This window comes from Scophthalmus maximus, chromosome 22, assembly GCF_022379125.1.
Source record: "Scophthalmus maximus strain ysfricsl-2021 chromosome 22, ASM2237912v1, whole genome shotgun sequence".
Lineage (NCBI taxonomy): Eukaryota > Metazoa > Chordata > Actinopteri > Pleuronectiformes > Scophthalmidae > Scophthalmus > Scophthalmus maximus.
Window position 1 is genome coordinate 3,973,462 of NC_061536.1, and position 254,356 is coordinate 4,227,817.

The 254,356-nt window shown below is 43.8% G+C and overlaps 8 protein-coding genes, 2 long non-coding RNA genes and 1 other non-coding gene across 45 annotated transcripts; 5 read left to right on the forward strand and 6 right to left on the reverse strand.

The window, feature by feature from the left end:
* The first annotated feature begins 28,138 nt into the window (after positions 1-28,138).
* On the forward strand, positions 28,139-31,009 carry LOC118292438. Its single transcript, XR_004786905.2, has 3 exons — positions 28,139-28,294; positions 28,780-28,873; positions 30,811-31,009. It is a non-coding gene; the product is annotated as an uncharacterized LOC118292438 (long non-coding RNA).
* Positions 31,010-45,405: 14,396 nt separating this feature from the next.
* Positions 45,406-87,603, forward strand: LOC118291876 (calcium-binding mitochondrial carrier protein Aralar2). The gene is given in 14 exon segments (XM_035620364.2): positions 45,406-46,099; positions 46,414-46,556; positions 52,001-52,116; positions 55,393-55,433; positions 55,435-55,458; positions 55,460-55,534; positions 60,469-60,615; positions 62,582-62,706; positions 67,526-67,610; positions 74,670-74,750; positions 79,052-79,195; positions 82,917-83,046; positions 86,657-86,859; positions 87,467-87,603. Coding segments are annotated over 13 exon segments (1,311 nt in total). The 5' UTR covers positions 45,406-46,087; the 3' UTR covers positions 86,845-86,859; positions 87,467-87,603.
* A 1,781-nt stretch (positions 87,604-89,384) lies between these two features.
* On the reverse strand, positions 89,385-141,220 carry LOC118291872 (cytoplasmic dynein 1 intermediate chain 1). 19 transcript variants are annotated; one of them, XM_035620344.2, is made up of 19 exons: positions 140,669-141,220; positions 140,502-140,556; positions 139,368-139,492; positions 138,953-139,067; positions 137,932-138,070; positions 136,627-136,668; positions 135,164-135,223; positions 134,691-134,806; positions 118,318-118,410; positions 116,681-116,852; positions 115,236-115,335; positions 114,907-115,032; positions 103,201-103,347; positions 101,706-101,819; positions 101,359-101,492; positions 100,853-100,997; positions 96,730-96,870; positions 93,733-93,858; positions 89,385-90,178 (listed from the first exon to the last, which is right to left on the reverse strand). In XM_035620344.2, exons 3-19 carry the CDS (start codon positions 139,485-139,487, stop codon positions 90,068-90,070), a joined length of 2,001 nt encoding a protein of 666 aa, XP_035476237.1. In that variant the 5' UTR covers positions 139,488-139,492; positions 140,502-140,556; positions 140,669-141,220; the 3' UTR covers positions 89,385-90,067. The 19 variants fall into 19 exon arrangements, with proteins under 19 accessions (XP_035476237.1, XP_035476236.1, XP_035476238.1 ...); XM_035620343.2 differs by having other exon boundaries at positions 118,318-118,413; positions 140,757-141,219; XM_035620345.2 differs by having other exon boundaries at positions 118,318-118,413; positions 139,380-139,492; positions 140,669-141,219.
* Positions 141,221-141,392: 172 nt separating this feature from the next.
* pdk4 (pyruvate dehydrogenase kinase, isozyme 4) lies at positions 141,393-149,066 on the forward strand. Of its 2 annotated transcripts, XM_035620365.2 has the most exons (11): positions 141,393-141,769; positions 142,263-142,404; positions 143,633-143,704; positions 144,210-144,394; positions 144,779-144,868; positions 145,203-145,280; positions 145,918-145,994; positions 146,083-146,181; positions 146,451-146,564; positions 147,032-147,145; positions 147,350-149,066. In XM_035620365.2, the coding sequence occupies exons 1-11, from the start codon at positions 141,652-141,654 to the stop codon at positions 147,479-147,481; spliced, it is 1,221 nt and encodes a 406-aa protein (XP_035476258.1). In that variant the 5' UTR covers positions 141,393-141,651; the 3' UTR covers positions 147,482-149,066. The 2 variants fall into 2 exon arrangements, 1 of the variants encoding a protein (XP_035476258.1); XR_004786780.2 differs by lacking the exons at positions 145,918-145,994; positions 146,083-146,181; positions 146,451-146,564; positions 147,032-147,145; positions 147,350-149,066 and having other exon boundaries at positions 144,210-144,420; positions 145,203-145,228.
* Positions 149,067-149,735: 669 nt separating this feature from the next.
* asb4 (ankyrin repeat and SOCS box containing 4) lies at positions 149,736-153,597 on the reverse strand. 4 transcript variants are annotated; one of them, XR_004786779.2, is made up of 7 exons: positions 153,246-153,597; positions 152,469-152,768; positions 152,136-152,378; positions 151,803-152,050; positions 151,462-151,575; positions 150,838-151,235; positions 149,736-150,039 (listed from the first exon to the last, which is right to left on the reverse strand). XR_004786779.2 is itself a non-coding variant. In XM_035620361.2 (6 exons), the coding sequence occupies exons 1-6, from the start codon at positions 153,547-153,549 to the stop codon at positions 150,999-151,001; spliced, it is 1,446 nt and encodes a 481-aa protein (XP_035476254.2). In that variant the 5' UTR covers positions 153,550-153,597; the 3' UTR covers positions 149,736-150,998. The 4 variants fall into 4 exon arrangements, 2 of the variants coding, with proteins under 2 accessions (XP_035476254.2, XP_035476256.2); XR_004786778.2 differs by having other exon boundaries at positions 149,736-150,578; XM_035620361.2 differs by having other exon boundaries at positions 149,736-151,235.
* Positions 153,598-154,102: 505 nt separating this feature from the next.
* On the reverse strand, positions 154,103-199,027 carry ppp1r9a (protein phosphatase 1, regulatory subunit 9A). 9 transcript variants are annotated; one of them, XM_035620256.2, is made up of 21 exons: positions 198,648-199,027; positions 191,356-192,882; positions 179,711-179,843; positions 178,821-178,941; positions 175,847-175,951; positions 172,254-172,389; positions 168,519-168,668; positions 166,536-166,589; positions 165,416-165,645; positions 164,115-164,211; positions 163,187-163,313; positions 162,335-162,423; positions 161,356-161,509; positions 161,139-161,208; positions 160,577-160,636; positions 160,350-160,398; positions 160,075-160,119; positions 158,557-158,676; positions 157,982-158,005; positions 157,450-157,632; positions 154,103-156,828 (listed from the first exon to the last, which is right to left on the reverse strand). In XM_035620256.2, exons 2-21 carry the CDS (start codon positions 192,745-192,747, stop codon positions 156,646-156,648), a joined length of 3,522 nt encoding a protein of 1,173 aa, XP_035476149.2. In that variant the 5' UTR covers positions 192,748-192,882; positions 198,648-199,027; the 3' UTR covers positions 154,103-156,645. The 9 variants fall into 9 exon arrangements, with proteins under 9 accessions (XP_035476149.2, XP_035476145.2, XP_035476148.2 ...); XM_035620252.2 differs by having other exon boundaries at positions 168,519-168,671; XM_035620255.2 differs by lacking the exon at positions 198,648-199,027 and adding an exon at positions 197,446-197,469 and having other exon boundaries at positions 168,519-168,671.
* Positions 167,310-167,420, reverse strand: LOC118292554. Its single transcript, XR_004786932.1, has one exon. It is a non-coding gene; the product is annotated as a U5 spliceosomal RNA (small nuclear RNA).
* On the forward strand, positions 197,001-208,162 carry sgce (sarcoglycan, epsilon). Of its 5 annotated transcripts, XR_004786763.2 has the most exons (13): positions 197,001-197,210; positions 198,207-198,314; positions 201,383-201,505; positions 201,943-202,100; positions 202,490-202,562; positions 203,386-203,584; positions 204,714-204,876; positions 205,011-205,225; positions 205,686-205,712; positions 206,175-206,363; positions 206,716-206,759; positions 207,413-207,623; positions 207,730-208,162. XR_004786763.2 is itself a non-coding variant. In XM_035620261.2 (12 exons), the coding sequence occupies exons 3-12, from the start codon at positions 201,984-201,986 to the stop codon at positions 207,778-207,780; spliced, it is 1,116 nt and encodes a 371-aa protein (XP_035476154.2). In that variant the 5' UTR covers positions 198,209-198,314; positions 201,383-201,505; positions 201,943-201,983; the 3' UTR covers positions 207,781-208,162. The 5 variants fall into 5 exon arrangements, 2 of the variants coding, with proteins under 2 accessions (XP_035476154.2, XP_035476155.2); XR_004786765.2 differs by lacking the exon at positions 198,207-198,314; XM_035620261.2 differs by lacking the exon at positions 197,001-197,210 and having other exon boundaries at positions 198,209-198,314; positions 207,586-207,623.
* casd1 (CAS1 domain containing 1) lies at positions 208,147-218,789 on the reverse strand. The gene is made up of 18 exons (XM_035620260.2): positions 218,381-218,789; positions 217,065-217,161; positions 216,600-216,720; positions 215,946-215,990; positions 215,773-215,835; positions 215,608-215,652; positions 215,367-215,490; positions 214,636-214,850; positions 214,091-214,510; positions 213,715-213,804; positions 213,475-213,594; positions 213,106-213,262; positions 212,921-213,000; positions 212,507-212,608; positions 212,270-212,410; positions 211,847-211,924; positions 211,004-211,096; positions 208,147-210,844 (listed from the first exon to the last, which is right to left on the reverse strand). Exons 1-18 carry the CDS (start codon positions 218,619-218,621, stop codon positions 210,575-210,577), a joined length of 2,502 nt encoding a protein of 833 aa, XP_035476153.2. The 5' UTR covers positions 218,622-218,789; the 3' UTR covers positions 208,147-210,574.
* A 2,554-nt stretch (positions 218,790-221,343) lies between these two features.
* Positions 221,344-239,973, reverse strand: col1a2 (collagen, type I, alpha 2). The gene is made up of 50 exons (XM_035620525.2): positions 239,772-239,973; positions 237,948-237,952; positions 236,538-236,573; positions 235,941-236,024; positions 235,363-235,419; positions 235,170-235,214; positions 234,960-235,013; positions 234,752-234,805; positions 234,553-234,606; positions 234,386-234,439; positions 233,762-233,815; positions 233,358-233,402; positions 233,051-233,149; positions 232,716-232,769; positions 232,264-232,362; positions 231,836-231,880; positions 231,466-231,564; positions 231,309-231,362; positions 231,098-231,205; positions 230,933-230,986; positions 230,693-230,791; positions 230,380-230,433; positions 230,160-230,258; positions 229,995-230,048; positions 229,845-229,898; positions 229,663-229,716; positions 229,397-229,450; positions 229,243-229,287; positions 228,815-228,913; positions 228,494-228,601; positions 228,310-228,363; positions 228,131-228,184; positions 227,271-227,324; positions 227,093-227,146; positions 226,839-226,946; positions 226,626-226,679; positions 226,351-226,404; positions 225,992-226,153; positions 225,749-225,856; positions 225,011-225,118; positions 224,723-224,776; positions 224,515-224,622; positions 224,321-224,374; positions 224,080-224,187; positions 223,899-223,952; positions 223,699-223,806; positions 223,314-223,557; positions 223,015-223,199; positions 222,647-222,889; positions 221,344-222,428 (listed from the first exon to the last, which is right to left on the reverse strand). The coding sequence occupies exons 1-50, from the start codon at positions 239,839-239,841 to the stop codon at positions 222,282-222,284; spliced, it is 4,059 nt and encodes a 1,352-aa protein (XP_035476418.2). The 5' UTR covers positions 239,842-239,973; the 3' UTR covers positions 221,344-222,281.
* LOC118291959 lies at positions 237,647-242,983 on the forward strand. Its single transcript, XR_004786797.1, has 2 exons — positions 237,647-237,901; positions 242,689-242,983. It is a non-coding gene; the product is annotated as an uncharacterized LOC118291959 (long non-coding RNA).
* The last annotated feature ends 11,373 nt before the right edge of the window (positions 242,984-254,356 follow it).

Sequence of the window (254,356 nt, forward strand, 5' to 3'; positions counted from 1 at the left end):
TCTGCTGGATAGATCTATAACAAAAAGGAACTGTATTTTCAAAAAAAGTTGATGCGGATTTGATGTGGGTGACTTGTGAGTCCCGGGGGGCGCGCGTCGGTCCCCCCTTTTCCTCCTCTCTCGACTTAATACGCGACATTATTAGGTCTGACAGCACAGTGGTCGGTCTTGAAGGAGAGGATTTGGTCGGTGGATGACAGACAGGAAGGCCAGCAATCATGGGCTCCTTTTTTTATCAGAATGTACTGTTCGATGCCGTTTATCCCTGATGATAGAAAATTGCTCTGTTGCCAGGACGCTGCCGCCGAAATAGAGGGCAGGAGCAACATTTCCATTTTCCAGTTTGAAAGCCATTGAAATGAATTAGTCAAAATGAAAAAAAGAAAAAAAAGAAAGAAAACGGGGGGAGAAATGAGAAAGAATCCCCCGGTAAACAAAGGGGAGCAAACAAAGATACCATTTTTCCTTCGCCGAGAATCCACCCTCCTCATTTTTCCGATTTTTTTTTCTGCAGCAGTGAGGGTTTTTTTTTTTTTTTACTTCAACAGTTGCAAATCACATGCTTGGCTTCTAATGTAGTCCAAGGCCCGGGCCTACTTCAAAGACAATCATTTAGTTCCCAACCTCCTGGAATAATTACAGCGCCTTTTCATCTGTGGTGATACAGAGAAGAAGAGATGGAGAGATGGAGAGAGAGGAATTAAGAGAGAATACATGGCGACGAGCAGCGTGAAGAAAACTCCTGAACAAATGAACAGTAACACGTCACAGTGCAGAACAAAGATGAACACTGCATGCGTGACAAAATCTGGCTTCAATAAAAAAAAATTTAATAGAAAAACCTCAGTTTAGCGTTTAGACTATGCGTGTAATATATTCTCGTCATCATGCATTTTAGCTCCTTTTTCAAGATTTTAGCATCTATTATTATACGTATCAGCATTTATTGTTTTTTTTATCAATGTTTAGGTTTATTTAACAACACCATCATCATCACAATCATCACTTTATTCCCATGTAGAGGAAACTGGTAACCCTTGTATTTACTCACCATATAGTTTTAAAAATAGCCCTGGATAAAATTCTAAAAAATGAAGAATAAGATTTTTTTTAAACTATTACACAGAAATGTGCAGGGTGTTTTTGTTTTTCGTTTAAACGAGCATTCGAATGGATGAAGTAGTTTAGTCCTCTACTTGTGGTTGTGGTTTTTGGTGAATTAACAGTGCTTATGTGATCCTGTGGCGAGGCCATCACCAATGGGGGGGTGGGGGCGGTGGGGGGGGGGGGGGGGATGTTACCGTCTGTGTCCGAGCAGGCAGGTGCTTTAAAACCCTGCACAGGCGCAGGGGTGCGCGCCTCTGGTGCGCGCCACACGCTGCGTGGAGCCTGATGGATGTGGAAGTGACACGCGAAGCACTGGATTATGGTGAAACCCTGAAGAAAGTAAAGTATATATAGACCAAAAAACAATTTGCGGAGGGACATTAAATGTCCCACCACAACTGTGTCAGTTCCTTGCAGGAGCAATAATATTAATAATAATATGTAGAGTGGCAGCGTTAGAAAACGAATGGCACAGAAATAATAGCGTTTTTCGTTTGGACATTAGTAACACATGGTTTCTCAGTGCGGTGTGGCAACCCAATATTAATCTTAAAATTACAAGTTCAAGTGATAAAAAAAAGATTTTATTTATTTTGAACTCAGTTTGCGTTCCCATGTTTGACAACGTCCTGTAGGGTTCAACACAAATATCTTTTAAAAATGTTTTTGACAAGGCCAAGTGGATACAGACATGAGAGGTTGACACGAGCGAACAGGCAAAATCATTAAGACAATCTTAGGACACTTAAAATTTGGAGCATATGCAGAGTAAATAAACTCACATCTGAGCCATTAAACCCACCAAATGCTCCTAGAACTGCTTTAAAATGGAGAAACAGAAAAATATAAATTGTCATTAACGTGAAGGTTTGATCTTGCAAAGGAATGAACTTTGTAATTCATATGAATTGGGGGTTGGTGTTGGTGGGAATATCTTGTAGATATATCTCTCATGTAGGAAAGGTCTACACACACACACACACACACACACACACACACGTGTATCTCGATTGCACACAACAGCACAAACCATTCACAAACTATAGCGTGTTTGTGCTCCAACAGGAAAGTGTCCTGGCTCTCAGGAGTGAATGTTCCAGTGGAGGAAGTGGTGCACACACACACAATGGCCAACACTGACTGCAAAATAAAAGAGCTTGAAATTTAAGGAGCACAGTGTGAGCTGAGGTGGAAGAAAGAAAAAAAAAAAAAGTGGCTTAAGTAAGAAGAGAGTCACACCTGGTGCAACAGGCTACACGGTGGTGGACGAGCATCAGGCGCCGCTCGGGTTCTCATGGGCTGTGGGGTTGCAGGAGGAGGTTGTCAGGTGATAGCATGCGGACCTTTGTCTTGCCGCACCTTGAGACACTCCTACCTGAAACTGAGTTTCAGAGCGGGCTGCGTGGGTTTTGGTTTGGCTCCCGTGCCGTGTTAAAGTCGTCGTCTTGCGTGGTCACACAAAGTTTTGGGAAACAAAGTCAATGGTGTGTGTGAGCGTTAAGAGTGGCCCTGCACTTTCACACAGACTGTCGGTCCGCTATCAAACGTTAACATGTTGCGTCTTTGCTAGATTAATTTTGCAGTGGGGAGAGGAGGAGAGAAAGAGACAGTCCTCTTCTGACAGATGTCTAGTTATTGTAAAGTGCAAGACCTTAAAAAAATGACCTGTACTACACAAAAGGCTCCTTTGAGGATACATCAGATCACAAATAACCAATTATTATTATTTTTATCATTATTATTGTTGTGCAGTTTCTGTTTTGTCATTATCATTATAGTCATTTAATTTCCTATTTAAATCCTATATTTGGTATTATACTGCACCTAATCTTTAAAAAAACCCAATCTGGTAAAAACCACAATAAATTTTTTTTAAAAATTGGGGAGGAAAACATAATATTACAGAAATATTAATGTAGCGGTTAAAAAACAAACAAATATGAAGTCAGGAAGCGCCACAGAAACATAAAAATCCCCCAGATAACGTCACGGGAATCTACTGTACACCATGCTGCATGTAAACTGTCTGTTGTGTAGCGTCACAAATAAAAATCTGATTATAAAATGACCCATCTTTTTAAAAAAAACGTTTCCAAAAAAACAAACAAATGCACAAAATTTTAAAAAATAAAGTAAAAAATAAGCGATACCCTGTCATCGATGCGATGGCCTATTAGATTTTGTGACGTAATTGTTTCATATATGAAACGAATTCAAGAATCACCCTACACTTTGATAAATCAACATGGGGCTCAATAGTTACCGTTTGCATATCAGCTTTCAAACACATTCATACAAGCTCATGCTGTGAAACACTTATGAGCAGCTCGGCCCAGGGTGCTCCACAGATCACCAGCTCAGCTTAATGATTTGGCCTGGAGATCATGAATACAGCTGGCCTCATAATATCACAGCTATTAATTTTTGGACTGGAAAAGCCCTCAGAGCCTTTATTTTCATTTGCTCCGAACTGTCGGATTTAAGTGGAGAGATTTTTCCGTTTTTTTTAGGACTTTGTCCATTTTTGGTGGAGTGAAGGTAGCCAATTATTGTCATCATTGCCCTTGAAAATGCATTACGCCGCATCTGAGGGCTCACTCAATCAAAGAGACTGGAGGGGCGATTAACGGACGACTTCTGACCTTAATCCATCGCAAAGTCGCCCCCCGAAAGGGGGCCGGACGGCAATCAAACGCCTCGTCCCGCGAGCTCCACCTGGCAAACTTTCTTATCGCTGACACCTGACCTTGAGAGTCGTGACGGCAATTCTAGGCTTTGGTGACCTTGAACCTTGTCGTTTCGTCATCAGTGTTTGAAAATTGATTTTAGCACATTCGTTCCGAGTTTTTCCCCCTTTTTTTCCCCTTTTTTTTTTACAGTGAGTCAAACAGCGCAATTTCAGGTCCGGATCACTGCGTAATAAAAAAAATTAAAAAACAAAATGGTGTAAATTTCATAATTTAATTGGTGACACTTTACTTTAAATTCCCCTGTTTAGCATTTCCCAGCAGAATATTAACATTTTACACTTTTTATAACAACAATATCGAAGCCATAAGCAGATATTGGGACATTTTGAAGTGTTTATTAATGTACAGTATTAGTACTTTATATTATTACACTGTTTTACTATATTGCCATAAAAATATCTGTGAAGCAGCAGCCTCCACTGACCAGTGTCTACAGGAGGAGTTAGACTTGTTATTGATTAAAACTTATATCAGCTTACAATTACATTACAGTGTGTTAAAAAAATCATTTATTACCTGTTGATATACTGTTTATAGGGCTGACTACAGATGCTCAAAGTAAATTATTGTTGGATTAGAATACTTCAGATGATTTGAAATAAGAGAAAAAATCAAAAGTTGGCATAATGTGGTGCGTAAAGTGAATAAAAAATTAAAAAATGTTTCTAATGAAATGCGCTACCTGAGACGAGCGTGTGGTCATGAGTGCAGCCTCCTTAGTTGGGAAACTTGGGAGATAAGAAGGAGTCAGTCATTATGAGTGCGTGAATATACAAATGGTTTAATCTCAACGTCAAAGCAAATGGTGCCATGGTTTTGTTATATTTTTTCTTTTTTTGCGACAATAAATGCCTCTGAATAACTTTTGCTCTCTTTGTCTCCCTGTCCCCCCCCCCCCAGCTCGCCTCCATCCCCTTCTCTCCTCTTGGTCTCCCTCTTAATACCCACTCTTCGCCTCTCTCCCATTCCCCTCAACCCCGCTCCCCTCTCCCGAACCCCCCACACCCCCTCTCCCCCTTTTCCTCCCAATATAGGTACACCTCCACCCACTCTTGGCAGCTCCATCTCCTCCTCGCCCTCCCCCCTTTGTCTCTCCTCCCTCTCCCGGGTTGGTTTCCACAGCTGCGGTGAGTGAGGGGCAGATGACCGGAGAATTGGCCCCTGGGAGAGCGCTGAGCCATCCTGGTGCTATTAGGCTCGTGGCTAATAATAGGTGTTTCAGACCGGGGGAAGATCAATCAGGGGGAATCATGGGGAATGTTCGGAGCAGCGCTTTTTACACATCGGCCCAGATGGATGAAATTACACTTGTCAGTTTTTAGTTGCATTACTCCCAAATTGGTTGTCTACTCCTTTTTTTTCTCTCTCTCTCTCTCTCCTTTCCTTCCTCTCTCTCTCTTCTCTCCCTCCTCTCCCTTTCCCCTCATTCATGTGTCAGTGGCCTGCTAAAAGGATTCGGTGGTGAAATCCCTGTCATTTTTGTCTTTTCCTTGTTTAGCCATCAGCCGGCAGCTCTGCTGCCTGCATACGTGCACTTAGGAAGAAATCAGTGCAGGATCTTGTCTTATGCCTCACGCAATTTTCCACGTTGCAGGCGACTGCAACACGACATCCTGTCTGTGTCCTGCATGCATCACAGGACTGTTTGATGAACCCGTGGTCAAACATTCAGCGTACAGTCAAAAAACAATTAACTGTTCGACAGAGAATTCATTGGCTGATTTATTATATCCGTTTTTTTTTTTATTTCAAGCCAAATTTCCAGACATTTGTTGGTTTGTTTGTATTTTCCTGTTAGTATCATTGTAAATTCAATGTGCTGGAGTTGTGGACTGTGCATTAATACAACACATTTATAGATGTCACCTTGGACTGTGAGAAACTGTGATGGAAATTGTTCCCCTCTGTTTTTTTGTTTTTTTAATGGACTAGATGTTTCACTGAGACGATAATCTGTGCAGCCTTAAATCAGAGTGTGAAATGAAGACTTAGAATTATAATATTTTGCTAATAATAAGCTTATTAACAAAAAAAATACTCTGCGCTGTAACCAAACTGATAAATGAGTAAAGTGCAATAATTATATTGTAAGTGCTCTTGTCTCATTGTAATGTAATTAAATCTGTCAGGTGGAAATGAGACCTTCGGGCTGTATTTTGCGGTTTCAGAGGTGAATAAAGTCCACCACAAAACACGCGTGTCTTTTCAGATTATTTTAAAACACAACTTTGATTTGGGATTTTTTTTTTTTTTGTTTAATGAAAGTCTGTGTTTGAACCTTTTTTTTTCCAAAAGGAACGAAGCTCTTTAGGTGGACAAGAAAACAATGAAATGATGCCGCGAGGTGAGGTTTACATCAGGTGCAAACCAAGGCTTTCAGCCGCAGCACAATGCCTCCTCGCTGTTTCCGTCACACTAGAAACCCCTCTTGCGATTGACTGATTCAGACCGAAAAAGAAAAATGTTCAAATGTTTTTCCAACAAGACAGCTGAGAATATGATTGCGCGGCCCCAGATATGGTAATCGAATGACCCGAGCTGTGGCGCCTCCGTCCAATTGCGGGGAGGGAAACGAGCTCAGTTAAGTGAACGGGGTTTGGTCCCCCGGCAGTGCATGCAGGCCATGCAGCATATCATCTAAACCCCCTTAAGCTCCCGATGTGTTACATGATAACTAGCACAGCGTGTCAGTCAGAGAGGTGACTATGGAGACTGAGAGGGATCGTGTCGAGGCGGCCACACAACAGCTATTTGTGTCAGTGATTTCCACTCCTGACTAGGCGCTGACAGACTAAAATGTTTTGTGTTTTTACCCTGGTTTTTTCCTTTTGCGCCTTGTCCTCACATTAGCAATTTCCCTCTGATATGGCTACCAGCTAAGTCCCTGGCTCTAAGGGGGGGTATGGTATTGATATATTAAAGTGCTTGGTTGTGTTACTCCAGTGTAAGACAAGCGGTTACTACACCCCGCCATCAAAACACTGGCATGACAATCACAGCAGAAGATTGGCTGTGTGCTAAAGTACCTGCTCTGAATAGCACACTGGGGAGACGTTTCCCTCCACTGGAAATCAATAAAGCCCCCAGATGCCGGGGTCTCCCGGTCCACGGAGCGGCCTGATGTGGAGATGTTCCTCAGTGTCTGATTGCACAGCGGAGAAGACAGGAAACAGAAAGGCTTCTTTGAGTGAGAGCACAGTGACCATGGGGGAGGGAACCGGGGCCTCTGTGAGAGAGAGAGAGAGAGAGTCGCCTTAGCAACAGGAAGAAAATTAACATTGACATCCTGACTTCCCAGCAAAACTCGTCTCGGGGCTTCTGCTGGATATTTCCATGGGCGAGCAAAAAAAAAGAAAAGAAGATGTTCAAAAGCTGATATAAAGACACACTCCCTGCTTGTCTTCCATTTATATTGAAATGAGGTTTTTTTTTCCTTCTCTACCTCGCCTCAGCATGTGTGTAGTGAATACAGAGAGTCCTAATGTATGTATTTTGCTCATTTTACTGTGTCTGGCGTTTCCGCGCCTCTTCTCTGTGACTCTGTGTTTGCCTCCCGCTGTGGTAAACACAACGCTGCTATGATAGCGCATGCATTTCAGAAAGCTCAAAACGCCGCCAAGTCGAAACATTCATTTTCTCTCTCTCTCTCTCTCTCAATATCTCTTCCCCCTCTCCCTCTGCCTCAGTCAGCCCTCTTCCCCCCACCAGCTTCCAGCCAAGGTATTCAGCTCCCATGATTGCAAACACGCGTAATGACAGCATCTCCCGGGGGCCAGCGGAGGTACCCCACTGATGCTGAGAGACTCTATCCTGTCGTCACATTGCAGCAAATTTGTCGGCAGCGCGCATCGGAGCCTGGTGAGCTTTGGCAAGGGACCGGCAGAAGCCAAGGCTGGCTGTTTTTTGTTAATAAAATGAAGTGCAAATTGGGCCGGGCTCGTACGCATTGGAACAGCTCACTGCTTCCTCCCATTACGAGGCCAGGGCGAGCGCCATGGAAGCATAAGCGTGAATACATTATAAAGTAATGAGGAAACATCCAGGAGAGGGTCACGGGGGGGCGTCAAGCGGCTCCAGAGGCCTCACCAAGAGCTTTCAGTGTGCTCCGTGATGGATTAGTCATTCGTGTTTGAAGAGCGAGCAAGGGGTGGAGTTCAACAATGTTACACATGGCAACAGTTGCTAAGAGTTGCAGCAAGTGAGGCCTATTCAGTTTGTGAATGTGTACAGTCGCTGCCGAGCAGGAATATAGGTGAATAGAGATGGGGCGGTTTTGTGCATCAGCGACGAGGATGGAGACATTTCCAACAATGCCACATGATATTCGTGAACACGGGAACACCGCGAGGAACCTTGGGACGGGGAGAGGATGGTTATGTAAACCATTCACACCAAAGCAGCTTGAGAGTGGTTAAGACAAAATGTCACTGATATTTGGAATTTGAAGCAAATTGTGTATGTCAAAATGACAAGACATCTCACTTCCTGCCGCGGCTGCAGCTGCAGCTGGAGCATATCATTCTGACAAATCCTCCCCCAAAATCAAACCCATGCAGCCTGGCACTTGGAAGGCCTGTGGTTGTATAGCCTACAGAGAAAAAGATCCTGCAAATCACTCTGCTCACCAGCAAATTGTCCACCGAACAGGAATGATCAAACCTTTTCTTCAGCTCGCCGTTTATGTGTTGCAGAAAGCGGTGAACTCATTGAGAAAGTGCATTCTTATATAGACTCTCCCCGTCAATCACGCGTCACACAAAAAGGTCACACTCGGTATAATCCCGTACGTAGGGCGGGTGGCGGCGGGGGGAGAGGGCGGGGGCTGGTTTGAGCCCACTACTTTAGAGCCACCTTCGTGTCTCCGCGGCGTGAAACAGCCTCCCATTGGCATTCAGTCACTGATGAGCCCGCCGAGCAGCAATGGAGTCGCCTGATGGAACGCCATGGCAACGGCCGACACCTGGCAAGAGTTCATCCCACCTCCTCTCTCTCTCTCTCTCTCTCTCTCTCTCTCTCTCCACCATCGTCCCCCTTTCCCTCTCTTCCCCCAACATGCTGGAACATATTTCCCTCAGACTGACTGAAAGCCCCTGTGAACAAATAATGGGTGCACGCCAGTCTAAATAAAGTGCGGTTTATGAGTTGCGGTCAGAAATGTCTCCCTCTTCACCCCCCCCCCCCCCCCCCCCCCCCCCCCCCCCCCCCCCCCCCCCATTCTCTCTCTCTCTCTCTCGCGCTCTCTTTAAAGATCTGCACAGAAAACAGCAGTTGCCAACAAATTTTTTTTAGGGCCATACGGCTGGTTGGTGATTACACAAAAGCCATTTTTTCCTTTCGCAGTGAGACGCGTAGTCAAATAAAGGAGAATGGCTCCACACCAGCAGTCTGTAAAGCCGTTTCTTAGAATGGAACAAGGCTCCCAAGCCAAAACTAACCAACATGTCCCTGTGCCATTTACAGCCGCAGCTCTTCAATAATATGCTCGAGCTCGGTGTTGAATAAATCTTCTGCAGCGAGCCTCGGGTCGGCTGTGTTATCAATTAATCAAATCATACGGGCCCGCGGGGAGAGTTCTGCAAGGTCCTTGCGACTGATTGAGAGGTTGCAGAGATGCACAACTAAACCACTGTTGGGTGGGAACCCCTGAAGTATTAGTCACAAACTTTCAGATGACTTGAAGACGCTGTAATATTAATTTATCCCAATTTGCACTGAAGTCACTCAGTCTAAGTTTCTAGTGGTTCAACATTTTGGGAATCACGCTTTATCTTTCCTGAGAAGACTCTGGCTCTGTCAAAAGTGAGACAATAAGCCTACGGACACATTTCACCATTGTACATTTAACCTGTAAATAAATCCTTATTGGACAGCCCAAACAGTGACCTCAACCTGTGCTCACCTAGAGAGTTCTTGGTAGGCTTGCGTGTTTGAGCAGAGTCGGGCCAACAGTGTTTTCCCCCTGCTTCCTATAGGATGGAAATCTTCGTGGTTTTTTGAAGACATGCCGCGCAATCAATACGCTGAGAATTCTCTCCCACCTCTGTTTTACTGGGTGTCAAGTGACACGAGTGATGCGTCATACGGTACACCCCTTGCTGTGTAAGTCGTCGCTGACGGCCGACGATAGGAACTCCTGTGTCAGATAACAGGATGAAGATATCTTCAACTGGTGCTCAGGTGATTTTTTTTTGCTGGTTCACAAATACGCTATCGAGACCTGGTTCAGGGACCTGTGGTCAGTGGCAGGGTGAGCGCTGTGGTTTGGTGAAGCCCCTAGTCTCCGTTGCTTCGGGTCTGGCAGCATTTACATGCCTCATTTTGTCCCCCTAAAAAAAACCAATCTGCAGAGATCAAGTCCTGCCAGTAGAAAAAAATCAAGATGGCTGCTCGGAAAAAGCTTTGCGGTTTTCCCAAAGGAGACTTTGGCAAACACGGATCAAGTTTCTTTTTTCAACGTAACACGTCTAGCAGAAATGATGTCTTCAGTGTCAACAATCCCCCCCCCCCCTTAGAGCTGGGGGACTGGAACACAGAGCTTTCTTGTCATCTAGTCTAATGTTCCTGCAAAGAAGCATGTCGGCCATCACCAAATTATTTTTGCTGAATTGCCCGAGCTATGGGAGGTAAGGGGTTAAATTGTGACAGAGAAAACTGTAGAGAGCCAGTGGAGGGTTGCTCATAAAAAGGAGAGACAGCGTAATAATTTGAAATGGTGTAATAGAGCCATGTTTAATTCTAATAGGTGATCACGCCGCTCTCACCACAATCACATTAACGCATGCACACATGATGTCAAATACCAATTTGTCTATGACAACAGTACTGTACTAACAATCACTGCTTGAGCCACAACAACACTCCGCGAGTAATGGGAGGGGGGGGGGGGGGGTAGGGTTAGGGTTGTTAGGGTTACGTTTCATCCACATCTTTTATACAGGACTGAGGAATAAGGTTTATGAGGAAAATGACATTAAATGACTTCTGCTTGGCATTATATGTAACATAATTTTTTTTTTATATTAAACATTCAATTTACTTTTCAGGGGGGCCAATTCAATGGTAGGGGAAACACTGATATTTGTTTACAGCACTTTTAAATGATCTGCATTTGTCTGTGACAAATCATGCTTCATCTGTTATGTAACGTGTGTGTGGGTTTTTTTGTTGTTGATAGTTTTATATAAATACCAGCAGTGGCATATTAAATTCCCCTTTTTTACCGAGGTTTGTTTAAGATGGTCTGGATAATATCTCAATATTGTGGGTTCAAGTTTGTCAGAATGAGGCCGACAATTCAACTTCAAAACTCCATTCAAATTCAGACCAATTTGGTTTTTGTCTTTCTTTTTTGGGTACGTTCATTTTTTATTTTTTTTTAGGAATATAATCTACATTTCAAGCACAATTTCACGTCAGCTACGGGGAGAAATAGGCAGTATTTAAACTCAGGACTCAGAGGAGCCATATGTGTTAATGAGCTTTTTAAAAATAAAGCTCTTAAAGAGTTATCATCTCCACGGAGCCTTGCTCTTGAGTAATGCCCGTCACACGGCCTCTGCTGGCGTCCTCAACAAATCCCAACAATAACCTGTCCGGCCCGAGGAAAACTGAAATCTAAACTCTTGAGTCAACCCGATCACACAGGACCTCTGTTCGACCTGTGTCATGTAATTTGTACAGTTCTTTTAGTGCTGTGGGATGAACTCAGATGTGAGAATTCAGCTTAACATCACAGCCATTCACTGGGAGAACAAGCCCACGGCTGTTGCATGAATCCTCATCTTTGTGGGAGGACAGCCATTCGGTAAATTGGATTATCGAATATTTGTCCATTCACCGGGAGGGAATTAATTCAGTTCACAGAGAAGGAACAGGCTGGGAGAGTTGTGAATGACAGGTGTGAAGTGGCCACAATACGCCACACACAACCAAAAACAACAGTCTTTGTGTTCGCCGTCGAGGAAGACGGAGCAGGTGTGAAAAGATCTTGCGCCCGACGCGCTACATCAATTGTTGCACTGGAGGGCCGGGGAAAAAAGTGTCGGATCGTTGTTTTTCCTTGGAAGGACTACTTCTTTCTCTGAGTGGACACTCTTGTGTTTTACATCGGCCCCAGCAGCCGGTTGAAGAGAATGAAACGGAGGAACTTTTCCTCAGAAACGGAACTTCTGGAGTTGTAGTTTTCCTGTTCAAAACGAGGGCACAGTCGATCTGGTCGGCACCCTGGACACGAGCGAGGTGGTGGACATAGTTTTGTACAGAAACTATGCGGCGGGGGGAAACTCAGCGAACACTCGAACTCAATGTCCACGTCGCGTGCAACTAACAAGAACCAACGAATCACAAGCTGCCGCCAGACGCGCACTGAGGTCCCGACATTTCCGGAAAATGCCCGAGTCAGGCCACGTGGGAATACACCAGGGCAAAATCTCCAGAAGATGTGTCGACGAACGTGTGGCCAAACGCGCAAACTCTCCACAGCGGAGTATTCGCCACGTCCTGCCTCCTACTCGCTCTGCCCATGAGGCCCCGTGACGTTCCGGGGGTGTTCCTGCCGGTGTGAACCGCGCGGGGACTCGGACAATCACGCCGGAACATTTACACACTCTGAGTTTGGACACCGTTAATGTAACGGACTGTATTGTGAGCACGGGAGCTATTTCGGACACAGCCATCGTGTCACGTGACCTTCCGGGACACGCCCCGACTCCTCTGAAGACATGAAAGTGCGCATAGGAGAATGCGATTTCAGGGCACATTGATACCAAAAGGTCTCTTTCGCTTGAAAAGGGCACCAACGCCAACTGGGCGCGACGGAGTTTCATCGCAGCCGCAGTCGCCGACCGTTACACAGACTCACGCTGACGCCGGGATTTATTAGCCTTCGCTGCCAAATTTGACAAGTCTGCTTTTACATAAGCACCTTCAAATTGCCCATCGTAAACTATCACACATTAACGGACACTCCTGGTGTGCAGCGGTGTTCCACCGTCTGCTGTGTGAGAGGAATCGCGAGCAGCGAGCACTGGCGAACAGACACCGCTCTGTTCACTTGATTACAACAAATAAATACTACAGGGAGAGAGGGATACATCTTCCACGAGAGTGCATACGGGGCACAGAACCAGGAAGCATTTATGAATCGGTGCAAAGAAACTTTGAATGTCAATCTCTCCATGAGCAGCTGGGTAGCGATGGTTGGCCACAGAGCGTTTTTCTGACTCATTCATTCAAACCTTGTTTTACAGCTCTGACACGCACTCATGACAAGCGGCCTAAACTGCTGCCTAATAAATATCACCTTCGTTTTTTATGCCCGCTTTGAGGTAGCTCTAATTAACCAGGCACTACACGCACTCCCCAGTGACATATGTCCCAGCCCGGGCCAAAAATAACACCGCCCCTGAGGGAGGACGCGGGTCGAGGCAGGAGAAGGTGACTTCTTTGTTGGGTGTCGAAGTTGCATGTGTAGGTATTTGTGTTACGCACTGCACGTGTCTCTGTGTTTGTGCTCGTGGCAAAAAAAAAAAATGTTCCAAGGGTCACAGTCTCTTTTCAATCCGAGTGTGGCCGCACATTTGCATTAAGAGTGCAGGCCCGGGGTCTCCAGTGGGCTCTCCCAGGGGAGTGCTTGAGAGGCCGAGGCCCCCCGGGGCAAAGAGAAGAGCCTGCTTCAACGTGAGTGAGGCTGGGGCACCGGCTACCTGCGAGGAGCTGGGGGGGGGGGGACACAGAGGCGGTGAGAGGAAGATATATGGTGATTAATAAAGACAGAGGGGGAAAGAAAAATAAATTCAGCTTACACATTATCTTTCTCTGTTCGTAGCCATCAATCATACACGTGGAGGCCATACAGGGCAGAGGAGGGCTGAAACCCAAACGACTGTGCGGCAAGTGGAAGAGCCAATGTGTTTTTTTTTTATGGGAGTTGTGTTTCTGGACATCACAAATTTAGTATAAGTTTAGTAGTTATTCTCCTCTTAGTTCTGTTTTTTTCAGTCGGAGCCGGCCGGGGCCTGACGGGGCCTCGCCCATTTATCTGGCCTGTTGCTGGGTTTGTAAGAACATTTTCATTGAAAACAGCAGCAAGACTGAAGCAAAACAGTAAAGTCATGTCCACAAAAAGCCAAAACCATGTGATGAAAGACACTAAAATGCTCAGTGGAGTTGGTTGGATATTGCAGAGGTGAGTGATAATTCTCTCTTTTTATCTGTCTACCATAAGCGACAACTTTGATATAAAAGACTTTTCCATTGTTGATTAAAAAATATTGATAAATTGACAGTAGCTTTGTTAGAGCCGCTCAGGCTAACAGTTTCAGAAAAACCCATTTGGCTTTTATGTAATGTACTGTTTTCTTAACTTTAATGGAAAATGGTTAAACTATAGACTTCGTGAATTGGCTCGACTCATTGTAACTCCGCTCCGTTAAATAATCGTGGCACTGTGCTTCAGAATCCGAACCCATACGTCTTACCACTAACCCGAGAGCCAAGAGTTGAGGAGCCGATCCTTTTAATCCAAGAGTGATAATTGGTTGGTTCAAGCCTCGATACAAAAGTGTGGTTTCAAGAAACAGCTGTTTCTTATACATTTCCATTTGAGAGAGAGAGAAAAAAAATCAGCATTTGCACCTACTGTATATGGGCTCCTTAATGGCGACTGAGAGCCAAAAAACGTACGATCCAGAACATAAACGACTTCTCCGTGGCCAAGAGCTAATTGATATTTTTCCACAAACAGCATCCAGTAAAGTTCTCTAATGGCCTTAAACCTTAATCATTGCAGTTCACGACTAGACATGACATCATGGCAGCAGGTAGCCCAGTTTGTTCCACGGGTCTTTAATCATCAAGATTGCCATCATAATGGCTCAGTGCGCCACTGGTCCACAAAAGAAGGCCTCTCTGTTTGGAGGAGTCCGATAAGGTACGTCTCTGCCTCAAACGGCCGGGAGACAGACGAGAGGAGAACAGTGTTTCCTTTATTTTGATGGTCTTAGATGAGACGATAGTGTTTTAATTCATGAATACCTGACAGTTGCAATAATCAACAAGAAAATGGGAAATAACATAACGGACCTTTTCTAAATATGGTGCGCTGGACGTGGACTAAACGCCCACAGATGGCTCTCAGATTTTTTGGGACTCCCAAGACAATCAACGGTTGTAAGATTCAAACCATCACCAATAACCCGAGCCCTGCCAAAACACAATCAACTCCCTGTCAGCACATTCACAACACTCCTTCCTTCTGCTCTCTCTCTCTCCCTCTCCTCCTCCCTTCCCTTCTCCTTAGCCCTGCACGTTGGATGCCTCGGTGTCGTCAGCCACACCAGTTATTCCCTTAATCCTAAACAGATTGGCTTCCGCCACAGAAGAAAACCCTCAGTCTGGCCGTCTCCTCGGCGCTTGCTCCGCAGAAACCCCATTAATCGGCAGCACATGGCGATAGGTTATGGAATGGATTATGGGCCTTGCGACGTATGTGGTCCGCTGGCTGCTCTCCGATGGTTACATGGTGGCGTTTAGGGACACGCTCCCTAATGAGGAGACAGAATTGATCGTTGCTGTTCTCACTTCTACTGCCTCCCTGACCGAAGGGGGAGGGGGACAGTTGTCAGTCATTCCCAATAGTTGCTCCCCTCAACAGCGGAGTCAATGGCTTTCTCCCTGATGTGAACACTGCATAGAAACTCATGCGGCAGGCTGAACGTGTAATTATCAAACTTGGAGCTGCTTATTAAGATGAGAAAGAGGACAAGGCGATTGTGTTTCCTTTTTTCTTTTTTTGTTTCTCGGCACAATGGAGTAAGTGGAGGTCTGTGAAATCATTGCGATGAAGAAGGATCTGAGAGGAGGAGGACAAGAAAGGGAGAGGGAGGATGCAGCGAGAGAGAGGGTGACATGGGGAGAATGAGATAAAGGAGAAAAAGATAATCAAGCGCACACGCACGCGGGCACGCGGGCACGCGGGCACGCGGACACACACACACACACTTGTTCCCACCTACTGGCATAACAGTGGAAAAAGGAAGACCTCTTTACTTTAATGCTTTGTGACTAGTGTGTGTATGTGTTTGTGTGTGTGTGTGTGTGTGTGTGTGTGTGTTCTAATTCTGGAGGAAAGGGTGAAAATTACACCTCTGCACAAATGTCCAGAGAGTGGATCATACACTGGGTGGTTTCCTTCTGTGAAAAGAGATAACAGTATGTGTGTTTGAGTGTGTATGTAAGAGTGTGTGTGTGTGTGTGTGTGTGTGTGTGTGTGTGTGTGTGTGTGTGTTGCGGTTGTGCTATGGATTGTACAGTGTCAAGGTATTCATTTGACTGATTCCGGCCTAATATTTAGGACTAGTGTAAAGGAAATCAATCACGTTGACAGTTAATGCAGATATGATCATAGTGAGAATAAAGAATAGTGTTGGCATTGCAGCCGTTTGCCCATACTTTCAAAGTCAGCGGCGTTTGATTTGTTTATGTTTTACATGTTTTTAATGTGATTATTTATTTGGTTGTGTAAGGGGTCGCAATTTGAAATTCAAAGATGAAATTAATTATGGCTACAATTCAGGTTATTACTCCTGAACAGCAACTGTTAATGAATCATTTATGGTAACCAGAAATCCCATGTCCTTATGTACATGTGATTTCCTCTTAAAAGCTTTAGCAGTCACATGGGGCTGGTAGTAAATACCTCAATTACTATGTGATAAATACAGAAGAGTTATTTGAAGGCACCTTGCATGGTCAAATATTGCAAGTCATTACTTTTGCTGGTGAGTAATTAGAAAAGTACTGTAATGGCATTATGTTGAGTGATAAGTTATAAACCAAGGGCTCCATTTAAAAGTTAACTAACCTGAAATTGTTCATGTAGATTTAGCTAAGAATTGGTTCCATGGCATACACTTGCTGTATGCGCAAGCACACGTGACATGTTTCAGTGTGTGTGTGTGTGTGTGCGTGTGTGTGTGTGTAGGCGTATGTCTGTGCATGTAAGGGTGGAAACAATAGGGCTGGTTCATAGAATCCACTCCAAGTGGCCCAAGGCCAAAAAGACGTCGGGCCCAACAACAGCTCACACAGACGACTCCCTGGCTTCACGCCCAATATCTTCCCACTTCCAGCCTGAACCGCTCTGTGTTCTCTGGCCTTTCACGAGCATGGACTCAGTAGCCAAACTTCAGTCTGCCTAAAGGTCATCCTAGGCATCGCACAGTTTTGAAAGGACTGTCGACTGACTAGCAGGTAGTTGAGAATCAAATGTGTCCTCACACTGTTTCAGACAGAACTACATCCATAGTACTATGGGTTTTTTTGTTTGTTTTTAAACGGAAACGATCTCCGTCTAGATGAGCATCTAAACCCTGTATGAGTATTACTTCCAATCCATACAAACCCATCTGAAACCGTAATCATGTGACCATGCACGTAAACTGAGGATGCGCGTACCGGTGTAAAACAAAAATGGCAGAATGGGCGTAACCTATAACTACGCAAGTCCAAAATACATGCACGGTGTGCTCGCAGAGGTGATACAAACTTCTTTGCAGATGATACTCCCTTTTTTATTTCAGAGCAATGCACTCTTCTGGCACTGTCGAAGAAAGACGAGCAGGTCAATATTTGACAGGTGAACAATCGTAATAAAAAGCGCAGTGAAGCTCCTGTTCTTCATGTCCTTTAGAGTCAAATACTCTGTAGTTTGATTTCATTACTACCCAGAATCCGCTGATACTTTGATTTCATTAGAGCCCAGGGCAAACCTCTTCACACGGCGGCTGTGTGCAGTTTCACTCGTGACAGCACCAGGTATGGTTTTTAATGCTCATTATTCCGAGCTGTGGTTGTTCACATAATGGAAGAGAAGAGGTGTTTCACTCAACAGGTCAACTCCAAGTTACATCGTTCTAGACTATTTATCTTCTCTTCACAGAGTTGAAAGCATTTAGAAAGTGTCCACTTTAACGACATGAGAGGATTTTTTGGGGAAGCTACTACAACACTCGTACCCACACAGGGGTGTGTTTAATATGCGGTGGGAAAATTGATTCTGCAACAAAACACCACTGGATTTCAGCTTTTATGTCATGTCAACATACGCGGTTTTCTTTTAAATTAGCGGCTACAAGTACTTTGTTTGCACAGAAGGGGGGCACTTCACTGTTGTCAAACGCACAGTCGACAGCTGCGGACAAGCACGTCGGTGTTGATTCACTGACTCACCCTGGATCAAAAGACCTGGTTCTCCATCATATTTTCAGGCAGCTGAGAAGATCTTATTAACTTTGCAAGAAACGAACAACAATCGCACGTTTAAAATGACTCCAGCACAATTTGAACCTTTCAAAAGAAAAGAGAAAATCTCATTGTGTTTTTGCAATGATGGTGGAAACCATCCAGTACAACCTTGAGCTGCCCAGTGTTTCCCCTTCATGCACATGTCAAGATTTGAGAAGCTCCCACACGATCGACGGTACAGTGTGTTTGTCGGAGAGCCTGAAACTATGATAAAGGGGCTACTATTACAATTAGTGGGAAGTTGCACCCACCCACACACACTTTTACATGGGTTGGTCTGAAGACTGTGGACACGAGAGCACCGTTGCTGACCCCCTGTTTGACAGTAATGATCGTGCCTTGACCTCAGGCTTTTTTGTCCAGGCCTTGATGACCTTGCACTGACTTTGTTGAGACCTGACTGAGCATGCGCCAAGGTAGACGCCTTGGTGGTATGACCATACAAAAACTCCACCAGCTTTCATGTGAGTTTCACTTACTTTCACTGCTGTTGATCACATGTACTGTATTCGCCTGTCTAAACAGACTTGTGGGCCCTCTTTATTTCTGCAGCTGCACTTTTCAGAACCTCATATCCCATATACATGCATGAGAACGTGTCCTTTTCCCCTGCAACCCCCCTCCTCCACTTCCTGCTATCTCCAGGTCCAATCTAAAGCTGCACTATTACGAGTCCTGTACTCAGTGTGTTGGCGGCCAATTTAGAACATCAACACCATCAATCAACCCGCCAATGGGGCCGACCAGCTGGCTGAACCGTCCTGTCCCGCCGCTGGACAATTTGTCATCCGACGAGGCCAAGTTGCATTCATGTAACTACACCCAAACCTTTCTTCTCTTTGTCTCTCCTCTCGCTAAAAACCTCTTTTGATGACTTTATGACTCGCCCGTTAAACTACTTCCTTGAAAACCTCGACATCTACACTCACGACAGCCTCTTTTTACCAAAAGCTTTACAATTGTTTTCCTTCAGACCCTCCATATGAGGATAATTGAACACTTATAGACGGCCATGGAACATGGCTCACGGTGTGATGGTTTGATATTTGTTTGCAGGAGTAGCAGCCTGTTTTATTCACTGATTGACTTTTGCTGTAAAAAGAAAAAAATCTGTGCATTGGCCATTAGAAATGTTTCCCTTTTTGCTTCATGTGGTTCGCTTTATGTATAGTTTGGTATCGATAAAAATTCATAGCCAAATACACTGTATATTCTGTTCCCATAGACTATGCAAATATATGATTTGATGCATACTTCCTGTATACATGAGCAATAATAATATTGTATAACTTCATCTGTCCATAAAAGTCATAGACAGGAATAGGGATGTTGCAAAAAGGAAAACGTTGCAGCTGTTTCTGATTAAATAACTGTTGTTTATTTTTTTGATAAATTATGACTACAAATCTGATTTACTGCTGCTTTAGATATGACAAATGGCTTTCATGAATTCCCTGTCACAATGATGTCATGGATTCCTCATCACTCCATGTCTCATAACTTAACACACGCACACTTGCAGACACACACACACACACACACACACACTTCCCGCCTTAATTGCTCAGTGTTTCACTGCTTTGCCTTATTTCTTCATTGCTCTCGCTCTCCGGGCCAGCTGAGAGGCCCTGGGGGCACTGCGGGGGCCTTGGAGTTGTCCAAACACCCAAAATGAAGGTCTGGGGAAGTTCCTCGCTCTTTTGTCTCTGCCGTCTCTGCCGGGGGAACAAGTGCGGCACAGTGCGCAGACTTGGGAGCGCGTCGGCTGGGGTCATGATATGGCTGCTCGGCGGTCCCTCGCAGTCACGCTACCACTTCTCCCCTTAGCGCCCCACTGCCCTGCACGGCCAGACAGCCGGCCCCAGCTGCACAACTGGCTGCCCTTTTACCAGTTCAATCAGCCAAGGTCACCAACAATCAGCCAGTGATGATGCACATCTGTGTGGGCAGGCAGGAAGGTATTGAGCAGCATGCATGCTTTTCAGGATTCTTTTACTGAAATGGTAATGTATCTCATTACACACACACGCACACACACACACACACACACACACACACACACTTCTAAAAACATTCTAGCAACCATATGCCCACATACACACAAAAACCATGTCGCTGCAGTTCGCAGGAGACGAGAGCTGTGTCAAATTTAGACGATCAACTTTCAAGTGTGTACAAGGGATTAACAAGAGTCTGCAGCAAATGTTGGAGAGAAAATGATTTCGGCTAAACAGAACCATACTCCGGAGAACTGGGCGGCTTTTTTTACATGATCGCACGCAACTTTATTTGCCTGTAAATAATTTTCCAACATCCCATTCAGGAATTGGAGCGTTTGATTTTGGGTTTATGAGAGCATGTTTTACAAATGCTGCCCAGGCCAAGAGAAACTGTACCTGGCAGCCATACTAAAAAAGGCTCTCCTCACCATTTTCTCAGTATTAATGAGCCCAGAAACAGCTCGCATTCGAAGCCAAACTAGATTATATACAGCGTGAGGCCCCTGCCAGACATACTTCATGACAAACATTAATGCAAATTCTTCTGAAAAGACACTGGAGTGAATTATATCACATTAAACACAGACTGCTGGTAAAAATTCATATTTAGAAATGTCTCTATGTCAATATGATTAATAGAAAAAGTAGAACACTTACAGGAACATTTCAGACATTGTGAGCTGTGTGATATTTCTGCATTTAATCACGCATTTCCAGTTGCAACTTGTGCGGCGTTCTTTGGATACCTGGAAGAAGAATGTGTTCTGGGGCACGGGGTAGCGATTGGGGTGAAATTATAACAAGCATGAATTGGACCCTTGGCTTTGGACTTTCTTTGAAAAGTCCTAATGACAAATCACTACTTTCCCTTTCACCTCCTAGTGTTTCATTCAGGCTCTACACTGGGCTCCCTGCGCCGATACTGCAGCGCAACATCATTGGTTGAGCCGCTTAAGCCTCGCCCATGGCCATACTTTCAAGAAAGCAGTTTTGGTTTTATGCCTGCCTGGACTTCAGTGCTAAACTGATTAATTTTGTTACTGTTACCGCTGGCTATTACAGCGATTCGAAAATGCAGACAGGCACAGTATGTGGGAACTGCGGTGTTTTGTTGTGGCCTGGTTTAAATGATAAATCGTACACGTCTTTAACAGTTTCTCCCTTGTAAAAATTCAGCGTAGGTGACGAAGAATCACACTGAGGGAATAATGCAATAGCACAGGCATGTGGGATATATTGTAGCATTACTCTATGCTTAATTTAAGAGCTTTCTCTTCCCCCCCATTACCATTTACACCCCTCCTCCCAAATTGTTCAAATGTGATGATGAACAGACACACTGTGAATCTAGGTGAAAAGAATAATTGAAGGAGAAGAAACAATTAGGAAACAGTAATGACTTTATCAAAAGGGGTGAGATCAATGCTTAGTCTTGCATGTCTTCCTCTCTGTTTTATCATTAACTTCCATTCAAAAAAAAAATACCTGTGAAGGGAATCTAAATTGATACCATGGGGGTACAGTTAACAAGGACGGAAAAAAAAACTTAATTAACAATGTAGACTTCACAAAGTCCTATCTTGTGGACATAGCTGAATTGTTGACACAGATAGATTTTATTTTTTTAAAGAGAAAAAAAGGGGGGGGGGGGGGGGTTTGACGTTTGCCTGATTGTTTTGATAAAGTGCTAATAATTACATCCCGTTCCTTGACCAGTGTGAACAAACACATGACCCTTGACTTCAGCGCAGAAGAGAGGCTTGTTGTCCTTTCACAACACGACGAAACCAGAGTCGGACCCGCCTGATGGCTGAGGGATGCCGAAGCTAAATCCACGTCTAGGTGACCACCAGCGGTCCCTGTCTGCAGCCTGGTCTTGAGGGTCTAACTACTTAATAAGTGGCTGTCCCAGGTTTCCTGGACAAAGTCCAGACCCACAGAGGCCCCCTCCGAACGGACGCCCAAAAGCATAAGGAGAGCTTCATTTATCAATCAGACCAATCACAGACTTTTCCGGGGCTAAGGGACGGCCACATGTTGGGGATTAGGCGCATGGAATTCAGTACAACCAAATTGTGCAGAGTTAGTCAGTTAGAGATTACAGCAAATCAACAATAAAAAAAGAGAGATGGATTATGTTGCAGCCGAATCAATGTGCTGTGGATATCACCTGTCGGCATAAATTTAAAACACACCGAAGTCAAAACTATGTAACTTTCACTAAATACTGGCCACGAATGACCGTAGATGCCGACGCTCAATGCGAAACTCTGGTTTAATAGTTTAGCATTTAAACTTCTATTTAGCATTTGGCTAAAATGTTAAATATTGAGTATAAAATGGTAATAAAATCAGCAAACTGATAGCAAAATTATATTAATAATCATATATTCAAATATATCTAAATTTCACTAATATCAGCAATAAGCTACTGGTCATAGTAGACCAAGTTAGGCTGTAACAGCAAATTCCCTTGGTGAATTAATGTGACCAATCTTGCATTTTACTACATATGAGGCCGACCAAAGTTAAATAGCAAAAGCAAAAATGACTTAGTCTCGCTTTAATGCATCGTTAGGCCTGTTGGTAGATTGATGTAGGCTGTCTCGCAGCAATAATTCCAGACTTATTTGCAGTCAAAAGATCACCAAACGTGTGCAGGTAGACGCACATCGTGCACGATTCCTACGTGCCACGTCCCACAGCACCAAAGCTCTAATGTTTGAGTAGCGTGACATCACTGCGTTACAAATGAGCCTCGTGTGAAAGCTCAGAGTAGATAATTGTTGTTACCCAGCCCAGCGCACGAGCTGCGCAATTGATTTAGAAGCCGGCGGAGAGAGGTGAGCCATCAGCATCACCTCTGGCATGTTGTGTCGCCCCTGCTCATTTCCATCTCTACACACAGATGGCGGATGACGCCCTGACAGGTGTCAGAGAAGAGCAGGGCAGGTCTTGTCACTCATTTAGAGAACGGGGCTGAAGCCCCCCCCCCCCCCCCCCCCCCCCACTGAGTGGGACACACACACATATTTTTGACATACCATACCATTTTTGACATACCATAACTAGAGGAGGGGGGGTTGTCTGTGTCTGTGTGTGATGGACAGAGAAATAGCAAATGACTAGGGACGGGGAAGGGGGATGAAAGAGAGACGTGTGTGATGAGAAAGACGTGGATGCAGCAAACAATATATGACGTTCCTCTTAAAATATCAGGCAAAAATATTGAAGGAACGTATGAAGATATTTGTTTTTGCACACTGGCACAGAACCTAAGCCTTTTTTCAAAGTTAGAAATCCAGTCTCGGTGGACATGTGACATGTGTCATCGCTCACAAAGCCCCTTTGTGCCGCTGATCTTGGGACACGTCACGGCACAATAGATGCACTTTAGGTCTAAATCAGCAAAGGCTCAATGAGCACGACGGAGAGAGATCGTGTATCGTTTTACTTTCATGTCTAGATTGGCCCTAAATGATGAGAAGTGTACCATTGGTATTTTTCTATCAAAAATGATCACCGTGGAGCGTATACATGACATAAATATATGCACGCATGTAACATCTTATATCTGTGGGTTCCCCCTCGCTTAATTCATCCGTAATCAGTCAATGAAGTCAATGAAAATATGTTTCAATTCAATTCACCATGCACGATCGCCAAAGAAATTAACGATGATTTTACACTGAGGACAGCTTAAGCTAATGACTTAGTGACAACATGAGGATAGACTTTGCAGATAATGGGTACTTCCAATAAGAGGGCTTTTCACGGAGGGGGTTATCACCTATGGTGAGAGTGTGTAAGTGCTTTTCGCGTACAGTATAGGTCCATGGCATTGGACCATGGACACAGAGGTAGTGCACTATTAGCACACATTACTGGAAATAAATTAGCATGTAATTTTATGATTTTATTTAATGATATTTTTGGGGGTCTAAAAGTACAGCAGCTGTAATTGTGATTGAAAGTGTTTTGAGCGCTGGGATTAACATGCATTTATGCAAAGAAATTTAAAAAAAATCTAGAGTAGCCTGTGTGGCCAGGGAGTGGAATTGCTACCAAATCACTGTTGGTTAGAAAATCCCACCGTGTTGGTAAAGAAATACTATGAATATTGTGAATAATACGCTGTTTATTCCTTGCAGATAAACCACCAATAGAGGTGCCATTGTTCCCCAACTCTAGATTTCAAGTAGGGGCTCAGGCAAAATGGAGGTGGACCCCCCATATTTCATTTCTCCCTCGCTGATAGCATTTATCAGCAGTGTCCTGATAAAAACAAAATATGCAACTTAAGCCCGAGCAGGGCTAAGCCGCCGAGGTGGACAGGATTACCTGGAGGCTATCCGGGACAGGCATCAGATTGTACTGTCATAAAGGGCCATTAGCCTCTTGGCAAACTGTACCTCAAGCCCAAGATGACAGAGCTTTTCAAGACGGACAGGGAGGAAAATATGAAACTTCAATTCGTCGTGACAGACATCTCAATGAGTGAGACCCCCAGAAGAATGGATTTGTAAAGCGAAAAACAAACAGGATTCTTTCTTTCTTTTTTTCATTCATTTCATGCCTTCAGGATTTAAAATCTGAAGAAATCAATATCCACAGTTCTCTACAGGATGTAAGGATTGATATGAAAGAAAAAAGGGGGGAGACTGGGTTTCCACACAACGCACAATGGAGGAGACTTACTGACTGGCCGGGATTAAATTTAATACAGGATCTTGACAGACATATCCTGGAAGCATATCACTCTCTCTGCAGATTGCCTAGGAGCGAAGCTTACATGTATTTTCCTTGGATTTGCCTCATTAATTGTCTAGGTAAGCCCCCTTAATCCACGATGATCGCTTTCTTGTATGGCCTTAACACTTCACAGCTCTGAGAACAAATTAAACCCAAACTGTAAGGCACATGCTCAGTTTTGAGCGGTACCTAGGAAGGCACAAATTAACAGAACATTACAATGCAAAGTGTAATACCCGGGGGGGGGGTTTAGACTGGTGACCTCAGGTATAACAAGTATTCGGCTAGACAACACAGCAGGCAGACAGCCGTCTGTCACTGTCACATTCTCTGATGTGTGGAAGAAGAAGTCTGTTATCTCTGGGAGGTGATCTGGATTATATGGTCTCACACACACACACACACACACACACACACACACACACACACACACACACACACACACACACACACACACACACACACACACACACACACACACACACACACAAACACACTCTCTCTCTCTCTTACTGTGCAATGCCTGAAGGCCATATCATGAGCCATGCCTGTGCTAAAGAGCCATGCGATTATGGTGTGAATGTGTGTGTGTGTGTGTGTGTGTGTGTGTGTGTGTTGGGAGGGGGGGGGTGGGGTTGCTGTCAGACTGGCGGGGCAGGCTTTCAGCTGGAGTCGTCCTCACTGTCCCCCTGTCTGTCTCTTTCAGTGTACTTATAGCGGCTGCCAACCTGTCCTGTTCCCAGAGGGCTTTGTGAAAGGACAGAAATGTGATGCTGCTACTTAGACACAAGTCGCGGTGGAGTCCGCCCACGCTGGCCACGTTGTATCTCCCGTCTATGAGGAGCACCCCCCTCCACCCCCCACCCACCACCTCCTCCCTTCTAGTTTGCCTGAGCAGGGAGACTCCAGGCGCCAGGCTCGGCGTAACTGCAGTCTCAGGTATGCTTGGTGGACATTGCAGTGGCTTCCCAGGGCTTCACCTGCACCTGACACTGAGTGATGTGGGCACCAGGAGTAGCTATACCTCGGGGGTTGGGGGGCAGCTCAAAGCAAGACAATCCATCATTCATAAAGTTCCCCCATAACTGAAGACATGAATGAAATTGCCTCTGCCGTTGCCCATTATAGCTTGTAGCCTAATTAACTTTGATCATGCCCAACACGTCAATGTTATATTCTCCTTAACCCTTTAATGGTATTCTCTACCATTTGCTAGAGCATATTTTAAGTTGTGATATAACGGGCTGATCATCTTTTGATAAGTCTATACCTATTCATGTGGCTCCCTGCTTGGAGCTGAACAGAATGATGTAAATGCAGAGAAAGAAAAGAAGAGTCTCTAATAAGTAAAGATATCATAACTAACTGACAAAATCTTTTACTCAACTCTTTCCAAGACGACAAATCTTAATGTTATTCCATATATATATATATATATATATATATATATATATATATATATATATATATATATATGTATGGGGGGGGGGGGGGGCGTAAAAAAATATCCATAAGCATGTCATCTCCTCATTTTTAATTGGTAAATTTTACTCTAATTTGTGTGCAGGTTCTTCTCCTTTAATAGTTTCTACATCTAGGCCATTTAAACACAGTGGCGTTTACGTGCTGCACTCTAACTCCACGCCTTGTTCCTCTCTCCTGCGAATGTTGTGGCATTGTCATGTGTAAAGGCTTAGGGCGATTACAAAATAATTTGAAAATAGAATAAGTATGCCGAGCCTAAGTTGAGGTTTGCTCCATCTGTCAACATATGACAGCTGCAGAGCAATTTTCATTGTGGTGCAAGTGGTTTTGTGGTAAATGTGCACTCTCATTTATCTAAAATACATCCTAAGCTGCGGCTAACGCTTCATTATTTGAGCAGGCCACATGGGTTACATTGTGCATTTGTTCCTAAATGAAAAATCTTTGCAGAAATTTCCCTTACTTTGTTGCATATGTTTTGAGGGAAAGGGGAGGCTGCAAGAGGCTTTTGTGGTGGTGTCGGGGAGAGGGAGAAACACACAGGGAGAAAATTCCGAAAGGGAGAGAGAGAAAAGAGCGCTCTGTTTTCCAAAATATTTGCGAGTGTTTTCTAAGCATTGCTCCACGCTTTCAATGTCAAACCACTGTTATTGAAAACCATCCATGCCGAAAACAGGGAAACAAAGCAAACATGTGCTTCGCAGTAGCCCCTAAAACACTGTACTGATCAGCGTCTGGTCTGCATACTTTTGTTTTTTTAAACGTCTTAAATGCCTACAATCTACAACAAAGAGGTACAGCAGCGGGCATACAAATACAACTTCATACAAGGCCAGGGACCCCAGATGATATTGAGTCAGTTCGATGCAGCTGCATTGCTAATTTTAAAGTTTGCATGAAACCACTGTTCTCAAGTTTTTGGATTTTCATGCAAATCAAATGTGTTTTTGTCACATCAGTCACAGTTTGATAGCTAGTAAACTGACCTCAATGAGGCTACTGCATGTCTGGAATTATTTCACTGTTGAATACAGATAAGACTAACCAGTAGTCCTACGCTGAAAAAAGAAACTTGTTTAAACTTGTTTTGTGTAACACACAAATAAATGAATTTTGTTCAACTTTAAGTTAACAAGTTAAAGCTGAAAACTATCTATCTATCTATCTTTTTATCTATCTATCTATCTATCTATCTATCTATCTATCATGTATGTGTTACCAATGGAATTCATTTTTAAAGTTGATAGCCTATTCCTTTTTTTTCAGTGTACAAATCAAAGATGGGCATTTCATCAAAGCTTTTATCCGTTATCACTTTGCCTGTAATAGTAAGACCTTTTATATTGTAACAGTGAGCACGTTGGGAAGCTAAGAGTTATGTTGGACTGGAATAGTAAAACAGAATAGTTTATAAGACATATAGTAAATCTGAGATTTATATCCCAAGAAAATGTATATATTGCAGTGTCCTCTCTGAAAACTTAACAAGCTTATGACACTTGATAATTACTTAGCTGGGTGTCAGGTATTGTTTGTCTGCGTCGGTGCTGTCTCAGTGGTGAATGTGGCTTCTTCGATGTGCTTGGGTTAGTGCACATGTACGGTAATGTAAAGCAATTAAAGTTTATTTGTAATGTAGGGTGCCACATAACGAAAGTTTCCCTTACCGTGCCTCGAACAGCGTGCCGACGGCGGCTGCGCTGTCCTGCGCAGTTAGCGCAGTCGCTACCCGCTCGAAACAGCTTCGACGTCAGAAGTCTGAGCATGCGCACGAGAGCGGGCCATTCGCATACAGCAACGCAAGAGGCCACAGCGCTAACATGTCGGACAAGAAACAGACCGTGGACCTGGGTTTACTGGAGGAGGATGACGAGTTCGAAGAATTCCCAGCCGAGGGTAAATAATACACTTATTTTCCAAAGGAATATCGCTCTTGTTGTCTTTTGACCGGTCAGTCAATTGTTGGAGTATTCGGTGCCGGGCCCCTGCAGCAGTGACTCAGCTAGCCAGGCCATGTTAGCGTTAGCATTAGCTAGTTACACTGGTAAACACGCCTCAGCCAGCTGATTTAACTTTACGTTCTCCAGACTCATTTAACGTGTCCGCGATCGTGACTTTGACACCACACGGTTCCTTTCCAAAACTATTTTTGCGTGAGCATGCACTTCCGTTTCTTTTGCTATCGTTTGCTAGCTATTTAGCATAACGGTGATGTAGCGTTGTGCCAACGAGCTAAAGTGTTAGCCGCTCACATGTAAACAGATATGAGCAATCCTTCATACGTAGCGTATTTGTGATTTATGTGACCGTTTCAGATGAATGGATTTAATAGAGGATTTGCCTGCATGGTTCTCTAATGATGGTTTCTCATAATCCACCAGATTGGACGGGGCTGGATGAAGATGAAGACGCTCACGTTTGGGAAGACAACTGGGATGATGACAACGTAGAAGATGATTTCTCAAATCAGCTGAGGTGATCAGGAAAAAAACCTCTAAACATTATTTTTTTTTACCGTGGCATGTGTCAAAAATTGAGTGGACATAGTTGATTGTCACACTTTGATAGATTGTGTGTGTGGTGTATATGCAGTGTCAAAGCATTATTCCTGTTCTTGACACTGATCATAATCTATTGAGCTCAGACCTGTACATTTCACAGTTGGTTCATAAAGAAACAAAATATTGTGTGGTCACCTGGTAAGGAACTAATTATTGCAGGTTTGTGACTTAACCAATATTATATTTGGCTTTCTTAATTTCTCTCTAATTTTAAGTGCCTTTTTGCCCTAACACATTTCAAGAAGAAACAAATACAGCGTCTAGTGTCAAAAATTTACATAATCTAATATTTAGCTGTGTAAATAGAGTTGTGAATTATTCAGTGGTAAGAAAAGGAATGTGAACTAATAGTACCAGCAATTACAATCTTTCTTGTTTTTATGAAATGGGTTGTTTTAACCTCAGCTATGACTGGACCAAAATTACCATGTAGAACCGTTTTTTTTCACACTGCGAGCAGACCAGGGTCTGATGATTGTGTAGTGACAGTTGGCAGCCATAGATGGTGGTAGAGAGCGGTGTGCCCCATAAAACAAAGAAGAAGAAGAACAGTGTAGTAAACAACAGAAAGCATGGTAGCCAGTGAGCCGGTGTTCAACGTTACCTTATATCTTGTACTTGTCACACTTTCAAAGTTTACAAACCCAGCGCAGTGTTACGAACCAAGCCTGGCCCTTTAAGCAAGTGGCCATATAGGTTTTGAAGTGTGTGTGTGTGTGTATGAGAGAAGAAGAAAGTTGGCACGGGCACGCTGTGTTTGTGTAGGTAGCTGCAGCTACAAGGAGAATGGGCTCCGCACATCCATCATGTTACCGACAGTTTATGGCCACTGTTTAATGAGAGACAGCCTGATGAGACCGTGTATGTCCGCCGAAGGGTTGAAATAAAGTGCCCCGTTCCAAAACTCATCGATGATCTGGATTGTGTTAGTTGTAACCACCAACGAGCCAAAGCTAGGCTAAGCGAGCTAGCTACATGCGAGAGGTCTCTTTACTACAGCTGGTGAGGTAACAGCAGTTACCGACGGAGGAGTCAAGCCTTCATTGCCTCCGTCATCGCGCAAATTAGGACGTTCACATCAATGCCGATCGGATGTGAAGCAGATTATTACCCGGGTCTATTGCAGAATCATTTGACTGAATGCCGATTAAAAGTTTTCACACTGCAGAAAACGCCGGGTGTTAGCGGGTTTAAACCGTTTTTTTGCCAGTGTGAAAGGGATCTCAAGTAAACATTTTTTCAATGTCATTAGTTGAAGGGTTTACATACTTTTTTTTCCAAACTAGACTGTGAATGTATGAATGATATATTCATTATGGACAAGGGCAATTTGATTTGTGTGATACTGGTAAAAATATATTGTTAGCTCATAAATGTAACCTGGATGATCTGGACATGTTTTGAGACACATTTCTACATAAATGGGGGCAATTCCCAAGGGCTCACAGAATCATTCTTGCCACTAAATATCCAAGTTTCATTCCTCTGTTCTGCTTTAAAGTCTTAGTTTCACACTTATCGAATAAGCAATAACTTGATACACTACAGGCTGGTCTGTTTTAGTACACTCTAGACAGTAATGTGCCATTGTTTTATGTAGGCCAATTAGGACCGATATGCTATTAAGTTGTTTCTTAAAGATAGTATTATTGTTAAAGGGCACCACTGTCATATATATATATGTAATCATCAAATCCATAGCTGCACACATTATGTAATATTTATACATATTTTTTACACTCCCATCTCTTAATGGTTCTCACAATCAATAGAGGGTACTTATGCCTCCACCACCCACCTGTAATCATCTCCACTGACTTGATCTTTCTATTTTCCTTTTCCTCCCCGCAGAGCGGAGCTGGAAAAACATGGTTACAAAATGGAGACATCATAGCGGCCGTCGCAGAATCTGATGACAGAGGACATGGACATTTATATTTGAAAATTACTGGTTGACCGCACATCACCAGAAGATGTTTGACAATGTGAATTTGTTTTTTTTTTGTAAGAAGTGTGCATAAAAATAAACAGTTTGGACAAAAATGGTTAATTTGAGTGTTTTACTGACCAACTGCGCTGCACATGTTTAGACAATGACATTATCTGAGAATCAATGTGCTGTTAATGCACTTCATTAGTGTTTGTTTTACCTTTTTGTGCGTGGTTCCGCTCTTACTGAATCCGACCTACAGATTTTGTCATCTTACCTGAAGAAACTACATAGCAATCACACGAGCATTGCTGAAAATTGTGAGCTTTAATGATGAATGAATACACCATAATTGCCTTCAAACCACCGATAAACCACTGGCTAAACGCTACTGATGTTTGTTTGAATGGCCATTGAAATTTTCAGTCTTTGTCACCTAGTCCTTAGACTGTACGCATTCTTTGCTACATCCACAAAATCCAAAACTTTGGAATTGCCAATTTTTGTATGGGAGACGTCTCGTGGTTTGGCTGCAATGTCTGTAATTTACGGTCTTTGTGAAGAGCTGTTGATCTCTTCCGAAAGCACACAGCAGAGTCAAAACAGGCTACCTGTAATGGACGGCGTGTTATTAACCTCTGACACTTTGAGCATTTGCTTTGGATTACGTGAATTTTGTACGATATTACTCGATTCCAAGTTCCAACTGAATTAATCAGATTAATCAGTTTATTGAAAGTGTCAATAAGAAATCTCTGTGAGAGGAAGAGAGAACGTGTACTCGAGGCAACGGAGATGTTCACTTGCTGTGCGCATGCAATGCAAACAAGTGTGTCTAAGTATTTGTGATGCATGCAACACATACAGAGGCAGTTCCTCTGCTCTGTGCTGTATAACATCCCCCTTCTCTCTCAGCCCCGCAGTGCCAGGCTGAGTCCCTGAAGGAGAGATTATCCACTGCCATGTTTGTCAGAGGCAGGGAGGGGGTCTCAGCATGGGGTCTCCCAGCCTGCCTTGCCTGGGCCTGCCCCTACTGCCAGCAAGGCCCTTCTCTTCCGCTTGTCACAGCGGGGGTTCTCGTACTGAACCAGAGGCCAATTTATCCCCGCCACACTCCCCCGGCAAAATGATTTCTCTCAGCGTAATGTCGACTCTCGGTCCCAGGGTCCTAATGAGGTGAAATGGATGCCAGTAAGACCGATGCTACAAGAGCAGTTTTCAGTTAGAAAACAACATCTATCTTCCTCCAGCACAAGTGGAAAGTAACCTAAATACATTGACTCAAGAACAGTAATTAGGTTCAATATTTGCACTTGAGTGTTACCATTTTGTCCAATTTTACCTAATTGTATTTATATATATGTTCAATGCACTTAATCAAATTTGTGTAGTTTTATATGCAAAACAATATGACGCTTTCAATGTAGTACTTTGTGTGAAAGGCAAATGTTGCCTATACATAAATATTCACACGCTGTTAAGAGTTACGCATCTTGATAAGTCCTTTCGAAGAATCAAGTCACATAAATCATATTTTCTTAAGATGTGCAAAAATTTGTCAGTTAAAAGATGTTTATCCTGTTTTCCATGCGGAGACAAAGAATTTCCAGAAATGAGTGTATGTATGTCCGGATCTTGAAACGTGAAACAACTCGAGGATACAGCATACCAAATATGAAACTCAATTCAGCAAAATACCTAAAACAAGATGTTTTGCACTAACACTTAAATGACTCTTGTTATGAGATTATTATTATTTTTTAAACTTTTTGCAATACTGCCAACTCCAAGAACTGTTCCTGTTTTTTCCTTTCACAATATTTCCTGCTTATGGAGAATACAATACCACAAATATATGTAAGGGTGTTTATTTTTTTTTTACATTACAAATATATTACATAATATTACATAACCTGTAATGCAACAAAAGTAATGGTTCATATAGATTTATGATGTCTTTACAACATTCAGCACTCTGATTTAAACTTGAATACAACAAGGCTTTTATGTAAGTACTGTTTTATATTAAGACTGATATTTCGTGTTACATTTCGAATATTCTTCTACCACTGCCTGTAGCCTGTGGACGGCCTTTCACTCTGGGTTCTTGTGCTTTCCCCTGGTGGTGCTGATATACCAGCACTATTTGCTGTTTTCAATCTGTTTATATTTGGAAAGGGTTATTCTGCACTTGAAAGTGTTACACTCAGATTTTGGCATTAAAGGCTGGAAAAGTTCGAAGTGGAAACCTGTTTGCCCAGGTCTAGGATTTAAATGTTGGCAACTGAAAGCTGACAGCAGACAGTCTCTTCTGGGAAAATACAGAATCCCTGTTTACTACTGGTTATTATCCCAATCAGCTGCATATTACAGCCCAACAGCTCTCCTGAGTGCAAAGCCCATTTTGCATTTGAAAGAAAAACGCTCCAGCTCCCACTGATATATGTCAATAAAGAAAATAAACATTTTGTCAGCACTGCAGGAAATAAATCAAGGTCACATGTTCAACAAGTGATCTGATCTGACTCGTACATATGGGACACTCAGACCTATGTAAGTCCTTAGAACTAAGGGGCCCTGGGCCAGATGATTATTCTAAGGGTTGTGAAGTCAGTGAAGTGAGAGAATCGGTAAGTAATCGGTAAGTGAGAGCAACAGAGGAGGACCTGTGACCATTTTGTTTGTGCTGAAAGCGTAAGATTGGTCCCTTGTGTTTGACGCCGTGAGGGCCTCAATGGGCCCTCAATATTCAACCTCACATAGATTGCCAGCCTTTTCGGTGTCCCTGCACTGCTCTATGAACCCTTTTAATCATGACTTTAGTGTGTCGAAGCCTTTTTGTTGTTCTTTTGTGACCCACATGATTCAGCTCAACGTGTATTGACCCACTTGGAGAGAACGGGTTTAAAATTTCCTGAGTGTATATTTTGACAGGTTGCATTCAAAACCTTTAAAACAGTGGATTTTTAAAAAAAAATGGTAGTTCAGAGACCTTGTGTTGGTTATAGAAAGTTTAGTCTCTTTATACAGAAACGTTCTGTATGACGATGTCAATTTGTTTTTTTCTGCAAACTGATTCGTGTCTCTCTGAAGCCCAGATTCCCTAAAAAGCATATTCTTATTTGCAAATCGCTCTCCCTCGGCCCACGCAACTCGGAGACCACATGGCTTCATGCGGCAGAGCAGTCAATGGAACTGTGGCGAGCACCGTTTCAGGATGCTTCATGTTGGGAGATGGCAGGTCCATTGTTCTCAAGGCCCACGAGCCCGTGGGCGAGAGTCCCCGCTGTGTCTACACTGAAGAAACACATCAGCCTCCCAGGCTCTATATTCCTCTCTATTCTGCAGGCGCTGGAGGCCACTGTGACCATTCCAGCTCTCGCAGGCCCTGCTCTCTCTGCTTCTCCCCTCTCCAATCCCACTGAGCCTGGGTGAGGATGAAGCTGTCACTGCACAGCTAGGAAGCATGCAGCTGCTACTATAATAGCCCTAATTGCGCGTTTCTTTTGTTGGGCTGAAATTAGCAGTGGGGCTACAATACTACTACTAAAAACCCCCCAAAACCTCCAAGTAAAGATGGAAGGGAGAGGGTAAAAAAAAAAAAAAAAAGACACTCAGGGGTGCGTTCACCAGAGAGACTGCCAACCCACTGCCGAATGGCCCACACCTGCACACTCGCACCCCCGCTAAAGTAAACACAGATAATAAGGTATAATTACTTTAGAAAATAATAACGAGGAGCACCCCTCCAGACCCCCCTGCTCCCGGTGACAAAGGACTGCCTGTTTATTGTGGTAGGTGAAACAGCCCCGAAGGACGCCGTCGAGTGCCCTATCAAAAGACCTGAGGGTCCCTTGTAGGACAGCCGTCAGTGTCAAGGAGGACTGGGGCTTTTAAGTCTGTTCTCCCCTAACTGCCTCAATTAACCAGTGTGGATTGACCACAGGCTAGTTTTTCAGCTCCATTCATTCTCATCAAAATGATCCTGTGTTCTTGAATGACAACCCCCCCCCCCCCCCCCCCCCCCCCCCCCATTGGGATCAGAAGAATCAGATCAAAAATTATACCAATAATGTAATGTGCAGTGTAAAATAATCTTTCTTACCCCTACAATATATGTTACAAAGACAGGAAGTTCATTTTTGTGGGAATTTACTGTACATATGCAGAAATTGCATTACGCTCGCATGGTCTGCTAAGGGGCCATCCTTATGAAAGTAGTGTAAAGATTCGAGCTGTTCTTTGCCCATGGATGTTCTCTTGGCAAAGTTGCATGAAGCAAACAATCTATTTGATCGGATTATAATGCCGTGATGAGTCAGAAAATCACACCTGGACATCAAGGACCCCAATACAAATATGTCTCAAGTTGAAGCAAAAGTTAAACATTTTCAGGTGGAGAGTTAAAATATCGCTCACATATCTGTTCAGTCTTCTCATGTAACTTTGCATCATTTGCCAAATAAGAATTATTCCCAAGATGCTACTCTATTCCTTGAACTGCCTTTCAAGAGTTCTGTGATTTTGGCAACTCTGCATTAAACTGCTTTGTCGCTGTGGATTCAGCACACATCATTCCAAATTCCATTTGCCAAAAAATTGCATCAACTGACAGAACCCTTACTTTGATCTTTAGAAACCTAAGCATGCCTCCACACTAAGCACCAAGCTCCGTACTTTATACTTGTGGTGGGGGAACATAAATACATAAAAATTGAAATATTGGACTCCACCTAGTTGCACAACTTACAGATACAATATTCGTACAGAATTTCATGCCCTGCTCTGAAATCTCTGTTGTTTTGAGAGTCATCACATCGCAGCCGAAAATAAGGATAAACTCATCTGAGCATGTGAACATGACACTGGATAGTTCAGACAGTGTGGGATCACGCAGCGGCCTCACCGTCACTTAAACCCGCCTGGAATTTAAACCAATCTGACATGTTGGCACACGGAAAGAAACAGATGGGTATGTTTCAGTTTAACGCTATCCCTGGCGCTTGAGTCACTATGAAAACACGATTCCGGTTTTGATGTCAGGACGTATTACGAGTGCCCTGTTTCAGCCGTGCTGTTTATGACATGGTCCATCTTGCGGGTCTTAATTTCACAAAGGCGAAAAAACTGAAGGTGCACTGTATACGGTACTTCATAGCCAAGACCAGAATATGAAAAATATTTAAACATTTTTGTGAAAAAATTGAATTTCAATTCCCCTACAGGGGAAAACCAAATTGCAGTGACGAAACCGTGCAGTTAGTTACAGCTAACAGGTGAATAGCCGTAGATTTACAGTAATTTATCTACTTCTTATGGTTTCCTGCTATTGAAAAATCTATTTACTCCGTTAGTTACGGCTAGCAGGGGAGATAGCCTTGGCTAAAACTCATTTACCCACTTTTTTTTTCTGTTTTCTGTGATTGAAACATCTAGCATGATGCTCCAACATCATTTTAAAGTTTCGTGTACCACAGAAAAAAATGGTAATAGCAAAATCTAAATAGGGTGAGGAAAAACAGGTCCTTCAGGGAAAAGCTAGTCCTGCTAAGGTAGAGTAAGCTCAGCAGTGAAACTGTTGACTCTGATTTGACATGGTCAAGCTATATATGAATTCATTTAAAATATACAGTAATTAGATATTGATTTATTTTACCAGTTTATTTGTTCAAATGGTTTAATCACAAACCTGGCTGATGGCAGGCTTCACTGTGGAAAAAACACACATGACTGAGGTAGAAACTCTCACTGAGTAAACGTTTAGCATCTATTTAACGCAGGTCTTGGCGGTGGCGTCCAGTAATTTTACCAACACAATGGGGGATAATAGCTGCCCTGATTAAGGGTCTAATGTAAAGTGAATCAGTGCTGCATGTGAGTCATCTTCATGCAATCATTAAACCTCGATGTGCAACCGAGCCGAACGGCCCTGCGAGGATGGCAGCGTGTTTTTAACTGTGACGTCTGTGGCAACAACACCCCCTGCGGTGCTTCCTTCCCGTATGCCCAAGATACCTGGCAATTAGGGAGTTTGTTGTCTATTTTTACTCTGGATTTTTACCCCTCATCCGCTCCCCAACCTCCAATATTTGACTACACTGGATCAGCCGTCCACCTGCCCTGCTGCACTTAAAAGCATTGGACAGTGAAGGAAGAGAAATTAACAGGGGGCCAATTTAGACACCGGAGAGGCTTATTCCGCCAGAGCAATAAAGCAAACTTGATGTCGTTATCATCTCTAGTGAATTATCAGGCCTCTGATAATTGTAATTAATCAATCATCAAGCTCACTCATGCACTCCCATGAAACCCTGCATCGCTGTAGCTCAACATGTTGACCTTTGAGAAATCTATGTGCCGCCTGCATGGTTCAAGGCAATAGCTCGGGCTTCCTTCACTTGGATAAAGTAGTTATAATATGGTTAACGACATGCCACGATATCTGCATCAACACCATACGAGGGAGGGAAACAACTGCAGGAAAAAGTCCATTAAAGACCTTAGACATCGTGTAATCCAATTCAAGTATGCACAAAAAGGTTGCAGGAGAAATTCATCCCCCTAATTCCCATCGATCATTTTCACCATATTGAACCAAAAAACGTCACCACTTCACTGTGTGGTCGGATTCAAAATAATAGCATGTGTTTCAAAATAGAGAGTGCAATGACAGACACACTCATAAAATAGGACATGAAATTCTCTCCTTCTCTCTTTTACCATCTTAGCCTTTCATCGCTTTCTTTCTCTCTCCCTCTCACAGACACACACTCACACACACACACATGCGTGCGTCTGGGTGGGAGGCCTTGGCCCAGACTCAGTCAACTGGTCCCAGTCCCAACAAGGAAACAATTAATCATGTGCGAGCGGCTGTCTGAGTGTCTGCTCTCTGGACAACAACAACACTCAGCCATGTATCTCCCCTCAAGGCAGGACAGCATGCCAGCGCACCACGCAGGCATGCACTCTCTCATCCTCATGCGCACATGCTACAAATGTGGAAGAAAACTTTCAAATCCAACAGACTCACTTACAATCAAAAGTACAAGAAAGCCCACCATGCAAAGTGTTACTACACATGCACAGAAAACACACGTCAATACAAGCACTTGGACCGGAGATGTGATTGACATTTGGCAAAGCAAGGACACACACACACACACACACACACAGGAACAAGCATGCTTTTCTGGATTCTTTTACTGAAATGGTAATGCATCTCATTACACACACACACACACACACACACACACACACACACACACACACACACACACACACACACACACACACACAGTGCTTAGTGTTTTGTCATCCTAATCATATAGATGTCAGCACTTCCTAATGGCCATGATGACATATACAGGAGCGACATACTGCAGGTTAATCCTAATTCATGTCTTTGACCACTGTTGCCATTGACTTTGTTCAGAATGCAAAAACAGAATGGAAGGACTTCTGAGGTGATGGAGCAAAGCTGAGTTGACAGTCATTTCATTTTAGGAAATGTAGTCCTCTCTAATTTAACTCTTGGTCTTCCGACGTGGCAAGGTAGGTTAGGCGTGAGCTAAACCAGGCGAGACTTAGCGAAACGAAATCGGAAATTTGTCGTTTATTTCCCATTGCTGCATGCATCTACCTCAAACAGGGGGTGGTTTGTGAGCGTGGGCGTGTGTGCACATATGCGGGTGAGCATGTGGAGTATGCGAACATCTGTGTTGGTTTGAAAGTGTGTGTCTGTATACTTGTGAATTGGTGTAACTGTGTGTGCATCTGTATATGTGTTGGTGCATGTCCAGTGTGGTGAAAAAGGGGGCTCCCAAACCTCAAGTGGAGCAAACAAAGAGGCCGGTGTGTGTTTCAGGATGGGGCATCTGGATGGCATCAGGAGGGCCTGGCAGATTGGTAGTGACACAGGTTACTCCCGAGGTCCCTGGCGAGAGACGTATCGCCACAGTCTGCAGTGGAAAAGAAGCTTTGAAGCGCTACTGCAACAAAAACGCATGAACGCATCAGCATTCCAATGTGTATTTGCAGATTATTATTTTTTTCTTTATTATACCACCCACCTCTGGCAGAGGATAGTGCTGCACTTTGCAGGTGAACCACTGGAGGTTAACAAATGACAAACAAGTGAAAATCAGGACCAAACATTGCATCAAATCCTTGTTGTTTCACTGTATTTGAAGGACTTAATAACGCAGTGCTGTTCAGAGAAGAATCAATCATGTGCGAACCATGAGTGACACCAGAGAAGCATGGTTGTCTTGAAGAAATACTTTGACATTTTGGGAGACACGTTTTTTTAATTTTTATTTCGTTGCCCAGAGTTGAGAGTTGAGAAGAAAGATACCTCTCTGTCCAAATGTGATAGAGCCACCTACCAGCACCATTGAAATTCCTAAATTAACTTTGAATATTTAATATTTTTTGTTTGATCTGTACAAAACTGAGGTGTAAAAACAATGTACTGGGTTTACAGGGGCTTGGCGTCTGTACCGCTGTGATGAATAGCAAATCTATAAGAAATAAGTCGTTCAAAAACATTTAATCACACCATTGACGTTACATTCTAAAACTTCCTGCGCCAACTTGAACTTCAATTAAGTCATTTAGACAAACGCAACCATCTTTCTCAGGATGCCTCCTTCTCTCTCAGTCCAGGTGGCAGCTCGACAGGAAGGGGAACAGGAAAGGACTTAAAGATTTGCTGCTGTTCACTTCTCCTTCAAACACAACCCCCCCCGATCATTTCCCACAATGCTCCTTGCACAGAGGCCTCTGTGATCAGTGGTTATGAGAAAGCGCAGGAATCTGACAGACAACTGCCTCAACCAGGGGAAGAAAAAAGAGGTAAGCCTCCTCTTTTGCTGTTTCCACCACCTACTCCCCCGCCCTCATTTCCTCAGCCTGGTCGCCCTGCATCTGCTGGAAGCATCTGGGTTCATTTATCCCAACCAAGGCAGGCTGGAGGACCCCTGTGCCCTCTCTGGTTGCAGGGTATGAGCATGCTTCAGTGTGGGCCCTTGTTGTTGTGAAAGAGAAGAGCTAGCCTGTCTGGACCATCTCAAAGCTCCCATCCACCCTTTCCCCCCGCTTCACCAGGCCCACCGCCCATCCCAGATGCCCTAAAGCATGGTTTGTGTAGCGCTTCATCTGAACTGAAAGATCCTAAACAGATTCATCCAGAAGCTACGGTGAAGAAAGCCTAGATTTAGGATAGTTTTTGAGGCATATGGAAAAGAGATAGACAGTGAGCAAAATAAGCAAAATAGTGCTTCAAATAAAACCGCGTGTGCGCGTGTGTGTCTCCTACATGTTTATGAATGCCCATGTCAACATCTGCATAATGGGACAAGCGGATGCACACTGCATCCGAATGGAATGAGAGCAGGAAATGCACTCCCATGTCCCGAGACCGCAGGTGAAATGACTGAGACGTCCCCCCACAGCCATGCCGTTTGGTGCAACGCACGGTCCACTCCCTGCCAAACGTCAGTCCAGGTTATCAAACGGCACAGCTGAATGGAAGCAGAGTGAGCAGGGCTGGTTACTTAAAGTCATTGGGAAGTTATTCAAACACCCAGTTATTATGGTGTAAACAAAGGCAGCTTGTCACACACTATTACAGATATGGTGTTTACGAGAATGCCACTTCAATGCAGTGCACATTATGTATGATGACTAAGGATAGTGTTTGACAACCAACTGATTGGAGAAATGAAAGTAGCTTATAAGAGCCATTGTTTTGTTTGTAGACAGGCAGCAGAGGACATGTATGCAGAGCGAACTCTATTCGGCAAATATTCTCCCTGTGTGATTGAAAATGAAAGGGCTTAAAGGCTTTTATGTATTAGCACAACTAATGCACATGTCAAAATACATATAAGAAGGCTTGTAGGTACAGCATATTAGATGGATGAAAAGGCTGATTTCATAAGAGAGGCTTCACCGTGCTGTTTTCTAATCACCCATCATTTCTCTTCTTGCTACCTTCTTGTTTTTTTTTTTAATGCAAAACAGATTTGTCCAAGTCATCCCACACTTTCTGGTCAGTCTGCCTTTGTGCGGGGTTTTGTTTGACTATCCTAAGTTATAGAAAATTCTCGCTTTGGCAAGTGTGACGTTTGCAATGGTTTGTCACTGCACAATGGGTGTTTTTTTATTTCTCTATATCTGAGTTTGCCTTTTGAGCACAACTCGAACAACTCTTGCATCAATCTATGTCCTCGCATAAAAATCAAGTTGATTAGAGGCAGAGTATAAATTGGTTATAATCAAGTGGTGGCAGGTCTGTAGCCCCTGTGTCCATCAGCAGCCATGTGACCTGCTGATGTGTCCTTGAGCGAGGCATGTAACTTCTTACAAACGACAGGGCCTGAATGAGAGTGTTAGCGAAAATTGTGAAAATCAAAAAGAGTTAGGATGTGGGTTATTTGAGGGTCACCCAATAAAAAACTTAAAGTTTGATTTTGCTAATCTCACAGGACAAAATAATACTATATTTATAATTTTGAGAATATTGCTGCTCTTTGTGCCCACTAAGTCAAAATTGTGGTCTCATGATTCTGCCTCTGCTGCACATCAAATGGAAAACTTGTTCATCAAAAAGGGGCAGATTTGAGAAAACTTTGAATCTGATAGTATTTATACTGCATTGATGAATATTCATACTTTGCACTACATCTGTCTGGATACATGGATAAGTCTGACAATGTTCTCCATCTGGTTGTCAACTATTCCATAAAAAACAACAAACAGTGTAATAGCTGAAAAATGTGGTCGTTCTTCTCTCAGTGCTTTCTGATCCTTACTTTATCCATGGCACTCGTGGCCCCCAAACTCCAAATATTTAAAATTTCATAAAAAAAAAACAACAGAAACTTTCCAAAACCAGTGCTGTACCCAAACAGGGGTAATAAAAGTATTTGTTGAATATTTTCAGCAGCAGGTGTATGCTGGATTGAGTCCAAATCAACAACAGCAGACTTTACATTTAAAACTACAAATAGGATATATAAGGTGGCATTATTCACCTTGTTTTGACTGTAAGTGACAAATCAATATATTCTTCAGTTATTTCTACATTCTAACTCTTTCCGCCTTTGCGTCTCTATCACACACGTTCAGAAAAAAAAGCACATTGGGACACAAACGAGAGTGACGGTATTCCTGAACAGTGGAAAACAGGACAAAGCCAACAAACGGCCTCTTTTTTTCCGGTTAAAAATAAAATGTCTCACAAATTTGAATCTCATTACCATGTCATGAATATGTCTTTGGGAATCCATCAGGCATTCCCTTCCTGAAAATACAATAAGAATTCACATTCAACCAAAAAAAGAAAAGAAAGACTGCGGAATGAGAACAAAGCCCCGGCGAGAACATTACTGTAAAGCTGCTCCTGCTCTCTCAGTCCACTTAAGAAGAGAACAGAAAAAGAAAGAAAGATGTGAGTGACTGACAGATGATAGCAATAAAAGTAAGAACAAACTGGTCATTTTACTGCGGTAGGGCCATTTGAGAAGGGATTATTAACTTGTCAGCATTTCAAACTGAGATACAACTTTTTTCTCCTCCAAAACACATCCCCATGTCTGTGTTACTTTTATTAGAAAGTCTTTAAACCTTTAACCTCGAGGGCCTCCGTTATTGGCTGTTAATAGGGACACGCTGGTCAGCGGGGAGACCCTAAGTGCCCTATTAATCATTTGTTTAGAGCCCGGGCCTATTTTGGAAGCTCTGTGTTTAGAGTGAGTTAAAAATAGGAGGAGGCAGATTGAGACAGCCGTCCGCCACTCGTTGCTCAAACTGTCAGGACGCGTGGGCCCTTGGGGACGCGGGCAGGAGACCCCTCGAGCCGTGGAAGTTCAAAGGTCACAAGGTTTATCATTATTACCCACTTACCCACGGTGACTGACAGAATCATTGTTGGTTCGATAGCTAAAGATAGAGGCTAAAGTGCTGTTTTAGACATGTGACAAGCAAAATCATCTCAGAGCGCAAGTTCTGAAGAATCTTCCGCGTAAAAAGTCAAGAGTTTCATGTCAGAGTCGCGTGACACTGTAGTTTATCTGCCTCAAGTAAATTTTGAAGTTCATGAATTATTCAAAGGAGCCCAGCGAATGCTGCTACATGCTTCCTATACTAAATGCCACGAGTAAGTGAGTGGTTTATCTGGCGGATTGACAGTGATGGGAAATAAAATGTCATGGGATCAAATCGTTAATATTGTCAAATATTGTTATATGACAGGAGAAAATACAGGTGTGGAGATTGCATCTGCTGATAAAACATTACTTACAGCCATTTTCCCAATAAGCGATGGACTCAGTGCTGTCAATATTTTGAGGGGATGTGAGGTATGCCCTGGCAAAGGCCATTTTGCGAGGAGCAGAGAGCCTGCTGGGAAAAATACAGTGGTTCATGCTGGGTCTCCAGGAAGCTGAAAAGCCACCAGCAAAAAGCTATGAATTATTCTGAGTGCAAAATACATTTTTCTTTGAAGACTGTCGGGCCATTAGAGCCCTTTTGCTCCCTTTTAAATTGTTTTTATGCTGTGAGTAATGTTAACCTTCGCTTTTGTAGTCATGAAATTCTCTCTGCACCTTTTTCCCTCCTGGCACAAAGCGCAGATTGGCTGGAAAAGCTGGAGCAAAAGTATAGGAACCATTTACTTTGAGGAAAGAGGAGGCGTGGGGAAGGAACTAAGGCCTTTATACTCATGTCTACAGACCTATGGTCCTTAGTACAGTAAAGACTTGATGTGCATTAAAATGAAACCCACACAAATAGCCAAGTTTCACATATAGTAAGGCTCAGCATGAATATTGCAGGACAAACTTTAAAAGAAATACTTTGATGCTAACAGAGGAGGAAAAAGATGATGCAGTAATGCCGTAAGAGGTATAATCAAGTCTCACACCCCATGCACTGTTGTTGAATGATTGTGAATTTTCAAAAAAGGAAGTGGTCCAGTTGTTTATGTGATCACTATGGGCAGATAATGAGAGCATGGCCCCTGGGCACATACTGCACACAAAAAGGCCCCACATCTTAACACATGAGCAACTCCCCCACATTGTTAGCATTTTGTTTTCTTCTCTTTTTGTAGGTGATGTTGTTTTTTTTATGGTTAAAATGTCTTGGTTCATGCAGCAGATAAGTAAAGTTTGCCACCAAATGCATACTTCTCTTCACAGATCCAATGACCATACACACAGATGTAGCATGAAAAAAGAATATTATTGGAGATCTTCAAAAGAACCATGTAGTGCCGAATTTTTCAGCAGCTGGATTAATACAAAATACATAATTAAAAAATGATTATGGTGATTGGTATCCGCCAAGGCTCACTATTGAATTAAACAACTTGAGCACACAATCCCTCTGCCCTCACGTCGGTTAAAATCAAGGTAAAAAAAGTGTCCATTGCAGGTATGGTGGAAAGTGTCAGTAAATTTTGAAATGAAGCGCAAGTAAAATAGTAGAGCAGCTATAGTCAACAGAGCCCTGATGTTAAAGGCTTAGTGCAGGCTCTTGTCAAACGAGGGTCTTGCTCTGAGGCCCTGTGACACGGCCCACAGTCTGCACTGTGACCGAGTGCGTACTCACTGTGGGAGCTGCTGGTTTTCTCTCTAATATTGTGAGGTTTCGACCTCCGTGCCTTGAGATCATTTTTGTGGCGATTTGGCGCTATACATATAAAATTGAATTGAATTGAATTCAGTAATACGTTCATTATGACCACACATGGGACAGGCTTTCCCCGGCAACATCTTACACACAGTATCGGATTATAACAACAATAATAATAATAATATTAATAATAATAATAATACATTTCATTTATAGAGCACTTTTCATTGCTAAAAGCACTCTCAACGTGCTACAGGGTAAAGACAAGATACAAATAAATAAATTAATTAATTAATGAGAATTCAAAAAAATTAGAGGATTACATTATGTGCCAGTTTCCTTTGGCAGAAGGTTTAAAACAAGTCACACACGCACGCACGCGCGCGCACGCACTTTGACCTCTCGTGCCCGCCAGTGCCACGTGCACGGCTGATCCTCTCTCATCCTCCTTTCACTTGTACCGGCGGCGCGTGATCTCCATGGTAACGTCGTCGTCACGCAGGAGGAAGTGAACGGGGCCGACGAGAGAGTTTGCCTGAGCTTGTTTTTTTTTGTTTTTTTATCGTTTAGCGTGGAAGCAAAGGTAAGGGGCTGAAGAGGGGTTTTTGTTGTTGTTTTTTTGTTGGTTCTCTGGTGAGCTTTCCGTGTCCCCCCCCCCCCCCTGTCCGGGGGGGCCTCGCTATCTGCCGGTTGACTCTGGGCCTACGACACGGACATCGAGGCCTTGCTGTGGCCGGTTAGCTACTTCACGCACGTTCCTCCAATAGCACCTAAAGTCAACGTGTCTTGAGCTGTCCTATGAAAAACGGCAATGGAAATGATTCGATGTGCGGCGGGGACACTGTTCACCCACCCTGCCCCGACCAGGCCCCCCGCCACGTCCACTGCGCCGGCGCGCGCGCGGCCCCCGGCTCCCCGGTCACCCGGTTAGCATCATGCTAACTGGCCGCAGGTGGCCAGAAGTTTCCAGACGCGTCCGCAGGAGACGCGTTAAAACGTGGTCGTGCTTCCCTCGTGTTTGTTTGCGACCATTATGTCTCAGAAACTGATCTAATTCACACTCGTGCATCATCACCATCTTCTTCCTTCCCCACGGACAATTAAACACTTATTTCCAGCTGCCTTTTTAAAATAGTTAAAAAAAAAAAAAGGGCATCAGCGGGCCCCCCATCCGTCAGGGGTTCCAGGGGCCACAGGTAATGAGATGAGCCGAGGAGGACTGAGCTGATCAACAAGTGCAGAGCACGACGTAGTTCCCGCCTCACAAGATCAAGTTTGAGAATAAAACATAACAAACCAATCTGTAGATTCATGTACTTTGCAGGCTTTTTAAAAAAATTTTTTTTGCCTTCACTCACTTCCTCAGTGACTGGAACGTGTCACAAAGGGATCCAATCGAAATCCGTTTTGTTGCCATGTCAGCGTTTTGCCTTTGGATCAGTAAAGGATTTTACATCCCCGAAAAAGGATTGAAATAAAACATTAGCGATCACCGCTCCAACCCGGGGATCGATCACAAGCGGGCCGAGCCTTGTCTCGCGGGTCACGAGCACCAGGATGATAAGTGTGGTATTGATATTGATATTTTTTTATAGTGGTATTGGCCATTGTGTTCACTCTGTGTGGACTCAAGTTCTATTCAAAAACGTACTGTTTTGCAGGCAGTTCTGCCAAGGACGACCCGACGGAGTTGAAAGGCATTTTTGAAAAGTCGGGATTTCACTCTACTTTTTTGTTTTCTCTTGTGTTTTTCTTCTTACCAAAGAAGCTTTTCACTCATTGTTCGATTTCATGCTTGTCTCTTTTTTCTTTCTTTAAAAAAAAATTCTAATTCTAACGCTCAGCGTCTGTCCTCATGTCTGTATCTGTCTCTCTCTCTACAGTATGCCGGCGTAAAGAAGAACCATGACCACTTCATGTCACCGCGGGACTTTGTGAGCCGTCTACCTCGTACCCACACAGACATCCGGCTGTCGGACGACGCCACAAAGCTGCTGGCTGGCGTGGTGGACCAGAAGAAAGATGGGTTGGTGTCCTAACATTTCCCTTTTATATTAGGGGATGAGATGCTCCACATGGATTAAGATGCTGGTTCGACTGCAGTTTTTGGGGGAAAAGCTCATGATTTATCACCCGATGTGATAAATACAGCCAGAAGTTTTTTTTTTGTTTTTTTTACAAAATGATAACATTTGAGAATCAACCAGATGTTGTCCCATGAGGATGGACATAATCACTGTTTGAAAATATCAGTGGCAGAGTTTTCTGATGCGACGTGTGAAATCGCTGTGCTGAGTCTCTCTTTTTTTGCCACAGATTTCTCCCCTCTCATCAATATCAAGCCAACTATTTAGTAAGCTTGTGACAGACTCTTATCAAAGCTATCAATATATGCATTATGTATCCCTTTGATCATGCATGACTACCTTTCTAGTGTTATTTAGCATTTTATAAACAAACCTCTGACTGAATCCTTTGGTGTAAAAAATGCACAGAGGGATGTTCATACTTGAATTATAGCAAAGAGACATCAAACCGCTGAAGGCCCCTTTCAGGTGTTTCCTTTCTCTGTAAATACATCCCCAATTTCACACTTACTCCTCCCCCCATCCCCATCACCCCTGCCCCCCCCCCCCCCCCCCTAACATTAATATGTATGTATTTAATGATACATAATGATGGGTAATAAAATGTTACGGTAAGTCAAAAAAGATTTACAAAAAAAAAAACGATTGCCATGGTAACCACCTGGGCTTCTACAAAGAGCAAAGTGCACATGGCTGTGTAGTTTCATGTTATTACATCTGCTTTAATGTGTGTGTCAGTGCGTGTGTGTGTGCGTGTGCGCGTGTGTGTGTGTGTGTGTGTGTGTGTGTGTGTGTGTGTGTGTGTGTGTGTGTGTGTGTCCGTGCGTGTGCGTGCCTGCAAGTACAGAGGACATTGAGAGGGAGTGGTGGGGGTTTTGGAATTGGAAAATAAAGAGCAAGGCACCCATGTGCACACACACACACACATACATACACACACACACACGCACTATAATTGCCCATGCTATTCAGGAGCACTCCGTTGCATTGTGCAGCTTTGGAGCAGGATAAATGGTGGCCGTGGCATCAGGGTAAATCTATTAGGAACCCGTGGCCCAGGCTTTGTATCTAAACCTCATTTCGGTTTTGTGGAGGGGAATGGAAATGATATGGGGCCAAAACAGGAAGAAAAAAATTTAGTTTTGTTTTTTTCCTGCTCTCCCAAATAATATTTAGACCATTGTTTTGATGTAATTCTATTTTTTTTTACAGTTGATGTTGTAAAGGCCTCATGACTCTCATACGTTGTGATGTGTAATTTCCCTGCTAAACTTTGATAGATAAATGATTAGGCAGACGAGACAACGAATGTGGACGATTATGCTGCAGACCTGTGTTTCATGAACACAAAGCAAATAGTAATGTCAGCCCCACAAAAAACACACGGACATCGTGTTTCAAGCACTGAGCCATTAAAAACACTCCTGAAAAGGAAGGGAAGCGAGACAAAACAAACCTCTTCGGTGGCTGTATTTTTCCTCCGTCTGACCCAATCTCATGCAAATATGTTTGTGAACAATAAGGTTTGGTTGGTATATGAGCATAGTATAGTTGAAGCTTGTACTGCTGTTTTTGCCAGGTACGGCCCCACTTCAACAAGAGGAGTGGGGGGCAGGCTCGCTTACTTATTTTGTTGGACTATCCCTGTGAAATTTTACTTAGACGCCAGGGTGTAAGCAGTAAAAATGCATTTGTCTGCCTCCCTCGCCACCACTGTGTAAATCAGAGGATATAGTGACAGTTGTAACAATCTGTTATGTGGAAATCACTTTTCTCCCTCATACTCTCGCTGCTTGCAGTGAGACAGAGAAACAGACAGATGGATAGATAAATAGATACATAAATAGAGAGAGAGAAAGAGAGTTGGGGCTTTGGAAGGTGGAGATGTCCCAATTTTCCGAGGGTGAAATATTTTGTTTACTTGTGATTTCCTCTTTCATTCAATTTACTTAAATCCTCTCTTTTTCACCTTCTGCTTATTTTTTACCTGCCTTCTCTCCCTTCATCACTTCTCTTTACACTCTTACATACCTTAATGCACTCTGAGGTCCCTCCATTTCTATCACACTCCCTCCATATCTGCTTCTCTATTCCTTCTTCACTCAGATATTTTGATAGAAGCATCTGTTCAGGTGTGAAAACACTTCCCCCATAGACTCTTGTAGGTCTAAAAAAAAAAAAAAAACTTTGTTAAGGGAGCGTGCTGGGAAAATAGCAGTCTGCGAGCTGCTGTGGGCATTCTGGACTCGGGCTGGTGGGTGTCCACTCTTACAAACCTAACGGATCCCAGCATCTAGCATTCACCTGGGTGCGTTTCTGTGTGTGTTTTTGGGGTGTGTCTGTCTCCATGTGTCTGTGTGTGGGTTGGAAGGCTGTCAGTAACAATGCCAAGATGCCAGAGACAGGGGATTATTGAAGCCCCATCCAGGCCCCTTCTCTCCCACCACTATCAACAAATGAGAGATGTCTCTCTTCCAACCAGGCAAAACCAACACCATGCATTTAGGTTACTCGTAAACAATGTTTGCAAGCCTGGCTTTTGGCACAGAGAGGAGATGTATTTCGATGCCCGCTGAGAAGAGGAGGAGAGCCGGGTGACGGAAGATGGTGTAAAAACAAACAAAAACACACGGGATACACAGGATGGAGATTTAATGCGGGAGAGAAGTATCGGAGACAGTTCAAATCGTTTTGTATTGGCATCATAACAGAAGCATCAGCCAGCTGTCATCTGTAGAGGCAAATTCTACAATCAGGTCTTTGTTTATATCTTGTGTGTGACATCTGCTGTCAGATACATGTCAGGGGATATATGTCTGGGCCTGTTTAAAGATTTACCAAAGTCCTGCGTTAAGTAAGTACACAGTATATGCTGAAAAGATGCCATACTACAGTATCACATTAGCCTCGTCTCCGAAGTTCATCCCGGGCTGCATACATGGATTGGGCAGCCCTGGACACATGCCACCGCAGTTGATGGTTGGGAGATGCTGTCGGCTGATTTGATTATTGGGCGTCTCGTCGGGGTTGGGGTCTGCGTAGCAAAAACTTTGCCCCCCCCCCCCAACCAGTGGTAATCATTTCGCAGCCGTCATGGCGCTGCTAATCAACCATCATAAGCTTCATCCCCGGCTACAGAGCTGTGTGTAAATGCTTGCGTGTATGTGGAATGTGTCATGGAGATGCCCCCTGGATCTTGTCTGGACTACCCCCGGTCTAAACCGTGGTCCAATCCCTCCATGATCAACAGCCCGCTCAGTTACACTAATGTGCTGATTTTCCATGTCTGGGAAAACACAGACGGGATGACCAGTGTGTGCGTGTAAGTTGATGAATGTAAAAAACAATAACAAAAATGTAATCTCATTTTCCTTTGTTCTGTCTGGGAGACTTTTTCACTGCAGCTTGTACCTGCTTAAACGCCTTTATTAGCCGGTCTAATTTATGAGTCTATTATACATCTGTCACAAAGGAATGATCATTGCTGGAGAGTTTGATAATATTCCCGCAGTGGTGTTGGCTTTGTTTTTAACAGTAAATCCACAGTCACAAGCAACCGGGTAATTCTTAAGAGCAAGGCCCCGGCTAATGGCGAGGAGGTGGACGAGGGCACAAAGGCAAGCACCTGCCTTTGTGCCCTCGTCCACCTCCTCGCCATTAGCCGGGGCCTTGCTCTTAAGAATTACCCGCTTTGTTAATCAAACAATTAGTCTTCCCTTTGAAACAACGGCGACTGATTTCATTCGCCACAGTGGCGAACTGTGTGCTCACTATTAAACCTCTCCATATTTCTCATGGTTCCTCTGTTGCTCCCTTGCCAACACACACACTCACACTCACACACACACACACACACACACACACACACATCTTTTCCAGTGTTGCCTGGTATGACACAAGTATGTATGTATTAAAAGCAGGTATTAATCTTGGTCATTTGTATCCACTGTTCCGGCTTCTCTTTTTTTCTTCTTCCCGTAAACGTTTGAAGGGAGAAATAACATCGTTGCAGTCTATGTTCAAAAGACTTTAAAGCCAGTAATCTGAACATTTCTTTTCAACCTTCATGACGTATCTCTGGCTCTCTGTGATTTTAAGAATTTGTCCCGTTCCTTGGCGTCACTTTGAAAACCAATACCCTTTGTCAGTGCACAGCTCTTCTCATTCTATACAGTACTTTCTCTGCATGTAAGCACATGCAGTATAAAGATGCACACAAGCACCCACGTCCAACTCTGAAAGAGTACGCGTCCAAACAAACATCTCTAAATTTCACCAGTAACATAACTAATTAAAGCGACAACTGTGAAACTGTAATCATTGCACTCCCCCTTCCCTCTACACACTCCCCCCATGGAAATTGAAATAGGTTTAATACATGGATGCTTGGGGACTGCTCATTAGCGCTGACCCCTCCTGTAATTATCAGATCCATTTGTGAAATTCATAATGGACTTGTGGCGACTGTGAAGCGGGACCTAAATAAAGGCGAGACTGCGTGGTCCAGTTTGCCACAGCAGGACTCTCCCAAGGGAGCTCTCAGTGGGTCCACACAATAGCAATGTTTTATTTGTGTTTATTAATAATTTTTTTTCTTGTTGTTGATGACAGTGGTTGCTTGTGTTACAATGGGGAGGCAGGAGATACAATAATTCAGTGCTCTGGAAAAAAGAGAAAGTGGCATGAAGTGAAAACTAATCTGTCGTCCCATAACTTGTGTTTCAGCGTCTATGCAGACAAATTAAGTTGAAAAAAATATTTTCCTACTGCTCACTTTTGACTTTCACACATTTACCTAATATTGTGTTATGCTGATGTTGAGTTGAATCAGACAGTATTTCCTCAACTGTCTCCCAACTCCCTCCTTGCCCGTCTACTTGTTTAAAATGGCACACTGAAATATAAAACTTCATATTTAATACTTTTTCTTCCTTGCTGGTGTAAAGTTGGCCCTCTCTCTACCAGCTGCCAGCTCAGACCGGGAACACACACTGAGCTTTTGAAAATGTTTTCTTTTCTTGCTGTCAAACTCCATGATTTTATGACATTACATATGGAAGAACAGACTACTGAATCAAAGGAAGCTTGAATTACACGTAGCGCAGATTGATAGGTTGACTAAGTCTGCTAGTTTTTTACTTTAATGCAGTGTTAAAATTACTTGTTCTTTTATTTAGTACTTCATTTGATTCATGTTAGTCTTAATTGTTTGGCTCAATGAATAACACAGACCCTGTGTCTCACATGTGTAACATGATGAAGTATTCATGCAGGAAACCTGCAACACAAGTGTCACCGTAATAAATGGAACGACAGCATTTTACAATCTTTAACAGTCCTACCTATCCTCGCTCTCTCTTTCTGTCCTCCTCTCTTATTACAGGTTGATCTCCTTTCAGGATTTTGTGGCGTTTGAGTCGGTGTTATGTACCCTGGACTCCCTCTTCATGGTTGCCTTCCTGCTGTGTGATAAAGCGGGCAGCGGAATGATCACTTTCGGTGAGTAACTCTGCCTCTGATTTACTGGATTAGATAAAATAAAGTTTGCACAGATGCACTTTGTGTCCTTCTGAACCGTTAGCCTGTATATCCCAGGTGCTGTGATGCACCTTACAAGAGACTCGGTCCTTGAAAAATCCAAACCCTGGAAAATCTGGATCACCTGCGTTACATTAATAGACTCTCCCCCCTCATTTTAAAATATTGCTATTGGTTTTTTACTCTTCTGGGATTTAAGTTTTTCATATATTGTTTCCTATTATTTTGTCTTTATTTAATTTATCTCACAGAATCAGGAGGATTCTATCATCTGACATCATGTTTCCTCATCATGTATCCTCCTTATTAAGGAATCCATACCACGCTGATATGCATTTTCTTATATGATAGATTTGATGAATGTGTGCCAGTCACTTGAGATGATACTAACTAGAGCATTTGGATAAGGATGCAGTGAGACTAGTGGTATTGTGCAGACGGACAGAGCACCAAGAATGTTCCTCTTAAATGTGCCACCGAAGAGGTTTGTCTGCAAAGTCTGTTCTTTTATTTACGCGGTGGTCTGAACTCTGCTCATCTACACTGGTACGGTTGAGTCCTCAAACAAAAAACACTGTACCATGTCTGTAAAGAAGGTAAGGTTAGGTTTGGAGGTGGAGAGGGCTGGGTACATCCACATGATGCAGATGAAGGTGGAGGAGGGTGATGGGTAGCTGTGTGTGTGTGTGTGTGTGTGTGTGTGTGTGTGTGTGTGTGTGTGTGTGTGTGTGTGTGTGTGTGTGTGTGTGTGTGTGTGTGTGTGTGTGTGTGTGTGTGTGTGTGTGTGTGTGTGTGTGTGTGTGTGTGTGTGTGTGTGTGTGTGTGTGTGTGTGTGTGTGCGTGCGCGCGTGTGTGTGTGCGTGCGCGCGTGTGTGTGTGCGTGTGCATGCATGCACGCATGATTGGCACCATTACTCTGATGACTGGAATCTCCGAGGTGAAAGACATTTGTGCTCGTTGCTTATTTCACATTTCCCTAATTGATTTAAACAAGTCAAATGCCAGCCTTCTGTAGGTGTGCAAGGCGTTGGCGCATTATGGCCTGATTTGAAATGCAGCGCACACATCGTGCTCGCAAACATGGAAGAGTAAGTGAATTTCATTTTAATTGTTGCTGTCGACAGGGTGCAAGATCATGGCTGATTATGTATGCACATATGTAAATTTTCATATTTAAAAGGATCAATTAGAGTGACGTTGTCTTGGTGGCAATTAAAAGGTCTGCTGTTTTTCTGCGTCTACCAAAGGTTAATGAATATCCCAGTGCCTGTGCGTTATGAGACTCGCGTACAAGTGGAAAATTGCATGAAAAACATAACACACACACCACGCCATGCACAAACACTGACTGCAGTGTCTGCCACTTCCATGGGGATTCCATTTCAGCAAAAGCAAATAACTTGTGACTGAGATTATATACTTGTCAAAGTTGCTTTATTGTGATACATTACAGAATTCGCCCCTTTTTTTGTTTCTCTCTTTTTTTGCTCTTTGCCGTTCATTGGATTAAAGAACTTCACCTTGGCACAAAATAAAGAACCCTCCTCTTTTATTACCTATTTAAAACATGGCTGCAGCGCACGTTGCGTTAAAGGCCCGTCTGTTCTCCTGTGCAATAAATGCCGTACTCTGATTTCTTCTTTATTTAATTTTTTCTGCAAAGCCATTTTAATTTGATAATAACCTGAGTAATTTCAGTTAAGGACGAGCGGCACAGTGCTCTGAAATTTTTAGCACTTAAAAATTCAATGCATAATTTGGTGGAATGTTGAGTTCATAACAGTTCATGCCAACGTAACATGACATATGAAATGCAGTTGTGTCCCAGCCTGAAAAGACAAAAAAAGAAGAAACAAAACTGAAAGAGGACTGAGTGTTGACAGGTCTATAAAAGCTGATGATATAAACTGCAGGCTCTGGAGCAGCCTCTCCTTTGAAGAGCTAAAGGCTGCTGTATATTTATTGCCTCATTAAAGTGTAAAAAAACAAAACAATACCCAAGCTGTCTTTCTTCTGAAGGTAAGACGGAGCTGAGGTAAATATCACCCTTTCTCTCTCTTTCCCTCGCTGTCTGTGTTGATAAAAAAAGAAGGAAAAGAAGTTGTTTCTTTCCTTCTTCCCTTTCTCCACTCGTCCAGCGCGGCTTGTTTGGTAATAAGAAACAGGTCACTCTATCGGTTTGTTTTTGTTTCTTTAGTAAAGCTGTAATTTGGGACTCATGTTCAGTGTCTCTCCACTCCACTGGCTGTAGAGGCTTACAGGGTTCAGGCAGAGGAACACAAGTGAGAAGAGAAGACTTTCCTTCTGAGTGTAGATGCTCACACAAGTTCTGCCATGTGTCATTAAGAGTCGCGGAAGTTTCAGTCCGAGTGGAATCGTGTTCTGGGGATTGACGTTGACATTTTGTCAAAAATAATCACAGACACGTAACATCAAAGAATTGCTAATGTTAGCCACAAGATTAGGAAACACATGCAATTTGTTAAAGACCTGACTCACAAGACTTTGTACCAACATATTTTAGGTCTTAATTAAAGCATGTGAAAAACTTGGGCAGGAAACAGGATTTGATAATTGTTCGTTATGAAAGTTTGAACATACAGAAAGGACTTTTTGATTGTGGTGAAGGCCTTATACATGGTTAATATGAAGTAATTAGCCATAAGAGTGGGGTATAATCTGTGAAACCCAAACAAAGCTGGTCAATAATCATAATGGATTTGAAAACAAAACCGTTGCCTCATAGTTTGTTTAAATTGTCTGTATTTCACATATGTAGTAAAGTGGTTTTATATTTTATACTGTAATCTACTCCAGAGGGAAATATTGTGATTTAGTCCCACTACATTTATTTAACACCTGCAGTTACTTTGCTTATTAAGATTTTTCATACGAAAAAAAATGTGCTTCTAAAATATGACAGTTTGAATGTATATGTATGTATGAGTATATGTTGCTGTTAAAATCAGCTCCTGCCAGAACAATTCAATTGGTAACTGCTACTCCCACACAAATGAATAAGTAATAAAGCAATTGTGTTTCAAAATCTGCATAATATTAATATACTTTAAGTTAATTTACTTTTGTACATTTAACAGTAACAGTTGCAACAGTTGTGTTGCTGCTTTAACTTTAGTAAAAAGCTGTATACTTCTTCCGGTGCAGTTGGACATGCCGCTGTTGCATGTTGTTGTCATTTAATCATTGTTCAAGCGGCTGCTTTTGTCTCCCCTGCAGAGGAGGTGAAGCAGTTCTTCAGCCGGACCACCATCCACCAAGCACGTCTCCTTCACCTGGGACTCCAGAGTTCATCTGACTGCACTATGACACGCAGAGGGACACGCAGCTCAGCTAAGGAGAGTTCACCCAGTTTCTCCAGGTAAGTTTTGCGTCGATTACCTGCTCTCCCCGTCTGTCAAGGGCCATTCTCTCCCCCCCCCCCCCCCCCACTCCGCTGAAATGAAATCACATTTTTGTGTTTCGTCTTTGCCTTATCTGTGTGTCTGTCTTCCTGTCTTGCCCCTCTTTGGTTCGAGTCCATCTGACTGACATCAATGATAGTCACTAAATCTATATCGACCCGCAGCACACATTCCCTTATCATCACATATTTTACCGGCTGTTCCTGCCATGTAAGTGTAAGTTAACCAGACAAATGTAAGCACATATGGACACCCCCCCCCCCACGGTTTCTATCCCTCTCAAACACCGCCCTCCATATTGACCACATTAGTCATTAATGAAACACTGAGGTTATATGTTTTGGACATTTTCTGCATTTGTTTTTCATTATGCAGACACCTCGCATTACCCCGCGCCACCTATTCTAGAGCAGGTACAGAGACAAGGTTCTACCTCCATAAATAGTATTGCTGGAATATTCCTCGTGTGTTTGTGGCGTGTGATTCATTTTCCAATATGATGTCTAGACTTAAATCATGCCCAAGCAGGGAGAGGTGGTGGGGGGGGGGGCTGAGCTGTGCCAAGTTTGCATCCACACTCACCATGTATTTGAATGAGCTTTTTATATTACTCTTAACTTAGACCAGATGGCTTACACACAGTGGGCAGCAGCACATGGATATTGGGACATTGTTATACGTGTGCATGTGTTAGAACATACAATGTGTGTGTAAATATATATATATATATATATATGTATGTGTGTGTGTGTGTGTATCTTACTTATCTGCCTTATGTGTGAGCAGTGGCATGAAAGCCTTTTCTGTCAGTGTTTGTGTATTCCTGTGTGCTTGTTTTTATCCATGTGTGTGTGTGTTTCTGTGCGCATGCACGAGTGTAATTGTGTGGCGTAGTGGCCAGTAGATGCTGTACTTTGCATTGACAGCCTGCCCGGTTCTCTCGCAGTCAGTCACTCCGTGGTTTCCAGCTCTTCACAGCAGCAGGCCTGCAGCCAGCCGCAACTCATTGCTCAACTATGAAATGCACATTTCCTGCCTGCGCTCGCTGTATTTGATCATTTTTCATAGCTTTTGATTCATGCCTTGATAAATGGCAGAAGTTATTCTACGTTTATGCATGACACCTCTCTCTAACCCTAAGGGTAAGGGATGTGCTGTAAATATCATCCCGAATTTCTTCTATTTGTCACTTCACCGATATTCGTCAACAGTTATTAGGAATTTTAACTTTATAGGTCTGATGTTGTTGTTGTTGTCTCTAGTAAAATAAGGCACATCAATAAGACACATTGACAGCACTGTAATGGCACACGTAATGGCAATTATAGACATGAGTAAAATTCAGGTATTGGCAGTTCACTCCTATAATGTGTTATCAGCGACTCCAGTGATTGATTACAGGATAATTAGGATGGGCACAAAAACATTTCCTCAAGCAGAATTAAAATCTGTGCAGGCACTACAAACTTTTGCAAATGCACTACTACCCAATGATGTGGTGATACCTTTGTTAACAGACTAAGCATTCGTAAACGTCAACATTAAAGGAAACTGCACTGTGCAGCTGTAAAAGTTCTCAGAGCGTTGTTAACACCAGCCCCCCACAACATATTCGGAATATTTTTCATTTATCTTTATAATTCCCTATCACCCAACTTTTCCCCTGGAGGAATGTTCCCATCCTTTATTTCCTCCTCTTCCTGCCATACATGCATGTGTTTATTGTGTTTTTTTTTCTGCCATTGTAACCACGCCACTGCCAGATGCTCACAAGATGGGATTATCGGGGAAAACGTTTGCGCCGCATATTTCTCACAAGGGCTCTCTCTGGCCAATTACTGTCTTGATGGAAGCCAGAGATTCTCACCAATTACATGCATTTTTCTCGCCGGTCCAAGGCTCAGCTCGCACCGTCAGCGCGGTGTTGTCTCTGGCAATGGTTTTACCGATGTCCAGAGCAGTGGCACACATTGGCACACTTCAGCACATTTTATAAATGCTGGCAAGTAAGGGACTTGGATTACATGGAGGGGACACCACATGTCCCACTTCTTTCCTAAGTACGCAAACAAAAACAGTGAATTGTTGGCAATTCTCTGATTTTTAAAGTCCCAATTATATGTTTGACTCTCCAAAGAATCAGTGGGGATCCCTCGCCATCACTATGCTGAGGGGGCTCAGTGGCACACATGTTCAGTACATGGGCAGTTGTGCTTAAGCTTCTCCATATAATAACTTCAGCCCTGTACTGATGAGAAGCAGAGATGGGAAAGGAGAGAAAACGATCGCTCTCCGCTCGTATCTGTAGTTTAAGTTTTTAAAGAGAGGGGGAAGAGAATCGCAGCCATTGAAAACAAACAGAGGTGGCCTGTCGTGTGTTTTTATTCTCCTCCAAGGACAATTAAAGCGACTGCGAATGCCTTGGCGGTCTCTTGTTGGCTGTCTTAAGCCCCCAGCTTTATGTCTCCTGCCTCACTCTCCTCCCAAATAAAAACCATATCCCTGAAACACTCATACAGTTGCAAGAAGTTAAGGTTTTAAGAGGCTGAGACTATAAACTGCTCCATCCCCTGGACCACAGTTGTTTTGTTGATCTGTGTGGTTGGTGTGTGGCTTTTCAGACTTTAGACTCCTCCAAAAAACGGGATGTAATTTTTTTCCCTTCATTTGCAGATGGGACACAAACACACAGATAAATGTTTACCCTTATTTTTGCACATGCACACAGACATACAGGCAACACAAATCACTTCTTCACCTTCCCTTTTTTCTTTGTTTTGACTTTAGTTATTCAGCTCCACTGCTCCTTTTCCTCTACCCAGTTTATTTCTCACCAAAGTGCTTTGACCTACTCACAAAACCGAAAAAGTGAGTCACGACACTCAGGATGCTGACACAAAAATATCTCACCTTATTTACTTTGGAAGTGTTTACGTGTGTCAGTCTCTCTTCGTTTCCTTGCCTTCCACTCACTCATACGCCGCGTGGAACCCCTGCTGTGCTCATAGGTGATACTGACACGACTGCTACATTGTTGTTTTCGCAAATCTGGCTCTTTTGTTGCAATGTCTATTCCTACTCCCCTCCAGTCTCCATTCAGCTTAGTGCAAATGTCACTCTTCCCCAGTCATTTCTCCTGGGCGCCAGAAATTTAGAGTTGGATCAGTTATACCGTCAGTGAAATATCACTCAAATGCAGCCACAACAATAAGTCATAGTCTCATTACCTTTTTGAGTTGCATTTATGACAATAACATGTGATTCAAACAATTGAATAATGCCATGCATGTTCAAGATTAAATCAGTCCCCTCAGTGTTTCATGTAGCTTGTAAAAATAATGATCAAGTCTTCATCATTAATTTTGAACGGGAAAAAAATTGTTGTTCTAAAACTACTAGCCAATACTATTACATAATTCATAATTTACAAATATGAACCCCCTGGCATGATTCTGCATTTACTCTCAATTTTGACATATTGTCATTCTTTCTATCTGAATATAATGTCTTCTTAGTTTAAAATATTTATGGTATTGTGTGTGTTATATATTTACTAACTACTTTACTTAATTACTTACTAAATACTCAATTGCTTAATTACTTTAATTAAGCTGGATGGAGCCTTTGTATTAGATTTTGTTTTATTTACTGAAATACATGTATTTAGGTCTATATATTTAATCATTTATGAATGTGCTTATTGTTTCTCAATTAATAATTTAATAATCTGGAAAAAAATATCTCTGGGGAATGTCGACCTATTCAGATTGCTTGTTTTGTACAACCAACTATAAAGATATTCAGTTAACTTTAAAAAAAAACAATAAAAGCAACAAATCCAAACATTTGACATCAGAAACTAGTGAAAGAGTTTGTTTTTTGTAACTGAAAAATAATTCAAAAGATAATTTTTCTGTCGATCAACTAATCATTTCGGCTGTACGTGTAAATTGAAAATGACAAAGACGAATAACAATAAAAGCTCTCACTGTTGTGTGGATATTTCAGTTAAGTGAACACATGTGTAACACATATGTGCTCAAAGCGGAGTCAGCTTGAATTGCTCATTTAAGGCCTTTGTGTTGTGTTGCCGTTTGTCACAAACCCTGTGCATGAAAATACAAAAGCCTGATGGGTTTTACTGTATTTCTTTCTTGACCTAAAGGCCATAATTCCCTACCGGTGAGTCAACCGCCAAACCAGCTAGCCCGAGCTCGCTGTCCCTAACATTGATGGCTGTATTTCTCAATGACTCTTTGTGGATTATCATTGTTCTGATATAAAAACCCTGACTTTTCCTGTAACCAAGATAGAGAAAGCCTCGGTTGCAGCGGTTTGTTTGCAGCCTCTCTCTGTAGACTTGTGGTTGCAGGTACCGATAAATGGCTGCTAATTTCAAAAAGCCTTGTGGGATCTGTCCCCACCGCAGCCTGCTGTAGTCCCCGCGGACCTTTGTGTGTACGCGTGTGCAAGAAGAGAGACAAAGTGAGCAGTTGGGTGATTAGCCGCTTTTTCCTGTGCGTGCACGTCTGTCTGTGTGTGTGTGTATGGTTCTCCCTCAAGTGGGCTTAATAGGGATTTGGGGAGGGTGTGAAAAACCGGAGTGACGCTCACAGTAGGCAAGCCGCTGTTGGGCGAGGAGTCGAGGCTGAAGCCTGGCCAAACTCTGACTCCCCGTAACTTAAAGGGGGAGCTGGTACCAGGGGGCCCATCAAAGTAAATGCTGTGTTTCTGTGCATAAGTGTTTATGTGCGTGAGCTTATGTGGATTTTAATTTATGAAGGCAACTTAAAGAGGTGTATGACCCACACGTGTGTACAATAATATCCATTTACTGTGATGATCTAATACCTAGACTCCCCTCCTTTCTCCTCTCCTCTCCCTTCCACAGGAGATGCAGCTGGAACATGCGGGACAGGCTTTGATCCGGCGGGACCGAGCCCACGGCGGCTCCATCTCAGCCATGGACTTCAGGGACATCCTGGTCACTGTCCGGCCACACATGCTCAAGCCCTTCGTGGAGGAATGCCTCGTGGCGGTGGGTGTTTTTGTTTTGCTGTGTGTTGTGCTCATCTCTATTTGTTTTCATCAGCCACTAAGTGCAACTGGTTAAAAATAGTAGTATGATCTTTTACCATCATATGAATTTTTTTTCTTCAAACTTGACGTTCTTTTTCTCAGCAGCACCACATTTATAAATTAGGACACAGCAATACTGTCATAATTTAATTTTGCATATTGTTTGCTAATTTTCTTGGCCATGATACAGTTGAATGCATATCTATATTCCTTACTTGTTGATGATGTTGTGATGCACTAAATTAACTACAAAATGAAATGCAAGTTAATGCACACTCACTCAATATATAATGCATTTTTAATAATCAATGTTTGCTACCGAAGCCCAACATCTCATTTCTCTCTGGTCGTTTCTCTTCCCTGTGATTGGTTCTTTCTTTCACGCTCCCACAACCCAGCACCGTGGCTTTCCCTCCAGCTGTCCTCCTCTCATGTCGTCCGCTTCCTCTTTACCTTTTCTGTCGCCTCTCATCCGTCCTCTCTTTCTTCCCTCCTTTCATTTTTTTCGATCCCTCTCTCACAACTGCCCCTCTTCCCCTCCCTCCCCCATGTCTCTGTCTCTCTCCCAACATGTCATTAAGTCTAACCTCTCTGGCTGTGTCAAAGCCGAGCAGGCCAGCTGAATGGGAAGATAGAGACGGAGATAGATGCAGACTGGAGCTTTACAGTCCATCATCTTTGCCTGTGTGTGTGTGTTTGTGTGCGAGCAGCGGTGCATGTGTGTACTCTATTTGTTTTGAACTCTGAGGCGTTTGTCTTTTTGTGTCTTGTCTTCTTCTTTGTGTGTGTGAGTGTGTTAGTGTTTTTGCCGCACGTGTGTGTCTTGTGTCTGTTTCCATGGCTTGCCCCATTTCATAAACACCTTGTAGCCTCTGTCATTTTCTCCACTCTGTTTACCTCACCGACTAGACATCTTGGTGTGCAGTTAGTAAACTCGCTTACACACACACACACACACACTTGTATCCACACACACCTACACACATACATCAGAAAGCCCATAAGCACTGCAGGCACATTAAAGGCGGTGTTATGGCAGAGCAGACACAGTGAAACGTCAACCTTAATTCACTCACCAAACATGGTAAATGATCAGCGCCACACTCTTTTCCCCCTAAATATTGTTCTCCTCTCCCCCTCTATGAAAGAGTCTGTGTTGGATATCGTGGGAAGATCCATGTCTATAGGCTCATAGATATGAACAGATACAAAAGTATCTCTCTGTTTGGGCAATTTCACCCGAGACATAGCTTCCCTCCCATGTTGCAAAGACAGAAAGCAGACAGCAACCTTCCTGCATGTGTCTGTAAAGCAAACAGTGCCATCTAGTGAAAGCAAGTGCCACATTTTCGATTGGAAAGCAACAGCAAAGCCCCAGGGCTCATCTGATACTCTGGCCTTAACTACCCAAAACAGACAGCAGCATACCGCGAACGCACTTGAAGCGCACGTTATTCAACAAGCAGCAGTTGCATCCTCTGGGAGTTTGCGAACCTGGCTTGCTAAAGATGGGATCCTGCTTCTTGTAAAAAAGAGTCCGTGGGCAGTCTGGAATGTCCTCGAGAGCCCAGCGTCTTTTTTTCATCCGTCACCTTTTGTCTATTTTCTGTTCTTTTACCACTTCCTTCACCTCATAAAGAAGGTTAATTAAACTCCACGAGACTATCCTCATCGTGATGGAAAAAGCAGTGGTTGAAGCAGGTTTACTTCTCCCTGTGGAGCAACGGTAGAGGGGAAACATTGCTGATTAACCACACGTCAAGATTTCCTCTTGACCTGTGATTTATTCTTTGGTCTAATCCTTCTTCCATAATAATAACAACAATAATATGTAGATAAATGTTTTTTTTCTATTTGGAGCATGATTGTGTTTATGTATATTTTACTTTATTGCCTGTTTGATTACCTTCGTCTTCCTCACCCAGGTTGCGGGAGGCAGCACATCTCATCAGTTTAGCTTCTCCTACATTAGCAGCTTCAACTCGCTGCTCAACAACATGGAGCTGATCAGAAAGATCTCCAGCACCTTGGCTGGTGGAAGTCACCAAAGGTAAATCACAAAAATTGAACTCATGAGCAAATATTAAGGCAGGCCACAAGAAGGCCGATTCACTGTTTCGATGCAGGGATGTTTTTTTTTTTACATATGTGACAAGTGCAAGAAGATAGACGGTATACAGCAAACAAACATGAGCATACAATTTATTTTTGCTTGCATGTACAAACGATAACTGGACTACGGGCAAGGCGCAGATACTGTGCTCCAGATAATGTATTTACATCTTGTGTGTTTGTGCTGAAATGTGGGTGGAAACTAGTTTTTCTGTGGTTTTCTTCCTTCCCGGTGGCATTTAAATGGGCAGGCTGGATCCGACCCAGCACACGTACTGCATGCCCACAATCCCTGATGGTGCCTGTCTCGTCTATTAGACATCCTGGCACTGATCTGTGGACCACTTCATTTGTCCTGGGTTGTCTTTGGTTGCTAGTGAGAATTGTTTTTTATTTGTCCTGTCTACATTTCTCCCATGAATTGTTTCTTAAAATCCTTATCTCGCTCACTTGCTTGCCCTACTTGTTGTCTCTCATTCCTTTCCTCACTACTTGGCAAGGAGCCTAGTTGTCTCTCTGTCATTCTCCCTCTCTCTATATCTCTTTCTCCTGCTCTGGTTGTCTTTAAGAAACCATTCTGACCTCTCTCCACATGGCCCTGGGCTGCTCGTGTAGCCCAATGATGCTATCTGAAGCCTTATCAGGGGTGTGGACCATAACTGACCCAGACCGAGAGCCCCTGCGCTCCCCAGGCTGTTCCCACCATGGCTACACCAAGGCTGGGCTTGGCTCGACCCGCGGTGGCCCACAGCCAGCCAGACCTCCACAGCCACCACCCATACACCCTCCACTCCCTGAGTCATTACGGCCTCCTGTGGGACTCCCGAGAGCTCCGATCCATGAACTACTAGCTGGCCCACAAATACGCACTGTTCGCACACCCGCGTGTAACAATTGTATGCCTATCTTGTAACACCCTCTTCCCTAAGATTTCTCACATACACGCATTCAAATACATTAACACAGCCAAGCATGCACACATGCGTAATTATCCTGATTCATTCCGTATGTGCAACAAGGCCACCGTCTTGCCTTGGGGATGCCGTTACTGTGCCTAACGCCTACTCAGAAGTGAGTGCACAAGTGTGCGAGTGTACATGCACTGTAGCAAAAATCAAGCAACAACTCATTAACAATTACCAAAATAAACATACATTCATTAACAACCAAAGATTCTCAATTTTTACTATCTCTTTTTCTAAATTTTTGGAATATCTTTTGATTGTCAGAGGGAGTGGAAATACAAATTGCTGCTGGTAGAGTTGTCTTTTGGCATTCCTTTTAAAAAGAGTTATGTTCTTGCCCTGGAACATGACCAAAAACATCGCCTGTTTAATGCTATTTGGCAATTTAGCATGTTAACAAGTTAAAGTATGAAAAAAGGTCCACGCCCTGGCTGTGAACTCCTTAATTTGATATTTGATTGCTTTTTATTGTATTGTTTTTAAAATTGTAGTTGATACATGTCCCTTTTTATTTCATAGCCTTGTGTCATAACTCACTTACGATAACAACAAAGCTGGTTGTCTTGAGAAGGACAATGTGATGAGTTTACTTTTAATAACTCTGCAATATTTAGCTGTTTTAAATGCTCTAAGTTGTTAAATGTCACTGCAAATGTCAGCAAATTATTTAAAAAAAAACTTTTCTAAGGTTATAATTTTGTATTGTAATTTTGAATGATGAAGTGTGTGTGTGTGTGTGTGTGTGTGTGTGTGTGTGTGTGTGTGTGTGTGTGTGTGTGTGTGTGTGTGTGTGTGTGTGTGTGTGTGTGTGTGTGTGTGTGTGTGTGTGTGTGTGTGTGTGTGTGTGTGTGTGTGTGTGTGTGTGTGTGTGGTGACTGCAGGCTACAGAGAGACAGGTTATCAGCAGTGTGATCTGTGATTTCTACAGACTGAACTCTGTCTATGTCTGGTCTGAGTGTGTACTTATGTGTGTGTGCATGCGTGCGCGTGTGTGTGTGTGTGTGGGGGGGGGTATTCTTTGGCTAGTATGCTCTCAGATGCTTCTGAGCATTACCTGCATGTAGCCATGAATATGTGTGTGAGAGAGAGGGAGAAAGAGAGCATGCCTCAGGGGTAAGCTGAGCTTCGGCGGCGTGAATGGCTCCAGTGTGGGACGACTCTGTCACAAGCTCAGCCTGCTGCTCTTTGAATAAAGCAGGTCAAACAATGCTGACTCCTACACTGTAAGCCACCCTACAGTCAACCGGTTCTTTATTCCACCAACAATGGAACAGGTGTTAAATTACCACATACTAAAGCTGCCTCGAAGAAACTCCTGAAATCCATAACTCTCCATGGTCCTGTTTTCTGTTCCATTTTCTTCTGATGAATTTAACATGCTTTGACACTTCTCACTTGAAAGTCCCAACCGCAGAGGGAAACATGTATGAGTGACAGAACTTGAAGAAAAAAAACCCACCTTAAAGTGTCAACAATTTAAACAGCTACTGTCGAAAGGTTCTGCTTTTCACAGTCAAAAAAAGAGCAAGGAGGAAGAAATGCAACGTTCAGAACAACGTAGCATTCAGATAGGCAGCATTATTAGTGTTCATTATATAATTGTCTGTATACCTCAACTGTAGATGTAGGCTACATCCACACGTTTTCATTTTCAAATGCATCACTACTGCTTCCTGTCTGCCGTCCACTCTACTCTGGAGTTTTTGAGTGCCTAAAACAGAGATGTTTGGAAACACTGCTTGTCCCGTTTTAGTTTGAAAAGTGTGGGGCCATGTTGTAGTATGGACGGGCAAAAACTGAGATGTTTGATGATGCAGTCACCTGCGTTCGCTTCCTGATTAGTTCTTATCAGTCACGACTGGACTACTGGTGGTGGATGCCAAAAGTTGTATATACGTACATTGTTACTTCTCGATCATTCAACTGCAAGTAGACAATCTGCTTCCTGTTTACACCTGTATGCACATGCTCAGTGTACGTGAATGGTCACGTGATATGTTTTCAGGTGTGTTAATGCTGATACAGAGCTAAAACGCTTGTGGGGAAGGAGATTAATTCATGTGCCAACACTCACTTATGGTCATTAACTTTGAGTTGGTATCCCAGAAATTCAGAAGAGATTTGGAGCTCTCAGAGATCTCAACTTGCTGCATTAAAACAAGCCAGGTGAGGTGGAAGAGATGGAGTCTGATCATGATGCTCCCTGTGCTGTATGCCTTCCTGTAGAGGTTTCTAGACCAAGAACACACTGGAGGAATTATGTATGTCTCATCTGTCCTGGGGAAACCTCCGGATCCCCCAGGTTGAGCCAGGGGGGATCTCGACCAATGCTTCTGCTTAGTTTGCTGCCGCAGTGGCCACGTCCCAGATAGGGAGCGTCTTTGACTCTATATGTGCACAGGTGTGGTGCTCATCATTGCATTACAATTTAAATCTTTGTCGTTTTTATTGCTTTGTTGCTTTCTGGTAGGGGAGTTAATTGTGGCAGCTCAGAGGTTTGGCAGGTGACACCCATGGAGGTTGACATCCTCTTTCAGCTGGCTGACCAGTCAGAGCCCCCCAGGGGGCACTCACACACACACACACACACACACGCACACACACACACATACACACAAACAAAGAGAAAGGCACACACAAAAATCACTCTACTTTTGATTTAATACCTCAATTTTCACAACAGTATTTTGGACGTAACTTGCATTTCCATGTTAAATCTAGTGTTGGGGAGGATAATATGATCTCTGAGGAAACAATCATTTGTAATGTTGATCCGATGGCCAAGCAGGGAGAGACATTCAATGCACTGTTATGTGCACCATATGTTTGACTGAGAACAAGCAAATACAGTACGGAAAAATGGTACTTTGTTCAGCAGTAATGGAGGGATAACGTCTTAAGATTTCATACCTCAGTCATTTTATTCCTTTTTCCTCAGCTAGTCATGGAGTAAGGCTAACCCACACTTCCCCCCCAAAGTGCACCTTTACCCCCAGGGTCTGTATACCTCAGAGAGACAAGCGCTCCCATGCTCCTCCAACTTCTCTGCAGTGGATCAAAAGAATCAGATCGTGACTACATCGGTGCCCGAGAATCGTCTTTCAGTCCAAACCCAATCCAATCTCCAATTTACCATAAAAAAGGGCAAATTCCAGCCGCTATAATCCGTGGCACAAAACAACTGTATATGTCTCACATTCCCCCACTTCCCCTGCGTCTGCCTCGCGGCCCGACCAGTACTCCAATAATTTCTAACCCCGGCCTGAGACACCACCTGATTATTATTTCTGGGCAATGGGATACTTTAATAGCCCTCTCCACTCCCCTTGATTGGAGATGCGAGAGATAATAGCCCCAATATTCAGAGGAGAGGGGTGGTGGGAGGGGGGTTGGCGTTCCCCATTCCCTCAGCCTGGGAAATTTGCGACTGTCATAGAAATGCAATGGAAAGACTCAGGCAATAAGGCAATAGTTTTCTACCCAGAGGTTAAATATCTTTGTTGTACTTGGATGAAGGGAGGAAGGAGTGGGAGTTTTCAGTTCCAATATATTGGTTGTCTAACTCGGGCGTGCCAAGCGCAGATCTGAATTTTTGAATGCCACAATATTTTCACATGGAACGATGGCAGAGTGTCTTTAAAGTTTGAGTAACTCCACTCTGACAGATTGTGCTAGCGAAGGTCATGAACTTGGTGATGCACGGATGAAATATTATGATCCTCTGAGAGTTTTAACAACAGTGGAAAGTTACTTGAAACCGCTCTCTCTTTCCTCATTCTCTCCGTTCACCAGACGTGTTGGTTTAGTGGACATTGAGGAGATCACTCCACTGAAGGAAGGTACCCTGCCCTACAACTTTGCAGAAGTCCAGAGACAGGTAGGGAATATGAAGACTCGTTGATGTGTTTGGTTTCCCCTTCCACACTTGCAGCTCTTTTCCATCCCAATACAAGATTTATAATTAAAGATGGTGATATCGCCTTCACAGATAATTATTCTCTTAAACCAAAACATAATTTTGATTGGGTTCTTTTTCTCACAATTAATTCATTGCGACTTTGTTTTGGACAGCCAGTGTTCATCTGCCCTTCTCATTTTCAGAAACTCGTACCAAGGTTCAGACCAAGTTGTGTCCAAGTAACTTCCCATCACAGTCTCAAACCTTCTTCAGAGGAAACACTACTAGTTCCCCCCAAAAAATATACACCCGATACTCCCAAATCCATGAAAATACGGACAAGCAGAGCCATCCTTGATACCTTATTAAAGTCAAGCTTCAAGTTGCAAATAATAGATGTGAAGAGATTTCTGAGCAGCTAACAAGAGTAATTTGTAACCAAGAGGAGGAAGAAGGATGTGCGGAGAGAGCCAGACAGATGAGCAGAGGACTGTTTTCTTTCTCGGGCTGTTTGGTCAGAGTTGTGTAGCCTGGTGGGTTCCAGCGCTACAGTGAAGGCTTGGCCAGGCCATATTGGAGCAGGCTGGGGCCAAAGGGGAGCAAGCGAAGGGGCCCAGCACTACACAGACGCCAGTCCTACCACAATGAGCCACTTTAGGCCCTTGTGGTTTGGCCTCGGGGGCTGGCTGCCAGCTAGCTGGAGCTTTCTTCTCCTCATCTTTCGCTTGGTCTCTCCATTTCCTTTTTGATTTACTTCTCCCTCTCTCCCTCGCTCTCTCTTTTCTCTACATGTTTGCCGGTTGGCCTTTTCTCTCTTTATATCCTGTTAACTTGTTCCCTCTTTCTCCCTCAAACATCCTGACAGTTAGTATTGCCAAGTTTTCGTCAGTCCTCAGGCAGACAGAGCCGAGGAGGATGGGAGAAGTGGAGGAGCTTGTGTAGAGAGGACGTTTGGGCAGGAAGCAGCCTCTGAGGATGAATTGTGGGGGTTGGGGATATGTCTGTGTGTGTGTGTGTGTGTGTGTGTGTGTGTGTGTGTGTGTGTGTGTGTGGTTGTGGTGGGGGGGGGGGGGGGTTCTCTGACAGGTGGACCTGTTCTAGAGACTCCCCATCCCCCTCACACACACAAATACACACTTATCACACACCACCGCCCCCTCTCTCCCCAGGGTCGAAAGGCCAGGGCTGGTCAGACCAGACAAGGCAACAGGTACTTAAGGTGGAGGACAGTTAATGATGGCTACTGCTGGTTACGAACACTCTCCTGCTCTCAGCTCACTTTGATTCCAGCTTAAATGGTTTTCCAGGCAAGTGGCGGACAGATGCAATTACACTGAGATTATCTGTCAATCCAAGGGAGCAATAAACAGTCAAGCAGTGAAAACAAAGCTGGTCAAATATAACCAAAGATAATGCAGAAATCTCTGTATATGTATATGTCCTGTTCTGCTAGACATGGGCAATAAATGAATGTAGTTGAAAGTAGTAATTGTAAGTTGAATGTTATGGGAAACTTTACTAATTTCAGCTGTTTAGTAATTTAGAAATATTTGATTATATCTGAAAATGAACTACAATAAATAATATAAAACACTATATTATTCTAATAAATGTTCAATATTTAAACACAGCAATCAGACGGGACAAAACAGTTACACAAAAAGTTGATCAGATGGCTTTGTCTGCTCTGTGCAGGGTCACAGCAGGAATTATCAGTTACTCGTTCATATTTTCACATGTTTAATTCCACACAATGCAATTTGATCTATTTCTAACTGCCAATTTCTGGATAAATCTATCAACAGAATTTTATTTTATTTGAAGGAAACGTGCCAATAATTGTGTGGTTGCAGTTTCTTAAACGAGAGGAGTTGCTGAGTTTCTGTTTCTATAGCGCTGTAATCTGAGGATCATTGTGAAGACGTACTCTTTAGCTATTGGAATAACTGTGTCCATCTTCTGACATTTCATTGTCTAAAAAAAAAACAAACAAACACAATTCAATCAATAATTAACCGCACCCTAGCTCTAATCTTAATATTATCTTTCATATTTGATGTCATATTCAAATGTCTCGACTTCAGTTTTCTATGACTTTAACGCGTTGAACACTATACAGCAGGTGTGACAAATAAATTATTTAATAGTCTGTAATTTAGTTGGCGGGTTGGTGATCTGAGATGTGTGGCATGCACCGTTTTATGAGAAATGATTTTGAAGTATACGTGGCGTGTTGTAGACACAGTGGCCTGTCTGCTGTCTCAAATCTATCTGTAGCTGCTCTGTCTCACTGTTTAATTTGCCATGTTCCATTGTGAGCAGCGGTTGGTCAGCGACGGCTCCTGCCCCGTCCTCGTCCAGGTGGCAGAGTCGGTCTACAGGTTCACTCTTGGCTCGGTGGCAGGGGGTAATAGGTCACGCCCCGCTGGCTCCCTGCATACCTTTAACCCACACGTCCACCCACCCACCCAACCATCTACCTGCCTGCTTACCCCCGCACTCTACTGTCCCCATAAGAAAAGGGTGAGAGAGAGAGGACAATGGCTCCTCTATTGCCCCTTCCTCTGCCTACAAGAGCAACGGTCGCCCTCCTGCTTAAAGAGAAGTGCTCCCTCTCCTTCTGGTTCTCGCTCAGTCTCTCGACCATCCCTCTGTCTCGCTCTACCCTGCCTCTTGCCTCTCTGCGTGCCATGGGAAAACCCTCTTTTGTGGATTCCTTTGTACCTGTGTGAGTGATCACGAGGAGGAGGAGGAGGAGGAGGAGGAGGATGAAGGTGGGGGTGAAGGGTGGTGCCCAGGCCTTGTGTTTGGTTCCAGACTCCCCACTGTTTTTCCTCTCCTCCTCCCTTCCTCCAGTCCTCCCTTCTCCTCCTTCTATCCCAAGGGAGACAGCTTAATAAGGAGGTACAGGACCGCCATCTCTTCTTCTCTCTCTGTCGCTCTCTAATTAACTCTGTCGCCCTGGGTCGGTTCTTTTTGTTTGTATCCTTCTCACAGGCCGAAGTCACTGGAACTCAAAACACTTAGACTTCTTTCTAAACATTGTCCGGGCAGACTTCCCCTTCCTCCTCCTTTACCGCTTCTACATCTTTTAAGGTTCAGTTCACCCAAATTACAAAACACCCATCTCAAGTGGTATCTAGCAATGTCAGTAGTTTTATTTTTCCACCCCCACAAAATGTATGAAAAAATGAATTGATTATGTTGCAGAGATCATAGCATTTAAAACATGGTTGTTGTTTTTTAATCCTAAAACTTTTTTTTGTGAGACTGACAGGTTTAAGGTTATGGGAGAAACTGATTTTAACGTCTCCTGTTAGTAGCTTTGTGCATGTTTGGGAGATTGTACCATTAGCAAAATCATCACCCCCCCGAATCGCTTTTTTAAGTTTACCTGTTGCATCATATTTAACCTCCAAAGTCATTCATAATACGTCTTTACAATCCTTATGTCAAGCGAGTGATTGTCTCCCGTGGCTGTCTTACAATAGACCTTTCAATGACTCTTACAATAGGCCTGGATTACTCATAAATTATGTCTGTGCTTAGGAAAAAAAAATTCCAAGTACTAAACAATTGTGTCGACCTCTCTTGAATCACATGTACATGCCACTTAAGAACAAATCTGTTTATACGAGGAGGCCTTATGTCTCCATTGCCCTGAATAATTCAGTTTTTTCTACTCAACAACTGCTGTTATCCCTATAGACACTTGTATTTATATTGGTAAACCAAACATTCAATTTATATCTGTAGCTGCTCTTCACCCAGGTTATTCCCAATAGTTTACATATTTACTTTAGAAAACACTCATCCTATACTCTAATTTTTTGTTGCCACTGTCATAAATTGTAAAACACAAACATATCTGCACGATGGTAGGACAAGGATGATGGTGAAGGCAAGAAGAGGGCAATGGTGGCACGCTCATGACAGTAAAACACTTACATAAAAAATGAATGTTGAATAAACAGGTAACATGTAATCATTAACTAAATAAAGCTTTGTTTTTGTTCTTCTGTAGCTGTGGGTGCCACAGCATGCACAGTCAGAGGAGCGGCTGCTCCCTGGTGGGAGAGCTCATGTACAAGAACATCTTCGACTGCTTCACTAAGGTGGTGCGCCATGAGGGCTTCTTTGGACTTTACCGAGGTGGGCATGCATGAGTTTTATACCTCTATTTTTTTAACCAACAGTCATGGCTCACAAACTGTCATACGTGTGTAGAAACTACTGTTGCTTGTCCTTGCTGGAATCTTTATAATGCATTCACTGTCAAAAACCATAGACTGTATATAAAAATGGACGTAGTCACTGGGTCCGGTAAATGGAGCCAACGCGTGAGTGCCTGAAGACTGTATTCTCCGGAATCACCAACAAGTCTGTTTCTATAGAAGTCAATGGGAAATGACCCTACCCTTTTAATGTCAGTAAACATTTTCCGGAGGAGTTTATGTTCTCTGTGTCTTGTTTAAAGAAATATGGACGATAGAGCAGCATAGCATGGCTACAGGGTGATTAACAGCAGAGCCGTCCAATCGGTGCATGGTTGCAGGTGTGGGTGGAAGCGCAGTGGACAAGCTCTCAGTCATACCCACCCCCAATCCTAAAACCGGTTGCAAAAAAACCCCAGCATGGCGCTGATCAAAATTTCAAACTCAAAGCTTCAAAATGGCAGCTCACAAAACAACGGGTGACCTCACAGTGGGTTGCCACTTGGTCAAAACAGGATGAAAAAACAATGTACAAGAGTAGATTTAACATACAGTACATCATTCAATTCAAAACTACAATAAATTGCACATCCCCAGATCTGTATTTACACACAACTTTCAGGAAAACATCTTGCATACAGTCAAATCCACAAAACAGGTTTTTGAAAGAGCTGAGATGAGAAAGAAGGAAAGAGTAGGCACGCAGTGGGGACAATAAAGGAGAAGGTAAACGAGAGGAGATGAGAGGAGAAGAAAAGTGCAGGGTGGACAGGAGGGCGGTGTGAGTTCACCTCTCTGTTGACCTGTCTCCTTTGAAGTGATTACAAACTAGTTTGGGACTTTCAGAGCGGGACAATGAACGTCACACGCAAGCCCACATACCTTTGAGCCTGTGTCACAGTGTGGTGATGTTGCATGTCTAGACCCTACACACTAATACAAACACATAAACAGACACCGAGCGGATGCGCAAGTAAACAGGCATGCACACATTGACACGCAGGCGACTACTTGGGCATGCAGGTATGCACATACCAGGGCACGCCATCCCTAATGACTACCTGCCCCCGTCTTCAGACACTGGTGTTAGTGTGTCTCTATGGGTATTGTTGGCGTAGGACTGAAGGAGGATTGACAAATGGTTCCCTGGAACAACGGTGGGCCCTTTTTAAAATCCCATGATTTTGATTGACAGCACTGGGCTCCTGAGAGGAAACTTGAATGCTCGACTTTCTGTGAGAAACACAAAGGGCATCAATGGTGGAATGGCTTCACAGACACAGCGTCAGACATGTCTGGCTCCAGATATATATATCCAGACAGGTATCCTGTTGTCGCTGACAACCAAACTGTTGTTATGTAACATAAGTTGAAAGTGCCTTCACTTTTCTGAAAATATCTGCTGAGGGGCAGAATGTGAAAATCATCAGCGCAAAATTGGCCCAATTACTTCTGCTCGATGTGCAATTGCAGGAATCTCTCATTAACAACACGGCACAAGCAGAGGATCATATTTCCATTTTTTTTAATAGGGATGATTTTTGAAATAGCATAAGGCTTATGTTCCCAAGTTGTTTTGTGTATATTCCTGTGTATTTAGTGTTGAAGAAAGTAGGTAAGCGGATCGGGGTAAAAAAATGTTAAAAAATGATTTTGGTTTGATTTTTTTATTATGTCCAGGCTGGTGCTTTTACCATGTTCCAAATCATTTGTGTGTGTGTGTGTGTGTGTGTGTGTGTGTGTGTGTGTGTGTGTGTGTGTGTGTGTGTGTGTGTGTGTGTGTGTGTGTGTGTGTGTGTGTGTGTGTGTGTGTGTGTGTGTGTGTGTGTGTGTGTGTGTGTGTGTGTGTGTGTGTGTGTGTGTGTGTGTGTGCACGCTGGGTAGGGGGCCAAGTTTCATTGTGCTCTGTTGTGATTATTTTGTTTATTTTTATCCAGCTCTGGGTTGTAATTGAGGTCTGCGTAAACTTTGGGTTGGTTTGTTTTATACTCTGCCCTTTTTTTTTTCTTTTTTTTTCCTATTCTGGGAAGCAGTTTCTCTTTCTTCATCCTCTCTTCAGCCCTTCTTCCTCTCTCTCGTGTTGCCACTCTGATGTCCCCACACCCCACATCAATAGGTTTCATTAATGTCTGGGGGATCTTGCAGGGTCAGACGCATGCAGCTGAAAGCCACACTGCATGTGGAGTGTGTGGAAGTGGTATATGTACTGTGTGTGTGTGTGTGTGTTGTGTGTGTGTATGTGTGTGGGGAGGGGTACCACAGCGCGCTTTTTTTTCTAATGATCTCGTCGTCTCCTAATGATAGGTCTGGTACCACAGCTACTGGGTGTGGCGCCCGGGAAAGCCATAAAGCTGACATTAGACACATGCAGGTTGACGCAGACATGAGATCCATGAAGTTCTTCTATCGTCTTAATCTTTAGGATGCATTTTATATTATGTGATACTACACACTTTGTATGTTTAGACGGAAATGATGATCTACATCCGGTCGCATTTATACTTCCCCTGTACCTGCATCTGTTACCTATCTGTCAGGCATCATTTTGAACATTTAACATTGACACTCAGTGGCTTACTGTATCATCAATACTGCTTTCATTACAACATATGTCAGTGTCAGTGATTATTAATTGTTGTTTATACCATTGAGTTCCACTTGAATGAAATCAAATTTTTTTGTGGAAATTAAGTTATTGAGATGTGTTAAGATTTCAGGTTCTACAGATATTATTGTATATAGTGTATCAAATTATATTCATGTTAGGTTCCACTATACTGTACCCGCTTAAGAAATGGCAGAAACTATCATTTTGTGTTTCCAGGTGAATGACTCTGTGCGAGGAAAGACCAGACAGAGAAATGGCACAGTCCCACTGGCTGCCGAGATCCTGGCCGGTGGATGTGTGAGTCTCAAATTTTACTTTTACATTTGTCACATTTGATTATTTGGAGAGCTGGGTCATTTTTTTCAGCCAGAGGACACAACCATCTAAACATTAAGACTAGACTATATGTAAGAAAATGTTGTAAGCAGACCTCCCTCTAGTGTGACGCAAAATCCAATCCAGTCAAATAGGGATGTGTGCACAGCAGCAGAAAAGCTCTGCTAATTTCATAAACAGGAGCAACTTTGACAGCAAGGAAGTAGTTGATTATAAAATGTTAAACTTTGATACTGTATTTGACTAAACAGCAATGTTGGGGTTTGATCAGTGTCTGTTCAAACCTTACAAACACAACTCAACACTGAGATAAAGGTTCCTCTCAGTTTTCTCCTACAAATTCACTCTGACAGTATGTGTGTGTCCCAACAGTCTGCAAGTGTTCGGCTCAAATACAGTCAACATTTCATATTTCGGTGTTCGCCTTTTCTCAGTAAAGAAAAAACAAACAAACACGGGAGCGTCCCTTTCCCGCTTCAACATCCTGGCTCTTCGAAGTGCACTGTGCAGAAATGATGCTGTGCACTGCACAGACAGTGTGTACAGTAATAAGGCTGCCTACATCTCTCCAAACTTTGTTTACCTGTTTTCCGAGCGCTGCCCCTCTGATAGTTGAGCGGACAGACATGGACCTGTTCGGAGGCTGGCCGTCGCTGCTTGTTGATGGAACATGTAGAGATCACACATGAAAGAGCGACACGCACATGTTGTACATGCTCGCAGGAGTGTGTGCATGTATGACAAACAGAAGAGCACACAGGTTTCGTGTGCATGCACACACGCACACACACACATGGTGCACGCTCACACACCCTTGAAGGCAGGAGACTAAGATTGACAGCAGCTGCTACCTGAGACCCCCCCAGTCCGTTACCTGCTCCCCTCTCACCCTCCCATCATAGGTTTTGATCACTGAGCTGTCACATTCTACCCACAATCCACGTATGCACGCACACACACACACACACACACACACACACACACACACACACACACAGTGAGTCCTCCAAGGCCGAGCAAATGAAAGAAGGTCTTTTACTCAAGCCTCTTTTGATGCCGATCACTAAAGCAGAGTATTTCAGGATATACAAGTCATTATGGGTTTAGCTGCACTCGGGCACATTTAATTGACCTTATTTGTTCTGGGAGTATGTTTAAAAAATGCTTTGACTCGGTACATTTGCTGCAATTTAAATTTTGGAACGCGATTTTGCTCAGTGGAACGAGACAGAAATGAAACCCCCGGAAAGCAAATATAGTGAAGAGATGTTCTCCACTCTCTCTCCACTGGGTGTGAAAAGTAGTGGTTGCCTCTTATTTTTTTTGCTTTTCATACAACCCATATGGAATCAGAAGCAGAACCATAACAGAGGCGGAGGGAGAGAATGAATGTCGAGGAGAGGAGTGCGGATGGATGGATTTTTCCTCTTTTCCTCCGTGAGCCGTCGTGACAGCTCCTTTCATCCTGGCTGAGGCCCCGGTGTTAGTGCTGGCACAGCACTCTGCCTGCCACTTTATCTTACACACACACACACACACACACACACACACACACACACACACACACACTCGCGCACAGGGAAGACGAACCCTCCTGAACCCTGTTTTTAGCGAGGCTCCAGCCACAGCACATGAAATCTGTATATATCCTTTGGTAGCTGTGAAAGTGTTGGTTTGGACCGCAGCGTCAGCCTCAGATGATCCACAGTGCATTAGGCAGGAGAAAAAGGGGGACCAGTAATCTTACATAGTCTGTGTAGGAAGAATAGACACTTCTTTATCTCCTCTAACATGCTTTTCTTTTCTTTTCTTACTTCTCTGATCTTTTTTTCCGCCTTCTGTTCTTCTCCTCCCTCTTCAATATGCTTATTTTCTCACCTACCTTTTCCTCTCCTCACTCCCTCCTCCTCCTCCACCTCCTGCTCCCTCCCTCCCCCTCCGTCACTCTAAACCCGCGGCTCAGCACCATTAAGCTCCATGTGCGCGTTGCCAGCTTCTAATGATTATTTGTAAGAATGGCATGCTCCGTTGACTGAGCTGGCTGGATGCTTATCTGGCAGTCGCTGGCCCGCATCTCAGGACTTAAGTTACGCAAAATACTTAATGGGTCGCTGCCGAGAGGAGGAGAACAGGAGTGCGACTCCGAGGCAGGAGACAGTTACACTTTTCATTTAATTTCATTTCATCGTTAAGTGTGTGACATTTTGCCTGGCTGGTTTAAGTCTTTGTGATGGGTTTCTTATTCAAGCCAAACGTGAAGCATGATAACATTTCTATGTATCTGACACACACACACACACACACACACACACACACACACACACACACACACACACACACAGAGACATGCAGCATGCAGGCTCTTGAGTACAAATGAAAGTGATTTTTATTTGCGTGTGTTGGGGGCTCTTTTTGCAGTACACAGACACACACAGTCAGGAGCTGTGATGCATGCATAAGGTGCTGACGTCCCCGCTTTCTAAGGTTCACCTTGCCTTGTAATTACCTGAGAATCCGCCAACGCTATCACTCCATAATCACAACCCTCAACCTCGACCTTCCCTCACTCCTCTTGTTTTGACTACTCCTCTCTCTGTTTCTGTCTCACTGTCTTTTCTCTCTCTCATTAGCGCTCTCTCTGTTTATTCGTCCGATTCCCTCTGTTCTTATCAGCCCCCTCTCTGTCCTGGATGTCCAAAGTTCGTCCAGGGTGTGTGTTTTTTTCACCACAGTTGATGGGAATGTTGGACAGTGACGCTTGCAGCGTTGTCGCTCCCCTTTTATCTCGTGTCGTCAGGTCTAATTATCGGCTCATCTGTCTGAACAATGTTGTTGAGTAAACAGCATCTCCATCTCCGGTCTCATTAGAATCCAATTGAATCAGCCAATGCTCCAAAGGGCTGAAGCCAACAGCCTCTTAATGCTCACACTATTAGCCAGCATGTAATCAAAGAGGCTATTTCCATAAAACTAGTCATAAAGAGTTAGCTGTGAGATGTAGCAGCTTCGGAGCAGCAGCCCTCCTGCTATTCCCTGCCTGTCGCTGGGTCTGGAAGGAAAAGCTGTAGCCCACTACACTCGGCTGGAGGAAAAAAAGTGGCTGCACACACCTTCAATGAGACGATTATGATCTTGGCCTCTCCCTCCCCCTCTCTTCTTGTAGGCAATATATGGCAACACTTAAAACTGAGGAACTTTTAGCAAAAAAAGAACTGCCCATGTTGCAGATTGGAGTTTGATGCCTTCCCGAAAAGCAAGAGGCGACAAGTACAATCCATCATTCATAACGGGCCGAATGAAGGAGTGAGGGAAAAAAGGAGAGAAACAACAACAAACAGACCGGGCCTATTTAAGACAGAAATGGCGCCATGGCAACCGATTGCTATCTAATTGCGATGTTCCGCCCTTCTGCTTGCAGCGACAGTAACCACTGGCAACCACAGCTAGAGAGAGAGAGAGACAATATCAGAAAAGATGAGGGAGATTGTTTGAGAGGAGGTCAAAAAATGAAAGCGACCAAGAGACGGACAATGGGTGAACAACATGAAGAGGAAGACAGAGAGTGAGAAACGGTAAGGGGAAAAGAAGTCAGTCCTTTGCAAATAAAAATCTGTTAATCACTGTGTAAACATTTCGCCAGCATCTAGAAGCATCCTGGAAATGCCGTCATCTTCGTCCGACTAGATACAGCAAACCCTTTGTCTCGCCGCAGCTCTGCCACAGTAGCTGCCTCATATACTTAAAGGATCTGCCGACCTGAAAGGGCAAAATAGACCGGCCTGAACTTGCTGCAGTATCGTCGCCCTCCCTTCACGAGTGCGGTGTGTGCACAATGTATGCAAAGTGAGAGGTTAGAGAGAAGAAGGGAAGTCGGGAGAGTTCCCCCGCAGGGTCTGCGTGATGAAGACAAACAGCTGATTGACTGCGAGTGCATCAGCTGGATTTCCCGGCACACTCCTGCACCCTCCGCCTCTCCACATGTTTTGTTTTGCAGCTGGTTGCTGAGGCAGCACTTTTAAGTTACATCACTTGCTGCAATTGTGTACAAGCAAGGTAACAGGAGCCATTTCTCTCCCGGTTGTGTCATAAAGGTTTTTTTTGCGTGTTCTGTTGATGAATGAACACTTGTCTTCAGCAGCATTCTCCAAATGTCACATTCAACACAAAACTAACATTTAAACCGGATGTGATTAGCAGCAGCCAGTATATTAGTATTCTGTCCTTCACTCTGTTGATTTCTTTTTGTCTTCCCGTTCCGTCAGGCCGGTGGCTCCAAGTTGATCTTCACCAACCCTCTGGAGATAGTAAAGGTTCGTCTGCAGGTGGCAGGAGAGATCACTGAAGGGCCAAGGGTCAGCAGCGCACCATCTGTCATCAGGGACCTCGGCTTTCTCGGACTTTACGAGGTGGGAAACATTGTTGAGGTCGTGTAAAGATTATCACACATGATGCAACTGGAGTTTTTTTCTCAGGGTTTTCACTGTCCACTGGCTGTTTGACTCAGTGTCTGATCCACATGTTGCACCTTAACATCGTACCAATTCACTGTTGCCATGACCCGGCTACAGTATCGGAACAATCGATATGGTTGTTCATCAGATTGCCCTTCATCCAGAATTTTAACCTGTGACTGTTATATAAATGCTCAATATAAAAAATATGAATTCAAAAGAGAATGCAGAAATAGTCAGAGAATTATCCAACTTCTCTTTTGAAATTTAAATAGTTCCTTGTACTTGTTCTGGTTTGTGTCCTTTTGAGTTGTTTTTCAATTTGGAGACACAAAAAAAACTAACTGCGAGTTGGATGTAAAATCACAAAATGTATTTTCTATCATTGTACCTTTGACCACTCTATTGTCTGCCATGCTTGAGATTTAAAAAAAAAAAAAATAATTGTGGGAATTCAGAGATGCGCAAAATAATCTTTTCCTGCAATTTTCTCTACAGTAAAATTATAACTGTTGGGTGACCACGGCAAAGGGACTTCATGTTCCTCTAACTGGGGACCATGTTGCATGTCTCTACCCTCATTTCCTGCCATCTCTCTACCGTCACAGTCTTATACAGACAGTAAGTGCTCCGAAATAATTTTTCTAATAGAATTGCCACTGTCATAACTGTGGCCTCCCATCAATTCCACAACTTTTTTCCAGAAGTTCAGCGTTCGGTTTAGTTGAACTTTGGCCACAAACCTTGGAGGAAACCGCTGTAGTGTGCACAGCTGCCCCCCCTTCCCCAGTGGAAATAATGGCCTTGCTATGCGCAGCCTCGAAAAATCGTGCTACTGGTGTGAAAGCCCATTTTTCCACAATGTGAAATATTACATTTACATTATGTTGGGTGCTCTGATTGTTGTGTTGTTGGAAAGGATTTTTTCCCCCGAGTGCTGTGAAAAAAGGGCCTCGACATACACAAACCCACTTTCCGTTGAGTCTTTGTGTGATTGAATTTGTGAGCATTGAGCTCATTTAATTTCTTTCAATCTCAGGAAAAATGGTGGGCGATGCAGTGTTTAGAAAAATTGAAAACAAAAATCAAACCACTGAAAGGGCTCAAGACATAAGACACTCAGCAGTTGAAAAAATCGGACATGTTATATGTGATTGAACATTGGCTACTACAACGATAGAATACGTGGAGAGAAGACACAACAGTATTCAGGAGAGTTACAGTCTTTAAACTAAAGATCACATTAATCTTTAAATGAAAGGTCAGAAGCCCAGAACCAACAATAAATTCAAGTTTAAATGAATCTGCATATCAAAACTAAACGACGCGTATCCATTCTATTGTATTTTCATCAGCCTCAGGACTTCACAACAGTCCATTATTTCTCATCACTGTTATGACTAAATCACATGCGATTTTTTTCTATTAACTATTGTACAATTATACCTATTACCTCTACCCACATCAACGATCATTTAAATCATCAATTCCACGTGGACTTCTGATCGAGAACAAGAAAAAAGGCAACAATTTATGCTAAAAGCTGTATTTAACCTTAATTGCCATAATTGGCATTTTTCAATGGCACAGGACAAAAAAAATTACACTGCACTGTTTGAAAATATTAGGGTTGTGTGATATTATGCCTCGACACATTGTAAAGCAAGCGTGAAAGATTACAGTGTCATATTAGGGGCTAATACTGTTGTTTTGGTGCATTTAAAAAAGATATTTCCTGTACTTTCAAAATAATTTCCCTTATAAATAAACATCAGTCTGCTGTTACCAGCCACAGTGTTTTTTTGGACAGTACCTTTCAGACGGAGGAGCTGTAGGAGCCGGTGGACGGGCCGTGGCTGCTGTTAACATTAGCAGCTTAACTGGCTCGACCGGGACATTGGCCCTCAGGGTGAAACAGAGCTAATGTCTAATTAAATTAGGGGAATAAGTCCCAGTGGAGCCTGGCGGGAGAGACTCTGCTCCGACTGTAAACACAATCAACCCGTGAAAATGTCACACTCATACCTGCGGTTGCGTTAATTTGACTCGTTTGACTTGAGTTAAGATGAGGACACTCATAATTTCCAAGTAGTAAAAAGTTTCCTCCGACAGGAGTTATTGTTATTATAAATTTTTTGGGGACACTGAAACATCGTCACAGTTTATTTCCCAGGTCTGTCTGTGCGGTTTGACCCCGTGTCTGCTGACGTGACCGCCGGTCAACGCACACAAATGCCACGTAAAGCTTTTTTGCCTCTGTTAACGAGGCTGTAAAAGAATGTGGAGCCTCCTCTTGTCTCCGTCTACCTGCCTACCTGTCCCTGTGTTCTAGCTATTTATGACCACGTAAGAGTTTGTGTGTGTGGGTGTGTGTGTCTCTCCATATAGCTCCGTCTGTGAGAATGCTGTGCTGTGAGTGTGCGTCAGTGCGTGCATGCTCGTGCACACGCTTCATTGCAGAGAGGAGACAAAGTGTGTTGAGAAAGCAGTGGCGGTGTTGGTGGTGGTGGCGGCGGGGAGGTGGGGAGGAGACGAGCTCCAGCCTGCAAGCCCCAGACGGGCTGGCTCCGGAGGGGCTGCACCCAGGCACAGAGCTGCCTTTGTCAGGGTAATTATCCTGACGCTCACCCTCCGCTGGTGGAGCCACCCGTCGGTAGGGTGGCTAACGCACTAGCGCCACCCTTCATCGCTGGGGGGAAGCTGTCGTCGCGAGAATGTGGATCCAGAAGTTGTTTGAAATACATGAAGTTACCATACACAAGTTCACTCGTATGCAGAAGTGCATCGGAGGAATTATTTGCGTATGTCCTCGCTCGACAAGGTGATTTTAATCGTGATTCTTTCACACGCACCCCTCACTCAGCTGCTGCTCTGCAAGTGCAAGTCCAGTCTCAGCCGCTGCGACGCTGCTCGTCTGACCCGCCTCGATAGAATCTCCCAGCTTTCAGCAGCTGCTCGGGCCCCAGTCAGCGAGCAGGAGCGACAGGCAGGCGACAAGTGCCAGAAGAAAGAGAGGGAGAGAGATAGCACATGTATCTGCCATTGCTCGCTCTCCCTCTGCGTGCGTGCGTGCGTGCGTGGAGGAACCAAAGGATTATCCCTCAGGAGGTCAATGAAGCCTGTCCAAAAGAGAACGACTCTGCCCAGCTCATTAAACGCTTTCTGTTGACTGTAGTGGCTCCGTCAAGAAGGTGGCAGTGCGCCAGCAGACTTGAAATACAGCAGGAAACCCAATAGGCTTGATGATATAGTGTTGTTTACAGTGGCGGACGAGCAGCCGTCTTCGTCAGCCAGTCTGTCTTCCTCTGCTTTTCACACTCTTTTCTATTTTTGCTTTCCGAGCCGTCTCCTCTCCCCTCACGTGCTGCGGAGAGGACGCACAGCGGTTTGCATATGGAGAGATGCGATCGCGTGGCCCCTTCTGGTCAATATTGCAATCTGTGTGTTTTGGAAATCTGGGTTTTTGTGAGCAGACGGCTGATGTTTCATATTGTGGCTAGAAAAAAACCCCAATCCATCTTCAGAGCCAGAAGTCAAGGTTTTTCATCCCCTGAGCACCATTACTCTCTCTCTGCTAATTCGTACTCTTTGTTTTCCCAGAGTTAACTTCTAAACCCACTGTCATGACTTAACATACCCCTTTCTCTCTTTAACTCTCCTGTATTCGGGACTCCAGGGCTTGTTTTTTACCGAGGGACATTCCCTTTCCACCTACTTCCCCTGCTACGCTCACACCAAGGCCCTACTGACCGAGGAGGACGGACGGACAGGACCTGCCAAGACGCTGATTGCTGGAGCTCTGGCAGGTAAAACGCCTCAATTCGTACCGGCCTTCAACCCGAGCAGGCGAGGGGACGGGATTTTATCCGTGCTATTCTTGGAAAAGGAGTCAGAAGTGAGAGCGCTTATGTGGCTTTCTTCAAATGTTTCCTTTAATCACTGAACATGTACCCTGTGTATACACAAGCATAAGAAGAAATGAAAGCAGGAAAAATGACCTTCATTTTTTTAGTCCATCGGTTCAGCATGAATTAGCTTTCATTTCAAGGGAGTTGTCCGATCAAGACAAAAATATATAAACTTGTCGGATTGGTTCCAGTGAATAGAGATTCACTTTTGAACGGTATCGTGCTGTTGAGTGATTTCAATAAAAGGAATCAGGTATTGCCCAAATAAAATTCAATGACTTTGTCTCTGTCACTCCAAAATGTGTTAAATCCATTTGGGGACAGTTTCAGCAGCACTGCCAATCCCCGGGCGTCTACAAGGAAGGATCTCCTCTGCGGTGTGGAAAACAGATTTTAAATCTGGCGGGCATTGATCGAGCATAATCCTAATCTCTGTAGTTCATTCGTTTAGACTACATAATCCTTAGCCTTGGAGAGCATACACATGACTTTTTCTTCTTCAAAAAAAAAGACAGTTAATTTGTTATATCTGAAAATCCTCAGCTTCAGTCCCCTACAACAGTGGGCTGAGCTTTGAAGTTTATGAAATAAAATCTTTATGTGAGCGAGCAGGCTTCGCCCTGCTCTCTCCTCAGACCTCCGCAGGGCTGCAGTAACAGTAACAGTAGCAGAGTACCCGAGTTCGAGAGCCAGGCAGCCTCTGACCACAGGCTCCATGGCGGTAGCTGCTAATTAGAGCGCTGCTCGGTGATTGGGGACTGGGGTTTTGGAGCTCCGCTGCAGGGAAGCGCCTCACATGCCCGCCAACCAGGCTCCCCAATCCTAATGTGTTCTTCATGCACATACGCATGCATGTAAGAAAGAGCGCACACGCTCGCACAAGCACGCTCGTGCACACTTCATTCGTGTTCGCACACTGCGTGGATGTACACAGTCCCGTCTGTTTATGCTCTCCTTCAGCCAGAGCAGCGGACGGACCCACACATCCAGTGATGACTTAACAACTTTATCCCCTGCGTGAAAATATGATCTATCCAAAGCTTAGTATTGGATCCATCCTAAGGAAAGCACCAATAACAGCCCGGCGCTCTCCGGCCAAGTCAAGAAGCTTTACAACTTTTTACATGAAAGACCTAATGTTTGTTTTGAGTCCTCTGAGATGTGTCAGCAGCACTCTCTCTCTCTCTTTTTGACGCAAAGGCGCGGCACAACACGGAAAAATCATAAATCCAGCATCCCTCCCCCATTTTTTACCGGGGGCTCCTCACCACAAGACTGGCAGCCACGGCCCACAGACTCCTGAGCTGAATCGAGCCTCGGGATCTCTTTTTCTCTTCTTTTTTCATTACTTCGACACATTTCTCATCCCCCTCTCACATATATTTATCAGCGGTCGCAGAATTCTGGCAATTAGTGTTTTACAGTCGGGACAGGAAATTGAATTACACGCTCAGTTTGCGCTGCATTATTTAGCGAGGCATTATCCTGCTCTGTGAAGAACAGTGTTGACCATCTCCGAGGGACATTAGCTCTTTATTTGAGAGTCTAAGTTTTCTTTAGCTGTGGGGTGTGAGGAATACTGTTCAGATTACCATGAAATATGGAATGAATATTAATGAGAAAGATTTCTAACAGTTTTTGCTGAACCCCTTAACTCCGCTTCAGCAGACATATAGTCACATTCTTTTCAACACTTTTGCGAGGTTCACGTTAAGCTGTTTGGTGTACGGTGGCAAACGTGCACCAAGAGGAAGAAGACGGGCTGAGCAAACATGGATGTAAACTATGGTTTTGAATATTTGTAAATGTTTTTAGAAACCATGCATTTAGGTGAGAAAGTGAGAAAACCTTCTCTGTTTCTTTGATTGCAAATTATTTGGGGTTCAGACTTTTATTGTTATTTAGCTTTCTCATACTGTAAAGGTCTGTCCCTGGACACAGAACATCTATTGCATCTTTGTTCCACCTGGAAAAGGAGACCTGCCTTTGTTGTAGAGACTGTTGCCTCCTGTACAGATTATAAGGAACTTATAATTTTAGGTATTTTAGATTAAGAGGAGAAATATATTAACTGGCAATGGAAATAAAGGTTTCAGCACTTTGTCATATATTCATCTCAGGAAAATACTTTAAAGATATGTAAAAATCAAAACAAAAAACCCATTGATATTTGAGGATGAAGTAACAGTTCAATGTCCTTATACCACTTCATAAAAATACAGAGTTGGTATGATACGATCCACCTGTGTGCCTGTGCTATCTGGTTGTGCAAAGTCAGGCCATCCGGCTGACTCGCGGGAACCGGGTCCAGAATGTGGGCAGTGTGGAACCTGTGCTGGTTCTGAAAGGACTGTTGAAGGCCGGACTGCGGGTGGAACACACCTACTATGGGATGATGGACAAGCTGCAGGCCTACAGTCGAACCTGGGCTGTTGGGCGAGGAAGTTATTTGTAATTTGGAAACTTTCTTTTGCCGTTTCCCCTCAAAATGTTGAGAGAACAGCCATCTACGTTGTCAGTGTAATGGTTTAATAAAGAGACTTTGAGAACCTCTCCTCTCCTCCTCTACCAGCTCCTCTCCTCTCCTCAGTTCAGTGCAGGTGGTCAGTCTCGGCTGGGGGCTACTACCCAACGCTGAGTTGATCGGGCCTTGCTGAATAGCTCGTTTGGCCGTTTGAAAGACTAAGAAGTCAGAGTGAATTGTCAAGAGGGCAGTTGATGGTAATGACCAAGCCATCAATGATTGAGCACATTCATGGCTGAAGTGGCTGTGGCTGTGGCTGTAGAGTGTGTGTGTGTGTGTGTGTGTGTGTGTGTGTGTGTGTGTGTGTGTGTGTGTGTGTGTGTGTGTGTGTGTGTGTGTGTGTGTGTGTGTGTGTGTGTGTGTGTGTGTGCGTGCGTGCGTGCGTGCGTGCGTGCGTGCGTGCGTGCGTGCGTGCGTGCGTGCGTGCGTGCGTGCGTGCGTGCGTGCGTGCGTGCGTGCGTGCGTGCGTGCGTGCGTTGGGGTGGGGGCTTTGCACTCACTCCCTTCAGTCACTTTCAGTGGTGGACGAGGCTCAGTGTGCATTGCTCTCATTACCGTCCATTGTCTGGCCCCTGTTAAGCGGCTGTAGGGAAAGTGGGAGTTAGACGAAGGGAATAATAAAGGTCAAGATTAAATAATGGCCTTGCTGGTGGTATGGATCGGTTGATGACGAAGCGATGGGAATTGGCCCCCACTCGCGCGTAGTGTATGTACGCAGCCGACTTGCCGCAAGATGCTCAAGAACTGAGATTAGGTATTTTTTAAAGAGGGAACAAAGAAAGAACGCTGAAACCACTCAGCGTTGGGCAGACGACATGCGAGATCTCCTCCATTCGCTGATAGCTGCTTTCCACAAATCCTCTCACTTGTTTGGTGCTGATTATAATGTGTGCTCTATTTAGAATCAAACACGTCCAACTCTTCAAAAAAAAAAACTAGCACACAACTCAACAGCTCTTGCTGTTTTTTTTCTTTTCTCTCCAGGCATGCCAGCCGCCTCCCTGGTGACCCCAAGCAGACGTGATCAAGACCAGGCTGCAGGTGGCGGCACGTGGCGGTCAGACCACCTACAGCGGCCCTGGTGGACGGCTTCTGGTAGATCCACCGAGAAGAGTTGGCCCCGCGCTTTCTGCAAAGGAGCCGGAGGAACGGTCACGACGCCCGACGTCTAATAATGACAACAAGAGGTGCCGTCAAAGTCCTATTTCCAACCTCCTCACAAAAACTTTACACTTTTACAAGCAGCAGCAGCACCTGGGCTGCAGACTTATTCCCCTGGCCCAGGTATCTCCTCTCAGGTTACACACAGGTTGACCTACCGTGTTGGTGGAGGTTGTAAGTTCACGCGCAGCCTGTGAGAAAAACCCTAGAGACTGAAAAGGGCTGTGAAAAGTATTTCTGACACCTCTAGATGTTTTTTTGGAGGGGGGAAAATGGATCTGTAAGGTTTTTGCTGGGTAATGTTCTCTTACAAAGATGCTACAACTGAACATCAGTCAAATATAAAGCAGGGAAGGACTGAACACTTTTTTTATTTAATCTTTTTTGCCCACATAAATATGTTATTTAAATTGATGTATATTATAGAAGTACCCGACTTTATTTATCGTAAATAAACTTACTTTTTATCCTTCCATAAGTACAATCATCGATTTAATCACAATTTATTATTTGTGTGATTGATTGAAAAGAGCCTCTGATGACATTTCGCCCCCACCACTTGCAAGACCAAACCCTAAGCCGTTGATTATGCACTTGTGTCCATCATGATCTCGTTTCCACTCCTCCCTGCAGCTCGAGTGTGTCGGTCCTCGCCTCAGTTGGAGAGGGACGCTGGTGGCCCACGAACTCCTGCAGCGCCGGTTCTGTGTGGATTTTCGGAAGGACAGCGGGTCTCTCCCTGTTTCGCTCACACAGACAATCTCCAGCAGTTCATCTCGTTATCAAACACCGGGGTTCATCTCAGCGGTCAGCAGCTGCTCTCGGTGCGTGTCCTCCCTCCTCTGCCGGGGGGGGTGCCACAAGACCAAAAGTAATTCCTGTGCTCATAGGCTGACAGACTGAAGCCCTCACTCAAAGCTCTGGATGTGACAATTTTCTCCAATGTGAGAGTTTAACTGCGCCTCGATCAGGGGCCGACGGCACCCATTTGACTTGTACATGTGCTCCCACCACTTCTGGGACTGAGACGAGCTCATTTTCCTCCTCAAAATAGGTCACTCTCAGGAATAATTCGCCCGTTCTCTCGACCGGTGGGGAACGAGAGGCGTGGGCGCCTCTCAACAAAAACTATCAAGAAAATGCTTCTTTGAATGTACAGCTGAGGCCGTGTCGCGCACACGCACGCGTCGGCTGGACGGCTCATTACTTTTACACGGAGCTGCACTTTCTCCCAAAAGACTCCGAGCGAAACAAAATCAACTGCAGATCCAGTGAATATTCTCTGCGGTTTGGAGCGACTGGGTCTGTGTTTCTCTGCTGTCCGTGACGTGTTGGCAGCGCATCAGAGCATTCAGAGAATTCAGTTCTGCCTAAAGGGAGAAATGTTTTAACTCTTCCACTTTGGATTTTCCACCAAGATGTTTATTTAATGTGTCAATACTGATCTGAGATTTAATAATAATAATAATGATGATAAAACTCCCGTCTTCACACGCTCACTCGCTCCCGTGTTTGGATGAAATAACCCCTCGCACTACTTCTTGTGTTGTGTTTCTCCTCAACCACCTTTCGGTGTTGCCTCTCTCCTCCTTCGCCGTTCCCCTGGCTCCGTCCTCCGCCTGTGTCTCTCTCTCTGTCTCCCTCACTCCACACCACAGAAAGCCGGCTGGCCCGGAGCCCACCCCGAAAGTCTCGGATCAGCCTGCCGGCGCCCAACCCCGACCACATCGGAGGCTTCAGGTTGGCCGTGGCCACGTTCGCTGGCAATAGGGAGCAAGTTTGGACTCCATCTCCCACGCTACACGGTGGCGACAGCGCCGGCAGCCCCTGGAAATGCCCCCCCCCCCCCTGAGTTGTTCACTTTGTCAGTCAGCGCGTGGGAGGGGCAATGGGGGTAAGTGAAATAGAGGGCTTGAATGGTTTATGTACATACACTGTTGTTTATTGTATTTTTAAATATCTAATTTAACGTTATTTATTTAATTTTTTTTCTCTCTTCTACATTTCATACAGTTTAGCTGGCACAGTGTGCACCCAGAGATGTTGAAATACACTTGAACTGCTTTATGAAATAGTGTATTTCAACATCTCTGTGTTCCTCATATGATCATTTAGCTGGTCGACTGATCATATATATATATATCCGTATATATACGAGATATCCAGAGACATTTTCATATCTATGCAGCTGTTTTGGTCCCGAGTTGCCAATGTTTCTACAATAATCTGACCAAAACCTACTTGAATGTAAAGACACAGTGAACGTACACAATGTTTACTGTTGAACGATGTTTGGTTTCGGGTCTAAATGTATGCAGATGTGTAAATATCTGAGAGAGGGAGCGAGGGCTGGCACCAACTGCACGTCTGTAGTGTGTCATGACAGAGTATTCAAAACTGCAGAGAATGTAGGAATTACATACGGTGTGTGTGTGTAATAACGTGCCTTACTGTACGTATGGCAGCAACATGTGTACTCAAAGAGTAAAGACAAACTTACATTAGTAAAGTGAAGTTTTCATTCACATTATTGGAGGGAAAAAGACAGACATGAATTCACCAGCTCTGCTTTAATGGTAAACAGCAGGTTTCACAGCGAGCACTCCGCATTACAACATACTGCAGCTCTTGTTCGCCGTCACAGTCCATGAAAGAATATGTAGTTGCATCTCTCGTTCAGAACAAAAGACGAAATGATCCTGAAACACTGACGTTACAGCAGCCACACAGTGTGAAAACGTCACCGTAATAACTCTTGTGTTTATGCATCTGGAATATTTCAGGAATGTGTTGCATGCAGGCTTACTACAGAGGAGAGGAGCACAACATAAAGTGAACGTGACGTTTTGTAAACAACAACACGACTAAGTCTATGGACCCTGCTTCATTTTGACCATAGTGCAAAGTGTCGTTACAGTACACATATCTTCGTAAGGCTATAAGACTGCCACTCAGTATATACTGTAGGCTCACCAGTTGCAAGCAACACATCACCTTAAGTCGTTAAAAACAAATAAATAAGAGTGGACAAATCGCCAGAGGTCGACGGTTTACCCATTAGTAGACGGTTTGCATTCACAGTAGAGCAAATGCAAAAACACAATAGAAGTGCGGCCTCGTCTGGACCGGGCGGGAACGTGGGCACAAAAGGTGGCGAACAAAACTGGGTGAGAAGCACATGCTACAGTGACACCGATGAAAGCACAACCAGCTCTCTGACTCGCTCCGCCTGTCCTATGAAGCCAGCTCCATAGGCCCCTCCTCCTCGCCGTCCGCCCGGTTAGCACGGATCTCCATCAGGGTGCGGGCGAAGCGCGACCAGTCATCTGCGTGAGCCACCGACAGCTGGAGGGAAACACAGGCATGTGGCATTAAGCACCGGTTGGACACGTTTGTATGGTGTCGTGTGCATCACACCTGGACTCCTACGGTCGCTGCTTGCAAGCAATCACTGCTGAGGATGCTAGGAAGGATATTTTATATTCATAATACCACAGTGGACATTAATATAATATTAAAAATACAGTTCAGAGCGAGTTTAAAAAAAAAACAGCCCTCTCATTCATTTGAATGTAGCTGGTCCAGAGGTGCAGTGGGAGCAGGCCTGTCACAATAACAACTTTTCGTTACGATATATTGTCCCCGAATTTATTGCGATAAACAATATTATCGTCCTTTTGAGATCATTTTTTTGATACCGAATCATGTGAGCTTAGTCGTCGGTGCAAGTCCTACATGGATGTTATCCACAGTTTAGACTGAGTTTAGGCCTCAGAAAAAACAAAGCAATTTGAAGTCATGGTGCCTTTTAGAAAAATACTAAGAAATCAATATATTCTGACATTTTATAGACCAAACCAATGAATTATTAAGCATACGACGAGAACAGATGAGAGGACAGAAGCAGCAAGACTTGCTTGCTGTTGTTGACATTCATTCTAATGTCAACACACATGCATGTAGACACAATGGCTGTTATTGAGGTCAATACAAATTATTGAGTGCATTGTACGATACGTCGATAATGTAATTATTGCGACAGGCCTAAGTGGGAGTGCCAAAGCAGGGTGCTCTTGCACCCATTGGTTTGTGAAAAGCACAAAGCGTTTGCCATTTTGGTTTTAAAACCAGAAGTAACCGCAGTTGGAGGAGCAGGGGCAACCTGCAACCAATTGGACGACACCAGTATCCACGCCCCAATACATACGGTGCTTCATCAGCTACTTTTCTCTAAATGAGTTGTATGTTGTATTATAGACTTGAAACTAGAGATTGAACCTTAAACTCATCATGAAAATGTTTACTGATGTTAAAAATCAAGTGAGAAGTAGAGTCATTTTCTCAAAGACTCCTTCTTTCAGCCAGTGGAGTCGCCCTCTGCTGGTCATTTGAGAGAATACCGGCTTCAGGCACTCCCACCTTGGCTTCACTCTACAGACCCACTGTCTATTTCCATATACAGTCTATGTGTTATGGCATCAAATACATGTAGGTGCACAATCCTTCAAGATTACTTTGTTTTTAAAATTGCACAGTACCTCAAACTGCAGTGTTTGAGATCAAGACTTCAATTGTGAGGCTCAACAGTTGACGGTGTCGTCCCGAGATGCTAGCACTACTGTAGCAAAACGGTTAAAAGGTCTGCTGCAGAAACCATAGTGCCAACAAAGGAACACGTCAAACTGAATGTTGCTGCTCTTTAAGTGTCTCAGCCGTGGAGTCGTGCACTGTGGGTGTCGGAGTGAGTGGGACTGAAGCCACGGCTGCCACCCAAGCTGTCTACAACCGCTTTGCGTGGCCAGGCTGTAATTAAACAGGAACCAGGAGGAGGGAGGCGGCCATTTTTTGAACAACCCCCAACCCCCCCACAGAGCTGTGCTGACCACAGCAGGGGGCTCTGCCAGAACATCATCTACATGGTCCCGGAGTCAGAAACACCGATTCTGTGTCGTCAAATGTAATAAAAAACAGAAGGTCCAAAATGTTTTCATGATATTGAACAGCATCAGATGACTACGGAAGAGTACCAGAGGTCAGGCATGAGGGGGAATACAAGAGGAGGAAGATTTTTTTCTTTTCTTTTGCATTTTGAGAATAAAGTAGAACTAAATGTGAGGAAGAGGTTGTTTTTTTTTTGCATTTGGAGAATTAAGTTGAAATATTGAGAATGGAGTCGACTCCTATGGTCCATTAAATCCAGTTAAGAGGAGTGACTGACAGCTGTGAGAGCTGCCAGCGTTCCAACCTTTCCAAGATTGAGTGGTTTCTCCTTCTGAACAGACAGTTTTCAAAGACCCAACACTGATCTTCATGAGCCGAAAGAGAATTTCCTTATTACGAAAACATCTACACAGGGCATCTTGCGGAGGAAGTCATATGCACTATGGTTGGTAGACTGACACTCTCTCTGGAAACTTCAAGTTTATTCTCGACATTTCGACTTTATCCTCCAAATGCAGAATAAAACGTCCTCTTCTCTTTTTTCTCTTTGGCCTGCCCCTAAAGTTCTTCTGTAGATGACTGACCCTGGAGTGACAGAGGGAAGACCTTTCTGTACAGACCAGAAAGGGTCTAATCAGAACAGTCCTACTTCCTGCTAATAAATCACCTGAAACTCATCGGTACAGAGTAAATAATACTGAAATAAATGTATTTGGTGTTTTGCTTTCCAGGAGCTGTGTCGGGCCCTGGACCGCACCGCTCTCTTTTTCTTTTCTTTTTTCTTTTTGTGTGCACGCTGCTCCTAGTTTTAGCTGCGTAGCGGGGGTTTCTAGTGAAAAAAAGAAAAATACCCCCACCACCACAAACACACTCCCTCTTTGGAGACATAAAACCTTTCAACCCTGCTCACTTTTGACTCTTCATTACCATCCACCCAGCGCGGAGGCCACCGGCTCAGCTGAGCCTCTCTCCAACGTACCACACGCATTTTTTTTCTAAAAAGAAGAAAAAAGGATGCTAAAATTGGCCGAGGGGCTAGGCTAGCGCGGCCTCACGTGGGGATCCTGACCAGAGCCCTCCGACCATGAGAGAACATACGGGCACAGGCAGGGTGGTTGGCCGCTTTGTGGTGACGGCAAAGTCATGTGCGGGCCATTTTTACAAGGGACACAGGGGAGAAGTGGGGGAAAAAAAAAAAATGAAAAAAATCAAACATACATCCGTGGCAATGCTGACAGTTGGGTAAACATACAGGCCTACAAGACCTAAAATGGTTGGTTGTGGTGCGTGTGGAGGTTTGACAGTGAAAAAAAATGCACTTATTCTTTCTCTTTCAGTTCACGTCTTTGAACAAACGCAGTCGACCAAATGTACACAGAGGTACAGCGTGTGCTCTGAAAGACCCTGCAAATGCAAGTACATATTTCTTAAAATCCTGATCCAGTCACTGTTGCATGCGTAAATACATAATTCCCCCTCTTTGCTGCAGTTTTTCCCGCAACGTGACACTTTAGTTTTCGTCAAATCAGGAGAGAGGGAGGTAATGCTGAGGAGCCGTGACCGATAGAAAAGACCACTGACTCCCATTTCAGGCACTGAAATCTTTCATTCATTCCACTGTTATACAACTTGTGCAATAAATCTTGCTCGCTGTACTTCAGTCACGCTCATGCACCAAGGGTGTAAAATCCAAGCCCTTGAGAACCACTGGCTCCAAGCATCACAGCGATCGAAGTGAGTCCAGCAACAATGTATTTAGCAGATTATTTATCTCTTAATCCACAGCAGGCTCGCAAAAATGTCAATATTAATGTTTTAAAGCAAAGAGCGCTCACTCTGCTCTTTTTTTGGGGGGTACCCAAAAAATGATTCTGCTCACAGACACAAAATGTTTCTGCTTTACTGTGAATGTATTATGGGATTCGTCTGTTTATAAAGTGCGTGATCATCATGCGTACCTCTCCAGTGTCGTAGATCCAGACTCGGCCCTCGGAGTCGCCCACAGCCACATCCTTCCCCCCTGAAGACCAGCGGACCCTATTCAGGGCCGACGCTCCCTCGACGGTGACGCTGGCAGTTGGTACCTGGTGGAGCGTGAAAATGAAAGAAAGAAAAAATATCTCAATGAAAATGCGACAGGAGTTTAAAGTCACGCGGTGAGTGCAGTGGATCACAGGACAATGCTGCAAACTATACGTCCATGTGTTGTTTTGAGGGAAAAAAAAGTTTGTAATCATCAGATCGAGATTAGTCCTGCTTCATATTGATTTCCAGACCTGATGAGGATTTTTAGAAATCAATTTGAACAACTTTTTGAATATTAGAATTTTTCCTGAAGTAGGGGCCCCTTAAAATGCTAGAAGTTTGGATACATGCTCTAAAACTTGAGTAGTGCTTATTTTTCACGTTGCAGTCAGTTGCTAAGCTAGCATATAGCCTGTCTTCACATCCATGAAGGCAGTAACACCTCCAGTCTGCCACCTAGAGGCAATGACTGTTTCTTCTTCATATAGCTGCTTACAGTAGATTTATGATTAATGATTCCGGTTCCATCTTTAAAAACAACTCACAAAAGCTTCCATTTCTAATGGTAAAAATTTAAAACTTACACTTACAAACAACAGATCTCTTGAGTCCCAATATCTTTTTTTATTGAATGACCCAATAGCTGCTTCAGCAATTCTTCTTAATGTTTATTGGAAAATTACCATTAATCCATTACAGTCCAATTTACAGAACAAATTGTACAACTGAAAAAGGGCAGCAGTTGGACAAACATAGCTGTCAAACTCACAGCTCCTCTTTCAACGCACGAGTATATTTACTGTATTTAGTGTAATAACTGCCTGCATGTTTGCTGTTGTGGCGGAGCCCGATGCTCCTTTCAGTAAACAGCGGTGCTCGCGTTGCACCTTGAAAAACCTAAAACCATCTGTGTATTTCCATAAACTGTTCCTGACATGTGGCAGGCGAGTCTGACACATGTCACCAGTGGAGACAGAGGCCCTGGCATCAGTTCGCCACACACAAACACACACACACACACACACACACACACACACACACACACACACACACACACACACACACACACACACACACACACACACACACACACACACACACACACACACACACACACACACACACACACACACACACACACACACACACACACCGAGCCCCTGCGTATGTAAAGCAGCGCTAACCACAGACTGACTGCCATTAGTCTGCTAGCTTCCACTGCTCCGCTCGAATGGATCTGTACTGTATCTGTATTGGCTGCGTGCGTGCCTGCGTGTGTGTGTGTGTGTGTGTGTGTGTGTGTGTGAGTGTGTGTTTGTGAGTGTGAGTGTGTGTGGTGGAAATGAGAACCAGGCGCGCCGCACTGCTCCGTTAATGTCGTTATGACTGTGTGTTTTTAATATGACGGCAACAATGGAAAGTCTGTTGCTATTAGACTGCCTGTGTGTGAGTGGATGTGTGTGCATGTGTTTGGTACATCCGTTTGTGTGTGTGTTTGTGTGTCTCTCTGAGCAAATGTTTCTCATCAAGCACATTGTTAGCCGAGTTAGGCCGTCGATAATGAACTCTTCCTCTGTCAGTGAAAAGGCCGCTGTTGAGGGAACCATGGGAAAATTGCCATCTGTGCCGCAGAGGGAAGACGCAGCGCTGGTGATGGGATCAGCGACGGAGAGCGTTGAGGTTAAAACAAGAGGAAAAGAGATTAGATGAGACAGTGGAAGTGATTTCACCCTCGAAATCTCTGGTGATGAATTGTACGTACGAGTAAAAAGCGAAGGTGCTGCGAGGAAGTATGACAAAAAAAAAAGAGCATTCATGAGAGAGGGAGGAGAGACCATGTAGATGTGGGATGCAGGCATGTATTGAGGCTGAAGGCACTGTGGGTGTTGTCTCCATGGAAACCAAGAGCGAAGGAGAATGGAGGATCATTTTGTCCCTACTTTTACCTGAGTGATTAAAGGTTAGGTACTTTATATTCTCATCCAACTTTTTCTTTTAAAGGAAAAGTTCATCGTTTCGTGATATTCTGCTGAGAATACTCAGGTCTGTGTGGTTAAATGCTTAGCTTGTGTGAACCTGCTTAGCTTAGCTTAGCATAAAGACTGGAAACAAGGGGGGACATTTAGCCTGGCTCTGTCACTAATCAACACACAAGTGTTCTTGTTTGTTTAATACAAAAAACAAAATAAAAATCTATTCATGTCATCTGATTAACTTTTAATGTATTTCTGTTATATAAATGTATTTTAAATAAATCAGACGCCTTTATTTAACTGTTTAATTATCTAATATCCCGGACATAAACTGAAGAGGATCTATCATTTACTGGCCTAATGTGCACTCATCTTAAAATAAATGTTGCCCCACAGCTCTGAGAATCTGAAACCTCTGGCCTGAACTTTCTCCTTTGATTATTTCCATCTCCAGCATGGGACTGCGGACTGAGGGCTGGGGCTCGTGGTCCTGCACATCTGCGTGCTCCACTGATGGGACACGGTGTGGGAGGGAGACGGGACGGGGAGGTGGGGTCCTGAGGTTTGCCTGAACGTTGGACAGAGGTTGCAGGAATGTTAGCAGTGGATGGCTGGCTGGGACACGGGACGGGGAGATGTCAACCAGCCTGATTTAAAGCGAGGTCTGTGGGAAACGCCCACAGGGAAATCTTGAATCGTGTGTGTTTGTGTGTGTGTGTGCGTGTGTGTGAGTGTGTATGTGTGTAGGAGGGGATGTGGAAGGGTTGGTGGTGGGGGGTGGGGCTGATGGGAGGGGAAAAAGGCTTCGGTGTTTGGTTGTGCGGTTCGGGCCCAGCAACAGGCCCTGAGGACACCAAACACACACACACATGCACATACACAAAGAGATGACACGCACACAAAAACACACCCATAATGACCTATATCCACCCCCAATACACACACACACACACGTACCTCTGTGTCGTTGTTGAGGTTCCACAGGTCTAAGCGGCCCATGCCATCCACGGCAGCAAAGATGGCCGGGTGCACAGGTGACCACATGACGTCATACACGTAGTCTGCGTTGTCCTCGAACGAGTACAGAGGCTTGTTGTGCTGAAAACGAAGCGAAAACAGAAATAAGAGGATATCTGTGTTCGGGACAAACACAGGACAAAATAGAGGGAGTTGGGGATTAGAGTAGGTGACACACTAGAAAGAGAGAGAGAGAGAGAGAGAGAGAGAGAGAGAGAGAGAGAAGGAATTGAGCGAGGGAGTGAGGGAGCTTCAGACAGAGTGGCGCTGCCTCAGCCTTGGGGCCTGTCTGGGTGCAGAGCCTAATTAAAAAGCCTCGCACATTCACACAGCGCCATAAAACCGCTGGGAGAGATGAAAGGGAGGGCCCCTCCACAAGGTGTACTGTAACCTCCGCACAACAGCTGTCTGAGAGGGAGAGGGATGGGAAGAGATGGGAAATGGGAGGAACAGGAGGGGCGGACAGTGGACACAGAGGAAGGGGCTCGGCAAACAGGCTGTGCGCGTGTGACCCTCATTTTCAGAGTAAAGAAAAAAATTGATGTTAGATATTTCGACAATAAATAAAAAGGAACTATTGCTTCCATATAACTCATGGGCAAAAGATTTACACCAATACTGACATATGTGTGATTTTATAATTCTAATACTTATCGGGTCTGAAGTTATCGAGACCAAAACCTCGACGGCAGAGGAGGACGACTAATGGTTTACTCAAAGGGGGGAGGACATATTTCAGAGGTTAATTCTTTAGCTCAAGCTCAGATGTTAGGGAATAAAATGTATGTTGAACAGCTCAATACAAATATGAGTGTGTGTGTGTGTGTGTGTGTGTGTGTGTGTGTGTGCATGTGTATTCCCATCTCTCAGACCGGCTGTTGGGATTCCAGAGGCTTACTAACTGCATTCCTGACAGGTAGAGAGGGAGGGGTGGAGGAGAGGAGACAGGTTGGCTGCAGTAGCAAATGAAGGAATGTAGTCGCTCTCTTTTTTTCCCCCTCTCCTCCCTCATGCCTTCTCTCTCTCTCTCTCTCTCTCTCTTTTTTTTCATCCATCACCTTTACACTCTCGCTCCACAGTTGTTCTGAAAATCGGTGAAACCCACAGTTAGGCAGTGGTACATGCTCACACAGACACACACACACACACACAAAAACCCCCAGAGCTGAGCCAATTTCAAGCCTCGATTGAACCTGTTTTCAAATCGACGAGGTGACAGCAGAGGTCATTTTTCTCCACCCCACTGTTTCTGCATTCGTCTGTGTTTTCTCTCTCTCCCTCTCTTTTTTAAGTCTGTGTCACCATTTCGGCTTGACTTTAACTCATCCTCTGACTGATTGTATGTCCAAAAAAAAGGCATTTTCTTTTTGAAAGTCTGACTCGGCATCTGTATGTAATTCCAAAATAAAAATGTGAAATATGTCATTGTTCGGCCTTAGGTGCAAGAAACAGGTGAGACAAATGACGTCATCCTCCTATCAACCGACTCTTCAAAACGTAAAATACTATTTTACTGTCATCTGTCCGTAATCTACCCGTATTAAATTAAGGTGATTTGGGTAAATAATCTGCAGCAACAAGTCTTAAAACTAATCTTAAAATGAAGCTTAATCCTTGTGGCGCCGCATGTGAAGTGACTGCTTGTCATTATCTTTCCTGTGAAGAGAAGCTTGGGAGTTTGTAGCACGTTTGAACTGGAAAACCATTACCGATGCACTGGATACTGGCTGTCAACGTCAAAAAGTCTGGTTTCCCTGCAACACGTTAAGCGGTTAAGAAGATGGACGGACGCAAGGCCGGCCAAGCATTTCATTCACATACACAGTCACAGTCACACATGTGAAAATCAAAATCAAATAATATAAACTGTAAATGACATATATCCAGTGCTATAGTCTTACAACACATTTGTGTTTGCTGTCCTTAAATTCAAAATGTTACAGAGGTTGGGACGAGTGTTATAAGAAACCTCATCACCTCGGCATTCCCCAAGAATCCAAACCATCTTTAGTGTGCAGCAGCAATCTCATTTTCTCCTTTCCAAATTTCTCATCCCATAGATCGCCAACACTCATCAACAATCACCTGAAGCGACAGTGACGCGGCATTTTAAATTGACTTCTTACGAGAGACAACGTGGGGACGATTATGCGACACCCAATCACCACGTAGCCGCTGGTTATGGGGGTCACAAGAGCGAGACGGTTCAAGCTCTGCACGATCCTGAGCCCACTCCCCAGCTGTCACGCAGCTTCACGCTCTGGCTCACTCGAAATGTTTTTACTAACCACAATATTTGCACCGCCGAGTGTGAAAACATCAGCAGACTTCTGTGCGACGGCCTTTTTGAACTGCGAGGGCAAAAGTGTGTGTGTGTGTGTGTGAAGGCAGAATCCACAGCGAGTGCGCACGCGCGTGTGTGTGTGTGTGTGTTACATCAGTTTGGGATCTCTGTGATTGGTGGGTTGAGGGCAAACCTCGAGGGGATCTTAGGTAAGCAGCGGCGGCTTGCTCAAGGTGTACGTGAGGCGTGATGTGTGGCGTGTCTGTGTTTACAGATACACACGCACATACTGTACATACACGCAGGTATTTTGCCCCTGCCCACATGCAAACATGGGTTACGTGGGATAAGAGACAGACACATTCCTGTGGTGCCCCTCAAAGGAAAGGGAATTCCCAAATCCTGAATAATAACACACTCTTCTAATGAAAATCCACAGAAATGTTTTAATATGTGTCACGGGACCCTTCGCCCATGACTTATGGACCGGCTGCATGCAAACATGTGCTAAAATTCATCTTTACTGCCTGTCGCAGCCAGGTACGAAAACTATAGAGTCCAGTGAAACATTTTTTTCCTCACTGGCCCACTTGGCCAGTAGATCAGAGCTTTACTGGCCCCTTGTTTATTTTCACGGGACCGGCAGCCAAAAAATGAAAATTGCTCCCCCACCCCCCTTTAATTAATAATCGCAGCAACCCTGTATTGCAACACCCTGGGTGAGAAGACTTTTCAATCATTCCCTTACACTGTAAGACATTAGGTAAATATTTACATAATCAAATTATTTTATTTATTGTTGTTGCTGTTGATATCAGTCCTCGCCTGATGCAAACAACTTCTTCAATAGTGAGGGAACAATAAATCAAACGCTACGTTCCAGGCAGATAACATTCTTTTCCTTTTACACTCCGGCTGTTTTCTTTCCATCTTCCCTTCATATTTTGTCCAGGCCTCTAGATCTCTTCTTTATCAGCACAATCACTTTTTTTAAGCTCCATTTATCACATGAATTGAACAGTGCAATGTCTGTGCTAGGTCATGTCATACTGTTTCAATCGCAGAATTTCTTTTTTTCAGCTGTATCTCATTTGCACCTGTGTCCTTTGAACGTATTAACCCACTGTTTTTTATCCTTCAACACTACGACAGGAACAGTGGCTGTTTGCTTTTTATTGCCATTAAAATGCTGCTGGAATTCATCGCCTCAGTTTGAGAGGGAGAACAAATACCCTGAGTGGATGAGGTCAAGCAAAACCAGCAAGAAGAGGAGCGCCCAGCTTCAGAGTCGGATGCACTGAGGGCACCTGCGGGCACTGACCATCCCGTCAAGAGTATTTGAGTTTTTGAACAATACATGAACAGCTTTTGGTAAACACAATTAATGGGGTTATAGCACAAAGTAATGTTTTTGAATGTCATATTCATTCTTTGTCCTAAAGTGACTGTGATAATTTCTTTATTTTTAGTGTGAAGGCAAATTCGAGGATGTTTTTTGTCCTGAGGTCGACCTCGCAAACCTTTCTCTGATGCTTGCAGGACATTATAGCATCCAAATACCCAGTAACAGAACTCACACACAAAAAAGTTGCTCACCTGCTGTACTAAGCTTCCTCCCCTCCCACTCATATTCAGCTCCTTCACACACATTTTCTCCCTTTCTGTCGACCCTCAAAGTCCCCAATCAACCCCCCACACATTCTCTCTCTCTCTCTTTCTCTCTCTCTCTCTCTCACACACACACACCCCCCCCCCCCCACACACACACACACATTATACCTTGGTGCTCCAGAGTTTGACAGTCCAATCGAATGAGGACGTGATGAAGAGGTGGGAAAAGTCCACGGTGCCCACTGCGCTGTGACAGCTGACGCCTGTCACTGGCCCCTGGTGGCCCTCGAACATCTCACAGATACCCGCCTTACTGGAAAGGGACAACGCAAGTTTTAAAATTCATAATTTCAATATTCAGCACTGCAATGCTCTCAATGGCTTTGATTGAGTTCAAATGAAATATTTTTTTATGTTTCCAAGGCAACAAAGAAAATTACATAGTATGAGAAAAAGCTCAACATTCCTAAATTTAGTATAAATAATAATAAAGTATATTTTTTACAGTTATTTTTGTGTAAAACTGAAACTCTAGATTATGCAAACAGAAATAAATCAAGCAAAGATTTAAAGTAGCAATTAACACCCTGATCAAGTTATTGCCTAGATCTTTTATGCATCAATGTGTAATGGTGTGAGTGTGTGTGCATGTATGTGCGTGTGTGTCCACCAACCTGCCATGTCTGGATGCAGTGTACACTGTGCCCTCCTCACTCCCCACCACATAGTTGTTAACGTCCCCCGTGGGAAACGCCATGCCTGTCACCGCCACCGCTTTGGATTTATTGTACACCAGTTCCATGGTCTCCTACACACACACACACACACACACACACACACACAAACAAACACAAACATTAATGTGAGCCCATACAAAAACATGCCTACACATGTCCATTAACAAAATACATGTGAAATCACAGGTACATTTTTTATCAGTTATTTAGTCATGAAGTGAACTGAACTGACTGACTGACGGGCAAGGACTGTGTGATGAGTGACGTGTGTGTGTGTTGTGTACCTGCGGCTGGGAGAGCATGTCCAGACTCCAGGAGCACATCCGGCCGTCTGTGGACACAGTGATCAGGTTGTTGGCATTCTGGGTGCCGACCACGTTCACGCAGTACACTGGGTGCTGAATACACACCAAGAGATACAGACACACAAGCACACACACAATGAAGATGTGGGCGGGAAAACAAACTCACGGTATCATGCCTGTGATTTAAATTTCACTTTAACTCACATCAACTGGAATATGATTACAACAATTCCAACTGAAACGCTTGCATACTGTGATCACAATCATAAATCAAAAATGATCGGCCTAATTAGAGGTATACAAATGTCCCTGCACATTTGGCATCTTGGATAATAAATATTTTTTGATAATTCCTGACTACAGGCTGTCACGGAAATTAAATATTTTTAAAAAGGTCCTGTAATGATCGTGTAATTTTACCATATCACTAGATCATTTTTGTAAACCAACACATGGTGCCGGCGAACAGACACCTCACATGACAGTGTGCAGTCGTCCTTTCAAATGACTGCATGTCTGGGACAAGCACTGTTGTCCAAATCCACAGGAGTGTGTGAAACCATTATGTCATTACTGGGTAGTAATTGATTTGCGCACTGGGCCAAACAAAGAATCCATTCAGCAATCAGCACCACGCTCTCTGGCTGGACCCACCGACGGGAGAGGACGAGCGCGACGGACTCATTATTGTCCACTTTAAGCCTACAGCATGGATGGCATGTAGGAGTGTGTGTGCGTGTGCGTGTGTGTGTGTGTGTACATGCCTTATGTAGCTGTTATTGCAAACAGCCACAGATCTTTAAGTAGTGACAGTGTACACTGGGCAGTAATCTGTTATTGGTCTGAACTGAGATGTCCATTCAGTTCATCTAGACGACTGAGGTGCGTTTCTGTCTGTTGGGAGAATATTGTATTTCAAAACTGCAGCTTTGTCTCTATCATGAAAATATAATTATCATTAAACTCTATGAATCATTATCTGTGAATCAGGATTTTCATCTGATCAAATCTTTAAAGCCCCTTAAAAACACATTTTCTCTATCAGCGTCTTTTCTCTGAGTAAACGCAGGGTCCTATCTGAACACTAGAAGAAAATCTCATTAAATTGTGAGAACAATCTGTAACCAATGTGTCCAAAGCTTTAACTCTCCTCTGAGATGTTGCTATTATATCACTGTATTATGTCATTTCTAATGCAAATAATTAAAACACGCCACGGAGGGAGTTATCTTTGACGAAGGTCAGAGCTTGTCTTGGAATTTGAATTCACATTGAGCTTTAATTTTTAACAATATTTCTTTGTTATATCATAGGGTTTTCCACTCCCTGTATATATCCTTGTGGAAGCTTCATGGGAAGTCGCATGTAAAGTTGTTGACAAATACATTGATAAACACAGTATGTTATAGACTAAAAATATCAGATGGCACACAACAAAGACTTGTGATGTCCCAATACTGGGTTCCAGCCTTACAGTGTGTGCAGCAGCAGATAGTGGAGTCCTCTGGACAGGGGTCCGACGGTGACTGCGGTTGTCCCACAGCACAATCTGCCCCGAGTAGGTCCCCCCCACCACCAGGTTGGGATGAAACCTGGCAAAGCCCACAGACACCACTGGAGACTGAGGAGAGAGAAGAAGAGAGAAGCGGTGAGGCCGAGAGAGCAAATCCACTGCATATCGCTGCGGTGTGAGGTAATGATAAAGGGGAAAGTTTAAATTTAAAAAAAAAACGTATTATCAGAGACAGTGAGTAGAGAAATGGTTTGGTCAGATAAGACTTCAAGATAAAACATGAGACGGTGAGAAAAGAGCGCAGGCAAAGAAACATATGAAGCGAAAACGGTAACGCTAGACGAAGCATGAGTGAGAACGACTGATCAAGGCATCGTGATGGGTGGCAGACATGGGGGAGATAGACGGAGAGGGAGATGATGAGTTTGGCCACGGAGAGGGTCCGCCGAGGAGAGGGGAGAGGGGTGATGCCGGGGCGGAGACCAGACAAAGAGGGGAATTGTAGTCTTCTTTCCCCCAGCCGTTTCACATTACAGCATCAAAACCCCAGCAGCCACTGGAGCGCTCACTGTAGCCTCCATCATGAAAAACGCACCCTTGAACCCCCTCCCTCTCCCCAGTGCCGTGTTTATTGAGTTTTGGTTCCTCTTCACTGCTCGTCCCATATGGGCTCCTGTGTGCGGCAGCTAGCCTCTCCTGACCCGGAGCCTCTGAAGCATCTGTGCAGAGGAGTTATGACAAAAAGTTTCAGCAACATAGTGCAACAGGAGGGCAAGTGGTGTTGCGCAGTGACAAATCTACCCCTCCATCCATCCATCGAGCGAAGCGGCATATTAAGTTAATTTATAGGCACTGCAGAGACAAGAGAGCGTTCCACAAGGAGCTCAGAGACACAAATCACAATTGAAAGTATAACAACATGCAGGGTTCATTTCGCAAAAAGGAATGTTGCCTAATGCGGTCGTACATTTAGTAGGGAAGAAACGTCGTTGACAGGTTTAGTGTTGCCGAGAATGGTACGTCACGCGGCGTGTTGTTGTGGCGACAGCTCTCCGACCGTGTTTGGAGGTAATCATGTCTTTGATTATCAGGATCTTCCCAAATGAACCAATGGATTAACGAGGCAATGCTGATGTGTGACTTATGTCAATATATTTACAATAGAAATCCTACACAACTTATAATAGACTGTTAAAAAGACAGTGAGGCCGCAACGAACATAAGAATTTCACTAAAAACCGGTGACAAATGAATATGAATGACATGACATGTCATTTCTTTAAAGAATGTAGCCTGAGGAAATGAACTGTCAAATCTACAATAAAAGTGATCAAATGTTAAATTAATGTATTCTTGAGGCTGCAGGAGAACACCTGTTTGACTGTGGCTGAACATCACAGATTTTAGCATCAACCTCAGAGTCTTTAAAAACATTTCTCTGCCTCATAAACCCTGACTGAAACTTAATATTTATCCCTTCTACAGCCTTTAGCAAACCGGAAACTTAGCCAAGACAATCAATTTACATACAATTTGTTAGCAGCTGTGCGTGTGTGTGTGTGTGTGTGTGTGTGTGTGCGTGCGTGCGTGCGTGCATGTGTGCGTGTGCGTGCATGTGTGCGTGCGTGCATGTATGTGTGCGTGCGTGTGTGCGTGTGTGCGTGCGTGCGTGTTTCTCTCATCAAGGTAAAATGTGGTCCTAGAGACACATAAGCTGCTTTCAGATGTGAGGTCCGGACATTTGAGGAACTCTTTCAGAGGGGCGTATCTGTATCCTGCTGTTGTTGAACGCGTCTGACACGGACAATCTCCTGCTTAGTTCTTCGTATGTGAACGCCAAACTCCAGAAAATGCCCAAACCCAATTTTCCAGACATTTTCCGGAGTTCAGCTCTTCTGTAGCGTGGTTTATGGTTCACGTGTTTATATGTCTGTCTTTCGGTCTGCGGACAGATGTTGTCACAGTGATAGCATCTCAGCTGTCACTCAACTTTACAGGTGTGTGTGAATAGGTCAAAAGGCCGAGTTTGAAGATGACTACTCATGTAATAAAGTAGTAATAACTACTGAGTACTCGCGCACACAGCTGGTCCCATCACAAGATGGTCTCATGTTAGTATTCGGTAGCTTTGCCTTAACAATGTTCAACTTGGGCTTTTCACAAATTTCTCAAATCTTGTCCAGTTCCTCTTGACCGAACTGGAGTCATGTCGTGTCAACACAACTTTTCGCTCACAACATTTGTCATGGGTGACAGTAGATATGAAGATTCTACGGAGACTGAAAAGATCTACCACAATATAACGTTTGTCTTATTTTTCATTTCTTCTTTTTTCATTTCTCTCTCTCGTGTTCCCCCCTCCGTCTCTCTGTCTCTCTCGCCATTCCCACCACCACACCATGTGTGAAGCAGCCAACTCCAAACCCCAGTTCATTTTGAGAGGAGACTGGAAAACAAACCAGAGGGAAAGAAAACACGGCACTCTCTCTCCCTCTCTTTCTTGTTTCTTCTAAGGAGTCACAGCTTCCAGACGAACCGAGTCGCTTCAGATGTCAAGACTCAAAATAAACTGAACTTTGGTGGTAAAAATAAAGTCGCTCGTCAGCAGGCAGGGAAGCACTCTCCGAAATGTTTATTTACTCTGTCAGATTAAAAGAGATCAAGCCTTTTGGGTTTACTCGCATGTATTAGTACACACGATTTGATGGTCTGACAAGCAATATCTACAATTTTGATTTACAACACTTTAAAGTCACTTTGCTGGTTTATTCTATATGGGATATGTACATTAAAGGTACCAGCAAGTAAAGTAAAGGAATTTAAGAAGCTCACACAACTGTAACTATGTAAAAAGCCGTAGGTGTAGACTATCCCGACTTATCAAAACATAGACTAGTCCAAAAAATATTGAAAGAAGGATTTGTGACAATAACTCCATGTGGATGACGCCGCAATGAACCTGATGACTTGGAAAACTCCGGATTTTGGGATGACCTTTACCCTCCGTGGTTGGCTGACAGGCTGCCATCTGAGGTCTGTTTCCCCAGACTCCATCAGTGGGCTAATAAACCCAAGTCCTGCCCTGCATGTCATCCAAGTTCAAAGAAACACAAATCCACACGAGCACTAAATAGGTATAAACCCACCACTGAAACCATTTATCAGTCGCCAGGAATCAGGGGCACAAACCTTGAAGAGAGAGAAGGAATCATAAGCAAACACCTAATTGCTGACAATATGACAACTGCCTCAGAGAATATCACAGTTTCACAGTATCATGGTATACAGTATTAATAAAAGTATTAATATCATCATCAGTTATCATAACTAAAATTAGTAGTATTAATATCATAACCAATGCAGAAACAAATGTCCCCTGTGACTTTTATTCTCTGACATATTATATCTTATCTTATCATTATTCATGCACTAATGTCCAAGCAGGATTTTACTGTTGTAGTCTTGTTGCAGTTGTAATTTTATATCTGCAGCTAATGATTACTTTCATTATGGATTTTTCTGCAGATTATTTTCTCAATCAATTCTTAGTTCATGTAAAAATTATGAAAATAGCGAGAGATGTTGTCATAGGTGCTGCACTTGTCTATCAAAATAGAGTTGCCAGTTTACACACACACACACACACACACACACACACACACACACACAGTCACACACACACACAGTCAAACACACACACACACACACACACACACACACACACACACACATCAACCCACCACACTGACACAGTAGTGTGTTACTTTACAGGGTCAATGTTTGTTTGTAAGTCAGAGGAGAATCCAAAATATACATTTTCCCTTCTTCTCTTTGTTTCTCTCTCCCCTTCCAACCAGTCAGTCTATCTGTAACAGCGACAAAAAGACTATCAGTTATTCTGTCCCACTGTAGTCTATCTGTACATCTGTAGTATGTGTTGTGTGGTGCGCTCCGCACCATTTTTGGGGTTTTCGAAATTACAGAGCCTGTATTCTACCTTTTCATACTTTCCGAAAATGTTCCAATATTTTGGCGTTCACGTTAAAACATTAACTACCCATCTCTCACTTTTCCTTCTCTTCATACTCCTTCAGCTTCTTCGTCCAAATTCAAGCTGGCAATCCAGTTTAGCATCAGCCATCCAGCAGCCAGCACTCACACCGCAATCTCTTCAGAAATTGCCTTTTCTAGTTTGTTAATGCTCTTATCTTTCAACTCAAGACACCGACATCTCTTTGATCTTATCAACTTGACCCTGCTTTTACTATTAAGGCATCAAATGATCAAAACGAACGTGCAAATCCACAAGTATATCCAGACACAAATAGAAAACATCCCATCTCTCTCCTCTCTCTTGTTTGTCTTCCACCAGTTATCACCCTAAATAAACATCTCTACCCCACATGAGTAATGAGAAGGAGAAGCCAACTCAAGAGACCCCTCGATTTGCTCCATATGTTTGTTCAACTCCTGATCCCGATCTGCGTCTCAATCTTAAGAGGAAAAATTCAGACTAAACTCTGAATCCCCTTTTTAAGAAACCACAGGTTATGTCAGGCCGAGTGACAGAGCTACTGAAAATTAGCCCAGCTTCGGGCGCCTCCGACAGTGCAGTCGGAGGCGCCCGCCAGCCACGACTTGGACCCAAAATAAAAGCCGTTCTCCCAAAATGCTTCTAATCAAATGTCAAATCTGCCCATATGTTTTGGAGTAAGACGCCTTTTAAATCCACTGTATGTCATTAGGCGCTGAAATAGGATCAATTTGTCCCGCTCTATGAGGAAGTTTATGATTTAAGCTCCGGGGGAATTGGTTGATGGGTTCTAAATTTTGATGTCGTGTAGGAAATTAATGACTGAGTTCAGAGCTGAATTATTGGAAGCGGGTTTATGTTTTAGTCATTTCCTCTACTTCTTTATTCAGTCGTGAGCCCTCTGCATCATTGGCCCAAATACTCTCTTTGCATGCATTATACACAATTTCAGTGTCTTATACGTGACTGACTGTATAAAATTGTGTCAGTCTTTCTTACCAAGAGTGAGATGAAAACATTGATACCACTCTCATGTCTGTACGGTTAATATGAAACAGCTGAACCGAACTATCTTTTGACAAGGAACTGACAGGAAACCACTGTTACATTAGTCTATACAAAAAAAAGCTGAATTGCCATTTTTTACACATGGGTTTTTGTACGTACGTTAATTTGTGAACTTTACAGATTCTGTTGAATGGATTTTGTTCTTTGGAGAGAAGCTGGGCTAGCTTGTTTTTTGCTAAGCTAAGTTAGCTAATTGTTGGCGGAAGCTTCAAACTTCGCGTAGCGCGTATCAATCTTCTCGTATAATTCTCTGTGTACATGAGACTTTAATAATAGCCTAATAATAAAAGGTCCATTTACCAACATGTGTAGATGCAGCCACACACACACACACACACACACACACACACACACACACACACACACACACACACACACACACACACACACACACACACACACACACACACACACACACACACACACACACACACACACACACACACACACACACACACACACAAACTCCCTTCTCCGGCAACTCCTCTTCATTTCACATTCATAAGTCTGGACATACCAGTCATACAAGCTCCACATCTGTCTAAATAACACCTCAACAACTCTTGTGTCGGCGGTACCCCCGCTATGATTGCATCTCCATTCCCGGGCTGACTCAATACTGCGGCGCGACTTTTTCATTTCCAAACGCAGAGTGGCTCTGTGCATGGTTCTCATCTCGCATGCAGCGCGGGGCAGACACCTGCCAAGTCATCTCCTGCCGGCCCAGACAAGGAGGATGTGAGGAGAGGGTGGGGGGGCGACAGCTCCCGGATGGAAAAGCAGCGGCGACAGTCGCTTTGGTATATTGGGACTGAGATGAATTGTGGAAGTTTTACGGGGAGACACTCTCGCAGTCAGAACAGTGGGTTTCATTTCTTTCCTCAGGCAAGGTCTGCTCTCTGTGTGTGTGTGTGTGTGTGTGTGTGTGTGTGTGTGTGTGTGTGTGTGTGTGTGTGTGTGTGTGTGTGTGTGTGTGTGTGTGTGCGTATGTGCTTACACGAGGGAGAAACTCACCCACACAAAGTATCATCTAGCATATCTCACACAGGCTCACGGGGCTAAGTGCTTCTGGCAGGCCTTATTATATTAATGGGAAGTGTTCTGTAGAGGATAATACACACATGGTCGGCAGTGATGAAAGATGGTACCCAGCGAGGGATTAGGGAGATTTGAAGGAATGACACAGAGAGAGAGAGAGAGAGAGAGAGAGAGAGAGAGAGAGAGAGAGAGAGAGAAAGTTGGAGAGAGGGGAACACTCCCTCCTTTGTTGCCTCCTCCACTCTTTCATTCTTTCCCCGGGCAACAAACTGTCGCTGAAGTCGGCTTGGGAAGGTAGGAACAGAGAAAGGGTGCTGTGGTGAGGAGAAGAGGAGGGGGCGTGGTGGGCTGATAGGACACAACAGACAGTATATCGTCCCAAGTACAATCCATGCTCCATCCCTTCTCCCCCCACCTCGCTCACCGCACACATGTGTTTTCCACTCGGCCTTATCAGGACCAGATGGATCCGACTGTCTTCTCTTGCATCCCCGCTTCTCAGCCGCCACCCCCCAACCCCTCCGCCCCTGCAACCACCTTTCTCCTCCCTCTCTCCCTCTGGCTTCGCTCATTTATGACACCCCACGGATTTTGTCACTCTGTGGTTTCTGGCAAGGAGAGAGAAATACCAAGGCTAGTCTCCATTTCACCAAGCAAAGAATGAGGGTTTGCCAGAGTGAAAGCATGAGGAGGAGGTTCCAGGAAGACAAACAGGCCTCTCTCTCTCTCTCTCTCTCTCTCTCTCTCTCTCTCTCTCTCTCTCTCTCTCTCTCTCTCTCTCTCTCTCTCTCTCTCTCTCTCTCTCTCTCTCTCTCTCTCTCTCTCTCTCTCTCTCTCTCTCTCTCTCTCTCTCTCTCTCTCCCCCTCCTCTGGAGCTGCTTTACTTTCCATATCTTGTTTGTTTGCTTGGCTCATATTTTCACTTTTGCTGGTTTGTGTCTTTAATGGATTCATGTTATAAATATAATCTTTGTTCAACTCAATCACCCAGTTCTCTATTGTTCTCTTCTTTTTCCATTAACAATCACTCATGTTACTTTTGATTAGACTAATAATTTAGGAGGTTTTTACAGAGTGAGAAACATTGTTAAGTTAGAAAGTCCACACTTATCTAATGTGAATTTTAGGAACAAATTTTGGTTGTTTATTTGATAACCACTCTCAGGATGACACATTTTTTCATAGCTCTTCTCAATTACAACACCACAGCGATTAACAGACATTTGACTGCCTGGGAGATAAGATGTGTGCTTGTGGTGCACCATATTAATGGTCAGAAGCCAGTGATGCTGTGATCAGTGTCATTTTAAAGAAACATTAACAAGATACTAGTATGCACCTACGTAGTCGGATGCACAACATGCATTCATTCCGTTTGTTGCACACGCATCTTTGGTGGAACCCTTGTGTCGTTGTTTATGGTCTGCTGGCGTGTTGTTGTTTTTTTCTGCTTTGCTCATAAGTAGAACCATGTTCCGTGCAGAGAAGTGTTTTTTCTTACTCCCTGGCTAATCTGCCATTTCCCCCTTTCCACCTGCAAGCACATCTGGCTTTTAAATGGAATGGGAGATGGCAGTCTTATTGCATTTTTTTCCTTAAACACACCCATGATTAACTAACTAAGAGACTGACAATCTACCATGTACCATGCACCTGGCAATGCAACCTCGCAGCCAAAATGCACTTGCTCATGTGCTTTTGCTCATAAAATGTTCAAACTGAGTCCTAAACCTTTTTGCCAGTAGACGCTTCATCTGTGTCATATGCCACAAATCACAAACAGTCACAGAGTCTAAACCCATCTGCTCAGTTAGCACTTAGAGGATTTATCCGCTAAGCTTTTGAACACAACGCTGATTCATCCTCCAGTGTAATTGCACGTGGATTCCAACTCGGATAAAACCTGTAAATAATGCTACTGCTTTGTTTTCTTTTTCAAACCCTCTCTGTTTCCACTCTCCTCCCCGGCTGCACTGCTTCTCTTGCTCAACCTTGCTGAAGCGCCAAAGGGCCAATGGAGCAACGCAAGCCAACAAGATATTAATAAAAATATAACTGAGTCCAATAGGTTATGACAGTAGTGGCGGGGGTTGTAGCAGGGAGGCGTGTGGTTTGGGGGTTTCAGCAAAGGTTTTAAGTCAAACAGGCCCTTTAATGTGGTCTGACTTTGCCCACTTGAGAGGCTGGTGTGAAGTTACAAGATTGGACCCAACTGGAAAGGGGCGATGATGGGTTCAACTGCTGGGACGGCCGTGATGAGGGGAGGCACAGCAGCAGTAGCCGCTTTACTGAAGTACAAGCCCAACCCACTCAGTGATGGATCACACACGTCCTTCACTATATCACAGATCAATGGCTCCTGAAGTGGGGGTCATGAAACTGCCTCCAGTCCTTAAGGGGATTGTAAAGTCTTCTCTCATACAATGGATACTGTTTGATTTCAGATACAGTTAATTCACTGTCTTGAGCAAGAGAACTATATCAGATTGTATTTACATGGTTCATTTCATGGCATAAAAAAAGAATAAAACAAATAATAAAACATCCCCAAAAGGTCTGTTATCACTAAAATGAATGAATAAAAAAACTGGATCCACACCATCATTAAATAATACTTTAAAGTACAAAAAAGAAGATACAGAAGTGTAAGATAAAAAAAAAGACCTTAAAAGAGAGAACAGGCACCAGCAAAGCAGGGAGAGGTGGAAGAAATCCTGCATAACTGAAATGTCTGTGACATCTGTTGACTTGATATGGGAAAAAGGTTTGTCAAATGATATCTCCCCAACTATTGCGTTAGATTGCAACATTACAACACCACTGCTCAATGCCAAAAATACTTTCACGATTCCCAGTGACACCTTAAGTGACACTGAAACTCCAAAAATCAAACCACCGCCAGCTTTTAAATGATTTACTTTCCACCGGCACGTCGAGAACAGCTCTTCTGCAAGGTAAAAAAAAAAATCACATTTTTCTACAATAAAATCATCGTGTAGTGCCGACGGGCAGATACACAACTTCTTTATAACAGTGGATAATCTGCATTATTCTATTTTGGAGTAAAATATAGTCTAAAACCTGCCGGAACAAATAAAACTGCACTGGAAACAACTGACATCATCTCACACGAACAAGAAATATTGTCTCCTGTTTCGGCAAAAACTTTTACACCCCTGATTATGAAGTAAGAATTCGAAGGAATAAAAGGCACAGTCGCTAAGCCCATTCGCCCAAAAGCACCCAGCCAGACAAGAAATATAGAAGCTTGACCTCACAAAAACCCCATCTGTAACACGAAGCCCTCTACAAGCCATAGCCTTATACAATCAAGCCCCCGCCGAACGAGACCTCAACCACAAACCCCAACCCTCCAATACCTACCCAGCACTATGATTCTTTTGTATCTGTACTCTCTCTCTCTCAAACACACACACACCACAGACTTTACTGGTACAAAACACGCACAAACACGTGCGCACGCTCATGCAGTGGTCAACCCGTCTACCTATCTCTCCGCCAGATGAAAGCTGTCTGGTGAAAACTAGAAAAGGCTCTGAAAAGCTACTAAGCCGTCTCCTGGGACCTGCCAACTCGAGCCACGTATGAATGCATGTACAGCATGTTTACAGTAAACAGCAAGTGATCTTAGAGCAAAAAATGGGAGGCGGGAGATGAAAAGAAAATTACGAGGGAGAAGAGGAGGAGATGGGACGATGCACCCAGCCTGTGGGTGTTTAACCCCCCCCCCACAACACAAAAACGAACTTTAAACATCAGAACAAGCTCGTACATTAAGAGCCATCTGATCCGCGGCTAACTGGAGAGCCGCAAAAGGCCCTGCAGAGAGAAAGAGTCAAAAAAAAGGAAATGCAATCCACTAATTTTTCTCATCCTCTCTCCTCTCGTTTAACCACCCCTACGTTCCTTTCATCCAAGTCCAACGTCGACAGGAGGAGTCGGCGCTGATGCCAAATGACATCTTTTCACATTTCATGATCTTATCTAAATTTTATCCTCCGCTGTTTACCCACTTTCTTTTTTTTTACCGCCCGCTCTGTCCTTTTTTATGTTTCTGTTTCTCTGTCATTCACTTTTCTTTTCGCCCCTTCATAAAAAGACCGTGGCACATTCCCCGGCCACATTAAATCGCTGACTAACATGTTTGGGTGGGAAAAACCAGGGCACTTGAGAGTTTCTTTCTTCTTCCTTTTCTCCATCTGATATCACTTCATTCTAATGCACAATCCTTCCAGTAAACATTCACTTAAAACAAAATTGACTGTGTCGGAAATTCAAATCAAACTACAATGACAACGCATCATTCCGTTAGAAAATTTGATTTTCTTAATATTTCAGTAGAAACAGGTTCCATTATCATCTCATTTTTATATTAACACTAAAACTTACAGTTCACCTCTACAGCCGACTGCTTCGTTTGGATACACTGAGCATCTTATCAGCTGTTGACACAATATTCTTCTGTTTGACACTGACAACTCAGAAACGGCACTGTTAATAAAGTCAATGTACAGATTCCGTCAGACACCTACATGGAAAAACTGCTGAATCCTACAGCTACACGATGCATAGCTGTAATATATACCCAAGACCACATGTATTTCAGGAGCAGCATAAATTATGGTCCAGTAAAAGAAAGGAGCGTTTTAAAAAATCCACTATGGAGCCTGACCTATATGGCAAGTTTCATATTGAATTATTCGCACGCAGCGTGTGGTCTGCAGGAATATATGGCTCTGTGTGCATTTGAGAAAAACACACAAAAATAAGTGAAAATCTATTTCCTCTGTCTGAGAGACGTTTGAATGGGAGAGAATTATGGGTGCATGTTTAACATCGTTACAGTGATATGATTCCTTGTGACATTAATACTGCCACAGGTGCATTTCCATATTCACAGTGGTTTGTATGAAGTACACTTGTCAATTTTTTGGAAACAGCACGGCTGACATTAGATTCCAGCATCAATGTGGGTGGGCTAACTCACATGTGGCAGGCCTCGGATTAGGAAGCGGTAGGCCACATCATTTTACTACCAAGACGTCTCTATATGGCCTCGCCTGTCTCCTGGGAGCCGTGAAGCCCTCACACCCAGTCCTTCAATCCCCCCTCTCCTCCCCTCCCTCCTTCCTTCTGCCATTTTCTCAGTGTCACTTACTATTAGCATCGCACTCATCAGTGAGTTTCTTTCCTCCGTTTCTTCCATTACAAGTTGTCTCCAGCGGCAGAGATCGCATATAATCCAATCTAGGAGGGTCAAATGGATGCATGTGGAGCTGAGACATTTACCCTCACTTCACTCACAAAGGTGCTGCTATTATAGAAAAGCTGTTGATTACTGGAGGCTTTGTTCCTTTTTTTTTTTTACCATGTAGCTCTGTGGCAGTTATGTATAATACCCCACGTCTAAAGGGAAAAAGAGAAAAAATGGCAAACTTCCTCCCTAGTGCAGCCTGATGTGATGATCTTAATATATGGATTTGGGTATGTGAGGTTTTGTCAAGTACCTGACAGTGAAAGATGTACTCGGGGGTGGCCTTCTTAAATTTGATGTTCCACACCAGGGCAACACCATCCGGTTCATGAGGAGCATCTTCATTATTGTTGTAGGAGGCGACCAGCAACTCTGGATACTGTGATAGAGAAGAGTGTTAGACATGCAAGACATGTTCATTAAACGACTGTTTTAACACCCAAAACTTCATGATACAGCTGCTCCCACTCTCTTAAAACAATAAGAAACAGTAAATGATTATCAGCGAGGTTTAAAACCTGGTTGCCCGAGTTAGAGCTTCAAATTCAAAACGTAGCACACAGAAGGCTGCAGGGTTTTTACCTGAGGAGACCAGTCAAGACAGGTGATGACGCGATGTTTCGACCAGTGTTCATCATAGAAGAGCCGACTTAAAGAGAGACTGGAGCCACTACCTGAGTCTCTGGAGGCAGACAGCACAGACAAGGGGTCAAAGGTTACTGCTTGATCATACCTGGAGACAACAGATTTGTTTCAGTCGCACAACAGGCACTTGCCAAAGCGAGTAGGTACCTGCCAGAATAAAATAGCTCCAGACTGTAGGGGTAATCTGTGATCACTGCTATAGTAACTATAATCTGCCCAGTGTACAGGACATCATAACTATGCCGGACAAACTTATATCCATTAGTGCATTACAGGGAGCTGGACCTATAACAGTATTACCTTAGATTGGGCAGCACTAAACCTTAAGGTCTCGTAAAAGTGGAATAACATATAATACTGTGACATCATTTTACTTTTCTACATTGAACACTGAAACTAGAAACTGTGTAATGTTAATTTGAGAAAATAACCCTGGTCAGGGTCATCGAGTTTAATGAAAGACACTATGAAGTTGCATTATGAGAAATCTCCTTGGGATATCTTCACCTCTGCTGCTCCCAATTTGAACCTTCTTTTTTCACCTGACTCTAATGAGTCTCCCTAACTTTACAAAAGTGGATTTCTAAATCGCTTGAATAACCGTTTAAAATGTTGTTGTTGTTCTTTTTTTTAACACACATGACAAATAGCATGTTTCGGCCTGTTGGATCTGCCCTCCGAGACCTTGGTCAGAGCTGTCTGATTAGCTATAGTTAGCCAGTAATTACAGACACCAGAAATGTTCCCTGCCAAAGTGGATTTGTATCAGTAGTGTGGAATTCTCGCATCTCAGACATTATGTTAACTTAAATATTGAAACATTACTTCTCTGCCACTGGTCACCTCAATAAGGGAAAAGTTACCAGAAAAAGAAGAAAAACGAGAAGAAAAAAAGGAAAAAAGAAAAGAAGGGGACTGAAGTTAACACCGGGTTCATGGCCTGTTTTAGACATAATCTCTATTTGACCACAGGCTTGATGGCCCTCTGTGGCTGCGGCAGTCAAAGTTGAAGCGAGTCAGTAAAAACAGCACGCTTCTGTATACTGAAACAGCTTTGCTCTTATGACTCTTATAACTTCAACCGCCACATGGATAACCTCCATTTGGAGCCAACCCCTCAGATGGCAAGACAATGCTCTTTAGGCTGTGACAGTTGTCAGTTCACAGAGAGGTTTTAAACCCCCTGTGAGTGTGACATCAGCAGGAAGGCATTTATTTTGAAGAACAAAGAAGCTCCCAGGCCCCTGGAGTGAAACAGTGGGCATGAGTCAGTCTTTGCACATTTCTCAGTTCAAGGCATGCGGGTAAACACTCACATGTGCTTGCACATCCAAACACATCCTCCCTCCGCCAGTCCCCTCTCGCCCTCCTCCCCCGCTCACCCCTCTTTGTCCTCCAGGTCCCGGCCGCTGTAGTCGAAGAAAATGTCGCTGTCTTCGGCCAGCGCTCTCTCCATCACCCGGATGCTGCAGTCAAAGAAGCTCTGAAACTCGGAGGAGTGAAGGATCTGCTGCCTCTCCTCCTCCGTCAGCTCCCTCAGCACCGAAAACGAGCCTGTCAGAGGGAACGTGAACATAAACACATGAGTATGTGAGGGAGACAAGTTTTTGTGTTGTGTCCACCAACCAACAGTCCAGAACCCAAAGATATTTCCATTCTGCTAATTGATTAAATGATCTGTTTTAGCCCAACTAGAGTTATTTGATCATCAGGTTTCCTCTATCCTGAAATAACTTCTGTCATGTGAGTACATTGATGAACAAATAATTACGCTCTTGATGTTTCATTTGTTAGGCATCACCTTTTTGATATTTTGTTTATTTATTGGACATATTTATTTGACATTCACAAAAGTTCACCGGGATATTTAAAGTTTAATAAATGTGCCTGAGACTCTGGACTCTGTGACTTTCTTCTTCTACCTATAATAGGACAGAAAACTACCCCACGTGATCATTTACAAGCACACAGATGCAGCGCTGTCATGTCTAAGCCATAAGAGATTAACATTCACTTCATCTCTATGAAAACCAGAATGCCATCCTAGACATAATAAACTACAAACAATTCCTAATGCACCTTTCCTAATAAAAAACAACAGTAAGAACTTCATAAACAAGAGAAAAAAAAAGCCCTCTGAGCGACCCGCCTCCCTTTGAACGTAATAGCTGCACAGCAAGGCGTCCGGTTTTTGAAGTCACTGTCCCCAAGCACACGAGCGATTTTTTTCTTCCCCTACACACACAAACATGCACAGACACACATGTATCGACCTTTACCCTGCCTCTTGACTTTGATCCCCCCCCATCCCTTTGTATTTCTTACGAGTTGTCAGAAAAGACCCAGTGAATCGAGAGGCAGAGATCAAAGGCCTGACCTTCTAATAGGCCCGGATGGAGAAGAGATGGATGACTTGTGTGTTTATGAGTGTATGTGTGTATGTGTATGTGTGTTTGACTCAGACTTAGTACAGTCACGGATGTGTTTGTGTGGCTAAATATGAACTGAATATGTCCTTCATCCCTCATTGTGTTTTAACTCAGCAGAGAGCTCTGTGTCTTTCCTTTATTAACCTTCCACATACTCGTGTATATACACGCATACACACACTCCACTATATTCCCCTCCACTTTGAAGTACGGTCGGGGAGGGGGGGGGGGGGTCAAGTGACAGGTTTTTAATCAGTGCTGACCCTCACATGCCGCGGAGCCGATATGCCGGGCCCGTCTTAACCCCGAGCGTAACCTATCACCACCCTCCCATCTGATACACCCACTGACAGGCAGAGGGTGTCACACACGAGTCACAGAGTTTCGTGACACCGACGTGTGAGAAGTCGAGGGAATAAGAGGACTGAAGAATGAAGAATGGGGATGCCTTGCGTAACGAAGGCACCGAACTGTCAGGAGGAAATATTACTGACTTTAAGGAAAACGTAGACATAATTAATGAAGTGGTCAACAGTAGCTGACGGCTATTTTTTTTTTTTTTTTACATTTCCATTATCTGTCCTTCGTACCTTCTTTGTTTTCTCTGTTGTCGTCTTCATCCTGCTGCTCTGACTCGGGGCCTGGCTTTGCCTCCATCATCTCCTCATCTTCCTCCTCCTCCTCTACTAAGAGTTTTTAAAAAAATAAGAAAAGGGAGAAAGCACTCATGTTAATCAACAGCTGTTCCAATTTTCCTCGACCTCCTGCTGTGGGCCGCCACCCGCCCCTCCCTCGTCTTACCAAAATAATCTTTCCCAGACATGCACTGCTACACCTGACTAACAAACACTCAGTCCAAATGGGTTTCATTTACAAACACACACACACACACATATTCTTGTGAAAACAATATGAAGCACAAATGCTGCAGAATTTCCATCACTGCTGCTAAAGTACATTAAGTATACATTGTCACAGGGAAAAAGAAATTTCACAGGAAACAAACTTGTGCCCATTTCCGTGTTGTAGCTGTGCTCACATGGTCCCCATGTGTGGAGACACTGCGCTCATCGTGCACACAAAGACACACACAGTCAGAAGGAAAGAAGTCAGAGTTGTGTGCGCTCTCCTATTTCTCTCACCTTTGACCCCGAGCAAAGAGATCCAGTGATGTGTGGGTAAAAAGGGGATTCCCTTTGGATTCCCTCCAATCAGGCTCTGCAATTACACTCGACTCCCCGGGATTTATTGGACGTGTGTGCGCTGTGTGCTTGTGGGGTTCAAGTATGAAGGGTTACTGTCAACATAGGCACCTGCTTGTCAGCGACTGCCCTCGACACCCCTCAGGGTATGTGTTGGTAACCCTCGCCAACCTCTCCTCACTTCTGCCGCTCCCTCCCTCCGAAACAGATGCTGGGAGTCAGGGGCCTCTCGGAGGACCTCTTAACACCCTGCCCCCCGCGACCAGACACCTGTGGTCTGCCAACACACATGCTATACACATATACACACACACACGAAATGTATTTTCCCTCCCTCTCAAACACACACACACCCGGGGCCCTCACCCGCAGTGCCAGGGGTGGTGAGGGGTTAACTGGCGCAGGGTCAAGCTGACAACAGTCGCTCAGTCCAGTGAGAGGAAGTGACTACATCACACCCTCAGACGTGTCATGTCTCGCTCTCTCTCTCTCACACACGCACACGCGCACACACACACACACACACACACACGTCAGGGTGTGTTTAACTCAGTTGGAGTATGGCCTGGGGCATAGTTAAAACCACTCTCTCAAGGACCTCTCTTGCACCGGATGAACTGTCCATTTATCACTTGGACTCGCCTCAGCTCTTGATAAACTCACCGCTGCTCTTTAATATGATTCTAATTGGTGAAACACTTCAGTGATTTTCATGTACAATCGTGTCCGGCCCTTATTTTACGACATTATTTTAGGTTTCCCGGTACCTCAGTCTCTCCCCCGTCTTTGTGTTTTCTTTTGTTTTTCACTTCCAAGTAAACCCCCTTTGATATATGACTTTATTTTTCATTCTGTGTGTATATAATAAATGACCAACTTAAATCTAACACACGGCGGCGTAGGCTCGGTCCAAGTTGGAGCCAACTGTAGTGATCCAAACACCAGTGACCCACCAAGAGAGCGGAGAGGACCAGACAGGCAGACTGCCAGACGAGCTCCGTGTCTGAGCTGCCAAAACAGATGAGCTGTGAACAGAAACACAGGAATACCCTTCTTCTGAGCCCTTTTGTCTCTCCCTCCGTGCTTTGTTTGTCACGTTTCATTTCTCTCTCTGACAGTGTTTTTGTCATCTATCAATCATCCTTCCCCTTAAAAAAAAAAAAACTTCCAAGATGTGAAAAAAGCAAATGGGTTCCTGCAAACCAACATTGGGACCATACATTAAACGCAACTCCAGTTCTATTCGGCTCTATTCTACTTTCTTGACCTTACGTGACCAGTCCGGTGGTTGGAATGTGTGGTGATGGGGATGGGAGGAGCGTGAGTAGAGGAGAGAGACCACATTGAGGAGCGGTCAAACTGTCAGCCCCCGGGACCACAGGACTATGGAGCAAGGCAGCATGATTCATGGCCTATGGGTTACCTCACTGAGGGGAGACGGTCCAATTCCCGTACGGAGATACTGCTGATGTTGCTGCCAGTGGCCATGCATCAAGTTGTTCTGTCACAGTCGCGCACCAAAAATATCCCAGCAATTTCCTTTGAATGGAAACCTTTGGGAGATATGTTTTTGTGCGTGTGTGCTCAAAGTGAAGCACAAGCTACTGTACATTGCGGTAAGTGATACTGGAAAATATGGCTCATGGTTCGAAAAGATGAAAACTTTATGTAAAATGTACATGCAAACACACACACACACACACACACACACACACACACACACACACACACACACACACACACACACACACACACACACACACACACACACACACACACACACACACACACACAACAGGGTTTCCTGTTGAGTTGCAAAAGAAGCAGGGGAGGGGAATCCAAAAGAGACAATCTTGCACAGACGGAGTGTGTCTGACTGCTCCCCTGTAGCCCTATCTGAACACGTTCTTGTTTCCACCTCATTCCAGTCACAGGAAGCTTTCTCTTTCCACCTGCTGCTTAATACCGCTTCTCCCTGCAGGACAACAGGTTAACTGGTATCCTCCCCCTCGCAACAGATGGGGGTCCACCCTGATGAAACTCCACTTGGGGGCTGCTGTTTTGGCCGGCTACATGCCCGGGGTAATGATATCCTCAGTAGCTCGGGGCCACTGCATCTGGTTGCCTCAATGCTCCCCTGGCTGCTTGCTCATGCTGACCAGGCCCAGGCAATTCTGCACATCCTAGCAGGTATGCACACACAGATTTATACAGTAGTGTGGGCATAGAAACACAACTACACACAAACACACACACAGAAGTGTAAAGGTGTTTGTAAATGCATATATGGGTATGCAATGCATGCCCGTGTGTATGCATTGCAATACCAACACTAAACTTCAAAAACTTTATTTTATACTTTACAGCCAAAGATGAAGAAGAGAAATAAATGTTTGATGGAATAAACTGTAACGGCACCGCAGAGCTTGTAGAGCACACACCTCCGCCAAGGCCCAACAGTCCCCTTAAATTCAGTCCAGCTGCACCAAAATGCACACAATCACAGATATCCGTCCCCTAAATGCGGCTGATTTTTTCCCCCTTCAAGATCCAAGCACTATTCACTGGGAAATCTGTGAAAATGTTGTTAAAAGAACATTTTGCAATGTTAAAGAAGGTTGGGTTTTTTTCTTGGCCCATGTCCCATGATCCTTCCACCAAGTTTCGTGGAGATCCCTCTTTGATAGCACTTTTGAAAACTGCATCTGCATCTACACACACAGACCACCTGCTCAGGAGTAGGCTAGTATTTACAATGTGACTGTCGAATGTATTGAGGATAATTAACAATTCATTATCATGTTTTCTATGCATGTGTTCGCCAGTATAAGCATCGTTATCGCTTTTGTGGACAAACAGGAGAGTGAAAAAGTTCGGGTGAGAGCAACGGTCTGATCTGTTTGTGGAATTTAGTAAACAGTCTTAATGAAGGCTGACACACCGCTGAGAGTTTCATTAGCTGAAACATCTTGTATTATATCACAGTGGGCAGCGACTACGGAGCATGCGGAGAGACACGTTTTAAAGATACTGACAGCGTCAGTGAAAGAGGAACACTTTCTTCTGCTTCCCCTCTAAGACATGAAGCACAATGGCGTGGTGTGTCACGCCGATAAAGTCTTATCATGTGCTCTGTTCTGTGAGGATGAAAGTGTGAGCAAACTTTTCAATTCAGAACAAGTGCAAGCTTGGAGAGATTGTCATAGTTATCAAAGAGCTGAGGGTTGTGTGTGTGTGTGTGTGTGTGTGTGTGTGTGTGAGGGGAGGATGAGAAACAGGTCCCAAGTTTGTCATCGACTACTTCACAGGAGCAGAGCTGCAGATTTATCATATCAGTATGGAGGTGACGACTTCCAAACGGAGTCATGCGCAATCAAAGATTCTCATAATTGTTGTTATAGATTTCTATTAAATTAATCAGAGAGACGTGGATATGAGAGAGGAGAGGAGTTGAAACAGTGAGTGGGACACAACAGAGAGATCTGGCAGGATATTGGGGGATCCCACACACTGGGAATAACCCTACAGCATCATATATGGGCGCTCACAAACACACACACACGTGCACAGAGTTCGCAGGGGTTCTCAACAGCAGACCACAACACAAGCACTGTGGAGAGGAGTAGGAGGAGGACGACAAGACTTGAAAGGCTCCTCTAATGTGGCCCTGGCACGACACACACACACACACACACACACACACACACACACACACACACACACACACACACACACACACACACACACACACACACACACACACACACACACACACACACACACACACACACACACACACACACACACACACACACACACACACACACACACACACACACCGCAGACACTTTACTGAGAACAACTCTTCTTGTCTTAGAAAGATGCAACACACACATGCTCACACCACATTCACTTCTGCATATGTTACAAATGACCTTAGGCATCAGGGGAATTCTCTCACTTTTATTCATCCCACCTCCAGTAATGCAATCTGTGTTATCCAATTACCCCCCCCCCCCCAAAAAAAAAGTTATATAACCATAAGGATTTTACATGACTGACAAATGATACATGTCAGAAATAAAATGACGCAATCCTAAAATAAATGAAATGTGACATGATAGGCCCATAGGAAATTTGTCTTGCCACACGGGCCATTATTTTTGGCACACAACCATGAACATTTTTAATGAATATACTTTTCAAAATGTGTGCTGAAGAAATCGAGAAAATGCCAGAATAAAACTGGGAACACGGAGTTTGAACTCTTCATCCTGTGATCATTCATCTAGAAGAGGGCATGGCCACTTTGAGTGAGATTAAAATAAACACTGGTACACGTCATTTTTCATGCTTTTGACAATTAGCCCAGTCATCTTCTCTGCCAGCCTTGTACTTACAAGTGTCCAGCTGAACTGTCTGAGCAATATAATGCGGATCTCAAGCTTTTGTAGCTTGACTCAAATAAAATCGTCTTTCTAAACACAGAGGAACATTGCTAACATTCTAGGGACCTCTGTTAGTCAGGATGAACAGCAAATTGATGGGATAGGCAAGAGATATACTTGCTGTTCAGCTAAGTGTTCACATAGACAACCAGAGGCGTCGTGAGCATAACTGTGCACATACTTACGACTCTGTATGACGCATGTACTATGCATGTTACTGGTGTAAAAATGCATGTGGTCACCTGGTTCCCAAAAGGTGAATCCAACGCGGAAGTGCCTAAGACCTGAATTATCTAGCGGAGGGCGACTCCACTGGTTGAAAAAAGTTTAGAGAAGCCTATGAGAAAATTACTCCACTTTTCAGCTAGTACCATCCAATAGGGGCAGGTCGCAGGTGTAGGTGGCTGAGCTCTCAGTCAGGCCCAGCCCCAGCTCCTCTAAATATGGTTACTTATGGTTTTAAAAAATACAAAGACGGCGCTCGTCAAAATGCTAAACCTGAGGCATCAAAGTGGCAGTTCACAAATCAGTGGGTGATGTCATGCCACAGAGGTTTCTGAGATCATGGCAGATCATAAATCAACGATGTAGTGACAATGGCAAGTATGTGCCCCTTCACTGCCCCCACCATTCATGTGCGTATTGCATCTTGCGGACATGTTGCATTCTTTTCTGAGGATGCGTACAACAAATATACCAAACTGACGCAGGAAACCTGAAGCAGCCATGTTGAGTACGCAGCTGCGTAGTTAGTTAGTAAGTATATCTCTGGCCTTTGAGGCAGCTGTGCTCTAAAGCCAAACAGATTTCTTTTTTCGGAGAGGTGAGAGGACAACCCATCCTGCTCAAGAAACATACGGACCTGTAGAGGGCCAACGCAGACAAGATGTGGGGAAAAGTGCAACAATATGACACAAACTCTCTGCATCCACAGTTACATCCTTTTCCAAGTGATTTGTATACCAGAGCTACAACATCACTTTAATCTCCTACAAAGCCCGTCAAATGCGGAGTAATTGCTTGTGAAATAATTCACATTTCCCCATCGAGTGTCTCTGGATTTTATTTAGGTAGAGAGCAACGGGAAATGGCATCAAAAGTCATGAAGTGATAAGCCTCTAAAAACTGTTACTTAGGGTAGGTCGGTAAAACGACAACAATTATCAGAGCATGACTTCTTTCAATAGCAATGTTACAAAGGCTTGATATATATATATATATATATATATATATATAAATATATATCCTTAATGCAACAAGCACAGTGAGAGGAATAACACATCACTACTTCAGACCTGTGAAATGTTTTGTTGTTAAGCAAGTGTTTGTCATTTTCCGCCCATAAAGAAGAGTTTAGAACCACAATTAACCATCTGGCTTCTTTATCGTTCCCTCAGGAGCAAACTATTAACTTCAAAAAAATTAATGATTTCAAATTGATCATGATAATTATAAATATCAACTAATATGATGGTTTTTATCACGATAATATTTTTGGTCATATTGTCCAGCCCTACTTCTACTTCAATTTATTAATTCGGCCCCCCCCCTTCCATTGGATTTCATAGAAAAATAATATTTAAATTCATAATGGTTTATCAAGTCATGATTGCCACAGTGGGGGTAAAAGTATTCACCACATACACACACATTAGCAGCAAGACCTGATGTAAAACCAGCGAGGTTGAAAACCGCAGGACGGTTTAGATTAATTCATCTCTTCACCACACTGATCAAACATTGTGTATGTGTGTGTGTTGAAGTGTGCGGAGACCCAAGTCCACACCTTGCGCAGCCGCGCATGCACACACATAATCAGCTGTCATTAATGCAGCCCGTTCAGGCCTTTGGGGTCTGCGGCCGACCTTGCTCTGTGCTGTGGGTGCAGCGAGAGTAGATTCTCTGCCCATGTCTTTCTCTCTTTCAGTCTCTCTCTCTCTCTCTCTCTCTCTCTCTCTCTCTCTCTCTCTCTGGCTCACCCACCCCCCTCTCTTCTAGCCGTGCCACCCAGGCTTGGCCCCGACCCAGACCCACATCTTTAAACTGAGCCATCATACCATGCCACGCCATGCTGTGCCTGGCCGCAAGGTCCTGATTAAAACCCATGACTTCAAACTTTCCAAACTGTCAAAAACCCAGTCAGAGAGAGAGAGAGAGAGAGAGAGACCAACAGAAAGAAACTCTGACATAAAGTCCATCAGTCTTATCAGCTCACTTTTCATCTGAGCAGGAATTTGTGTCACTCAGAAATAGTGCTGTTTGCATCTTTGTGTGTGTGTGTGTGTGGCTCAGATGGTGATTGGTGGTGTGTGTTTGCCACTTGGATGACGATGGTGTTACATTTTGTTTTAATGAGGGACACACGGACAGATGGGACAAACATTTTTTAAAGGCCTGCTACGTTGATGCTTGGGCTTGACTGCTTCTCGGCTGTACTAAAATAGACTAAAACTGTATTCACGGCACCTCAGCAACGCTCAGCATAAATAAACAAATAAATATTTTAAGGGGGAAAAATTAACTCAATACCTTTGTGAGTCAAAGACAGCACAAGCTTTGACCTTGTGGAAATTTGTCAATCAAATTAAGACTTGAAAAGATTAATATGTCAAAGATTATTTGTAAAGAAAAAAGCTATTATCATAATTTCATTTGACACCAATAATAAATGTCTGACCCTTTTGGCTGGTGAGACATTGAGAGTCATCAAGTATATTTCAAGAGTATGTGCCAAGAGTGCTCCCTGCTGGAGAGTTGCAGAATAGCAGGCCACACGCCTGCCAAACAGAAACAAGCCTGATGATCAAATTTCACTAAAATCAACTCTCAAAAGTATAAACTGTGACGGTGATCTTGAAATTTAGAATAGTAGAATAGTATAATAAATTGAAGCATGCTGAATTTTCGCCATGACTGACTGAAGAACTAAAGAACAAAAGTGTGTTGTGCGACCATGGCAGCAGCACACTTTTTACTTTTAGATGACATATACTGTTGATTGTCTTGTCATTTGATTGTCTGTATCAAAAAAAATAGATTCCACTGGATGTACTTTTAAACTGTGCAGGTAAAAATAAACAAACTTGTATTGAAATGGTTAATAACCATCAAACCGAAACAACTACAGCAAAGCAGGGCTACAAGCTGCAGGCTAGCAGTGGCAGTGAACCACTACCCTCTCAAGTGAAAACCCTTGGAGAGTAGAAAGGATCTCGAAATACGAGGGAGACCACCCAGGGAAAGGTTCATGCCCCACTGTTGTTTTACACACACATAAAAAATGCAACAAGGGGGGAAAGGGTGGGGCGCACATGTCAAAAAGTCAAGTTCAACAAAATACAAGTGAGAAGAGGAAAAAAAAAGGAAAACAGTTGAAAGACGAAAAAGGGGGGGGGGGGGGGGGGGGGGGGGGGGCGGGCAACACGAGAAACTGTATTCCTTCTCATCTCAAGCACTCATCAGATGGCAAATATTACTTTGGATGATGGTCATTTTGCCAAAGAGAGAAAGAAAGCCAGAGGGAAGGAGATGAAGAAAGGGCTCATGTACCTTATTATACGGTGGTCATAGGGGAAAATTGCAATCATCTGTGACTCATTTGGAATACCTTATGCACTGTGAAAGACATTAGTTTTTCTCTAATATCAAGCAGGTCTCTGGGTTTTAGGCTGCCATGGCGATTTTGACAGAAACCTCTTGGGACCCCGCATCAGTTTTGGGAGTGAAACGAGAGCGAAGGCTGCGCCCGTTTGAGGTCGTTGACGATGAAAGCTGAGCTCAGAGATATTTTATGAAGCGAGGACGCGATAAGCGCTGGACGATTACGTGCGTCTGCGGGGAATAAGACGAGGGGAGATCATAACAGTAAAACACAAAACTGACGTCAAGTAGACGTGTGTGTGTTTGTGTGTCCAGGACAAGGTGTTTGTCTCAATATGCATGTACAGCAAATGCACACTTGGTTAAATAGTATCCCCGGAAGCTGCTCCCTCATAGCTATTGCTCTTCCAAAAATCCAGAGGTCACCAAACACAGAAAGATAATTTGTATATGCACGTTTGTTTAACAGAACAAATTCACAGTAAAATAAATGAGTACATTTTGTCCAGGGTCCTCTGGGTACACTCACTGGAGTTATTCTGGACAAGAATTTAGCCTTTACAATACACACACAGACACACAAAATCACCTTCGGTCGGTTCAGCTTGTTGTACCCGCGTGGCTGGAACAACAACAACGTAAAAGACAAGCACTTCCATATGTGGCTACGCACATATCACATATATGCACATACGCAGACACATACAGAAACATATAAGTACCTAACCATGAAAACACACTCACTCACACACACACACACGCACACACACATTCGTGCAACCACATTCCTCCCTACAGGACCTTGAAGACTGCCCGCAAACCCCTCAGTCATGTCGGTTTCATATAGACCGGGAGTGTGTTACATTCACTGTTTTATTTGAATGCCTCGTTGCTTCGCTGGATTGTTGAAAATGCCAGAGACACACACACACACACACACACACACACACACACACACACACACACACACACACACACACACACACACACACACACACACACACACACACACACACACACACACACACACACACACACACAGACGGTTAAATTGGCAGAGAGAACTTAAAGGACCTCAGCTCCAGGAGTTGTGGGTGTTTGTTACGAACCCCAGTCCCGCTGCCTCGCACAGTTATTCTTTTACTTTTTGATTCTCTCTCTCTCTCTCTCTCTCTCTCTCTCTCTCTCTCTCTCTCTCTCTCTCTCTCTCTCTCTCTCTCTCTCTCTCTCTCTCTCTCTCTCTCTCTCTCTCTCTCTCTCTCTCTCTCTCTCTCTCTCTCTCTCTCTCTCTCTCTCTCTCTCTCTCTCTCTCTCTCTCTCTCTCTCTCTCTCGAAACCAGACAAAGACAGAACACATTTGAGTCTCACAGTGAACAAGCATCACAATGTGCCAGCACAGTGATGTGCGCCAAAATGCCAGTAAATATCAAAATTTGCAACAATTTCGTCTTTGTAGCTTGATTAAAACCAATGATTTGTTGTCCATTTTCCACATTGTCAAACTACTGTATATATCAATGCGAAATTATACCGAAAATAAGTTAATTCTCAATCCAGTGAACCGTGTTACTCCTGTTATGCAGCATATGGGACAAACCAATATGTACCGTATAATACCAGAAGGTCAATAACCTGGTGCTTTATGTAGTAAAGAATTTCAGACATACAGTATATTTAGTGCCATTTGAAAAACCCACACCTATCGGATTAAATCTAATTTGTAGACAGTTCATGACCCGCTGGATCATATTTAATATATTTATAAACACAAAAGTAAACAGTCTAAATGGCTCAACGTGCTGCCAATGGTCAGGGTCATTTCATTAATTTGCAACTTGGTTTCTGAACTGCGTCATTATGGGATTATGTTGTTCAGGTGATGTGCATGTGTTCGTGTGTGCGTGTGTGTGGCCACTTAGTAAGTGTTCATGGGTACATTTCTGAGGCTGTGTGTGTGTGTGTGTGTGTGTGTGTGTGTGTGTGTGTGTGTGTGTGTGTGCTTGTTTATTCCCATGTATGTTAGTCTGCACATATGCGTTTCCATTTATGAATATGTTTGCTTATGAGTATGCTCTCGTACTTAAAAGACTGTATCTTTTCAGATTAGTGCTTGGAAATGGGGTTTCTCTTGCAATTAGAGGCCATTACCAGCCGACCACATGTCAAAAGAAAGCCTCTTATGCAGTAAATATACTTAAGTGAATTTCTGACCAACTACATACTCAAGCTGTACCGACCCTGAAAACTAATGGGCCAGAAAATACTACAGAGGGAGAGTGCACATACTTTTGGATACGGACGCACAAACATCAACACACGCACGCACACGCACACGCACACACACTTGACCTTGTGAAGTTTTAACCCGAACAAAGGGGTTTTCCAAAGTTGCAACATCAGATAACACACAGACACACACTGGGTTGCATTTCAGAAGGCATACTTGTAGTTCACTGCAAACAATTACCATCATAACTGCTGCAGCATCATAACTGCTGCAACATCCGTCTCGTGCTCGTTCTCTTCCATTCCTCTGTTTATTCTTGAAGGACGCACGCGTTTCTCTTAACCTTTTAAATTCCCTCTTTCTCCTTTTACCTTGTGTTCCTCTCAATTTCTTTTGCTGCCTTTCCAGCGAGGCCTATTATGGGTATTTTAAGGCTCCACTGAGTGAAACCAATTTACTACAAGCTGGGTCAGGCGCACACTACACCCATGCCAACATGCACGCACGTGTACATGCACAAGCACATGCACAAAATGGCCACAATCCCCTTGACCTTTACTATGCTTGTCAACATCTCAAGTAAGCATGTGCGCGCGCGCACACACACACACACACAAGATAGTTACTTTAGCCTGAGAGTACGGGGTACTGACAGTGACTCTGTCCATGGTCCAAGGAAAAAGGTTTGACTGTCATGTCTTAGTAAAGCCGAAAAAACTTGGGTCTGACCCAACTTCAGTCTTACCCATTGGTAAAGCAGACACACTGCGTGGCTTCAAGGGTGAGGATGTGTAGGTTTCTCTGTTTCACATCATAATTAAAATGAGAATAAAGTCGCAGTCTTACTGTATCTATATCAATGCAGTCCAGTGTGTCTCTGATAAATGCTGCCATGGCTGAGCTGAAAAGCATCCAGCTGTCACACTCCAACAATTACTGATCATTACCTTGGAAAATGAGGACAATTACTTTAGAGATTTAAGCTAAAACTACCAACCAATAAAAGAAACACTTTCAGCCTTTTTTTGTATTAAATTGTTTTAAGTCTGTTTGAAATAAAAGCCACGTCTCTCTAAAAAAGAGAGTCAGCATGGTTTAACACAAGAAAAGAGGCCTGAAACTAAACCACAAGAAGACAGACTTTGTTTGACCTCAGTACGTTAGGTTACTATCACACACCACATTAGACCTTACTTCATATTCCTGCTAAGTCCTAAGACAAAGCGTCCATCCCTCACGACAGGCATGTCCATTCATACCCATTAGGACTGCAGTAAATAACTGGAGCCAACCGTGACTGGGGTTAATCCGATTGCCTGACACAATGGACACTCGGGACAGACTGATCAGTACACAGCCAATGGGAAAAACGGACATGCATCGCGATTATAGGAAGGCAAATTAGTCACGGAAATGAAAAGCCATCTCATTAACCAGATTAAATGTGTCTCACCAACACATACACGAACGAGCACATACTACATGGGAGCTTTTAAACACAAACTCCTATGTACATGATAAACACTTGCTCACAAAGAAACAAAGTCAGATCAAATCAATGCACTCTGATAAAGCTGCATTCAGGTTTGAACACGCACACACTCTCCTACAGTGCTTACTTACGTCTCTCTCACACACACACACACACACACACACACACACACACACACACACACACACACACACACACACACACACACACACACACACACACACACACACACACACACACACACACACACACACACACACACACACACACACACACACACACACACACACACACACACACACACACACACACACACACACACACACACATAAGGACAGACAAGAAAACTGCAGAGGTCAGAAGTTCATGAGGAGAAAAGAAGCCACGAGAGAATCCCTGAGTCATCTGTCAATTATTTAAAGTGATTATGCACACACACACAGACACACACACACACACACACACACACACACACACACCACAACGTCAATATTACAGTTTTCATGTGAGACCATCTCCCACATTAGGGATCATCTAATAAATCCATTACAGGCTCTAATAGCATTTGATGGACATAACAATCATTCTAGTCATATCTGCAAAATGAAAAGCATCAGTTGGCCAGATGCCTTTTTATGAAGACTACTCCGACACACTTGAACTAATTCTTCTTTGGGATTTCTCTTTTCAGTTTGACAGGGCAGAGGTCAACATCTTTGCCAATCTGCTGTTTGAGAAAGATTCGGTATCAATGTTGAGTTTATCCTTAAAAAAGAACAAATAAAATAAAATTAAAAAAACTCACTTTAACACACAGACACAACTCTCCAAAGAGTTTTACACACCCCGGGGACACACCACCATCATTAAGACCACTGATTTACTGTTCCGTCCATTCCTCCAGTGCAGCCAGCTGGGTTTCTCCTTGGCTTCATCCCACTCTTTCCTCTCTCGCTCTAATATATGTTTAAACATTACACAGGGTAACACAGTAAGTTGCAATCTACTGTACACAAAACTGGTCGAGGTCAGAGCCTGAGGACAGGGAAGGAAGAGACACGAAACAGAGGAAGGGAACGTAGAAAAAGCAAAACATCCTAAAGCTAAAACAACACATAAATAGAAATAATTAAAAGAAAACAAAAAAGGGACCAGCTTGTGGTCACTGCATAATCTCAGCTCTGTGAGTCCTCATACTGTTTTTAGAGCACATTGGACAATGCGGACACTCAACATCCGTCTGTGCAGTCGCGTGAAAGGTTACACTAGGAGATGTACATAAGTGTAACACACACACACACACACACACACACACACACACACACACACACACACACACACACACACACACACACACACACACACACACACACACACACACACACACACACACACACACACACACACACACACACACACACACAGCTTTTGAAGCTCAACCTTACAGTAGGTTGGGTTCAATGGCATTTCATTGAGCATGAACCACTTCACAACCCTTCACGACACCATTTATGTTTGGCATTCAACATTTTTAAATACTTACTTATATTTAGCAATTCAAACTCCGAGATCAGGGCCAAACTAATTATAATGACCGCAACCTGTTGCTACAACCTGAACATGAGATGTGTGTCGTTGTATGTTGCATGTTGGGCTGTGAGCAACGACAGGATCTGGCCTGAACAAACACACAGCCAGAAGTGCAGGCAGGTGCTACCATCAGCCTCCTTTCTTCTTTCTTCCAGACACACAAGCTTTGTGGTAGTCTGCAAAGAGGGGAGGGTCTCCTAAGGCCAGGGTCACCTCCCTGTAGACCACCACACAGCTCTGCTCTGGCTCCCAGATGTACTTGTTCAAACATACACACAGACACACATACACACAGACACACATACACACAAACACGCACACACACGCACACACGCACACACGCACGCACGCACGCATACACACACGCGCGCACACACACACACGCACACACACTGTTGGACACACCATATAAATGGACCAACATACTGTATAGTGTTGCAGGCACTCACCAGTCACAGTGTGTATTTGTTTATGTACAGTGTGTGGTCTTTATCTCTTTACATAATTTCCCTGTATACTGTAGTGTGTAACATCTGTATATGTAATTGTTTGTGTGTTTGCTCCATGTAGGTACACTGACATCATCTGAGAACAGGAGTCCGTGTGTGTTTGTGTTGTGTGCGCAAACTTGACCAAAAGACCTGGTTCTGGTTGTGTACATGTCTCCCAGCACACGTATGTGAGTCAGTGCCTGTGCACTTGTTGAATAAATTATCTATTCCTGGGTCTGTCAAGGAAATGGGGGGAGTCGAGGCGGACCGTTTCGATGCTGATCAGGAGAGACGTGTGTGTGTGTGTGCGTGTGTGCGTGTGTGTGTGTGTGTGTGTGTGTGTGTGTGTGTGTGTGTGTGTGTGTGTGTGTGTGTGTGTGTGTGTGTGTGTGTGTGTGTGTGTGTGTGTGTGTGTGTGTGTGTGTGTGTGTGTGTGTGTGTGTGGTGGTTTTTGGTGGAGGAGGGCGGTGGAATCCACACCAGACCATCCATTATAATGACAGGAAGCAGGAAGTACAACCCCCTTTGTAGTCACATGGCTGCCAGCTGTCTTTGCAACTAGGAGTGTGTGTGTGTGTGTGTGTGTGTGTGTGTGTGTGTGTGTGTGTGTGTGTGTGTGTGTGTGTGTGTGCAGTGTGTGTGCAGTGTGTGTGTGTGTGTGTGTGTGTGTGTGTTTGGTCATGTATGTATGTGTCTACATATATGCACATCAGTCAGTTTGGACAGAGATTGTAGGTGTATTATTTTGTATGTGCATTCTTACACATCACTTTACGATGACATTTGCAACTGAACTATCTTCACGTTCATGAGGACAAAGTTTTGAAATTCAATTTAATTTTACAGATGCAACCGTCGTCTTTCCATATTTACACTTTCTTCTCTTCCAATAGAAAAATACTCAATTCCATAACCCTTGAATTTGCAACCACCGAGGTTACGCCAAATACGCTGCATTGACTGCTGCTCACGTCCACTAGCAGAGACTCAAATATGCACCTACACATTTCACATGTATACATATATAGCCTCACATGCTTACATGTAGCTACCAGCACACATGCCCAAACATACATGTAAAAGTTTTCTATATCTTGCACTATATCTTCCCAGCTAATCATGATTGAGAGAACACACACACACACACACACACACACACACACACACACACACACACACACACACACACACACACACACACACACACACACACACACACACACACACACACACACACACACACACACACACACACACACACACACACACACACACACACACACACACAAGCACAACGAGAATGGCCAACAGTTGAGTGCATACCTCCATCCACAGTCTGTCAAGCTCTTATAATAGAAACGAAACAGGACGTCATGCTGTCTGATAATCTGCACCAACTTGTACAAACCATTAATATATATACGCATTTTTCATATCAAGATCCATACGTTTTTTTCCCTACAAACATTACTCAAATTTGTGTACTGGATCTGCACCACCCACCCCCCTGGCCCATGCCCCATCCCTCTACTGAGTTTGGTGCTAACCAGTTCAGTACTTTTTGCAAAACAGACACGTGAAAACAAAACCTCCTTAAAAGAGATGTGTGTGTGTGTGTATATATACATACATTATATACACAAAGATGTTCTGTGATTGAAGACAAAAACTGACAGACACTTGTTAGCACTGCTCTCTCTCTCCCTCTCTCTGTAAGATCTTTAAATCATTCCAGGTTTACAGGCTGTGATCTAGCTAACCAGAGCAGTATCAAATTCAACCGCACAGCCACGATGATCGTTGCAAAGTGAAACAGTCTTGTTGCCTATTGTAACCTTCAGTGCCACATCTCACAAGAATATTTTAGAGAACCAATCATGCATGCACAAACACAAAAAACACAAAATATTCACCTTCAGACAGGTGGGCAGCGAGTGGTGTCTGTGTCTCTTTGCAGTAAGAGACCACCTCTTTGGGAAGGAAGTCTACCTGTGTGATCTTAGAGGCCCCCAGCTTCTGCATCCTCCGCCTGGGTAACAGAAAGAAGATGGTATCATTAGCATGGCTATACTGTCCTTAAACTCAAGTTGTCCTTTTTAAACTACCATATATTTACATTTGTCAGATGCCTAGAGTGCTAAATAATGTGCGGAGACTAATTTATGGAGACTAATGTCTGCGGTCTCTAGTTCAATTATCAGAGGATTGCGTCAAGAGTGGTTAGAACTGTTTTTTTGTTTTGAATCTATTCGCACTTACATCCATCCTTTAAATGTACTATTCAATTTTAAAATGACTTTTATATATGGCATGCAATGCCAAATAAGTTGTTCTGTAGTATATTTTTTCATCAAACAGTGAAGAAGAGGACAGGAGGAAGATGTACCCGAGCTCAGAATCAGCCTGCAGCTGCAGCACAGACGGGTCTGTGTCCCACTGCAGCGTCCTGATGTCACCAGCAGGGAGGGCAAGAGAGGACATGCATGTTTACAAACAGACACGTGGCAACAAACACATGTACCAATAGCACATATTAACACTACATATTCTACGACAACCATGGTCTTGCTCTCGCCCACACACCACTTATCTAGAAAACAGATTTTCATGGAAAATTCCCATTGAACTTCATGCAAAGATGGCACTGTACATATTATTTAAGTGGATATAGTATGAGAGGGCTATACATTAGGGAGACATTACATTTCATCATACATTTAGTTATACAATGTCCTGTACTTATTTAAAGATCTCCACTAATCTCTTGTGATAGACTTCTTGGTCATCTGCCAAGAATCTATGACAATTTGGGAATCGCATACATTTATAGACAAAAAAACGTTCCACTGTTGCGTGGGAGAAGTCAAAATAGTTTAATTCTGTCTGTAGAAACTGTATGAAGTTCTGAGGACTTTTAAATGAAGGAAGACTCTGCGGGGAAAAGTATCATAATTTGACCAATGTGTATGACATTTTATTGATTTCTTCTTTCTTAACATTTCATACTCACACATACTAGATTAGATTCACGTGATATTCTGTGTCCCGGTGTTTCATGTGCAAAATTGTGCCGAATAATACATGAAAATCCATGATTTACATATCACACCCACAGCACGACATACACATGTTAACATGTTGACCTTCAGCAGATGGAAATCTAAATGAATCTGTATATAAAGATTTAGCTTTTTCAGTACACCTGACATTGTCCTTGCCATGCATTGTCAACGAGTTTGACAAACCGTAAGCTCGATCATTACATTTACGTGGTTGGAAGCTTGTTTTAAATTTGGGAAGGCAGGAATTATTTACCTTACAGGGAATTTAAAAAGCAGAAGAGACATAAAGGATTTCATGGTGAGCTGGTTGAAATCTGTCAGCTGTGAAAGGATGACACTTCAAACCCCACTACCCTTTTTGGTGATATGTTTTGGGGCCAGCGAACACACCCATTAGGCCTTCAGCTTGTGCCGCGCAGTGGCAGGTGAGAATGGCAAGACATTTCTTTAACCTGACAGCAAGAGTCGTTTTAACAGTTACAGCCATGACACTTCAAGCAGCTGATTGTCAACTCTGTGAAGGCTGAAATCACCTCTGTGGCTCGAGTGATGTGAACAGCGATGTTGCGAGGCGGTATTAAAGGAGACAGCACAGTGTCAAAAAGGAAGTCACCAGAGGAGAGCGGAGGAATGAGAGATAGAGAGGCCCAGCAGTGTTTTGATCTTATAAATCATGATGAGAACACTACTGACAACACTCTGGTGCCGCTGTGTTCACATGAGGATAGCCTCAGCTGAAGAAAAGTAGGAGGGGGAGTGTTCCTGGGTTTGACATGAAAATGCTTACCTTGCGCTCTGTGCTTGGGACTTGTTTTTAGAGAAACCTGACCTAAGAAGGGACACACACATACACAGCCACAAATGGAGAAGCTCGAAATGGCATGGCATCATCCAGGGTGGATTTGTGGGGGGGGGAATATTTCATAGCAGGTATTATACCAGTTTGTAAAAATCCAATTGGTTAAAAACTAAACAAAAAGTGTTCTGCTAGGATCTTTTTTCATCCCCAATTCCACCCATGGCCATACCAGGACAACACATCACTAATGACCCCTGAGGGCATCCTGCACACATTGACATATAGTACAGTCAGCTGCCATTCAAAAGCAAATGGAAAGCACTTGATGACCACTCCCTATTCAATGGCAGGTTGAATTCACCACATCAGCCATGAGCAGAACCTGAAGATAAATAGTTACTGCACTGGTCTGGAGTGTTATGAGTGGGTTTTCTAAGCACCGCATTTGCAACCATACAGGACAGTGACAGAAAGGTAAAAGCTAACATTTTGTAATTTCTGTCAATCGCCACAGTGCTTACCTATAAATGGTATGGTTCACCCCCATTAAGATCCATATTCCAAACATATTACATCAGCTGGCTCACCCAGGCTGCTTTCTGAAAGTGTACCAATGTGGTGCCTACTTGGAAGTTTATCCCTGGAAACTGCAATTTGCATTCATCAGTGTGTCTAGAATGTCCGCAGCTGAGACACACCTCAAGCTCAAAATTAATTTCTCAAAAACGAGCTATGAGAAGCAACAAGCTGCACAGTGGTCATCAAAACGCAGTGTCACGACAAATGACAGATACCACATCCGAGACCTAACGAGGCACGAAAACTCCACCAGTAGTGACTCATCCTTACCTAAACCTGTTGTGCAATTGACAAGAGAAGAGACAGAATATATATATACATGGGTCAAAAGGGAAAATTTCACAAAACTATTTTCACCCAAAACCCCTTCAGATTATTATTATGTTTAGGCCTTCAATTTAAATCTTTAAAACGGTTTCCTCAAACAGTTTATTGGTAACCTCTCAAAGAGCATCCCTGGTACGTGAAAAAGCCCTCTAGTTAGTACACAGTTTTCAAGTTTCTTACCTAATTTATCTTATCTATGAATGAATTTGTTTCTTTTTTTCTTCACAAGAATGTAAGAAGTTATTTAGCTACTTTTATCTTAATTCACACTCAAGAAAATGGGTGAATAGTGGGAAAAAAAAGACTTCTTATTTTCAAAGTTGCGTTAAAGAGAGATGGATGAGGCTCATGCACAGAGAACACCTCTGATGTTGAACTTTGACTTGCCTGCCTGTCGCGCCTCCATCGACTGAGTCCTGGCTCCCTGCCTCGCTGGGCGTGCTCACTGATTTGGAGGGGGACACAGGGGTCGGGACTAAATAATGAAAGTAACATGAATCTACCATTAAATGCTGCAAAGAATGGGCTGCCGAAAACAAACGGGATGAGAAGCAACAAAGTAAAATGAATGATGGACAAATATAATAAATGTTTTAAAAAGACAGGAAGAGGGAGGGAAGGGCATCAAATGCATTGTTGGTTTTGTGTTTATTATTTATCTGTACTCAGCTGTATTTGAAGATTAATAATTAATAATTCAAACAGATAACAGGAGTAGCGGTGACCCAATTCTGCAACAGTGCCAATGCTTAGGTGTTAAGGGTGTTGTTGCAATTTCAGACCACTAGAGAACAGTGCTTCCAACAGCTTGTTGAGCACGTTGATTTGTGCACAAGCAAAAGGCACTTTTGAGCATCATACTTTGCCAAACTCACTTCAGAAGAAAATGGTATTTAATATTTATGCTCCAATACCTTATTACAAGATATTAGTACACTGCGGAACAGAAAAATATGATAAAAGGAAGTTGTTAAAAAAAGAAGACTATACAAAGTAAAATGTTCAGCAAAGTATAACCACAATGTCCATAACAAATCATAGAATCAACTTGGGATAAAAAAGAGCCACATAAAATAATATGTTGGACAGTTACTATTTTTGTACATAAATAAATGAATGATTATATACAAACAGAAATATTCATGGCAGCAGTGATGATTAAACAATTTAGTTCAGGACTGAAGAGATAATTTTGACCAAATTAAACATACAGTAAGTCGTATGATGTATGATCGTGAACTTTGGTCTGATTATCAAACAGTTTCTCTGAAGTTCTTTTGGCTGTAATTAGTGACGTACTTTTGTAATCTAAGAAGCATTAATGTAAATGTTGCTATCGGTATTTTAAGAATTTACAATCACAACAGAAGGATCAATTCATTGTTTAGGGGAAAGGAGTATTGTGTACCTAGTGGAGGTTCTGGTGATATACCAATACTCTGGAGGAGGGCTTCCGTCTCCCTGCGCTTCCGGTCCAAGTCTGAATCCTCTGGGGTCACCTCAGCCTTCTGCTGGCTCTCGGACTGCACGGGACACAGAGAGAAAATGTCAGCTTATCCATCATGACTTCAACAGCAAGAGTCTCAGCTCATCCATCATGAGTTAGGGAGCGAGTGAAAACATGCACATGTGCATGCACAGTATGATTAAAAATTCCAACACTAAACCTTCTGCACGCATATAGATGTCTGTATGCAAGCACGGACACATACAACCTCTGCCTTTTATGTGTCACGGCCTGACGAAAAAGCAATCGAACACACAAGAACAATACACACCAGAGAGTGATACAGTACGAGCGGCGGTGGTGTGACTTTACTCACTTTCTTCCTTACCTCTTTCTTCTTCCTCTCCTCCTCCTTTCTCTTTTTTTCCTCCCTGATTTGGGCGAGGCGCTGCTTCTTGCGCTCGAGCTCTGCTTTTAGGTCACTTTTGTCCGACATGGTGGCTTCAAGCGAGAGGAATCGAACAGGAATGAGATACGTATACGGCACAGTCGCAATATGCTCTGGTCTCATTTTTAACATGATGCAGTATGGAGGAGCATCGGTTCATCCAGTAGGCCCGAGTTATTGTTCAGAAAACCCAGTGGGTGTGGCAGCTCTGCCTACATATACAGAAGATCCATAACATTGCAGGCTCAAAAAAACAATAAGGACTTGTCATTGGCAAAACAGCTGTCAATACTAGCTCATCTTAAACTGAAAATGATTTCCATATTTATGTGACACTGTATTTAGGAAGCCACTTCTTCTTATAAATCCCTTCGTCAAATCAATAGGGTTGAAGGAAAACCTCACCAAAACCTGTCCTGTGCATTGAAATACTGATGACAAATGAATGGGTATGGTTCACAAAGCTCAACACTTGCATTGCCACTAACCAGCGAGGAAGACAACAACAGATGTACTGTCGCCTCATGATTGGGGATCTTGCATCGGCCTCGCTAACTGTGACTTTGATTTGCCACACAAAGGTGGGCGACCTATTTATAGCAGTGTGATTTGCTGGATATTAGGCCAGTGTCACATCCATCAGGCTAATGTAGCACATGGAGAGCAAGCACTTGACCCTGGAGGTTTAATTAAAAAAAAAAGGGCTTCCAAAGCTATTAAGAGAACATACATGTTAAAACGACTACAGGTTTCTGGGATGCTATGTCTTCCAATATCTTAAGGAAATCGAAGGAACTGAAACACCTAGAATTATGACAGAAAGCACAAGTCACATTGATAAATATCCATACAAAGCACCTTTAGCTAACCAATGTTAGCAGGCTTGGAATGCATCCGCAGCTAACGCCAGCTAAACACAAAAATATGACCGCCTTTGTATTTACAGCAATGCGTTTCAGGCCTTGCCATTAATACTACAGTGATTTTTTGGGGGGAGTTTTTTTGCTAACGCATAACGTTAGCTGACAGAAAGGGGGAGGATATTTGACGTGTCACTCGTACCTTATCCACTCGTACTGATAATGATGTGTCACCCGGCAAAGATGCTGTCTCACTGCTGCGACCCCCGACAGAAGAAAAGAAAAAAAAGAACAATGATGAATCAACACATCCTCTACACTGAATCCAGGCCTGTCTGGGGACACCGAGCGGGCTCGTCTCAACCTCACCGTGTGGCTACTAATGACAGTGGCTGAAGCAGAGCATGTCGGCGGCCGATGGCCCGAACACTACATAAAACAGGTGCAACGCACACACCGACTCATCCTTTTGGAAGAGATGGATGATGTAGAGGAGGAGGAGACGAAATCCCTCCTCTCTCTCACTCTCTGTCTCTCTCACGCGCGCGCTGTGAAGCGACTCGTGAGTTTTGCAACGCCGCCATCTTCTGGCCAGTAGAGGTAGTGCGTGGGAGTCGCAATGACTCTCAAAGAAACAAAATGTTAATTCTTCTCGGAGGACGTCTGTTATTTTTCTCGACTGACAAAGTGGCTCTGACTATTCGTGACTGGAAGCTCGGCGAGTTTTTTCGTTGAAGGTAAATAAACATTTTGGTATACGAGCAAGTGAATCAGCGGCCATTGCAGTCGGTTGAATACGTTTTAACAGCTGCTTCCGGTTCCGTTCTGTCTTTAGCAAAAGCCTACCAGAGATATTAATTTGCTGGCGGACTTATTTTCGGCAAACGTTCAAATTTATCAGACTATACGGTCTATTATTCAGATGTGTGAAATAAGTTAATTCAGATACTCGACGCTAGGGGAGTGCTGTTGTTGTTGTTGTTCGACGTGGTCCGGATCCAGCTACTGTGAGAGGGACTCGGGCCCGCCCACAGTCAGGGACGAATCTGGCCGCCCATTGGTTGATTCTGGTGTCAGTCTGCACTCCCCGCCCTCGACCGAAGACAAACAGAAGAAGTTGCCTTCGGGGGAGGACGCCACAGCAACTTGCCAAGATGTTAGGACGCCGCCGAGGTCCAGCGGTGACGGTCAAGTCATAGACGAGCCTCCCCTACAGATGTTTATTTAAACCACGCGATTCCCGAGCTTTTATAAGTCGTCAAACTGGAGCGTGTGCTTGAGAAAGGAAACGAGTGTGTCCCCGATTCACTGACAGTCCCGGTGGTCTGCGGAGGAGGAAAAAAAAAAAAAGCATGAAGTTTGTTCAGTTTTTGCTGAAAAACAGCTCCGTGGCTGGGATACCGAAACAAGTGGAGAGGTTTTCCAAGTTCTCCCCTTCTCCGCTGTCCATGAAGCAATTCATTGACTTCGGTAAGCGTATTGATTTCGTGAGATGACACCATGTGTGTGTGTGTGTGTCCCCCTTTCTCTCTCTCTGCACACTCACATGGCTGTTACACAACTCACGTATTTCTCTTTGTGTGTGTGCTGACAGCCCGACTTTAAAATATACAGGTCACTGACAGGCAACTGCAGCTTAAAAAGCAGAAAAATACACATGCAGATCGATGCTTTTTTTTTTTTTTTTTTTACTGTACGTGGAAATTAAAATTGAACTTTTGAACTTTGGGTCACCTTCTGTAATCCTGCAATGACAAACAGAAGAAACACAGGAAAAAAAATTGCAACCTCTAATGTTACCTTTTATGTAAAAGAAAATCATTTTTCTTTTTGTTTTGCACAACAAATTGCTGCAAAGAAATACATTGTCTATATTGCTTGACAGTGTGGGGTCAAAGTTGAATAGTTGCTAAGTCTATTTTTTTTTCTCTCCCTCCTGTCTCTACCCCTGGTGCGACTGCAGGTTCGGCCAATGCATGTGAGAAGACCTCCTTCGTGTTCCTGCGTCAGGAGCTCCCTGTCAGACTGGCCAACATCATGAAAGAAATTGATTTCCTCCCTGACAAGCTCCTCAGCACTCCGTCCCTTAAGCTCCTGACCAGCTGGTAGGATCTCCAGACCACACTGCACCACTGTCTGTGTAATCTGGAATAATTAAAGCTTAGTTACCCAGAAATAGTTCCTGCAGCAGCATGACTGTAGAATGAGAGTCTATAGCCTATATAATTTAATGGATTGTGTATAGGTAAGAATGCAGGGTTTATGTCAGAATTACACAGATTACCACCCTTTTTTTGTTTTTTTGCTTGTGGTCACAACTCTCACACAGGTAGTGCTGATCCAGCATCTTTGAACCTGTATACACACACACACACACACAAACACACACACATTTCAAGGAACATTTAGCACATTATCGAAAGAGTTAAGGTTTGTAAACAACATGTAGAGGAGTGTGTTTCTCAAGGAGAATGAACAATCATGTCTGTTCTAGGTTCTCCGTGGACACATGGGAAGTTCCAGTTGCCACTTTAAAAAGAAAAGAAAAGAATAGGTCCAGGCTATCTTGTTAAGCAGTCCACTTGTTTATATAATCAAAGAGTCCTTAAAAGCCAGAACAGGAGCCCTGTTTCTGTGTACTTTTATTACATGGAGTTATTTTTCCCACTGCAGTTGTTGTTACCCTGATCATTGTCTAACTCTTTTCATAAGCCGCAGCAGCGTCTGTGCAGTGTGGTTATCTCTCCCCCCTCTGCAGAAGTCTTTACATTTCAGCATTTCCTGCAAAAGTGTTGATCTATCCCTTTTTAGTGTTGTTTACGAGGGGAGGGAGAGGTGACGCTCCAAAGAAAGTTTCCAAAAATAGAAGTCGCATAATTGTCTATTATAAGATTTATATCTGTTTGCATGTCGGGACCTGATAGAAAACTTAGAGCTGAAGGTCAGTTGAGGGACCAAATTGGAACAGAGAAAGCGCAGCCGCTCTGCGGTTCACCTCTGACCCAGTTTCTCTACAGCGAGACGGAGCGAGAGAGAGAGAATGTGACTCAGTGAGCTCAGCTCTCTGGAGTCTTCTTCGTCCACTGGCTGAGATGAAATAAAACAAGTTACGTTTGACTAAAGTGGGGACTGTTAATCATGTGGAAATGCTACATGCTCTTATTATACAGTTGTTACAGGTCTCTAAATAAAAGAAAGTCAACAAAAGCCGCTCACAATAGTTTGTAGTGCTTTCACATGAAGTTTCAGGTTTCACCAGATAGTTGTTTTTGTCATCATATTGGATCTTTCATTCTGTCTGGATGTGTCTCTGTGTTTCTTTGTGTCCACCAGGTATTCTCAGAGTTTGCTGGAGCTTGTCGATTTTTTAGAAAAAGATCCGGACGACAAGGATGTACTGACAAAGTAAGTAATTTACAGAAACCTTTCAGTATTACTGATACTTTTCTTTAAATTTGTTTTTTGTTTTGTTTGTGTTGCCAGTCCAATCCACCTAGTCAATGATTCAGAAGCTGCTAGTACTAATCCAACAACTCTGTTATTATTTGTTAAATTGCCTCAGCTCACGCAGCAAACTTCAGATCAGACTCAGATGATCAGAAACCCACGTGTGTGTTATGGAAACAGCTGTGGTCACATCTGTTATGTTCACACAAGATGTTGTAAAGCCACTGAAAGTAAAGACTACAAAGTGTCAGCGAAATCAAACATGTTCCACCGTAACGGCAGTAATTATGTGATTTGGATTAATTAGAGGAATTTGGCATTTTTAATCTGCACATATGTCAATGTTTACTTCTTGGGTGTAGACGTAGCATTGTAATTGGAATGTTATGACCACCATGAAGGTTTGCTTGTTAGACTGCTTTTACATTCCAGTTTGTACAATCATCATTGCCTTTGCCCTCAGCTTCACACAGACGTTGGTACACATCCGGAACCGGCACAACAACGTGGTGCCCACCATGGCTCAGGGCGTGGTGGAGTACAAGGACGCCTTTGGCGTGGACCCCGTCACCAACCAGAACGTCCAGTACTTCCTGGACCGCTTCTACATGAGCCGCATCTCCATACGCATGCTCATAAACCAGCACAGTCAGTATAGCACTTGGTGATTGAGTGTGAGTCAATCAATCAAGTCGCTAACACTCGCACCTCATTAATTTAAATTACACCCGATGCGCTGAAACTGCTTAACAGCCTCAAAAAGGGGCTCTGTTCACTGCACATGTCGTTGTTTAATTTAAATCTGATAAAGCACCAATTAATGATCTGATTCATGTTTAATCTGACGTAATTGCCAATAGAGGGTGAGATATGGTTACTGTTTATATTCCCCCACTGCATCGACCTCACTTTGCTTTATGTGGTCCTTATAGTTTACTAAATTTTTTCTGAATGTATGGGATCTGTGTCACGTCTATTGATTGTGGAGGGGGGTTTAAAATCACACACAGTGTTCGTTTATCTGCCCTCTAGCATTAATCTTCAACGGCAGTGTGAACCCAGCCCATCCCAAACATATCGGCAGCATTGACCCCAGCTGTGACGTCGTGGAGGTAGTAAAAGGTAATGAATCATCTCTCTCAGCATCAGCATTGCTGTCTACATACACACACACACACACACACACACACACACACCCTCACTGGATATGTTATCTGCTTTCTGTCCCCTTCTGTTTGTACAGACTCATGACTCTTTGAACCTTTACAGTATTATCTTGGGCTTTTAGAGTAAATATACAATGGGAAGTGATGTTATAGACTCGCCCGTGAATGTTGTGTAAACTGGTCCTCCGAAAGACAGAAAATATCATGTCTTCCCGTGTTGTTCTCCATTCAAGCACAAGCTATCGTTCTTTGTGGTTTCGCTGTAATGTTGGCTCTGTTTCACTTTGTAGACGCCTATGAGACATCCAAGATGCTGTGTGAGCAGTATTACTTGACCTCGCCTGATATGGAGATCAAAGAAATCAACGGTAAGTCTTTCATCTTCAGATATTGTTCATCTGCCTGTGTATGTGTGCACATTTTCATTTTCTCTCGGCCATGTTGTATCTTTCTCGCTTCACGTGGATCATCTCTCTGCTCTACGAATCTGAGTGAGAGGAATGATTCACTGTTGCTCTGCTAATATTCAGCGGAACTTTCGCGGTTCATCTTTGTTGGTTTAACTGAGGCCCTCTGTGTCTGTTTCCTGTCAGTTTGTCCTGCCAAGAGCCAGCATCGGCATTAAAACATTCCTGAATCACGCAGGTTATACCTAGAGAGAACGTGATTATGCTTCGACTGCAGCAGCAATTGCAAACTTTAAAAGAAACAAAATGTGGTGGTTATTATGAGAATATGTCCTTCAATGGATCCTCATTTCTGTTGCAGTACTGTATACATCAGTCAGAACATGTACCAGTGCATGTTCTTTGTTAAGGTAATATAGGTCAAATGAGGTTGGAAAAAAAAGGTTATAATTGTTTTTCAGCAGAGCTCATATGTACTTATGTAAAACACCTTGTTGCTAGTCGTCTTAAGAGGGTAGTTTTAAAACATAAACATTTAAAAGTTACTTTTTCTCCAATGATTATGCTAATAATTATAATAATATGAAATGGTTCACAGCCGAAAGCCCTGGCCAGCCCCTGCACATTGTCTACGTGCCATCCCATCTCTACCATATGCTGTTCGAGCTCTTCAAGGTACACAAAAATGCTGAAGACCAGACGTGCACTATTTTTCACCATGTGTTGTATGCTCACTTGTTTCTTGATCCACGTTGTGGGCCAGAACGCCATGAGAGCGACTGTAGAGACCCACGAGACGAGTCCAACGCTGCCCCGAATCAAAGTGCGGGTTTCACTGGGCGCTGAGGACCTCACTATCAAGGTAGATGAGGACGCGATAGTTAAAACAGACCACTGCTTTGTGGTGCACACTCATCCATCACACGCTGCTAAGTCTATATTAACAAAGCATTTCATGTTGTACTTCCATTCCCTACACAAATAAATGTTATGCCTTCAGCTGTACTACAGTACAGCAGGTATGATGTAAAAAAAACTGCAGTGATGACTTCCAACACAATGCATCACATTGTTTAGATTCTGTTCAGGTGGCAAACGGTAAGTGGATCCTTGTCCCCCTTATTTTTTTAGATGTCTGACAGAGGAGGCGGAGTCCCCCTGAGGAAGATTGAGCGTCTCTTCAGCTACATGTACTCTACGGCTCCCAGCCCCGTCCACGTAGACAACTCTCGCAATGCACCTCTGGTGAGGGCCTGAAACCGTCGCAAACTTTAAACATAACATTTTGGTCCAGGGCAACTTTCACACCTGTTATTTCCGTTCTGACCAAACTGAAAAGTCCGAAGGTCCAGACCAAAGAGCCTTAAGTCGGCACCCTGTGTGCTTCAAGACTGCAAGCTCGCTTTTGCATTTTAAACATAGGACGCAGCTCAGTAAAATCTTGCTTAGCTGTTTTGAACTGAGGTTAGACTCACTTCTCCTCCTAAACAAAGGTTCACACAACTGAGCATGATTGCATATTAGTTTATTTCACATAGGAAATCAGTCAGTGGCATTTTACTGGGTTAACTTGTAACCGCAAGTGAAACTGATGATCCGCTTACAAAGCAAGCCCTCTACTGTATTCACTTTGTTTGAAATGTTGTATTCTAGCAACTGGCCTTTAAAAGCCTAATGTGTAATCATACCTCAACCCTGCTATGTTCCCTCAGGCTGGTTTTGGTTATGGTCTGCCCATCTCCCGCCTGTATGCCAAGTATTTCCAGGGAGACCTGCAGCTCTACTCTATGGAGGGCCACGGTACTTCAGCTGTCATATACCTAAAGGTGAGCGCAGCGTTACCTTCACACAAGCTGTCAAAAATAACTGAAAGCCAAAGTTCGCCTGGAAGTGGTGGTCGATTCTCAGCTGATCAATGTCTTGTCGCAAGTTGTAATACACCCCATGTTCCGTGTTAGAAAAGATTTAATAAAGCACACATGGAATGTGTAGACCAGACTAATCAATTCACCTCTGTTCTGCATCACCAGGCCTTGTCCTCGGAGTCAGTGGAGAGACTTCCTGTTTTCAACAAGTCGGCCTTGCGGCATTACCTGGCCAGCACAGAGGCTGATGACTGGTGCATGCCCAGCAAGGATCCAAAGAAACTGGGGCAAGTATGAGAGGACTTGGTGAGGATAGACTGCCGGACAAAGTTTAGGACAGTAAAAAATTGTCTGGTCAGATGATTGGTAAGATTAAGAAAGCTGCGAGGAGAAGTGGATAAACTCTGTACTGTAAGTGAAAGAAGGCACCAAATGCTTTTAGCATGCTGCAGGACGCAGGGGTGTGGATTCAAGACAGAACCGTAGAAGGAGAAAATCGCTCAAAGGTGGTGTCAAGAATCAGATAAGTGCTGTGACATAACTGAACAACAGCTCACATTAAATTCCATTATATGACGATTACAGGCTACAATTGTAATGGAACAAGTCAAGCATTAATCTCCTTTTGTCTAATTTATTACACCTTTTTTTTGTTGATATAATTACATGGATACACTGTGTGGAAAAAACATGCTAGCTGTTTGTGTTTAAGTCCATGTTTTTTTCAAAGTGTTTTTATTTCATATTATATAGCCTGGCTATTGTCCTTCAGTTAATTTGAACTACTGGGTGAAGTTTTGTTTTTTGCATCAGGTCAAATGTTTGTCATTGCCTTGAAAAAAATACGCCCAGTCGCTCAAGTTAAACAGTATGGCAACAGGTTCAATGTCTCCAGGTCAAGACAAAGGGACCAAAGTCTCTTCCTGCTGTCGCCATGCCAGTCCTTTCTAACCTGCAGAGTTGCTTTTACAAAAAACAACTTCTGCATTTAATTATTATCAACCTTAAAATAAAGGTTATACTAATTTTTGTCTTCAGCTTTCATACAAGGGGAACATTTCAGAAACACAACAGGAGTCATTTACATGTGCTGTCAAGTGGTACAGACTGAAATTATGTACAGCACAGTGTGGTAGGTTGTTCAATAGCAATGCAAACTAAATGTGATGATTTTTTAGCACAATGTCAGTAAACTACCTACCTGGTGCCTTAACCTTGAACCAATGCAAGGTCATTTTTAAAGTTGAATTATTGTAAATGTTGAGAAGATGTATTCATGTGTGGACATTTAGTCCCTTAGAGAAAATGACAATTGTTAAAAAATTGTAGCATATTTAAAGTGGACCTTGAGCTAATGTGTCACTGTAGGAACCCAAACAGCCATTTTTTCTCCAAAGGAAGTCCCCAAATTACACAGAGGCTCTCATGTATATTGAAGATAATTTGATAATATTCCTCAGTGGTCTTTTTTAATAATGCACATGTTGTTTATTTGAGTGGATTTCTGTATGTCAGAGTGTTCCAATGCTTGTGTGAAATACTAAATGTTAGGTTGCTCTGCAGAAAAGTGTACTTATGCTTTCTCTTGAAACTGACACATATGACACTGTAAGCTGCTCAGATCAGTATAGCACATTATATGTATTTAATAGGTTCAAACGCTGAGTTCAGAGCAGCAGAGACGTAGGATCAACACGGACAGGTGCACAGACGATGCCATATGCAAGCTGTATTGAATGGAACGATTTCACATACCAGTCATACTATCATACTCATACCTTTGCATAGTTTTAAGCTTCATGAGGCCAGGTGTTGTACTGAAGTTGTGGCTTGTCACGAAAAGGACCAGTGAATGTAGTAAATAAAAATCTCATGTCACTTCCTTCTGAAGTCTGTCCATTGTTTTGTGCTACTCTTGATTTCTGAATTATAATTTGCCATTGACTGGACTTTTTCTTTTGTCTCCCCTTCACAATTTGATTCATGCCACATGAAAGATGTCCGGCTTCTTGAGGTCACAGGAGTGAAGGTCTGTTGTGTGTTACGTAAACGGCGCCGTGTGCAACGTTCCCCACACTCCCCGTTTTCCCTCTGCAGCTTGTTTTAGGAAACTTTGCTCTGTTTGTGTGCCGCTGGTCACAGACACAGACCATTGGCTTTTCATGGCTGCCTGCCATCAGGGTATGAGGACAGGCTGTCCTGCCCTGTTGTGCCCCCTTCATTAGTGTTGCCCACATGTTGCGCTCTATTCTGCTTCTGTTACTTTTCTCTGCTTGTCTCTCTCAACTCATTATATCAGCTCATTCTCAACAGGCCACAGAATAAAAAGTAGAAAATAGGATCACTGCAGTGTTGGAGTCACTACAAAAGTTATTATGGAATAAAGGTGAAACCCCCCCCCCCCCCTTCATAATTATAACAAGTCTCCTTCTCTGACTTTTACTGGTTTATTTTAAGGTCTCAGGGAGTGAGCTCTGACCCTTCAGTCATCCGGACGATGTTCCCGCTGTGGAGTATGCCTAGTGTATAACAGACCAACACAGCTACAATAGAGATTTAATTTGGATCCTTTTATCTTTTTTTATTCAAATGTGGAGACACACAGCAAACAAATGTTGCGAGCATTCATAAACTACTGTCTTCATTCACTCTTGTGCTAATCTACAGTCCGAGTAAATATTGGAACCACAGCTGTTGCCTGTGTTGTGGGGTCTTGCTGTCGGAGCTCGTGGGTTGTGCAAGCAGCACCTGTCACTCTTCACTGAGGGTTCGTTTTACGGTCACCGGCATTGAACCTCATCATCTTTCGGGATTCGTTCACGTCGCACACGCTGTGACACAGCAACATACCTAATCTGTATGTTTGGTATAGACAAAAAATATGCACTGTGATATACAAGAAAAAATATTGAATTAAGGTAGGAAAAAAATGGAGGTCATACACACAGTGGAGTAACAAACAACTGTTTTACACACACTGTATTTTGAACTACGCAGACCCACTGGGATAGAGCAAAGGATGTGGCAACTGGAAATATTTAACATAAAACATGTAACTTTGTACTTTATGATTGGAGAGAGGAAGTTCTTGCTGAATAACATATTCAATATATTCCAGTTTTTTCAAGTGAATGCTTTCGTATAGTTATTTTATACATTACTGGCGATAAGGCGTTACAAATATTGGTGTATATATGTCTGCGGCTACTGTACATGTGCAGTCCATTGGAAACAACAAGCACTTGTGGAGCGCTTTGTCGAGTGTTTGCTCTGCTCTGGAGAGTCACGAGAGCATGAACGTGAGAGTGAGCATCAGGGCTGGTTGCCATGTCGATCCGGATCCTCTGAAGTACGAGGCAGTAGAGAGACAAGTTTCACAAAGCTGCACAGGAAGCTTTGTGAAACAGGAAGTACAAAACAGCCCAGACATTACGTTAACTGACACTTAAAAGGAGGCAAATACGGTGTACAGAGGGATAAAGATATAAATAGTGCAAATTAGACACAAAGACACAAGGTGTGAGTAGCAGTGGCAGTTCCATGTGGCCAAGGAGGCAAATATCCTTACATTGTCAATCACTTTATATTCATATTTTTATTATAGATATTATCATTATTAGAATTTGCACAGCCATAAATTGGAAATTTCTTACCTGTCATTCAAAGTCTTCTGTACATAAGGTTGAGCAGTCGGTTGATTTATAATATGCGGACAGATGAATTGTGTCCTCTGCCGCGTCCAACCAAGAACCACCTTAATAAATCCGTTTTATTGTGGGTCGTGTGATGTCTGACTTGCGCTTGAGTTTCTTCTTCACTGTCCGACACCTAGCGGGGATTTCTTGTGTTCCAGTAAAAAAGACTGAATGTTTCCATTCAAATCACCAGGTGACAAGCTCCATGTCAGAGTCTCCCCCATCAGTACAGTATCCCCTCGGGTTCCAGCAGTAAATATTTCTTCATGGGAGGCGGCAGAGGCAGCCGCGCCACACCTCTGTGACAGGAGCCGGCCAGGCTGTCTCTGATGGCACATCTGGTCAAGTGGAGCAGGCTGCGGGGAGAGTTGGTGCAAACAGCAAACAGGGAGTCGTAGAAGTCTTTGTGTCGCTGAGGAAGCAGAGAGAAACTCTGCAAATCTGACACATTCAAATTCATTTTTTGACGTGTATTTTAACAGAAAACAATACCTCTAAGAAACATGTAGGTGATTACAGCATTTTTACTGCATTAATACAAATATATACATTCTATCCAAGTACAATACATCCCTGTATTACCTTGTAGCAGTCATTGGGAACGGCAGCTCTCCACTTCCTTGTGGGCTTTAAACGTTCATAAGAGTTGACCATGATTTCTAATACTCCGGGGTAGTCATGGCAGGCTTGCAGCACCTGCGCAAGACAACACACAACAAGACATTATGCATTATACAGCACTAGAAGGTTCTCTGCTATCAGCATATAATTCATCGTAGATACTGCGGTTATGTCGGTCAGGGAGGTTATGTTATTTATCTATCTATCTAGGGATCTATCGATCGCTTGGCCTCGGCAGAGGTATGTGCTCCGCTGAGGGCCGCTCTAGTTTGACATCACTTTGTAGCATTGGTAGCAAATACCTTGTGGAACTGTGGTGGGTAGATCCTCGCTGCGTTGTGGTTGAGCAGCAGCTGATAGCAGAGTTCAGGTATGGCCATCGGCCTGACACCAGTCACTTTGAGGAGATACTGAATGGGGGCACAGCCGTTGATGTCCATGGCTCTCGTGTCGGCTCCGGCCTCCAGCAGCATCTGCATCAGGACGTGGTCGCAGTTCCAGGCCGCCTTGTGAAGAGCTGTTTTGTGGTCTTCCTCTCGGAGGTTGGGATCTGAAACGGGAAACAAACCCCCTCAAAAATCTTCATGATGCGCAATTCAAAAGTCGTGCTCAGTTACAGATCCAGAACCTCGCACCCGCTTGGTGGTCCAGCAGGAGACGACAGGCGATCTGGTGATCTTCGCTGTAGGTTTGCTCCTTGGCGTCAAAGGCCCAGAAGGCTGCAGTTATCAAGGGTGTCTCCTGAAAAGAGTTGACGGCATCCACAGATGCTCCGTGGGACAAATAAAGAGCCACCAGCTCCGGCACGCCGAATCTGGCTGCTGTGTGTAACGGTGTCACCTCATCACTGTTGTGGCTGGGCATGTTGACTTTTCCACCTCCATGGGGGATAAGTAAGGATTATTTTATTGCTTTGGTGACTCTTATGTATTCTGTATTTACAATTGAATCTATACATCCCTCCTTACCTTTCAAGATGAGCTGCTTGGCACAGTCCACAGACTCCCGGGTGATGCAGTAGTGCAGTGGTGTGTGCCCGCTCAGCGACAGGCTGTTGACCTTTGCCCCATGGGACAAGAGTAAGGCCGTACAGTTGGCATTGGAGGCCTCGCAGGCCACATGCAGCGGAGTCTTCCCATTGGGCATCCGGTTGACAGCCGCACCCTCCTGCAGGAGCACCAGCGCTGTTTCCACAGCATTGTACATCACACACACGTGAATGCCCATCGCCCAAGAGTTCTCCAGTTTGTAGCCTGGAAGCCAATAACCTGTAGCAAATTGGACATAGCACAAGTTTAATAGAAATAGTAAACGCCAAATGTGTTTACATAATTCTAACTTACACAGACTTACATCTCAGTCTTTCTTTTGAATTTAAAGACTTTAAAAAAGGTCACAGGAACGAGGTTGAAGATAAATGGGGGCTCATGATAATGAATCACAGTAGTTACTTCATAGTAGTCGCCTGAAGCTATTGCTATAGCTGATGCTATGGTAATTCATCAAGTGTAAACAGCACTTCCTATGGTTAAATGTGGCCTCGGGATCCCTGTGGGTTTATCACCACCTAGTGGAAACACTGCAGAAGTAAATATGCATCTAACACGTTTTACTGCAGATATTCATCTAATCCGTCTTGTCACGTCTGTCCTTCTAAACACTGTGGCAAGCACACAAACTGGTTACAACCGTGACACTTGAGGGGGCCAGCCATCTCCTCCTACTTCCTTCTACTTCCTCCTTACCTTGTTTGTAGGAGGCCAGGACATTGCTGGGGTCCTCCACCTCCAGCACCGTGTCAATGTCTAGTTTCCCAGTGTGCAGGATCCGCAGGACCTCCCGGGCATCGTTGGCCCGCAGGGCCTCCACGAACTTCATCTTGAGCTGCTTGACAGCCAGCTGACTGGGGCTCAACTCCTCCATGGAGTCCCTGAGACGAGGCCCTGAGACGAGGGCCACACCAGCCGGCTCACACACCAGTGTTCTCCACACAGCTTGTAGGCAATGAAAAATGAACGCACAAAGGGTGATAATGAAACACTTAGGCATACCCAGCTATGGGAGGTGTTATGGGGAAGCGGGACGGAAATAAAGTAGAAGAAGAGGGTGGTGGTGGTGGGGGAGGGGGGGTTCAGAGGGGGAAAAATAGTCCTGGAGTGAAATCTTGCAGAATATAAATAGACAGGGCAGAAAGAGGGACTGGAGAGCTACAGCTGACTGTGGCTGGCTCCGGTCCAGTCTGCTGATATTTTTACTGAGGTAGAGGCCTCATGGTCGCATGGTAAAAATAACAGTGAACATGTGAACATGGCTGGGGCCTGGCAAAAGTTTCAGAGAGCCTAACTTTTGCTCTACCATTGCGATCCCATATCTTAATATGACTGGATCCATTTTTGGATCCATTTTTATTTTTTAAAGTTGGCCCTCATTACCAAGGCGACAATGAGACAATCTGTCAAGCCATGAAAATCATACCAACAGTAATAGTAGGCATTTTGCACACTGTTGAGCTGGATTTGTGTGTTATGTCTCTGGCGAGCAAATGACCATTTAAAATGGGGCAGAGGAATATTAGAAACAAAAGAAACGAGAGGAAGCTATGGACAGTGACTGCACATTTTATTCAGTGTGACAGGTAGCTGCCCTTTCAAACTTTTCAGAATGGGGGGGAGATCAAGGTCACAATAAAATAAAGGAGGAGGAGGAGGAGAATAAGCACGGCATTTTTTAAAAGAGTGTACACATAGCACTAGCAGTCTGATTATCTCTTGCTCTCTTCACACACAAAGACAAAACACTTCCAGGCGCGGCTGCAAGGAGCACCGTGGGTCTCATCCACACGTCGGTTTCGTCACGCCAGGCGAAAGCGCGTAGAAAAGATATGGAGCCGCACGTCGACTCAGGTCTGAGCTTTCCGCCCCCCCTCAGCCCTCGGACCGTGCACACACACGATAGAAAACAAGGCTTGTTCAGGATTCTTACAGCGTATTGCTCTCAGTGCTTTTAACTACATAGAAAAAAAGGAGTCAAAAAGAGTGCAGTCTGCTGACTGACTTGACAGGGTGAGGGTATTCACAGGAGGCTTCAAGTGTTACAAAATATTTCATAAGAATTCACCGTGAGCAGTTTATTGGAGTAGCACTGTAGCAGCACTATGGTTGTATCAAGAGGAAAATCCACGAGCACAATGGGGGAGAATTACCGTTCCTTCTTGCTTTGCAAGTCCAAACCCTCCTCGGTTCAATAGCAACCATTTTAATCTAAGACATTTCTACTGAACAGTTTTTTTTAATTATGTTTTGGCAAAAGGAAGTAATCATACAATTCTGGATAAATCGCTATCGGGTGTTAATAATACTCTTATTTTGTCATAAGTTATCAGAAACAATAGTCAGTTGTTTCGTTTAAATACAGAAATAAATAAATAATTACAATAACACATCAGTAATACCGGCCGTGGCGGTATCTGTAACCCCAACTATTCTCCTTGTTCTTAACCTGTCAACAGTTCACCAGGCAGGGCCCCTTGAGACAAAAGGAAGTTCAACTAAAGCTGCCTTCATTACTATCACGGTGACACTGGCATCTCTATATTTATTGTAAACCTACGGAAATGATTCCTGGGAATGATAAAGAAGTAACACAGGGAACATGTCTGTCAGCGATCTTCATAATCCTAAAAAAAACAAGAACTGCATAAAGTACATAGGTCAAAAATCAATTTGAAAGGTATATTTTTCATCTCACAACTAAATCTAAAAGGAGTCTTACTTAATCAGTTTCATAAGAAAATTAAAAACTATATTGCATCTATTGGGTGCAATTTCCAGTGTAAATTAAAAACTATATTGCATCTATTGGGTGCAATTTCCAGTGTAATTTGAGTCGTATCAGGTAATCAACTTCTGCATCTACCCATGGTCACAGAGATAAACCATGTATATGGCAGCATTCTTAAATATCATTAAGAATATTCCAGAGTTAATTTGCATGGTGAACTTGACCTGTGATTCTTCTGAAAGAACGAAACAACAATCAGAAAGGGATGGCTCGGTTTAGTCTAATGCATGTCTCAGCACTCACACAGAAGCAGGTAGAGTTCCGAAAATTCTACTACTCTAGAATTTCTAAAGGCAGCAGCGGGGTTTAATTTTGTTATCGAGAGAATATTTTATAAAAGTGGTCAAAAGCAGGTTACAAGCAGAGTCAAAGCAACATTATGCATATAAGCAGGGTGTTTCTTTTCATCATCTTATTTTGTTCTGTTTTGATTCGTTGTTATGGTGTCGGGTTCAGTGAGTTACAAATAGCATGATTAACTTGTACCTGAAGTCTCCATTAGAACCAGGCCAATGAGTGTAGCATGTCCTTGCCATTCATACAGTACATAGAGAACTGCTATAGTTATGGTACATGTATACTGTAGGGAGCCCTGTACAAGCCAGTGCAGAGGTTACATTTACAGTGTTTGCACTTCCAGTGTTCTTGCAAAGTTTCTCTCAGTGAAACTTCGTTTCCAGTTCAGTTCCTACTGTAAAATTTCCGGTGGTGTCTTCATCAGTAGTGACGGTGAGCAGCACGTGGACACCCAGTCTTGGGAGATGAGTGCTGCCTCATATATTCCATGCACACTGACCAGTGCAATAGAATCAATGTATCTGAACAGTATATACACAAGTCTATCAAAATGGCACATCAGACAGATTTGCATCTGTATTCGTCCCTGTGTATGTACATGGTCGCGTTGTGTCTAAAGGTGCTGTGGTGGGTGACACGGATGGCTCTGAGCAGGACATGGGATGAGGATGAAATGAAAAAAACACTGGAGACTAACTCTGGATACGATAAATAGACCTGATTTTACAAGCTTCAAAACAGTAAAAATAAATAGAACCGAGTTAATTCCTAAATGGCTAAAAACACAGGATGGGTTTAAAGCGAGGCAAATGAAGGGGCAGCATCCCGTTATCCAACTGCTCGTTTTGGTTAAATTTGCTTGGTGAAGAAAGTCACTCCCGGCACTGAGAACTGTTGAACTACTGTGCGGGGCGTCCCGCAGGGTTGGCTTGTGGGGCCTACTGACGCTCTCTTTCCGCGATGCAACTGGTTTGCGGCGCTGCGGTTAGGGTGAGCCCACAATCCGCTTCACTCTGCCGCGCTTTCTTTCCACGGCTCTTTCTGCTGCTGCTCCAGCTCTCTCCTCCGTAGCTTCTCTCGCTGTTTCTCTACCTTCTCGTGGTTCCTCTTGGCCTTCTCCATCAGAACTTTAAGGTCTTTGATCTTTTTCTTTATCAGGGCACGGTCCTGCGAAGAGGTGACCCCAAGAGCCTGAAATAAAAGAGTGTGCTTAAGTATCCTGCTCCCTTGGTCTGTCTATTTTCATGATAGCCTGTGGGATACTAGAGGTTTGAAGAGTGTTAAAAACATCTGTAAACAATATACAGTATATGCCGATATTTAGTTATGTTAAAATAAACACATAACATAACAACAGTACCACAAAAATGTGGTAGATACGTGTTATAATGGGAATATATTTTATAATTAAAAGATACATTTGTCAATAACACTTTTTTTTCTGTTCTTTGTATTTCATGTAAGCATCTTTGAGTCTTTTCGTTGTCTGTATTTGTGAGTAATTTCTTTTTTGTATTTGTAAAGCGTCTTTGAGTGTCTAGAAAAGCGCTATATAAAACCTATATATTATTATCATTATTATTATTATCATTATTATTATTATTATAATACTTCATTGCCCTCAAGGACAAATATGTAGTAGCAGCAGTGTTTCTAAATACTCAGTTTGGCATTATTTTACTGCAATAACATGTTTTATCGAACAAAAATGTGTTCTTATACGAATTTACTTTATCAGCAGGGTCTAGTTTATCTGTATGTGACAACAATATATGCACGATATATGTATAAATACATGAACTTTTAACCTACCTTAAGCTCAGCGCTATTTAGCTGTAGCAGCTGTTCTCCATCAATGCTTTTGGCAGTGAATTCTGGGATATGGTGTTCTAGGTCGAGGCCCATGAGCCAGCGGGCCACTTGCTGGGAGGTCCATTCCAAAACACTGCAGCTCTGCGACTGACACTGCTTCGACAACTGTCCCTCGTCTAGGATCTGGACACATTTAGGTATAACGAGGAAAGAAAGATGAGACAAACATCCCAAGGCTAATATACAGTATTTCACCAGACACTAAAATATATCTTCTACAGAACACTGGATGAATAATGAGTTGAGATGAAATCAACATCACCGTAAAAAAAAAGGTATACAGTGGAAAATATATTCAGTGTATTCTACATAAATACATATTATTTCTGTGGGACATGCACAAAAAAACTTTACGATAAACTGTGTGGAAATGAAACAACGACAAATGGCTTATAATCGACACACAAATACGAGACAAGACACACTTTTAGTGACACACACGTTCCCTGTAGGCTTGCAGCCTCAGTCTCACCTCATCATCGACCATATCCAGACTCTGAACGTGGCAGCATAGAAATCAACAGAAAACAACTGAGTTGTTAACAGAGGCATGAAAAATGGCCTCCACCGCAACAGCCCAAAACAACATTGGAACACAAGGCGTAATCTGCTGCATTGATTTTTATTGCATGTAGTTATCTGCAAGAAGAATATGAGATGCTGATATCCCTGTAGGGATGATATATTTTTTTTTTCTGTCAGAAAAATCTATAAAGATTTATCATCTTTAAAGGCACTGACATGAATAAAAACAACAGATTTTCTTTTACTTTTTAATCATTATGAATACAAAGACACATTGTGGCTTCAATTTTACATTTTTACAAAACTGGGTTTAGACTAATAAAGGTGGATTTTAAGAAAGTTTTCTGGATGTGCTATAATTCTTATGAACCTGGGTTCAGAAAGCATCTGGCCACTTTTGAACGGACAAGGTTTGTTTAAAGACTTAAGTAATCACTCCAAAAGCTCGTATTTAGGGTTTATACTTATTAGCTCCACCTCCATAAAAAAACAAAAAAAAATATCGTAAGATTGTACGTGTACCTCGTCTGAGGACAGCACCAGGGTGTGCGAGCGTCCCGACATCTTGGCTTCACCCAGCAGACTGCTGATCTCCACTGAGCTGCTGCTGCTGGCACTCAGATCATCATTCGAGGTGGGTCCCTGGAAAAAAATTTTTAAAACACACCTTTACAAGACTCGTGGGGAGATTCAGCCGCCTCCGGGCCAGAATTCAGTTGATCAGTTTCAGTGAGTGCTTCTCACTTATGACGTCTCTGTTAAGTGGTATTGATTAAAAACAACACGGTGTTGCATTAGTATGACGATGCTGTAAATGAAGACGAGTTGTTAAATCTACTTATTGGACAGAGAGAACGAAAGATGAGTAAAAGAATCATGAAAATCAAGGGCTTTTGCTCTGAGCATGTACCAGAATGGCGGATGTGCTTCATCCTTACATTTGAAAGTCTAATAAAAAGGTGCAGTGCAAGAAGTCGGGGCTGTGCACATAAGATGTTCCGTTGCAAAACAAACTGCGAATGTGAGTGGTGGTAAGAAACGGTGGAGCTGGACGCTATCCAACTGCAAGAATCTCTCTCTCTTTGTCCTTGTGGGTGTGAGACAGTGTGGACATTCAGGGATTAAATTAAGATCCGAGATCTGCTGCCAGCAGGAGGAGGAGAGTGTGTGACGCACACTGTCTCTCTTAATCAGATGAAAATCAAAGCATCACATTTAAACCAATAAACAAGGCAATAGTTTTCTTTGAATTAAATGTTTGTGCCTCCTTTTTCTCTACCTGGAATATACAGGATTCCCTGGGTCCACTGAAGTCGAAAATTTGACACAATAAGATTTCGAGTTGAAAGTCTTATGCGTTACCTCATGTTTAGGTATATAGGACTTCTTGGAGTCTCAGTAATATCTGAGGTAAGAGCAAGACTAATCGTACATGTTCAGACTTTAAGTGCTCTGGTATGAATCCTTGATTTAAACCGCCACGTAATTATTAATGGGCATAAATTGTGCTGCGATATATCTTCTGATTTGTGCTCATCTTAAGCCGAGAGCAAGTCCCCTGGAGAGGAAAGAGAGGGACTGGATTGGTGTAGGATCAAAAATAATCTCCCTTTTAATCCCATGGTAGCCCCATCTGATATTACACGGGATTAGAAACAGTTTTCATGCAAATGACGGAAGCGCAAACACTGCAACAAATGCCCAGGTTCATAACTTTGTGCTTATGAATTAACATTTAACTGATTCAACATGTGTTATGAGACCAACTGCTTTGCCCCTGGGAGAAGATTGAAAAATGAAAAATTTTAATAAAAAGGAAATGTGATTTCTAAACTAGGCATTTTTTGCAGTGTCGCTGATCATGGCAGTTATTTAGAATCATGTCCACTTACTCATTGATTTTCTGCAATTCTGCATTCCTGTGATTGTGCAAATATTTTCCCCCATTGCTACTAAACCCTGTTTACCTCTGAATGTAACAACACATCCCCCCCATTTCATTGAGGTATTAAGTGAACAAAACATAAAAGAATACAATACCAAGTAATATGAATAGGAGAAGAAGTGGGGCCATGTAAGGGAGGCCTGTTCAACAGAAATGCCACAGTACATGAGAGTGAAACGGCAAACCACAGGAAGACCTGTCATGAACCTTACACAGTGTATATACAAGTATAGAGGTTTATCAAGAAGCGTTGACTTTGATGTTTACATTACAGATGGCAGAGCAAAGTGTCCTTCAATGTTCTCACAGTATAGAATCTGTAAAGTGAATCATTATTTGCCGAATGTACCAGCTGCCAAACATTTTGTACCTTGGCCTTGAGTTTCTCTGGACTGTCCTCAGCGGATGGCTCCATGGAGCTGAGAGAGAGAGGGGAGGAAGGAAGAAATGACACAGAGGTCAGTGGTTGATGATCACTGTATCAAACTTTCATAAACAGTTCCTGAAGCAGCAATCACGTGAAAGTGTTTACTAGACGGAGCCAGACGAGCAGAAGGAGAACAGCACTGTAACTCTGACACTCTCTGATCCTTTTACCTGTTTCCAGGGGATGCTCGCAGGTCTTTGTCCTCCACTTTGGCTTTCCTGAGGGGGGACCTGAATGAAGAGGTGGAAGTGAGATAGCATTGTTTGATTTCAATAAAGTATGCAAAGCAGTTTTTGGTCATAATGGGATATTAAGTCGTATTCTATCTTTTCTGTGCTTTGACAAGCACAGACTTTGACTAACTACTAACACACTGCTACGTACATTCGTAATGAATGGTTCAGTTCAAAATGTGCTAAATGTTGAATTTTATTTTCTCCTCACGGGTAGCACACTTTGCATCAACCCCAATTTTTAAGCAAAACACCAGCCATGAAGTACATGAATCAAACCTTTTCTCATACAGTCCTAAATATGTTGGGGAATACACAGGGAAACGTTTTCAAATCTATCAGACAAAAAAATACGTTTGGTCCCGGGTGAGCCCTGTGAAACTAAAGAAAAACCTTGTGCCTGATGATCAACTTCTTCCAACTAAAATTACCTCAACAATGTGTGACGCTTTGATTCGCTCGTAAATAAAACGTGGCGCTCCACTATTCGTGGTCTTACCCAGAGTTCAGAGCTCGTCTCTGCTCCTCCGTACTGTGAGAAGGGCTGGACAGTGCAGGAGGCCGAGAACCTGTGATCCCAAACACCGACAACGAGGTTACTACTAGTTCGATTAATGGGCTGACATATTTATATCAAAAAAGAGAACAACGACAATGACTGGAAGATGTAGATACAAGCATTTGATCCTTCATCATGAGGGTGCAGATGTACTAACCCTGGTGCAGGACTCCAGTGGTGGACATGGTTCGCCTGGGGGAGCTTTCTGCACTGCCGGGAGCCCGGAGGGCCGCAGCCCCTCCATCACAGGAGGCCACGCTGCGGATCGAACCAGAGCGACTGTGGGCTGGACTGCAATGTCCCTCTGACACCTGGAGACGGATGTAAGCAGAAAAAAAAGGGGGGGACGAAAGATTAATTCAATGGCAGAGGAGAAGGAGTGAAATGAGGCCCAGGAAAATTAAAAGAGAGGAGAGGCTTAGAGGCGAGGGCCCCCAACAACAAACGAAAACGGAAAAAAATTGCAATCAAATTAAAACTGATCCGAACAGCCCGTACTGCAGACTTAATCTGACAGAAGTCACTTGACATACTTTCACTAGGTCTAATTCCTCGTCCTCTTTTTTTCTTTTTTTTTTTATCCTTGGAAGCCTCCCTCTGTCCGCTTTTCCCGTGTTCATGCCAATTCCGATCCAGCTCTCTGGAGTTGTTAAACCAAACTGAACTCATCTCGTCTCGCTGAGTTAAGGGACAGCAACAGCCAGAGCAAAGCCTCTCATCCAGGAGAAAAAAAGACTGTGGCTGTTATTATCGCACAGGGAGAGACAACAAGTTGTGACAGTACCGTGGACGCAATTAGTGCCGCGGAGCAACACTCACCAATTATTCCATTAAAGTAATAAAGTGGAATGGACAGGGGTTAAAGACACACAAACGTGCCGACAGACATGCACACATACACTAATTAGACGTCCTGTGGTGAAATTAAAGGCATATTAAATGTAAGTGTAGTCTAATGAGAATAATTGAGCTTGTTTGATTCAACATCACATCTGGCTGATATTTCAAAACCTGTTGTTAGGAAGTCGCTTGTTCCAAATATGTATATTGGAGCTTTGCTTGCAATGTAAGTGTGAGTGTGTGCGTGTGTGTGTGTGTGCGTGCGTGTGCGTGCGTATGTGTGTGTTGATGCAAACCTCTCCCTCTGTGGAGCTGATGCTGTCCCGAGCCATTCCTCTGTAATTCTTCTTTTTGCTGGGTGAGTGGGGATAGCCCTCTCTCAGGTCTAGAGTCACACACACACACATAGAGAGAGAGTGAGAGAGCAAGAAAGTGAGAGAGATAGAGAGAGAGAGAGAGAGAAACCAATGGGATTTAGTTTGACATGGTTAAAAAAAAACCAACGTATCATTGTGCAATGCATCCCTGTTCATCAATTATGTGCATTTCTTTTTAGCTGTTTTCAGACATCAACTGTGAATCATGTCCGGAAAATTTGGTCCGGCCCTTTTCCGTAATTCGCCTTTCACATATGAAGAACGCAGCAGGAGCCAGATGTGTTCACATCAGCCGGAACATTTCCGGAACATTCTGTGGCGTCCGGGCAGAGCATGCAGGAGGTAGGACATTATTCTGCCGCAGAAAGCAGCGTTTCAGTTTACAGTCCTCATCGGAGAAGTCCAGGACAATGTCTGGACTTAAGTGCATGTCCGGGAAGCAGCTCCTGTTTCAGTCTTTGAACTGGGCCCACTGTTGACATTAAACAACTTGCAGAGAGGGACAAAATGCCAAACTGGAGACCTCAAAATGGCAGCTCACAGACCAATGGGTGACGTCACGAAGCTGGCCGTTTCCATCTGTTTCCAGTCATTGTGCCAAACTAAGTTTTGGGATTGAACAGGCTGATAGGAAAGTGGTACCGATCCTCTCATCTAACTCTCGGCAGACTGACACGTAAGCGTTATTTCCTAAAATTGGAAAACTGCTTGTTCAAATCGAAGACATTATGACGATGATCGTCGCACACATGCACCGACTCACAAACAGACCTGCTGCCGCCCGCACGGGGGGTTGTTGCTGAGCGCCGGGCCTCTCGGCGCCGTTGCTGTTGTTGTTGTTGACCTGGATGCCGTTCTGCTTCATCAGCTGCATCAGCTCGGACTCCAACGTCGCAATCTGCGGTGCGAGAGGAACCGATCGATGTTCAATCAGGCGACGGGCATTTGCTTTGTCATAACAGCTGCTTTGAAGCGCCGAGGAGAAACGCCCTACGTGATGAGGAGCGTGTACTTCATCTTTGGCCTCTAGTTTCAAACGGGAGTTGGCCAAGTCTTCCAAACGCGCATACAAAGCATTCGACTCCACAGTACATTAGGTGGAGTATATCTGAGCTGAGGCATAACTACTCTGTGTTATTGTTGGTTTCTTATTCCAGATTTTTTTCAGTTTTTTCCCCCCAGTCAGTTACAACGCAGTGCAGTGGGAGAATGAGTGTGCTCAGTGGGCAGAATCATGTTGGGGGGGGGGGTCAAAACCACACTACTGTCATGGAAAGCAGAAAATCTGTTTACAATGACTCCAAGTAAACACATGCTCCTGGACACCAAGTCCATCTAGTGTCACTGTCCAGGGAGGACAACCATTATTATGTAACAGATAACCTGCTGGAGGGGAAACAGCAAATGATGCAGTGCTGCTACTGATCTATTTTGACGACGCCTAGTACTGGATTTGGATTTAATTTCTCATATTTCCCATAAGGGAAAAGGCTAAACCCACCAACCTTGTTTGTCGTCGAACACAGCGAGGAGGCGCATTGTTCATTTTCTCTTGAGGGGAATTTCCTTTTTTGTTTAGAGGACAATGAGCTGAACATTGCCGGCACAGAGAGGACAGCTTAGCGGCGGGGAGGTACACAATTAGGGGCAAACTGTAGATGAGCGCTGGACAGAATGAGATTAAAAAGAGCTGGTTTACCCTCACTTGCAGTCCCTGGATCTCAGCCAGGTGAGCTTTCTCAGCCTCCTCCAGCCGCCTCCTCTCTGCATCCTCCTTCTGGATGAACTCCACCTCCCTGGAGGGAAAAGGGATCGTAATGTGCTGAGTAGGTGTGTGTAAAAAAAAAAAAAAAAAGAGAGACGTGTGTGTGTGTGTGTGTGTGTGTGTGTGTGTGTGTGTGTGTGTGTGTGTGTGTGTGTGTGTGTGTGTGTGTGTGTGCGCGCGTTGCCATGTGCGACTGTGCCTGCTTCTCGCTCCGGCCGGGGGGGAATAAGGGAGCTGAGGCAGTTTGAGGATGTCAGTGTGACTCATTTTACGCTGACCCTGCTGCGCATAGTGAATACACACGCACGCCGACCACACACACACACACACACACACACACACACGCACGCACACACGCGCGCACTTCTACGTTTTCTACACGCCTGCTTTTCCCCCGGTCTGGGCGTTCACTGTCTCTCCTGTGCCGCTCGCTCCTCTACTATAGATCAGCACGGAGGGGTTTGTGTCATCAGTGGACTTCCGTTTGGCCTGCAGGGCCACAGCCAATTGAAGCAGTCGGACTGGGGCTGAGCACGAGAGGTCGTGATGGGACTGACCAAAGAGATCAACTCACTGAAAAGCAGAAGAGCTGCACCGCAGTAGGACGGAAACTCAGCTCTTACCGTCCAAACGGGATAAGACTGGGGCTATAAAAAGAGCCGCTCTGCCTCACAGACGGAAAATGCAGCAGATATTCTTTTTTTTCCGCCCTCCTTCTGTTGGCGGAGGAGAGGGAGGGCGGCAGTGAAAGGAATCATTTATCTAAAAAAATGATTTATTAACGCATATGTTTAATAGGGCGACTGAGGGGGAAACGGTTAAAGCGTCGGCGTTATAAAAGGCATGTGAATGATGTTTCCCTCCAAGCTGTTTAGTGCCTCCCTCACCAAGTCAAAGAGACATAGCTTATTAAGAAGAACGCAGGTGACCGGTGCGTTCCTGGCGAGACACAGAACTCTATGGAGCTGACAAAGACAAAAACAAAATGACTTTAGCCTTATTTTGCCCTGAAGTAATTTCCCGAGTCATTTCTTTTGATTTTGAACCTTTTCCATCGCCCCGTGTCTGTAGCGAACAAGGACACCGTGGCAAACTGAAACGCACCCAACTGCACAAATCCGGGCCGAGAAACGTCGAGTTAATGGTCCAAAAGCAACACACAGCCCGCACCGAGTTGGACTGCCATCAATTCCTTTTTTTCCCTGAACAAAACAAAAGCACAGGGGTTTGCTCACTTCTGCTGGAAGTCTTTGATGAGTTTCTTGGCTTTGTTGTACTTCTTCTCCAGAGTCTGGTACTGCGCCTGCGCCTCCTTCAGGTGCTCGTTGACGGTGTGGCAGAGGGTCTGTGCCTCGATCCAGTAGCTCTCCAGCTTCAACATCCTCTCCTTGTTCTCCTCGATGCTGGCCTTCAGCTGGCTCTTCTCTTTCTCCCAGCGCTGCTTTTCCCTCTCCACCGACGTCAACTGGAGGCAGCCCCAGAAAACAGGTTTTACCCACGACAAGTGATTGTTCATTTTACAAATACCGCAAAAGGACTACTAATATATTATGTTTTGGAATAAAAGCTTTCATATTTTCACATTTGACTAGATTCTATAGTTTGTCTATCAGACCAGTCGATTAGTAGAAGTGTTTCTGGTCTCTGCAACTACACGTAAACATGACATAAGATATTCCTCTAGTTCTAGAGCAAATTTGAAAAGTTGACAAAGCTGTTCAAAGAGAAAAGCTTCTTTACAACAAGTTGAAGTCTTTATTCAGAGCACAAATTCATGACTTCATTTCCCTGAAAAGTTTTTTAGGCACCCATTTATCAGAGCGACTCACAAAACGTTAATCTTTAAATTGATCAAATTTGACAGAGCGCATAAACTGTGCACTGAGCTGTCGGACTACAGGAAGCGTAAGACACAGAAAACACAACTAGGTCCTACTAACACGCACTTGACACACTTGCAACATTGTTTGAGTTAAAAAGGAGGATATTTTCGAGAAAAATAAAAGACACAATACTTAAAACAAAATGCACTTGCAGGCTTGTTTTGTCCTCATACAACTGGTACAGAAACCATCAGAGCCTTTCGCAGGAAGCTGGATTGTTTTGAAAGCTCTCGCAGACAACTCCTTGAGCCGGAACAGGTTCCTCGACAGCTGTGTTTTAATAATCTGCTTCCTACTCCTAAATAAAAATCCCAGCCTAAAAGCTTTCCCATCAGGAGTGAAACCGTGGACCCCTCTGCTGTCCTGACGCTCGTCTCACATCCATTAACAAAATCGATTGAACTCTGACAAACTTCTGCGATTTGCACCCACCAACCAGCCGCCCACGTCCCGACAGTTTTTAATCTCCTACCTTGTTTTTAAGCTTCTGGATCTCGGCCTCGGTCACTGTGTGTTTGATCTGGAGCTGTTTGGAGAAGAGAGAGGATAGGGGAGAAAGGGAGAGGGCGGTTGGATAATCAAATGCATGGCTGCGCAGGCTCTCTCCGCTGTCGATATAGTATGACGGACGGAGGCGGCCGACCCTGTCCTCCCCTGACAGCATCCCAGCCCCAGCACTGACACAAACTCTCAGAGGAGAGAGAGAGAGAGAGAGAGAGGAGGCAAGTGATGGGAATATAAGAATGGCTAAATAATCCAAAAAAAGAAATTCAACAGCAATAAAGCTAAAAGAACTCATTCATATTAACAAGGGGAAAAAATGTATTACATTTTTTTTTTTTTAAACACTCAAATGCAGGGTCTAAAACCGTTCCATAAAATATGGAAATAAAAAGTCTCGCATAGTTTCTGAAGTGTAACGTGTGTGAGATGGATAAAGAGAGAGAGGAATGAGTTATGGACGGACATTAAGATGAGCAGTCACAGAAAAGAGGAGAAATAGCAGAAATAGAAGGGAAGAGATAGAACTGGAGAAAGAACTGGATATGGAACACGAGACACAGAAATGGAGAGAGGGGGAAGAAGTGATGATGGGAAAGTTTGAAATGTAACTAAAGAGACATTAATCATACTTTCTCCCATCGTCTATCTGAGGCTGGATTTTTCTTTTTCACCAGCAAAGAGATCTGTTTGTAAGATATTCCTTTTTTGTCCCACTGGGGATAAATTTGGGATTTAAAGGGCTCAGCCATTCGGCAAAGCCTGCCGAAAATATCTTAAACTCATGGCTGTTCCTCTCCACGGCAGTCTTCAGTAAAAGGTGGAAGACTTGTGCGTTATGAAGAGAAACCGGTCAGCACACAAATATTACACTTAGTCAAGTGAGAACATTAACACAAGTCACAGTCAAATTGTTACTATACCTCCGCAAACTCAACTCATAAAAAACTCTTTTTTTTCTCGATATTTGAGGAGTATTAACAGTATGAACAGGCAAAAACTGCTTCAGTGTACACATGGGAATATGAGTTTTGAGACTTAAAAATATTATATTTTATATAAATACTTTTAAATACAACGAAATCGGAATATCATTTTAGCAATACGGTCCGTATCTGCTTCTCGCAGCACTTTGAATACTTAGGCGTGTCAAGAGTGTAATGTTTCTTTTGGTTCCATAGTTACGTAGTTCAGCAGGTAATTTGTTTTTGTTTTTTGCTTGTGTTGACCTGGAACCTACGTTAAGCCATGCAGCTGGCTTTTTGGAAACTGTTATGAAGGTTAAGCAATGAGTCAAAGAGTGAATTTGAAATTTTCTTTAAAAAAAAAGAAAAGAAAAGGCCCATCCCCCAGCAGCCGGGTGTCTTTCCTCCTTGAGTGTGTAGGAGACAGCAAAGAGAAGAAAGAAAGAAGGTATAAAACGCCATTTTTGGGAAGAGAGAGGTCCAAATGCAGAGAATATGGAACTAATGTTTTACATCCTGAGCCCAGGCAGTACATTAGAGTTTCACTTGATATCCTCTGCGGTGCAGCTGAAGCCATTTGTTAATGTGTCATACAGCACAGCTAGGCCGCCTACAGAAAGGCTGGACTGTTCAATCGACACCAGCAGCTTTGCTGCAGCCCAAAGAGCATAAACGACTGAACAGTCAGTGTATTATTTTTCCCATTTTATCAATGTCATTTTAAGGGTAAGTTCGTTGTTACCCATTGGGAGCAGAAGTTCAACAATAGTGTTCTATCCTCAGTGGCAGATTGTGTGAAGAGCTGCAAAGGTCTGGATACCAATTTGCTTCTGTGCTCACACCTCTAATAATTCAGATTAGGAGTCCGGGACGGGTAGGTGGATCTATTGACAATTTATTCTACAACCCAGTGAAAGAGAACAAAAAGTGTAGGCTCCTGTCCACTGTATAACCATTACAACATGATAAGGAGTGGTTGAGTAGTTTACCTCTCTGAACTTCTGGTAGAGTTTATTGGCGTCCAACTCCGAGGGAGACAAGATGTCTTCCGTCTCTGGCAAGTCAAACACCTCGATGCTCTTCTCGCCGCCCGCCACAGTTGTCCCCGTGTCCTCCTCGTCGGTGGCGTACTCTCCCGTCTGCTTTGAGAGCAAATGTAAAGTCACGGAAAACGAATCGGTCTGACAGCCTGGTGTCACGAGCAGTCAACATCGGTCGCAACATAAGTTGTGCCGGCAAAATCTGAATGTCGCTTTTGATTATTAGGGCGCATGAGTCGAGGGGGCTACCGGTCACAACTGGCGAAGTTTGAGTCCGTAGGTGTCTCTAATGGAGCTAGAAATCACCCAGAAACAACTCAGCATTACAGCCTGTAAAATAAATAACTGGAGTGAAATAAACATTTTGAGGCTTGACGTTAATGTATGGCATTATGCTGCGTGTATTCACAGCAGTTTTTCTTTTTCTCTGCTTCTCAAAACACTGTGTAATGAATGTTGGCGTCAGCCATTGGGCTTTGGCTCTAAATTGATCGGTTGATTAAGTCTTTGGCAGTTGACCAACAGAGTCAGAAATTTCCAGCGGCGCCACAGAGAAAAAAACCTCCCCGTCTCTCGCTTAACATCATGCAATCTTATCCCCTTTGACTTTTTGTTTTTTAAATTTTTTGTTATGATCAATCAGTCCCGGGTGAGCGCTTTATTTTATCCTCTACACGTGAATGATGTAAGAAATAAAATGGTTTTACAGGATGGAGAATTGATGCATGCAGTGTTCATTATGCACTGTCACTGCTTCTTCCTCTCTTTCCAGATCTATCTACAATCTCTCTTCCTGTAGTTATCCGTCTTTCTGCCTTGATTACTTACATATACGTAGTAAACACACACACATACAGACACGCACACACACACACACACACACGCGCACACACTATCTCATCTCCCTCATCGCCTTGGCCTATATCCTCTCCACATCTCCTTCCCTGCACTTCCCTCCGTCTATCTTCCACCCGGATTACAGCGCTCTGGCCTGATTTTTGTCTTCGCGCATGGCCGACACAGAGCACCGTTTACATAATAGACGGGTTTGTTGCCATGGTGCCGGCGTCAAGCATTGAGGTCCCATTTACCGAAAGGTGGAGTCAACCATTGAAAGCACAGGGGCCAGTCAAACAGCAATTTGCATATGATAAATGCATTGGCCATCCCACCACATGCGTGAAGAATCGGCAGGGGAAAAGGACGATTTAGGGTCAAGTCCTGTTGTTCAGAGGGTGTTCAGTGAGCGGTGAGCTGCACCATCAATAAGTGTCTGGTCTGACGTCATCTATGGCAAAATGACATTCAGTCAGTGCTGGTGGCGAAGGGCTGCTTCTGCTGCTTTGACTGGAGGAGGCGTGCATAGGAGCCACTATTAGAGGCTTTGACTGTGTTTGTTTGTGCTGACTGAATTGTATTATATCGATATTTTTATCAGACATATTTTTTTTATTTTATTGCTTAAAGTTGTATTTTAGGGAGAGATTTCTCATTTCTCATTCTCATTCAATCAATTGGAAGAATCGGGAAAAACGGTCAAAAATTCAGTGGTTGCAGCTTCTCCAGTGTGAATACTTTGAGTTTCCCTTCACTGTCACAGACAGAGAACTGGACGCTTTTGACTTGTTGTATTATTATTTGGACAAAGTAAGACATCTGAAATGAATCACTTGGAATTTGTAAAAATTCGGACAATTAATAGAATAATCAATAACTTGAAATAAAAATAATTGCTAGATGATGAAAATAATAGTTGGTTCATCCTTAAATTGAAGTAGTTTAAGTCAAAACCATTGCCACTTTCATGTCATATGGTAATAGCTGTAATAAAAAAATTCTGACTCATGTTAACATACTTGACGTCCCTTACAAGCACATAACAATTAATTACTCTCTTTTGAAAGCTCTGACATATTCAACACTAAACATTACGGGAGCGCTTGAAAAAAGAAACAAATAAATGGATGCCTTGGATCAGTCAAAGTTTGTTGTTCAAAATACTTGAACACAGATTTAATGGATTTAGTCCCAAATAGTCACAGCACACAGCTCTCACACGACTGACTCTCTAACAATCATGGAGCTATTTCAAAGCGAGATGGAATCAATCAAATCAAAAAGTTGGGCAATTTTTTCGATCGTCTAATACTTTAAGCACTTTGAGTCATTTTAAAGGCTGAATGGTGGAACTGTTAGATGTGTGCTCGCGTGTGCGTCCACAGTAAACTGCTGACAGTGATCAAACACACACACGGGCTGACGTGCGCCTGCGTGGGCGATGTCTATTGCCAACTGAAGGACGATCTAGTCCTCTTGGGATCTGAGCCCCAGCACCACAAGGAAATGTCTGTCATGTCAAGCCAGGCCACACTCGCAGTGAGAAATGACCTCCTTCCCCCGTCCACCCTCTGAGAACTTTATACAATATTTATAGAGATATTAATATTGATGAAGTCTTTTATTGCCCCATAGATCTCTTTTGAAATGGTTTTGTAACTATTTACCCATCCGGCTGTTAGGAAATTATAGATGCCTTTGGTTCTCCACAGTGGCAGATTTGAAGTGTGTTTTTACAGGCGTCTGTTATCGATATATGGATAAACAATCGTAGCAAAATCACCGTTCTTATGTTTACGTGCCCTTCCGGGGAATCTGAGATTCACATAAAAAAAAAATCTTCTCAAGTAGTACTCCCAACACCCTCTCATCTGAAACGATGACAGCAGCAACGACAGAGAAGAGGGGAGGCTTCCTGCGTGTGGCAATGGTTGAATTCCGGCCCTGGCTCACTGTAGGAGCTGTAATAAGAGCTGACAGTGATACATGTGTTTGAGGCCGTGATTATTGGAGTGGTGGGATTAGATTCCAGGGACCTGGAGGAGAGTTCCTTATGCATGAGGGCCCCAAAACCAGCATCCACCAGGCAATGAAAGACTGGTGAAGATAGAGGAGGACGAGATGCCTGAGTGAGTATGTGTCTGCATGTAAAGCTCCGCACGAGTGCAGCTGTTCCACTTTGATTGAGACTTTACTAAGGTGTGTGCTTACTTGACTGTTGTATGAAATAGAATGCGTGTATTCATGCATGTCTACAGGGCATACACATACACACACACACGCACACACACAAACACATACACACACACACGCACACACACCTACACAGACAGACACACACACACACACACACACACGTAGCGTGGGTTACAGGGCCATGAGCTCAGTGTCTGGTGGATTAAACGTGCAGTGAGTAAGCAGCAGTATCATGCTTTGTAGGACAGAGGCTCACATGCCATCCTCTTAGTGTGCGTGTGTGTGTGGGTGTGGGTGTGTGTGTGTGTGTGTGTTTAGTGTGCCAGCATCAGAGCCTACTGTCAGTCAGTTTCATGGAGGTAATCAGCTAAAACTTCAGTTCGGCAATCATGAAACGGGAGTCGTTTTACACTAAGTGACAACTGGAAGCCTGATTTTTCCCAACGTAATGCCATCTAGAATAAGTGGACTTCAAATAAAAGCAGATATTAGGAGCTTTAATTGCACAAATTAAAATAATCCGCGCTTCAGATTATGCGACGGCTGTCATACTCTCCTTGCATCCGCTCATATTTTGTATGTACAATACTTTGTTCGACCTTTAGTAGCGTAGCATCCTGTGCAGTGGTCAGTGTTGTCCGTGCTCATTACCTCGTCATCATCGGCGTCATAGTGGGCGTACTGCTGCTCCAGCAGCTCTCGCTGTCTCCTCTCCTGCTCCAGGGTCTGCTGGATCAGAGTGGCCACCTCGCTCTGCTGGCCCGGACGCTCTCGGCCAATCACAAACCTGCAACCAGATGCAAGGTTTTACATTAGACTTGGCAACACACACGCAACACACATGCAACACACACACACACACACACACACTAAAACTACATAACAGTTACTGCATAACTACCATTTACATGACATCTGATTTTAGGAATATATCATTCTGTTGTAAGTACAAGATCACGATTTAGCTTTCATCATTCTTTCATCAGAAAAGTAAAACCAACAGCCCAAAAGGAAAAACTGACCCTATGTGTGTGTGTGTGTGTGTGTGTGTGTGTGTGTGTGTGTTTGTGTGTTTGTTTGTGTTTGTGTGTTTGTTTGCGCAGAAAAATGACCACAGCAGTCTCTGTGTGACAGCAGGTGAGGCCCACAGCCACATAGCAACGACAGCGATATCTGCTGATGTATCAGGGCAGGGCAGGGCTGGGAGACGGGACACATCATAATGAAGACAGTGGGCTCGGCCGGGCAGCCTGTTATTAGCCTGGCATGGAACTAAATGGAGAAAGCCACAGGCTACGCCTCGAAGCTACAGACTACTGACCACTGTGGTTTGACATGGGGGCATCAAGCTACAGTAAATGTCACATTCCGACGTAGACAAATATGAGGAGATGATGTTTGAGGAACTGGAACTTCTCCAGGGATTGTGTTTGTCACAAAAACGCAAATTGAGTGTGTGTTTTTCATGTCAGCACACATAATCATACTTCGGAAAGAACGCTGTGTTCCTACCTGTATGGAAACTTCCCTGAAACAAGGGTACTGCTATGATAAGTCATAATAGCACGGCAAGTGTATTATACTCATAATTCTGATTTCAAGCGAGCAACCGACGGAGAAGAATTCCTCTGACCTAGTCCAGGAAATGTCCAACCCAGCAGGGGCCCGATAACCGTCTACGAATGAGCATGCTCCTATCGGCTGCATGTGTGTGTGTGTGTGTTTGACTTCGAGACGGAGACAGACAGATAGAGAGAGAGAGGGGAGTGGATTCGAGACGGCGCCTAATCGAGTGAATTCAGTTCCGGGGGGCTCTTTCATATATTTTTCTGAAGGGGAAGTAGAGAGGGCCTTACGGTCCAGCAGAGAGGCGTATTTGATCTACATGTGAAGGAACAACTGAAGGGCAGGACCGAGAGAACGTTTTTTTTTTTTTAAAAGAGAAAGAGAAAAGAGATAGATGGAGAGGGCACAGTCTTAGGTAGGTGCGGTAGTGGAACAATCCTTGGGACAGCATGGAGGTCCGAGGAGCAGCTGACCTGGAAACAGTCTTTCTCCTCACGCATGGGGAGTCTGCCTCAGTTCCCCCCCGCGTCTCACTGGGGCGGCCTGCCACACACAGCGCTGCTTCAACTCCACAGCACAGATACCACCACTACTGATCTAATTTGCTCCAATGGGAGACATGGCTCGTGTTAAATATGCACTTTTTCGTGCAAGAGCTTTTGTAAGAGATGATGAGCACGTGGAAATAAAAAGAAAGGAGAGAGAGCTACAGGGTCGCACGTCTCCTTCATTAGGTTTTACTGGGTCGACAGGCTTTTGAGGATTGTCAGCACAGGTTTATATATGACAGATATGACTGGTCAACCATGGTGGATATAGTTATCTATCATATTTAAGGTCATCCAGAGATTTACTTTTATTTTCTGTTATGAACCTTTGGCGTTTCATGAGACTTAAATACAGAAAAAGGATGTTATCATTCTGTATTTTCCTTATTTTTAACAACTAACTAAATAGACTAACACACATTTGGTATTCCACTGAGTTTTTCTACAGCAGCAGGATAGTGTGCATGTGTGTACGTGTGTCGGTGTGTGACTGGCGAAAAATAAGAGATAATATATTCTACAAAAAGGAAAACGGCCATATACTCATGTCACCTTCGCCATTTTAGAGAAATGGCCTGAGTGCATTTATAGCCAGTGAAGGTGCATCAAGGTATGTTGGCCCACATCCAGGAAATGTACACCATAAGTGGGACGATGTCATGCGTCCACATGCTTTATTTAACAGGAGCATACAGTATTTCTCTTGTGTTTCCCCTGAGGTGATCCGTGATGGCAGGGCCGAGCGGTAAAACCTAACTAAAGGTTTTACCTAAAAACCTGGATGATTTGCTGCTGGAATTCAGGGTTAAATATAGCTAAAATGGCAAATCTAGGACAGTTGGCCATAAAACCTCTGGTGATCAGATGGAGAGAGGGAAGGATTTACTGAGGAGGAGGAGGTGGTGGAGTGAGTGGGTGAGACATGATGGAGGGAGCCTGAAATAGTCAGGGAGAAGAGAGAAGAGTGAAAAAGGTCTGGTAATTCTGCGAGCAGTAACGATGAGGAGCCACGATCACCATCACAAACGGCAAGTGTTAGATTTCAATTATCAAAAATAAAAATAAATACTTATTACCTGATTCTAGATATTTAATAGGCAAATTCCAGTATAAAGCTTTCTGCACTGCACATATTATGCTACGTAGATAGACAGGTGACAGATTGAACCTTTTCAAGGCTGCCTCACCCGCAGTGCCACATCCTGGTATGTGGCAAAAAAAAACCTATGGTCAATATTAGTTCAGCAAACAGCCTCTCTCTGTTTTCATGCTGTCGGACGACCGGAACAGGACTGAGCCATGAACACCACAGAGGCCTCCAGATTATATAACTGCAAGTGTCTAGATCAAGCAGATGCATGACACGACTGTCACGGGAATGTCAAGGTGTAAAAAAAACAAAATAAAAACAGTACAAGAGATATTGGGAGTGAAGAAAAAGCGTGATAGTGACAGAGAGGAAGGGCAAAGAAGGTGGAAAGCAGCGAAACATGCAGCAGAAAAAAACACTAAACCACACCAAGAAACAACTGAAATCTGAGATGGCCGGGTTCACAGAGTTGCCAAGAACAGCACTGGCTCTCCAAATCAATGTCTTCCCGAGTGTGTGTGTGTGTGTGTGTGTGTGTGTGTGTGTGTGTATGTGTGTGTGTGTGTGTGTGTCGTCCGCACCCCGCTGCTCTGAGCGGACCCCGGACAAAACAACTTGCTCGACTGTCAAACGTGGCACACTTGTGTCACGTATTGCGTTCCCACATCTTCTCAGATTTGATAATGAAGCCAAGGTTCTTGCCAAACAAAGTGGCACTGAGCTTTTTTTTCTGCTCAAGTGGCTGCTTTGGCAGCTTTGGCACCATGCACCAGCAGGAGCGAGGAGCGCTCGCGATTTCAACATGCAGCGGCGGGGAAAAAGTGAGCACCGAGGACGAGATCATGGCCGAGTTCTAGGAACGTTCTCAGAGGCCGCAGTTTGTTAGGAATTATACGTGACACTGAGATGATAGTCATTTTTTTGGGGGGGCTTTAGTGTTTACGCTAATAATTGTCTCTGTCCTGTTGTGTCTATGTTTTAATACTCTCTGTTTTTATGTGGTCTAAGAAAAAGACACAATGTATTTGTGTGTGTCTTACCGGACCACTCCCGATGTGTTCCTGAGGACGGAGGCAGCAAAGCTCTGGGTGACGCCCACCAGACTGGTCCCATCCACCTCCACGATCTGGTCGTTCACCTTTATCCTGAAGCAGACAGGAAATATGACAGTATCATTCTGTGTCCGCAGATCTGTGTGTACACGTGAGCTGAAAGTTACACTCATATAGCCTGCACACAGTGTCCTTTTTGAAAATTAAAAAAGACAAACAAACACACTGGGGAAACTACCGCAAGAGGGAAAAACGGACAAACAAACTGGCCTATCATGGCGTGTTCACATGATTTTCCAAATAACAACAGCGACAGACTCCCTCTTGGTCACGAATTTCCACTGCCATGGCTCCAGACTATTGCCAAACCAAGAGCCAGAAGCGATGAGGCTCAAAAGAAACTAGGAGGGCTAACGAGGACACGGAGGCCATCCAGCCTTTTGCCCTGAGCCTCAACACATCGCGCACTTCTGCTCTGCTCCACCACATGACGAGAGGCCAGTTTAGTTCCTGACCAGGGATTGAGCTCCTGATGATGCTCCGTTCACGACAAGGGAACTGCGAACGAATCACATAGAAGAGATGCCTTCGCAAAATATTCTTTTTAAATCTGATTGAAGATCTGCATTAATACCTGATTTAAAAGGAATAACCAAATTAAGTATCTAATCCTTTCACTGCTCAGAGGGACGACACATATATAATTGTTTTATACAACAAATCTTCCGGTTTGTGTGCGTCTGTGTGCGTCAGACCATAAAGTCAAACTGAGCAAGAGAGAGTGAGGGAGCCCAATGGCGCGAGAGGTAATGATGGAAGGAAATTACATTCTGGCTAGTGACTCCTCTGTGTGTGTGTGTGTGTGTGTGTGTGTGTGTGTGTGTGTGTGTGTGTGTGTGTGTGTGTGTGTGTGTGTGTGTGTGTGTGTGTGTTTGTGTGTGTGAGAGAGTGAGAGAGAGAGAGTGAGAGTGAGAGCACTTGGCAGGCAAATGAGTGTGCACAAGTCAATATTTATTTCTATCAAGACACTAGTATGTCAAGTCTTTAGATCATTTCTCTCGAATCGTGATTAAGGTATATTGCAAAATCTGTCATGAGGACACAGGTAGGGCTGCAGAAATCCCAATAAAGGATGATTCTGTTTCCATTGTCTAGTAGAGGCACAATTGCAATATTCAACACAACATAAAGCTGAACTAACAAGAAGAAATGTATTTCTCCTCCATCTCCTGTTCTGTTTGTTGAAAGGCCCTAATCAGCATCAAATGCGATCAAAGCTGGAGTGGTTTTTTTTACAGTAATTCTGAATGCACGTGGCGCACGTGACTCGGCGCAACACTGGGACAAACACACCATTGTGTGTTTCAGAGGGATTTTGCCGTGTGTGATAATTGGGTGCGATAATGCTGCACACATGCAGTTTTCTTCAATAAATTCACAGCATCACAGAGGAGGGGGATCAAAGAACACAAATAAATTCTTCCGCAATGTTCAGGGAAAGAAAAAAACTTAAATATACTTTATGCATTTGAACCTTAATTGGATAAATTCTGTAACTATATGGTATTTTCTTTACCCCTGGGTCTCCAGGAAACCCCTTAAATGAAATGTTCAATAATGCTCAAAGTTAAACACAGACATGATCTCAATTAAATGAAACATGAATTACTACACTGGACTGTACAAGTGGAACTATAACTATTCATTATATTCTTCATCTATATCGATAACAATCAGGCTAAAACGAATCGGATATTTCAGCCTGGACTGAGGTGGTGGTGGAGCTTCAAATTAAATTAAAATAGTTGCCCAAAAACAACACAGGCCCTGTCTTTTGAGTTATGCTCTCCTTCATCATTAGCAGAGCAGCAATTACATTCGGACAAATGAGAGGCACTAGTGTTTAAAACTTTGTCCAGCTCAAATAAATGAGACAAAGCCTCAAATCCACAGACTTAGAAATGTGTTCAGCTTGGGCTTTGGCAAAGCTTTTCCCTCTGATCTTTTCAACATTTCTCCCACTCCCTGCGGGAAAATTAGACTTTTTGGAGTCGGTTCAACTGTCATCCTAGAGCTGGATCAACTTTGCTCACTTTTGAACAAGCCAACCCCCCCGCACCCCCAATCCCCATCTCTGCTCACTACCTCTTTTTTTAGCTAATCTCACCCTCGTGTGTTGGTGGAAATGGCAGCCCTGGCTAATGCATCAAAGAAAAAAAAATATATTAATCCCAAAAGAAAATACACCTACTGCGAACATTCCCGGTGCAATAGAGTTCACAGTGCGTCTGAGGAGCTTACAGTACTTAGTGCTCTCACATTTGCTTTCAATTGAAGTACAATTTGTTTTATTTTTTAAATCTATTTATAGGGAACCTGAACCACACAGACACACTAATAGGTTAGACGCTGGTGGTCTGGAGGCAGAAAACCACTGCTCACCTGCTGTCATGTCCTCCTTTTTACCCCCGGCTCAGTGCTTACTCTGCACTGTTCACGCTTTTTTAATGCATAAAGACACACACACACACACACACACACACACACACACACACACACACACACACACACACACACACACACACACACACACACACACACACACACACACACACACACACACACACACACACACACACACACACACACACACACACACACACACACACACACACACACACACACACACACACCATCCAGGGTATGGAAGCCAATGCAAATCTCTATTTTTGTGCCGACTAATTATTTTGTGTGTTTGTGTGCGTGCGTGTGTGTGTGTGTGTGTGTGTATTTGAGTGTCTTTGTGTATGGGAAAACAGAAAAGATAGGCTGTGCGTGATATGTGCATCTTGAGTCCTGGACACACTGAGCTTTCACGCGCTCTCATCTGCTTTAAGGTGTTTCCAGAGTACGCCGTCGCTCACAAATGCATGAGATATCCAACAAGAGGGGCAGCTCTCACCTGCCGTCCCTCTCTGCGGCTCCACCCTCGATGACGGTCTTGACAAAGATGCCCAGCTTCTCCAGGCCTGCATCGGCACCAACACCCATCCCGATGATACTGATCCCCAGGCCGTCCTCGTCTGGGAACATACAGAAATGTATATGTTTTAGGCTCCAACAATCCCCCAAAAGCCTGCAAAATCCGGTCGGCTTAATGGCCTCCATTTCTAACTAACAAATGAGCTTGGATAAGCACAGTGAAACCAAAATGGCTCCCTGTAAAGTGATGTCAGGTGGAGCAAGGGGTTGGTGTAAAAATAAACTCAAAAGGAGGAACAATTGATTTATTAATGGAGAAGAGGAAGGGACATCCACTATATAGACATGGTGGCCCTCACATGAATGGGAAATGAGTTGGATGGGAAAATCCCTTCCTTTGTAGCATTCATCCATCTCCATCCTGCAGTAATCATTCACGAGCTGTTAGTTTGACATAACAGAGAGTGGATGGTGAAATCTAGCAACGTAAAGTCAGTCTATTTCAGGGCCTGTGGTAATGTTGGATATCCACACAGGAAACCTCAACAGGGCAAGACAAGGGAAGATGATGCAACATCACCTGCTTGCAGCCCCATGGTGCACACAGGGAAGTGTGCACCACAGTGTCTGTGTGATTTTGCAACAGGATGGTAAAGAGCAGTCCTATCATTAATGGCTGGGCCAAAAGGTATAAAAAGAAATACTGAAAGACATAAATGAATAAAGTTGTGAAGAAACAACCTGGATGGGGGGGGGAAGAATAGAAATATCAATATCACATCCGATTCCAAGCGAAATCCAATATGCAAGTCATTCTGTGTACTTGTAGGTGATGAGTATGATATAATATTCTTAGATTTTCTTTCCCACCTTTCTCCAGCTCCACAGGGAAGAGTTCCAGTTTCTCCACCCTCTTCTCCAGCTCGTACTCTGCGGAGGAGGCCACAGGATCCACCTCCTCATTGCGTCGGTCATAGTCCTCATTGGAGTAAGTGTTGAACACCTGGAAGAAAGAAACAAAGAAGCACAAGGGGTTTAATGGTGGTGAGTGGGCACACACAATCAAATATGGCAAATGATTCACATTGCAGCGATGGAGGACTCAAGATTAAGCCAACTCATCAACATGGTTCTGGGTCTTTACCTAAGTTTTTTAAAGGAGATATAATACTGCACTAAAAGGCTTCAAGAGAATAATTTGCTGCAACGACAATATTGACAACACAATATTGTTAAGACGATAACAGTGGTTGTTCTACAGGCTTTTGTGAATATTGATGAATTATGAGGCTTTTACGTTTCCAACCGATCTATTATCTTCACAAAACATGTAACAACACTGTGGTGAATAAAGGCCATCATAACCAAGTCACAGGCTAAAACAACAAATCCGCATATTAACATAAAACAAAGTAACTGTACAGCCGACAGACATAGTGTGCTGACGGAGGATACAGAGAGGCCTCCCTCGCTCCCTCTGAGCTGTGAGGACCTCACAGGAACCGCTGCTCCCCTGCAAGTGTCAGCTGTCACTTCACATCTCACCCCAGCCGAGCGCTCAAACTGCTCAAACTGCAGCGAGGAGGAGGGGGGCAGGCGAGGAGGAGAGCGCTGCTGTGCACAAGCTGGCTCCAATGTGCATGCTGTGGTCAACGTCTGCATTGCGGTGATCTGCAGAAAACGTCCGGCGGGCAGGTGCCAAGTGCGCTGGCACACAAAAATGTTTACGTGGTCAAAAGACATCCAAAGACATGGATGCAACGTAATGGGCACCCATGGATGGAGAAATTACAGTAGCCAGCAAAGCTGCCTGTGTGTGTCGCGTTCAGACAGACACCTGCATACCCAAACTGATGGCAGCTGCTTTCATTGAAATCCGAACACCTAGTGACATTTGCCACATGGTCCTGTCTCCTGTAAGGAAGGATTTCAAGTGGAGGATATCACACCCAATGACATCGATCGTTTTCAATTTGCATGCTGCCCGTCTGTGATCACGTGAATCAGAACTACATTGGATGAGAGAAATAAGCGGCCACACGCTGCGTTGACGACGCAGGTGACGTCCGCCCAGCTGTAACGCCAGCTGCTGACTACCAGCTCCTCAGTGCCCCGAGCGAAAGAGGAAATATATTCTCAGTAGAGATCAATCAGGCGTCATGTCATTGATTAACTTTTTTCATTGATTTGGTCATCGATTAACGCCTCAAGCCAGATTTATGTAAGCCACTTGGTATGCATGTGAGTCAAAAGATCCTGGCTGTGTCAGGTCATAACCAATGCCGGCTTCTGTTGTTTCATATTTTTAGTATTGCAGGACACTGTGAAAGATAACAAGATAAGATAATACTTTATTGATTGAATGAGGGCAAACTGCACAAAAAAAATGCACAAAAAGGCTTGTAAATGTATGCGTGCTCGTGGTTACACGTTTTCATGTTGTGCTTCTGCCGATGATGGGCTGTGGGTCGACCGACACCTTAACACGCGGCAGAGATCCAGAGAACAGCAGTGAATCAGCCGTGCTCCGTTGAAAGGACAGTGCGCTGGTTGTTCACACAGCTTGGGCACATTGATATAGCGTGATGCTCGGGTTGGTTTATATTCTTTTGTCAGTATTAGTCTGCGTGAGCTCTATCCATGACCTCCCTGTCATCAATCATTCAGTGTGATCAACAGCATTGCATTATTAATGCTTGCTCGCATGCATGCACACGCACGCACACGCACGCACAAACACACAAACACACAAACACACACACACACACACACACGCAGGCCTTTCAAACACACATACTGTTGGCAAATGCCAAACACCAGCACTGGACTTCCCGGATGCGATGCAGTCAGTTGACTCTCTAATGGCCTCTCTCAGTCGCTCTGTCCTATCTACAAACACATTAGCATGTGGCCAGTCACTTGAGGGTGTAAAAGAGAAAAGGGAGAGGGGGAAGTCATGAAGGGAGTTGAGTACAGGTGAGGGTGGATCTGTGAGAGGAAACAGCAGAGGCACAGAGAAGGAGAATGATTAGAAAAGGGCAGCAGAACAAATAAAAATAAAATCAAGACAGAGGGAGAGACCAACTGGGAAAGGCCAAGGATGAAGAGGGAGCGATGGTGACTTGAAGAAGGAGGGACATTATAAAGGAAAGAGCACGAACAGGGGGAAATAAGAATAAGTAATCGGTGGGAGAGGGAAAGAGAAACAGATGGACAGATTGCACCGTTAAGAAAAAGCATTCATTCGGCAGATATTAAAAATGCCCCTTCACTTAAAAAAAGCTGAGCTTTCAGAAATGTAAAGTTCAACCAGTGCAGACAGATAAGGGATTCAACCGCTAAAGTCAGATTTGGGTTCAATTTGAGCCGAGCAAAAGCTTCACCTTTCTCTTTTTAGATAGGATGTACACTATCTTCTCGTTCTCTCACAAGCACTGTCTGACCGAAAGAAGCAGAGGACAGCCGAGGATGAAAACAGGAGGCAGGAAGGCAGAGGGCATGTGAGACGGCACAGTAATGTGTGTGACTGTGGTTGACCTTGGTAGTGCGGCGGCACACTGCAGCCCGCTGCCTGTGTTACCATAGGGAGATGAAGCCAGAAAATGGCACGACCAGGCATGCAGATGGCAAACGCAGGTCCGACAGCTGTGGAGCAGAGTTGGCGCTGCTGTTTGCCACACAAATGTATAGCAGCTACACTCATTCAGACAGCTTCAAATGCAGTCAGTGTTTGCTTTTCACAAAGATGCACAATGAGGAGACGGCGGCATGGGGCAAAACTTTAAAGGGAGGACACGACCCAACAGTGCCTATGTGTAGCGAGGGACAGGCCCCAGAGACAAAACCTGTCAGCTTCACTAAATGTTGACCCACATAATCCAATAAACTGAATCACCCCCACCCCGGAAACACCAATGTCAGAAAATTCAATCCTTAACTGCTTTCATGACTGTGTGAAATCTATATCAAATACCATACACATACACATACACGTTCAAATATCGAAGCTGAAAATTCGGTTCACCTATCATTAACAATGCATGTGGGAATGTTAACATCCTGTAAATTTGCTCATCATTTTAAAGCAGCTCTTTCAGTGTAATGTCACAAAACACATGAGCCATTTTAGGACATGAAATAATTCACGGCAAACTCTGGAAAATAACAATTCTTTTCCGGAGTTTGTCATTCACATATGAAGAATGTAGCTGAAGATTGTCCGAGTCAGACACGTTCACATCAACAGGAACACTTGCGGAGCATTCTGTCGTCAACATGCCCGCTCACTCGCTCCGAAGCTTCGGGAAATTTCACCAATTGTGTTCTCACATGAGCTTACAGACATTTTCCGGAGGTGTTACTTGGGGGGCTGGCTGGAAAAGTTACGGAGCCCTTGTGGAGCAACATTTGGGCCCTCCGGAGAAGTAGAGGAAAATGCCCTGACTTCAGTGCATGTCTGAAAGCAGCTTATACTGTACACAATGCAGGCTCACATCTGTCTCCAACAAGTCTGATAAAGACAAACGCTGCTCTTTCCATTTGTCATTCTTCACTGTATCAACCGATATCTCCTCTTGTCACCCCGACACCTGATCATAAACACACAGACGGACACCTAAGTGCAGACAGCAGATGTGCTTGGGCGACCACATTTTGACTCCTATTTCCAATCCCCCGCAGGAGGATGCCTACATTTTGGTTATCCATTTTGGTGGATGCTGCTGAGCCCTCTTAGCCGACGCAAGCGCCTCTCTCTCTCTCTTCATGTGTTTATATACGGGTGTTTGAGTGTATATCCTGAAAATGTACATCAGGTAGTCGAGTGATAAAATTAAGGAGCTGTGTATGCATGTAGGCTTTGTACGTGTGCCAAACCAATAGAAAGTTGACTGCAGGTTCCAGTCTGAAGATTTAAGCGTGTATACATAGAAAGCTGGTGTGCTGAATCAAGGTTCATCTCAACTGAGTATGTGACACCTCTTCAGCCACATCATGTTCGTCTGTCTGTCTGTACACCAATCTGTCAGGAAAGCTGTTGGCCCAGCCTGATAGCTCCCCTTTGGAGCGGAGACGAAGGGATTAGACAAGGGCCCGCTAAGCCACAGGAGAGGACCAAGGGAGAGGGAAATAACAGAACATGGGGGTTATGCTGAGCAGTACGCAGGAGAGAACCTCTACATTTTACTCTTACCTCGACTTTTTCTTGCGTACCAGGACTTCCTGCAAGCTGCCGATACTCGTTTAGACTTACACATTTCTCTGAGTTAGAACATTGTCGGAAACATTTGGTAATAATCTCAGTACACAAGTCAGCAAAATTAACAAAGGTCCAGTCGTTTTTAAGACAATATAATGGACAGGTTATACCTCGTATCTTTTATTCACTGTTGAAATTCATATAATATGTTCATGTCAATTCATGTACTACTTAATCATTTGCTAATACCAACTGATGTACGCGCCACATGTGAGTAAAGGGAGTACCACTTTAAGCACTGATGCTGAGGAAGAAAAGGGTAAGAAAGAAAATAGATATAAAAGGAGAGGGGGAAAGTGGGGACTGGGACAAAGAAAAGGACAGATGAGGGGACACGAGGAGAGATGTGGGCTTTAATTTGATGAGAAAATACGGAGGGGTAGCAACAGCGAAGGAAGAATCCAGTTAACAGAGGCTAGGAGGCAATATTCACTGAAGGAGAGAAGAAACAGAATGACCCAAATGATTCATGGGTTGGAGCAGCAGAAGACAGTGAGGCTACTGAGGAGTGAAACAGGCAATAAGAGGAAAATAAAGAAAAGACAATGAAAAAAACACACAAAGCGGAGGCAAATCTAAGGAGCAGGCGAGGCCAGGGGTAATTTGCTCCGGGCTTGTTTGAGTCCTTGCCTAAGATGTCACAGCGTGGCACCCATGCCCGGCCAACCGCCTCTGATGGTATTAAACTGGGCCTTTGGCGGATCTGTGCAAGTGCCGTCGTTTGGCCTGCGTTTTCCAGACAGTGGACGCTGCCCAGGGCAAGAAGACCTGGAAGAAATGTTCCTTACTGCTGTGGCATGAGCCCAGCAAACGCTGCAGAGGATAAGCTACAGCCTGGTACATGCACGCACACAGGAACACAGTTTGCTCTGCTGTGACAGCTCAGCACATTTCCAGTCCATTACTTGTACCTGTAGTCACCCACCCACACACAACACCAGGCCAGAGAGCTGACAGCCTGGTGCTGAGGAAAGTGTCTGGATGCTGAGGGGATGAGACACTTGCTGATGACAGAAAATGAATTCATGTCTGGCAAGAACCCACGGAGATTGACAGGTATAAAGGTGTGGATATGGGAAGAGGACAGGGTGAGAAAAGAGAGACAAACAGAAGCGCTCAGTATCTGGCTCTAAATGAGGATACGTGAGAACATAAGAGGACTCAAACAGTCGATTCAGGGGCCAACCGTTCTGTCATGTTGACATGCAGCACATCGCCCCTCGTCTGAGGAAGTTACACTGGCTTCTAGGATGTGGCGGAATGCCACGATCTTGCTGGTCAGCCTTTTTTCCTTTTTTCAACTCCAGATGTAGCTTCTGCATACAGATTGGTCACACATTCTGTTCACACAAGTGGACGCGTTTCAAAGGCAAACACTGCCGAGGTGTTTCCCTTGAAATCAAATCTAATTTAATAGCTTTTTTTTTTATTCCTAATGAAGAAAGTTCCGCATTTTGAAACAGCCGTGTCTTTTTTCCCCTCAATCAAAAATGCATTACAGTCCACTGTGTGAGGCACAATACCACTGGATGCCATGACTCCCACCAACAAAACATAGGCCAATGCTGGGGCAATGGGGGGCAGAGCGTAGTAAACAACTGCCACTGAATGACTGCAGACAATGCCCTGCTTTATATTATGCCTTGGTCATATACAGTGGGTGGGAGGCTGGGATCCCAAGCAACACAACAACATGTCGCTTGTTACAGCGCCGATGCCCTAATGCCCACTTGTCCTGCTACCTAATTCATTAGGCCGCGACGATGACGAGGCAGAGTGTGGGACCATATTTCTGCGCAGCAATAATAACCACTCGGTGTGATCTGGACCATTGCGAATATGTCACGATTCCTAGAACAATCTTTTTTCACGACAAAAAAACAACAATCCAGTCTGAGGGTTGATATTTACGATATGTGATTGGTGATTGGTTGATTTAAATTCAGACTGTTCACCTCAATCATGTTCCTGACTGGTGGTAAACAAGGACAGTGCAGACATTGAGACACTGCTCTGTCCAGTTTTTCTGGGTTTTTTACTGATACAAAAACTGGCAGCGCAATGATGATGTCATTAGAAGGGGGCCAACACTTGGTCGTTGGAGGCCTGATGATGATTCATGACACAGTCCACCGTGAGGTAACTGACCAGCCCTCAAACACCGCAGGGCACGTCTCGCCTTTCCCGGATCATTAAATATTCAACCCCCCGGGGAGGATCGGGTGGCACCGGAACAAGCAAACAAAAACACCACTGCATTAATAATGGAGTGACTAAGCCACGCGTGCGCACAAACACGCACATACTGAGTTTTGGGGCAGTTGTACATGTAAAAGTGGTCAAAGAGGAAGGAAAAATCCTTTGAATGAGGACATTTTCCTTTTCCATTCGTAGCTGGACTACATTCACGACAACCACAAAAACTCATCGGGCAGTTTGGACTAAATTTCAATGAATGACACTTAAAAATAATGCTGGATTGTTAATGCTGACTTTTGAACTCAGACAGCTACATAATAACATACTAGTTATCACACAAGTTTCTACACTAGGCGAATTGTACAGAGTCTACAGCATTAAATAAACATTCAAGATTTTTGGTTCAAAAGAGGCTTAACAAAAATACCCCACTGTCATTCTGACTGCGCTCAGCCGCTGTTTTTGCTGGTCTGACCGAAATCTCAGCCATTATATAGGCCTAGCTGTCGTTGCATGGTGTTGGAAACCCTCTGCTAACAAAACCCTATTCCTTCTCCAGCCGTAGATTTCACAACCAGGAGGTTGACAGTCAGCATTCACCCAGCTTGCAGAGGGGAAACACCAGAATTTACGGCACAACGAAGGCTTGCATACTGGAAACTGTGCAGACAAAGAAAGTCATGTAACGCTTATAATATGGCAGAATACCATTCATGAATTGTGTTTTATCCATTGAGAATGGTCTTAAAGGGGAGGACTTATCTGAAGAGGCATCCAATCATTCCACTGCAACACTGGACTAAGGGGGTTAAGCTGTATAGCCATCGTGCTACAGACCTAAATACTACTTATAAAAGACATTCCCAAAATCCGTGTCAGTATTGGTTCCAAAATCCCAGAAATGCTGTTGCACATGTATCATCAGTCAGAAAGACAGAATGCCCTAAAGTAGAGTAATCCTTTTCATCAGAAAATATGGTCAGAAGGTTCCTGGCTTGAGGCCATCTAATTTCAGCTTGTGAAGCAAAGGACTGTATTCGCTGATACTCCAGATAAACACGATAGGAACCACGCAGATGTTTACTGTTGATGTACTTTTATGGACAGTGGGAAGATGATATTGTACAAAAACATGTTGACAAAAAGCTGGGTGCCTCTGCTGTCATGTACTGTGTTAAGGGCAGTCAACTGAGTTCCCAAACGTTCGAGACAAATAACCGTCTCTCAATGCCTGGCAAGTCTTAGGAATTGGTACTGGGATGGTGGAAGTTGGCAGTTTCTCTGTTCACAGGCATCAGCGACTTTGTCTTTATGTTCTTTCCACGCTCCGGTAAGTGCAAAACGAGTCTCTGAATTGGTTTGAGGCGCTGCAGCGCGAGATGCAAAGCAGCTTGCGGAGAAAGTTCAACATAGTTTTTTTTGCAAGCAAATGTTTATGTAGGATCTTGGATGCAAGCATGAAGGTGTCCTCGTCCATCCTGTGCGCGTGCCATTTTAAAACACAGGGCGCTGCATCTCCAAATTCACAGCATTCATCAATAAATATTCATAGGAAAAGATTGAACACAATCATCCTCATATGCTGCAGAGCGACACACCAGGCAAATTATCCAGTGAAAGACTTTCATAAAAATGTGCTAAATCTTGCATCCTCCTTTGCCATAGCAAAGAGGACCAAACGTCAGTCTCTCTGATCCTGTCACAGACAGCATGCAGAGTGGAGGGACTGATTACAGAGCTCCTTCAGTGGCCATTTAACTGGTACTCCACTCGTCACATCTGCTTAATTCCATTAAGATATTGCAGTGTCCTGACTGACACAAAATACAGTTGCGCCACACTGGCACAAAAAAAAATACCATTAAAAGGACGATATACATGCCATACACGTACAGAGCAGGAGAGGAAAACAAGAGGAGACTGACAGGGTATTGCTGCACGCCGAGGGAGAAGACCCTCGCCGTCAAACTCCTGTGGTGCGGTTTGACAAAGAGAAGGAAAACGCACCGGATGGGCTGAAATTTTTATGACCCGAGCGAACAAGACATGGGAAACTGAACACGAGCTGAGATGTATACGATCCCATCAGGTTTAACGCTGTATACTGAACATTATATATCAGTTCGCACAGAACAGTGCATGATAGAGGATTGAGTCTACTTCAATACTACCACATTATTCTGTACTGTATGCCACAGACTGAACAATATAACCCGGGGTACAAACGTCAAGGATAGGACCAGTGGCTTGAATGAACATGAGACCTGATTTTGTTCTGTAGGTCAGTGCCCTCGGGAAGGAAGGCTGTCTTTGCCTTGGGTAGCTCGACGCAGTCACATGTAGTTAGGATGCTTCAGTTGAGTGAAAGGATGTGGAAGAAATGATTAATTAAAAAACAAAAAAAATAGCTATGTGTTGTACAAAACTAGGATGTTGGCCTAGTACAGTGAACTTCATGGTAGCACAAGAGGAAAGACAGGGGATCACCAAACCCATCATCTGGGAAATTTGAACGTCTCTACAAAATCTTGTTCCAATCCAATTGGGAGATGTTGACATATTTCACAGGATATGTTAAAACTCTGACCATCTGGTTGTACCCAAGGAAAAGTCAGGATCATCACCTGGATTTGGAGTTATCCCCGGGAAATCCATCTAAGAGTTGATTTTGTACGCAAAAAAAACAACCTAATAGTGGCACTATAAAACACTAGGTGATCACCAGTCAGTAAGAATAATCATCTGGTGACTCTGAATGTCAGTAAAATATTTCATGGAAGTCCATCAAATTGATATTGAGATATTTCATTTCTGAGCAAAGAACCCAGACCAACCAGAATCTCAATCTATTTCCATGCTGCTAAGCATTAATGGAACTGTTACTCTTTTCAAGCTGACGTCCGTGTGCATGTTTACAAAATGTTGCCCAAAGCTGGTTGTATATCATTTTCTCCTGGGGCAGATTTCTAAATTAAATAAGCTTTAAAAGCTGGGATTTTTTGAAATAGTTCATCCGCTTTATGGGGCAGGACTAAGAAATATTGCGTGAAGAGGAGGGAACATTTTAGTATTAGATTATAAAATAAGATAAATATTTCTAGGCCATCTCTGCAGTTTCCTCCCACAGGGGTCAAGCTGGACTCGTGCGGGGCCGAGGGCTGAGAAAATAGCTTTGTGTCTTTCACAATATAGACGAACAAAGGACAGAACCCTGTTTGTTCCTCCTGCACTGAGAGGAGGGGGGCGTATGTTGAAGTGGGAGGGGTGCATGTCTAATTGTGCGTGTACGTCTGTGTAAAGGGAGGGGGGCAGTGCCCCTCTTGGATACTCCATATGATGAACGAGCGTCGTCCCTTTTCATAGAAAACAGAAGCCTTGAAATGACAGACAACAGAGCAGCATATTTGTCGCCTGTTATGGCCTAAATGGGGACAGCATGTTCTAACAAGTGCTCAAATTCACCTTACATGGAAAATAAAGTTTGCTAAATTTGATCTTATGAAAAGCTTTTACCCAAATGATCAAAAATAGGTTTTGTAGATATCTTTTAATAACATTTTATGTGGTATTAGTTAAGTGTATGAGCAAATGCACAAGGCCACAATTTAAGCCCTTGATCATTAATGACTAACTTCATGAACAAAGTGATCACATTTCAAAGTTTTCATATCCTTGTGAAAATGTGTACTTGCATTTGCGTGCACGTGAGTTGAGTCTGGTGAGGGAGCAAAAGGGAAAGAACCAAAAGGACACATGCTGCAGAGACAGTAGAGGGTAATTAGTGAGCCAACATCACGTTTTCTCCTCAGAATAACTGGACTAATTGTTCTGGTTCATTATGGAATGTTAATAGGATAGATCCTCAACCTGCATACACCTCAATCTCTAAACCGCTACTGTATTCAGAACATATGTATGCGCAGACACAAACACACACACATACACACACACACACACACACACACACACACACACACACACACACACACACACACACACACAGATTGTACTGTGTCAACAGGTTAAAATCACACAAAAAAATTGGATTCCACAGACAAATTGAATAAAAAGGATAAAAATGGAATAGAATTACCTAAAGCACAAACATTAAGCTTACTGATTCCAAATGCTTAAGGATAACGGCTGAAAAATATTTCCCATAATCTTCCAAATCCATCTTCCCAATCCACAAACAACACTGGCCGCTTTGTGTCCAACCCAGCAGTGAAAACAGTATCAAACTACTCCAAGGTATTTGATGGAACAAAGATAATGGTAGAGCTATTTATGTTAATTAAATGAAATAAAGAAATTTGACTGAGGGTAATGACACTCACTGGGTATTATCACCAGAAAAAATGACCTTTGTGAAAACCCAATAATGGACAGTAAAATACGTGTAAATTCAAGCTAAATATGAGCTGATATCACATAGCAGTCACAGCAAGGTTACATACTTGACACACACAGCGGGTCCACTATATGTTGTTTAAACAGTACATTTGACAGATTCATATAGACCATGTCCCTGTGATGTACAGAACATCCTCATCAAATACTTCAAGTTCAATAAATGGGCTCCTTATCTGAGAGATACGGTGAAAGGACTGCTTGAGAACAACAAACACAGTATCCTGTGCGAAAACTGTGTGGGTGAGGAAGCAGCATGACTAACGCATGCACAGATGTTCTGCTCCTGAACATGTCAGTTATCTAGAGGGCAGTGCTTTGACCCTCAGTCTCTACAATATATGATCATTACCTCCAATACAGCAGAGCACATCAAAGGGGGGAGATGTTAAAGATCTTAATGTTTCTGATGCAAGATTATTTTATCATGATCATATAATGTCATAAACAGCTAAGCTTACCACAACAAGTAGTTCCATGGCAACTATAAATATGAGCCAATAAAAGGAAGCTCTAAATACAATGTTAGCTCTCTGTTGGTTTAACCTACTTTTGATAAGAGCTGCACAAGGGCTTTTATGTTGGATTGTGTTCAGTGTGTTTACACAGTTAAGGCTTCCACAACAATTTAGCTCAGCACCCGACTTACCGTAATGGGAGCGATGCTGAAGAAAATCTTTCTCTTTGGAGGGATGTCCTCTTTGTTTTCCTCTGGCAGACCTGGAATCTCTGTCAGATCAGAGCCAGGGTCGTAGACAATATCCTCGTCGTCTCCATAGAGGTCATCCTCCGGATCCGTACAGCTTTCATCCCAACCCTGGTAACAAGCGTCCCCATCTGCGTTAAAAACCACTCGCTCATTCCCAGTGTATTCCTCATCAGGTTCTTCCACTTGGTCATTGGGGGATTCAGGGGGCTTGTCTTCTCTTGAACCATCTCCATCCTCCTGGCTTTCAGCTGGTGTAGTTGGTGTTGGCAGGGGCCCTGGATTGGCGTCTTCACAAGTTTTGTTGATAATCACAGCATCAACTGTAGGTTTCTGAGCTTTGGACACCCCTAAATCCTCAGTATGTTTTCTTGTTTCTGAAAGTTTTTCCTCTTCTTCACAAGAACCATTGATCTGGCTTCCATTGGTGATGGCCCCAGAAAGCCGCCGTTGTTCTTCGCCTGTAGTTTTAACGTTGTCTGCTTTGTCTTGGGAATCCTCCTCTTGTGAAACTGGTTTCAGCTCTACTGTCTCTGCCCCGGGACTGTGACTCATGAGGTCCTCAGAGGACAAGGATGTGGGAAACTTTCCGCCTATCCTGCTCCGGTTGTTTCCACGAACAGGAGACTGTCGCGAATCATCCTCACTGACATCACCTCCGGGGCGGTAGAATCCATCTGGTGAGTAGAGGGCTCGTCTGCTGACTCCTTTGTAGGACACACCGGGGTTGTGTTGGTCGGCGTTTTCAAAAACAGCACTGAGTTGACTGACAGTCGGTGAGGATGCCTCTGCTCTGGAGCAAAGTGAGTCCAAGGAGTCTGTACTGCCTCGATTGGACCTAGCCCCTCGCCAGTCATCGAGGTGCTCATGGGAACCTCTCTTATCACGTCCACAGGGAAAAACAGGTGATTGGGACTGGTCACGCGAATGCTGTTCAAACAGCTTCCTGGTTTCAGAGAACTTTGGTCCAGCACCTCCAACCCTTTCAGTTGAATGGGAATGCTGGAGTTTGATCACCGATCCATCAGCCTTGTTGACGAAGTTGGTGGGCTTGACCAGCTTTTGTGTCGAAGAATCATCTTGACCCCTTGCCTTTGCTCCTGGATTTTCTGAGCCCATCTGCATGAACATGTCTTTAATGCGGCTGACATGGGAGCCATATTGGCGACCCCTTGGTTGTTTCACCCGTTCAAGGTCTTTGGGCTTTGAGTCTCCAGCAATCCGAGGCTGGTCAAAGGCCTTCTTGAGTGCCTGAAACTCAGCTCGGTAGGCATTGCGGTGGGGGGAGGCACTCCGGAGGCAGGTCCTCTCCCCCGAGGCTTCTGTCTTCAGCATGATGATGTCTTTGGATTCAAAGGAAATGTCAGCATTGCCGTGGCCTCATTACAACAGACGAGTTCAGTTTGACATACTGCAGCGCTGCCTAATATGACCAAGCTGATGTAATAGTTTCTTTAGGCCCATTCACACCTATGAAAAATTAAGAAAAGATATTGTTTAGATCATTTTGTAACACTACATGATTATGTGAGTTCAAGGGATATAACCAACCTTGCATGCACACAATAACATCACATGAAGGTGGCAACTTCTCAACAAAATGGTGATTAAAAGGCGTGAAAAGAACTAATTCCATCAATAAAACTATTCAGAAACATGGGGGCTTAGTGGATTACAGATGCTGATGTGTGACATAAAAGCTGTTAGTACGTCGGAACTAGTTATGAAAGCCTTACAGCACTATAATATTGTTGTCTGTTCAGCATTGCTGAGCTGTTTACCTTCTCAAATCAATGCTCATACTGTACACATCAATAAAAAAGATGTGATCTCTGTGTTCAGTCTGGTGCTATGCTGTAGGAAATTTTGTTTTCTTCTTTCCCCACTCCTACCCCCTTCACTCTTTTTGACTCTTCTACAATGCCACATCCCGCAGCTTTATAAGCCATCGTTGACATTGCGGTAGTCAATTTTAAATGTCAGTGCAAAAAGAAAGCATTGCAAGGTAGTTTCAACCTTCACTGCACGGACAAAATGTTGTGAAATGTGCCAAAAGATGCAACATTTTGTGAACTGACATTGACTTGCGGTTTAAATGTTGGCACCCGGTGCCTCTGTCCTACATTAGAAAAATGACGGGGTTAGAGCAGGGGAGCAGGCAAGTGTAGCAGTTAAATAGTCCCTTCCTACACATTAATGTTCAATCGTGTTTGGAACTGCTTTTCACAATGAGGGGATTAAATATGTCACAATAAAGCTGAGGGGGAAAAAACGAGAAAACATTCATCTTGGGACATCGAGCATTCATTAAGTTTGTGTTGAAACCCACAGACTGGGTGGTATAGGGATACAGCAGCAGCAGCAGCAGCAGCAGAGGCTGACACCTCACTGTCCTGGCTCAGTGTTCATTCTTCACCATGCTGGACTCCTGATGACTCTGTACTGTATGTGGACAAAAAAACCTCCGTCTGAACTTGAGGGGCCACCCTTCAGAGGAGGATTGCACGTTGGACACTAAAGTTACAGGTTTAAAGATGAATGTGAGGCGTCAACATTGGACCAGACAAACACAGGCAGACCACACAGCCACACTCAACATGACAGCCCAGCTTCACCCCCCATCCCCCCTCCCCTCGGACACTGTCTAACACTTGTTTATTTGCATGCGTCCAGATTTCTGCAGAGGCAAGAATATAAATACAAATATTATTTGATCTGGTTTTTTTTAACTGACCTTTGTCAATGAGTGCCAAAGGGCGGAGTTGACTGTTCACCCGGGCGACGTTGCATCGATGTTGCAAAAAAAACAAAACAACAAAAGAGTCAGACTCACATCCACGGCTCGGGCTCCGGGTCTCGACGCGCGACGCGAGGCGAACTGTGGTCCGGGACCAGCGAGGGTGCCCCCCTCTCGAGCCGTCCGTCGTGAGCGGCCCGGGACGGAGTCGCCGCTGTCGAGCCGCTAACACGCCGCTGCGGGCGCCGGGTGACGCCGCCGGCCGCACAATGGGGGCGTCGCTGCGACGCGGCCGCTCATCTCGCCGGATGCTGCGCCGCGGCCGCGTTTCGGCGAGACGCCCGCGTCCCTATATACAGCCGCGCGGCGCGGTGCGGCGCGGCGCGCTCGACTGCGATTTGCAAAAGAAAAGAAAAAGAAAAAAGAGAAAATGCAACGCCTCATGTGACAGGTGTTAAAACCTGAACTGCGGCAATGGTTCGGTCCGGTAATCTGCTGCGCGGAGCAGGCGGAGGATGAGGAGGATGAGGAGGATGAGGAAGAGGAGGAGGAGGAGGATGAGGAGGAGGAGGAGGTGGAGGAGGGGGTTCAGTGAGCTGCAGTCTGGCACACATACCAGCACACAGCCACTGTCACTCCACCGTGCGGCTGGCTGCACATCACCGGGGCTTGGGTGTGGTGGAGGGTCAAAGCCCACCCTGGCTGTGCTGGGAAGGGGTTTTTTTGTTTTGTTGATTTTTCCAATTGGGACTACCCAAAGTGTGGTGTGACCACCAGGTGGCCTTGGGGAGTCCACCGGGAGGGTAGAGCCACGGACTCCACTGTTCACTCGTTTAAACGTCGATCTGAAAGGAGAGTATCTATGGATACAACATTTACTCCATCCCGCCAGTCTCCATGTAGGTGCGGCTGGAGATACACTTAAGTCTATATGGCATAGGAAAAAGAAATGTTTTTTTAAGGAGGCTGCAATGACATGGAAGCTGTAAAAGTTGGCAACTGAGCTCAGTAAACTACTTCTCACACTCCCAACATGACTGAATGCATATTTCAGAGTATCTCTAAGGTTTGCTATCTCTTCCCCAAATCAAATCTCTGTGCATCAATATTTCAAATGTGTTAATGATGAAGTGGATCACAGTGCGAAAATTCTAGACAGTCCAGGGGCACACAGGAGTCAACAGACACCGCGTAAAAACACACAGGACTGAATCCATGTGATGGAGCACTAGAAAGGATGCTTTGTCAACTTCAAAAATGTGTGATTATTCAAACGAGCGCGACCAAATGATATAATCAATTCCCTGATGTTGTTGGAATACGTGGCTCTGTTGGCACAGGTTGCAAGTGTGAATCAGTTTGGAAAAGGTTCAACATTTTCTAAGCCAAGCGAGTAAACGTTTCATCAATTTGTAATAATACCTTAGACAAAAAAGCAAATGTGGTTGATCAGGTGCAGATGCTGCATGGATTCAAGTGATTTAAACAGTCATATATACATCTTATGAATAAATGTTTTCATTTCAGTCCATGTTGAAAGCACCCTTACTTGTTCTCTGTGTTTGTTTTGCCTTTTTTTTTATTTTTTTACATATAGCATTTGAATTTGTCTGCACCAGACTGCAGGTGCACTGCATGGGGGAGCCATCTTCAATTTAGAATAAATGAAATATCATCTGTAAAACAAACTTTGTTGCAAACACAGTGTTCTTTTTTTCCCATAAGGTTTCACTGGAGCCGCTGCACTACATGCATACATTTAATAACAGTCCTAAACGCTGATAGGTGGCTGCAGGGAAAAAACAAAATAGGAGACAGGAGACTAAGCATTTATCATCTAAATTCACTGATCAAAACAAACAGATTCAGGACAGTGTAAACTGAAACTTTTAGTGCTGCCATATACACTGACACAGGAGTATCAAAGCAGACACGTTTGGCCATAATCTTACCCTCATGCCAAGAGGGAAATGCTGTATTTTTCCCCCTGTGCTTCTTAGTGCATTCTAAAACCCTTAAGTGAATGTTGTGATGCACACATACCCGGCCTCCAAATACTGACTATGTGGAGATGTTGCTAAGCAACCTAAAAATAATCTTAAAGGGAAGTGCAGGCGGGGCGAGAGAACAGAACAGCCAGGCACAGCGAGAGCACAGAGGCTGAATGGCACCGCGCGTACCACCGCAGCGGAGGAAATGAATCAGTTTGACGCTATCAAACGAGAGACCACTGTTGGCACGCCAGCCGCACTCGGGATGCTTTTTTTTCTCTCTGCAGGAGCAGAAGTGCTCTCTCTGGACACACGAGGGGGTGACTTATCAAGAGTCCGGCTGCCCTTTAGCAGTGCCCTGAGTGGGAGCCAAGGGGGCCCAAAACACGACCATCTGTCTGCTCACCACTGTTTCTGCAGGGGGTCGGGGGACAGATTGGAGGACACTTCTCCAACGTGTCTGTGCCCTCCTACGGCTGGGCTCAGGAGCTCAAGCCCCGGTGGGATCATGCTGTGTGTGTGTGTGTGCGTGTGTGTGTCTGTTTTTCTGTCCATCACAAGACAATATAAATGAGCATCGTTGTTAAAAAAATCCACCAGGGCTACTTATTCTGAACTGGCCTAAGTGACAGTGAAGTGGGCATGTTGCTCTACAGGACCAGGACACCAGACAGGTCATCTGACAGCTGACAGAGCAGACAGACCCTGCTTGAGTTTGATACACAAAGCAGCACAGCACAGAAACATGTTGCAATCATACACGCGATTCACATCGTTGATGTGTTTTTTTTCTTCTCCTTTGCCCCTGTTTTACGAGACAACCATCTTTTTCCGTGCAGATGTTCAGCCAATGAGCGGTCGCGCCGTCGCCAGGGAAGGAAGGAGGCGGAGGAAGGAATGCTGCAGGATGCTAATTACTATGTCTGTCAAACCCGGTGGCGATTGAGACTATTCCTTTTTTTGGGGGGGGGGGTGTTTTCTTGAATTGAACTCCCATTTTCCCATGTAAGATCTACGAAGGATGAAGAGCAGCACGTCCGCCGCGGCCGTCGCGGCCTGGCTGGCAACGGGTACGTTATCGAACCGGTCTGTTCTCCTCGCGCGCTCGCTTTGGATGCTAAGTTAGCTCGCGAGCTAGCCCGCTGCTCGTTAGCCGCTCTGCTCATTTTTTCCGAGCGGCGGTGGAGGAGGAGGAGGAGGAGGGATGGGAAAATGGCCAACGACTGGCAGCAGCAGCAGCAGCACCGTTATACAGGGGGACAGAGTCGGCGCATTAAATGTACAAATGTGTGTTCAGCGACTCACCGGCCAAAGAACGATGAGCTAACGGTTGACAACTGTTTGGCTAGTTGTTGTTGTCGCTCGCTCGCTCGCTCAGCCGATACACGTCCTCAGGGGGAAATATGGCGCATCCCCCCCCGGAGCAGGTCTTGGTTTTTATATTCAATATTACCTATTTAATGACATACTGGGAATAGATATTTTCATCAATACCAGTGTTTCCACTGGGTTTACTGCTTTTTTGGGGGGGAGGGGATTATTGACATTATATGTAAAATACAAAAATCAATCAATCGAAATCAATTTGACATCTCGGGGGGGGGGTGTTCACCCAATTCAATGGTAGGGGACACACTGAATAGACAGTAACAGAATCCCATTGGTTGCGGCAGCTCATCACTAAAATCACGACTAAATTGTCAGAAAATTATGACTTCATTCTCGTAATATTACAACCATTTTTTCCTCATAATGGTATATGACTTTATTCTCTCCCATGAACTGGCCCTGGCCACGTAGATGAAACAAACGTCCACAAAACTTGTGCTCTTTTTTAATTGAGGATTAAAACCTTGATGATTGCCACCGCCTACTGTTATTTCAAATGTTCCTCTTTATTTATAGTATCTCACTGCATTGTAGCTGCACTGTATTTTTTTTTTTTATTCCTCTCATTATTCTTTTTGATTTGATTTCAGTTGTTTTTTTCTCTCCTTTAGCTCGGAATGACTATGAGAGAAACACCTGATTTCCAATCATGCTTTTTAATTTTTTCGATCCAATAGTTTACTTTGCACGTGCCCATGATGCTAAACACGGCGCTTTGCTTGAGAGAAATGTCCGCACGGAGCGATCCGTGGGCCTGAAGCCGAGAACAACCCTGTACAGAGATGGTGAGTGGGTGGTGTGCAGTGGTGCACTTCATTTGTTGACCCGCTGTCCCCTCCCGCCTGTCATAACACAGTGACACGCTCAACTGGTTTCCCCATTAATACTGGCATTATTGTTCTCAATCGTCAGCGGTCTCACAGACTCGGCCCGCTCACTTTTGCCATAAAAGCAGTTTTCTGAATTCAAATCTGGTCTAAACCTCGTGCTTTCCGAAATCACTAACTTATGTGACAAAAGTCTGTTTCCTCTTTTTGACAAAGGATACTGACACTTAACGACACCGAATCAACTCTGTGAGTGACACATACTCAATAACAAATGCCTAATTTCCTTACCTTGAGAGACGACTAGAAGATTGAACTGGCTTTTTTTCGTGTCCAACTCTTTTCCTTAGTCATCGACTTCTGCTCGTTGTGACAGCAGCTACTTTCACTTCCAGGTCTGTGCCTAGAACAGCGAGGCTCAAACCCCGTCACTGGCAGAAAACCAAAGCCTTGGTCCAAACAGTAGCAATCCTTGTTTTCTGTGCTTCCCACCAAACACCAAAGGAGCACATGCATTCCTCCTGACCCTGACGAACAGCATATATGAAAGTGGTTCAACAGAACAACCCGACCGACCGTCTCTGCCTCAGCTAGCTGGAGGCCTCGGTTACCTAGAGCCATTAGAGGGACAAGGGTGGTTTATTCCCTCCATGTTGCCAATGGCATTTTTAACCCTACCATCACTCCTGAGAGTTCAGTCAGTCCAAGGTCGGCTCGGGAAGGCATAAAATCTGGTTAGCCATTTCCACCCCACTGTTAGTCATTTAGCATGGTATTAATCAATGTGTGTGTGTCAGTTTCAGAATAGGTGTGTATTATTTACATGTATTTCATAGATAATGCTGGAATTCCAATGTGTTCCAGTATTATTACAGCACAATTATTACAAAAGTGTATCATAATGCACTCCTCTGTCTCCGCGTTTGTCCGGTAGCCGACAGGTTGGTCCACGCAGACAGTTTGGTATTAACCTTTAATTGGTGATGTATTATGCACAGTAAGAGCGCTGCAGTTCATCATCTCGAGAAGGCCTGGCAGAGAGTCGGCTCGCCACAAATAAGCAGATCTGATGCTATTAGCGGAGCCTTGTGTAGCTTAAGTCAGTGATCTTTACTTACGCTGGCCGCTCCCTAAATGGAATCAAAGGTGAAGGTGGCACACAATCCAGTAGAAGCCTGTAAGCTTGGACTCGCTAACACAAGAGGACCAGGTGTGTGTTATGCCTCAGTGTTTGCTGTTGAATGAAAGCTTCAATGTTGATAGGCTGAAACACAATTCAAATCCCACAGGTCATTTCTTATTCGGTAGCTCATTCAGCGGAGGCCAGACCATCTGGGCTCGCTTGTATGTCCTGCCCGTCTCCGCCGTGGACGTGTCACACAAATGTTCACACCTCCATCCAGTTGGCCCCTTGAGTTGAACAGTATAGGCGGTACTTGTGTGGTGAAGGGAATTGATGAGGCCCAACGGGTTGGGGTATAATGGAAGCCGAGAGTGTGCATTCAGAGTGGGATTCGGGGATCGACTGAAGTCATCACGGGGGGCGCCAGCGGTGTGCTAAGACTGAATGCGGTTTTATTCCTGGTCTCTGAACAACCTATATCCTAATGTCACGGGTGGCGTCAAGAAAAGCCGTCGCGGCGGATTAGTCATGCTCAGGTGGTTTCCTCGATCTGCCCTTGGAAAGAGATGCAGTGGATGTAACCTCAGGTTCCTGCAAGTATTTATGCTATTGATTGTATCAGGGTTGTGATCAAGCCCGTGGGGACGTGGGACATATGGCCAGTGCAGCAGATGTGGCCCGGTTTAACACACACACACACACGGGACAGATTTATAACTCTACTCTTCCAACAGCTCATCAGTGCACTTGCACTGCAGTTAGGCAATTTGGCATTGTAGATTTGGACTCTCTTAATAATCCGAAGCTTACTGTGTCACCTAATCTTCGCCCCTTTGTGCACTCTGGTAATAGATAACGCTTGTCAGCCAAAGAGAGCATACTGACTTTCCTTTTTCATGGACCTGGATTAAAGTGTAAATCCTGCTCTATTACTCTCTTCAGCAGGGTCTCCTTAGAAATCAGCTTCCGTTCGAGGGGAGGGCTTACAGTGCAGACGTAGAGTACATTTCATTTTGACGTGCTGATGACTATAATTATAATGTAGAAATGTTTGGTTGGTGAGAAGACGAAACAGCTTTGCCAGGCCTTCCTTCAGCTGCCTTATGCGTCTGGAGTTGTGTCTGCAGGCGAGAACAGCTCAAATTGTATTTATCTCCCTCTCTTGACCCCCCTCCCCCCTCCCCCCTCTTTTTCCTCGTACAGTCATTCTCCCATGGTTATTAAAAATTGATTGCCCACCCACACAGAGAGAGAGGGAGAGAGAGAGAGAGAGAGCAATTTGATTGATTTTGAAAACACAATGTTTGAGAGAGAGAGAGAGAGAGAGAGGAGGAAAAAAAAAAAAATCAAGAAGGAGAGAGCTGGCAGAAGCCCCTCCGTTACACTGTGTATACTTTTGTCGAGGAGCCGCTTTTTTCTAAATGTTTGTGTTCGAAAATGTAGTGGGGCTAAACAAGACAGCATAATGGAGGAGGGCGAGAAAACAACTCGGCACAGTCTGAATGACGCTCATTACCGCTGCGTTTACTCACAGCCCCTCGGCCACTTGCCAACGAATGCATTGGTTTAATAGCTCGTAATCCTTTATGCAAGTTTTTTGCCCTAACACTTTGACTGTGCCTAGACTGCAACCTTGTGTGAGGCTCGTGTTTATTACAACCTAAGAGTGCAGTGGCTTTGGCAAGAAAGGTGGAAAAATCTATGATTGTGAGCATGGTTGATTCTCAGAGTGTGAAGTTGTAACTATAGTACCAGTGACCCAAACTCTTGCTTTTATCATTTTCCACATCTAATAATGACACTTTTCTTTTTTAATTAGTTTGGCTTGCAGGTCATTAATGATGATTAACACACAGGAGTACACACACTTATTTTCTCTGTCTGTATGTTATCTGTATTTCAGTGGTCACCATCTTGTCGAGGGCCCACGCGGACCGTAACGTCTACCCGTCTGCGGGCGTCCTGTTTGTCCACGTTCTGGAAAGAGATTACTTCAAAGGGGAGTTTCCTCCCTACCCAAAAGCAGGTACAAATGCATTGCAGCCCAATTTTGTGGCATTTCGCTTTAGTAAATAATATAGATACATTTTTTTGGGTGGATAAATATTTGAGCTAAAAGTCAGCCGCCTTAGCATATATAGTACATTGTGAGTCATATTTCACAAGTAGAAAAATGCTTAGCTGTTGTTGGCAGAACTTTCACAATCTAGCTAATGGGTCTAAATGCACGTTACTGAATTGGTCGTGACCTATCACAGAATACTTATGTTCCCCCCTGTCAAACACTGCCCCCGCCTGTGGGGCTGTGGCCTAATCAGAAGGACGAAGGTTTGATCCCCGGCTCCTCCAGTCACGTGTGGGCAAGATGCTAAATCGCCCCTTTATGATGTACCATTGCTATGTGTGTGTTAGAGAAGTACTGTATGAAAATGTGTGTATAAATCACAGTCCAATTACGCACAGGTGATGCCAGCATCGACCCGATCACTTTCAACACCAACCTGATGGGATACCCCGACCGGCCCGGCTGGCTGCGTTACATCCAGAGGACACAGCACAGTGACGGCGTGCTCTATGGCTCCCCCACTGCAGAGCACGTTGGCAGGCCCACTGTCATCGAGGTGGGCGGCTGGGCCGATATCAAAGTGAAGTGAATTGTGCCATTGCTTTGTTACATCTAGGAAGGAAGAAAAAAGAATACATCACGGTCAGTCATCAAAATGGAAGAGTATCAAGTACTCTTGGTGCACATAAAGGAAATCCAATATTCCGCTACAAGTCTTCAGTTGTAAATTCTTTAATGTTATTATATGCTTTCTTTGTCCCCCTATAAGCTACTGTAGAAATTCTCTCCCCCCCAAAGGCTTAACGTTCCCATGCGCCTCTATACAGTGTCTCAGCTGGGTACAGAGCCCGGTCGTCGTGCATCGAGCTCAGCCCTGTCCAGACGGCCCGCTGCCATATAAGCTGCACTGATCTGGGCTTAAACTTTCACCCTTGTGTGTTGCAGATTACTGCCTATAACAGACGCACTTTTGAGACGGCACGGCACAACTTGGTCATAAACATCATGGCTACAGAAGGTAAGAGGCGCCAGTGTGGGAGCTTAGAGTGAACAGAGATCAGACTGTGGAACTTCTACTGATTAAACCCTGGATGCACAATCAGTACTCAGAACGGAGCAGTTGGGGAAAATACACTCATGGGAAAATGTAGACTTTAACTAATCAAACCAAAAGTATGGGCTCATCCATCTATCTGTCCATTTGTCAAGCTCACATTAACTCAAACAATCTAATTTAGGTACATTTAGTAGCTTTTCTACAGGTTTTGATCGTATGGCATGATCTTCATAAGCAGATGGAGTTTAGACGTGAACATCTGCAATTAAATTACAACGAAGAAAACTCCATTTGCTGATGAAGCACATGTAACAGGTTCAACATCTGCACAAAAGCTACAAAATGAACCTCAAATGGTCAAAAATCATTTATTTTTAGTTCGACAGTCCTGTATTGTAACATTATGGTTATAGATTATTGAAGTCTGCAGTGTCGACACAATGTGGCCGCTCCTGATCCTCTCTGTGACGGAACCCCACATCTGTGCATTTCTTGTGTTGGCACATGCCGGCTTGTCGAACCCGTCACGGTACACGCGGCACAATGCGAGCCGAGTCGGGCAAACGCACAGCAGATGTTTGCGGCACTAATGTGACATCACTTTCCCTATGCCGTGATGTCATCTGCCATCTGGCCCCTGGAGGCCGCACCAGCGTCCGCTGGTGAAATCAGTGTCAACATTGCAGCAGTGATAAAGCAAGGATCGCGTCTCTTTTAGCTCCTTGTTCACCTCCTCTCCGCCCTCTCACCGTATTATCTCCTTCACCTTCACCCCTGTGCACAGAGTTCCCTCTGCCCTTCCAGGCAGAGTTTTACATCAAGAACATGAACGTGGAGGAGATGCTGGCCAGCGAGGTGCTGGGCGACTTCCTGGGAGCTGTGAAGAACGTATGGCAGCCCGAGCGCCTCAACGCCATCAACATCACCTCGGCACTGGACCGCGGTGGCCGCGTGCCCCTGCCCATCAACAACCTCAAAGAAGGGTGAGGTGTTTAGAGGCAGAAGTGGACTTGGTTTGAATTTTAGCAGTTGTTACACGCTGACATTTTGTTTAATTGGGGCCTTGGGGATGCTCGGCTCGCTGTGAATTAGATGAGCACACTGGGCCGTCAGCGCTTATCAACTCTGTCAGTTGGTTCAGTTCAGAGGGGAATATCCCACATGAGCTGCGTTAAGCTGCGCATCAAAGATTCATGCTGACGTTCTGGAAGATAAAAGAATGGAGGAGGAAAACTTAGTGGAGGGAATAAGATCTGATTATCAGACGCCTCAGCATAAACATGTACAACGAGGCTCCATCTTCTCTTCAGTCTACTCCTCTTCTGCTGCTCCTTCTCTCATGCTTCTCTTCTCTTCCTCCTCTTCTGCTCCATCTTCTCTTCCCTCTCCCCTTCTGCTGCTCCTTCTCTCATGCTTCTCTTCTCTTCCTCCTCTGCTCCATCTTCTCTTCCCTCTCCTCTTCTGCTGCTCCTTCTCTCATGCTTCTCTTCTCTTCCTCCTCCTCTGCTCCATCTTCTCTTCCCTCTCCTCTTCTGCTGCTCCTCTCTTGCTTCTCTTCCTCATCTTCTTCTGCTTCTTTTCTTCCTCCTCCTCCTCTTCTCCTTCTTTGTCTTCTCTTCTGATCCTTCTGCTTCTTCTCCTTCTCTCCTCCCCTCTTTCATTCTGCTCCTTCTCTTCCTCCTCATCTTGTGCGTCTTTTCTGCTTTTCCTGCTCCTCCTGTTATGCTCCTTCTTCCTCTTCTCTTCTCTTTTGCCGCTCTGACTATTTCATCTCTCACGCTTCTCTCCTCTTCGCTTCTCTTTTCTTCTGCGCCTCCTCCTCTGCTCCTTCTGCTTCCTCTCATCTCTTCCTCCTCTCCTTCTCTCCTCTCCTCTTCCCTTCTGCTCCTTCTCTTGTCTTCCTCCTCATCTACTGCTCCTTCTTCCTCTTCTCTTCCGCTGCTCCGACTACTTCTTCTCTCATGCTTCTCTCCTCTCATGCTTCTCTCCCCTTCGCTTCTCTTGTCTTCTGCTCCTTCTCTTTTCTGCTCTTTGCCTTCTGCTCCTGCTCCTGCCCCTTCTCGTCTCTTCTCTTCCTCCTCCTCACGCTTTATATTCCACTCTCCTCCGCAGAGTGTATGTTATGGTTGGTGCTGATGTTCCCTTCTCGTCGTGCCTGCGGGAGGTGGAGAGTCCACACAACCAGCTGCGTTGCAGTCAGGAGATGGAGCCCGTCATCAGCTGTGACAAGAAGTTCAGAGCTCAGTTTCACATCGACTGGTGTAAGATTTCTCTGGTGAGGATCCTCTTGTATGGATTCGCAACATAAGCTTGTGCTACACAAGGATTGTTTTTGACAATTAACATTATACCTTAATATAATCACATCTGCAGCACAGCTTCAACTCTTGCTCATACTTATTTCTTTAGGTTGACATCAACAAAGTAGTCCCGGTGTACATCACCCGTCCTGACCCAGGCACAGGGGTCCTGCCTGAATTTGGGGAATACAACCCCCCCTCTGAGTCTCTGAAGGGCCGGGACTACTTTTCGGACTTCCTCATCACACTGGCGGTTCCCTCTGCCGTGGCGCTAGTCCTCCTCTTCATCCTCGGCTACACTATGTGCTGCCGACGGGAAGGGGTGTAAGTGTGCTCGGCCTTGTATTTCCATGCAACAATTGCACCCAAATAATACATTTGAGGAAAGCTGTGAAAGTGTTAACATGCAAGTAAATGAGGCAGGTCAGTGCAGGGCAGTTAGCAAAAACAAATCTGGATTGGAATTGCAGCTTGTCATAACCATCCGGTTGTTCGGTCCCACATATATTAAGTTACCCATAAATTTCTGCCATGTTTTTCATTTTGGTTGATGTCATGTTCATCTTGACGTCTTGAAACAGTCATGACATGACATGAAAAACTCTTTCATCATCCGCCGTCATCTACAGGCTGGGAGAGACGTGCCCCCTCATTCACTCCATGTTCCACACCCCATCAGCATCTCCACACTTGTCTTTTACCCATCAATCTATCGCTTGTGTGTAGCTCTCTCTTTAACTATTAATATTAGTATTTAATTCATCCATTTTTGTTTTGTTTCTAGGGAAAAAAGAAACATGCAAACACCAGAGTAAGTGTTTTACCTCTCCTGTGTTTCTCTTTATTTTTGACTCCGTTCCTGTCCCCCTTCTCTTTTTGGTTCAGTTTTGTCATCGATGTTGCCACTGACGCCTTTCTCACTTTCTTACAACCATTCATGTGCTCATCTGTGTGTTGACTTCCATTCATCCAATGGGCTGCTCAAAAATCTAATGAACAGATGATAGGGATTCTTGCTGTCAGCAGTGATTTGCTTTCAAATGTCCATAGTCTTGAAGATTGAGAACATACATTCAGACGCAGCGACAGGTGACAGCGGTTGATTCCTGTCATGCATGTGTGAACCGAGTACAGCTCTCACCACAGCAGACACTACTCACCGACATATTTAAACATTTCTGACTATCTTTCTGTAGCTTAAACGTTGCAAATGGCATGAGACAAATGAATATGCGACTACATATGACGGCACCACTGCCTCTCCCCTCCGCAGCATCCAGCTGGTGCACCACAGCTCCATCCAGAAGTCCTCCAAGGAGCTGCGGAGCATGTCTAAGAACCGCGAGATCTCCTGGCCGCTCTCCACCCTGCCCGTCTTTAACCCCGTCAGTGGCGAGGTGGTGCCGCCCATCCACCCCGACAACTACGAGACCACCAGCATGCCCCTCATGCAGACACAGACGTGAGTTGAAGGGATTAACACATGCGATAACAAACACTGAGTTCATTAGCAGGCACACATATGTATGGCTTATGGGCATCATTATGGGGGGAAGTATAAGTCGAAACAATACCCTTGTCACGTAATCTTGTTTTCAGCACTCTAACCATACCGTGTTTATGGCTAAAGCTGCAACAAAGCAAGTCAGGCCTATGGAAAATACGACCACAGCTTAAGAGGTTCAGGCTGTCCCATGATTTTTACTAACAGGCTTGATAGTGAGAAAATTTAAGTACGTGTTTTCACATGATACTAAAGGCTCTTGTGTGTCGTGAATGTGTGTTCACCATAATATCACCGCTTATGTTTGCAGGAACCTGCAAAATCAGATTACGATACCACAGCAGCGGCCATCAGGTAAGTTCCACGTCCAGTTTTTTTGTATTCTCGTCCGAAGGTCTGCTTTACAATATCTGCATGTGTGCCACGTAATGGGACCCAGATGATCCACTTTAGAATCTAGCGAGGAAAAAAACAACAGCTTAATTGTAAAGTCTGCATGTGCTTCTGCTCCAAGTTATCATAAATAAATAAACACGTTGTTTCCTGGATTTTAAGTGCAGTAAAGTACGTCTCGCTTCAGGTTTAAGCACATTAAAGTGGCAGTAAGCGATTCTGAATTAAAACGCGTTTTGTAAAAATAAGTGTTTTTGGCTCAGCCCCTGGCTCTGTAAATCGAAAAAAAAAAACAGATGGCGCAGGCTATACACCAACAACACTGCGAGTGCAGTTGGTGAACAACACTCGAGACGCGCTAGCGGGGTCGCCCTGCAACTCCACGGTTTTGGCCTCGTGGTTTATTGTGCATCAGACTCCCGTACCCGAGGTCCCAGGTCCACGGACCAGCCAGAGCAGTAAAATCGCAACAAAACAAAGAGAAAAATCACTCACTGCCCCTTTGACTTCACAGTAAAATGATTTAGACTCGACTCATTACATTGTACTACCTCAAATTCGTCCACTCTGTACTTACATTAATATGAAGCCACATAAACGTTTTGTCTACATAGTTACTACACAGATTACCAGGAGCTGCTCATTTTGCCGTGGCACTGTAGTGGTGTGTCAACCCCTGCAAGAAAGACATGAGGTCTGGTGTTGGTGTGTGAGCGCCCTCCTGTGTGCATGGTAGTGAGCTGCATGGTGAACTAACTCCGCTGCTCTCTGTTCACTGCTAACAAAGGAGATAGTTATGTCATGTCCACATTTCGAAGGCTGGAGGTAGGTACTACACCGCTGCTTAACTGGAATAACATTGCATCAACATTTCAGTGTCAGCACTTGGCCACAAAAGGTTTTATGTATTTTCTTTTTGTATTTAATCCAGGTAAATGGTATTCCTGAGGAGCGAAAAGTGGCCGAAGCCCTTAATTTGTGACCAGAAAACGCCAGTGTCGGACCGACCTTTGTTTCCATATCTTTATATATATATATATTTGTTTTTTCTAACATTTGTGCCAATCTGCATGCCTCAGAAGTGTCTTTACAAAGTTGTATCGTCCACATGCACTCGCACGTTGAAGAGTGCTAGTGTGAAAGAAAACAAAAAAGGAGCCGAGCTAATTGTAAAGATATATTAGAATATTTTTGAATATATGTGTAAATGTTAAAACTACGGTGTTTGTATTTCTACTTGCTTTGCACAATGGGCCTCTTAAGAGGAAAAAGGGGGAGTTTTACATAGAAATGATTTAGTTTGTCATGTAATATGTTATACATGTAATGTCACATGATGACAATAAAAAATATTTCAAAAATTGTTTTTACTGTAAGTAAAAACCAATAATGAACAGGACAACAGTAATGTCTCAATGACATTGAAGCCAAAGCAGCACATCGCATGAAGGTATTATCAACGTACAACAGAATAAAGGCATTTATAAATAATGTGGATATATTTCACATTTTTTTTGAAGACATCACCATTTTTTTTACATGTAACATTTGAAAGAGGCCCTGCACAGGGGGTATAAATAGTTGTTGCTTTTACACGACCAAAGAGATCTATTAAGGCCTGAAACGATTACCAAATATATAGGTCTTGATCAGTTATAGATGAGAAAACAGATCAGTAAACTTTACACATTAAAAAAAAAGGAAATTGCAGCATGAAAATGCCATTCTCATCTATACAAGGAGGTGATACAAATTACAAATTGACTTTACGCTTAACTCGGTATGAGAGCACAACCTGTACATTATCAGACCGACGACAGGAGCCGCCTCGAGAGCTGGAGTCTGTAGACAAAATGTTCATTCTCCATGGACCCACGTATTTCTCTTGAAAAGGGGAAGCTACATGAAAGTGTATAAAATGACCGCCACTGCAGTCTTTTACCACACCATGGTAGATACAAATATGCAACTAAATAAAAATTCATGTGCATTACAGCTCAGATCTTACAATATGCCAAATTATCTCAACCACACATTAGATTTCACCTCAGAGATGAGAAGGAAAGAAAAAAAGCAGGCCTCACTATAAAAGTGCGAATCTCTCAAAACTGTGAGGAGAAGTCGGCGGAGACGTCAACCATTTGTCAACTGACAAAATATACAATTTTTTTTTCTCTTTAAGCAACAGTAATGTCTTTTCAGCTCAGTCAGTGCATTAAAAAGTAGTTTCTTTTTTTTTAAATGTTTTTGTGGCCCTGATGCAAAGTGCATAAAAATGGAAGATTGTGATCCCAGGCTACATCGCAGATGTGACGGCGTACATCTGGAGCTGCTGTGTATACTAGCCACTGAGAAAACGCTGCATGTTACAAAGGCATTCAGTCTTAACAAATCACTTTTCTGAGAAAGAAGTTCACTGGCTGTGACAGCACAGGGGAGCGTGTGTATTCGGCTGGTAGCCCCTATTGTACAAGAACATGTGCAACCAGGCATTTTCCGACAGAGCTACGAGGCATGTTTACAATGACTAAAAGGATAAAGGACTAAAAAAAACACTGATGAAGCCTGACTGTATAAAATAAATATCTCACTCTATCATACAAATATACACAGACTATGAAGTCAGCTGCTTATAGGACAGATGCAGGGGCTGTAAAGGCTCAACCCCTGTAGTGTGTATCTGAGGCAGTACAACATGATCCATGAAATACTTCCGTCACAAACAGCAGTCATGGGCGCAAGAATAAAACAAAGCAAAAAAAAATTGTATAAAATATAAGCTTAATTTAAATCATTAAATACTGTACATATCACATAATTTCAGAGCTATAGCATGTGACCACAGTACCTTTCAGAAAAAGGCAAACCTTTTTTTTTTAAATACTCGAAAAACAAGAGCAAAAATATGTTGAGGGATTTCCAACATTTTAACAATTGCACTCCCAATTTATTTTGACAGTTTTTTTGATCACCCAAACAAGTCGTTGGTCCATAATTTTTTGTGTGCATATTTAGATATCTAACACTAATTTACAGTTCCAAGAAAATAATGTACAAGGTATTGCTGACAATTGAATGCAGCACAACTGAATATTTTATTGTAAAAGTGTTGTAAAAGTGTTGATATCTGAATATGTGGATTATGGATCCACCTGAGTGAAAAACACCTTCAGCTGCTACTGCCATGTGGACGGAGTGTGTCTATTGATCTCCTCCAGATTGATATAAGGACAGGAAGTACTGTTTGGGACAAAATAACTTGTTATTTGTTCTCATTTGTGTGTTTGGCTAAATAGAAGCAACTCGGCAAAGATAATTCACACGGCAAGATCGAGGGTCTTGAAATGAGAGGACCTCTTTTTGTCCAAAAAAGAAAAACTCCACATCTGGAAATTTCTCCTCTGCTCTTCTGGTGAATGCAGATAATGTAAACGTTTTGAGCGTTTTTGTTCTTTTTTTTCACTCTCTTGCAATAGGCCCTTAAAAAGGAGCAATCCCTCCCTTTTCTGGCCATTTTTTTTCTTCAGTGTGCGACTTTCACAGCAGTCAAAAAGTACAGACTCTGCACAAACGTGGTCAGCGGTGAGACTCGGATCTCCTGTGTTCCTCGTGCTACCGCTCAACACCGCTGACAATGTCTCCTGTGGCCACCAGTGGCCTCAAACCTAGGGGCCTGCTCCTGGCTTGGGTCTGTACTTCACTTCAAACTCAGCAGAGGAGTAGCGAGCTGCAGTGCCCCCTACCGCCCCCACCGCTGTCCATCAAGACGTGTACCATCAGTCGCCAGGAGTGGACTGGCTGCCCCTGGTTAGCAGCAGTACAACCAGACTGAGGAGCCCCACGGCCCCCAGTCGCTTTAGCAGGGCCACGCTGTCTTTTGGGATGACTACCTGGGCCAGGTCGTTGGTGATTAGGGAAATCTCATGAGCCACACAAACAAAGATGAAGGTGCTGACCATGATGTTGAGAGAAGGGTTTCCCGGAATCAGTACCAAAATTCCCTTGGTGTCTGCTGCCAGCCAGATGTGGTACTGGCATATGAACAGCTGGGGGAGACAGACAAAGCATATTGAATAAAAGGGAATATCATTTGTGCCAATTCCCTTTTTAACTTGGCTCCCTCCAGGGAGCTACAGCACATCGCATACAGAGCTGGTAAGGACTGTCAGTTGTTTCTGAGCACTGCACTGTCGGGTCCATCTTACCTCCAAGGAGATCTTTCCAAACCATGCAAAGAATGAGCTATAAATAGAGCGAGCATAGCCAGGAATGTTCCTGATAAGAATGAAGGCCAGGATCTGTAGACAAAAGAGAAAAGACATTTCCGAGAGTCAAGGCGAGACGACAGAGCGGGGCATATTACGGAATTCTTATCCTTTAAAGTTGTGGGCTGAGGTCATTCACACTCAAGTTAGAATGGATACACAGTCACCAAGTCCTTGATCCTACGTGGCGTTAACATGCATCTTTAGTGATCAGACCATCCGAAAAAACAGTCTTTATAGTTTTGAATTCTTCTTTTAACTTTACCTCCCACTGGCTAAAGACAACACAATTGGTCTTTACAAACAGCAAGGATGTACGCGTTTATTCGCCTGTAGGGCGGGGAAGTGAGATCCAATCACAGCTGGTCGCTGGACACATTCTCATGCCAGCTGTCCACTTGCGGTCGGATCATCCAAGAAGCACATTGACGCCAGGTATGAACAGGGCCAGAGTCAAACGAGGGACAAAAAGATCCTGCCATTTCACCCAGTTTAGGGGTTATCGCCAGCGCTACTTCAAACAGTTTCCCAGTGGAGTTCGACTCCAGATGATACCAGAGCTAAAGGAACTCCCATGTTATTACACATTGATCTGGCATACAAGTAGGAGAACAGCATCTCGAGGCAAATCCAAAGGGAATTACAAATATAAAACATGACTGATATTCATTAACCAAAAGCTAAAGTATGACGATCAACAGTTATCCTGGGCTTTAAAACGTCTAAGAACATTAAATACAGACAATATACAGTGCAAAAGGAAAAGAGAGACAAATGTTGTACCTGGACCACTGAGATGTAAGGATGCATCTCATTGCACTCCGTTTTGGTTTTGCAGCTGCTGGCCCATATTGAGTAAATCTAGAATGAAAGGAAAGAGAATCAGTCGGGTAACAGGCTTTACGATTCGGTTGAAACAAAGACGAGGAAGTGGTCGGCCCGACAAGAGCAACGTATAAGCCACCTGACGGGCGTTATATCCATGTGAGATCAACAAATCCTCACTACACTGAGTTCATGTTGTGTTCTGCGTTTCTTTCTCAATGAGTGAGAACAGAAGTGAGCAAGAGAAGACAGTTATGGTCGGGTTACGAGGTGTTGCATTCACGTAAGCACCCGGCCCTTGCTGTGTAACGATTCTATCCTGAGCTGCTGTTGCAAGCGAACAATGTTTTCGGTTAACCGCAGTAAGATGAAGAGTCTTACTATGAAGGAGAAGATGGAGAGGAAGAGGAGCAGGTTGGAGATCCTGCCAGAGAATAGAGCTTCTCCTTTGCTCTCTGACAGCACCTGGCGCTTCTGCAGCACCAGATAGATGAAGGCGAATAACATGCCGTGTATCACTGCCTGCAAAAGAACATTTTAACAAGTTTTTAAAAAAGCAGAAGTGACTAAACTTTGGTGTATCTAGAGCCCCCCCTCAAAAATAAACATTTGACTTACAAATCGGTCCAGTTTCCATCTGAACCACCATTCGTTGATGCTTCCGTTCAGCTCAAAGAGATTGGAGATGGGCCACATGGAGAAGATACTCGCAAAGAAACCCTGAGGTCACAAGGCCAAAACATGAATGATACGTTTTCACAAAAACAAAAATGAGGGACCCAGAAATTTGCGTTTGTAAATCCATCTATTTTGCTTAATTTAGGCAACAAAAATAGTTTTATTGTATTTGAAAACGTAATATTTCTTTCAAATTGCGACGTGTAAAAGAAATAATATTAACAGCTTACACCTCTCGCATGAGCTTGTTGATATAAAATCAATATATATCTGTAGTATAACTTAATTTACATTTCGAAAACTCAGAACAAAAGAGTTACTGTTTAAATGAAAATATAGTATAATTTCACCCACCTGTGAAAAGGCAAAGAAGCATATGAACATCAGGAGGCCCAGTAACTTCGCCAGGACCCCAAGGTGCCATATACCACTACCTGTTCAGGGAAATTGTTTCACGTTTATGGTGAAGAATTAAACGCTTGTACTGATTCACATAGTCCAGAGAAACAAACTACGGTCATCAGATCTCTGCCACCTACTGTTGGCCTTCTTCTGAAGGATCTGGGGCCACATGGCTAGCATGGCGTAGATGACGACAAACCAGAAGGTGACCAATGGGACGAAGTAATAGAACTGATAGGCCCTGTCCATTACCACACACAGCACCAAGACCAGGAAGTTTAGACGGAAAAGCACCTGGAGTGGAATGAATATGAAAACACGATCAATGATATTGTCACAAGGGAGAGTAAAACACTTGGTAGGTCGAAAAACAAATTGTTTTATTATCAATAAGATGGTTTGTCATGCCAAAGTACAAAAATACATATGTGCTACGATAATGAGTCATTGTAAAAATCCTGGTTAAAGTGTAACTGAGTGACTGAAGTGACTGGCTGTTCCCTCACCTGGCACACTCGATACAGTCCAAAGTCTCCCTTGAGCCAGAAAAAGGAGAAGTGTCCATAGCCGGTTTGAAAAAGGTACGCTGCTACCAGCACCCGCACATGCATGTACACTGGAATGAACTGTTATGACACAAAGAAAAGAAAAAAAAATGAAAGTCTTTACATCGAATATCAATGGACACCTGATCAGAGCAGGTTACTCCCAGATGGTTTGTGAAAGAGGAAATATCTGTAACTCACAGCACTGGCACCAGATATGTGATAGATGAGGATGACGAGCTGCATCCAGCCTTTCCACTCATCGGTTTGCTCTCGGTTGAGTAATTTGGTCTGTGCGGAAAAAAACAGACATGAATTCAGAAAATTAAATTACACAGAGTACATCATTTCTTTACACATTGAAGGGAAAAGGCTTTATAATAATGTCAGTCAGAGCGTAGGGAACAGTTAATCCTTTCACATATACATTTTCATATGAGAGGACATGCATGAGGCAGGTAAAAATGCAATATTTCAGAAAAAAACTAAGAAGGTACTGGACTTATTTCAATTCCATTTCGAAATGAGACCTCAAATGAAAAAAAGTTACTGCACTGAGCAACACTTCCTGTCTCACCTCCTTGCTGTTTTCACTGTAAAAGACTCCCAGGACAAATATATAGACGAGAGGAATGAAGAACGTGGAGTGCGTGTAGAACTTCTGCTCTTTCATGAACACATCGGCTCGGTCACAAAGGTAAAAATAGCCCATGATGACGCCCATCCTGCAGAGCGCATGGAAGGGCGCCTTTGGACCAAAGGGGACAGCTGCAGTTGCCGGCTTCTTCTCCTCCAGGCTCTCCACGTCAGGGGGTACGGGTCGGCGGTGGCGGTTGTTGCCAAGGACGTGGAGGACCAGGAAGACCAGGGCCGAGCCCAGGAAGAAGCATGCTGCCATTTTCTGGAGGAGGTTGGGGGGTGGTAACGTTTGGCAGCAAGAGCCGTCAATGGGCCTAAGTAGCTTGTTGCACACGGAGTTCATGAGCACCATGGCCCCCTGGAAGGAGAATTATACAGGATGGTGAGGAGGATGCGACCGACATTCACAGTTAAAAATAGAAAAAACAACTGTGCTGCCAAACAATCAGTAATAATATCACAGAGTAATATTACAATGCTCACCACATTCCTGGTGCTCTCAGGTAAGTGCAAGCCGTCGTCTGACTGGGCGATAGTTTCCAGCGCGGCCTGACGGGACGCAGCCAGCAGCTTGACTCGGGACCTGCCGTTGCGCTTACTGCTGTTGAGCACGTCTGCCGCTGCTTCATTGTAAAGCTCCAGCTTTTGGTTGGTGATCATCTTCCTGTTCTCGCTCAGCACCTCCTCATTGACTGGGTCTGCAGGGCGGAGGTGCGTGTTGTGTGCAGCATGCAGAAAGGGTTCAGACAAGATGATGCATACGTGACAAAGTTGCAATGTTCACAGAATTCTGCAATCGTGACTCTGAAAACTGACACTGACACAGTCACACGAGCGGTTAATCATTGTGGTGACGAAAATAGGCACTAATGTTTTACCACCGTGACTGAGATGAATCACAGGCTCTGTTTATAGTAACTTGATGTGTCGGGTGATCGGGTCACTAGTGGACGGCTCTCAGCACGTTCATTCAAAAATTGCATTAGAATGGATCTCCACATCAGTGGTCAGACGTCACTGTTCCCAGCTATAAATGTAAATAAACATGCACATCGTTTCTGTTTTAAAAGACCAAATGTGTTGTTGTCTTTGACTGGCAGAAATTAATAAAGGAACAAATGAAAGCAACACAGAATAAACGCATGTTTCTGCCAGGTATGGACAAGGCCAAGAAAAGCTCCCATCTGGAGTCCTCGACCACAAGCCGATCTTACCTTGCAGCACCCAGTACACCTCTCCACGTTCAGCCAGCCTCTCAAGATGCACGGCAATGGCCGTAAGGTTGACTTTGTACTGCTGCAGGGTCTCGCTGCTGCCGCTGTGCAACTTGATGGACCACTGGAGTAAATGAGACCAAGAGATTAGATCAGGATTGACATGACTCAGCCGAATCCTTGTTTTTTGTCCATCGTGAAATGTGCAAGCACTTGCTAAGCCCTTATTTATACAGCTTACCGTGGCAGCTCCAAGGATGACAACGTCTGGCTTCGCAGAAGATTCCTGCAACACACAAGCGAGTCAACAGTTAGAAGAGCGTAATCCATGTCCAAACCATAGAGATAATTTCAAGCCTATGAAACTCCCACTCCCGCTTTGTGAGTAACAGCTCTCAACACTCACGTGTGTCCATGATATCAAGCGCTCCTTCATGGAGTTATTCGCCTCTGGATACCAAAGGAAGTCCTAAACACAAAAAGGATGTAGATGCTTTTAGCTTTTTAATCAAGAGTATGTTTTAATCGACTGAGAACAGTACAAGAAAAAAAAAAAAAAAAGAACGAAGAAGAGCTCACCACATTCAAAGAGGAACTCTTTTCTTCAAAGGAAATGTCCTCATGCTTCAGACATTACGTGGGGACAGACAGAGAGAAAGTCTGTTAGGCAGATAGTGTTCCTCTTTTTTTCCCAGCACAAGATCAGACCAAAAATAACTGTGACTGCTTGCATGCATTCAAGTGTTGGAATTTGGGCAAACCCTGTACAATTACAGTTTTGTTGCAGTGCATTTTCTAAATGCCACCTATTTCAGGAAGTGCGACAGCCTGAATATGTTTACACGATTTGATGAAAATCCTTATGAACACACAGTGGAGAAGAAAAGGGCTTTAGAAAACTAATTAGCATTAAATTGATAGAATATCTTTTCGTTTCAGCTAGAGTCAAAAAATGTTTTAGGCAACTGGGGAACTAAACAAGGAAAAATCTTTTCTTACAGAGAGGACACAAGCAGCCCTGCTTCCAGAGATGTTGTGATTTATACAGACAGCTCTACCGTACCAAACATATTTCTTTTATTGGAAGCATTTAATGGATCAGCCAGAAAACAGTTAGTGGCACACGAAGAGAGTAAATAGAGCAACGTCCGTTGTTCCGTGATCACATTTTTCACCCACAACTCTGCTGAAAAATTAGCTGACAAAAACCTGGCACAGTTTCTCATTTTTTACCTTGTTTCCATCTTCTCTCTGCTCGGGGTCAATAATTTTGATGAAGGAGTAAAACAGCTGCCGGATTCGCGAATCGCCAACGAAGGCCACCCGCTTTTCAGCGAGGCATGTTTTGGCTTCACTGTAAGACAAAAATGACGATATGGACGACTCTTGAAACCGTGCATCTGCACTGCAGATGGCAAAAAACGATGGTTCAACTGCGTGTTATAACTTCATTAAAAGTGGATCTTATTACACGCGGCCTGTCCATGTGATAGTATCTTATCAATTGGTTATATAGTTCATGGATTACTCATGCATCCTCGCACGCGCACGCGCACACACACACACACACACACACACACACACACACACACACACACACACACACACACACACACACACACACACACACCAATGCTACACACTCTCAAACATAACGTATACAGTGTATAATAACCTTGTACAGTTTGTGCTACTCACATGCTTTTGTATTTGTGCATCATACACCCATAAGGCTGCCATACGTTCTCCCCCAAGTAACGTCCTCTGGACAGCAGCCATTCACACGAGTCTCCGCCTGGAGGCAAGACAACAGAGGACATCGCCAGTAAGACCAGACAAAGACACCGATCTCGCTTTCACCCACTCTCTCTATGAAAAAGTATGACTGAAACTTGCCGTCTCAATGGTGCCTGTCAAAGGACTAGGTCACAATACAGGTCTCTGCTAGGGGCCATCGCACAAAATCAAGTCATCAGCAGCCATGATTTTTTTTGGTCTTTCCCCCAGCTAACCATTTGTGCGCAGAGTGAATGGAGCCATCCACAGCTGAATCAACCCATAGACACAGGAGAGAGACGTGGCCATTTCACTGTCATCACCGGCCAGAGCAGCTGCTCCCAGTGTGCACACTGGGATCTCTGGTTCCGATCCCCCTTTTTCACACGAACAAAGTGCAGTCTATGCAAACCCAGCTGCGAGGTGGACGTATGCCCATGCTGATATTTCTTTATGGTGCTGCTCTGGGCTTTGTGCCATCGCTGTCTTTTTTTTTTGGGGGGGGGGGGGGGGGGGGGGTTGTGCAAATGCTGATATGCTAAGTGATCTAACCCTTTCACACCTGAACACTAGTCTCCGTGTCCAGTTTGTGGATAACTAATCTTTTTAGCCAGACGAGCCAATGCAAACTTGTCAAGGGCCTGCCAGAGAGAAGAAAAAAAAATGGCTGCTACAAAAGTTTCCAGAATCATCGAAGCTATAGTTTGTTAACGTTGATAGTAATCGGCACAAACACAACACACTTATCGTATTTTATTCAGCTAGTTAACAAACTGGCGAGGTCTGCCGATAGAAGAAGCACCGGCCTCCTAATAATAGAACGCCGCTGTGTCTGTTGTCAGTGTCCTCATCCTACACATGGCTCCCCCACCGCGGCGATCAAGCGTGTGCAGGTGGGAGCATGTAAACATAGATAACTGCAGCGTTAGCTGGGTTCGGCTAGCGAAGGCGATGTTTGGTTCGTGCTGCTGCTTTGATTTCATTTGTCTCTATATATATATATATATATATATATATATATATATATATGGTACATCAGCTTCATGCACACACCGCGCGCGCGTGCGTGCGTGTGTGTGTGTGTGCGCGCGTGTGTTTCACCTTTCACGGGGCAGCCCCCGGATAACGGCACCGAGCCGAGCCGCGGCCAGACAGTACACAGCGGCTAGCTAGGCTAGCGTTAGCGCTAGCTTGTGTCAGCGGCGAGCCCCGGGAGACGGGAGCGGCCGAGCACTCACCTCCGTGGTACCGCGACGCCGTGTGGAACACGAGCAGCGATGCGACGACCACCAGCGCAATCAGTTTGGCGTTTCTTATGGTGAAGTGGTGGTTTATTTCGCGTTTGCCCAGGCTATAGGCCAGGACCGCCATCTTTGCTCCTCCATGACAACAAGCAGCTGTGCGGTGCGGCGGCGGCGGCGGCGGCGGCTGCGCTCCGCCCGGTGCACCACCTGCTCCGTCCGCCGCCTCCTCCTCCATCACCGCCGCTCGCAGTCGGCGCAGATCACATTAAGACTCACGTTTGAGTTGCACTCACGCGTCTTCAGAAACACTAAGTGAAGAAACAAAAAGCACACAAAAATAAAATAAAAAGGACGTGGATGAAAGTATGATTTGACTATTTGCGGATAAGTCGTCCAGTCTGGGGTGTGTCAAGGGACTTTGGGGCCCCCAGGGCAAGAGGGACTTCTTATCACGTGACACACATCAGACGATTCTTTCACTCTCACATGTATAAATACAGTTGCATGCTGTGCATTCATACTTTGATTGGACTACTGCACTATTTCCACTGTTAATATTTCATGTAAATTCTTTAAATGTATTCTTCTTATTCTTCTTTATTTTTTGCATGTGTGTATTTTACATTTATTTGTGTAGATATTGTATATATATATTTTTAAAGTGTGCTGCTGTTACACCGGAATTTCCCAGCTTGGGATAAATAAAGTAACTATCTATCTATCTATCTAAAAAATAGATAGATAGATAGGGCGTCCCAGGCACATATCCATTTAGACATCTTAGTCCAAAATCTCTAAAATTACTAAACAGGCTATTGGCATGGGGTCTCGTTGGGGGGGGGGGGGGGGGGGGGGGGGGGGGGGTCATTCTCAGTCTGCATGTAGCCGACCATAGAATTCAAGGGAGTCCTGACAATACTGCCGTTGTTATGGATTAACGTAATCAGCCATTCTCGGGGGCCCCTATGACAGTCTATGGCATTGCACTGAGGATTTGCACTTTTACCGGTGCCTGTCCATGTTATATAATGCAATATCTATTTGATTCTATTTAATTTAATTATATAACTTGGAGTTTACACACACACACACACAGAGGAAGGTGTCAAGCTGAGCGACACTCATTAACCTCAGGAGTAACAGGACAGCAGCTCTTTTTCAAATGTTGCGGCTCAGTTGCTCACTTGCCCTCGAAGCCACTTCTCCAGTGTTTTTGACGCAGCCCAGTGGGGTGATTTTACGGCTGTTTCCAAGAGCAAACGTCTTGTTGTAGATGTTTACAACAGAATATCTATATCAAATGATCTACATTTTTTCAACCCCGCGGCATTATGATAACTTATGTGCAGCTTAATTGTTTATCATTGTAGGCTCTCTTTTTGTGAAACCTACCAACTCACTGACTACACAACTGGATTTGAGGACACACCTGTGCACACACATTGTTTACACGGTAACCGTGATTCACCCGGCTGTGCACACAACAAAAGTAATGTGGTTTCTCAATGTCATCCTTAGACCGCAGTGTGAGCAAATTAGGCATCAGAAGAGCTGAATGTCAGAGAGTCTTGTGAGAGTCAGCCTCCAGCAATGGCCTTCTTTAGTCTGTCTGTGGTCTCCTCTCAGTATCAGTTGTTCAGAGCAGTGTTAGCATTGTGTGTGTGTGTGTTTTTAATAAACTAAACTCTGGTGACCGACTTTTAGTCAGAAGTATAGTTTGAACAACAATAGATCAAAAACCCCGAGGTTTACTGTGTTTCACAAAGGTTGGTCCTAATATCTGATGCATGTAGTACAGAGCAGGCAACCTGGGCCACTGGATGGTCTATGGGTCATGTGCATAGAATAAAGGGGGGGGGGGGGGTCAACATTTTCTTCTTTTCTTTACTCCAGGGGCAACCATGTTAATCCTATCCCGCAGTTTGGTATTTTGATCTTCAGTAATTTTGTCATAATAAAATGTGGTAACCAGTCAGACTCAGACAAATACATTGGAAGAGTAGAAAAAAAAAATTAAAGAGCACAATATTGAAGTAAAGATGTTAAGTGGCAGGAACTGTAAAGTAAGTACAGTATGTCGATAGCGTAGTTAAATACAGGGTGAAATGTACTTTGTTAATTTTCATCACTGCTGTTGAAAAGGATTTCAAACAAAACAAAAAAAGGTAATTTCTGCTTTGGCATTATAATGTTAAGTCAAACATTACAATGTGTTTGTAGTCTGTATTGTTAAAGGTCCAATGTCTGGTTTTGATATCATTAGCTTTGTGCATTAAAACACATTGTGTAGAAATTTGTATATATTATTATTATATTTATATGTGTTTATTTGACAGCCCCTATGGCTTAATGCATAATACATAAGGCAGGGGTGCTAACAAAAAAACCCCACACTGCCACACAGTGGTAATTGAAAGTGCTGCAGGTGACCTTTTCTTTGTTGATGTCCGCAGTTCACCTTAAACAGAACTGCTTCGACATTTTATATCATCAACCAACTTATAGTTTTCCACAAATTCTGCATATCTCAGTTCCCACACCACAATGTGCTCACACTGGTTCTCAGTGTCTGGAAAAAAAAAATCTAACCAATATCTGTGTGCATGCATTACTGCAATTCAAGCCTTGATCCAAACGACAGAAATTTATTTGGATGCAAAAGCTGTATTATGCAAGAAAAAGCAACATGGGAGGATGCATATTTACAAGAAACAATGCACGTTAGTAATCACACATTGGCATGGACAGTGTAAACAGAGATTTACTGTACATTAAAATTAGATGTACTGTTAAAAAGCAAGAGAAAGGGAGAAGGTAAATCAGGATATGGCTGTGTTTCCACAATGTGGATGTTTATGTCCATGAAGATTTGTAAATCAACAGCCAAACTTAAACCAAAATACAGTGCCACACCTCCAATGGTGTCATTAAAACATGAAAGCACTTAAGTCACTGAGTAGTGTGTTTTGGAACATTGGACATGCTTTATTTCAGAACTTTTCACAATTTATTTAAACATCTCACATATACAAAATAGGTACAATAGACTTTGTGGTGTCATCTTTTGAGAGAGAGAGGCCGACTAAAAACCTTTCAGAATTGGATGAAATATGTGCTGTCAGTATGAACACTGGGTGTGGGAATTTGAAGAGATAAAAAAAGCCTGAACAAAAAACCAAAACAAAAAAAAAACTTCTAGACAAAACAAAAAAAAAGAAGAAGAACAAAACCAAACCAAGAAAAAAAACCAAAAAAAAAACCAAACAGACATAAGGTTTAGGTGCATTCCACCTGCTTAAAGTGGGGGAGTATCAGGGGATGAATGCAAGACTCCTCAAAGGTCAATACAAAGTAATACAGTAAAAAGTGGTTCGCTCCACAGCTGCATATTAGCACCATAGATCTCTGCTTCAAGTAACTGAGCACCTTCCGATACGGGACAAAGCTTGAAGCATAAGAAGTCGCAACATCTCGGTTGTGGACCCAAGTTTTGTCAATAGTATTTTCTTTAGGTACAGGCATGAGGTAGTTTAAACCTTTTTTTCATGGAAATTGTGGTTTTAAACCTCCTCCTTGGAAGATATACAAAGACCACAAAGTGATGCATACTTTCAGCTTTTTTATTACACTTCTTTTATTTTTTACAAAAGGATGACATGATGTCCCACAACAAGGTGTTTTCCCGCGTCCCTTTGGGGTTGCTGTATTAATTTGCATTGCACAAACGCTCCGTTCAGTCCATTCAGTCCTCTCTGATGGTTGCCCATCTTAAGCAAGTGGATGTGCAGAGAGAAATCAGCATTCAGTATAAAAAAAAAACAACACAGAAAGAAGGGCAGAGATTTTGTTTTTTCGTTCTTTCTCTCTTTTTGGTGTTAATTTATCATGAGTCTATTTATTTGAAACAGACTGGGCCAATGTCCAAACCAAACTCCTGATCAGCTCCACCAATGTCCAAAGGTGCAATGTCGAGGATGGGCAGGCGAGATGGTTTATTTGTTCTGTACTCAATCACTGTCTTGCTCCAATCACCAGTGTGTCTCTGCGGGGGTAGAGAGAGAAAAGGAGAGACTTTCAGAATATTGTAATGTGGCAAAAGAATATAAATCAGCTTTGTGTCATCTGATCATTACTGCTTTCATTTAACAGTTCATCAACGGAATAAATTTGTCTCTCACGAGGGAGCAAACAAAACCGAAGCAATGACAGTAGCAGAGAAATGACCAAAGAAGCTAAGTGAAGACGCAAAGAGCTACTCACAGTGCAGCCGTCCTCCAGCACGGAGAAGGTGAAGCGACTGTTGCCCTCAGCCCTCAGCTCCACATCGTTGGAGCCCTGGAGCAGCACAGCCTTCTTCAGGTTGCCGCTCTCACCATCCATGTAGGCAACGCTGTTCTTGCAGTGGTAGGTGACGTTCTGGCTAGCCTGGTTGGACAGCAGGCGCATGAAGGCCAGCTGGGTGGCCATGCTCTGTTGGCTGAGGGTCTCATCATTGTAGGTAAACTGCAGCAAAAAGGAATGAACAACAGTCAGTACTGTCAAACATGATTTCATATAGAGAAAACATTGCATATTTTCTGGGCTTGTGTGTTTGTGTTGGACTAAAACTCCAATCTGTAGATGCTCACCTCAGTACCACCGTTGATGGTCTCTCCGAACCAGACGTGCTTCTTGTTCTCGGTGCTTCTGAACCAGTTCTTGCGGGCGATGCTCTCAGGGTGGGCATAAATGCAGGTCTCGCGGGTGGCGAAGTCGCAGAAGACCTTGATGGCATCACTGCTGCTGCCCTGGTTGGGGTCAATCCAGTAGAAACCTAAAGGGCAGCAAGATAACCGGATTGAGTTGAATGGAAAACAGCATTTCAGTATCAGTGGTCCAGTTTGAAAGCTTTGGATGAACATTTTTTATAAAATATCCCTGAGCGTACCGCTGCTCCAGTCGGGGTGGGTCAGTTTGATGTCACGGCAGGTGCGGGCAGGGTTCTTCCTGGATCCCTCAGGGGTCAGCAGGTTCTCGATCTGGGTGTTGAGGGACTTGATGGTGGCATCAACCTCGTAGTCCTTGGCTCTCAGAGCGGGCTGATCAGCTCTGTACTCATCATATCCGGAGACATCATATCCACCACCGGCGGGGCCGGGAGGTCCGGGCAGACCGGGAGCACCAGCAGGACCCTAAAATGGACAAGAGAGGGAATCACACCTTAAGTTGTATCCTTTGCAGATGATCCTTTGGTGCACAGTGGAGCTAAAGTTTGTCCTTTTGCAAATCAAAGTCAGTGTTTAAGCAGGTGAATACACTCTAGATGTACTTACAGCAGGTCCAATGTATCCAGGGGCTCCACGAGAACCAGGAGCACCAATAGTTCCATGGCCACCAGCTCTTCCATCCTTACCAGCGGGTCCGTGGGGTCCGGCAGGTCCCTGAAGAGGAGATGATACATGACACATTCAGACATCAGTCTTTTTTGGGAAATCAGGCATCCCTTATTGTGAGAAATGATGGTTCCACTCACTCTGGGTCCAGAAGGTCCAGCGGGTCCAGCAGCTCCAGTGTCACCGGAGGGTCCCTGAGGAGAGAGAAAGCCCACAATTGAAGGACAATGCATTGACAACCTTGATAAGACTCTGTGTTTTAAATGCTGACATCTGTTGGTGTAAATGATGTGTGCATCATGATGGTGTGCCATCACTCACAGAAGGTCCAGGCATTCCCTGGAGACCAGCGTGTCCGCGCAGACCCTTCATGCCTCTCTCTCCCTTGTCTCCAGCGACTCCCTTCTCACCACGGGGTCCTGAAGGTCCCTATGAAACACAAACACACACACAGCCAGAAACATCAGATTGTTACAAAAGAAGACAATTTCCATGCCCACATGTTATGTGCTGGGGATGTGGTTGGACACATTTTATGCCTCTCCTCGTGTACTGTACTTACAGCGGCACCTCTAGCTCCAGCGGGGCCAACATTTCCAGAGGAACCACTGGGGCCCTAGAGACAAGAATAAAAAGATGAGTGACACAAGATGATGATAATAAATTAGAGCTGTTGTTTATTCTGAAAATGTTGCAATTTGTAAAGGATAATTTTACTGATGTAAATGATTATAACAGGTTGCTGTCTATACTTACAGACTCTCCACGGTTTCCAGGTCTGCCAGCAGCGCCACTGGGTCCAGCAGGTCCAGGGGTACCAGCAAGTCCCATGGAACCAGCAGATCCAGGCTCACCACGGTCTCCCTAAGAATGGTGGGCACATGCATGTCAGATCGAACTATAGGTGTGTGTATTTGTGTATTCTGTATACAAACATGCTTTAAGATTTATAAGAGGGCATTACCTTGAATCCAGCAGCACCAGGACGACCAGGAGGTCCATCGTTACCAGTGTTACCCTGTGGACGGCAAAGAAAATTACAGTTTACATAGTGGTTTCTGTTATGTCTCAGGCACAGGTTGTGAGTCCATGGGATATTCGGCATAAGAGCTTTTTTTGTTCATCTACTGTTCATTTCAACCAAGAAATCCAGACCCTGTCCATACCTGGAATTAACAGTTCTAAGTATATTTAAGTATTCTCTCCACACAAGATCACAGGTCACTAATGCGGGTCCTTGTTAAATCCTTACCTCACGTCCAGCCTCTCCCTGAGGTCCGGTCATGCCAGGCAGACCAGTGTTTCCAGGGGGACCACGGGCTCCAGGGGGACCAGCGGGTCCAGCTCTGCCAGGCTCTCCCTGTGGTAGGATGCAGAGAAAAGGGTCAAATAAAATCCAGGGCATCATGCTGTATGTGCTGCATGGTTGATCTTTTCTGTGTATTGAAATCAGCCTGCATAATGGGCATGGTGACAGAAATCAATAACTTGCAACAAATATGTGTGATCTTTTCAAACATGTGTGATCTGTTCAATCTTCAAATGCATGAAGCTTTTTACTTTTTTATTCAAACATTTCACCGTTGTGTATCACTGTTTGAACTAATAACAATTCCACTGCCACTACATATCTGGGACGACTCCATCAAGTTTAAGATAAAGTGTTACATGGGTTTGAATGATATAAACAAACATGGCTGTGAACAGGTGAATATTTTGCGCGGTACAACAATGTCGGACGGCTGTGGCTCAGGAGGTGGAGCAAGTCGTCCACTAACCAGTGGTTCTATCCCTGGCTCTTTGGGCAAAACACTAACCCCCCAAATTACCCCTGGCGGCTGTGCCAGTAGTGTGTGTGTGAAAAAAGCGCTGCATATAGAAGCGCTGTATGAATGTGAGTTTTTCAGTAGTAAGTGCATTGAGTGGTCGATAAGACTAGAAAAGCACGATTCACAGTCCATTTACCATGTCATTTACAAAGTGCACTTACCAAAGAACCAGCACCACCAGGTGTACCACGCTCTCCTCTGGCACCAGGCAGACCAACGAATCCTTGAAGACCAAGAGGACCACCAGTTCCAGGAGCACCAGGTGAACCCTAAACACAAACAGGACACATAAATGCACTGAAGATGAAGATCTATAGGTGTGTAGGTATACAATGAAGACATAGCCTCAGTAATAACTTTATGCTTCATAGTCTCAAAAAAAAAAAGAATGGTCAATAACTTACAGGTGGACCAGACTCTCCAGAAGGTCCCTTCTCTCCAGATGGACCAGGTGGTCCAACCATACCCTGCTCTCCAGAAGGACCAGCGGGACCAGAATCACCACGGAGACCACGAGGGCCATCCTTACCAGCGGGACCAGCAAGGCCAGGAGGTCCAACAATACCCTGGAGAGGAAGAGGGCAGGTTAATGTCAAATAATGTAAGAGTGTGTTTGGTGCAGTGCGATGTGAGTGTAGAATGTATGATAGCTAAGGAAACAAAAATGGCTATGGCTGTTGTTCATTACATGGGAACTAGGCAGTTGTGGCGTTTGTAACTGTGCGTGTATACAAATAATTGTAAATTTAAACTCAATACTCACAGTGGGACCAGGAGTACCCATTCTTCCAACAGCGCCAGGGAAACCAGTCAGACCCTGACATCAGAAACACACAAATTCAAAGGTTATACATATGTTTGTGTGAGTGTCTGTGTGTGTGTGTGTGTGTGTGTTATGGGTTAATATGTAATATTTCACTACTTTGAATGAGGCTCGTAGAGCTATTGTGAGTGTTTTTTTGGTATGTTTCCATGTTTTACTGCATGGATGTAATGGGTCTGTTCAGGAGGAATTATTTTTTAGGTTTCAATACTTACAGGAGGACCGTTGTCTCCACGGGCACCAGGAGGTCCACCGGGGCCAGAAGGACCCTAAATACAGAGAAGAAGAAACCAGGAATAAATCTCTTCATAAGTTATAAATTCAATCATAAATTGTATCCCACTGGGAGTTAATACCAATACAAAGCAAATACTAAAGCTAAATCAGGTGCAAGTATCCAGTATTTGTGCAATGTGAATGGTACTAACAGCAGGTCCAGACTGTCCAGCGGGTCCAGAGGGGCCAGAGGGGCCAACTTCTCCCTTAAGTCCAGAAGGTCCACGCTCTCCTCTTGCTCCAGGCTGACCGTCAGCACCCTGTAAGGAGGGGGAGGAACAGAGCTTGGTCAATATCTGGGCAATTGTGTGTGGATTTATTTGTGTGATAATAGTGATATTCTGCTGCTCAAACAGGACTTCCATATGCTATATTGTATTGTAAAGGGACATGGCTGCTAGCTTACAGGGGGTCCAGCGAATCCGGGAGCTCCAGCAGGTCCAACCTCTCCACGCTCTCCCTGTGGGGAACAGAAGTTGGTCAGAAATATTCATCAGATTGTTTTGTCAACAGGTCATTTAGGGTGAGTGAGGCACCACGGGTGATATTTGTTAGAATGAAGGAAGTGAAGCTCTGCTACTTACAGAGCCTCCACGAGGTCCAGCGGGTCCAGCAGGTCCGAAGGAACCACCCTCACCCTGCAGGATAGAAAAGTTAATGTTTCATTAGCTCAGTATTGTCGCATCCATCCTACGATTAATGATATCTATCTAATAAAATACTATTATATTATATTAGATAGATAATATTGACAGGCAAAACATATAATATATTCATTTTCTTTAGCAGTAAATTTGAAAAACCTTATATAAATCAATTTGCAAACTGGATTAGCTCAAACAAATTCAACAAATTGCATTTGTTTTGCCATGTCATGCAAATCTACTGTTGTTGTTATTGTGTGTGTCCAGTGTGTCTTTGTTCAAACAGACAATAAAAAGTCTGGAAACAAATCACTGCTGAGCGCAACCTTTGCTAGAACAAATTGCAAATGCATCAAATTGTTTTCTGCATTTATCATAAGGTTATTATCACTGCTGTACTGAATTAAGCTGTGGGATCAGCCATTGGTGTAATATTATAAAATTTCCATCAGGTGGCAGTATTGAGGTTCTAGCTCAGGACACCTTAAAACACTGTGGGTAATTACAATTTTAACTACAAGGGAGTGGGAGGTCCATAAATAAGGCTTGGGCTTGTTTGCTTGTTCAACCTTTACACTACAACAGTGATTTGATCTTCACAAAACGTGTTAATGGCTTTCTTTCTTTTGTAGGTCACTGGTACGGGAGTCGGCCATCTTGAATAATGCTGGTGGCAGCCATTTTTAGATAACACAAAAGTCGCATGGTACCTGTCTGTATAATCCGTAATACAAATGTTTTGGTGGTTGCTGTTGGTTATTTGTTTTGTGGTAAATAATATCCATGTATCACCGACTTACCTTATCACCATTGGCTCCAGTGGGTCCAGGGGGTCCAGCGGGTCCAGGCATACCCTACAAAGAGAGAGGAGTGGGCTTTAAGACCAGGGCTCAGATTTCTTAAGTCAAAACGCTAGAATCAATAGTTACAATTTTCTTATATCACTTTATAGAGTTTAGGATTAGAGCATTTAACTTACACGGGCACCATCTCTGCCAGAATTGCCATCAGGGCCTCTGTGTCCACCCTCTCCCTATAGAGGGACAGAAGGTTGAAGACAGAGAATGAAAGAGAAGAAACATATTCTCATTAACAAACAAAGTTATTTTGAAGGATCAATTATTGCTGAATTTGTAGTAGTGTTACATTTTTGTGGAGCTTACCTTCTCTCCCTTGGATCCAGGGGTACCAGCACCTCCACGCTCACCAGGCATGCCACCAGGTCCTTGGTGTCCAGGACCACCAGCAGCTCCAGCAGCGCCAGGCTCTCCCTGGAAACAGGCAAGAAAAACTATAATTAATTTTTTATACCAAACAGATGCTTCTAAAAGCATCAAAGCACCGACGCATACTTTAGGTACAGTACAAAAATTCTTCGGCACTGACCTGGTGTCAGCACACTTTGCTGCAATTTTCTGTGCTCATCACTTAAAACTGTAACCTTGACTTCCCACAGGGTTCCCGGCCTGGGCACATCATCTTACCTTGCCACCATCAGCTCCAGGGGCTCCAGCAGGTCCACGGGCTCCCATTGGTCCCTGAGCTCCAGAAGCTCCGGCAGCACCAGGGCTACCATTCTCTCCCTGGAGGAACACAGATGTGGTCAATATAATGTCTCCAGCTGCTATAAGATGATTTGTTTGTTCGCTTTGTTGTCAAAATGCAGAAGTAAATCTATTGGAATTATTATCTATTTAGAAGACTGCGCTTTTAAAGGTCTAGACATCTTACTTAAATTGAAAAATCAGTAAGGCTATTGGAAAATAATGGGTCTTGATTAATTTGACGCAAATAGATCCAGTTATTCTGTTACGAAAGGACTATGTGGAAGCTAATAAAGGCTCTGTGTGTGTGAACTTTGAAAAGACAGGCATGCGCTCTGGAAAACAAAAACATGGTCAGGTGAACGTACCTTGGCACCTGCAGGTCCAGCAAGTCCCTGGTCTCCTGGGATACCCTGTAGAGACATCAGTGGTTGCTTAAAACATGTACTGATAGTTGTACATTATTTTCAGACTGACTATTTTTCATAGGTGAAACGGGGTGTGTGTTTGTGTATTACTTACTCTGTCTCCGGCCTTTCCAGCCTCTCCACCGGGTCCAGCGGGGCCGGGCAGACCCTGAAAATAATCAAGAAGCAACATCAGCACCAAGGGAGTCAACAGAAGGAAGTGAGGAGGTCAATGATTAAAAAAACCCTCCTCAGATAATAGGAAGAATACAGAATAAGCCTTTTACAATGAGTTTAGGACTGAAAGGCAGTAACACAATGTGGTGTTTCCCCTTTTCTCTAAATTGCTGATTTTAATAGAGACAGATGATGGATCCAAACCTGGAAGCCAGGAGCTCCAGAGGGTCCCTGCTCTCCCTTCTCACCAGGACCGCCCTATTGGGAGAAAGAGACAAAACCAATGTAAACATTTTTTAAACAAAATCACATCATAAATGTTGTATGTTTTGGAAAAACTGCAGTTAAATGAGGGTGAAACAAGTGCTGTATGTAAGGATACTTACAGCAGGTCCCATGACGCCAGTGCCGCCGTTGTTGCCATCAGCTCCAGGGGCTCCCTACAAAACAAAGATAGAAATATGACGGTTTAATGGACGGATCATGTGGGTGTCAACATTTTCTATGTGATTACATTATGTATTTCTTTCACTTACTCTCAGTCCAGTAGGGCCAGTGGCTCCTTTCTCTCCAGGCTTGCCATTCTCACCCTGAAAGAGGTAAAAGGCTAGTTGAGCACAGGCTGTGATATAAAATATTTAAATCAAACAAACAGATTTTGTAGTATTCCAAATGTTTGTCTTGGCTTTATTTATACGTACAGAAGCTCCTTTGGGTCCGGGGAAGCCAATGTTTCCGGGCTGGCCTCTAGGTCCAGCTGGGCCGGGAGCTCCAGTGCGGCCATCTTGTCCAGCAGGACCCTGGAGGAGGAAACAGGGAGTACCACAAGAAGTGATGTTAACTGAAATTTTTGAGTAAATATGCTCGAAAAACTTAATAAATGAGAACATGTGTTTAAGTGTAAAAGTCAGGTTTACTTACAGCAGGTCCCTCCTTTCCTGGGGGTCCAGAGCTTCCGGGGCTTCCTGGGAGACCCTGTGGAAGATAAACAATTATCAGTCACTAAGATGTATGAATTTCAATAAATTTGTACTGTTACAGCTGACGCCTGAGGCCAACAAACATTCACAAAAATATCTTGGGTTAATTGCCCACACAAAAATCACATAAGCACCATTGCTCCAAGCTGTGCTAATTCGGTTATTAAAATTTTTCCACAGGCCTATTCTCCCTTCAGGTGTCTCTGTGGGGATCCTCGTCTTTGTCCAAAAAGAGAATTTAGCAAAAGACTCACCCTGAGACCAGCTGAGCCGGGCTCACCAGCACGACCAGCATCTCCAGGGGGTCCACGAGGTCCACCTGAACCAGTGGAACCACGGGCACCGGGCATGCCCTGCGAGAAGGAGACAAAGAGGTGGAAGAAAGTTTCACAACATGACTGAATGTTGACCATATGGTATGAGTAATTACATTTACTTATGTGTTATTTAATTGCGTGTCAGTGGGATATGATTGATTTCGTTTTAAAACTTACAACGGGGCCAGTTCTTCCCTCAGAACCGGGCATACCACGGCTGCCGGAAGCACCCTACAGGAGAAAAAAACAGGCATTAACAGATGAAACCAGTACCCTCCCTCTGGATGGGGATCTGTATGAGTACAGCAGCATCCATCAGAAAAAGGAGGCACTGGTACTCACTCTAGCTCCACGGCTGCCAGCAGGGCCAGTGGCACCAAGCTCACCAGTGGGTCCTCTCTTGCCCTCCTCACCCTGAGATCCGGGGGCTCCCTGAGGTCCAGAGTTACCCTGAAGACGGCAACAGAGAAGATGCAGTCATGGACAGTGTACATGGATGTATTCCTATTCCGTTTTGGTGAAATTCACAAACATGAACAGGACATGAACTTACAGGCTCTCCTTTGGGACCAGAGTCTCCCTTAACACCCTGAGTACCAGGATCTCCCTGCAGACAAAAACATATGGAATAAATAAAAATAACTGTCACATGTGTTTGATTAATGATGAAGTGTTTTTTTTTATTTGACTTTTATTGCATGTTGACTTACAGCGAGGCCTCTGGGTCCAGAAGCACCCTGAGGACCCTGGGGTCCAGGTCCTCCTCTTGGTCCAGGGAAGCCAGGAGCTCCAGAAACACCAGCTGCGCCCTAAATGACAGCAATGACAGAGAGGTAAGCATCACATAGGAGCATAAATTCAAACATCACATTTATTTGTTTTGAAATATGTAGCCTTTATTGTCATTCACTTGTAATAATGGAGACTATATTCTAGTAAAAATTATTTAAAAAATAGTATCCATGTTTCATTATTTATGTGTAGTATGTGCATAGTGATCGAGGCCTGATAGTTATAAAATCTGTGTGACCCTCGATAACCTTATGACCTTTGCACCTCTGGTACAACTTGAATACTTACAGCAGCTCCCTTGGCTCCGTTCAGGCCATTAGCACCAGGGTTACCCTAGGAAAAGAGAACAAGAAATTATGGAAACTTATCAAAACAAATAAATATGAAGAATAATTTCATTAACAAAAAGAAAGATAATTATGAAACTCCATAATACTACGTTATGAGAAAGAGGTCATAATGGATCTCAGTGGTAATGATTCTGCTTTCAAGGATAGGCAAACCATTTGTGACATGATAAATACTAATATCATAGTATGAATAATAATAATAATAATACTGATGCATAGAAAGACACCAGAATTTTGATACTGATTGATCTTGGCTAGAACAACCCAACTATCTTTTAACCATTCAGGCACACAAAATCAAACTCTTTCACCGGAAGACAGTGAGGTGTCTGGGAAGTTTGGGCAACAAAATCTTTGTTTACTTACAGCGGGACCAACGGGGCCGCCAGCACCATTGGGACCGGGCTCTCCTCTAGATCCCTGAGGTCCAGCTGGGCCAGTAGATCCAGCACCTCCAACCTCTCCCTGTCAAAGTTGAGACACATTCATAGTCACACACTGTATCATTTATACCCAATGGATAATTATACTGTGGTAAAATCAGCATGGGTAAGTAAAACAATGTATATAGTTGTGTAGATGATAATATATTATCTAAGATATGAGTACTGTGTTTCAACTTTTTGATATCAAAATTAACATTCCAGAGTTACTGAAGCTGATTCATATTTGAATAATTCCCTTGGGGATACAGTGTAAGAAGATATTGTGTGTAATAGTGCGTGACTCCAAAGTGGTTCCACTGCATGTTAATGAGATTTGTCTACTTTTGTGACCACAATCAAGAACCTCTCTGGGAGGCAGGAAGTGACACCCACCTTGGGGCCGGGGCCACCGGGGAAACCTGGGGGACCAGCAGCACCAACGGGACCCTGAGTAGAGGAACAGAGGACACAACATCAGAATTTATGCCAGACAGGTTAAGGTTCACATCAAGGTCAAACATTAAGAAAGGCTGTTTGTCTAACATGGGTGCAATGAAATTGTAAAGGCAATAATGGCATTACTGGTCCTTCACCTGCTCCTGGGTATTCAAATGTATAAGGTATAATACTATGTGGTATAATTTGTGCATTGAGATAGTAACCGTGATAAGTTCAATAATCGAAAAGAGGATTCATTTTACAAAGGGGATTTGAGTGTCAGTACTCACAGCAGGGCCGGCGGGGCCAACATTGCCATCAGCACCACGAGCACCAGCAGGGCCAGCAGGGCCAGCACGACCTCTCTCACCATTCATACCACGAGATCCCTAAAGGGAGGATACACCAAAAAACAACACACAAGTGATGAGAAAAAGGTTATAATACAGGTGGGAGATTATACATTTTGGTCTAAAAAAGCATATTAGTGCAGGTTTATTTATTAAATTTGAATTATGGGACATTGGCCAAAAGAAGAATCTAACCAAGACGGACAGAATCTTGCTCATATATGGTGAATCTTGAACAAAAACTTACAGCCAGTCCAGGGCTTCCAGAAGCTCCATGGGCACCAGGCTCACCCTATGGGAGAAGCAGGAGAAGGTGGATCAGAGAAGTGTCTCCGGAAGTGAGTTATGAAGAGAGAAATTGAGTTTATCAAGTCTGCTAAAAACGTATATGCAGTATTTGTGTGTGTATGTGTGTTTTATTTTTCCAGTTTACATTTGCAATATTTGTAAATCCGTGTCTCTTCGTAGAAACTACTAAATTTACTCTTCAAGAGCAAACTGTGGAATGAAATACCAGGGCATACCCATGAAATCTCAGCACGATGCTGGTATCAACATGTGCACAGGACAAAGGGAAACTTGGTTCCTTCATGAAACAAAGAACTGAGCAGGTGTATTTTGTTCCGGTCATGAGGAAGGTTTCATTCTTACCTTGGCGCCAGCGGCACCAGGCTCTCCCTTGCGTCCATCCAGACCAGTGTAACCCTGAAACACAGAGAGAGAGTGATGTTTTAAGATGCTTATAGAGGTTAGGTCTTTAAGTTATCACATAAAGGACAGCATAATAAAAATTGTGATGTATAAGTGCAGAGATGAAGAGAGAAAAACGGCTAATAGGAAGAAACTGAGGCGAGGAGAGAACTGGTTTGAGGATAAACAAGGAATATGATTGTTTGATTGCCTAATTAATAATTCACATGGGAGAGGAGATAGCCAAAGCCTCTTGTGAGAAGTCACTTCTCAGGGGTTCCACATCTGGCACTCTACATGGAAGCCCCCATGAAATGACTTCAGAGATGTGGCAGTCATGCTCACAATTTTTATTCTCATTTTACATGAGGAGTCCTCATTCAAAATCTTCATTAGCAGTCTTCATCTCTCCCAGTGATGCACAACCTTTGAGTCCAGTTTGGATGCAAGACAGTTGTGTATTTAAGTATATTATTTCCAGTTTTTTTATGCTTTGGAACTGATTTCTTTAAGCTGATTGGACTCCGGGGGGCAGGACCGAGCAGGTAAAGTTCAGGTCAAGCACAGGAGAAGATCAACACTCACTCTGTGTCCCTTCATTCCTGGAAGTCCAGGGGTTCCGGGGAATCCACGAGCACCCTGCAATTCAAAGCAAAGAGAATATCACTGAGAGATAGTCCATATCTACGATACTAATGTCTGTTTGTGTCTTTCTGTGTGTCATTCTCCATGTTTTGGCGAAGGTCTCTTACCTGAGGGCCGGGGGTACCTCTGTCACCGGGCTTGCCAGGTCTGCCATTGTTACCCTGTGAGTCAACAAAATAGTTTTTTCACCATTAGACTTTTCAACAAGAACCTATAGCAACAGCTCAAAAATAATACCATGAGAGCATAAAAAAAAACAACAGAAGCCCTTGAAAGGTACTTGTAGAAAATCAAACATGTACGTACGTCCTCTCCAGATTTGCCAGGGGGTCCAGGGGGGCCACGAGCACCAACGGGGCCCTGGGAAATAAAATCGAGAGAGTTAAAATCTCATAGATGACAAATAAGTTCAACTATCACAATGGCATCTGATAGGGAAAGTGACATGACATCCTTCCCCTTCTATTTAAGTAATGAAATGAAGAATTGTGAATATTTTGGAGGATGATCTTACAGTCTGACCGGGCTCTCCGGGCTCACCAGCATGTCCTGTGTGTCCCTGAGGTCCCTGTTGAACGAGAGGAAGCGCAGAAATCAGCCATGATGGAGGCAGCGTAACAAGTGCAACTGCGGATTGCCTCTTGAGGTAATGTGTGTGAGTAATCGATCATATGTGATCAGATCATTAAATAGGGTTAAATTTGCAGTCGGCGTTTGTACTTACCGGGGATCCCGGAGGTCCGGGTGGGCCTCTAGCTCCCATTATACCCTGAAAAGGAGAAATAAGTTAATAATCAATCACCAGACTAAGGCATTGTTGTCATATACATTAATGAAAACTGTACCAGGACTGTAATCAATATTCAAAATAGCTGTAAATGTGTGTTGTGGGGTGGGAGGAGTAGAGGGGTCCTCACCATGGGTCCAGGGCCGGCATCAGGGGCTTTTGAACCATCGTACTGAGCAGCAAAGTTCTGTTGAATAAAAAAAATAAGGATTAATACATTTGTACATAATAAACCTCTATTATTATAGAATAACAAGGCTGTTAGACAAGCAGAGAATTCACCCAATTCAAATAAATCATCATCATCTTTTTGAAACAAACAAAATTATCATAGTAAATTTTAGTTTGGTAAAAAAGTGAACTCCCATAAATTGCAATTGGGTATCAAACATTTTTAAATAGTAACAGTAGTAACCTAGTTATCTAGAATCCATGTGTCACATGGTAAAGGACAAAGGGCCAAAGGTCATGGGGTTACAGGACCACTAATGAGGCAGTGGGGTCAACAGAGGTTGATCAAATTTGTCAGGGTGACACAGCACAATGGGGAAATATGAACATTACTAGTCAAGTGCTGTCACCGCCTGCAGCCTTCTCTCTTTTTCCAATGTGGGTCAGATTTATACGTCAAACAGACACATTTCAGATCACGTTTGCTTTAAAAACAGTCATGGCCTATTATTTTACAAGTGTAAACAGTGGACTTACTCCTCCGAGTCCAGGGGGACCAGGGGGGCCAGCGGGGCCGGGGAGTCCAGGTTTGCCATCTCTTCCATCTGGGCCCTTAGGACCCTGTAAAACACAGATGATATGGTAAGCAAAACGCTGTTATGGAATGAACAGCTCCTGGTGGCTGGGGATGCTGCCATAGCATGAACTATGTGAATTCTCGAAAATCTATTTTATGAATAAATAGATTATAGATGTACAAAATCAATGAAGCTGAACAACTGTTGTAACAAGTTGTGCTATTGTAAATAATGTTGACCATAAACTTAATTTTTGAAACAGTGGAGAAAAGTAATACTGTTAAATTCTTTTTTCAAACTTTTGAAACACAGTTAAATAAAAGGTAAGAGTTATGCTGAACATCATCTGTAATAAGGGTTCGGCTGTTATTCTCATCTGCACTAAGGCTGTGGGTTATGTAAACAAAGGGGCGTGGCCTACTAAGGTTGAAGGGTCAAGTGACGTTAGCAAAAATCGAGCCAAAGATGCTTCATGAAAACACTGAATAAAATAATCAACTGGCATATGTGAAATTGTTTCGTTGATCAAAGGCAGCAGAGTTTCAGTTGAACTTACCCTGTCACCTCGAGGCCCTTTGTCTCCTCTGGGACCCTGCAGCAGAGAAATCACTCAGTCAGACCACAACACAGAGCAGATGGCTCAGCTTAACACCACGTCAACTCCAAACTATTCTTTTAGCAAAGCAGGCCAGCGTCCTTTGAACTAAAGCAAATATCACTAAAAAACTAAATCAGAACCCAGATTTGAAATGTATTCTAATGAGCTGGTATATGTAAACGTCAACAAAATGCGTACGTAAACAATCTTGACCTTACAGAGGAAGGACAAGCAAGTCAAAACACATTTCAGGGATTAGACTAGATGTCATAGAGATGTGCTCTGACATTTTCCAATCTGTAAGAACCATTTTAACCATGTTTAATGTGTTTGATATGCCACACTTTATAGGTGCCACATGACATATGAATACAAAAGAAGATAAATAAATGTATGATTTATTTATTCAGTCTTTTCAGGGTTTCTCAGGTCATTTGGGCAATGTCGCACATTAAACTGCTCTTTTGCATAAGCGTGACATTGTAGTGGCCATTATTACATGAGAGCTCAGCATGCAATATGATATCACAAGAATATATAGCCTGAAAGATACTCTAGCAGATACAGGAATTAAAAGGATAATACGGCACAGCCATGTGCATGTGCTGTCAATGATGTCAATGAGATGCTTTATGGAGCAGCAGGATAAAACATCCCAAACCAGACTCAACAATCTCTTAGCAGTAAGAGCATGTTAGTCCATGGAACGATACAAGTTACCAGAACCTCACAGTGCGCACTGCACCTTTAAATAAATAAAAGTCTGCTGCCTGAGCTGCAAACATCAAGCTGAGAGCTGTTTAATTTTAGGCAATCTCAATTACGGGCCGAATCATTTAAATAAACCATCACCAGGCTTTTCATCAGAGGGGCCTAATTCCTACACTCATTAATAATTCAATAAATGTCAAACTTTTTTTGGCTTGTTAGAGATCAGCTTCCTCTTCCTAAATGAAATCCCTATCAAGAAGCTGAGGAAAACTCCAAAAGTGACCCAAAGCCAGCTGTCAGGAGCAAACCTCCCCTTGCCCCCTCTCTGCTGTCCTCAGAAAGGATCCTTTGTACCAGCCAGGCCCCATGGGTGCCTGAGCACGGCGGTTTTAGCTTTCATTGACACACGCTTTAGCCAATTGGACCCTCACCTATTCGTGGACAGGAAGGGGAGAAAATTGCAAGAAACAACTTTGGTTCAGCGGCAGAGATGAAGTGCTCTGCCGTCGCTGAGATTGCTCAAATGGATCGAGAATGGAACGACCGAGAGGTCTCTCTTTTCATGGCACATTTCTCAGCGTTCACAGGGGGCAAACGGCAAAGAGGACAAGGTAAAGCTAAATCTTTGAGATGTGTTGCATGTGTGTGTGTACTAACCGCATCTGTGGCGTTGGGGAGATGACGAGGAGAAAGAGGGAGATGAGGAGGTTGGGGAGAGAAGAGGGAACAATCCGTTAGAACACGACAAGCATTTGTTTGAACAAAACAGTCATTTGTAAAAGAAGCAATGTCATTTCTATTCATCTGTATACTTCTTCAATGAGTTAACATCCCGCTACAGCTCAGTCGGAAGCACTGTTTGTTCTTGTGCCTGATAGGAAAAAAAAAGGTCTATAAAAGTGTTTACACAGGATGAGGAGTAACTTCATTTTGCAATACAATAGAAACCATTTTTTTCGTGGTCTCAGGGCCTCGGCATCAACTGGGGCACAAAAGCGTCAGTGTGTCAGAACATAACTACAAATGTCACCTGTATTTGAGAACGCAGAACAAATGTGTCTGAGATGTCTTAAACAATAAGCTCCCCCGCATTCCCCACCGGATTTTTTTCGACTGCCTGTCTGCTGTTAAACGTTTTCGAAGCCCGCGTCTGAAAAATGTGTAACTGAGGGCCATCAGTTTGTGGAACTGTCTAAACGAAGTGTCTAAGTGAATCTCAGTGATCAATAGCATTCCACATATTAAGGCCCCGGCTGCCAACAGGCCTGAACAGGTAGTGTTATACCCCAGGGACAGGAGTAGTTGGCAGACTTCGGCAAACGAGACGACAGCGACAGCGTCTGTGATGGAGACAGTGCAACGTCTGCTGCCTGGTGCAATTCTATTAAAGGCGCATAAGAAGGGGCCAGGGCCCTTGCAGATCTTTTGACTTTCAATTAGAAAGGCTGCTTGTTGTTTTCAGAATTGTTAAATTGCTTTAATTTCGATTCTGCCGTTGACTGGTGATTCGTTCATGGCTGACGGTTGTATTTCACATCTGCAACGCGTTGCAGGTGCAAAATCAACCACCCTCCCTGAATCCGGATCGGCTGGTCATGGCTGGACTTGACACCGCTGGGACCTCCCTATGACCTCGAACTTGTCGTGGCCAATCTGGACCACAGGGTGGCGCAGTTGGACGCTCAAAGTGATGTGAGGCTATTGAGTTCCCCGTTTGATTTGCTGCATATATGAAAAGAGAAGCGAAAAGAAGCTTCAACTGCAATTGTGCATCTTGTGCACTTCTCTTTAAATGTTTAGGTGATTCAAACGGTGCTACAATATAAAAGCATTAACTTCAAAGAAAGTCAGAGACTATTTAGCTCAAAAAATATATTTAAAAAAAATACTGAAATATGTTCTAATATATTTAAGCAATTTCTATTCAAGCTTTGATAAAGACTTGTCTCTTCACGGAGGAGAAATAAATGTAACTGGTGCCAAGTAGATGTTTGCATCCATGATCACCAGGGGGAGACATTGTAATTTCCTATAATAAGGCGTCATTCCCTGGACGTCTGGATGGAACAATGTGTACAACGCCCCACAAACTTTTTCCATCATATGTCTCAAAGAAAATCCACATTAAGACCTATTTTCATAACACCGCATGCATTAAAAGCTCCGAAAAGACTACTTCTACGTCTCTTTCAAAGCAACACAACTTTTTTTTCAGGAGTGCGACTTCTCCCTCTCGGGAAAAAAAACCACCCTGATCAAATGATAATAATTGTATCCTTGGCCCAAAAAGAAAAAGAAAAGCGAAGAATCCTCTGCTTGAGCCCTCAATCCGTTGAGTTTAATTCGGCAGTGCTTTGAGCAGTCTTCGGGTTCACCTTGATGTAAGTTCCCAACAAAAGTCAAGCGCAAGATCCTCAAGCAGTGGGACACGTAAAAAAATATCCATCACAGAGAAAAAAAAGAGCAGATATTCAAACTTACATTGACATGATGCTAGGTATGAAGTTACTGCAAGCAGCAACAGAATCCGGGTATCCACAAAGCTGAGCATGTCTATGCAGACATGCAGACTCCTTGTGCTGCTGTGCCCCTGTTTTTACACCACCTTCAAGCAGGCATACAGTTGTGATGACACGAGTAACTCCAAACTTAGCAAGAACCTGCTGCCGTGATGCTAGAATAATAAAGTTCTAACAGGCCTATATATACGGCAGGAGGGTCCCTGGTCTGCGTGTCAAAAGTCAGCCCACCGGCCAATCAGAGAGGAGAAACCCAATCTGACTCCCATCCCTCTGCTGCTCGCAGGCAGTCATGTGGTCCTGCATCTCCCAGCCTCCTCTCCACCAGAAACCGTTTGGCAAAGCTTTGGCGATGATGACGAGTGCAACGTTTTAATTAGATCCATTCTTTTTGAGGACGTGGACAGCGTCGAGGTTTAAAAGGCAGAAGAAGGGCTTACGTTCCCCCCCCCACCCCCCCTCCGCCTCTTTTACGGGCTGAGGCGAGTCCGGAGAGTCAGTACTGAGATTCAGGCGCCGAGTGTTCAACACTGCGCGCAGTTGGGGCTCGCGCGTAAAATGTGCCCGTTTTTGTGCCGCGTCGATGGGCATCGGTTGGCACCGGGAGAGCCTGGGTCCTCTCTCTTGCGTTGGATTTTATATGAATACTTAAAGAGAGATTTTAGTATTTTCTAGTTAATCGTTGCTGCCCTGTTGGCGTTCAATTGGAATGGATCCATAGTGTGTCGTTTTAACGCGCGGATTTGTTGAAAAAAATGTGACGCCTCAACCTTAATTTTCATCGATTTGGGAGCATTTTAGTGACAACTTTGCTGTATGGAGTGGTGCTGCGTGGCTACAATATTCTTCAAACTGCCAAATAGATTTAGTGACATATTTCATTTTTTTTTTCTCCACACAAGTGGAAAACATATGCACCAAGCATTTCAACCATGTGTTAAAATAAAAGCATTATTCGGTCCCTGCATCAGATCCTTCTGTGACAGTTCAACAGCATTTTTGCTTCTTTTTAAAAATGTATGGATATTGAACAAACCAAAAGCACTGATTTATTTACTCTGCATGAGCCTGTCAGTGGAATGCAGTGGTTCACATACAACACACACACACACACACACACACACATACAGCTGGAGACTCACACTGACAAAAGACAGGTGATAAGGAGGGATTTAGTCTCAACTCCTCTACCCCTCTCTCCTTCCCCGAGCAGCTCTTACCTGCCCGCATGATCAGACATGTCATCTGCTCTACTACCACTCCAACAACTCTCAGCGTGGCCCTCGTGCTGCCTCGTACTGCACACCCAGACCCAGAGAGTAGAGCATACGACGTTAACATAATCCTATAAGTATTTTGATTTTGCCGTGAAGCGTTCCATGTTTAAAACACGTGGATGATAAATTAACTCAGAACATCTTCCGATCAATGACAAATTTAAAGGGATTTGAGCCTTTTATGACGTTTAAGAGGTCTGGTGTCTTTGCATATGAGGGTAAATCATTTAACATTGAAATTATTGTATCGATTATTGCATCCCTCCCATCCTTTTCTGTGTTTCTGGAATGGAGAATTACAGCATCTTTTCTCTACACAAAATAAAAAGGGAACATATGATGATTCCTCATTGCAACTTAAATCACCAAGATGTACCTGATACTCTGACACCATGAAGGAGAACGCACTTAATAAACACTAGATGATTGCTGTGACCAAGCAAAGTGTTACAGTTGGAATGGATAATCATCACCTACTCTGATGAGCTTGGACGGACACATTGCTGGGCTTTTATACTGTAATAACTACATATTGCTGCAGATAACTATGATCATAAAAGATTGTGTATTTTTATTCTAGTATCAAATGTGCATTTATTAGCTCTAATTCAGAAACTCAGAATGAGTGGAGAGATATTATTGGAGGTCGCATCCAGGCTCGGCTCTCTTACAGATAACTGATCATATCTCAAATAACTGCACAGTTCTTACTTTCCTCCTACAAACAGGCCTGCTATATGCTACCCCCCACATGCCAAGAAAAAAAAGTCATTGTAAGACGCTCCCGACAGCTTCACCTCATCTCTTCCTTGTGTCAAACTAAAGAGATAGGAAGAGAGAGAAAATAGAGGAGTGGGAGGGGCGAGTGAGATGAAATGTGTTTTAAAGATGGCAGAGCTCCCACTCACTGCAGAGCTACATTCTCATGTTTGTTGAGGAGCCGGGGCCTTGAAGTAGCTGCAGAGACCAGACAGGCGGCGTAGGAAATCAAAGATGGCTGCAAAGCTCCACATCATCAAACTTTTTTTTCTCTTGATTCCACCACATTCCACGTGAAACAGTCATATCAGGTGTTATCCCAGGGAAAAGTTGCACTTTGCAGAAGTTCAGAAACAGGATTTGTAGTTTTTTATTTTAACATGTATTATAGCTAAAAAAAAAAAGTGTGATTTTTTTTCTCCAATTCAACTCTCAAAGTAAATCAAAATCTATTTTCCCCAAGAATGTGAGAGTGTCCTGCGGGTTAAAACATTAAATCACTGGGAGCAGACGCAGATCTGCTTCTTGACTGAAGGTCAGCAGTGGTGACTGTTGCTGCTCCAGCTTCTTGCTGTGTGGCTGTTGGTGGATTCAAGCAACAATTCTCAAACCATTCAGACATATCACAATTAACTTTTTTGGGGGGGAATTTGTGAAATCCTTGCCTTAAAAATATTTATTCAGGAAATGCAAGAAGTTTTCAGAGACAGAAGGAATGGCGACAAAGTGAAATGTGACCAGATTATATTTTTATTCATCTCTTGACCTAAAGATTCTTTCTTTTAAATCCTTCAGCCATTTTGAATCGAAAAACGTGCGCCTCTTGTCTTCTCTCTCCCATAGTGTTGCCAGCTGCGACTGCAGACAGATTCCTCCAGATGTGCTGCGCTCTGATTGGCTGTCCAAGTTGGTTCCTCACTGGTCTCAGTCACTGAGTCTCAGATTTCCATTCTGATGCAGAAGAAGGCGCTAAGGATTATGGGTGGAGCTGAGCCTCTTATGTCAGGGGTGGCTGTCCACCCGTCAGCCAGCTGGTAAGGAAACAGCCCGCGACTAAAGAATCAAGGAGGAAACAAGATGTGATCGACTGCTGTATTCTGAGGTGGAAATGTATAACTTAATAAAGGGGTATATCTGATGGTATCAATTCATATTGTGGCTGTAAATCACAGAGAAGATCAGATGGTAATGCTCTTTGCTCGTAAGAAATATGAATGTGCCCCATATTATTATATAATCTGAAATTTCAGTCATATCTCACAACAATGCCTATAATCAAAACTCATATTGAAGTGGCACAAGCAAGATTCACAGTTTCACATGAGAATATCTGGAGATCACACTTACAATTTGACATCAGCACAAACATCTAAACTGATGGTAAGGTTGGCCATCCATTTCAGGGAAATGCGCCTCATCTGCATACATTATATTTTTTCTTCTTGAGGGCTTCTCCTTTATTTTGTCACCTGTGTGTATGAACTGCATTGATATTTCGAGTGTTACATCTAGTTACGTCTCCTACCTAGGAAGGTGTTGCTCAATGAGGATCTGGACGGAGCAGAGCAGATAGGCCTTTTCCACCAACAGGAAACTGGTTCTTGAACCGGTTCCATTCAGGGTTATATTAACGTTGGTGCCATCTAGCAAACTGGCGCTGACTCTGAGCATTGACACCTCTTCTGGATTGTAAAACATATCTTTCTACATTAAAATAAGGGGACTATATGTACAGTAGCCCACACACTAAGACACTGGCAGCTGTTTGTAGAGGAAGTTTAGTGATGGAGAAAGAGAAAGAGAGAGTTAGTGATTAAAGAGGAGGAGCACACACACACACACACACACACACACACACACACACCTATAATCCATTCACCGGCTAAAGCAAAGTGAGAGAAGACAGAGATGAGAAAAGATCAAAAAATATGTTTGAAGGTTAAAGGAAGCAGAGGGTGATGGATAAAAAAGTTCAGACACTCTGCCCTCCGTGACACTCACACATACAGAGAGGCACTAATTAAACTACACACACACACACACACACACACAGACACACACACACATACACACACTTGCAGACATGCAGGGGCGGTTGAGGTTTTCAAATTACAGCCTATATTCCAGGCAGTTTTTTCTCTCTCTCTCTCTCTCTCTCTGCTCTGAACCTTTGAAATGAACCTTCCACACTGGAATACTGATGGAAAAACTAGAAACTACGAACCTCAGCTTGTCTATGATAAAAATGCTTGTCATTAATAATGAGAATTTAAGCCGTGCAGTGTAGGGCTGTTGTGTAAGAAATAGCAGTTGCTGCATCTTTCTTCAATTTTGGCATCAAATACCACAACAGTCTTTTCTCACATCTTTTTGCCTTAACTGATTTCTACTGGGCCCGTTGGGAAGTTGGTTAGTAGAAGGAAGAGAGCAAGTATGAATCTGTTCAGGAGTAATGAAACTCAACTAGCAGCGCCATCAAACAATAATTCACAAAGTAGAGTTTACTTTTTACATCTGTACAAAAGACTGCAGCTTAAAACAAAACACTGTAGTTTTACTTGCGTGCCCTTGGACGGAGCCAGGGTAGCTGTTTCCCTCTGTTTCTATATGCATCGTGCTAAGCTAAGCTAGCCAGTTGTAGGTGATATAGCCTTCTGTCCAGCCATGAGACATGACAAGAGTCTTCTTATCTAAATCCATAGTGACTAAGTGTTTTGCAAATAGACAACTTCTTGTTCCTGTTTTCATTGAAGCGCTCATGAGTGCGGGTCAACTCTGAAGATAACTTTCATTGATCAGCGGCCGCTGTTGCCAACATTAACCACCATAGGCTACTGGATCTACCAATTCATGTCAGGTCATAGCAGTGAATTTAGTTTTTCAAGTTAAGCCAAAGGGTTTTGACAATTATTTCATCAACAAAGCTTTGCTTTAAACCCAGGCATCGAGGACTCAACTTTGAACAAAGCTTGACTGCAGCAGTTCACAAAAAATTCAAACCATGCTGGTTTATTTCTTTTGCACAAATTGATCCCCCGAAGCACCGTTCTGCTGCTGGCACAGACACGAGGGTTTTAAGGCGATCCAAAATGCAGGCTGAGATCAAGAATTCAGCTCCCCTGTTGCTGCGACAGGCCTGAGCATATATCAGCATGCTGAGGGTACCGGTATTATTCACACAGCTGACTGGCTGGGCAGCTCCCGGGAAGGAAGGAACTGGGGAAGAACTAGTAAAAGAGAGGCCGGGCTTTTTTAAGGAGCACCCATTTAGTTTAAGTGCTTCAAATTATACAACACTCGGGCCAAGTTTGTGATGTGTCTGTGATATGGAAGGCCATTTTTCACTCGTTCCTGTTTTCCCTCCTACCCCACATTTCTCATGTCCTTTCAGTGTCCCCCCCTGCCTCCATCACCATCGCGCCTCTTTGTGTCTCTTCCTCCTCCTCTATCTTCTCTCCCTCAGGTTACCACATATGCAAGACTGTTTCCAGTGGAACCAATTTCTTGAGCGTTTAGACTTTGGGGGGGGCGGGGTTATTGAAGAGCTAGTCTAATGTCAGTTTGTGACTTAGGTAGTGTGGGTTAAATACTATATGTGTCAACAAATACGGGCAAGTATGGCAGAGATGGTGAGTCCTAGGGGAATAGTTCTTCCGCTTGATAAATGTCAAAAACAATAGTTTATTTTTATCTTCAAAATGAGGCTCTAGTGAATAAGGCTTCTTGCAGATATATGAAAGAATTTCAAGTAAAACCAATTCTCCCTAAAAGCCTTTCTTTCAATGAGAGAGCTAAAGTGACGAGAGAGAACGTGAGAATCACAAAGAAGTCGAAGGCAAAGAGGATGAAAGTCAAAGTAGGGAACCTCCCTTGGCTGGGACTAACACATGGTTAGATTTGCCTGTGTGTCCACATGACTCACAGTCTGGTCAGCAAACGCATAATAAACGTGACAGAAATATCCCCACACAATGTCACCAGAGTCCATGGCAGGCAGTTAATTGCTAGATAGAGCTGCCCCGTGGTTTTAAAGAGGCAAAAAAAATAGTCTAACTCATGAGAGTAGAGCAAGAGACTAGCCATGTATGTATTTTTTTTTCTTTAAATGCCTTTTCTTTAGAAAGCCTGCGTAAATATGCAAAGGAGGGTTGACTTAAGATCAGAGTTCAGTCCAGGTATTGGAGGGATTCAGAGGGATTGTTCTCAAAATGAGGAAACTGAATATATTGCCCTTGGATTAAGATAAAAGATATTATTTTAAGTGTAATATGCCAGGCTTAGTGTTGTTCATAATAAATGAAAAAAGCAAAGTGAAGTAATCAGATGTATTTTTCAAAACCTTGACAATTTCTTCCAAAATATCTCCTGTTTCAAATGATTATCATTTCCATTTGCATGCAGTTGTCAATGTGTTCACTGTTTAACATCTGCCCCTCCGTTTGGGCATTTCTCTTTATCCAACATGACTGATTATGGTGAGTTCATTTTGAGGATTGAATTTCAGAGTTTGAATGTAAAAAATGATCACAACGTGGCTCTTAAGGCCATAGCAAAAACTGGGCAACGCATAATTTTAACAATTAAATAGTTAAATGCGCCATGTGTTACCAGTTGGTCCAGATGAACCCTGCCACACCCTCCAGATACCTGAAATGCAGACAGACAAACAGGATGACAGAGTAAAAAGGGTAAGGGGTCATCACAGAACATATTTTAAATTGACTACACTGGCACACATTGGTTACTTGCCTGTCCAAAGATGACACCAATCCACATACCAGCACCTCTAAAACTCAGTGATCGACAAGATATAACTTCTTGTTTTAATTCACACAAAATCAAAAGAGTAAAAACAACTATTTGTGGTTATACCATTGGACAGAGCCCAGCTATCTGTTTCTCCCCCTTTTTCCAGTCTTCATGCTGAACAATGCTAAGCTATGCTATACTTCCCCTTGGCGCTAGTTTCATACTATTTAGCAATCAGGCATGAAAGTGGTATCGACCCTCTCGTCAAAAATCTCAGCAAATTAAGCAACCTATTTCTTTCCCCAAAATGTTGAACCATTGCTTAGAAAACCTGTAATTCCAAATTGGTACACATGTGCGTATGACACAAGGTTCTATATATTATGGCCACATACAATTTTTCAGTAAACTCATAAAACCCCAACAATATTTTTTGTGTATATCAAATGCATTCCTTGTCACCAGACGGCACGGTGAAGCACACAGCAACCCTTAAAGGATAAAGCGGTATAGATAATGGATGGATGGATCCTTGTTACAAAGGAAGCATTGCTGACGTTGTCCTTGGTCTGTTTTTTTCAGTGAAGGCCGGTCCAATTGGCAGCTCGTGTTTAAATGGAATCTGCGTTAGCAAATGTTTGATTGAAAGTGTACTGTGCATTGAACATGAGTTTACCACAGGAAATAAGCTGAAGAGCACAGATCTGATGGACAACACAGGACATTCAGGCTGCATAAAGCAAGCGGCCTTAATGCTGTTTAGTAAAGTCGGTTTGTGCTGGTTGTTGAAGGGTTAAGCTAAACTCAGTCATGGTGAGTGGAGGGGAGAGCGCTGAAATCCTTTCCATATTACAACACACATGAGGAACACATTTAAGTGGGTTCAGCTGTCTGGAGTCTCTCTCCCTCCCTCCCTTTCCCTCTCTCCCTCTCCCTCTCTCTTTCTCTCTCTCTCTGGCTGGTTAGGGGCAAGTTCAACACAGGCGTATATCATTACACATCTGGGAAAATGTACCCGGATGACACACCAGAGACAAAGGGAGACTGGGCGCTCCATCTTTGTGCACCCTTTGTGGAGAAGAATGGGCAGTTTTGAAAATTAAAAATATAGAATAATGTGGGAATGGAAGGTACTCCATAAAACAACCCCTTTTTTATCCATTGGAAGTCTGAAGCTAGACTGAGAATGTAAAGGTTGGTATGCAGCCAATGACATATTCACAGAAAAATGGTTAAGCCCTGCAAAAGAAGTGAATATTACAAGTAGTGGCATTAATATTTACAGAAATCTGAGACCTCAACATTTTGAGTCCCTCCCATCTATTCCCTGCAGTAGCCCCACCTCCCTGAAATTGCACTGGTTCCTGCAGTTTTAATTTGGTATGATGAATTTCAACTGGCGGAGCTTTCAGGGAGGGAGGAATCTCTACAGTTCTTTTTTCCAGTATGGAAAGTGTTATTTCCTTTCAGTCCCAGGTCCACATACCACAAAAATATCGCCTCCATGACTTCAGCTGCCTCTGAATGTTTCTCTCAGTAGATACTGTGTGGTAGAATAGGTGGAAATAATGTTTCGGCTAAGTTATTTCCATCTCTCTTGTCTCAACATCCCTGTTTCTGTCTTCCTCAAGACACTAATGCAAAAAGGTTGCAGGGTCCCTGCAGTGAGAGTGACGGGTGGCAAACAAGAGTTATGGAGATGAGGTCGAAGTTGAGGCCAAAAAAACAAAAACTCAGCCCCCTCATGCCTGACTTCAAACCTTCCTTGTCCTTTAAAAAGCAGAGGAGGCATTTGAGGGGAACCCCAACATGAACATCCTCTTTTCATCCCTTTTCGTTCTCTCTGGTCAGATCATTCCTGCCGTATAAACTTCTTCTTTAATCTGCATCTCACATTTATGCCAATATTCAAATGGGTGTGGAACCATTCGTAGTTTTGTTGGTGGTTGGTTGGTTGGTGCATTTAGCTTTGCTCACCCTGCCTGTGAGTTTTCTCCAGCCCTCGGCCTCTCTGGCTTTACGGCTGCTGCAGTCAGTGTGACAACAAGGAAGTAAGACGACTCCCTCAGACCTCCTCCGCACTTGAATGATTCCACAGATGGGAAGGAAGAAAACGGTCTGCAAAACATTTGGTTCTTGCAAAGCTAGGCAAGGCTTCTGATGACGGAGAAAAGGTGTTTGCTCATTTTGTGTCGCAGTTCAAACGTCAGTTAGGTTTTTTTTCATAATCATGACTGACATTAAACATTTGAAAATGTGGTAAGAGGATACAAAGACATAGATTTGAATTGGAAAGATGAACCGTAACATCAGCCCAAGGCAGACTGGGGTTGGCTGGTGTCAGGGTCCAACTACTGGCTTTTTCCAGTTGTCAGCTGCATCTCATAGCTTTCTCACAGAGATGTATATTTTTACGTGCGAGCTGAGTGGCTGACTTTATCCATACAACTTTTCGGACATCTAGTGTTGTGCTGGCATAAACTGTCACTCCAACATACTCATGCTGAGCATGTTGAGCAGGTATCATGTTGAGCATGCTATGCTACTGAACAACAAGATGAGGATTAGGTTGTTCATTGGTTCGCCACTTGGGCATGCACACTGTCACGTTTCTCCTGGAATTCTAAAGTTGCAGACTATCGACGTAACATGCCATACATTTTCTATGGTCTTATACAAATTTTTAAAAAGGCAAAGGCTATTTCAGAAATTACTGGGAAAAATAATAATACTACAGTAATATTTTACTGTGTAATTAGTTACTGCCCAACACTGTATGCAAACTCTAATGACATTGTAGAGTTAAGATTAAAATGTCTGAACTGAAACCAACACAAAGCACTTTATTGTCCTTCTCTAACAAGGATGAACTTATCTCTGCAGGGGTGTGTTGCTGTAGTCAACCCGGACCACAGAATTTGTGCCCTGTCTTGCTGTGTTACGGGCCTGAAGTGAGTGCTTGAGCTGTCTGCCACCTGCTACCTATCAAACGTCCACCTGCCACATAAAACACCTGGTGGATGCCTGTCGAAGGCCATCGGGCCTTCTACACCTCCCTGGGCTCGTGGTAAAATAATATGGCCTGGGGACAAACACAGAGCCAAAGTAGCAGCTGAAACCCTGTTGTCTGATTTGAGATGTTTGACCTGCCGGGCTAAAGGTAAAAATCAAGTAGTGGGGTCAGACGATATATGAAGCATAGAGACACTTTCTCTTTTGTATATATTTGTATGTGTCCCTATCTTTGAATAGTATGGGACATATGTAGGGCAACTTCAACAAGATGCTTTCTAATTTCTCAGCTTAGTTTCCTCTTTCTGACATTGGATCAATCCGTCAATGCATCTTTGCATGTTTTTGATCTGTAAACCAGATATGAATGTTCAGGACCCGAGTGTTCAGGTACAAAGACTTTGATTTTGTCTAATAAAATGGACGACATGAAATAACGAGATACTTAGCGTCAGTCTTGTGTGATGACTGTGATGACAACACGGCTGGAACGTCCAAACTAACTCGACACTCTAGAAATTGATGTCTTTGGGTCAGATCAGTGTGTGCGTGTGTGTGTGTGTGTGTGTGTGTGTGTGTGTGAGGCACGGGGGAGGGGACACAATCTACGTCTATCTCCGCAGCTGAACAAGTTCCATATGTTCTTGTTTGTGACTACACACTCTGTAGATGACCGAAACCTTAGTGTTACACATTGCACTAATGTCTTTAACACATGTCTTTAAGTTGCACTCAATAAATGAACAGTGGCCCATGCATTTTGAATAAATCCTGGAAAAGTAAGTCGAGTTCTAAGGTTTTTGTTTTTTTTGTCTCCATTCGATCACTGTCTGAGAGCAGTGTTACCTCCTGCTTTTTAGTCTGCTGCTCTGTCATTTTTTCCACCCGCTAAGCCAGTGGGAGGAGGGCCACTGCAGAGGAAAGCTTGAGCCACGACATCTCCTATCGGCAGCAGGAAAACCAACCAGAGACATTTTCTAGAAAAACAGGAATAGTCTCGTGTCTGTTCCTAACTTAAAAGTTGAAGCGACACTATTGTAACGACGCTTTTAATTCAGCTCTGACATTTCCCACCATGACAAACGAGATCCTCTGCAACAACCTTAGCCATCATGGCATCAGCAGTGTCTGTGATAGCCTATACTTCCTGGTCAAGGGTCTGTTGAAGACTTTTGAATAGACTCCTGAAATAGTTCTAAATTTCCATCAAAAATTCATTTTCATTCATATATCAATAGGCTATAGTTTGGTAACCATAGTTAAGTAGCGATTTGTCCTCTTACATGTACATCATAGTTCTATGGTTTTGGGCAATGGCCTCTGATGATGTGGCCTTGGAAGGTTGAGGAACCAAATCACTGTCCTGGCTGTGGGAAATGAGAACTTTGCACCAGTGCAGTGACAGGAGCTTTGCAAAAAAAAGGATACGGGGAGCTTCCTTAGACCTTCAATGGACACCACACTTGGATCACAGCGGGAGGAGCCACGGCTACGAGACCCCCGTACTGAACTGCAAGGAGGAGTTGGGATGGAAACAATGCTTACGATGGGGAAGTATATCTTCCAAAGTCAAGACCCAGCAAAACGTTATTCAGAGGAGAAGCCTGCAGGGAGATAATGAAGTAGAATGAAAGAAAACACCGCCTTTAAAGCTTAATTGCAGTTTGATTGAATTAAAAGACTCTCAATTGCGCTGATTTAATTTAACATTGTTAGCCAAGCACTATGCCTCACGATGAACTGCTTAAAATAAGGTTCAATTGAACTGAGGCGATGCTTTTCAGTTCACAGCAGAGTTAATGAACAAATTAATGATTACGTAGTCTGCTCTCTGGTATCCAGTAAAAGGCATTATTGGAAGAGGTCGTTCAGAAAGAGTACACTATCTCTATTATTCACAGACATGATACACACACACACAATGGCATACTCATCCCCTTTTTTCTTTTTCTCCTTTTCTAAAAATCCACCTCACTCACACTATGTCCTACTTTCACAAGCTCCACATCATCACTTCTCCTCCTCCTCCTCCTCCTCCTCCTCCTCCTTTCTCTCTGTCGTTCGGTCTCCTCTCTTTTCTTCTCTGCTTGTAGCACAGCTCTTCTGGATCCTTGGTTTTGGATCACAGTCCAAATGTTAGGGTGTGCTGTCCAGAGAAAACACTGAGCAGAGCCCTACAGGAGAAGGAAAAAAAAGGTGGGGAGAAAGTCAAGCGAGTGCATGGAACAGTTTTCTGTGTCCTGTGATAATGTTTCGCGATACAGATTTGAACCACCGCTGTTTGGACTTGATATGGATCCCGACTGCTTTGTTTCAAACTGGAAAAAAGGGAAGGTTATCTGGACTCCATTGAGATTTAGTCCAACTGTATTTGGAAGTAATATGCCTCAGAAATGAGGAGGCCAGTCTGAGGCTGCAGCATTAAAAAAAATAAAAACTCCTCCCTACTGTGACTAAATAAAAATGTTGCACTAATAACCCTCACAACTTAAGTATGGTGTATTAAAAAGCCCCGGTAGCTTTACCGACAGAAATACTCACACTGAGGCTGTACGACCTGAGATTACAGTGCTAGAAGAAAATGAATTGCTGCTTGAGGTGATTTGCATTTAAACAGACAATTACACATTAGACAAGTATTTGTATTTTTCATGTACATTTAACATATAAGTCTTGTTATTCTGCTTTTTCTGCTTATTAAGTAAAAGAACTAAACAAAATCTGCTGTGATTAACCCTTTATTACTGCAAATTAGTGAGAGTTAATTTATTAAAGTGGTGCACTGTACAGTACTTGGTGAAAATGTGGCTTGCTGCAGGAAAACCCCAGGTGAGTTCCTGCTGTGCGGCTGTAAGCACAGGTAGTTTGTTTGGAAGTTAGTGGCCCGACCAAGTATGTTTATTACAGTCCCCAGAGCAGAGTGTGGTTTGTGCAGGTGAGGACTGTTACAGCACAGTGGCGTCTTTGGAACTGTAATGTAAAGACGGGTAAACCAACAAATATCAAAGTACACTATTAACTGTTCGGCCTTTCATTATCTCCTTTACTGTACGTGAAGGCTCACGCACTGTGGTGTAAAGAACACAGATGATAATCAGTAGACACAATCATACTTTCCGTCTATGTTAACAATAGATATGCTATCGGTTTCTGTGTTGATGAAATAAAGACACTGGGAACATCAGAATTCCCATAGAGAAGGATAACGTCCGACAAATTGCCCAGAGTTGATGTGAACACTATGACACTGAAGTTTGTAGCTCTGCTTGACAATCGTCATGTTTCCTGTGTGACCCCGGAATATGTTGCCCCGCATAACTGTGGACAAAACAATGTTGTTTGCTCGCAGAGGCAGAAAATAAAATGCCATTGGTGAAGCAGATAAAGAAAATCTTAACTTTAGCATGACGGGGGGGCCATGTTAAATGTGACAAACACTGTAGCCTAAAATGTAGCTGTGTTTGTTCCTGCGTGTGTGTGTGTGTGTGTGTGTGTGTGTGTGTGTGTGTGTGTGTGAACATGTGTGTAAGTCATCAGAGGCTTGTGAAGCTGCAGTTGGTCACGGTTGGTGATCGGGGTCATCAGGCCCCCCAGAGCAGCAAACCCTGCTCAACACTCGCGCACATTTTCTCTAAATGCAAGACGATGAAATCGTGATCACTGGTGAGAGTTTGTTTTTGTGTATGTACACGCGCGTATCTGTGTGTGACACAATGAATTCACGTCTGTGTGGACGTTCCCAGTGAAAAACCTCCTCCAACCAACACCTGGAACACATCACATCCCCATGGAGCCATGTGGCGGGCACAAGAGTCTTAAAGTGGCAGGGAGCTGCCTTTCCCACATTACACTTATTAGCAAAGTCCTCGCCCCCCACCGGCTTGGCTGTTTGGACTGGCCCGGTGACATCATCACGAGCTCTGTGATGAGGACCCCTCGTTGTCCTTTCAGGGCTCCATTACATCCTCGGCTGCCTTTTTTCGTAATTGGTGACCAAGGTGTCATTGGAGTCTGGGAGTTAGGGTTGAGATGCAAACTGTGATTTTTACGGCGTGGAAGATTTACAGGGCACAAAGTTGCCGTAGTTCAGCTTTGGCTCTCTGAATGAGGATTAATCTCTAACTGTGAAGCAGCAGTGACTTTCTCCAATCCTCCACTGCACATCAAATACAACCGACTCCAGATTTAGCTCAAGCAGTTTTGGTTTGGGAAGTCGTCTCAATTTAACTATAGGAGGGGTTTGAGTTGATCTGTGTCGGCCACTAGATCCACCAGACTTGAGTGTGCGTGTGTGTGTGTGTGTGTGTGTGTGTGTGTGTGTGTGTGTGTGTGTGTGTGCGTGCGTGCGTGCGTGTGTGTTGACCTCCTCTGCTGGTTACATTTGGAGGTTTGGCCGATGATGCCAGAAATTCCATCTGAGAATTACAGATGGTTTTTTTTCCAGTTTCTTTTGTCTAGCCACTCCCACTCCCCCCCCCCCCCCCCCCTTCTCTCTGTGTGCGTGTGTCTCGCTCTCATTTCATGTGTCCAATGGAAAATCACCATCATAGTAAACTCCGACCGTCTGTTCAAACTCACTTCGTCGAAGATGGACTGTATAGCTGGGTTTTTCATGAAATGAGGTAGATGTTAAAGTCCTGCAGCTTAAATTGAAGAAATTCATGACCAATACTTTTTTTTAATGACAATGCACGCACAACATGTGTCCCTCCTCCTGTGTTTGTGTACCATTTGAATGAGTCGGGGGCTG

Bases quoted from the DNA above. Each gene is read 5' to 3' on its own strand.
- LOC118291872 (XM_035620343.2), bottom strand. From the start codon at position 139,487: ATGTCGGACAAAAGTGACCTAAAAGCAGAGCTCGAGCGCAAGAAGCAG. The intron at 118,414-134,690 runs GTGAATATTTTG...AAAAACTCTTAG, and splicing joins CGCTGCCCACCTGTCTGAAG to TAGAGGAGGAGGAGGAAGAT. The intron at 115,336-116,680 runs GTGAGCGGGGGA...GTCTGCCTCCAG, and splicing joins GACCTGGAGGACAAAGAGGG to AGACTCAGGTAGTGGCTCCA.
- pdk4 (XM_035620365.2), top strand. From the start codon at position 141,652: ATGAAGTTTGTTCAGTTTTTGCTGAAAAACAGCTCCGTGGCTGGGATA. The intron at 141,770-142,262 runs GTAAGCGTATTG...GTGCGACTGCAG, and splicing joins GAAGCAATTCATTGACTTCG to GTTCGGCCAATGCATGTGAG. The intron at 146,182-146,450 runs GTAGATGAGGAC...TTATTTTTTTAG, and splicing joins CTGAGGACCTCACTATCAAG to ATGTCTGACAGAGGAGGCGG.
- asb4 (XM_035620361.2), bottom strand. From the start codon at position 153,549: ATGCCTAAGTGTTTCATTATCACCCTTTGTGCGTTCATTTTTCATTGC. The intron at 152,379-152,468 runs GTAAGGAGGGAT...TCCCCCATGGAG, and splicing joins CAAGCAGCTCATCTTGAAAG to GTGGAAAAGTCAACATGCCC. The intron at 152,051-152,135 runs GTGCGAGGTTCT...TTCCCGTTTCAG, and splicing joins CCTGCTGGACCACCAAGCGG to ATCCCAACCTCCGAGAGGAA.
- ppp1r9a (XM_035620252.2), bottom strand. From the start codon at position 192,747: ATGCTGAAGACAGAAGCCTCGGGGGAGAGGACCTGCCTCCGGAGTGCC. The intron at 166,590-168,518 runs GTAAACTACTCA...TTCTCCAAACAG, and splicing joins TCTACCAGAAGTTCAGAGAG to CTCCAGATCAAACACACAGT. The intron at 165,646-166,535 runs GTAGGAGATTAA...GGCTGCCTCCAG, and splicing joins TCCAGAAGCTTAAAAACAAG to TTGACGTCGGTGGAGAGGGA.
- sgce (XM_035620261.2), top strand. From the start codon at position 201,984: ATGGGATACCCCGACCGGCCCGGCTGGCTGCGTTACATCCAGAGGACA. The intron at 202,101-202,489 runs GTGGGCGGCTGG...TGTGTGTTGCAG, and splicing joins GCAGGCCCACTGTCATCGAG to ATTACTGCCTATAACAGACG. The intron at 206,364-206,715 runs GTGAGTTGAAGG...TTATGTTTGCAG, and splicing joins CCCCTCATGCAGACACAGAC to GAACCTGCAAAATCAGATTA.
- casd1 (XM_035620260.2), bottom strand. From the start codon at position 218,621: ATGGAGGAGGAGGCGGCGGACGGAGCAGGTGGTGCACCGGGCGGAGCG. The intron at 214,511-214,635 runs GTGAGCATTGTA...TTCTCCTTCCAG, and splicing joins CTGAGAGCACCAGGAATGTG to GGGGCCATGGTGCTCATGAA. The intron at 213,595-213,714 runs GTGAGTTACAGA...GTGTCATAACAG, and splicing joins ACATATCTGGTGCCAGTGCT to TTCATTCCAGTGTACATGCA.
- col1a2 (XM_035620525.2), bottom strand. From the start codon at position 239,841: ATGCTCAGCTTTGTGGATACCCGGATTCTGTTGCTGCTTGCAGTAACT. The intron at 229,288-229,396 runs GTAAGTAATACA...ATGTCTCTACAG, and splicing joins CTGGAAAGGCCGGAGACAGA to GGTATCCCAGGAGACCAGGG. The intron at 222,429-222,646 runs GTGAGTAGCTCT...CTACCCCCGCAG, and splicing joins TGCTGGAGGACGGCTGCACT to AGACACACTGGTGATTGGAG.